General features: G+C 40.7%; 3 protein-coding genes and 58 non-coding genes across 71 annotated transcripts in view; 21 read left to right on the forward strand and 40 right to left on the reverse strand.

Annotated features, from left to right (window-relative positions):
• Nucleotides 1-86,274: 86,274 nt before the first annotated feature.
• trnal-uag (transfer RNA leucine (anticodon UAG)) lies at nucleotides 86,275-86,356 on the reverse strand. Its single transcript has one exon. It is a non-coding gene; the product is annotated as a tRNA-Leu (tRNA).
• A 3,395-nt stretch (nucleotides 86,357-89,751) lies between these two features.
• Nucleotides 89,752-89,823, forward strand: trnad-guc (transfer RNA aspartic acid (anticodon GUC)). Its single transcript has one exon. It is a non-coding gene; the product is annotated as a tRNA-Asp (tRNA).
• An 806-nt stretch (nucleotides 89,824-90,629) lies between these two features.
• trnae-cuc (transfer RNA glutamic acid (anticodon CUC)) lies at nucleotides 90,630-90,701 on the reverse strand. The gene has a single exon. It is a non-coding gene; the product is annotated as a tRNA-Glu (tRNA).
• A 909-nt stretch (nucleotides 90,702-91,610) lies between these two features.
• Nucleotides 91,611-91,692, reverse strand: trnal-uag (transfer RNA leucine (anticodon UAG)). The gene has a single exon. It is a non-coding gene; the product is annotated as a tRNA-Leu (tRNA).
• Nucleotides 91,693-92,730: 1,038 nt separating this feature from the next.
• Nucleotides 92,731-92,802, reverse strand: trnae-cuc (transfer RNA glutamic acid (anticodon CUC)). The gene has a single exon. It is a non-coding gene; the product is annotated as a tRNA-Glu (tRNA).
• Nucleotides 92,803-93,695: 893 nt separating this feature from the next.
• On the reverse strand, nucleotides 93,696-93,777 carry trnal-uag (transfer RNA leucine (anticodon UAG)). Its single transcript has one exon. It is a non-coding gene; the product is annotated as a tRNA-Leu (tRNA).
• Nucleotides 93,778-93,915: 138 nt separating this feature from the next.
• Nucleotides 93,916-93,987, forward strand: trnad-guc (transfer RNA aspartic acid (anticodon GUC)). Its single transcript has one exon. It is a non-coding gene; the product is annotated as a tRNA-Asp (tRNA).
• A 1,785-nt stretch (nucleotides 93,988-95,772) lies between these two features.
• trnal-uag (transfer RNA leucine (anticodon UAG)) lies at nucleotides 95,773-95,854 on the reverse strand. Its single transcript has one exon. It is a non-coding gene; the product is annotated as a tRNA-Leu (tRNA).
• A 1,997-nt stretch (nucleotides 95,855-97,851) lies between these two features.
• On the reverse strand, nucleotides 97,852-97,933 carry trnal-uag (transfer RNA leucine (anticodon UAG)). Its single transcript has one exon. It is a non-coding gene; the product is annotated as a tRNA-Leu (tRNA).
• A 138-nt stretch (nucleotides 97,934-98,071) lies between these two features.
• On the forward strand, nucleotides 98,072-98,143 carry trnad-guc (transfer RNA aspartic acid (anticodon GUC)). Its single transcript has one exon. It is a non-coding gene; the product is annotated as a tRNA-Asp (tRNA).
• An 807-nt stretch (nucleotides 98,144-98,950) lies between these two features.
• On the reverse strand, nucleotides 98,951-99,022 carry trnae-uuc (transfer RNA glutamic acid (anticodon UUC)). Its single transcript has one exon. It is a non-coding gene; the product is annotated as a tRNA-Glu (tRNA).
• A 907-nt stretch (nucleotides 99,023-99,929) lies between these two features.
• trnal-uag (transfer RNA leucine (anticodon UAG)) lies at nucleotides 99,930-100,011 on the reverse strand. Its single transcript has one exon. It is a non-coding gene; the product is annotated as a tRNA-Leu (tRNA).
• Nucleotides 100,012-100,149: 138 nt separating this feature from the next.
• Nucleotides 100,150-100,221, forward strand: trnad-guc (transfer RNA aspartic acid (anticodon GUC)). Its single transcript has one exon. It is a non-coding gene; the product is annotated as a tRNA-Asp (tRNA).
• An 807-nt stretch (nucleotides 100,222-101,028) lies between these two features.
• trnae-cuc (transfer RNA glutamic acid (anticodon CUC)) lies at nucleotides 101,029-101,100 on the reverse strand. Its single transcript has one exon. It is a non-coding gene; the product is annotated as a tRNA-Glu (tRNA).
• An 894-nt stretch (nucleotides 101,101-101,994) lies between these two features.
• trnal-uag (transfer RNA leucine (anticodon UAG)) lies at nucleotides 101,995-102,076 on the reverse strand. Its single transcript has one exon. It is a non-coding gene; the product is annotated as a tRNA-Leu (tRNA).
• Nucleotides 102,077-102,214: 138 nt separating this feature from the next.
• trnad-guc (transfer RNA aspartic acid (anticodon GUC)) lies at nucleotides 102,215-102,286 on the forward strand. Its single transcript has one exon. It is a non-coding gene; the product is annotated as a tRNA-Asp (tRNA).
• Nucleotides 102,287-103,093: 807 nt separating this feature from the next.
• trnae-uuc (transfer RNA glutamic acid (anticodon UUC)) lies at nucleotides 103,094-103,165 on the reverse strand. Its single transcript has one exon. It is a non-coding gene; the product is annotated as a tRNA-Glu (tRNA).
• Nucleotides 103,166-104,072: 907 nt separating this feature from the next.
• On the reverse strand, nucleotides 104,073-104,154 carry trnal-uag (transfer RNA leucine (anticodon UAG)). The gene has a single exon. It is a non-coding gene; the product is annotated as a tRNA-Leu (tRNA).
• A 138-nt stretch (nucleotides 104,155-104,292) lies between these two features.
• Nucleotides 104,293-104,364, forward strand: trnad-guc (transfer RNA aspartic acid (anticodon GUC)). Its single transcript has one exon. It is a non-coding gene; the product is annotated as a tRNA-Asp (tRNA).
• An 11,338-nt stretch (nucleotides 104,365-115,702) lies between these two features.
• Nucleotides 115,703-115,774, reverse strand: trnae-cuc (transfer RNA glutamic acid (anticodon CUC)). Its single transcript has one exon. It is a non-coding gene; the product is annotated as a tRNA-Glu (tRNA).
• Nucleotides 115,775-116,683: 909 nt separating this feature from the next.
• On the reverse strand, nucleotides 116,684-116,765 carry trnal-uag (transfer RNA leucine (anticodon UAG)). The gene has a single exon. It is a non-coding gene; the product is annotated as a tRNA-Leu (tRNA).
• Nucleotides 116,766-116,903: 138 nt separating this feature from the next.
• trnad-guc (transfer RNA aspartic acid (anticodon GUC)) lies at nucleotides 116,904-116,975 on the forward strand. Its single transcript has one exon. It is a non-coding gene; the product is annotated as a tRNA-Asp (tRNA).
• A 3,666-nt stretch (nucleotides 116,976-120,641) lies between these two features.
• Nucleotides 120,642-120,713, forward strand: trnad-guc (transfer RNA aspartic acid (anticodon GUC)). Its single transcript has one exon. It is a non-coding gene; the product is annotated as a tRNA-Asp (tRNA).
• An 826-nt stretch (nucleotides 120,714-121,539) lies between these two features.
• trnae-cuc (transfer RNA glutamic acid (anticodon CUC)) lies at nucleotides 121,540-121,611 on the reverse strand. Its single transcript has one exon. It is a non-coding gene; the product is annotated as a tRNA-Glu (tRNA).
• A 909-nt stretch (nucleotides 121,612-122,520) lies between these two features.
• On the reverse strand, nucleotides 122,521-122,602 carry trnal-uag (transfer RNA leucine (anticodon UAG)). The gene has a single exon. It is a non-coding gene; the product is annotated as a tRNA-Leu (tRNA).
• A 7,362-nt stretch (nucleotides 122,603-129,964) lies between these two features.
• On the reverse strand, nucleotides 129,965-130,046 carry trnal-uag (transfer RNA leucine (anticodon UAG)). Its single transcript has one exon. It is a non-coding gene; the product is annotated as a tRNA-Leu (tRNA).
• A 138-nt stretch (nucleotides 130,047-130,184) lies between these two features.
• trnad-guc (transfer RNA aspartic acid (anticodon GUC)) lies at nucleotides 130,185-130,256 on the forward strand. Its single transcript has one exon. It is a non-coding gene; the product is annotated as a tRNA-Asp (tRNA).
• Nucleotides 130,257-131,049: 793 nt separating this feature from the next.
• On the reverse strand, nucleotides 131,050-131,121 carry trnae-cuc (transfer RNA glutamic acid (anticodon CUC)). Its single transcript has one exon. It is a non-coding gene; the product is annotated as a tRNA-Glu (tRNA).
• An 893-nt stretch (nucleotides 131,122-132,014) lies between these two features.
• On the reverse strand, nucleotides 132,015-132,096 carry trnal-uag (transfer RNA leucine (anticodon UAG)). Its single transcript has one exon. It is a non-coding gene; the product is annotated as a tRNA-Leu (tRNA).
• A 138-nt stretch (nucleotides 132,097-132,234) lies between these two features.
• On the forward strand, nucleotides 132,235-132,306 carry trnad-guc (transfer RNA aspartic acid (anticodon GUC)). The gene has a single exon. It is a non-coding gene; the product is annotated as a tRNA-Asp (tRNA).
• A 503-nt stretch (nucleotides 132,307-132,809) lies between these two features.
• On the forward strand, nucleotides 132,810-132,881 carry trnam-cau (transfer RNA methionine (anticodon CAU)). The gene has a single exon. It is a non-coding gene; the product is annotated as a tRNA-Met (tRNA).
• A 1,213-nt stretch (nucleotides 132,882-134,094) lies between these two features.
• trnal-uag (transfer RNA leucine (anticodon UAG)) lies at nucleotides 134,095-134,176 on the reverse strand. The gene has a single exon. It is a non-coding gene; the product is annotated as a tRNA-Leu (tRNA).
• A 138-nt stretch (nucleotides 134,177-134,314) lies between these two features.
• trnad-guc (transfer RNA aspartic acid (anticodon GUC)) lies at nucleotides 134,315-134,386 on the forward strand. Its single transcript has one exon. It is a non-coding gene; the product is annotated as a tRNA-Asp (tRNA).
• A 794-nt stretch (nucleotides 134,387-135,180) lies between these two features.
• On the reverse strand, nucleotides 135,181-135,252 carry trnae-cuc (transfer RNA glutamic acid (anticodon CUC)). The gene has a single exon. It is a non-coding gene; the product is annotated as a tRNA-Glu (tRNA).
• Nucleotides 135,253-136,145: 893 nt separating this feature from the next.
• Nucleotides 136,146-136,227, reverse strand: trnal-uag (transfer RNA leucine (anticodon UAG)). The gene has a single exon. It is a non-coding gene; the product is annotated as a tRNA-Leu (tRNA).
• Nucleotides 136,228-136,365: 138 nt separating this feature from the next.
• Nucleotides 136,366-136,437, forward strand: trnad-guc (transfer RNA aspartic acid (anticodon GUC)). The gene has a single exon. It is a non-coding gene; the product is annotated as a tRNA-Asp (tRNA).
• A 1,702-nt stretch (nucleotides 136,438-138,139) lies between these two features.
• On the forward strand, nucleotides 138,140-138,211 carry trnad-guc (transfer RNA aspartic acid (anticodon GUC)). The gene has a single exon. It is a non-coding gene; the product is annotated as a tRNA-Asp (tRNA).
• Nucleotides 138,212-139,001: 790 nt separating this feature from the next.
• On the reverse strand, nucleotides 139,002-139,073 carry trnae-cuc (transfer RNA glutamic acid (anticodon CUC)). Its single transcript has one exon. It is a non-coding gene; the product is annotated as a tRNA-Glu (tRNA).
• Nucleotides 139,074-139,982: 909 nt separating this feature from the next.
• Nucleotides 139,983-140,064, reverse strand: trnal-uag (transfer RNA leucine (anticodon UAG)). Its single transcript has one exon. It is a non-coding gene; the product is annotated as a tRNA-Leu (tRNA).
• A 138-nt stretch (nucleotides 140,065-140,202) lies between these two features.
• trnad-guc (transfer RNA aspartic acid (anticodon GUC)) lies at nucleotides 140,203-140,274 on the forward strand. The gene has a single exon. It is a non-coding gene; the product is annotated as a tRNA-Asp (tRNA).
• Nucleotides 140,275-141,100: 826 nt separating this feature from the next.
• On the reverse strand, nucleotides 141,101-141,172 carry trnae-cuc (transfer RNA glutamic acid (anticodon CUC)). Its single transcript has one exon. It is a non-coding gene; the product is annotated as a tRNA-Glu (tRNA).
• Nucleotides 141,173-142,080: 908 nt separating this feature from the next.
• Nucleotides 142,081-142,162, reverse strand: trnal-uag (transfer RNA leucine (anticodon UAG)). Its single transcript has one exon. It is a non-coding gene; the product is annotated as a tRNA-Leu (tRNA).
• Nucleotides 142,163-142,874: 712 nt separating this feature from the next.
• On the forward strand, nucleotides 142,875-142,946 carry trnat-cgu (transfer RNA threonine (anticodon CGU)). The gene has a single exon. It is a non-coding gene; the product is annotated as a tRNA-Thr (tRNA).
• Nucleotides 142,947-143,178: 232 nt separating this feature from the next.
• trnae-cuc (transfer RNA glutamic acid (anticodon CUC)) lies at nucleotides 143,179-143,250 on the reverse strand. Its single transcript has one exon. It is a non-coding gene; the product is annotated as a tRNA-Glu (tRNA).
• A 909-nt stretch (nucleotides 143,251-144,159) lies between these two features.
• trnal-uag (transfer RNA leucine (anticodon UAG)) lies at nucleotides 144,160-144,241 on the reverse strand. The gene has a single exon. It is a non-coding gene; the product is annotated as a tRNA-Leu (tRNA).
• A 4,106-nt stretch (nucleotides 144,242-148,347) lies between these two features.
• On the reverse strand, nucleotides 148,348-148,429 carry trnal-uag (transfer RNA leucine (anticodon UAG)). Its single transcript has one exon. It is a non-coding gene; the product is annotated as a tRNA-Leu (tRNA).
• A 138-nt stretch (nucleotides 148,430-148,567) lies between these two features.
• Nucleotides 148,568-148,639, forward strand: trnad-guc (transfer RNA aspartic acid (anticodon GUC)). The gene has a single exon. It is a non-coding gene; the product is annotated as a tRNA-Asp (tRNA).
• An 806-nt stretch (nucleotides 148,640-149,445) lies between these two features.
• trnae-cuc (transfer RNA glutamic acid (anticodon CUC)) lies at nucleotides 149,446-149,517 on the reverse strand. Its single transcript has one exon. It is a non-coding gene; the product is annotated as a tRNA-Glu (tRNA).
• A 1,129-nt stretch (nucleotides 149,518-150,646) lies between these two features.
• Nucleotides 150,647-150,718, forward strand: trnad-guc (transfer RNA aspartic acid (anticodon GUC)). Its single transcript has one exon. It is a non-coding gene; the product is annotated as a tRNA-Asp (tRNA).
• Nucleotides 150,719-151,524: 806 nt separating this feature from the next.
• On the reverse strand, nucleotides 151,525-151,596 carry trnae-cuc (transfer RNA glutamic acid (anticodon CUC)). Its single transcript has one exon. It is a non-coding gene; the product is annotated as a tRNA-Glu (tRNA).
• Nucleotides 151,597-152,505: 909 nt separating this feature from the next.
• On the reverse strand, nucleotides 152,506-152,587 carry trnal-uag (transfer RNA leucine (anticodon UAG)). The gene has a single exon. It is a non-coding gene; the product is annotated as a tRNA-Leu (tRNA).
• Nucleotides 152,588-153,604: 1,017 nt separating this feature from the next.
• Nucleotides 153,605-153,676, reverse strand: trnae-cuc (transfer RNA glutamic acid (anticodon CUC)). Its single transcript has one exon. It is a non-coding gene; the product is annotated as a tRNA-Glu (tRNA).
• Nucleotides 153,677-154,585: 909 nt separating this feature from the next.
• Nucleotides 154,586-154,667, reverse strand: trnal-uag (transfer RNA leucine (anticodon UAG)). Its single transcript has one exon. It is a non-coding gene; the product is annotated as a tRNA-Leu (tRNA).
• Nucleotides 154,668-154,805: 138 nt separating this feature from the next.
• trnad-guc (transfer RNA aspartic acid (anticodon GUC)) lies at nucleotides 154,806-154,877 on the forward strand. The gene has a single exon. It is a non-coding gene; the product is annotated as a tRNA-Asp (tRNA).
• Nucleotides 154,878-155,683: 806 nt separating this feature from the next.
• trnae-cuc (transfer RNA glutamic acid (anticodon CUC)) lies at nucleotides 155,684-155,755 on the reverse strand. The gene has a single exon. It is a non-coding gene; the product is annotated as a tRNA-Glu (tRNA).
• An 897-nt stretch (nucleotides 155,756-156,652) lies between these two features.
• trnal-uag (transfer RNA leucine (anticodon UAG)) lies at nucleotides 156,653-156,734 on the reverse strand. Its single transcript has one exon. It is a non-coding gene; the product is annotated as a tRNA-Leu (tRNA).
• A 138-nt stretch (nucleotides 156,735-156,872) lies between these two features.
• On the forward strand, nucleotides 156,873-156,944 carry trnad-guc (transfer RNA aspartic acid (anticodon GUC)). Its single transcript has one exon. It is a non-coding gene; the product is annotated as a tRNA-Asp (tRNA).
• Nucleotides 156,945-158,725: 1,781 nt separating this feature from the next.
• trnal-uag (transfer RNA leucine (anticodon UAG)) lies at nucleotides 158,726-158,807 on the reverse strand. Its single transcript has one exon. It is a non-coding gene; the product is annotated as a tRNA-Leu (tRNA).
• A 3,876-nt stretch (nucleotides 158,808-162,683) lies between these two features.
• LOC133622394 (radixin) lies at nucleotides 162,684-190,184 on the forward strand. Of its 2 annotated transcripts, none has more exons than XM_061985108.2 (15): nucleotides 162,684-163,070; nucleotides 170,151-170,242; nucleotides 179,617-179,700; nucleotides 179,809-179,904; nucleotides 180,025-180,147; nucleotides 180,598-180,749; nucleotides 180,817-180,900; nucleotides 181,077-181,223; nucleotides 181,314-181,410; nucleotides 181,528-181,691; nucleotides 182,697-182,827; nucleotides 185,788-185,948; nucleotides 186,023-186,115; nucleotides 186,207-186,443; nucleotides 188,589-190,184. In XM_061985108.2, the coding sequence occupies exons 2-15, from the start codon at nucleotides 170,231-170,233 to the stop codon at nucleotides 188,751-188,753; spliced, it is 1,746 nt and encodes a 581-aa protein (XP_061841092.1). In that variant the 5' UTR covers nucleotides 162,684-163,070; nucleotides 170,151-170,230; the 3' UTR covers nucleotides 188,754-190,184. The 2 variants fall into 2 exon arrangements, with proteins under 2 accessions (XP_061841092.1, XP_061841093.1); XM_061985109.2 differs by lacking the exon at nucleotides 162,684-163,070 and adding an exon at nucleotides 169,991-170,032.
• Nucleotides 190,185-210,516: 20,332 nt separating this feature from the next.
• LOC133622391 (probable ribonuclease ZC3H12C) lies at nucleotides 210,517-268,328 on the reverse strand. 2 transcript variants are annotated; one of them, XM_061985099.2, is made up of 6 exons: nucleotides 268,031-268,328; nucleotides 227,100-227,938; nucleotides 226,888-227,027; nucleotides 221,947-222,181; nucleotides 216,529-216,635; nucleotides 210,517-216,456 (listed from the first exon to the last, which is right to left on the reverse strand). In XM_061985099.2, the coding sequence occupies exons 2-6, from the start codon at nucleotides 227,867-227,869 to the stop codon at nucleotides 215,027-215,029; spliced, it is 2,682 nt and encodes an 893-aa protein (XP_061841083.1). In that variant the 5' UTR covers nucleotides 227,870-227,938; nucleotides 268,031-268,328; the 3' UTR covers nucleotides 210,517-215,026. The 2 variants fall into 2 exon arrangements, with proteins under 2 accessions (XP_061841083.1, XP_061841084.1); XM_061985100.2 differs by lacking the exon at nucleotides 268,031-268,328 and adding an exon at nucleotides 256,034-256,514.
• Nucleotides 268,329-276,369: 8,041 nt separating this feature from the next.
• The window catches only part of LOC133622388 (mitogen-activated protein kinase kinase kinase kinase 4-like), a 71,349-nt gene continuing 59,360 nt past the window's right edge, over nucleotides 276,370-288,358 (reverse strand). For 5 of the 9 annotated variants that reach the window (XM_061985090.2, XM_061985085.2, XM_061985091.2 and 2 more), the window contains 5 exons: nucleotides 283,625-283,725; nucleotides 283,388-283,537; nucleotides 281,662-281,821; nucleotides 278,018-278,157; nucleotides 276,370-277,942 (listed from right to left, as the gene is read on the reverse strand). In XM_061985090.2, coding sequence (XP_061841074.1) covers nucleotides 277,859-277,942; nucleotides 278,018-278,157; nucleotides 281,662-281,821; nucleotides 283,388-283,537; nucleotides 283,625-283,725 — 635 coding nt within the window. In that variant the 3' untranslated portion in view covers nucleotides 276,370-277,858. Of the gene's footprint in view, nucleotides 278,158-281,661; nucleotides 281,822-283,387; nucleotides 283,538-283,624; nucleotides 283,726-288,358 lie in introns of all 9 variants that reach the window. The other 4 variants (XM_061985083.2, XM_061985082.2, XM_061985088.2 and 1 more) reach the window with 1 other exon arrangement.

Consider the following 288,358-nt stretch of genomic DNA (forward strand, 5'->3'; position numbering starts at 1 on the left):
TCGACTTCTTTCCCATAAAATCGGGAACAATTTCTCATATTCTTTCTGTTTCTGTAATATTGCAATATTTTCTCGTAAAATTATTACTTTTTAACGCAAAATGGTGACATTTTTCATAAAAAATTCTGACTTTTATCACAATATTGCTTTTTTTTGTTGTTGCTCTTGTAAAATAGTGACATTGTTTGGGTAAAATTAGGACTTGTCATAAATTTGCCCAGCAATATTCCGATTATTATTACAATATTGCCCAAATGTTAACGTTTTCTTATAAAAAAGTAAAATTAAATTAAATTAAATTAAATTAAATTAAATTGCGACACTTTTCATAAAACTGCCAACATGTTAAGCTTTCTTTGTAAAACTGTGACTGTTTTTGAGTAAAATTCCAACTTTTATTATAATATTTTATCTTGTAAAATTTTGACTTGCGTTGAGTAAAATGACAACTTCTATTATAATACTGCCAAAATTATACGTTTTTCTTGTGAAAGTGTGACCCTTTTCTGGTGAAATTCCAACACATTTTTCACAACAAGCTTTTTTATATTTGCATAGTATGTATATATTATTAATGTTGTAAATACAAATCTTTATGTATCTAGAAAGTGTGGTCCTAAAGAGGTAGGCATTATTCAGAGGTTTCAAGAAGGTAACAAATACAATAGTGCGTGTGCGTGTGTGTGTGTGTGTGTTCTTGTATTTCTACCCTTCTTGATACATCAACAAGGAAAAGTACCTTTCATATGAGGACCGGTGAACAAGTTAGGACATAAATCATGGTCCCAATAAGGAAAACAATTACATCTAATAGAGAATGTCTCATTTGCACCCCTGGTGGTGAAATCTATCAAAATTAGGGTGGTCCTAAAAAGGAGGGATTTTTAAAATTGACTGTGTCGGTTTTCAAAGTGCTCCCCCTCTGGTCAACATATGAAATAACAAGTGTGTGTAAGAAATTGAAATGCGCCCCCTTTGGCCAAAATAAATTAAAAAAAAAAATATATATATATATAGAGAGAGACTGTCATAACTTGAAGTAAATAATAAAGATTAAAAACCAACTACAAACCAAAAAAATTAACAAAAAGCAGTGTTTTTCTCACAATGTGTCAACTTCTTTCTTATAAAATTGGGAACAATTTCTCATATTCTTTCTGTTTCTGTAATATACTGTAATATTTTCTCGTAAAATTATAACTTTTTTATGTAAAATTATTACTTTTTAATGCGAAATGGTGACTGTCATATAAAATTCTGACTTATCACAATATTGCCAATTTTTTTGTTGTCCTTGTAAAAATAGTAAAATGTTGACTTTTATCATCATTTTGCAGAGTCAAATTTCGAATATCATTATAATATTGCCCAAATTTTAAAGTTTTCTCATAAAAATTGTGACTTTTGTCGAGTAAAATTGCGACTCTTTTCATAAAACTGCCAAAATGTTCCGCTTTTTTTGTAAAACTGCGATTGTTATTGAGTAAAATTCCAACTTTTATCATAATATTGGACAAATGTTCAGTTTTTCTTGTAAAATGTTGACTTGCGTTCAGGCCCGGCCCTAACCAATCTGGCGCCCTAGGCAAGATTTTAGGTGGCACCCCCCCCCACACACATTGGCAGTGAAGTGTATATACTCACAAGAACCCGAATAGCTTTGTCTTTGACCTTTTTTTTTACTTACAACTATACCTAATATATAAAGGGGTGGAAAAGTGACGATTACCTGCAGGGCAAACATTAGCTAACCAGAAGGCAATAACAATGTAAACAAAAAACACCTGCTTAAAAGATCTAATACAAACATTTATATGCACGTACAACACTTAGAACTTTTAGCATATCAGTATGTGGAATTAAATTATGGAATGGATTAAGTAAAGAAGTTAAAAGTTGTACTGATATGATCCAGTTTAAGAGGTTGTTCAAAATAATAGTGCTTACAGAGTACAAAGAAGAAGAATTATGAGAAATACTTTCAACCTTATTGAAAATAAGATATTCTTCATCTCAGTATGTTAATAATGACTGAATTAATTAATTAATTACATATTACAAAACTGTTGTATACTAATTCATAGATGTTGTTTTATTATATAAAAAGGTCAGTAAATGATTCTATATATTTGTAAACGCTTTGAAGTGGGAAAGCTAGGGGTAGGATTAAATAAGCTTTGCTTCTTCCTACTCCTTTTCGGGCATGATGTAAAATGAAATGATATGAAATTGTGTGATGTATTATGATGTAAGTGTGTTCATGTTCGAAATAAACTAAAGAAAGAAAGAAATGTCCCTGAGGAATGTAAGGTGGGAGTACTGTAATTACCTAACGTTACATTATTATTTTCCATAACAATTTAGCCCCCTCCACAATATTAACCCGACGTTAAAACAGAACTAGCTATTTATTGATTATCAATTGCCGAATCATGTAACATTAGCTTAATGCTAAAAAGCCAGGTTACTATCACATTCTGTAACAGACAAATAATTTCATGTAGGCTAACGTTACCTACCTGCTACCTCTGTCTTTTCTCGTTTCTCCTCCTCTTCTTTTCTCTTTTTTCTTCCCTGGGCACCTGACAGTTTTGGCATCTTGTGTTGATTTTTTGATGTGGTGACGTCCAAAAAGAGTCATGATATGGGAAGGGAGGGGGCGCACCGTGCGGGGGGAGGGGGGGGGGGCGTAATGTTGTAACAAATAATATTTCTATTAAATAGGCTTTACTTTGCATTTTAATTAACGTGGTATTATTTTTTGTATTTAGAAATAATAGTACCAACTTCTTCTTTTTTTTTTTTTTCTCCAACATTTGTGGCACTGGCGTGGCGCCCCCTGATGGACGGCGCCCTTAGCATTTGCCTATACGGCCTATGCCACGGGCCGGCCCTGCTTGCGTTGAGTAAAATTACGACGTTTATTACAAAACTGTTTTTCTTGTGAAATTGTGACCCTTTTCTCGTGAAATTCCAACTCATTTTTCACAACAAGCTTTTTTATATTTGCATGGTATGTATATATTATTAATGTTGTAAATACAAATCTTCGTATATCTAGAAAGGGTGGTCCTAAAGAGGTAGGCATTATTCAGAGGTCTCAAGAAGGTCACAAATACAAGAATGCGTGCGTGTGTGTGTGTGTGTGTGTGTGTGTGTGTGTGTGTGTGTGTGTGTGTGTGTGTGTGTGTGTGTGTGTGTGTGTGTGTGTGTGTGTGTATGTATGTGTGTGTGTGTGAGAGAGATGTTTGCTCTGATATTGACACTGCTTCATCCTGATCCTATTACACGGCAATAAACATCAGCTACCAACATGGGGATTACCGTGGATATGAGTGTGTGTGTCTTTGGAGTGTGGAGATTTGGCCTATACATTTGTGGATGGACCGTTTACCGACACACACACACACAGAGACTTGGACTAAAAACTAGTTTGGGGGTAAGCGTTGCGAGAGACAAATAAAACCCTGATTTTGTTGTTAGATTTGCACCTTTTTCCTGCGATCATCCAAATATGAAGGCTAAAGACTCCAAACATCATTTTCATCGAAAGTGCCGTGAGTCCTTAAATCCGTGCGTTCCCTCCCTTCCTTCCTTCTTTCCTTCCTCTCTCCATCCCTTTCACAGCATCACTTCCTCCCCCTTGCATCCCTCCCATTGCCTTCCTTTCTTGCAGAACCTCTAAAAGGCTGACATGCAAATGGCTCTTATTAAATCCTATTAGGCCGTCTGTCACCAGCCAGCAGAGAGGGAGGGGGCTGTGGTGGGCGTGGGTGGGAGGGGAGGGGGGGTCTTGTAGTTATGATTGGCGGCCAGGAAGGACGTAGCTCCACGGACTGAGAAAAAGGGGAAGTTGAGAAAGTGGCTGAAGAGGAAACTTGAACACGGCACACTTAAGGCCTCATTATACAGATTGCTCCTACCGACGGACCTTGACGAACACCCGAAAAAAAAGACGGACCACAAAGCATAAATAAACACAATATAATATGGGGAACTGCAACAATAACCTGGGGCTGTCTTGGAATAAAGGGTTTTTGTAGTCGAATCTAGATCGTTGGGCAAAAATGTTTTTTATATGCTAGTGCAGGGGTCGGCAACCCGCGGCTCTAGAGCCGCATGCGGCTCTTTAGCGCCGCCTTAGTGGCTCTCTGGAGCTTTTTCCAAAAATGTATGAAAAATGGAAAAAGATGAGGGGGAAACAAATATATTTTTTTGTTTTAATATGGTTTCTGTAGGAGGACAAACATGACACAAACCTCCCTAATTGTTATAAAGCACACTGTTTATATTAAACATGCTTCACTGATTCGAGTATTTGGCGAGCGCCGTTTTGTCCTACTAATTTTGGCGGTCCTTGAACTCACCGTAGTTTGTTTACATGTACAACTTTCTCCGACTTTCGGGGACGTGTTTTATGCCACTTCTTTTTCTGTCTCATTTTGTCCACCAAACTTTTAACGTTGTGCGTGAATGCACAAAGGTGAGTTTCGTTGATGTTATTGACTTGTGTGGAGTGCTAATCAGACATATTTGGTCACTGCATAACTGCAAGCTAATCGATGCTAACACGTTATTTAGGCTAGCTATATGTACATATTGCATCATTGTGCCTCATTTGTAGGTATAGTTGAGGTCATTTAGTTTCCTTTAAGTCCTCTTAATTCAATTTATATCTCATGACACACTATCTGTATGTAATATGGCTTTTAATTTTTTGCGGCTCCAGACAGATTTGTTTTTGTATTTTTGGTCCAATATGGCTCTTTCAACATTTTAGGTTGCCGACCCCTGTGCTAGTGTGAACAACCATTCTTCCTTTTGTTCTGGGTAGAGCTCCAATGAGAGTTGACATATTCATGTCCAGCGCAAGCTCTTTTTCGGATTTTTGCCTCTCATTCACAGTCCTTAAGTAAGACAAGAACCATAGTGTTGTCCCGATACCAATATTTTGGGACCGAAATTATTTCGATACTTTTTGGCACTTTTCGATACTTTTCTAAATAAAGGGGACCACAAAAAAATTGCATTATTGGCTTCATTTTAACAAAAAATCTTAGGGTAGATTAAACAGCACAGAGACAAGCCACAAAACTTCTGGAACAAAAGTAATTTGGAGTGATGAGACCAAAATTGAACTTTTTGGCCACTCGACCATGCAGCCCATTTTTCTTTAAGTGCCTCCTTATTGTGCATCTTGAAAAACAGTCACACCACAATTTTTCAGAGAGTCCTGTATTTCAGCTGTGTCATGATCCGTGGTCCGGATCATGTTTTTGTGTTTTCTGTTCGTTTTGGACTCCTTTTGTTATTGCTTGTGCACCTGTGAGTTTGTTTCGTAACCATGGTTACTTATTATTTTCACCTGCCGCTTGTGTTCCCGACGCACACCTGTTTGGCATCACTGACACTATTTAAGCCTGCCTTTCTGTTCACTCGTCCTGTCCTCCTTGTTTGCGGTAGGCAACAGTCACGTTTTTGTATTTCATGTTCCAGACTCCTGTGCTAAGTGTTAGCCTTAGCTTCCCGTGCGTTCGGCACGCTTTTCTTTTGTTTGTTTTCTGTCTTGCTGTATACTGTATGATTTATGATTAATAAATCATCTCCTACCTTTACGTTTTCGTCCGGAGTTGTCCGTGTTGCATTGGAGGAACGATCCCGTATAAATATGCGACCCCCTCGTGACAAGCTGAAGTTATTTGTGGATTTTTCTTTGCATCTCGAACAATTTTCCTGGCAGTTGTGGCTGAAATCTTTGCTGGTCTACCTGAATCCTTCATTTTCCACTTCTTAATCAGCGTTTGAACACTGCTGATTGGCATTCTCAATTCCTTGGATATCTTTTTATACCCTTTTCCTGTTTTATGCAGTTCAATTACCTTTTCTCGCAGATCCTTTGACAATTCTTTTGCCTTCCCCATGACTCAGAATCCAGAAACATCTGTGCAGCACTGGATGAAAGATGCAATGGTCTATCAGAAGCCCAGAAACTCACTGACCTTTTATACACACACATTAATTACAAACACACATGTCACAGGTGAGGATTAGAACCTTGATTAGCCATTCATACCTGTTTGTGTCAACTTTTGTGCATGTTATAAGATCAAAGTCACTGGGGTATGTAAACTTTTGATCAGGGTCATTTGGGTACTATCTTTTGTCATTTTGATTTAAAAAGAGTAAACACAGTTGTTTGCCAATAAATAGCTTCACACAACCATTAAGCACGAGTGAAAGAAAGGTTTTTGTGTTATCATTCATATTCTCTAAAGAATGCCCAAAAAATCATAAATTCTCCCAGGGTATGTAAACTTATGAGCACAACTGTTATATTGAGAGAGTCCAGTCCATAGTGGATCTAACATAACACTAGACATACAATGACATGTACACTATCTTTAAAACCAACCTGCACGTACACAGAGCCCTGGGAACATTATTAAAGAGTGAAAGCCAACACTCATAGAATTATAACATGTTCAGCAACATGGTGATGTATTACATGTGCAGTGAAGTCTAAATTATTTATAAAATCAGCACGCACTAACGAGCCAAGGAAACCATTTGGCATGTTTAAGGGAATTATAAAGCATTTAATCAGGGATATGGTCATACTTGCCAACCTTGAGAACTCCGATTTCGGGAGGTGGGGGGCGGGGGGCGTGGCCAGGGGCGTGGTTAAGAGGGGAGGAGTATATTGGCAGCTAGAATTCACCAAGTCAAGTATTTCATACATATATTTATATATATATATATATCTACATCCTGAAAATATGTAAACAAAACTGTGTTTAGATAATTGATACTTCAAACTTTCATAAATAAATATTAAGGAATATAACATAACTTGGCTTCTGAGAGCGTCAAAATGTAATGATAAACAAGCAATTATTTTAATAATTAAATTTGGTCATTTTAAATGAATTATTATGATAATTTAAAATTAATTATTTCAAATATGTTTATTTTAATGTATAATTCTATGGCTGGATGTAATAAGGAGTCAGAAAAATACAAATAAAAATACAATTAATGTTGATGTTTTTAGCAAAATATAGTAAAAATGTATTTCGTTTTTTTTAATTTTTTTTATTAATAAATATATTTATTTTTAGGTAAGATAAACATAATAATACAATGTATCTCTAGTCTGGATGATTTAGTTCTTGTCATCCTGTTGTCCTCCCGTCGTGAAAAAAGGCTGTCCTCACTCAGTCCGGCTGAAAATCGGGAGATTTTCGGGAGAATATGTGTCCAGGGAGGTTTTCGAGAGAGGTGATGAATTTCGGGAGTCTCCCGGAAAATTCGGGAGGGTTGGCAAGTATGGATATGGTGACATGGTACATGTGTAATGAAGTGTATATTGTCTTTAACATCAGTACACACTACGAGGACGCTACGAATTGGGGGTTTTTTTCGTTGCATGGCAGCTTTTTACTAAAAACATAAGATAATGTTGCATCCTTTTTATGACAGAGCAAAAAGTCTAGCTTGTCAAAGTTGTTCCATCAGGTGGAGGTTCAACAGCGATCGTATCCAAAACAGCTGATTGTCATTAGCGCCGGCGGCAGTGTCGCAAAGCTCATTCTGATGTGTCTTTTTTATTAATGTTCAAACATACAGTAAGTCCTCTTATAGCGTGTTTAAAGCCAGCAATGCAGTGATGCTGAGCTTGGAAATGACAACCGTGACGCATACGCTCAGCCGAGAGTTTTGGAACTCAACACTTTGGCCAGCATTTGCAAAAGTCTGCGTTTTTAAATAAATGATAAATAAATGGGTTGTACTTGTATAGCGCTTTTCTACCTTCACGGTACTCAAAGCGCTTTGACACTACTTCCACATTTACCCATTCACACACACATTCACACACTGATGGAGGGAACTGCCATGCAAGGCGCTAACCAGCACCCATCAGGAGCAAGGGTGAAGTGTCTTGCTCAGGACACAACAGACATGACGAGGTTGGTACTAGGTGGGGATTGAACCAGGAACCCTCGGGTCGCGCACGGCCATCCTTCCACTGCGCCACGCCGTCCCTAAAGACAAACTTATGCGTCTGCGTGTGGACAAGAGGCCTAAACGCAGAGATAAGTATTAGAGATGTCCGATAATATCGGATACTATCGATAAATGCTTTAAAATGTAATATCGGAAATTATCGGTATCGGTTTCAACCTCCCGATTTTCCAGGGAGACTCCCGAATTTCAGGGCCCCTCCCGAGAAACTCCCGGGGCAACCATTCTCCCGATTTCCACCCGGACAACATTATTGCCTTTAGCGTCCTCTACAACCTGTCGTCACGTACGCTTTTCCTCCATACAAACAGCGTGCCGGGCCCAGTCACATTATATATGCGGGTGAATGCAAGGCATACTTGATCAACAGCCATAAAGGTCACACTGAGGGTGGCCATATAAACAACTTCAACACTGTTACAAATATGCGCCACACTGTGAACCCACACCAAACAAGAATGACAAACACATTTCGGGAGAACATCAGCACCGTAACACAACATAAACACAACAGAACAAATACCCGGAACCCCTTGCAGCACTAACAGCACTAACACCCCCACATCTCCCGAATTCGGAGGTCTCAAGGTTGGCAAGTATGCTCTAGTATACTCTGGACTGAAGCTGTGTGCCTTCATTGTTTTTGTAGCTGTTGTTTTGAGGCATGTTTAAAAAAAATGTAAACTTTGTGAAAGTCAAAGTATAGTATTTCCCATAGTTGTAATGGGTATCAGGATTATCTCAGGGAGAGCATGTCCCAAATTCCAAGCTGCTGTTTTGAGGCATGTTAAAAAAAAATAATGCACTTTGTGACTTTAATAATAAATATGGCAGTGCCATGTTGGCACTTTTTTCCATAACTAGAGTTGAAGTTGTTCTCTTATTTTGGAAAAACTTGTTTTTGATTGATTGATTGAAACTTGTATTAGTAGATTGCACAGTACAGTACATATTCCGTACAATTGACCACTATATGGTAACACCCGAATAAGTTTTTCAACTTGTTTAAGTCGGTCGGGGTCCACGTTAATCAATTCATGGTAAAGTTACATTGTTTAATGCAGTGGTTCTCAAATGGGGGTACGCGTACCCCTGGGGGTACTTGAAGGTATGCCAAGGGGTACGTGAGATTTTTTTTTTTATATTGTAAAAATAGCAACAATTCAAAAATCCTTTATAAATATATTTATTGAATAATACTTCAACAAAATATGAATGTAAGTTCATAAACTGAACATCAAAACAAGTAGGCTATTCCATTCATTACAATGCAACAATGCAATATTCAGTGTTGACAGCTAGATTTTTTGTGGACATGTTCCATAAATATTGATGTTAAAGATTTCTTTTTTTGTGAAGAAATGTTTAGAATTAAATTCATGAATCCAGATGGATCTCTATTACAATCCCCAAAGAAGGCACTTTAAGTTTACTTCTATGTGTAGAAATCTTTATTTATAATTTAATCACTTGTTTATTTTTCAACAAGTTTTTAGTTATTTTTATATCTTTTTTTTCCAAAAAGTTCAAGAAAGACCACTACAAATGAGCAATATTGTGCACTGTTATAAAATTTAATAAATCAGAAACTGATGACATAGTGCTGTATTTTACTTCTTTATCTCTTTTTTTCAACCATAAATGCTTTGCTCTGATTAGGGGGTACTTAAATTAAAAAAAATGTTCACAGGGGGTACATCACTGAAAAAAGGTTGAGAACCACTGGTTTAATGCATCCAGCGGGGCATCACAACAAAATTAGGCATAATGTTTTAATTTCATGACTATATATATCGGTATCAGTTGATATCGGAATCGGTAATTAAGAGTTGGACAATATCGGAATATCGGATATCGGCAAAAAAGCCATTATCGGACATCTCTAATAAGTATGCCTTTATTAAGTATCTGCGTTCGTGTGGATATCAGTTAGCTTAAAGTGCCAGCCTGAATTTTCCGATGCTTTCCAATATTAATATTGCTGGGGTCAAAGTCTCATCAATGGTAAATGAGTGCTTTTTATGAGCAGGCAAATTGCCGAGGGCCCCAATTAAAAGGGCGGCCCCCTGACAACGACTAGTTATGGATTAAAATTTAACAGCAACAATAACTTTGTGATTCTATGAACGGAAAATACAACGACAATGTCAGAATAACGTCAAAGACACTGTCAGAATCCTCCTCAAGGGGCCCCTCCAAGAGGCCCCATATGCATGCTGCAACAAATGACACTATTATACGAATCCCTCTCTACGGGCCCCTCTCAGCAGTCAAAGTATGTGCGCGCCCGCTCGTCCTGACGTAATGTTATCATCTCTGAAATTCTGCTGACTCTGCACGTCGAACTAGGGTTCAAATACACTATATTGCCAAAAGTATTTGGCCACCTGCCTTTACTCACATATGAACTTGAAGTGCCATCCCATGGAATTGTCCCAAATGTTTTGGTATCCTGGGGCATTCAAAGTTCCTTTCACTGGAACTAAGGGGCCCGCACCATAATTCCTCCTCCACCAAATTTCACACTCAGTCCGAAATGTAGCGTTCTCCTGGCAACCTCCAAACCCAGACTCGTCCATCAGATTGCCAGATGGAAAAGCGTGATTCATCACTCCAGAGAAGGCGTCTCCACTGCTCTAGAGTCCAGTGGCGACGTTCTTTACACCACTGCATCCCACGCTTTGCATTGGACTTGGTGATGTATAGCTTAGATGCAGCTGCTCGGCCACGGAAACCCATTCCATGAAGCTCTCTGCGTACTGTACGTGGGCCAATTGGAGGGTCACAAGAAGTTTGGAGCTCTGTAGCAACTGACTGTGCAGAAAGTCTTTGCACTATGCGCTTCAGCATCCGCTGACGCCTCTCTGTCAGTTTACGTGGCCTACCACTTGGTGGCTGAGTTGCTGTTGTTCCCAAACACTTCACTTTTCTTACAATAAAGTTGACTTTGGAATATTTAGGAGCAAGGAAATTTCACGACAAAACACTACACACAGGAAAACACCCAAAAACTCAAAATAAGTCAAGGTGTGATGTGACAGGTGGTGACAGTACACCTACTTTGAGACAAGAGCTATATTGATGCATGGTTGGTTATGGTTTGAATTCTTATCAAACACTTGCGACAACAACTTTTTATTGTCTACTGGAGTAATTTTTTTAATGATTTCTGCTGGTGGTGTGCCTCCACATTTTTTCAATGAAAAAAATGTGCCTTGGCTCAAAAAAGGTTGAAAAACACTGACGTACACAATAGCATAACTCGATCAAGGCGCCGCTGCAGCATAATAAAGCCTCTAGTAACAGATATTCTCCTGAGAACCCGCGTCCTTTGCAGTGAACATTCGTTATTTGGCAATCTGTTTGTCAAAGTTATGAATGCCTTGTCATGCGACCCACAAATGTCCACTGCAGAGGACACAGGCTCTCAGGAGGATGTATCAGAAGTAAATTACTTTGTATTTCATGAGGTGTGCTGATCACCATTCAATTTTCAGGGATGTTAGAGGATCCAGCTGAGCTCTTGTTGGCACCAGAGTGGTGCGTTGGAGCTACAGGTCATGTCGCCTCTTCATCTTCCATCACTTCTCCTCCTCCTTGATTTCCTTTTCCCGTGATGAGACTTAGAGGACGACGCGTGCCTTTCTCCTGCCTGTCAATTATCCTCGTCCGCCTCTCTGTCTACCTTAATTGGCGTTCAGGAGAGGCGAGCGCCATCCAAACAGGCTGGGCCAGGACAATGAAGGCCCATATAGCCGACCGGACCGCGACTCAGCCCAAATTGGATTGGAAATCTTCCATCTTCTCCTTAGCATAACAAAGGTTGTTAGACAAAGCGGCCTTTTAAATGGAGAAAATCAATCTCGCAGAGGAAGAGACGGCATTGTCTCCCATCAGCTGTGCAGGTGCGTCTCACCCACGGCGGCCTTAATCGGAGGTGGCAGGGGAGACATCGGACCGGTGCATCCCTGTCCCTTTGGGGAAGGCTGGCAGTCACAAACAGGCGCCGATCTACATTTCTGCCAGTGGGTGCTCGGTGTGTGTGTATTAGTGTTGTCCCGATACCGATATTTTGGTACCATTTTTTCGGTACTTTTCAGTACTTTTCTAAATATAGGGGACCACAAAAAATGTCATTATTGGCTTTATTTTAACAAAAAATCTTAGGGTACATTAAACATGTTTCTTATTGCAAGTTTGTCCTTAAATAAAATAGTGAACATACAAGACAACTTGTCCTTTAGTAGTAAGTAAACAAACAAAGGCTCATAATTAATCTGCTGACATATGCAGTAACATATTGTGTCATTTATCATTCTATTATTTTGTCAAAATTATTAAGGACAAGTGGTAGAAAATGAATTATTAATCCACTTGTTCATTAACTGTTAATATCTGCTTATTTTCTCTTTCAACATGTTCTATCTACACTTCTGTTAAAATGTAATAATCACTTATTCTTCTGTTGTTTGATACTTTACATTAGTTTTGGATGATACCACAAATTAGGTGTCAATCCGATACCAAGTCGTTACAGGATCATACATTGGTCATATTCAAAGTCCTCATATTTCCTGAGTTTATGAACTTAACATAAATTTGAAAAAAAGGAAAGATGTTGTGATGCAAAAAAATATCGACGTAATCATAGCAGTATCGACTAGAAACGCTCCTGCACTTGGTATCATTACAGTGGATGTTAGGTGTAGATCCACCAATGGCGTTTGTTTTTATTGTAGCGTCCCGGAAGAGTTTGTGCTGCAGGGAATTCTGGGAATTTGTTCTGTAGTGTTTATGTTGTGTTGCAGTGCAAATATTCTTCCAACATGTGTTTGTCGTGGTTGTTTAGTGTGGTTTCACTATATGGCACATGTTTATGACAGTGTTGGCATTGTTCATACTGCCACCCTTGGTGTGATATGTATGGCTGTTGAGTAAGTATGACCTTCATTTCTCGTGAGCAGTGTGCTCACAGTCAAGATGATTGTGTTATTAGTTCGGACGCAATGACATTTTGGTTAGACTTTGTTAATTATAGACCAGTGGTTCTTAATCTGGGTTTGATTGAACCCTAGGGGTTCGGTGAGTCGGGCTCAGGGGTTCGGCGGAGGTCAAGACACACCCGACTCATCGTGTAAATAAATACATCTCCCTATCGGCGTATTACGGATACGGCAACAGCAGAAGTCGGACTGATTTGAAGGTGTGTAATTTGTTGTGAGTTTATGCACTGTGTTGGTTTTGTTCTTTGAACAAGGTGATGTTCATGCACGGTTCATTTTGTGCACCGGTAAAACAAACATGGTAACACTTTAGTATGGGGAACATATTCACCATTAATTAGTTGCTTATTAACATGCAAATTAGTAACATATTGGCTCTTAACTAGTCATTATTAAGTACTTATTAATGCCTTATTCGGCATGGCCTTATTATAACCCTAACCCTCTAACCCTGGCCCTAACCCTCTAACCCTAACCCTAACCAAATAACTCTAAATTAAGTCTTTGTTACTTAGAATATGTTCCCCATACTAAAGTGTTACCAAAAACATATAACTTTGTCTTGAATTTGAAAAAAAACAACATTTTATTTTTCACTAAAGAAGGGTTCGGTGAATGCGCATATGAAACTGGTGGGGTTCGGTACCTCCAACAAGGTTAAGAACCACTGTTATAGGCTATACGATTTGTGACTTTTAATCATGTAAAACGGAACAATCTCACCACAAAATTGACAACAACAAGATTGATTTATCAAAAATTAAGTTAAAGATTGAAAGTTGCCATCAATCCTACGTGGGTGCTCGGCATTGTCCGTGGGTGCTCGGGCCCCGAAGCACCCACGGGATCGGCGCCTATGGTCACAAATCCTGAAGTAGCTAAAACAGTCCAGCTTGGACATGAACGCTGCTTTACACGACTCGTAACTTCAGACTGTCCTCTGTCGACTGAAACAGTGCCCCAAACGATACTTAAAAAATGGAAAACATACACATTTGAAACTTAATGTTCAGAGTTCCGAGGTTTGTGAAAGCCCCTCAAGCTTTCCGTGATCATGATTGGTGCACAATCAGAAGGTGTGTTTCTGTTGCGGTGGACCTGAGCACTGCTGTTGGCGTTGAGGTCGGCAATCGAGTTTAAAAAGAGCGTCAGACTCTGAACCTGATCTACTAAGATCTAGGGTTGTACGGTATACCGGTATTAGTATAGTACACACTTTGATTGATTGATTGATTGATAGTATGGTTTTTAGTATTTACTAATAATTTAATTTGTACTAAAACGCACACCAAAAGCGGCAACCACAAATCATGAAGCATTAAATATATTGTCAGTAAAGCTTTTTATGTAATATAGAACATTGCAAATTGTTCTTTGAGTGCAACAAGAAAAGCCCAGTGTGTTTAATGCTTTTTAATTTTTAGTTTAATCTTCTAAAATTGTAAGAACGAAAGGGTTTGGTCGGTGTCAAAAAAGTACCTGATTCAGTACCCATCCCTAGGTGCCATATTTGTTTTTATGTGTGCATTGCTATGATATGCATCCATCCATCCATCCATCTTCTTCCGCTTATCTGAGGTCGGGTCGCGGGGGCAGCAGCCTAAGCAGGGAAGCCCAGACTTTCCTCTCCCCAGCCACTTCGTCCAGCTCTTCCCGGAGGATCCCGAGGCGTTCCCAGGCCAGCCGGGAGACATAGTCTTCCCAACATGTCCTGGGTCTTCCCCGTGGCCTCCTACCGGTTGGACGTGCCCTAAACACCTCCCTAGGGAGGCGTTCCGGTGGCATCCTGACCAGATGCCCGAACCACCTCATCTGGCTCCTCTCGATGTGGAGGAGCAGCGGCTTTACTTTGAGCTCCCCCCGGATGACAGAGCTTCTCACCCTATCTCTAAGGGAGAGCCCCGCCACCCGGCGGAGGAAACTAATTTCGTCCGCTTGTACCCGTGATCTTGTCCTTTCGGTCATAACCCAAAGCTCATGACCATAGGTGAGGATGGGAACGTAGATCGACCGGTAAATTGAGAGCTTTGCCTTCCGGCTCAGCTCCTTCTTCACCACAACGGATCGATACAGCGTCCGCATTACTGAAGATGCCGCACCGATCCGCCTGTCGATCTCACGATCCACTCTTCCCCCACTCGTGAACAAGACTCCTAGGTACTTGAACTCCTCCACTTGGGGCAGGGTCTCCTCCCCAACCCGGAGATGGCACTCCACCCTTTTCTGGGCGAGAACCATGGACTCGGACTTGAAGGTGCTGATTCTCATCCCAGTTGCTTCACACTCGGCTGCGAACCGATCCAGCGAGAGCTGAAGATCCTGGCCAGATGAAGCCATCAGGACCACATCATCCGCAAAAAGCAGAGACCTAATCCTGCAGCCACCAAACCGGATCCCCTCAACGTCTTGACTGCGCCTAGAAATTCTGTCCATAAAAGTTATGAACAGAATCGGTGACAAAGGGCAGCCTTGGCGGAGTCCAACCCTCACTGGAAACGTGTCCGACCTACTGCCGGCAATGCGGACCAAGCTCTGACACTGATCGTACAGGGAGCGGACAGCCACAATCAGACAGTCCGATACCCCATACTCTCTGAGCACTCCCCACAGGACCTCCCTAGGGACACTGTCAAATGCCTTCTCCAAGTCTACAAAGCACATGTAGACTGGTTGGGCAAACTCCCATGCACCCTCAAGGACCCTGCCGAGAGTATAGAGCTGGTCCACAGTTCCACGACCAGGACGAAAACCACACTGTTCCTCCTGAATCCGAGGTTCCGAGGTATGGTATGCAGTGATATGTTATATCCCTCAGTTAATTTCCTTATAGTACATTTAAACTTACCAAGGCGCCTCATTTCTAAGTCAGGATGCCAACTTTTGTGAGGCTCCGAACTGATTATACTGTCTTCTTCAGCATCCGGGCACCAAACTTAGCTCAGCTGCTGGCCATGGCTTTCTCCGGAAAAAAAAAGCCGACGAATAAAAGAAGCCGCAAACGCTGAGCCAGGAGAGAAGATTTCTGACAGGCTGAGTAGGATTTGGAAGATTGTTGTCTGGCTCTCAGTGTTGAGGAGGTGAAGCCAGTGGATCGCCTGCAGCACGCCTGGGATTACACTGGCATGTGTCGCATGTGTGAACGTGCACGCTTTGAGACGTTTGAGCGCCATCACTTAATGACTAGTTACGTGCTTTCGCAACAACACACTGCAGATGCACGCAGTGTAAGCCCTCCGTTTTCTATACCACGTATGCTACTGAGAGTCACGGGGGACGGCGGAGTGTATTTCAGAAGTCAATCACACCTGTGACACGGTCACGTCTTTAAAGGGGAACATTATCACCAGACCTATGAAAGCGTCAATATATACCTTGATGTTGCAGAAAAAAGACCATATATTTTTTTAACCGATTTCCGAACTCTGAATGGGTGCATTTTGGCGAATTAAACGCCTTTCTATTATTCGCTCTCGGAGCGATGACGTCACAACGTAACGTCACATCGGGAAGCAATCCGCCATTTTCTCAAACACATTACAAACACCGAGTCAAATCAGCTCTGTTATTTTCCGTTTTTTCGACTGTTTTCCGTGCCTTGGAGACATCATGCCTCGTCGGTGTGTTGTCGGAGGGTGTAACAACACGAACAGGGACGGATTCAAGTTGCACCAGTGGCCCAAAGATGCGAAAGTGGCAAGAAATTGGACGTTTGTTCCGCACACTTTACCGACGAAAACTATGCTACGACAGAGATGGCAAGAATGTGTGGATATTAGAGATGCGCGGATAGGCAATTATTTCATCCGCAACCGCATCAGAAAGTCGTCAACCATCCGCCATCCACCCGTTTCTAACATTTAATCAGAACCGCACCCGCCCGCACCCGCCCGTTGTTATATATCTAATATAGACGATGCAAGGCATTAGTGAGGTTATAAAGCTTTTGCCTGTTAAAGAAAGGAGACTGATCCAATGCAGCACAGACATTCAATGCGTGCCACGCTGTCACGGCCCAGACGCACACCAGTGCGCAATCATATGGGAGCCGCGCTGAGCGCACCTCCAAGCGCGTGGAGGTGCGATGCCCGAGGCGGCTCCACCCGGGCTCGCGCCCGAGGCTTCAGCGCGCACCGCGGTGGCCATCCTACTCGTCGCGGCCTAGCCCTCGCGGCTCTCGCTGCCGGCGACGGCCGGGTATGGGCCCGACGCTCCAGCGCCATCCATTTTCAGGGCTAGTTGATTCGGCAGGTGGGTTGTTACACACTCCTTAGCGGGTTCCGACTTCCATGGCCACCGTCCTGCTGTCTATATCAACCAGGGTGAGCCCCACCCCTTTCGTGAGCGCACTGCGCGCGGAGTGACCCCTGTTACGCGCCCCCGGCAACAGGGGTGGCGGGCAGGTAAGCTGCGCGGGCGGAGCGCGCGGAGTGAGCCCTGTTACGAACCCCCGGCCACGAGGGTGGCGTGCAGGTAAGCTGCTTACCTGCTGCGCGTGACGCCGGCCGCGGCGAAGGCGGACGAGGCGTGGTGTCGGTGCGGTGGGCGCGGTGGTGACCCTGGACGTGCGTCGGGCCCTTCTCGCGGATCACCTCAGCTACGGCTCCCGGTGGGGCCCTCTCGGGGGAAGGGGCCTCGGTCCCGGACCCCGGCGAGGCGTCCCTTCTCCGCTCCGTAAAAGTGTCCATCTCTTTTTTTTCTTCTTCTTCTGTTGTGGCATATGCTGCAGGTGCCTGCTCGTTTTTCGTATGTGGGTAACAACATTTAACTATGTATATATATTTCCGAATTGGTTTAACTGCCACCCGCCTGAATCTATTTAAAATCTATTTTTTTTTTATTTCAACCGCCCGACCCGCGGATAAAATCTAATTTTTTTTTATTTCAACCGCCCGATCCGCGGATAATCCGCGGTTGTGTCCGCAAACCGCGCATCTCTAGTGGATATCCTGCGACACTCAAAGCAGATGCATTTCTAACTGGACTGGACAGATCAGCTTTCAGGAAAAGAGAGCGGATGAGGGTATGTCTACAGAATATATTAATTGATGAAAACTGGGCTGTCTGCACTCTCAAAGTGCATGTTGTTGCCAAATATATTTCATATGCTGTAAACCTAGTTCATAGTTGTTAGTTTCCTTTAATGCCAAACAAACACATACCAATCGTTGGTTAGAAGGCATATCGCCGAATTCGTCCTCGCTTTCTCCCGTGTCGCTGGCTGTCGTGTCGTTTTCGTGGGTTTCGCTTGCATACGGTTCAAACCGATATAACTCAATAGCTTCAGTTTCTTCTTCAATTTTGTTTTCGCTACCTGCCTCCACACTACAACCATCCATTTCAATACATGCGTAATCTGTTGAATCGCTTAAGCCGCTGAAATCCGAGTCTGAATCCGAGCTAATGTTGCTATAGCTTGCTGTTCTATGCGCCATGTTTGTTTGTGTTGGCATCACTATGTGACGTCACAGGAAAATGGACGGGTGTATATAACGATGGTTAAAATCAGGCACTTTGAAGCTTTTTTTTAAGGGATATTGCATGATGGGTAAAATTTTGAAAAAAACTTCGAAAAATAAAATAAGCCACTGGGAACTGATTTTTAATGGTTTTAACCCTTCTGAAATTGTGATAATGTTCCCCTTTAAAAAAAAGTCATAAACATGTTTTAGGACTGTGGGAGAAAGAACCCACACGAGGACAGGGAGAACCGAAGTAAGGCTGCTTACTTACTACTGCACCACAGGCCCAGATGTCGTTGGCATGCGAGGGGAATGTGACGGCGGAGCGATTCCTCAGTCGAAACACAATTTAGCTGACACGCGTCTCGCTGCCGTGAAGGAAAACTCCTTCACTCGTGTGCGTTTTCGATAAGGTGAGTGCTCCTGTTTATCTGTGCGCTCGCAGCTCCGCGCGCATTACCATGAGAATGGCCTAAGCCCTCGGCTAATCCTCCACGACTGTTGTAATAAACGTCTTCATTCGCGCACCCGAGACACTGCGGGGCCATCGGCAGCCAGCGCATGACCGAGTTAGGCACAGAACTTTGACCAAGAACATGGTTATGGTTGAATTACATTTCCAACATGCATACTAGTGTTGTCCCGATACCAATATGTCGGTACCGGTACCAATACCAAAATGTATTTCGATACTTTTCTAAATAAAGGGGACCACAAAAAATAGCATTATTGGCTGTATTTTAACAAAACATCTTACGGTACTTTAAACATATGTTTCTTCTTGCAAGTTTGTCCTTAAATAAAATAGTGAACATACAAAGACAAATTGTCTTTTAGTAGTAAGTTGTCACGCCGCGGTGAGGGAAGTCTTGTCTTGGTTTTTTTCTGTCTTGTGATTTGCATGTTTTATTTTGAAAAGCAACTCCTCTTGTTTCAGATCACGGGTCCTTCCTCTTGTGTCACCAGTCTGACGTCATCCCTGACCTTCGATTGTTTCCACCTGTTTCCCATTACCCTCATGTTCCATATAAGCCCATGCTTCCCCTTGTTCTGTGCCAGATTGTCTCGAGCTTTCATGCCTGTCTAGCATCCATGTTCATGTTCATGTCCATGCCTTGCCTCAGCCCATGTCTACTTCCTTGTATCCAGAAATTCCCACGCTGTAATTTTGAGTTAACTTTTTGTTCCTCCCTCAGAGCGACTTTTGTTATATAGCCATTTTTCAACCGCAGTGGTGAGTTATGATTTTTTCCTAATGATCTACCTTCCTCAAAGTTTTGAGTGATTTTTTGTTTACATTTATTAGAATAAGATTAGAGTAGTAATTTTTATAGTCATTATTTTCTTCCCCCTGTTGGAGCGTTTTTTGTTAAAGTTTTTATAGCAGATACGGCGCTAATTATAGTTCGTCTTTATTTTCGTGTTTCCTCCTTTTGGAGTGATTTTCGGTTTTTCCCTTTTTAGAATCTTTTTTTGCTGTCTGTTTTTGTGACTCATAGAAATTGAATACACTCTGCTCTGGAGGTTTAAGAGTTTTCAAAATAAAAGCTTTATTTAGAATCCCATCTCTGCATCTGAGTCCCTTCCTTCGTCCAAGCCTGACATAACTAAACAAACAAAGGCTCCTAATTTAGTCTGCTGACATATGCAGTAACATATTGTGTCATTTTCCATTCAATTATTTTGTCAACATTATTAAGGACAAGTGGTAGAAAATTAATTATTAATCTACTTGTTAATATCTGCTTACTTTCTCTTTTAACATGTTCGATCTTCTATCTTATGTTAAAATCTAATAATCACTTATTCTTCTATTGTTTGGATACTTTACATTAGTTTTGGATGATACCACAAATTTGGGTATCAATCCGATACCAAGTCGTTACAGGATCATACATTGGTCATATTCAAAGTCCTCATGTGTCCAGGGACATATTTCCTGAGTTTGAATATGACCAATGTATGATCCTGTAACTACTTGGTATCGGATTGATACCCAAATTTGCGGTATCATCCAAAACAAATGGAAAGCATCCAAACAACAGAATAATAAATTATTACATTTTAACAGAAGTGTAGATAGAACATGTTAAAAGAGAAAGTAAGCAGATATTAACAGTAAATGAACAAGTAGATGAATAATTCATTTTCTACCGCTTGTCCTTAATAATGTTGACAAAATAATAGAATGATAAATGACAATATGTTACTGCATATGTCAGCAGCTAAATTAGGAGCCTTTGTTTGCTTACTTACTACTAAAAGAGAAGTTGTCTAGTATGTTCACTATTTTATTTAAGGACAAACTTGCAATAAGAAACATATGTTTAATGTAGCCTAAGATTTTTTTGTTCAAATAAAGCCAATAATGCAATTTTTTGTGGTCCTTTTATTTAGAAAAGTACCGAAAAGTATCGAAATAATTTTGGTACCGGTACCAAAATATTGGTATTGGGACAACACTAGTACAAACAAATATTTTCAGTACGACAATAAAACATTAGCTATTAAAACAGATACAACACTAAAACAAAAACAGACAAACACAAGAAATGCCAAATAGTGTTTTTCCTAACAGTGTGTGTATTTATTTAATTATGTTTAAAAATCTTTTTGAACATATTCCACAATGTGCTCAGCAGTAGTATACAGTATATAGACTTGAGTTCAATGCCCAAACCGGAAAACATAGCTAGTTGTAGTTTGTGTTTGCATGAAGTAGCCTGGGTCAGTATTGAATATACCAGTGACGTGCGGTCACTGGTATATTTCCATGATGGCAGGTGAGGCCCCGCCTCACCTGCCATCATGGAAAGAAAAAAAAATTAAAAAGAAAAAAAATAAATTAAATTGTTATATGTATTCAGTGATTATACTATAAAGTTATTTTCCATTTAACTTCACCAGTTTTAGATTATTTTTATTCAAAATCGCTGAATTTTCACATTTTCCGTTCAAATACTGAGAAGAGACGGTGCGATGAACAGCAGCCAGTTGAGGTACGTCACTCAGTTGTGCCTCAACATGGATTGCGGACTCGGCTAACTGCGGGCCTGCTGTGCAGTGAGACCGTATTGCTATATGAATTATATTATACATTTCCATAGTTTAGTTAGCTGAGGTATATAATGTACAGTGTATTTTGTCAACAACTGTATGTGTGTAACGTATTTCTTGTGCTGAGCAATCATAAAACTGCTGCGAAGACGCACTGTGTGAGGCTCGCAGTAATCCCGCCTCCTGGTGCCGGTTAATGCACCCCCGCCGCAGAATGCACCCCCCCCCCCCCCGACGGGAGCGCCACACCAACCAAAGCCCACACCCAAACCCTCCACATGCAAGACCGAATCCACCCCAAAAAAGTCACTTAACAAGAAGCCAAAAAGTGCAAAAACAACAATGCTCGCGCCGGAGGAGCCGTGAACGACTGCAGGGACACAACATTAGGTACACCTGCAGACTGCAGCACGGATTTCATATTTCATTCATTCACAACTCCTCCAACACAAACACCACTGTTCCCGCACTTATAAGTAAAGGTAAGACCATAATAAAGTTTTTTTAATTAAATGTGCTTTTTTGTGTGCTACAGTTTGTATGTGTAAAGTTAAAGTTAAGTTAAAGTGCCAATGATTGTCACACACACACACACTAGGTGTGGTGAAATTTGTCCTCTGCATTTGACCCATCCCTTGATCACCCCCTGGGAGGTGAGGGGAGCAGTGGGCAGCAGCTGCGCCGCACCCGGGAATAATTTTTGGTGATTTAACCCCCAATTCCAACCCTTGATGCTGAGTGTCAAGCAGGGAAGAATGCTGGTATGAGCTTTTAAACATAACCCGTTAACTGCTGCCAATCAAATGGTGAATAAGATACTCTTTAGGGTTCATATGTTTGTAAATCTGACTGTGAGGAAGTCAGTGCCTCACCAGCCATCAACCTCACCGCACGTCACTGGAATATACAGTATTCATTTATGTGTATTAAGCCGTTTTGTTATTCCCATATATATGTGTATTTATCTGTGCAAGGATCCGTAGCACACCAATTTGAGCGGTGACACTACATTTGGTTCTTTCTCTCACCAACCTTCTTCAGGTCTCCCTAGGGAACCACCCCACCCACCACCTTCCCACCCCGTCGCAGGTTTCCTCACACAAAGCAGTCTATTAAAAAGCCTTTATCGATGCTATTCACTCAGTGCGCTTCCGCAGGGATGAGGAAGGACTTTAGGCTAAAGGTTAGAGGGAGTGTGTGTGTGTATGTGTGTGTGTGTGTGCGCATTGTTTACTCAAGGAGGCATGTCCCTTCCTGGTTTAGGACAATCAGGCGTTTTTTTTTATACTGCACTTCCATAACTATGCTAGTCCGGTGATGACTATAATGCATTTATTATCGTAACAATGCATGACAAATTGCAATAAGGCCGTTGTACCTAATTCAAAGACTATTTCGCTTTGTTTTCGATGAAACGAGGTGTTAGGTCGGACTTGTAAGTTTGTATTTAGGAGTTTGTTAAAATGTAGGTCGTATCAGTCGAACTACAGAAGGTACCTCTGGGAGTCCCTTCTTGTTTGTACAAATACCTTTTTATTCCATTTTAATTTCTCTTTTGTTTATTTTTTTCCCATGCTGCAATTAATTTGCTAATGTGTGAACATCGGCATGACGATTAAGGTTTCGAATCTGAACGATTCTGGTTCCGATTCCGATTGATCGTTTTGATTTGTGTTACTAACGATTCTCAAAATACAATTCTTAAATATGCAGGGTCTGTCATGATCTCACATGACAGTTATTATTACTTTCTGGTATTTTGTGTTAAATCCTGTCTCGCGCTCGTATTTTTCATTCCACTTCCTGTTTGTCTCCAGGCCTCTGGTCTGAGTACTGGCTCCTTCCGTCACAGCCCGACACCTCCGGGAGCGCGCCGAGCGCATGCCAGTCCGGCTGCGGCAAGCAGCTGCAATCAATCGTCCGCAATCTGCGCACCTGTCACTGATCAGAGGACCTGCTTTCATAAGCCTGCACAACCTGCTATACCGGGCCAGAACGTAGCTACCTGTTCAGTTCACCTGCCTTCGTTCCCCACGTCACGAGATGTGCGTCTCGTCTCCCCGTATTCCCTCTGGTTCTCTTGCTGCTTCTTGGATCTTGACCTCACGCCTGACTATCTGCCTGTCTCACGGACCTTCGAACATGCTTTTCCCCTCCGGGACTTCCGCCTCTCGCTCAACACTCCGGTAACACACAACAGTTAACTCACACACATAGTCGCACACATACACACCCTTTTGGCTTAGTCACACTCCATTCTCTAGTTTATTAATAGTATTATTGGTTATTTATATCTATGTATTGTATATATATTAATAAATTGAGCTTATACGCCATCCCTCCTGTCTGTACCGTCTCCTTCCTCCTGTACACATAACACCTTCGCCTGTTTCTAATTGGCAAACAGGATCCTTTTTATGCCATTGGATCATGTTGCTTCGTTTGCTTTTGTACTCGACGCGCTGCATAGCTTCCTGTGCACTCCCTGCTGCAGTTTTGTTTTCCCTAAAAGATTTTACTCGCACTTCGCCTGCTGTGCGCCGTTTTGTGGGCGGTCTCATTTCAGAATCAGAATCAGAAGTACTTTATTAGTCCCCGAGGATCTGCAGAGTCTTTTCTCTGTCATCTTTGTTGTAGCGGTGTAGCGTGCAAGGACGGTAGTGGAAGAAGTGTCAAAAGATGGAGCTAATTGTTTCAATGACATTCAGACTTTACTTCAATCAATAATGGAGCAGCATCTTCTCATCCGTGACTCACTAGTGCAATAACAAGGCCGGAAATGTGTCCCGTGAAAAACCGTCCGACTAGAACTCTCTAATAACTAAAGTTCCTTGGGTGAATTATGTGAACTCACTACACCGGTATGTTTTAGTGCTTTCATGGCGAGTTTACTGACAGATATAAGTAAGAACTTTACACTATTAGAAATGGCAACAGTGGAGGATGAATTTCCCATAACAAGAATTTAGAGAAAAAGAAGAAGCTTATCGACTACGTTGTCGGCACCGACTACTAAGGCGGACGTGCGCAAATTTTCAGGAATTATGCAGATCCCACATACAGGTACCAGAAGGTAAAAAAGAAAGTTGCTTTTGCATAATATTGCGAAACAAAACGCCAGATAATATGTCTTACCTTATACACACACTATAATAATACTCGTTGAAGCACAGTACAATCCATCAAGCGGTGCGGCTTCATAGCTAACCAAAGTTGTACTTAAACATTTTGTTAGATTTTTGAGCGCCGAGTGTAATGTTCTATATTTTCAATGGAACATAACATTTTTGTGTTGTTTACTTTAGTCATATTGCATCCTACACGTATGTCTTATGTGTGACTGCCATCTACTGGTCACACTTATCATTTCACCATGTACCAAATAAAATAGCTTTGTGGTCGGTAAGCACAACCAAAATTATTCTGTACATTAGGCGCACCGGGTTATAAGGCGAACTATCAAGTTTTGAGAAAATGAAAGGATTTTAAGTGCGCCTTATAGTCCGAAAAATACGGTAAATGTATTCGTTCTTTACGTTTTGACATTAAAAAAATACATGTACTGCGTGCAATTGCACATATTTTTATTCGATATTATCTAATAATATAACACATTTTATATTCTCATACATCACAAGCATATTTTTCCTAATAATAAATAAATGCTCAAATATCTGCTTGACTTATGTATAAGTCTGCAATAATAATGTCCATGTTAATTATGTAATGTTAGTGACATATGTGTGAATGTAGGTTAGGAATTAGTTATAAACTGCAATAATAATGAACTGTTAGTTTTGTGTTCCTTACTAATGTAACAAATAGTACATTACCATACATTACAAACTTTTTAATGAAAACCAAAATAAATCTTGACATTTTATCTCAAAGCAAGTTTTCCAAAACTTGTACATTATAAAACTGACAATAGATTTTACTGTAAAAAAATAAAATAAAATAAAATAATGGCTTCTCAATCGTTACCGTTAGAAAACATCGATACACCGTAAAGACAACAGAGATTTTACTGTAGAAACCCGGCCGCTCTATTGAAGTAATATGCTGTAAAAAAAACAAAAAAACATACATTTTAACATGAAATTATTGCGACCATGCCAGTCTACATAGTGCGCAAAAAAGATATATAATGATCAAATGTAAATACAATTATATAATATTATCATGAGGTGAACCCTTATACATTTATATGAATTCATTACTCACTGCTACAAACTTGCTCGCCCTCACTTAGTGTTTGTACAGCCTGTTTAAGCTTATTGCTCTCAATTTTCAAGTGTCATCTACAAACATTATCACTATAGGGCGATATAATTAAAATCGCTACTGTAGGCCAGAGTTTCTGTTCTTTACATCGCACAACCCTACGATTGACCAACAAGTGCAGAGAAAGTTTAGGAGATAAGCAGAAAGAGTGCCCATTTACACACAAGTGTGACAAAAACAAACATAGGTTAGGAAAATCTTACACAGTAAAGCCAAGACACACAGCGGAAGACGTTTGAAACACAGTTGGCCTTTGCACCTTCTCCTGTTTGAAGAAGATGAAGGGACTCGGGAGGAAGGATGCCAAGATGGCCAACCTCTTCAACACCTTTGATGCTCAAATGGCAGCAGAAGATCAGAGAGCTAGAAAAGGGAACCACAATGAAGAGTAACAACCTACCGCAAAGAAATAGCAAGAGGAGATTCGAGCAGGAGAGATGATGGGAACACTGGGAGGATGCTGCTGGATGCTAAGAACAACCGTCATGCAGCCTGTTTCTACTTCTGTTGCGCTTCTAAAAGCAAAAGGACCCAATCTGATAATAAACAGTTTAGTATATATATATATATATATATATATATACACACATATATATACATATATATGTATACACATACATATATATTTATATACATATATATATATACACATACATATATATTTATATATATACATATATATACACATACATATACATAGACATAGACATATACATATATATATATATATATATATATATATACACACACACACACACACATATATATTTAGATACATACATATATACACATATACACACATACAGTATATATATATATATATACACATATATACACAAATATATATATATATATATATACATATATATATATATATATATATATATATATATATATACACATATATACACAAATATATATATATATATATATACATATATACACATACATATATACACATACATACATACATATATATACACATACATATATATACATATGCATACATACATATATATATATATACACACATATATGCATACATATATACACACACATCTATATACACATACATATATACACATACATACATACATATACATACATACATATACATATATATATATATATATATACACACACATATATATACACATACATATATATGTATATACATATATATATATATATATATACATACACATACATACATACATGTACATACATACACACATATACATACATATATAATCAATGTAAAACACACACTTTTCCTCTTCTTTCAACTTATATTGTTGCCTTAATAGCGCTGATCATTTTGCCAAAAGTGCCTTAAAAAGCTACAAAATGCTAAAGAAATGCACTTAAGTGCCAATGTGACACGTTTGTTGAAATCGTGGATAATGACTGTTCCAACTTAAATAGATTTTACGTGTGCAATATATACATTTTAGTATATGTAAGTCATCTTCCTCGCTGAACAGTTAATATATTTGTGAAAAAAATATAAGTACCTATTATAGGCACTGTACAAACACGTGCGCTGGCTTGGGATGAGAGATGGATAAGCAAACACGGTGACATGACAGAGTAAACAATGCCCTGGTAACCAGATGGCTACACACAAACACAACACCCATCCATCTTTCTTTGTCTCCATCTATTCATATGATCCTCTCTGTCATGTGAGCCTGACCCACGTGTGGACCGATTATTAATTTACCCATCTGTTATCTGCACTATATTGGCCCATTCGTGTGTGTGTCCGCCAGCCTTGTGGTCCTGGGAGGCCTGCTCCTTCAGATTTGACAGCTTCAGCACCACGGCCAGCGACTGTCACGCTGCTGCTAAAGTACTTCCAACATCATTTAGGACTCTTTGGCATCTGCAGTAGATGCCTGCTGTACGTGAGGGGTTACGTTCCGAGACCACCCACAGATAGGGGGGGGACCTCATAAGGGCCATTCCTGCAAATCAGTTCAATCTGCATCCCCAGGAATTATAACAATGCACACAAAATACACTGTATATACTGTGTGTAAATATATATATTATTAAACAAAGTATTCTGCATATTGAACTAATTGCATATTTGATTAAAAAAAAAAAAATTAATTCAAACAACCCTGAACACTGGAAAAGAGTATTTGTTGCCTGTCCTTGTTTTTTTTTTTAATTAGACTTTAACAAAATATCATAAAACATCCTTTAGAATTGTTTACATATTTGTGTTACTGCCTATCCAAACTATTTTTTCAGCTATTTAAAAAATGTTTCGGTTAAAATTTGCATTTGGGTTTTCCCTCATTCCTGTTACCATCCCTTCTAAAATGAAGTGGGGTTTTCCACAAGTCACATGTTCCACAGGAGGTTGCATCATTCAGATATTTTGCAGGCCAAAAGAAAGTTATTCATTTATTTTTTGGTCTACTTGTTATTTTAACTTAATATCAGAGATTAAAATATCATCACAGTCCTGTTATGTTTATTAGTTTTTGGATGTAATTGATTTATTTTCAGATGTGCCAAGTGTTAAATATGGAAGTTGATTTATATCTCTTTTTTTTTACACTGAATTTGTCACTGAATTGTTTGCGTTTAAATTGTGTGAACTGATTTTTTTTTTTTACCTCATATTATGCTGACAATTTTATTGAATTAAAATGTGTGTGTTTAAAAATTGTGTTTTTGTACAAAATGTGTAAAATACAGTGTTTTTAAATTTGTTTTTAAATTGTTTATGTAAAAATTCATTATAAAAAATAATTATATACAAATTTAGTGAATAAAAATTCAGTGTAAAAAAAGAATTCTGTAAAGAATTCTGTAAAGAAAAGTTAAGTGCAAAAAAATTAAGTAAATTAAGACCGAAGCAATTGATTCTGTCTCAGAACCAGCCAATGAGGTGCTTTAGTCCTAAAATATCGAAAGTGGGTCTTGAGTTTTGAAGCAACTAATATTTCTGCACTGAATTTTTTTTCAACATTTTTTTCACAACATTTTTAAACACTGATTTTTTTAGACTGAATTTATAAACACTTATTATTTTCCACTGATTTTTTATTCTTTGATATTGTCTGCATAATTTTGTGTAAAAAAAAAAACAGTTAAAAAAAAGACACGGATTAACCTCCATAGTCAACATGCTATTAGCATCACATGTGATGTTGCTATATTTCGTGTTTTTTCTAGGTCCATGCAAAAACTCACTACTATTATTTTCAGTCCTGTTACTTAAATGAGTCATCTTTATCTTAAGAACGTGATACAACAATGAAATCAACTTGCCTGAGATGGTTAGACTATGTTGCTAAAGAATATGTTTAGTGGACAAAACCCAAAACCAGTGAAGTTGGCATTATGTGTAATGCGTAAATAAAAACAGAATACAATGATTTGCAAATCCTTTTCAACTTATATTCAATTGAAGAGACTGCAAAGACAAGATATGTACTGTTCGAACTGAGAAACTTAATTTTTTTTTTGCAAATAATCATTAACTTAGAATTTAGAACACATTGCAAAAAAGTTGGCACAGGAGCATTTTTACCACTGTGTTACATGGCCTTTCCTTTTAACAACACTCTGTAAACGTTTGGGAACTGAAGAGACCAATTTTTGAAGCTTTTCAGGTGGAATTATTTCCCATTCTTGCTTGATGTACAGCTTAAGTTGTTCAACAGTCCGGGGGTCTCCGTTGTGGTATTTTAGGCTTCATAATGCGCCACACATTTTCAATGGGAGACAGGTCTGGACTACAGGAAGGCCAGTCTTGTAACCGCACTCTTTTACTATGAAGCCACGCTATTGTAACACGTGGCTTGGCATTGTCTTGCTGAAATAAGCAGGGGCGTCCATGATAACGTTGCTTGGATGGCAACATATGTTGCTCCAAAACCTGTATGTACCTTTCAGCATTAATGGTGCCTTCCCAGATGTGTAAGTTACCCATGCCTTGGGCACTAATACACCCCCATACCATCACAGACGCTGGCTTTTCAACTTTGCGCCAATAACAATCCGAATGGTTCTTTTCCTCTTTCATCCGGAGGACACGACGTCCACAACTTCCAAAAACAATTTGAAATGTGGACTCGTCAGACCACAGAACACTTTTACACTTTGCATCAGTCCATCTTCGATGAGCTCGGGCCCAGCGAAGCCGGCAGCGTTTCTGGGTGTTGTTGATAAATGGCTTTTGCTTTGCATAGTAGAGTTGTAACTTGCACAGATGTAGCGACGAAATGTAGTTACTGACAGTGGTTTTCTGTCCCTTTTTGATGCAGTACCGCCTGAGGGATCGAAGGTCCGTAATATCATCGCTTACATGCAGTGATTTCTCCAGATTCTCTGAACCTTTTGATGATATTACGGACCGTAGATGGTGAATTCCCTAAATTCCTTGCAATAGCTCATTGAGAAATGTTGCTCTTAAACTGTTGGACAATTTGCTCACGCATTTGTTCACAAAGTGGTGACCCTCGCCCCATCCTTGTTTGTGAATGACTGAGCATTTCATGGAAGTTGCTGTTATACCCAATCATGGCACCCACCTGTTCCCAATTAGCCTGTTCACCTGTGGGATGTTCCAAATAAGTGTTTGATGAGCATTCCTCGACTTTCTCTGTCTTTTTTGCCACTGGTGCCAGCTTTTTTGAAACATGTTGCAGGCATCAAATTCCAAAAGAGCTAATATTTGCAATAAAGTTTTCCAGTTCGAACGTTAAGTATCTTGTCTTTGCAGTGTATTCAATTAAATATAGGATTTGCAAATCCGTGTATTTTGTTTTTATTTACGATTTACACAACGTGCCAAATTCACTGGTTTTGGGGTTTGTACTTCAATGCATAATGAGTATTCTGTCACCCAATGGATGCTAATTTTAATCACTGGTATTTACAGAAAGTTCTTCAAAGCCACGTGCGCACCGACAAGGAGCACGTGATGCCGTGTCGTCCTTGTATTTGCAGGCTAACCTGTATAATAGGTGTCACATTAGCAAGACAACAAATCGTTGGCAGCGCTGCTCAGCAGCTGCCTCTTTGTTGTCTCGCCACTTTCTAATTAATATGATAAATAAGATGCTATTTAATTGGATGGAGCTGTGACTGACACACCAGCACAGGCAAATATTCGCAGGCTCTTTTGCGACATGATTTTTAAAAGTTTTTCCCTCCTCATTAATGTAATTTCTGATTGATGAATTCCTCATTTACAGGATACTGTTGACAGAGAATGAGCCTCATTATTCAGTTATAGTGGAAAACTTTAATAATTCCATCTATCGTAATAGTTTAGTGTATTATTTTTAACATGCTTAACAAAGTTACACTGGCGTACAGCACAATTTAACATATCTGAAAGGGAGTAGGAAGAAGCACATCCTATTCTATCTTCTCCATGTCAAGTTTACCCGTCTTAATAGTAAAATGAAATGATAACAATAGCACATGAGCCAGACAGACATAATAAGTAGGTATGTGACTTTTAAAACAACTCACAATATGATTTTTGAGTCTTAGGGTGACGATTCAATTTAACACGATTCTCGATTCAAACCGATTCACGCTGTATTTCATTTGGTATAATAATGATAATAAAACAGGTTAGGGTTAACAAAAGCTCCTCTTGGCTGCCGACGCATGCGATCACTCACTGCACGTGGACATCTTTCTAAAAAAATCGATCGATTCTTGAAAATTACGACTCAAATTAGAATCGGAATAAATAAGAATGCGAATCGATTTTTTAGCACCCGTATTAGGGATGTAATGATATGAAAGTCATATTACTGTTATCATGACCAAAATTATCACAGTTATCATTAATATCGTAGTATTGTTGAATGTGCCCAAAAAGTACTTTTACACACACTGAATTATTATGACTAAGTTTTCTTTTTTTTAAACTAAAATTAATAGACACCCTGTTAGAAAACCAACTATGTTGCATGTTTCGAATTGTATCTGTTTTAATGGTTAAGCTTTTATTGTTTTTAAATATTGGTTTAGACTGCAGCACTTTACGATTTTTTTTTATTAAAAGGTGCGTTACAAATAAAATCTATAATTTATTATTTCTGGCGGGCATTGTGGTGTCGTACTGTGCTCAACGGTCCTTGAGTGCACAGTAAATACACGTTCGTCTCGTGTTCCTCTGAGCATAGTGTCATGATCCATGTCCCAGATCATGTTTTATGTTTTGTTAGTTTTGGACTTCATAGTTCCTGTTTTTTGTGCACCATTGTTTGTTTTAGTTACCATGGTAAGTTATTATTTCCACCTGCCTCTGATTAGTGTTCGCCCGCTCACCTGCTGCCTGAGCACTAATCAGAGGCATTATTTAAACCTGCCTTGCCCTCCAGTCAGGGCTGGAGTATTGTTTGTTGTATGCTGTGGACTCCCTGTTTCATGCAATGCTCTGTTCATGCTTGTTTTCTGGAGATACCATAGTTCATGCTGATGATTTCATGCTTAGTTCATGCTGCTCGTGCCTTGCCGAGTAAGTTTTGTTTATTTATGCCACAGTTAGTGACCTTTTGTTTCATGTTCATAGTTCAGGCTAAGTGTTAGCTTTTGTTTTCTGCGTTAAGTTGTGCCTTCGCCTTGTGCGCCTTTTGTTTTCACTTTTTTTGAACATTAAAACCATGTTTTTTTGTACACCGCCTGTCATCTCTGCATCTTGGGGTTCGTCACCTCCACATCATGACAGAATACTCCAGCTAAATACGAACCCCGCGGAGATTTCTGTGGCGGAGAGGCTTGAAGGGATGCTGGCAGCGATGGCCGAATGGAGAAGATATTATGACTCATTTCAAGCTCCCTCCCACCCATCCCTGTTGTCTGTGGCCCTCTTTGGTGACGTCTTGGACCCGTCCCTTGAGGGGGCGGCTATGAGTAGCTGTGTAGCTGGGGAGGCACAGCTACTTCTAAATCCAGTGGATCTGCCGCAATCGCCGCCACGGTGGGGCTACAGACGCCGCCATCCACCCCGGGGGGCCTGTGGACGCCATCAACCTCGGTGAGCCCTCCCACACCGGCAGACGACCTTCCTGCTCCAAAGCTAGCACAACTTCCTGCTCCAAGGCTAGCACCACTTCCTGCTCCAAGGCTAGCACCAGTTGCTGCACCACGGCTAGCACCAGCTGCTGCTCAGACTCCGCCCACGCCGGCAGACGTGCCGCCTGTTGCTCTGACTTCGCCCACGCCGGCAGACGAGCCGCCTACTGCTCTGACTCCACCCACGCCGGCAGACGAGCCGCCTGCTGCTGTGACTCCGCCCATGCCGGCAGAAGAGCCGCCTGCTGCTAAATAAGCTTTAGGAACGCCTCCAACTGTGTTCAACCAATCAGCGTTCGACAGCACAGCCCGCCACCGAAAATGTTCTGGGTTGCTTCAAAAAGTCCCACCTAGCCAGGAGGAACACCAAAAGAAAGACAACAGAGACTCTGACCAGGAGGACTTTGAGTTGGATACGCAGACGCGGTACCGTGAGTACGCAGCTGCGGCTTCCAAACATTTGATCGCTTGCCCGTACGTGCGTGCTGCTATGTACATGTCACGTACGTAACTTTGGGGACTTTGGGGAAATATATGTGCTTTATGAACTTTGGGGAGGTGAACGGTACTTTGGGCTGTGAGATTGAGTGTGTTGTGCAGGTGTTTGAGTTGTATTGGCGGGTTATATGGACGGGATTCGGGAGGTGTTTGTTATGCGGGATTCATTTGTGGCATATTAAATATAAGCCTGGTTGTGTTGTGGCTAATAGAGTATATATATGTCTTGTGTTTATTTACTGTTCTATTCATTCCCAGCTGAATATCAGGTCCCACCCGCCTCTCACAGCATCTTCCCTATCTGAATCGCTCCCGCTGCCCTCTAGTCCTTCACTCTCACTTTCCTCATCCACAAATCTTTCATCCTCGCTCAAATTAATGGGGAAATCGTCGTTTTCTCGGTCCGAATCGCTCTCGCTGCTGGTGGCCATGATTGTAAACAATGTGCAGATGTGAGGAGCTCCACAACCGGTGACGTCACGCGCATATTGTCTGCTACTTCCGGTACAGGCAAGGCTTTTTTATCAGCGACCAAAAGTTGCGAACTTTATCGTCGATGTTTTCTACTAAATCCTTTCAGCAAAAATATGGCAATATCGCGAAATGATCAAGTATGACACATAGAATGGACCTGCTATCCCCGTTTAAATAAGAAAATCGCATTTCAGAAGGCCTTTAATTCCTTACTGGTTGTATAATAAGGCCATGCAGAATAAGGCATTAATAAGTACTTAATAATGACTAATTAAGAGCCAATATGTTACTAATTTGCATGTTAGTAAGCAACTAATTAATGGTGAATAGGTTTCCCATACTTAAGTGTTACCAAATTAACGTACGCACTTGGATCAAGGTTACGCGGTAATTTTTTTTTGCGTTCTTGACTCAAGCCATGCTGTAATTCAGTGACGTGCGGTCACTAGAGGCAGGTGAGGCGGGGCTTCACCTGCCATCATGGAAAGAAAAAAAATGTAAAAAGAAAAAAAAAAATTTAAATTGTTATATGTATCCAGTGATTATACTATAAAGTTTTTTTCCATTTAACTTCACCACTTTTAGATTATTTGTATTCAAAATCGCTGAATTTTCACATTTGCCGTTCACATACTGAGAAGAGACGGTGCGGTGATCAGCAGCCAGTTGAGGCATGTCACTCAGTTGTGCCTCACCAATGATTGCGGACTCGGCTAACTGCTGGCCTGCTGTGCAGTGAGACCGTATTGTTATATGGACTATATTATACATTTCCATAGTTTAGTTAGCTGAGGTATAGAATGTACAGTGTATTTTGTCAACAACTGTATGTGTGTAAAGTATTTCTTGTGCTGAGCAATCATAAAACTGCTGCGAAGACGCACTGTGTGAGGCTCGCAGTAATCCCGCCTCCTGGTGCCGGTTAATGCACCTTGGCCGTAGAACGCACCCCCCGACGGGAGGGCCACACCAACCAATGCCCACACCCAAACCCTCCACGTGCAAGACTGAACCCACTCAAAAAAGTCACTCAACAAGAAGCCAAAAAGTGCAAAAACAACAATGTCCCTGCGAACGACCGCAGGGACACAACATTAGGTACACCTGCAGACTGCAGCACGGATTTCATATTTCATTCATTCACAACTCCTCCAGCACGAACACCACTGTTCCCACACTTATAAGTAAAGGTAAGACCATAATAACGTTTTTTTTATTAAATGTGCTTTTTTGTGTGCTACAGTTTGTATGTGTAAAGTTAAAGTTAAGTTAAAGTACCAATGATTGTCACACACACACTAGGTGTGGTGAAATTCGTCCTCTGCATTTGACCCATCCCCTTGATCACCCCCTGGGAGGTGAGGGGAGCAGTGGCGTGCAGTGGGCAGCAGCGGCGCCGCGCCCGGGAATAATTTTTGGTGATTTAACCCCCAATTCCAACCCTTAATGCTGAGTGCCAAGCAGGGAAGAATGCTGGTATGAGCTTTTAAATATAACCCGTTAACTGCTGCCAATCAAATGGTGAATAAGATACTCTTTAGGGTTCATATGTTTGTAAATCTGACTGTGATGAAGTCAGTGCCTCACCAGCCATCAACCTCACCGCACGTCACTGCTGTAATTTAATATTATTGCTATAAGAAAATGCATTTGAATTCAGGAAAATTGCTGTTGAAATGTCCTGCTCAGTCTTCCCTTCACTTAGCACCACCGATGGAGCATAAAAGGCGGTGGAATATCCGTCAGCTGCGCCTCAAACCCCCGTATACTAGTATAATAGTGGCAAGATAGCGTTATCTCCTCATCCTCAGATAATCCCAGCTCCATCTAGATCACAGCAAACATCCTTCAGGCGACCCACTTCTGTTGTTCTGTGCCACCTAATCCCCCTCACCATCGCTCTCAGAATATTCAAACGCTTCCCGCAGCTCGGTTTCAACCAGCGTCTGGCTGGACGGTCCCAAACTGTCCTGACGAATGCGGCACCTCCGCAAATTAATTCCCCCTCCTGGCGCCGGCTGATGGCTAAAGAGGGAAGCGCGGAAGGAGAAAGGAGGCTTGGCGGGAGATGAAGAGAAGATTAGGGGATGACAGCAGAGATGATTGGGATGAGATGGCGAGCCTGGAGATGCATCACAGAGAGGGGGGGGGGGGAAGATTAGACAAACAAACAAGCAATGCGTGGTCTGGTGTGCAACAAGTTCTTTGTGGGAGGAGGAGAGGAAAGGAGGAAGACAGCAGCGTTTAAAGCAGTAATGACAGGCCAGAGAGTGATAAGAGACTCTCAGTGGAGAGGCCACTATAGCTGCACTCCTCTGCAGGCTAACAACTGTAATTATCCAAACTCCACTCTCGCTACTATTGATCTTCTCCTGCCCGCTGCCGCCGTGCTTCCTCCCCGACGCGCTCTCCGGTTGGTCGGCGGTGTAGCGCTGGAGTGCGGCCCTCTCAGCACGAGGGTTGTTCACACCTGCTGCCGCCGCATGTGGAGAGCGGCCACAAGCACCCTGACAAATACGTGACGCATGCAAAACACAAACATCGGGGCGGCCGCGACGCTCCCCTTGCCGTGTGCGTCAAGTAGGAGTGTGTGTTTGTGTGTGTGTGTGTGTGTGTGTGTGTGTGTGTGTGTGTGTGTGTGTGTGTGTGTGTGTGTGTGTGTGTGTGTGTGTGTGATCTCCAGCTGCATCCAACACCTGGCTTCGGCGAGCACGCTGGTGTTCAGACGTTCTCACAAGAGCAAAATGTTTAAGTGGACCGTTCTCACTTCCTGTTGAGTGTCGGGATATACGTTACAGCTGCATCATCACACGCGCATCTCCGTCACGAGCAGCTGCTATGAGCCCAAAACCAGGCTGTTGGACGTATCGGGACACCTGGTTCTTTCAGCGAAAGGAAGTGAGCTTAGATGAGGGGTGTTCACACTTTCTGCCTCCAAAATGAGCGAAACACAGCGATTTCGCCTCATAACGTCAAACACAGAGGAACCTCCACTTAGACTTAGACTTAGACTTCCTTTTTATTGTCATTCAAATTTTAACTTTACAGCACAGACAAGAACGAAATTTCGTTACATAAGCTCATGGTAGTGCAGAATAAAAAAGCAATAAGGTGCATATATAAATAAATAAATAATATATAAATATATATATAAAATAAATAAATATATATAAATATAAATATATATATATATATATATTTTTTTTTTTTTTTTCTACAGGGGGAAATTAAGGGGACAAGAGGGGGATTAGACAGAGAGACAAAAACAACAACAGCAAACACAACAACAACAACAACAATAGAGCAACATCAGCAAATACGACATGTACAAATATGATGGTAAAAGTAATAGCAAATCAGCAGTTAGCGAAAATAAAAAAATAATACAGAAATGACAATGAGCATTATTACACTACAAATGGAGCAATACAAATACCAATAGAAATAGCGCTATTGATAATGAACAATACCAATACTTTACCTTTATTATCAACAATACAGTTGTTCAAATGCAACAATACATATACATAATGATAACTTGAGATACGAAAGAATGCAGAAAAATGGAGGGGGAGAAAGAGAAGCAACCTACATTAACCTTGTAGATTGTTATAGTAACAATAGGTTAAGCTTTGTCAGTGTGCCATGTGTTGTACCCAGTTTACCCTAGGGCAACAACGTTAATATGTTTGATGAAACGTGATTATGTGCATGAGTGTACGTATGCATATGTACTTGTATATGTACAGAATGTATATATGTGTTTGTACAGTGAATGTATATGTACAGTATGTGTATATGTGTTTGTAATATATATATATACACATATATATAATTAAATAAATAGATTACTGTACAGATAAATATATTGCACTTTTTCACATGCGTCCACGTTTATGGATGTATGTTATATTGTCTTTTTTATTCCAGCAAGTTAATCCATTTTGGGGGGAGTTTAGGGGATAATTTAATTATGATGCGTTCAAGAGTCTTACGGCTTGAGGGAAGAAGCTGTTACAGAACCTGGAGATTCTGATATATATATATATATATATATATATATATATATATAATATATATATATATATATATATATATATATATATATATATATATAATATATATATATATATATATATATATATATATATATATATATATAATATATATATATATATATATATATATATATATATATATATATATATATATATATATATATATATATATATAAATAAAATAAATACTTGAATTTCAGTGTTCATTTATTTACACATACACACACATAACACTCCTCTCTACTCATTGTTGTATTTGAAAGTGCAATGCTTTGCAGCCAGTAGCAGAGCCTTTGAAGGAGCGTAGGTATGAGCAGTGTAATATTCTGGGTTGGAGTCAATAACCAGGCGAGGTGATGAAGTTACGTCTCTTTACTTCATACTTCAGAACCGACTCCCACACTTGCCGTCAAGGTGCGCAATACGACGTAAACCGTTGGCCAACCAAAAAGTTACATTGTATTGCGCACCCTGACGGCAAGTGTGGGAGTCGGTTCTGAAGTATGAAGTAAAGAGCGGACGTGACGACAGGCTGTCCTCACTCAGGTCCGCACGGACCTGGAGGGGGCGTGCCTTAAGTCCGGCTGGAAATCGGGAGACATTCGGGAGAATGGTTGTCCCAGGAGATTTTCAGGAGAGGCACTGAAATTCGGGAGTCTCCTGGAAAATTCGGGAGGGTTGGCAAGTATGTAATTGGATGTACATACATTTTTGTCAGTTATAAAGTTAAAGTTAAAGTACCAATGATTGTCACACACACACTAGGTGTGGCGAGATTATTCTCTGCATTTGACCCATCACCCTTGATCACCCCCTGGGAGGTGAGGGGAGCAGTGGGCAGCAGCGGTGGCCGCGCCCGGGAATCATTTTTGGTGATTTAACCCCCAATTCCAACCCTTGATGCTGAGTGCCAAGCAGGGAGGTAATGGGTCCCATTTTTATAGTCTTTGGTATGACTCGGCCGGGGTTTGAACTCACAACCTACCGATCTCAGGGCGGACACTCTAACCACTAGGCCACTGAGTCTCTTGTGCAGTATATTTTGTTAGAACTTATTTTTCTAATCAGCCTGATCTAAGCCTAAGGTTTGGGTGGTAAAAAATAATAATAATTGTGATTAACACATGGATTCATATTATTTGACAAGGTTGTAAACTGTAAGTAGGTCAAATATAATTATTAAATATAATCGAAACCAAGAGTAAAATGACTAATTCAGTGTTAATATTTGAGTGGTTGTTTCCATGGCAGTATTGCCCAGGAATCTGAGGCGAGCGCCAAACAATGGGGAAACCCTCCACACAAACATGAGACGCCTCCAGCGGGGGCCTACGACGCGTGGTCCTAAAGACAGTAGCGTTCACTGCTAAGCTCGTTATCAAGGAGTCCCCGTCCCAAATGATCATATATCTGCCCCATATTTTTTTAAATTAATTATGGCCAAAGGGGGCACATTTCAATGTCTTATACACACTTGTTATTACATATTTTGGCCAGAGGGGGAACACTTCAAATTTTTACACTCACTTGTTATTTCATATGTTGACCAGAGGGGGAGCACTTTTAAAACAGATACACAGTCAATTTGAAAAAATCCCTCCTTTTTGGGACCACCCTAATTTTGATAGATTTCACCACCAGGTGTGCACATGAGACATTCTCTATTAGATGCAATGGTTTTCTGTATTGGGACCATGATTTCGGTCCTAACTTGTTCACCGGTCCTCATATGGAAGGTGCTTTTCCTTGTTGATATGTCAAGAAGGGTAGAAATACAAGAACACACACACACAAACACACACACGATACATAACCTGCAGTGCAAGCTACTGTAGGTGCAGCACTCTCAAGCGCGCTCTATTGGAGCAGTTTTGTTGAAACAATGTCTGCGTATTTTAAGTTCCCGGCACTAAATGCGCTCTGTATTTCATACATTTGTATTAATAAACTCATTAAAAGCAACAAAATCCAAATATATTTTTTTATATATTTTTTTATATATATATTTTTTAGTATTTTTATTACTCATAGTAATTATATGAATATAATCATAAACGGGAAAAAAACAGCATACTGGCACCATACTTATTTTGATTATTGTTTCACAGTTGTTTGTACATGTTGCAGTTGATAAATAAAGGTTTATAAAAAAAAATAATTACATTTTAAAAAATAAAAAATAAAAAGTATATAAAAAAATTGCCTCTGCGCATGCGCATAGCATACATCCAACGAATCGATGACTAAATTAATCGCCAACTATTTTTATAATCGATTTTAATCGATTAGTTGTTGCAGCCCTAGCTTTTTCTAATCAATGTAATGGATTAGTCTTTGCAACCCTACATGCAACCCAGCAACATAAATAACTGAATCTTTCTCCAAGATTTGAGAAGTTCTTTAACCATTCATCCATCCATCCATTTTCTACCGCTTATTCCCTTCGGGGTCGCGGGGGGCGCTGGAGCCTATCTCAGCTACAATCAGGCGGAAGGCGGGGTACACCCTGGACAAGTCACCATCTCATCACAGGTTCTTTAACCACCTCTCTTTAAATACACTTTACCTTTTCCAACTGTGCACACCTTGACAATAAGATGAGTTACTTGGCTTCTCCTCACCAGACCACAAAGCTAAATAAACAATGACACCTTATCGGAGGAAGAAAGAGGACAAAACACTAATAGTAATTATTAATAGTAGGAGAAAGTCGGGCGGTCCTGTCGTGACAAAGACCGGAGGAATAGTAGAGTGAAATTGAAAATGTCAGCGCTTTAAGTGTCGACTCTAATCAGACAAGCTGTCATTATAACAGCGAGGTTAATAGCGGCTGGCAGAATCACCTTTGAGGGGGAAAAAAAGCTCTTTTTACTCAAGCCACAGGACCACACGCACACACACACACACACACACACACACACACACACACACACACACACACACACACACACACACACGCACGCACAGTGTCAATAAATACGGTTGTGTCGCCAAGCAGTGGGAAAGGATTGATGAAGGGGATCCGACACTCATGCATCTAGTGTCATGGCTGAACATGCAGCGTCTGATAGCGCCATTGAGCAAGCGGGAGGATTTACAAGTCGCCCCACTGGCCTCCATGCGCGGCCCCAACCCCTCTTTTGTCCCCCCATCACCTGTTCCAGATTTATGACACCCAATTACAGGCGCCGATGCTAACAGTATTCCCCATTAGCCTATCAAATGCTTTAGTGCTTGTTCCCTCAAAGGGTTATCTGGTCTTTCAGCAGGGTCATAGCCAATTTATGCCCCAGACCATGTGAACAAAGGCTCTGCTTTTTGTTTTGTTGCGCCGCTTCTTAAGACAGGTAATTAAAAGGCAAGGAGTTTGTGGTTAATTTGTGAGATAATTATCTAAATTAAACTGCCTTCTCCTCACATGGCAGGCAATTTGGGTGGTGGGGGGGGGTGCGCTTTGCCGCGGTCGTCGCAGGGTATTGTCGCGTCGCAGAAACAAAACCTGTAATGACACCTTCTTCTTTCTGTCCTTTTGTCTTCTCCGCTTTGTTTTGGCTGAGCTTTTGTTTCAGCAGTCAGAGAAGTAAATGAAGAGGCTGAAGAGCGCTTTAACTTCCAGGTGCTCATGAGCGAAACCTTCCCACCGAATGGGTGACATTCGCATCCCCAAGAAATAAAATATATAAATGCACGATAACATTAACGGTCAAAAGAAAATATGAAGCAAAGGTGATCTGATTGCATATTTGTTAATTACCATTTCAAAAATTACTTTAAAGTACCTGTTAAAGTTATTTTATTTTTTGCTATTATTACTAGGGGTGCACAAAAAAATGATTCACATCCGAAATATGATTTCTTATTCATCCCAATTCTAAATCGATTCATTATTCTCATCCCTCATCGATTTAATTTGGGGAATGAGGGATTTCTAATCACTGCTATGTTGGAATTCTTATTAATATTGATATTGTTGTTGATAATATTCCTTTTTGTTTGACTATTTTTGGATTGTTTTGTGTCATGTTTGTGTGTCCTCTCAATTGCTCTGTTGATTGCTATTCGGAATGTTGCTGTGCCGAGTTTGGTTTTGGAATTGGAATTGTATTATTATGGTATTATTGTTTATTATTTTTTGGGATTTATTATTAAATACAAATTATTTATTTTTATTTTTTTATTTTTTTATTGTTTAAAAATCTATATTTAAAGATATGTTTTTAGGCCATCTCCATGCAACAAGAAGGAGATTTTATAACCCATAACCTTTTGAAAAAGTTTCATCATAATTAATTTACTTAATATTACATTGCGAGAATCGGTTTACATTGAGAATCGTGTTGAAATGTAGGCTCTGTGGCTTGTGCAGCCCTTTGAGACACTTGTGATTTAGGGCTATATAAATAAACATTGATTGATTGAAATGAGAATGGACTCTGAATATAATCGTCACCCCAGGAATCAGAATCGGATTGAATTGTTAGGTACCCAAAGATTCACACCCCTAATTAATACTACTAGTATTCTGACTATTTTATGTTTTTTTATTTAATATTTTATTATTTATATTTTATTTTTACATGTACAGGATTACCTATTATTTTTAGATTATGTATATGTATATTATGTATAATTTTCCTTATTGCATATGTGTCATAATTAGGGCTGTCAAAAATAACAAGTTATCGTAACTCGCGTGATTAATCACAAAAAAGTATCATATTAATCACCTATATATGCAAATTGATCACGCAATTTACTTTGATGGGTGACTGGGGTACTAGCTGGCAAATTTCGCTTCAAAATAAACCCAGACGGTACTTTAGAGGAATAGTGCTTAACCATAGGGCTCATTGTTGGGCCGCAAGCGCTTGCTAGAGGGCCGCCAAAAATAAAAAAAAATACAACATTTCTCAGCTGTAATCCATTTGGTACTCAGTTGTAATACACTTGTGGCAGTACTGACAATCTCACACAAACAAGAAATCTGGAGTTAAAAAATCTGTATTTTCATTTTGCACTTAAATTTTACTGACAGTTTAGTTAAATAACATATTCATTATCAATGTTTTGTTTTTATTTCAGCACAACATAATCCAATGTAAAAAAAATTCTGTCATTAATTTATTAGTCCCTTCTCATGCGGTATATTCAGTGAGTAGTTCTTTTTCTAATCAGTCTGACCTAAGATTAAAGTTGATGTGTTCAATAAATAATAATAAGAGCTGGGAAAAAAAAGTGGGTTCCTTTGTAGAAGAACTTTGGAATGTCCAAAATGGCCATAAAAACTGGTAGATGTCTCCTGCATGTTTGAAAAAAAAAACGCCACAGGTAGGAACATGCTAAATTGAATGTGCGATAAAAGATCGAGTGTCTCCGTGGTGATGCCTGGGTATAGTACACTTAAAGCGTATGCACCGCCTTTGAATTGTACATGCAGTGTTATTTTATCACACCAGTGACGTGCAGGTGAGGCAGGGCCTCACCTGCCATCATGGAAAGAAAAAAAAAGTAAAAAGAAAAAAAAAAATTTAATTGTTATATGTATCCAGTGATTATACTATAAAGTTATTTTCCATTTAACTTCACCAGTTTTAGATTATTTTTATTCAAAATCGCTGAATTTTCACATTTGCCGTTCAAATACTGAGAAGAGACGGTGCGGTCACTCAGTTGTGCCTCACCATGGATTGCGGACTCGGCTAACTGCTGGCCTGCTGTGCAGTGAGACTGTATTGCTATATGAACTATATTGTACATTTCCATAGTTTAGTTAGCTGAGGTATATAATGTACAGTGTATTTTGTCAACAACTGTATGTGTGTAAAGTATTTCTTGTGCTGAGCGATCATAAAATGGCTGCAAAAGACGCACTAGCTGAGGCTCGCCTCCTGCACCCCCGCCGTAGAATTGTTATATCAACTAAAGCCCACACTTAAACTTTCCACGTGCAAGATTGAATCTATTTAAAAAAATTATTTCATAAGAAGCCAAAAAGTGCAAAAACAATAATGTTGGTGTTGGAGGAGTTGTGAATGACTGCAGGGACACAACATTAGATACACCTGCAGACTGCAGGTGTACCTAATTCACAACTCCTCCAACACGAACATTATTGTTTTTGCACTTTTTGGCTTCTTATTAAATAACTTTTGTAACCTATTTTCATGGTCTTTCCTCTTTGTGATGTTAAGTTCCTGTTATGCACTGTTATACAGTATATGCCTTGAGCTCTTATTTTGAAGGCGCTAAGAGCGGAAGTGATGTCACGTTGCGGAGGTTTTTGAAAGAAGGTAAATAAAGTGGTCCTCGTGTAAACTGGAGCCTCCGTGTTTGTTATTTTGTAGTTTCATACAGTATAGGCAACATTTATAAACCCTCGGTTACACTTTTTTAAATAGATTCAATCTTGCACGTGGAAAGTTTAAGTGAGGGCTTTAGTTGCGGTGCATGGACTTAATTTCTAAGTAAAGGTAAGACCATAATAACGTTTTTTTAATAAATGTGCTTTTTTGTGTGCTACAGTTTGTATGTGTAAAGTTAAAGTTAAGTTAAAGTACCAATGATTGTCACACACACACTAGGTGTAATGAAATTTGTCCTCTGCATTTGACCCATCCCCTTGATCACCCCCTGGGAGGTGAGGCGAGCAGTGGGCAGCAGCGGCGCCGCGCCTGGGAATCATTTTTGGTGATTTAACCCCCAATTCCAACCCTTGATGCTGAGTGCCAAGCAGGGAAGAATGCTGGTATGAGCTTTTAAACATAACCCGTTAACTGCTGCCAATCAAATGGTGAATAAGATACTCTTTAGGGTTCATATGTTTGTAAATCTGACTGTGATGAAGTCAGTGCCTCACCAGCCATCAACCTCACCGCACGTCACTGCTCAAGTGGTAAAGCTGTATTTTCATTTTGCACTTAAATTTTACTGACAGTTTAGTTAAATGACATATTCATTATCAATGTTTTGTTTTTATTTCAGCACAACATAATTCAATGTAAAAATAATGCTGTCATTAATTTATTAGTCCCTTCTAATGCGGTATATTCAGTGAGTAGTTCTTTTTCTAATAAGTCTGACCTAAGATTAAAGTTGATGTGTTCAATAAATAATAATGAGAGCTGGGGGAAAAAAAGGTGGGTTCCTTTGTAGAAGAACTTTGGAATGTCTAAAATGGCCATAAAAGTGGTAGATGTCTCCTGCATGTTTGAAAACAAACGCCACAGGTAGGAACATGCTAAAGTGAATGTGCGGTAAAAGATCGAGTGTCTCCTTGGTGATGCCCGGTATAGTACACTTAAAGCGTCTGCACCGCCTTTGAATTGTACATGCAGTGTTATTACATCACACGCAACATGCCACTAATAGTACACTCAATGTTTTGGATTGCACGCGTAGTTTAGCGCCTGGTATTTGGATCTGAGTAAATCCGGCCCTTAGTCGCCACTCACACTGAGTCAGTATGAATTAGCATGCGCTTGTCGCTACCATACCGTCGTTTTCCAGGGAAAGAAGCCGAATGAAAACATCGGTGCTGTTACTCAAATGAGTCATCTTGGGTGTTGGAACTTTGAGATGGGACAATGCACATTTTTGAGTAGTGCGATATTTGTATCATCAGATTTTAATTGAAAAAAAATCTGACTTTTACCGTAATTTCCGGGCCATGATTTAAGCCCCACACTCCAAAATTTTACAATGAATTAATATTTTTACATATATTAGTCGCACCGACCATAAGCCGCTGATACATACCGGTACGAAAGATTTTGTAAATTTTTATTTCCATACCTTAATTGTTTCCAAATGGTGCCTGTCAAACAAAAGCATATTCACTAGTGCTATCCACTCTAGCTTGATTACATTACGATAGCACTATGAATAAAGCAAAACATGTTCTAGACCAGTGGTTCTTAACCTTGTTGGAGGTACCGAACCCCACCAGTTTCATATGCGCATTCACCGAACCTTTTTTTAGTGAAAAATAAAATGTTTTTTTTTTCAAATTCAAGACAAAGTTATATGTTTTTGGTAACACTTTAGTATGAGGAACATATTCTAAGTAACAACGACTTAATTTAGAGTTATTTGGACACTAGGGGAACATATTCTATGTAATAAAGACTTAATTTAGAATTATTTGGTTAGGGTTAGGGTTAGAGGGTTAGGGTTATAATAAGGCAATGCCGAATAAGGCATTAATAAGTACTTAATAATGACTAGTTAAGAACCAATGTTACTAATTTGCATGTTAATAAGCAACTAATTAATGGTGAATATGTTCCCCACACTAAAGTGTTAACATGTTTTTTTACTGGTGCATAAAATGAACCGTGCATGAACATCACCTTGTTCAAAGAACAAAACCAACACAGTGCATAAACTCACAACAAATTACACACCTGCAAATCAGTCTGACTTCTGCTGTTGTCGTATCCGTAATAAGCCGATAGGGAGAAGTTTTTATTTACACGATGAGTCGGGTGTGTTTTGACCTCCACCGAACCCCTGAGGCCGACTCACCGAACCCCTAGGGTTCGATCGAACCCAGGTAAAGAACCACTGTTCTAGACCAAAAATCACTCCATATTCTCTACTGCTCATTAGTGTTACCATATCTGAGTTTATTGTGCAGAAATATGGGGAAATAACTACAAAAGTACACTTAATTCATTAACGGTGTTACAAAAACATCAGTTAGAATAATACATCATATTGGATATAGAGAACATACACAGCCTTTATTGAATCGAAAATACCGAAATTCCACGACATAGTGAATTTGCAAACAGCTAAAATTATACACAAAGCAAACTACAATCTGCTACCATACTATACAACAAGTCTTCTCAACAAAAGAGTAGAAACATAATCTTAGAGAACAATGTAATTTAAAACATTTGTACGCACGTACAACACTTAAGACCTTCAGTATATCAGTATGTGGAATTAAATTATGGAATGGATTAAGCAAAGAAACCAAACAATGTACTAATATGATCCACTTCAAGAAACTCTTCAAACTTAAAGAACTATGACAAACATTCTGAATTTATTTTATCCATCCATTCATTTTCTAGATAATCTTACTTATCTCACCATATGAAATTTAAATTACTTCACTAATTATTTATTTATTTTTATTGTTATTACTTATGGAGTATATTGTGAATAAATTGAGAACAGGAAGTGAACAAAAGTTTTAGCAACTGCTATGTAAAGGAAAAGGGGTAGGATTAAATAAGCTCTGCTTCTTCCTACTCCTTTTCGAACATGTTGAATAGAGAAACTGGAAATTGTGATGTATCATGTTGTGTGCATGCATGTTCCAAATAAACACAAACTCAACTCAACTCAGCTCAACACTTACAAATATGCATGAAAACACTCCGACATGGCAGGTATGAATCGTTGTACAAACCCTGTTTCCATATGAGTTGGGAAATTGTGTTAGATGTAAATATAAACGGAATACAATGATTTGCAAATCCTTTTCAACCCATATTCAATTGAATGCACTACAAAGACAAGATATTTGATGTTCAAACTCATGAACTTTTTTCTTTTTTTTTGCAAATAATAATTAACTTAGAATTTCATGGCTGCAACACGTGCCAAAGTAGTTGGGAAAGGGCATGTTCACCACTGTGTTACATGGCCTTTCCTTTTAACAACACTCAGTAAACGTTTGGGAACTGAGGAGACACATTTTTTAAGCTTCTCAGGTGGAATTATTTCCCATTCTTGCTTGATGTACAGCTTAAGTTGTTCAACAGTTCGGGGGTCTCCGTTGTGGTATTTTAGGCTTCATAATGCGCCACACCTTTTCAATGGGAGCCAGGTCTGGACTACAGGCAGGCCAGTCTAGTACCCGCACTCTTTTACTATGAAACCACGTTGATGTAACACGTGGCTTGGCATTGTCTTGTTGAAATAAGCAGGGGCGTCCATGGTAACGTTGCTTGGACGGCAACATATGTTGCTCCAAAACCTGTATGTACCTTTCAGCATTAATGGCACCTTCACAGATGTGTAAGTTACCCATGTCTTGGGCACTAATACACCTCCATACCATCACAGATGCTGGCTTTTCAACTTTGCGCCTATAACAATCCGGATGGTTCTTTTCCTCTTTATTCCAGAGGACACGACATCCACAGTTTCCAAAAACAATTTGAAATGTGGACTCGTCAGACCACAGAACACTTTTCCACTTTGTATCAGTCCATCTTAGATGAGCTCAGGCCCAGCGAAGCCGACGGCGTTTCTGGGTGTTGTTGATAAACGGTTTTCAACTTGCATAGGAGAGTTTTAACTCACACTTACAGATGTAGCGATCAACTGTAGTTACTGACAGTGGGTTTCTGAAGTGTTCCTGAGCCCATGTGGTGATATCCTTTACACACTGATGTCGCTTGTTAATGCAGTACAGCCTGAGGGATCGAAGGTCACGGGCTTAGCTGCTTACGTGCAGTGATTTTTCCAGATTCTCTGAACCCTTTGATGATATTACGGACCGTAGATGGTGAAATCCCTAAATTACTTGCAATATCTGGTTGAGAAAGGTTTTTCTTAAACTGTTCAACAATTTGCTTACGCATTTGTTGACAAAGTGGTGACCCTTGCCCCATCCTTGTTTGTGAATGACTGAGCATTTCATGGAATCTACTTTTATACCCAATCATGTCACCCACCTGTTCCCAATTTGCCTGTTCACCTGTGGGATGTTCCAAATAAGTGTTTGATGAGCATTCCTCAACTTTATCAGTATTTATTGCCACCTTTCTTAACTTCTTTGTCACGTGTTGCTGGCATCAAATTCTAAAATTAATGATTATTTGCAACAACAAAAAAATGTTTATCAGTTTGAACATCAAATATGTTGTCTTTGTAGCATATTCAATTGAATATGGGTTGAAAATGATTTGCAAATCATTGTATTCCGTTTATATTTACATCTAACACAATTTCCAAACTCGTATGGAAACGGGGTTTGTAGTTCTATTGTAAAATTGACAAACAATGCTTGGCGTGATGAATAAAGAATCCTATTAAACAGACTCGCTATGGACATATATACTTCCGGCACGTAGCAGGAAGTACATTGTCAACCCGCTGAACACAGACAATAACACACCGATTCTGCCGAATGGCCCTGAATTTTGCTGCTTTGTGTTGGTGTTCCCATGAGCAGTGATCAATCAGTGTGAATCCAGTACTCACAAAGCTGGGTCTGAACCGTCAACCCTACGGTTACAGAAAAAAATGTGTTCTTTGTGATGCAGCTTGTGTCTGTCTGACTCCCCATCCTCACACACCCCACAAACATGCTCGCTCGTACGAAGAAGAAATGATCGCTCCCTGTCAAACCTGTTGGCACGTTGCCATCAGGCCCTGACAGGAAAATAACACACTTCAAGGAAAATAATACACTCATTCTGCTGTCGGCGCTTGCAGACTCGTGCCTCACCATGAATGCGTGTGTGCGCGTGTGCACGAGGGCATGCGTCTAAAAGCCCTCATCGCCGCTGTCAACCTGAGTACAAAGGATCACTTTATATGATTAGTATGCATCTCTGAAAAACATACTGCACTAAAAGCCCTGCCCCGCTGGCTGCTCCACGCCAATTAATGGATTAAGAAATTATTTCCAGGCGAGCCTTGTTGTGAGACGGCTATGATACGTGGCGGTTGTGGCGCGTGCCAGCCAGGCGGCCCCATCCTCAACGAGGCCTGCGTCAGAAAGCCTCAAAGGAAGGGCGTGCTGCCCAATGCACAGGAAGACACCTGACAGTCACTTTAATTTCAATTCATAGGCAATACGTAAAATCAGGGGTGACCAAAGTGCGGCCCTGGGGGCTATTTGGGGCTTGCGCCTCATTTTTTTGTTTTAATTCAGCATATTCAAAAAGTACAATTGAAGCCCTAAAGCCCACATTAGCTCATGACAAAGAAGGTTTATCGCCACACTGAAAAGAAAAGGGCTATGAGAAAAAGTGATCATAGCAAATGTAAATTAACAGGGTGTCAAAGTGCAGTGTTAGTTTTTTGTTGGCTGACGGGTTCTCAGATTTAAATTAATTCATTATGAATGATATTTTTTATTTATTTATAAGTGGTTGATTTGTATAGGCTAGTAAGGTAAAGTTTTGTACCTGACAAGTTTCGGCTATCTTGCTTCTGCAGCCTTCATCAGAGGTGTCACGTGATGTTTGTCATGACTTGGACTGTGGCGTGGTTTGTTCTCCCGAGGTGCAAAAGATTTGGACCAGATTTGGCGTGAAGGGGAGTACATGATTGTTTATTACTATCAAAAAAAGCACAAACGAAAAGCGCGCACAGTGGCGGAGAACAAACTATGAAACCAAAAGACTATAGCAAAAAAGTACAAACGAAAAGCGCGCACAGTGGCGGAGAACAAACTATGAAACCAAAAGACTATAGCATTAATAAACAAAAACTTACTTGGCTTGGACTAAAGTTGCAGCATGAAAGATGGACATGAAAAAACAAGTGTCAGGAATGTGAAGAGCATAAATGCGGGATGTCGCCAGAAAGACAAACTGAAAACAATGAACTTAAATACTACAGACGTGATTAACGAAAACAGGTGCGTGACTCAAAACGTGAAACAAGTGCGTGACGTGACAGGTGAAAACTAATGGGTTGCTATGGTGACAAACAAGAGTGCACAATGAGTCCAAACATGAAACAGGTGAAACTAATGAGTACGGTAACCATGGAAACAAGACAAGGGAGTGAAAAGCCAGAAACTAAAGAGTCCAATAACTAAACAAAACAAAACATGACTAATACAAAACATGGTCACACAGACATGACAATGTTAGCGTGACGTCATCTGTGACGTGTTATATGGATGACGATATATATATATATATATATAGATATATATATATATATATATATATATATATATATATATATATGTGTATTATATATTAAAAAAAAATTCTATTAATCTTCACATGTCTTACTTGTATTTTATTCTTTATCTCTACACATGGTTCTTACTATTTTACAAGTTGTATTATTTTCATTCTCCAACGTTTCTCAGATGAGCCATCTGCCTCAGGGGTTTTTCGGCCGTGCTTGTGGGGGCGCCTTTGTGTCAGCGTCCTGGTGGCCATGGTCTGATGACCTCCTGGTGCAGATGGCTGCTGTGATAGTGTTTACTCACATGTTTCCTCTGTACTCAGCCATGCAATCATCGGTCCATATAGTTGCATATGTGTGTATGTTGTGTGTGTGTGTTTGTGTTTGGTATCTGTATCCGTACGAATGTATGTGATAATGGGGGATATGGGTCACCTTTGTAAAGAACTTTGAGTTGCATTTCTTTTATGTATGAAAAGCGCTTTATAAATCAAGCTTGATTTGATTTGAGGTATGAGACAAACACTAACCCAGACTAACACAAAAGTTGAGATAACAGTAGTTTCAAACTACAAAATAATAAAAATATGTATGCTGCTGATATGGTATCATTTCTATATCGGTATCGGCCATTACTGAGGGCTTCCATCCATCCATTTTCAATGTTGGAATTAGATCGGAAGTGAAAAAGTAGTATCGGGACACTCCTGGTTGAAATGATGACTATTTTGTTTAATATTACTGAAAAATACCAAGTCGTTGTTTCTGTTTATTTGCCAAATACGTACATATTTATTGTTGTTGATAGATTTAGATTTGTTGTTTCTCCTTTTTTAGTAATTATTGGACATTCGATGAGTCTGAGCGCGGTCCCCTCACACTTCAATTTTCGGTGCACAGCCCTTGAAGCATTAAAGAGAATGAAAATAATCCAACATGAAGGAAAAAAATCCAACAGAAAGAGACGAGAGAAGAATACACATAATGTGATGCCAGCAGCACTTAGTTCTATATTATGAACAACACTGCCCTGAGCACTACTCTACTACTACAACTACTACTATAACACTCATTCTAATACTACACTAATACCACGAGCAATAAAGGATCACAGCAGAACTGATAGTCGTGACTCAAGCCCCCGACCTTCCGCTTGACTTCATCATTAGCACAGTGCAGTTCAGAGCGCAAAAGCCACTTTGACACGATGATTGACCCAGACCCAACGCAGCCCCGCAACCCTTTTAACCCCGTGCTCACGGTCCTGGTTCAAGAGGCGAGCTTATAGATTTGGGAAAAGCTGAAAATGGGGCTTGGAATCCATTTGAAAATGTGATGTCTTACTTACGTGTGCTCCGCCTTGTGCGTGTGCGTGTGTGTGTGTGTGTGTGTGTGTGTGTGTGTGTGTGTGTGTGTGTGTGTGTGTGTGTGTGTGTGTGTGTGTGTGTGTGTGTGTGTGTTTGTTCTGGCAATGCTTACTTAATGGGGACATCGCTCTGTTTACACAGTCACCTTTAGGGGACCTCTGACGGTATGGGGACATAAAAACAGGTCCCCTAAAGGGAAACCTTTTTAAATGATAGATCCATTCTGAAGATGCCTAAGTGATTTTTAAGCTTTGGCCCATAAAACATGTTTACTGGTTAGTTTGAGTGTGAGACATTTGCACAGCAGCCCCCCTCATCGGGCTGTAGCTGGTAAATTTAAGTGGTAAAACTTAAAATAAGAGGACAGCTGTAGTGCTGTATTCTGAGGATCATGTCATATTTAATTTGAACTTTTTATTTTTTAAATGGTCCTCAATAGTCACATACACATTTGTGTGAATTATGCAAAATTATTACAATTTGGTCCCCATGAACCATATTAACTCTTTTTCCCCAGAGTCCCCAGTAAGAATGATCAGCACATTACTTAATCAATCCAGAGATTTAAAGATGTGTATGAGCTAACTAGGCAGTGACCATTTTACCTCATTTTTTTTTATGCCTCCACAACCTGTAGAAAGGGTGGTCCCCACAAGTGATGATCAACAACTTGGTCCCCATTCCAAATGATAACCAGTATGTGTGTGTGTGTGTGTGTGTGTGTGTGTGTGTGTGTGTGTGTGTGTGTGTGTGTGTGTGTGTGTGTGTGTGTGTGTGTGTGTGTGTGTGTGTGTGTGTGTGTGTGTGTGTGTCTAGCATGCAGCTCTGTTAGTAAATACATGAGACAACAACACACATTTACAACTCTTCCACTTGTGATTGTGACATTTAAATTAAAAAAGGAAAAAAACAATAGGGGAAAATATTTTTTGACCTTCAAGAGTGCACAACAACAAAAAACGCTTTAATGCTGCGCGTTCTCGTCATCCAAAATGGTATTTTTTACACCAAAGTATTGGTTCGGACAACCACTTTTTCCCCTGAAAATATTTGCAAAAATTGTGTTTACTCTTTTTTGACATCGTTTCCAGAAAACGCCGTGTTTTACAAAGGGTATGTTCACTTAATTTGTAGGGCTGTCAAAGGATTAATTGTTTTAATCAGATTAAAAACACTCTTGAACTGTGAGTAATCACGATTAATCACAGGTTATTATTTGCTAGCGTAAATAAAACCTGCTCAAAAAAATATTACAATATTTGGATACAAATGCAATTTGGTAGTCAGAATGTGACACAGGAATGTTTTTTAAATGTTTTACCCAACTGCAAGTCATTGATTTGCTCAAAACTTGGTGACCGTAAATATAGTAAGAATTGAGTGCGCATTTTGAAAGTATTTGAAATAGGGTTGTATGGTATACCGGTATTAGTGTTAGGGCTGCGAATCTTTGGGTGTCCCACGATTCGATTCAATATCGATTCTTGGGGTCACGATTCGATTCAAAATCGATTTTTTCCGATTCAACGCGATTCTCGATTCAAAAATGATATTTTCTCGATTCAAAACCATCCTCTATTCATTCAATACATAGGATTTCAGCAGGATCTACCCCAGTCTGCTGACATGCAAGCAGAGTAGTAGATTTTTGTAAAAAGCTTTTATAATTGTAAAGGACAATGTTTTATCAACTGATTGCAATAATGTAAATTTGTTTTAACTATTAAATGAACCAAAAATATGACTTATTTTATCTTTGTGAAAATATTGGACACAGTGTGTTGTCAAGTTTATGAGATGCGATGCAAGTGTAAGCCACTGTGACACTATTGTTCTATAATTTTATTTTTATAAATGTCTAATGATAATGTCAATGAGGGATTTTTAATCACTGCTATGTTGAAATTGTAACTAATATTGATACTGTTGTTGATAATATTCATTTTTGTTTCACTACTTTTGGTTTGTTCTGTGTCGTGTTTTTGTCTCCTCTCAATTGCAATGTCTCTAAAAAATGTTTTTTTTAAATAAATAAATTAATAAATTAAAAAAACAAAATCGATTTAAAAAAAATCTGAATCGATTCTGAATCGCACATCGTGAGAATCGCGATTCGAATTCGAATCGATTTTTTCCCACACCCCTAATTAGTATAGTACCAATTAATCATATTCGGTACTATACCGCCTCTGAAAAGTACTGGTCCGCCACCCCTCCCGCACCCCCGTCGTCGTCACGCCGTGTCATTGCTGGTTTACGAGCAGACGAGCACGTTCGGCAGTGCACAATCACGGAGTACTTACAAGCAGACACAGTGTGTAGACAGAAAAGGGAGAACAGACGTATTTTGGCTTAAAAACTAACGACAAAGGTGAAGTTATAACACTGAAACGCCCTCAGGAAGAGGTGCTTTAAGACATGGCCAGCCAGCTAGCGGCTAAAGTCCAATCCCAGTCGGCAGTGTTTTAGCTACTTCTAAATCACTAATCCTGGTCTCCATGGCGACAAATAAAGTAAGTTTCTTACAAGTATCATCCCTGCAGGACGAGGAATAGCTAAACATCCTTCACTACACACCGTAGCTCACCGGTGTCAAAATGTAAACAAACGCCATTGGTGGCTCTACACCTAACATCCACTGTAATGATACCAAGTACAGTAGGTATCTAGTCGATACTACTATGATTACATGGATATTTTTTTGGCATTGATTGAAACTTTTATTAGTAGATTGCACAGTACAGTACATATTCAGTACAATTGACCACTAAATGGTAACACCCAAATACGTTTTTCAACTTGTTTAAGTCGGGGTCCACGTAAATCAATTCACGGCATCACAACATCTTCTTTTGTTTTTGTTTTTAATTTATATTACGTTTATAAATTCAGGAAATATGTCCCTGGACACATGAGGACTTTGAAAATAACCAATGTATGATCCTATAACTATCAATCAATCAATCAATCTTTATTTATATAGCCCTAAATCACAAGTGTCTCAAAGGGCTGCACAAGCCACAACGACATCCTCGGTACAAAGCCCACATACGGGCAAGGAAAAACTCACCCCAGTGGTACGTCGATGTGAATGACTATGAGAAACCTTGGAGAGGACCGCATATGTGGGTAACCCCCCCCCTCTAGGGGAGACCGAAAGCAATGGATGTCGAGTGGGTCTGACATAATATTGTGAGAGTCCAGTCCATAGTGGATCCAACATAATAGTAAGAGTCCAGTCCATAGTGGGGCCAGCAGGACACCATCCCGAGCGGAGACGGGTCAGCAGCGCAGAGATGTTCCCTGCCGATGCACAGGCGAGCGGTCCACCCCGGGTCCCGACTCTGGACAGCCAGCACTTCATCCATGGCCACCGGACCTGTGCCCCCCCCCCCTCAAGGAAAAGGGGAGCAGAGGAGAAAAGAAAAGAAACGGCAGATCAACTGGTCTAACAGGGGGGCTATTTAAAGGCTAGAGTATACAAATGAGTTTTAAGATGGGACTTAAATGCTTCTACTGAGGTAGCATCTCTAATTGTTACCGGGAGGGCATTCCATAGTACTGGAGCCCGAATAGAAAACGCTCTATAGCCCGCAGACTTTTTTTGGGCTCTGGGAATCACTAATAAGCCGGAGTTCTTTGAACGCAGATTTCTTGCCGGGACATATGGTACAATGCAATCGACAAGATAGGACGGAGCTAGACCGTGTAGTATTTTATACGTAAGTAGTAAAACCTTAAAGTCACATCTTAAGTGCACAGGAAGCCAGTGCAGGTGAGCCAGTATAGGCGTAATATGATCAAACTTTCTTGTTCTTGTCAAAAGTCTAGCAGCCGCATTTTGTACCAACTGTAATTTTTTAATGCTAGACATAGGGAGCCCCGAAAATAATACGTTACAGTAATCGAGACGAGACGTAACGAACGCATAAATAATGATCTCAGCGTCGCTAGTGGATAAAATAGAACGAATTTTAGCGATATTACGGAGATGAAAGAAGGCCGTTTTAGTAACACTCTTAATGTGTGACTCAAAGGAGAGAGTTGGGTCGAAGATAATACCCAGATTCTTTACTGATTCGCCTTGTGTAATTGTTTGGTTGTCAAATGTTAAGGTGGTATTATTAAATAAATGTCGGTGTTTAGCAGGACCGATAATCAGCATTTCCGTTTTCTTTGCGTTGAGTTGCAAGAAGTTAGCGGACATCCATTGTTTAATTTCATTAAGACACGCCTCCAGCTGACTACAATCCGGCGTGTTGGTCAGCTTTAGGGGCATGTAGAGTTGGGTGTCATCAGCATAACAATGAAAGCTAACACCGTATTTACTACTTGGTATCAGATTGATACCCAAATTTGTGGTATCATTGAAAACTAATGTAAAGTATCAAACAACAGAAGAATAAGTGATTATTACATTTTAACAGAAGTGTATATGGAACGTGTTAAAAGAGAAAGTAAGCAGATATTAACAGTAAATGAACAAGTAAATTAATAATTATTCTTCTACCACTTGTTCTTAATAATTTTGACAAAATAACACAATGATAAATGACACAATATGTTACTGCATATGTCAGCAGACTAAATTAGGAGCCTTTGTTTGGTAACTTACTAATAAAAGACAAGTTGTCTTGTACGTTCACTGTTTTATTTAAAGAAAAACTTGCATTAAGAAACATATGTTTAATGTACCCTAAGATTTTTTCTTAAAATAAAGCCAATAATGCATTTTTTGTGGTCCCCTTTATTTAGAAAAGTACCGAAAAATATCGAAATAATTTTGGTACCGGTACCAAAATATTGGTATCGGGACAACACTAATTTGCAATAATATAGCAAACTAGGTACAGGTGTGCATTTTCAGCCAAAGGTTAGAAGAGCAGTTCAGAAGCCATCTTTAAATGCTCATGTGTTTGCTCAGTGACACACACGCTAAGAAAACCTAACTTGTTTACAGACAGAATTACTGATAACTGATTCGAATAAGACAAAACATACAACCCAAGTTGCTGCTAAAACATGAACTTTTTTACTCACACAGCGTGTTGGAGCGTGGGTCCTTCCTTGTCGGCTTCAAGGCAGAATAACAAGTTCAGTGGCTGCAGGGCGCCGACTGGTGGCGAGTATAAGGAAAGGCAAGGGGCGTTTACTTACATAGCAAAGTGTACATGTTCAGATCGAAGTACAGACAACTGTTACACGGCAGAAGTGGAGCTCGCAAAAGTCACGTGTACATCAACAGCGTGTAGAGGGCGTCTTTCTGATTAGGGACACACATGCAACTTAAAAACACACGTACGCCGATCTGAATATATATAGAGACAAACAGATTGAGATACACGTTTGCAAATCCATCCATCCATCCATTTTCTACCGCTTATTCCCTTTGGGGTCGCGGGGGGCGCTGGAGCCTATCTCAGCTTCAATCGGGCGGAAGGCGGGGTACACCCTGGACAAGTCGCCACCTCATCGCAGGGCCGTTTGCAAATCTTTTTTTTTTAAATAATACTTCCATAAACAACCTTTTTGCAACAGGAGGTCTTCGCAGATGTTAGTTGGCCTAAATGCGGTGGCTGTCCATTTAGAACAGGGGTGTCAAACGTATGACCCGGCCCGCGGGATGAATTTGTTAAGTATAAAAATGACAAGAAATTTAGAATAAAATAAACTGCTGTTTTAAATGTGTCCACTGGATGTCGCAATAGCAATTATTTGTATTTTTTGATGATGCAACATATGTAAAAAAAATATATATAAACCACATGATGTCCACTATGGACTAGACCAGGGGTCGGGAACCTTTTTGGCTGAGAGAGCCATGAAAGCCAAATATTTTAAAATGTATTTCCGTAAGAGCCATATAAAAAATGTTAACACTGAAAACAACTAAATGCGTGCATTTTTTAGTTAGAGCAACATTTTTAAAGTATATTAAGTTTCTTATTATTTTTAATAACAGTGTTATTAAAAATAAAATAAACATAAACATTATTATAGATGTGACTTTAAGGTTTTACTACTTACGTATAAAATACTACACGGTCTAGCTCCGTCCTATCTTGTCGATTGCATTGTACCATATGTCCCGGCAAGAAATCTGCGTTCAAAGAACTCCGGCTTATTAGTGATTCCCAGGGCCCAAAAAAAGTCTGCGGGCTATAGAGCGTTTTCTATTCGGGCTCCAGTACTATGGAATGCCCTCCCGGTAACAATTAGAGATGCTACCTCAGTAGAAGCATTTAAGTCCCATCTTAAAACTCATTTGTATACTCTAGCCTTTAAATAGCCCCCCTGTTAGACCAGTTGATCTGCCGTTTCTTTTCTTTTCTCCTCTGCTCCCCTTTTCCTTGAGGGGGGGGGGGCACAGGTCCGGTGGCCATGGATGAAGTGCTGGCTGTCCAGAGTCGGGACCCGGGGTGGACCGCTCGCCTGTGCATCGGCAGGGAACATCTCTGCGCTGCTGACCCGTCTCCGCTCGGGATGGTGTCCTGCTGGCCCCACTATGGACTGGACTCTTACTATTATGTTGGATCCACTATGGACTGGACTCTCACAATATTATGTCAGACCCACTCGACATCCATTGCTTTCGGTCTCCCCTAGAGGGGGGGGGTTACCCACATATGCGGTCCTCTCCAAGGTTTCTCATAGTCATTCACATCGACGTCCCACTGGGGTGAGTTTTTCCTTGCCCGTATGTGGGCTTTGTACCGAGGATGTCGTTGTGGCTTGTGCAGCCCTTTGAGACACGTGTGATTTAGGGCTATATAAATAAAGATTGATTGATTGATTGATTGATTGATTATTGTGAAGCTAACCAATAATAAATAAAATACTTCTTACCATTAATGCGACTTCTGGTGCTGCATGGTTTCGCTGATGGCTTTGTAGTCTGGTTGATGCGTGGTTATTTTTAACACTGTAATTACCAGCGGAATTATTCATTACTTATCGTGTTAAGCAATGACAGTTACGATTTATCTGAGAGCCAGATGCAGTCATCAAAAGAGCCACATCTGGCTCTAGATCCATAGGTTCTCTACCCCTGGACTAGAGTCTCACAATATTATGCTAGATCCATTCAACGTCCATTCCTTGTCCTTACTGACGAGACTTCCCAGATAGGTAAAGTCCTCAACATAGTCGAGAGCGTGTCCATTCACTGTCATTGGTACATTTGGAGTGGCATTAATGCACATCACTTGTGTTTTGGACACATTTATGTTCAGCCCTACCTGTTGGGCGCATTTGTTCAGTCTGTCAGTTTTCTCCTGCAGATGGATGTACTTTGGTGCAAGGACAGCAAGATCATCAGCAAAATCTAGATCTTCAAGTTGGGAGAACAAAGTGCACTGGATACCCCTGGGTCAATCAGTTGTATTCCGCATGACCCAGTCTATGGCAATCAGGAAGAGAATGGGGGAAATAGTACACCCTTGCCGCACACCAGACTCCACAGTGAACCATGTAGATGGCTCACCAATAACAATGACGCTGCATTCAAAGTGACGGTAGAACATCCCTATGAGAGTGACCAGTTTTGGAGGAACTCCATAGGCCCCAGCAATCTTTCATAGGGTGTCACGATGTAGACTGTCAAAGGCTTTGCGAAAGTCGATGAAGTTGATGTGCAGAGGAGTGTTCCATTCTACACACTGCTCGATAATGTTCCTCAGAGCAAAGATCTGGTCTATGCAGCCCCTTCCTCTCCTGAACCCTACTTGTTCCTGCCGGAAAGGAACAGGGTGCTTTTGCTAGACTACACACCATCTGGAAGTCTAAGCAATATAGCTTAAGAACAAAGGTCCGACTTTACAACAGTAATATAAAATTTGTATTGTTGTACGGCTCAGAGTGCTGGCAAGTAGCATCCTACGACATGAAAAAAGTCGAAGCCTTCCACTATGGATGCCTCAGGAAACTCTGTCGAATCTTCTGGCCAATGCACACCTATACAAGAAGACCAAATGCAACAGTGTGGTGCTAGAGATCAAATGCCGCCGATTCCAATGGCTTGGGCATGTTCTCAGGATGGACCAAGACCGCATCCCCAAGATCGCACTACCTTGGACTCCACCTGGGAAAAGGAAGCAAGGCCGGCCCAAGAACACGTGGCTGCGTACGGTGACAGCTTAGCTGAAGGAGATGAACCTAACCTGGGGCGAGGCACAACATGTTGCTCAAGACGGGTCCAGATGGAGGCAGATGGTCGAAGCCTTATGTCCCGTCAGGGACGAAGAGGATTAAGACTAAGAAGACTCGACGTCCATTGCACCGGTCGCCCAGGGGGGAGGAGGGGTGTCCCCACATCTGCGGTCCCCTCCAAGGTTTCTCATTGTCATCACATTGGGTTGAGTTTTGTCTTGCCCTGATGTGGGATCTGAGCCGAGGATGTTGTTGTGGCTTGTGCAGCCCTTTGAGACACTCGTGATTTAGGGCTATGTAAGTAAACTTTGATTGATTGATGTTAGTGCACCAGTAGAGGAAAATGAGCAAACTATATAAATAACATCCTGTAGTTTGATTTTGATATTATTTTTTTATCTTGATGGATTGAAAATTAACACCAATGAGTTGACTGCAGCGCCATCCTCACGTTCATGTTTCGCTTTTGAGATGCTGTTTTAAACGTGATGTGCGCCGATGATAAGAAAGTTTGCCGCTGTGACACCAACTAATTACCTCAGTTTTATCCAACTCTGTCGGAGTTTGTTTTGAAGGGCGCAGAGCACATCGCTCTAAATATCATCACTGCCTGTGCAATGCGCACCACCCTCCGGGGGTAAAAACACAGTGATTCATCTACATTTATTTATGATAACGCGATATTTTCCTAGTTGATCACATGCATTAAAGCGTTACCGTATCAGTCCTACTTATTTGTAAAATGTGTTTAGATCGTCTGACATAATTTCCCCCCCAAAAAAGACCTGAATTGATAGGAGTGTGTTCACTTTTGTGCTAAATTTTGTCTATTTCTTTTTCTTTTTTTTACATAATTTTGAGAAAACCGCTTTTTGAAAACGTGTTTGTTCCCTTTTATTGTTTGGATTTTTGACATAATAAAAAAAAAATGCTGTGTTTTATTTGGGATGTGTTCATATTTTTGCAAAATGTTGTTGTTTTTGTACCTTTATTTCCCACAAAAGAATGCTGTATTTTAAAAGGGGTGTGTTCACTTTTTTTTGCTAAATGTTGTTCTTTTTAAAACATAATTTCCAGTAAAACTCTTGAGTTTTAATAGGGATGTGTTCACTTTTTCTTTTTTAAAATGTTGTTTTGTCTTTTTGACAGAATTTCCAGAAAACTACTCTGTTTTAGTGAGATCACTTATTTTTGCAAAATTGTATTTGTTATTTTTTTTTACATAATTTCTAGTAAACACTGAGTTTTAATAGGGGTGTGTTTACTTTTTTGTCAATTTTGAAAATTATTTTTTTTAGATAATTTTCAGAAAACTGCCATGTTTTATTTGTGGTGATTTCACTTTTTTTTGGTGCAAAATATAGGGTTTTTTTAGCATAATTTCCAGGAAAATGCTTTGTTTTAGTTGAGGTATGTTCCTTTTTCTGTTGTGTACTGTTGAATTTTTTTAAACATAATTTCTAGTAAACATTGTTTTAATAGTGTTGTGTTCACTTTTGCAATTTTACTTATTGTTTAACATAATTAACAGAAAAATGTGTTTAAATCGTCTGACATAATTTTCCCCAAAAAAAGACCTGTTTTGATAGGGGTGTGTTCACTTTTTTGCAAAATTTTGTACAATATATATATATATATATATATATATATATATATATATATATATATATATATATATATATATATATATATATATATACTGTATATATATATATATATATTTTTTTTTTTTTTTTTTTTTACATAATTTTGAGAAAAACGCTTTTTGAATACGGGTGTGTTCACTTTTTTTTGCAAGATTTTGTAGATTTTTTAAACAATTTGTTCTTGAAAAAGTACTGTTTTAATAAGAGTGGGTTCACTTTTTTGCAAAATGTTGTTGTTTGGATTTTTGACATAATTAAAAAAAAATGCTGTGTTTTATTTGGGATGTGTTCATATTTTTGCAAAATGTTGTTGTTTTTGTACCATTACTTCCCAAAAAAAGATATATTTTAAAAAGGGTGTGTTCACTTTTTTTTTTTTTGCTAAATGTTGTTCTTTTTAAAACATAATTTCCAGTAAAACTCTGAGTTTTAATAGGGATGTGTTCACTTTTTATTTTTCAAAATGTTGTTTTGTCTTGTTTTGACATAATTTCCAGAAAACTACTCTGTTTTAGTGAGATCACTTATTTTAGTTTTTTTTACATAATTTCTAGTAAACACTGAGTAGTCACTTTTTTTGTCTTTTTGACATAGCTTCCAGAAAACTGCTCTGTTTTAGATGTGGTGAGTTGACTTACTGTTGCAAAATGTTGTTTTTTTAAAGCATAATTTATATTTTTGTTCACATAATTTCTAGTAAATAAGGGTGTGTTCACTTTTTTTGCAAATATTTTTTGTTTATTTTTATTTTTAGATAATTTCCAGAAAACTGCCGTGTTTTATTTGTGGTGATTTAACTTTTTTTTTTTTTGCAAAATATTGTTTTTTTTAAAGCATAATTTCCAGAAAAATGCTTTGTTTTAGTTAAGGTGTGTTCTTTTTTCTGCTGTCTAATGTTTTATTTTTGTAAGCATAATTTCTAGTAAGCACTGTTTTAATAGTGTTGTGTTCACTTTTTCAATTTAAAGTTGTTGTTTTTTTTTTTACATAATTGACAAAAAAAAAACCTGTATTTTAATCGGGATGTTTAAAAAAAAATTACATGTACTTCTTTTTTTTCTTCACATCATTTACATAAAAACACTGTTTTAATTGGGGTGTGTTCACTTTTTTTTTTTTCAAAATGTGGTTGTTTTTGTACCTTTATTTCCCAAAAAAGGCTATATTTTAAAAGGGGTGTGTTCACTTTTTTTTGGTATTTTTGACATAATTTATAGAAAACTGCTCTGTTTTAGTTGTGGTGAGTTCACTTATTGTTTCAAAATGTTTTTTTTTTAAAGCATCATTTATTTTTTGGTTTACATAATTTATAGTAAATGAGGGTGTGTTCACTTTTTTGCAAATATTTTTCATTTATTTTTATTTTTAGATAATGTCCAGAAAACTGCCGTGTTTTATTTGTGGTGATTTAACTTTTTTTTTTGCAAAATATAGTTTTTTTTTAAAGCATAATTTCCAGAAAAATGCTTTGTTTTAGTTGAGTTATGTTCCTTTTTCTGCTTTCTAATGTTTTATTTTTTTAAACATAATTTGTAGTAAACACTGTTTTAATAGTGCTGTGTTCACTTTTGCAATTTAAAGTTGTTGTTTTTTTTTTACATAATTGACAAAAAAAAACCTGTGTTTTAATTGGGATGTTTAAAAAAAATTTAAAAAAAATACTTATTTTTTTCCACATCATTTACATAAAAACGCTGTTTTAATTGGGGTGTGTTCCTTTTTTTGCAAACTTTATTATTACATAATTTACATAAAAAAGCCGTGTCGTAATTTGGGTGTGTTCACTTTCTATTGCCACCGTCTGTTGTGTGATTATATGGATTGCAGCTTTTCCTTTATGAAAAAAGAACCACAATGGAGCAAAAAGACAAGCGTGTCCTTGAGCAAGTCACCATTTGCACCAATGAAATTGTTCTATGAAGAGAAAAATGACTCCACACGTGCCGTCCAAAGCAGGCTAATTATCCGTGACCCTTGTTAAACCTGCAATTGCATGACCTCAGGTGACTTGCTGTAGTCGTCTTGAGGCTGAAGAGAGAACAAACGGCGTACAAAGTGTTATTGCAACATGCGCTTGAAGCAAAATACAGCCGTATTTGTCAGTGCAGTTGAGAGCGTCAGCTTAGTGCTGCGAGCCCGTGTTTACCACACGGAGGATGAATGCAGGATATCCATCACATTAACACGCTTTGATTGCAGCCTGGCACTTTGAGGCAGCTAAGTCCGCAGGAAGGCTCTTGTATTGCACCGGTCTTGGCGTTTGAAACGCTGCACGCCACTTATGTATTTAGCTTTATTTATAGAAACTATATTTCAGTGCAGTGGTGTGGGTGGCAGATCTTGTTGTCTTGCTGAATTCTGCAGTAAAGCTGTTTGTTTTGGCTTTGTTGCCCTTGGCCTTTTCCTCTATCAAACATTGCATTTAAACCCTGAACAAGGAATTTTACTTTGAATATGCGCCCAACTGAACAAGTAAAATGGTGTCAAACGGTTTGAATTGAATCAGAAAATAGCAAAATACAACACATTACTGTTTTGAACATCACCTATGGAAAATATGTTGCTGCATGCTCTATAAATCCCAAACAGCATTATGTCCAAATGAAACACATAAAGCCCCCTGCAATTAAAATAACAAGTGGTCAGGGGGAATTGATTTAATTTGTTTAAATCAGGGGTGTCAAACGTAAGAACAGTTTTTTTCCGGCCCGCGTGATAAGTTTGCCAAGTATAAAAATTAGCTGCTTTTTTTTTTTTTTTACATAAGAAACTGCTGCTCTAAATGTGTCCACTGGATGTCACAATAGCAATTCTGTCAGGCAAACAAACGGTTTATACTGTGGCTCCTCCTCCTCGACCCACATGAAACTTAAAGCCTGCCGTTTTATGTCTTCTGCTTTGAACCATACTTGCCAACCCTCCCGATTTTCCCGGGAGACTCCCGAATTTCAGCGCCCCTCCCGAATTTCTCCCGATTTCCACCCGGACAACAATATTGGGGGCGTGCCTTTAGCGTCCTCTACAACCTGTCGTCATGTCCGCTTTTCTTCCATATAAACAGCGTGCAGGCCCATTCACATAATATATGCTGCTTTTACACACACAATCAAATCAACTTTATTTATAAAGCACATTTAAAATTTACCACAGGGGTAGCCACAATAAGTGAATGCAAGGCATACTTGATCAACAGCCATACAGGTCACACTGAGGGTGGCCGTATAAACAAGTTTAACACTGTTACAAATATGCGCCACACTGTGAACCCACACCAAACAAGAATGACAAACACATTTCGTAAGAACATCCGCACCGTAACACAACATAAACACAACAGGACAAATACCCAGAAGCCCTTGCAGCGATAACTTTTCCGGGATGCTACAATATACATCCCCCGCTACCACCAAACCCCTCCCCCCCAACCCCATCCACCTGAACCCCAACACACCCCCCCCCCCCCCCCCCCATCTCACGAATTCGGAGGTCTCAAGGTTGGCAAGTTAGCTTTGAACACATCGTCATTTGGCACCCTTACTCCCCCATAATGTCTCTGTCAAACACAAGAAAAGTGAACTTAACCCTTTTGAGTAGTTTTTAACTCCGTGTCTTACGGTTTGTTAAATTAAGCACTAGATTCAATCCCAGAAAGAGTGTGACTTAAAGTTTAATCCTGGCTTTGTAGATACACTGAGACCAAGTCGAAGCTCATTGTGTTTTTGAAGCTGCACCAATTTCCTCAGAATTTTCAACAAACTTTAAATGTTTTGTCCAGACGATTATTTGTGATTTGTACGTTTTCATAATGTGCTTGTTCTGTTTTTGGCCAAAGTAAAACAAAGAAAAACAACCTGGAGTTGTCTTTATTTGTAAGTTATCATGCCATGATTTTACCATTACAGCCCACTTGGGAATAGATTTTCCTCCATGCGGCCCCTGAGCTAAAATGAGTTTGACACCCTTGCTTTAAATCAAGTGTGGTATTTGTAAGGATGCATAGTCCGTTCTGATATCTGTCACTTTCAAAACAAACACAGTATATAGATTTGTTTAAAAGAAAAAAAGCAGCCTCCATATCAGCTTATGGTATTTTTGACATGGCCATTGAAACATTTGGTGGGGGCCACAAATTTTGGGCACTCCTGGTTTATTTAATAAACAATTATGAATCACAAAGTGAAATCAGCGGTTTGTGTTAATGTGTGAAAACAAAATAACGCAAGCATATTTATTGTCATGTTGTGTCGTAAAATGATGATCATGTACCATTATTGAGTATGCAGAACAAATCCTCTCAAACAGGTGTGTTCTAAAGCAGTGGTCTCCAACCTTTTTGTAACTGCGGACCGATCAACGCTTGAATATTTGTCCCACGGACCGGGGGGCGGGGGGGTTTGTCATAAAGAAATACAATCATGTGTGCTTACGGACTGTATCCCTGCAGACTGTATTGATATATATTGATATATAATGTAGGAACCAGAATATTAATAACAGAAAGAAACAACCATTTTGTGCGAATGAGTGTAAATGAGTGTAAATGGGGGAGGGAGGTTTTTATGGTTGGTGCACTAATTGTAAGTGTATCTTGTGTTTTTTATGTTGATTTAATTTAAAAAAAAAAAAATGTATATATATATATTTCTATTTTATTATTTTTTTTCTTGTGCGGCCCGGTACCAATCGATCCACGGACCGGTACCGGGCCACGGGCCACGGACCGGTACCGGGCCACGGCCCGGTGGTTGGGGGCCACTGTTCTAAAGTACGGCTAGAATTTTTTATTGGCCTGTGGAATATTGTAAAAAGTCAAATCAAGCAAAGCAGCATAAAGGCCTAATGGAAGGAGACACAGTTGAAATATTAGTACTAATAACACTAATTACACCATAACTCAAAGCTGACAGAAAGGTTTGTCTTATTAAGTTTTTCAGGGCCGCCCCTCCCTTTAGACCTGAGGTGTCCATTTGCCCGCGACACATTATTCAGAAAAAATAAGCACATTACATGAAACAAAAAAAAAGTTGCCCAAAATTGGACCTGACAACCAAAATGGCCCACGACCAATGCGGTAATTTCCCTGTGTCCTGTCGTATTTAACGTCTATATATTTCTTGCAGGTCATGGGGAGTTTTTGAGTGTGCTAAAGCACTTTAAAATGGTTTTAAACTATGTCCAAACTAAGCCGGATAACCCCTTAAACCATGGGTGTCAAACTCTGGCCCGCGGGCCAAATTTGGCCCGCCGTGTAATTTCATTTGGCCCTTGAGGCAATATCAAATTAATATTAGAGCTGGCCCGCCGGTATTATACAGCGACGATGCTGCTGTAACACCGCATTCACCGCTAATACTCATACTTGCCAACCCTCCCGATTTTCCCGGGAGACTCGCAAATTTCAGTGCCTCTCCCGAAAATCTCCCGGGGCAACCATTCTCCCGATTTCCACCCGGATAACATTATTAGAAGCGTGCCTTAAAGGCACTGCCTTCAACGTCCTCTACAACATGTCGTCACGTCCGCTTTTCCTCCGTACAACCAGCGTGCCGGCCCAGTCACGTAATATATGCAGCTTTTACACACAAACAAGTGAATACAATTTATACTTGGTCAACAGCCATACAGGTCACACTGAGGGTGGCCGTATAAACAACCTTAACACTGTTACAAATATGCGCCACACTGTGAACCCACACCAAACAAAAATGACAAACACATTTTGGGAGAACATCCGCACCGTAACACAACAGAACAAATACCCAGAACACCTTGCAGCACTAACTCTTCCGGGATGCTACAATATACACCCCTAAACCCCGCCTCCCCCCACCAAGTTAATGTTGATATTTACCTCAGAAGGCTGCAAATAGAAAAGAGGCATTCAATGTTTTATTGAAATTTTTTAAAATATACCATTGATGTTTTTTCGTTTGTTTTTTGAAAGTTGATTTTGCACTATTAAGTTATATAAGCGTTGCTTGTTCCATATTCAGTGTTACAGCACTTTCTCTTGCTACTTCAAGGCTTGAATGTTTGATTCATTCATTATTGTTATTTTATTTTCAAATTTATTGTTAGCCTGTGGAAAAAGTTTATTTTGATTTTTACCTCAGAAGGCTGCAAATAGAAAAGAGGCATTTCATTTTTATTAAAATTTTATTTGATATGCCATTGATATTTTTTAATTATTATTATTATTATTGAAACTGGATTTTGCATGTCACTATAAAGTTATATAAGCCTTGCTTGTTCAATATTCAATGCAAAACTTGTTTGGGTCCCTATTAAAAGGTTAATTTGTTCAACCTTGGCCCGCGGCTTTGTTCAGTTTTACATTTTGGCCCACTCTTTATTTGAGTTTGACACCCCTGCCTTAAACAAATAATTATTTAGCCTAAGCCCCGTTTCAGCCACACTAAACTATCGTTTAAGGTCCCTCTCCTCGGACATTATTGTATTTATTGTATGGACTCATTGATCGTTTACAAACTGAGTTCGGAGAGGAAGTGACGCCAGAAAGACCGCGTCCCACACAGGAAGTGACATCAGAAAGAACGCGCCACATCCAGCTTCCTAATAAAGTGGTTTCGTAACTCGGAGCTTACCGCTGGAAATATGAAGGCGAGTCATCCAGACATCTCCTTCCGTCTGTACAGACGCTTGTGGAAATCACACATGAATACCTTAAGAGAAAGCGATTGCAGCTATTTGGGATACAACACTTCTCAGACGGCAAGAGAACTTTCCAATGTCCAGGTCAGCTGTGATTCTATTGACCGAAAAACTTAATTCATTTGTCGAAGGAGAGACAACGAGAATGAGGGCTCCCGTAGATGTGATTAGAAAAAAAAAGGTAGCGTGTGCTTTGTATTACCTGGCCGTCGAGGGAAGACTACGGAAAACGGCGAATGGTTTTGGACTGGCAAAGCAGACTGTATCAGTTATTGTCGCGGACTCAACGTCTAGGTCCAGAGTATATAAAGTCACCAAAAAGGAATGGACAATGAAGGTGAAGGCAAAAGAGTGAGGAGTGTCCTGACCAGATATCTGGATCCCTAGATTGATTGTTGTAAAATGTTCTTGATCATATTATTTACTTTCATGTGTCCCATACTTGCCAACCCTCCCGGATTTTCCGGGAGACCCCCGAAATTCAGCGCCTCTCCCAAAAACCTCCCGGGACAAATTATCTCCCAAAAATCTCCCGAAATTCAGGCGGACTCAGGTCCATGCGGACCTGAGTCCGCTTTCCCACAATATAAACGGTGTGCCTGCCCAATGACGTTATAACTGTAGAATGATCGAGGGCGAGTTCTTGGTTCCTTGTGTGGGTTTATTGTTAGGCAGTTTCATTAACGTCCTCCCAGCGCGGTAACAACACACAACAACAGCAGTCACGTTTTGGTCTACCATAAAGCAGTTCGTCTGCCATAAACAGCAATGTTGTGACACTCTTAAACAGGACAATACTGCCATCTAGTGCATTTGATGACAGCACTTTTGTGCGTGCCACACAGCAATGCATCATCAGAGAGGGTGTTCAGCATGGTTAGAAAAATAGTGACAGCGAATAGAACAAGGATGGACAATTCAACCCTTAACTCAACAAGTATATGTGTAAATAAATGAACACTGAAATTCAAGTATTTCTTTTATATATATATATATATATATATATATATATATATATATATATATACAATAAAATAAATATATATTTATAGCTAGAATTCACTGAAAGTCAAGTATTTCTTATTAATATATATATATATATATATATATATATATATATATATATATATATATATATATATATATATATATATATATATATATATATATATATATATATATATATATATATATATATGAAATACTTGACTTGGTGAATTCTAGCTGTAAATATACTCCTCCCCTCTTAGCCACGCCCCCCACCCCACCCCTACCCCCACCTCCCGAAATCGGAGGTTTCAAGGTTGGCAAGTATGCATGTGTCCATTAAAGATTTGATTAATTTATGATGTCCCAGGTGTGATTCACTACAATAGGGCCATACAGCACACTGGATTCCAGTTCATTGAAATACCGCAACACTGGATATTGTTCAGATAAGTTAAATTTAAGAACTTGCACACAAAGCAACACTGTAGGTGACTATGACATGCGCATTTTCCGCGCATGCGTTGCGCTGGCGGACGGAGGGGGGCAGGGGGTATGACTATTGTGTGTGTGTGTGTGTGTGCGTGTGTGTGTGTGTGTGTGTGTGTGTGTGTGTGTGTGTGTGTGTGGACAAGGATAAGGTTAGGTGGGGTTTACCCTGAATTAGTAAATTATAATAATAATAATAGTAGGGATTTTAATCTTTCAACAACTCACTATTTGATTCCAATTCTTGGGGTGACGATTAGATTCAGAATCGATTCTCAATTTTAAGAAAATTGTCGATTCAAACCGATTTTCCCAATATATTATTTGGTATATGAATTATATTTAAATGATCGTTTATATTGGCTGCAGGCATATGGCATACAAGCACCGTAAGAAAGTGTGGAGATGGCCTAAAAAACATATATTTTTTGGTTTTTAAATACATTTAAAAATCAAAGATAGGCCCCAGACCCCCCACTACCCCGAGAGGGACAAGCGGTAGAAAATGGATGGATGGATTATTTGATCAAAATTGTGAATCGATTTAGAAAGGAAAAAATTATGCTTTGGATGTCAATCGATTTTTTTCAGCACCCCTAAATATCGTTTAAGAATTGAATACGAAGAAATTAAATATCCCCACATCTGCAATCCCTTCCCAGGTTTGTCATTGTATCCCACTGGGTTGAGTTTTTTCTTGCCTTGATGTGGGATCTGAACCGAGGATGTCGTAGTGGCTTGTGCAGCCTTTTGAGACACTTGTGATTAAGGGCTATATAAATAAACTTTGATTGATTGATTGAAATATCTCAAGGGAGTTAGCCGCATTCTTCAAATTTTCTGTATGCGGCCATCGCTGGGGAAAAAAATCATTTGGACACCCCTGCTTTAGGCTGATCAGTCAGTGTGCGTGGGGTGCCACATTTTGCATGAGGAGTAGCATGTAAAATGTTAATTAAGGAATTGCGCCAAATTTTTGCTGCAAACAAAATTGTTATTAGGTCCCCAATCAAGCACCATAATTCAGCAAATACATATTTATTGTAACATTTTATTTACTAAAACCAAACAATACGGATGGTCCTCACATGCTTCGATTTTTCAGAGTGTGACCCACAGTGGACAAGGTTTGAATACTCCCGCATTAAAATATCATCAATTGTTCAGGCCTCATTTAACTTCGTTTTAGACGGAGCTTTAGCGACCTCTTGTGGTACATTCTAGTACATACGCACCCTACCGTTGAAACTTCCTTGAAACTTTTTCCAAGCTACATTTATTGCTTTGTTACTTCAAATTCAAATTTATTTGCTCAGGAAAAATGCACATTAATGAACAATCTTATTTAAAGCTGTAAAATAAACCAGATTATGACAGAGTTCCTCATTTACGTAGACGGACAATATCATGTTAAAAACACATAGACACGAAAATAAAAAAACAATAACATGAGTCAAAGTGACGACATGACAGGGAATTTTCAAATGTTCTCCTTTTTTTTTGCTAGAATATGTTTATTTGTTGGTTTCAATTTAGCATTTGACTTTTTAGAAGTTATGTAAAGCTAATAATCAGTGATGGATTGACCATACATTGTCATCAAATATGTCTGTTTTTACAACATCCTAAATATCATATAGGCTAATTAAATGTCAAAACTATAAACTGTTACGTGTGCTTGCTGGACGATAGCAAGTCCCTTAAATTAAGTGTCTTTGCTTTCTATTATTATTTGTTAGGGTTTTCTGCCATCTAGCGGACAATCTTTCAAACTGCAGCTTGTCAGCCCAAGTCGAATTTGCTTAGACGAGCGTGTTTTGTGATGAATTTTAAAACAGATTTAAAAAACAAACAAACAAAACAAAACAAAAAATAAACATTTGCAATAAATTATATATTATTTATGTATCACCTTTAAATGTTCGATTTTTTTTTTAGCTCATGCCCTTTAATTAGTTTTAATATGTTATAGGTGGAACATCTAGTGCAGGGGCGTCCCATTTGTGGCCCGGGGGCGATTTGCAGCCCACATGTAATTTTTTAACGGTAAATAATTTTACAAAAGAAAACATGAAAAAGTGGCATAAAAGAGCAAACGTGTAATGTAACCACAAAAGTTGCAATATTGACACTAATAACACAAAGCTGCCCTGTATGCAGGTTTTTACTTTAAAACTGTCTTTGCTAAAAAAAAACACAAAGCTGCCATGTATGCAGGTTTTTACTTTAAAACTGTCTTTGCTCAAAAAAATTTTAAAAACGTATAATCAATGGATGGATCTGAAGTTCATTTAGAGGTTTAAGCGTTAAAAGTAAAAATAAGATACAGAATTTTCCTATAAACCGCAACATTTTCCTTGCGCTTTGAACCCTGCGGCCTATAAAACGGTGCGGCTAGATTATGGATTTTCATGAATGTTTTGTAATCAACAAATAGTTTTCATAAAACACAGACAGAGACACTGAAAAGGTGTGTTTTTGTTTGTGCCATGGTGCCATCTTTTGGACGAGTTTGCTCACTGCAGGTGCTGCGGGTTGAAGGTCTACAGCAGACCTGAGCAAATTACGGCAATTTAAGATTTTCAATCCGGCCCGCCAGACATTTCCAAATAATTTTTTTAGACCTCTAACATCAAAACTATAGCTGCCATTATGATGAACAGTGCATATTTCAAATTACTGTACGTTTTTAACTATAGAAAGTATTTCAATGGTTGGAAGCTGTGTTTTAGACTGGTATACGAGTTATTACGGTAATCGGCGTCATTGCAGCTCATACGAGGCACCAAGCAGTTTGTTTCCGCAGAGTGTTTGCAGAACGGCCATTGTGAAACACGAGTGTTTGGGACAGACGAGGAAGCAGATTTTTACAACATATTTCTGTAGAAAAATTATATTTGCGTTTTATTAGGGCGTTCATATTTTGCTGTGTTTGTTGCATTCTTTTGCGTTTCACTTCATTGTAAAAGATGTTGACGTATATATGTTAATATTCAGTCTTTTATCAATATATTGTGAATCCAACATTCTTTATTTTTATGTACATTCTGGGTGTCTCATTGAGTAAGGTGGTCTGTCAATACTTTTTATCAGACATTATTTTATTTGTATGTGTATATATATATATGTATATATATTAATATATATTAAAAAAATATATATATATTGATATATATTTAAAAATACATATATATATATTTATATATATATATATATATATATATATATTATATATGTATATATATATATTTTTTTTTTTTTTTTTTTAAATATATATACATACATACAAATACAATAATGTCTGATAAAAAGTAATGACAGACCACCTATATATATATATATATATATATATATATATATATGTATATATATATATATATATATATGTATATATATATATATATATATATATATATATATATATATATATATATATATATATATATATATATATATATATATATATATATAGGTGGTCTGTCATATATATATATATATGTCTTAATAAGGTTATCCAAAAAATAGTGCTCGATACCGTAGTAGAGCGCAATATATGTATGTGTGGGAAAAAAAATCACAAGACTACTTCATCTCTACAGGCCTGTTTCATGAGGGGTTCCCTCAATCATCAGGAGATTCTCCTGATGATTGAGGGAACCCCTCATGAAACAGGCCTGTAGAGATGAAGTAGTCTTGTGATTTTTTCCCCACACATACATATATATATATATATATATATATATATATATATATATATATATAATAATAACTGGGATTTATATAGCGCTTTTCTAAGTACCCAAAGTCGCTTTACATGTAGAACCCAACATTCATTCACACCTGGTGGTGGTAAGCTACTTTCATAGCCACAGCTGCCCTGGGGTAGACTGACGGAAGCGTGGCTGCAATTTGCGCCAACGGCCCCTCCGACCACCACCTATCATTCATCATTCAATTCACCGGTGTATGTATATATATATATATACATATATATATAGGTAGTCTGTCATTACTTTTTATCAGACATTATTGTATTTGTATGTATGTATATATATTTATTAAAAAAAAAAATATATATATATATATATATATATATATATATATAAATATATGTATTTTTAAATTTATATATATATATATATATATATATATATATATATATATATATATATATATATATATATATATATATATATATATATATTATACGCACACCGGCCTCCCAGACACCTTTTTTTTCTCTCAATGTGACTGAGCCTCAAGTCAAAATAATTGCCCAGGCCTGGTCAACAGTATTTCCTTCTGTTTAGTGCCTTGAACCGGAAGTACAAGTGCCATTCCGTCCACAAGTCATCAATAGCGTTTCTACCTGTATGGTTTTTTCGTTCATCACTCCAAGCAACGTTTGTAAGTTTTACAATACAACTAAAACAATTCATACTTACTAAACCGTCACATGTTTGATAGTGTTTTCATGCATGTTTGTATGTGGTATCGTAATGTAATTAAGCTAGTATCGTTAGCATTCGCTAATATGCTAACATGTTTACAAGCATCTGTTTTAGTATTATTAACTTACAATGGCATTATTTTTTGTATTGTTTCAGTTTCACAGATTCACCAAGACGTCAACCTGGAGTTATTGAGTTTGTTTAGCTGATAGGAGATGTAGCTTCTGCAGGGAGTGGGTCCATGGCGATGACTTCTGTTTTGTTTAATCCACCATTTTACTGCCGTGTTACAGGCACCGTTTGGAAAGAATAATGTGTGTAAATAAATATTTAAAAAATCTCTTAGTTTGAATAACTCATTTCACAATGCATATATACGGCTTATAGTCCGGTGAGGCTCAGATATGGAAAATATTGTTTTCTTCTAAAATGTTGTGGGTGTGGCTTAAATACCCGTAAAATACGGTATATTGATATATGACTTATATTTAACACTTTTATGAGAGTGGGCCTTTGGAACCCCAAGACCTAAAGTCTGATTTTTTTTTTAAACGGTCGTTGTTTTATTGAATTACTTTCCTAATCAGGCCTCTAATTACTTCACGTCAAATATTCCACTTTTAAAAATTTTTGGGGAAAAATACTATATATTTTGTGTTTTTCCTATATAAAATCATATTTATTTTTTTTAAACATTTTTTAACTTTAGGTCAACGAATTTGCTCTACAGATATTTAAAAGTAAAAAAAAAAAAAAAAAAATATATGACTTATTTTTAACACTTTAATAATGACACTCTTTTAACCTTCACCAAAATTGAGGGAAGCCCCAAGGGTTACAATATATATTGTATTAGTTTTGAAAATGAAAAATATCAAAGTGGCCCCTGCATGCTTTAATTTTTCAGTGTGCGGCCGTCAGTGGAAAAAGTTTATGCACCCCTGATTTAGTTTTATCTGAGAGTTGTTGCCCAACGGGAAACTGGGTAACACATGGCACACTGACAAAGCTTATAAGCTATTGTTACTATAACAATCTACAAGGTTAATATAGTTGACTTCTCTTTCTTCCCCTCCATTTATCTGCTTTCTTTGTTATCATTACGCATATGTATTGTTGCATTTGATCAATGGTATTGTTGATAATAGAGGTAATTATTGTTATTATTCATTATCAATAGTGCTATTTCTATGTGTATATGTATTGCTCCATTTGTAGTGTAAAAATGTTCATTGTCATTTCTGTGTTATTATTTATTTCACTAACTGCTCCTTTGCTATCACTTTTACCATCATATTTGTACATATCCTATTTGCTGATGTTGTTCTGTTGTTGTTGTTGTTGTTGTTATTGTTGTGTTTGCTGTTGTTGTTGTCTCTCTGTCTTATCCCCCTCTTGTCCCCGCAAATTCCCCCTCTGACTTCCTTTTTTTCTTCTTTCTGTCCCCTCCTTCTCCGGCCCGGCTGCACCAAACAATAATATAAATCCATTTAATAAAGTCAAATGCAAATAAGGCAACAAGAGAAGTATCCCACACTTCTCTTTTGTAAAGTAAATGTGTACAGCCGATATGGGCATCTACATCAACTATATGATTTGCCTGAGTAGCTAGACAGGACCAAAAAAAAAAAAAGTTGTATCTGAGAGGGAAAGTGTCGGAACGTATTATACATTCAAAAAAATCATCAGCTGTCATAAAGACACCGGGAAAGTTTCCAAGCAACATGAACTGTAAAAGGAGCTGAACTTACCCGCCATATCTGTTGATAGCCATGTCAAATGTATTCTTCCTTCTATTTGTCGGTTCCTATTAAGAAACATCTCCCATGGATGACAGTTAATCCTTAGAAACTTTCCTTTATATTGGGAAATAAGAATCCTTAACTTTAACATGTTCCTCTTAGGGTCATTCCAGCATGATAAGTGTTGTGTGTGTCATTCTTCTTGACATCACGGGTCCGTCTTGTTGTCTTCCAAGAGGATTGAAAGATCATAAAGGTGGTCCATGCAGTGACCTGTTGGTAGGTCCGACTGCCAATAACGTATGAGAAGATTGAAGATGTTGGCGAATTGAGAGTCGAGAAGTCGTCCTGTCTTCTCTCAGCCAAAAGGATGAATGAAAAGTCTGCCTCTCTGCCTCCTTTTATACTCTCTCCTCCTCTCTTCTCCAGTCGCCACGCTTTGGCTTTTACCCTTCGCTTCAGTCTGAGCGTGTGTGTGTGTGTGTGTGTGTGTGTGTGTGTGTGTGTGTGTGTTTGTGTGTGTGTGTGAAAAGAGCTCTTTCAGAGCAGCACGAATATATTATACCCCAAACAAAAGAAGTAGGCTTATTGTTTATGAATTACCAGCCTCGCAAAGCCAACAAAGGGCCCCCATTTTCATAGAAAACTCCATTTTCATTTCAGCTCCATTTGATTAGCAGAGCAAAAGAAAATAAAAAGAGCCGCTCGGTCGCAGCATCCCAAAGGGATCCTTTCCCTCCTCCCTGGTCTCATTCAGAAGCTCTGAAAAGGTTTCTTTATGGCTTTCTTTGCAAAGCTTGACGTCAAAATGGGCTTTTAGCAGTAAACCAATGGCAGGAAAATTATCGCTGGTCTATTTTGTGCGATAATAAGAGAAAGAAGAGAGTTCAATTTTGTCTTTGTCATCTTCTTCTCCCCTTTTCTTTGCCGTCTTTTCAGTTCCTGTAGGAGAAAATTGCAGAGGCTGGAAATTAATGGCACATTTTTAAAGGGGATGACAGCGTGTGAAGAGGCAGACACAATGTGCAGCAGCCGTCCAATCGAAATGATCACAAGCTATTGAACATGCTGAGGAGACGTGTGGCAAACAGCTAAGACAGAAAGTGTCATTTTTTGGCACTAAATCAGGGATATTCAACCAAGTTGTTTTGGGGCCTGGATATGCAGAAAACATTTTTAACTGCATTTAAGACATTAGGTCAGGGCTGTCAAACATACCGTCTGATTTGGCCCGCGAACAGGTTTTATCCAGCCTGCGGGATGAGTTTGCTTAGTATAAAAATGAGCCGAAATTTTGGAATTAAAGAAACAGCTGTTCTAAATGTGTCCACTAGATGTCGCAATAGCCCATCCATCTATCCATCCTTCCATCTTCTTCCGCTTATCCGAGGTCGGGTCGCGGGGGCAGCAGCCTAAGCAGGGAAGCCCAGACTTCCCTCTCCCCAGCCACTTCGTCCAGCTCCTCCCGAGGGATCCCGAGGCGTTCCCAGGCCAGCCGGGAGACATAGTCTTCCCAACGTGTCCTGGGTCTTCCCCGCGGCCTCCTACCGGTCGGACGTGCCCTAAACACCTGACCAGATGCCCGAACCACCTCATCTGGCTCCTCTCGATGTGGAGGAGCAGCGGCTTTACTTTGAGCTCCCCCCGGATGACAGAGCTTCTCACCCTATCTCTAAGGGAGAGCCCTGCCACCCGGCGGAGGAAACTCATTTCGGCCGCTTGTACCCGTGATCTTGTCCTTACAGTCATAACCCAAAGCTCATGACCATAGGTGAAGATGGGAACGTTGATCGACCGGTAAATTGAGAGCTTTGCCTTCCGGCTCAGCTCCTTCTTCACCACAACGAATCGATACAGCGTCCGCATTACTGAAGATGCCGCACCGATACGCCTGTCGATCTCACGATCCACTCTTCCCTCACTCGTGTCGCTATAGCAATTATTTTTATCTTTTTAGATGATGCTACATAGGGCAGCACGGTGGTTATGGGGGTAGTACGTGTGCCTCACAATACGAAGGTCTTGGGTTCGATCCCGGGCTCGGGATCTTTCAATGTGGAGTTTGCATGACTGCGCGGGTTCCCTCCGGGTACTCCGGCTTCCTCCCACCTCCAAAGACATGCACCAGGTGATAGGTTGATTGGCAACACTAAATGGTCCCTAGTGTGTGAATGTGAGTGTGAATGTTGTCTGTCTATCTGTGTTGGCCCTGCGATGAGTTGGCGACTTGTCCAGGGTGTAACCCGCCTTCCGCCCATGTGCAGCTGAGATAGGCTCCAGCACCCCCGCAACCCCGAACGGGACAAGCGGTAGAAAATGGATGGATGGATGGATGATGCTACATAGGGCAGCACGGTGGTACCGGGGTTAGTACATGTGTCTCACAATACGAAACTACATAAATAACATCCTGTAATTTGATTTTGATATTGTCATGACTTGGTCCTGGGGTTTAGTTGGCTCGGGCGAGACGGGAATGAAGGTACATTTTTATTTAAACACTATAAATACACTATAAACTATGAACAACAAAAAACACTAACTGTGGCAATAATAAACAAAACTTACTTGGCATGGACAAAAAGGAGCAGCGTGAACGATGGACATGAAAAAAGAGTCAGAAATGTGCCGAGCATAAATGTGGGGATGTCACCAGCAAGACAAACTGAAAAACAATGAACTTAAATACTACAGACATGATTAACGAAAACAGGTGCGTGACTCAAAACGTGAAACAGGTGCGTGACGTGACAGGTGAAAACTAATGGGTTGCTATGGTGACAAACAAGAGTGCACAATGAGTCCAAACGTGGAACAGGTGAAACTAATGGGTAATCATGGAAACAAGACAAGGGAGTGAAAAGCCAGAAACTAAAGAGTCCAATAACTAAACAAAACATGACTTAAAACAAAACATGATTACACAGACATGACAGATATTATTTTTTTATCTTGATAGATTGAAAATTAACACGAATAAGTATAATATCGTATAATTTTTTTCAGTATAAATAACGACAAATAAAGATAGAATACTATTTAACGCAACATTTATAATTTATACATTTTCAGAATGCGCTTGTTCTATTTTTAAACAAAGAAAACAATCTGTGACGATCTGTCACTTCATTTCTGTTTGTTTCCTTGTTTTTGTATTTACTTCCCATCAGTGCTCTTATTTTGGTTTCCACTTCCTGCTTGTTTTGCTGAGCACTGTGTTTGTTCACTCACCTGCTGTTGATTGGCAGCTGGTCCACACCTGCAGCCAATCAGCATATGTTGTATTTATGCTTGTCTCGAGCGCTCCTCGAAGATCAAAGATCACTTCATGTTGTGGAAAGTTTACATGTGAGACTGCTTCATTTCTGTTTTGAGTAAATCAAATCTGCTGGTTCCTGCATCTTGGGGTCACTAAAACGGCAGTCATGCGAGTTCCTCACACAATCTGAAGTTGTCTTTATTTTTAAGTTATCGTGCCGTGATTTTACCAGTCCGGCCCACTTGGGAGTAGATTTTTCTCCATGTGGCCCCTGATCTCAAATGAGTTTGACACCCCTGCATTAGGTCATTGATGGCAGTGAATTTCCTACAGCTCAATCAGGACCAAACGGAGGTTTTAGTTATAGGTCCTGAAGGCCAGAGGGAGAAACTTTTACCTTAAAGGCCTACTGAAACCCACTACTACCGACCACGCAGTCTGATAGTTTATATATCAATGATGAAATCTTAACATTGCAACACGTGCCAATACGGCCGGGTTAGCTTACTAAAGTGCAATTTTAAATTTTGCGCAAAATATCCTGCTGAAAACGTCTCGGTATGATGACGCCTGCGCGTGACGTCCCGGATTGTAGAGGACATTTTGGGACAGCATGGTGGCCAGCTATTAAGTCGTCTGTTTTCATCGCAAAATTCCACAGTATTCTGGACATCTGTGTTGGTGAATCTTTTGCAATTTGTTCAATGAACAATGGAGACAGCAAAGAAGAAAGCTGTAGGTGGGAAGCGATGTATTGCGGCAGGTGTTGTGCCGGATAACGCACCACCGACGTAGAATGCACCCCCTGACTGTTGTGCCGGATAACACAGCCGGTGTTTCATTGTTTACATTCCCGAAAGATGACAGTCAAGTTTTACCATTGGCCTGTGGAGAACTGGGACAACAGAGACTCTTACCGGGAGGACTTTGAGTTGGATACGCAGACGCGGTACCGTGAGTACACATGCAGCTGCGGCTTCCAAACATTTGATCGCTTGCCCGTACGTGCGTGCCGCTATGTGCATGTCACGTACGTAACTTTGGGGACTTTGGGGAAATATATGTGCTGTATGAACTTTGGGGAGGTGAACGGTACTCTGGGCTGTGGGATTGAGTGTGTTGTGCAGGTGTTTGAGTTGTATTGGCGGGTTATATGGACGGGAGGGGGGAGGTGTTTGTTATGCAGGATTAATTTGTGGCATATTAAATATAAGCCTGGTTGTGTTGTGGCTAATAGAGTATATATATATGTCTTGTGTTTATTTACTGTTTTAGTCATTCCCAGCTGAATATCAGGTCCCACCCGCCTCTCACAGCATCTTCCCTATCTGAATCGCTCCCACTGCCCTCTAGTCCTTCACTCTCACTTTCCTCATCCACAAATCTTTCATCCTCGCTCAAATTAATGGGGAAATCGTCGCTTTCTTGGTCCGAATCGCTCTCGCTGCTGGTGGCCATGATTGTAAACAATGTGCAGATGTGAGGAGCTCCACAACCTGTGACGTCACGCGCATATCGTCTGCTACTTCCGGTACAGGCAAGGCTTTTTTATCAGCGACCAAAAGTTGCGAACTTTATCGTCGATGTTCTCTACTAAATCCTTTCAGCAAAAATATGGCAATATCGCGAAATGTTCAAGTATGACACATAGAGTGGACCTGCTATCCCCGTTTAAATAAGAAAATCGCATTTCAGTAGGCCTTTAATTATCGCCCCTGATGGAGGAAACGCAATAATTTTGGCCGCTATGTAATTACTGATAACTTATTTGAATACAAAATATTGTTGACCACTAAGGTCCTGCTAAAACATGAACTTTTATTTACACCAAGTGCTGAAAAGTCCATTGTCCTTAGCATCAACGCCAACACGAGTGGGAGTGGCTGCAAGGGGTCGACTCGTGGTGAGTATAATGAAAGACAAGGAGTTACAGTGGGTGTCACTCGAGAGATCTGATTTTCAATCGCATAATCTAAGTCAGGGGTGTCAAACGAACAGGTTTTATCCGGCCCGTGTGATGAGTTTGCCAAGTATAAAAATTAGCTGCTTTTTTTTTTTATTTACGAAAAAAACTGCTGTTCTAAATGTGTCCACTGGATGTCACAATAGCAATTCTATTAGGCAAGACAACTGTTTATATCGGGGCCAAGCAAGAGGTACACCATAAAGGGTGAATGTGGCTCCTCCTCCTCGACCCACATGAAACTTAAAACCTGCCGTTTTATGTCTTCTGCTTCGAACACATCGTCATGGCACCCTCGTTGACCCAAAATATCTCTTGTCAAACACGAGAAAAGTGAACTTAGCCCTTTTGAATAGTTTTTACCTCCGTTTCTTACGGTTTGTTGAGTTAGCACTGGATTAATACGTAGACATGACAAAGGAGGTATTTGATACCTAGAAGAGTTTACATGTACACTACACTCGGACCTGGCGGAGAGAATGAGCATGTTCAGTGGAAGGCTCAGACTCCCAAAATGCAACACGGAACGACACAGGAGGTCCTTCATACCGACAGCCATAAGACTGTATAATGCATATGTTCCTTCTTGACTGCACTTAAATGTAGAATATATGTATAATATAATTATATTATTCACATGTGAATAATGCTGTATAGTATTTATTGCGTATTGTGAGCGAAATGTGGTGCTGAATTTCCCCCAGGGATCAATAAAGTACTTTCTATTCTATTCTATTCTATTCTACATTGTGTTTTTTGTTCAATCCCAGAAAGACTGTGACTTAAAGTTCAATCCTGGCTTTGTAGATGTGTCAAACTCATTTTAGATCGGGGGACCCATGGAGAAAAATTTACTGGCAAGTGGGCCGGACTGGTAAAATCACGGCATGATAACTTAAAATTAAAGACATTTTCAGATTGTTTTCTTTGTTTAAAAATAGAACAAGCACATTCTGAAAATGTACAAATCTTAATGTTGATAGGTTTTTTCTACACTTACACGTTGCGGTTAATAGTATTATATCTTTATTTGTCATTATTTATACTGAATAAATTATGTGATAATGTTCATCAGTGGTTTATTTTATTTTTTACATATGTAGCATAATCTACAATGATACAAAGAATTGCTATTGCGACATCTAGTGGACACATTTAGAACACCAGTTTATTTCATTCAAAAATTTCGTGTCATTTTCATACTTAGCAAACTCATCCCGCGGGCCGGTTAAACGTGTTCGTACGGGCCGTACATTTGACACCCCTGTTCTAGATCATAAATCATGCATCTCACGTGGACATGAGACGTTTGAGTAGGTATTTTGACAAGTTGGTACACTTTGACAGCCATTTAGGACCTGAAACTGGCGAGGACAACACGAAAAGACGTAAAAAAATAAAATGGTTAAATGGGTTATACTTGTGTAGCGCTTTTCTACCTTTTTTAAGGAACTCAAAGCGCTTTGACACTATTTCCACATTCACCCATTCACACATACATTCACACACTGACTGTATGTATGGATGTTCTCTTTTATCCAGGTCAATGTATTTTCTCCTTATTTTCTAGGGGCTTGAATTCACAGTCCGTTTTGTCTCTTTGTAGCTTGTAGCTTTGATATAAACTACAAGCTACATGGCTCTAGAAATAGCAAAGCTATAAGAAAAGCTATTATTTATTTATTTGTTCAAAAAGTAGCTAAGCTACCGCCAAGCTACTGGGAAATGTAGTTAAGAAAGCTTAGCTGCATGTAGCTTGTTACTGCCCATAACTGCCTGCTCTTAAGGTTGCCCTTTAGATGAGTGCAAATGGCACAAGTTGACTGGCTCTTCTCTGCTGCTTTTTTTGGTTTGTTTGTTTTGTCGTCCGCGATGAATATTTTGTCAGAAAACAAAAGCTGAGTCAATCAATTTGTCCTTTTGCTGTTTGTGAAAAGCGTTGACATTTGAGCTTTGCAGGCGACATCTGCAAATGTATATGCCAGCCATTGTGCGAGGCAGCCGGCTCTGTATCAAAGGCTGTAAAAGGCCTTGTCAATTCAGTCGGGATGACTCCACAAAGACGCCTTTCTCCGCTCTGCCCCTGTTGTTGTGAGAACAATGCTCGTCATTGGTGCCGTGCCAACGTTATTGATCACATTGATAACAGGCGTTTACCATGGATACTGTCAAGCTGTCAACGGTCTTCAAAGGCTAATAACAATGTACAGTGGAGACTTTCGAATTCAACTTTGGAACTGCTGAAATAAGAAAGGCAGGACCTGTTACAGAATGTTCATCTGAAGCGCTAGTCTGAAGTATCCTGACTATGCTGATTGTTCTCTGGCTTGTACAAGACCTCCTGTAAACGGTCAGAACTTTCAGAAGCCTGCCAAAAGGTCAACATCCAAAGGTGTAGCACCAAATTCTGGGCCCCCATACACATAAATCCTGAAGGGCTCTCCATCCCACCCAAAACCCAATGTCGCACACACTTAAATGCACTAAAAACTAATTATTACAATGTAAACATGCAAGCATTTAAACACGTTTAAAAACTAATTCGGTTTTTAACTTTTTAGAGATAGGATTAACATATCAAGAACATACCTTAAATAAACTAACCTAAATAATATATATATATTTTTTTTTTTACAAAAAAGAGCTAATTCAATAATAAAGTGGCCAGATTATGAATAATTAAATAATCATATTTCCTGTCATGATTCAATTAGACAATTATTTTTAATCTGTCAAGTTTTCCTTACATCAGCGTGTAAAATTGGGATTAGTTGATGCACATGGGATTAACATCAGTGGAAAATATCAGTCATAACTATATATTGTTATTATTGTAATTATTTTAATGAACATAAAGCATAGATTTGTAAAAATTTATTATAACTTCACTGCTCCCAGACAGGTTAAGCGGTGTATCCCTTATCGTGAATGGACGCGGCTGTGAAAGTGCCGTATCCTAGCCACTAGACCACCAGGGAACTGACAACTTACCCAGACACTTGCCTCCTGCCTGCTTTTTTGACTGATGCATGAATCACCCGTACCATGTCAGTTGTACAAAGTCAGTCTTTGAGCGGGAACTTTTGTGTCTTAGGAAACTGCTACAGGAATATGGATTGGAAGTAGAAAAATGACCCTTATTGCTTAGGTCAGGAAAGATACAAGTGCGTTACCAGAAAACAAAATGCAGATGTGAGATTTGAACCCACGTCTCCTGAGAGACCAGAACCTGAATACTACACCTTAGACCACTGGGCCACACAACGTTCAAAAACCTGATCTAGTGGATCAATTTATCGGCATTATGAGAAGGCAAACATATGACATGGCATCAATTTGGTTGTCGCGTGGCAGGGATAAGCCTGGATTGTTTGCTTGTCCTATAGAACAGTGGCACCCAACCACTAGGCCGCGGGCCGGTACCGGTCCATGGATCGATTGGTACCGGGCCGCACAAGAAATAAAAAAAAAAAATTTTAATGTTTTTTTTGTTTTGTTTTTATTAAATCAACATAAAAACACAAGATACACTTACAATTAGGGCACCAACCCAAACCCCCCCCCATTTATCCTCATTCACACTCATTCGCACAAAAGGGTTGTTTCTTTCTGTTATTAACATTTCTGGTTCCTACATTATATATTAATAAAGATCAACACAGTCTACACACATGATTATATTTTTTAGGACAAAAAAATTATATATCATTACCCCCCCCCCCCCCCCCCCCACCACCACCACTTCTCAGTTTTCAAAAAGGAAAAATTGTTTATTAGAGTCACTGACTCAAATTCAGTATTGCGGATTAATTTGAAACCAAGAATATATGTAAAAGATTAGAAATGAATTGAACCTTTTCTTACTGACAAATTTGTCAGCATTTAATCTTTCTACGAAGCACCCGTACCATGTCAGTTGTACAAAGTCAGAAATGTGTTTTGCAAAGGTCATTGGTTGAGCAGGAACTGTTGTGTCTAAGGAAACTGCTGCAGGAATATGGACTTGGACGTGGAAAAAGTACACAACTCTAACAAGAGCGAACACACGTTCCCTTCTCATGTCCTCTATTGACTCCTTGGTGTAGTCCGTGTTGAGGAAGAGGTTGTTGTTTCCACACAATGTCACCAGACAGGCCATCTCCCTCCTGCAAGTCGCTCCGTGCCGACCAGCGATACATGCCATCACTGCGGTGTGATCCGAATACAGGAACAAATACAAGTGGCCTGAGTGTCGAAGGTAGGGGAGCAGATCTTCGAACGACAGGTTGACAAAAACATACATGTCCACCTTTTAGCCATACCAAGTCAATGGAGCAAAACTGTCCTTTGCTATATTGAATAATTGATGTTAAAGATGAATATGTTTTTGTTTCTGGCAAAGATGCCATGAACCTTCCTGAATCCACTTCTCTTTTGGAAAGTCTACCCTTTTTCACTATGCTTGGGCTTCATCCTTAAAACTGTGTGGGAAAGTCAGACCAAAAGCCTTTGTAATCTGCATTTGTACAAAATGATTTAGGTTGATAAAACATGGTGTATTTACACTTTCACTCATTTTGTGTTGTATTTGGACTACTGCACACATCCTCACCCCTGGTTGTGTTCTTCTTGATCACATTCCTAGCGTAAAGAACTCCAAAGCCAATGTTTTGGCCCGACTTCCACAAGCTTTCCAAATGAGGACCAAGCTGGGTCATATTGCTTAGGTCAGGAAAGATACAAGTGCATTACCAGAACAGAAATGGCAGTGGTGGGATTTGAACCCACACCTCCTGAGAGACTGGAGCCTAAATCCAGCGCCTTAGACCACTCGGCCACACAACCTTCTTGTACTTGTTTTAGAGGATCAATTTATCGGCATTATGAGACGGCAAACGTATGACATGGCATCACTTTGGTTGTGGCATGGAAGGGATAAGCCTGGATCGTTTGCTTGTCCTTTAGGAAACACAGGACAAGCAGTCCTCGTTAGTATAGTGGACAGTATCTCCGCCTGTCACGCGGAAGACCAGCGTTCGATTCCCTGACGGGGAGATGGTTTTGTTTTCATCAATTAACATCTTGTTCAACCTTGAGCAGTGACCACAGTATGCCTCTCTGAAAATTGTGAAGCGTGGACCCAGAGATACTGCACAGTCCTACAGATATAATAGTACTTTACTACCGTTTGTTGCATTCCTCCAAATCAAAAAGGAAAACATTTTTATTAGAGTCAGTGACTCAAATTCAGTATTGCGGATTAATTTGAAACCAAGAATATATGTAAAAGATTAGAAAAGATTTAAACCTTTTATTAATGACAAATTTGTCAGAATTTAATGTTTTGAAGTCCACAGTGTCGGTACCTCTACTGTTGGAAGTCCAGTTCTGCGGAAAAAACAAAGGCCTCTACTTTGGGGTGCGTTGGTACTATTTGACAAGGACAAATTATTTTCGTCTCAGAAAACAGACAAGTTTCTCACCAGGAAAACATAAGCGATGGTATTTCAATCTACACCTCCATAAAGCTAGAGAGCATGGACAGTTAGCAGAGTGGCGCAGCGGAATCAAGCTGGGCCCATAACCCAGAGGTCGATAGTTCGAAACTATCCTCTGCTATCTAGGGTGTTTTATGTGAAAAGTATCCGCTAAGTTCCACTTGGATTCTTTGTTTTTACGTCATGATAAGAACACCCATTGTGCAGACTTCCACGCTGAAGATTAGTTGAACAATTTTCCTGTTGCCTTTTTTGAAAATGTCAATGTTAATGATTTGCATCTAATGAGCATAAATATGAGAATTGTGGAAATCAATTGTAAATTGACTGCTCCCAAACAGGTTAGACCATGTTTCCCTTACCGGGAATTGAACCCGGGCCGCGGCGGTGAGAGCGCCGAATCCCAGCCACTAGACCACCAGGGAACTGATAGCTTACCCAGACACTTGCCTCCTGCCTGATTTTTTGACGGATGCACAAAGCACCCGTACCATGTCAGTTGTACAAAGTCAGAAATGTGTTTTGCATAGGTCATTGGTGGAAGTCTTTGAGCAGGAACTTTTGTGTTTTAGGAAACTTTACCATAACACTTCCAGTTACTTTTCTTAATTTACCAAACATTTGAGTTCACGACTTTACGAGTGTTGTAAACTCCCTCTTAACCCTTTCGAAATAACATTCTCTTTTTTTTTTTTTTTTTAAACTCTACCTGCTAATTTCATTGTCGACAACAGTACATTCATCACATTTTTTCCCCAACCGCCATCACATTCCTGCCCGTCAAACTCCGTGGCCACTGCGTCTCTTATTCCCCACCTGCAACCCGGGAATGTCTTTATCGTATCATTCAAAAGGTTTTTAACCCGAGAATTTAACATACGAAGGGATTTGAACTTAAATCTTTATTGTATCATTCAAAAGGACTTGAACCCGAGAATTTAACATACGAAAAGACTTGAACCTAAATCTTTATCGTATCATTCAAAAGGACTTGAACCCGAGAATTTATCATACGAAAGGACTTGAACCTAGAACTCTTTTAGGGGAGACCAAACCCCCAGGGCGAACCACACCCGACTATTTGCTTACTCGTCAGTAAAGCAGCCCGTCACGGTAATCTTTAAAGGACTTGAACCTAAATCTTTATCGTATTATTCAAAAGGACTTGAACCAGAGAATTTAACATACAAAAGGACTTGAACCTAAATCTTTATCGTATTATTCAAAAGGACTTGAACCGGAGAATTTAACATACGAAAGGACTTGAACCTAAAACTATTCCAGGCACAGGTAAAAGAGCCAAGATGCAATGACATGAGCTGGCCACCATATTCAATGGCGGACAAGGCAAAAATGCAACCATCCATCCATCCATTTTCTATCGTTTATTCCCTTTGGGGTCGCGGGGGGCGCTGGAGCCTATCTCAGCTACAATCGGGCGGAAAGCAGGGTACACCCTGGACAAGTCGCAACCAATCTATCAAAATCACCACTCTGTCTGGGGTACAAAACAGTGTTTGACTTACAGACTTCAGGACAAACTCCTAATGCAGATTTTACAAAAAGGCTCTGCTTACCTTGATTTATGTGTTGGCCATGTGAGTCTGTCGAGAAGGGTGTAAGAGATGTCCAATTGTCAACGTGTCATCCTGGACGAGCCCCCAAATTGTTGCGTTTGGACCAGATGTTCCTCCCAGGGAATTTAAGTTGCTGGTCAATCCCAAGTTCTTTTGATGAAACATAAGCTGAGTAAGACGGACCACCAGAGACAGAATAGGTATTTTGTAATTTATTTCAAAAGCCCTGGAAACAAACGTGAGACCAATCGAGTACAGAAGCATTCACTCGCGCAGCTAAAATGGTCTAATCTAAAATACGGAAAATATTCTCTTCTATAGTGTGTCTCTCGCCCCCACCCTCGTTCTCCCTCCCTCCAGCCCGAACACATGCCCATTGTCCTCCTCAGCTGGACACAGGAACAGATAAGAGAAGGAGTTATAGCAACTTCCTGCATTCCTAAAGTCAAGGTAACTCACAGTGGACTTGAGGATAACCAGAAAGAATATTAAATGGAAAAACACTCTCTTCTCCTATCTCACCCCCCCAACCCCCGCCCTCATCTCTCTCACCTTAACACAAGCCCATTGTGCCTCTTATCTTGAGCCGGCCTGAGACGGGAAGCAGAGAGGATTCCTCCTTACATTTCTAAGCTTCAAAGTTGGCACACAGTACTTGCAGACAACCAAAAGAGGACAAATGGAAGAACACTAGCTGTTTTGTAACATGACTATGAAAGTAAAGAAGTAACACTTAAATATGGATATATGTAAATATCTGCCTCCGACAGTATCCGCTAAGTTCCACTTGGATTCTTTGTTTTCACGTCATGATAAGAACACCCATTGTGCAGACTTCCACGCTGAAGAACAGTTGAACAATTTTCCTGTTGCCTTTTTTGAAAATGTCAATGTTAATGATTTGCATCTAATGAGCATAAATATGAGAATTGTGGAAATCAATTGTAAATTGACTGCTCCCAAACAGGTCAGACTGTGTTTCCGTGACCGGGAATCTAACCCCCGCCGCAGCGGTGAGAGCGCCAAATCCTAGCCACTAGACCACCAGGGAGCTGATGACTAACCCAGACTTGCCTCCTGCCTGACATGGCATCGCTTTGGTTGTGGCGTGGCAGGGATAAGCCTGGATAATTTGCTTGTCCTTGAGAAAACACAGGACAAGCAGTCCTCGTTAGTATAGTGGGAAGTATCTCCGCCTGTCACGCGGAAGACCAGGGTTCGATTCCCTGACGGGGAGATGGTTTTGGTTCTTCTTATTTTCATCAATTAACATCTTGTTTAACCTTGAGCAGTGACCACAGTATGCCTCTCTGAAAATTGTGAAGCGTGGACCCAGAGATACTGCACAGTCCTACAGATATTATAGTACTTTACTACCGTTTGTTGCATTCCTCCAAATCAAAAAGGAAAAAATGTTTATTAGAGTCAGTGACTCAAATTCAGTATTGCGGATTAATTTGAAACCAAGAATATATGTAAAAGATTAGAAAAGTTTTGAACCTTTTATTAATGACAAATTAGTCAGAATTTAATGTTTTGAAGTCCACAGTGTCGGTACCTCTACTGTTGGAAGTCCAGTTCTGCGGAAGAAACAAACGCATCTACTTTGGGGTGCATTGGTACTATTTGACAAGGACAAATTATTTTTGTCTCAGAAAACAGACAAGTTTCTCACCAGGAAAACATAAGTGATGGTATTTCAATCTACACCTCCATAAAGCTAGAAAGCCTGTACAGTTAGCAGAGTGACGCAGCGGAAGCGTGCTGGGCCCATAACCCAGAGGTCGATAGATCGAAACTATCCTCTGCTATCTTGAGTGTTTTATGTGAAAGGTATCTGCTAAGTTCCACTTGGATTTTTTGTTTTCACGTCATGATAAGAACACTCATTGTGCAGACTTCCACGCTGAACAACAGTTGAACAATTTTCCTGTTGCCTTTTTTGAAAATGTCAATGTTAATGATTTGCATCTAATGAGCATAAATATGAGAAATATGGAAATCAATTGTAAATTGACTGCTCCCAAGTATGTTAGACCGTGTTTCCCTGACCGGGAATCGAACCCGGGCCGCGGCGGTGAGAGCGCCGAATCCTAGCCACTAGACCACCGGGGAGCTGATAAGTTACCCAGACACTTGACTCCTGCCTGAGTTTTTGACGGATGCACGAAGCACCCGTACCATGTCAGTTGTACAAAAGTCAGAAATGTGTTTTGCAAAGGTCATTGGTTGAAGTCTTTGAGCAGGAACTGTTGTGTCTTAGGAAACTGCTGCAGGAATATGGACTTGGACGTGGAAAAAGTACACAACCCTAACAAGAGCGAACAGACGTTCACTTCTCATGTCCTCTATTGACTCCTTGGTGTAGTCCGTGTTGAGGAAGAGGTTGTTGTTTCCACACAATGTCACCAGACAGGCCATCTCCCTCCTGCAAGTCGCTCCGTGCCGACCAGCGATACATGCCATCACTGCGGTTTGATCCCAATACAGGAACAAATACAAGTGGCCTGAGTGTCTAAGGAAGGGGCGCAGATCTTCAAACGACAGGTTGACAAAAACATACATGTCCACCTTTTAGCCATACCAGGTCAATGGAGCAAAACTGTCCTTTGCTATATTGAATAATTGATGTTGAAGATGAATACATTTCTGTTTCTGGCACAGATGCCATGAACCTTCCTGAATACACTTCTCTTTTGGAAAGTTACCCTTTTTCACTATGCTTGGGCTTCATCCTTAAAACTGTGTGGGAAAGTCAGACCAAACGCCTTTGTAATCTGCATTTGTACAAAATGATTTAGGTTGATAAAACATGGCGTATTTACACTTTCACTCATTTTGTCTTGTATTTGGACTACTGCACACATCCTCACCCCTGGTTGTGTTCTTTTTGATCACATTCCTAGCGTAAAGAACTCCAAAGCCAATGTTTTAGCCCGACTTCCACAAGCTTTCCAAATGAGGACCAAGCTGGGTCATATTGCTTAGGTCAGGAAAGATACAAGTGCATTACCAGAACAGAAATGGCAGTGGTGGGATTCGAACCCACACCTCCTGAGAGACTGGAGCCTAAATCCAGCGCCTTAGAACACTCGGCCACACAACCTTCTTCTACTTGTTTTAGAGGATCAATTTATCGGCATTATGAGACGGCAAACGTATGACATGGCATCGCTTTGGTTGTGGCGTGGCAGGGATAAGCCTGGATCGTTTGCTTGTCCTTTAGAAAACACAGGACAAGCAGTCCTCGTTAGTATAGTGGACAGTATCTCCGCTTGTCATGCGGAAGACCAGAGTTCGATTCCCTGATGGGGAGTGGGTTTTGGTTCCTCTTATTTTCATCAATTAACATCTTGTTCAACCTTGAGCAGTGACCACAGTGTGCCTCTCTGAAAATTGTGAAGCGTGGACCCAGAGATACTGCACAGTCCTACAGAAATTATAGTACTTTACTACCGTTTGTTGCATTCCTCCAAATCAGGATGCATAACAAGTTTTCAAAAAGGAAAAAATGTTTATTAGAGTCAGTGACTCAAATTCAGTATTGCGGATTAATTTGAAACCAAGAATATGTGTAAAATATTAGAAAAGATTTTAACCTTTTATTAATGACAAATTTGTCAGAATTTAATGTTTTGAAGTCCACAGTGTCGGTACCTCTACTGTTGGAAGTCCAGTTCTGCGGAAGAAACAAACACATCTACTTTGGGGTGCGGTGCATTGGTACTATTTGACAAGGACAAATAATTTTTGTCTCAGAAAACAGACACATTTCTCACCAGGAAAACATAAGCGATGGTATTTCAATCTACACCTCCATAAAGCTAGACAGCATGTACAGTTAGCAGAGTGGCACAGCGGAAGCGTGCTGGGCCCATAACCCAGAGGTCGATAGATAGAAACTATCTTCTGCTATCTTGAGTGTTTTATGTGAAAGGTATCCGCTAAGTTGCACTTGGATTCTTTGTTTTCACGTCATGATAACACCCATTGTGCAGACTTCCACGCTGAAGAACAGTTGAACAATATTCCTGTTGCCTCTTTTGAAAATTTCAATGTTAATGATTTGCATCTAATGAGCATAAATATGAGAATTGTGGAAATCAATTGTAAATTGACTGCTCCCAAACAGGTTAGACCGTGTTTCCCTGACCAGGAATCGAACCCAGTCCGCGGGGGTGAGAGCCCCGAATCCTAGCCACTAGACCACCAGGGAGCGGATATCTTACCCAGACACTTGCCTCCTGCCTGAGTTTTTGACGGATGCACGAAGCACCCGTACCATGTCAGTTGTACAAAGTCAGAAATGTGTTTTGCAAAGGTCATTGGTTAAAGTCTTTGAGCAGGAACTGTTGTGTCTTAGGAAACTGCTGCAGGAATTTGGACTTGGACGTGGAAAAAGTACACAACTCTAACAAGAGCGAACAGACGTTCCCTTCTCATGTCCTCTATTGACTCCTTGGTGTAGTCCGTGTTGAGGAAGAGGTTGTTGTTTCCACACAATGTCACCAGACAGGCCATCTCCCTCCTGCAAGTCGCTCCGTGCCGACCAGCGATACATGCCATCACTGCGGTATGATCCGAATACAGGAACAAATACAAGTGGCCTGAGTGTCTAAGGAAGGGGCGCAGATCTTCAAACGACAGGTTGACAAAAACATACATGTCCACCTTTTAGCCATACCAAGTCAATGGAGCAAAACTGTCCTTTGCTATATTGAATAATTGATGTTGAAGATGAATACATTTCTGTTTCTGGCACAGATGCCATGAACCTTCCTGAATCCACTTCTCTTTTGGAAAGTCTACCCTTTTTCACTATGCTTGGGCTTCATCCTTAAAACTGTGTGGGAAAGTCAGACCAAAAGCCTTTGTAATCTGCATTTGTACAAAATGATTTAGGTTGATAAAACATGGCGTATTTACACTATCACTCATTTTGTGTTGTATTTGGACTACTGCACACATCCTCACCCCTGGTTGTGTTCTTTTTGATCACATTCCTAGCGTAAATAACTCTAAAGCCAATGTTTTGTTTTCCAAATGAGGACCTAGCTGGGTCATATTGCTTAGGTCAGGAAAGATACAAGCGCATTACCAGAATAGAAATGGCAGTGGTGGGATTCGAACCCACGTCTCCTGAGAGACTGGAGCCTAAATCCAGCGCCTTAGACCACTCGGCCACACAACCTTCTTGTACTTGTTTTAGAGGATCAATTTATCGGCATTATGAGGCGGCAACCGTATGACATGGCATCGCTTTGGTTGTGGCGTGGCAGGGATAAGCCTGGATCATTTGCTTGTCCTTTAGAAAACACAGGACAAGCAGTCCTCGTTAGTATAGTGGACAGTATCTCCGCCTGTCACGCGGAAGACCAGGGTTCGATTCCCTGACGGGGAGATGGTTTTGGTTCCTCTTATTTTCATCAATTAACATCTTGTTTAACCTTGAGCAGTGACCACAGTATGCCTCTCTGAAAATTGTGAAGCGTGGACCCAGAGATACTGCACAGTCCTACAGATATTATAGTACTTTACTACCGTTTGTTGCATTCCTCCAAATCAAAAAGGAAAAAATGTTTATTAGTCAGTGACTCAAATTCAGTATTGCGGATTAATTTGAAACCAAGAATATATGTAAAAGATTACAAAAGATTTAAACCTTTTATTAATGACAAATTTGTCAGAATTTAATGTTTTGAAGTCCTCTGTGTCGGTACCTCTACTGTTGGAAGTCCAGTTCTGCGGAAGAAACAAGCGCATCTACTTTGGGGTGCATTGGTACTATTTGACAAGGACAAGATATTTTTGTCTCAGAAAACAGACAAGTTTCTCACCAGGAAAACATAAACGATGGTATTTCAATCTAAACCTCCATAAAGCTAGAAAGCTTGTACAGATAGCAGAGTGGCGCAGCGGAAGCGTGCTGGGCCCATAACCCAGAGGTCGATAGATCGAAACTATCCTCTGCTATCTTGAGTGGTTTATGTGAAAGGTATCAGCTAAGTTCCACTTGGATTCTTTGTTTTCACGTCATGATAAGAACACCCATTGTGCAGACTTCCACGCTGAAGAACAGTTGAACAATTTTCCTGTTGCCTTTTTTGAAAATGTCAATGTTAATGATTTGCATCTAATGAGCATAAATATGAGAATTGTGGAAATCAATTGTAAATTGACTGCTCCCAAACAGGTTAGACCGTGTTTCCCTGACCGGGAATCGAACCCGGGCCACGGCGGTAAGAGCGCCGTATCCTAGCCACTAGACCACCAGGGAGCTGATAACTTACCCAGACACTTGACTCCTGCCTGAGTTTTTGACGGATGCACGAAGCACCCGTACCATGTCAGTTGTACAAAGTCAGAAATGTGTTTTGCAAAGGTCATTGGTTAAAGTCTTTGAGCAGGAACTGTTGTGTCTTAGGAAACTGCTGCAGGAATTTGGACTTGGACGTGGAAAAAGTACACAACTCTAACAAGAGCGAACAGACGTTCCCTTCTCATGTCCTCTATTGACTCCTTGGTGTAGTCCGTGTTGAGGAAGAGGTTGTTGTTTCCACACAATGTCACCAGACAGGCCATCTCCCTCCTGCAAGTCGCTCCGTGCCGACCAGCGATACATGCCATCACTGCGGTGTGATCCGAATACAGGAACAAATACAAGTGGCCTGAGTGTCTAAGGTAGGGGCGCAGATCTTCAAACGACAGGTTGACAAAAACATACATGTCCACCTTTTAGCCATACCAAGTCAATGGAGCAAAACTGTCCTTTGCTATATTGAATAATTGATGTTGAAGATGAATACATTTCTGTTTCTGGCACAGATGCCATGAACCTTCCTGAATCCACTTCTCTTTTGGAAAGTCTACCCTTTTTCACTATGCTTGGGCTTCATCCTTAAAACTGTGTGGGAAAGTCAGACCAAAAGCCTTTGTAATCTGCATTTGTACAAAATGATTTAGGTTGATAAAACATGGCGTATTTACACTATCACTCATTTTGTGTTGTATTTGGACTACTGCACACATCCTCACCCCTGGTTGGGTTCTTTTTGATCACATTCCTAGCGTAAAGAACTCTAAAGCCAATGTTTTGGCCCGACTTCCACAAGCTTTCCAAATGAGGACCAAGCTGGGTCATATTGCTTAGGTCAGGAAAGATACAAGCGCATTACCAGAATAGAAATGGCAGTGGTGGGATTCGAACCCACGTCTCCTGAGAGACTGGAGCCTAAATCCAGCGCCTTAGACCACTCGGCCACACAACCTTCTTGTACTTGTTTTAGAGGATCAATTTATCGGCATTATGAGACGGCAAACGTATGACATGGCATCGCTTTGGTTGTGGCGTGGCAGGGATAAGCCTGGATCGTTTGCTTGTCCTTTAGAAAACACAGGACAAGCAGTCCTCGTTAGTATAGTGGACAGTATCTCCGCCTGTCACGCGGAAGACCACGGTTCGATTCCCTGACGGGGAGATGGTTTTGGTTCCTCTTATTTTCATCAATTAACATCTTGTTTAACCTTGAGCAGTGACCACAGTATGCCTCTCTGAAAATTGTGAAGCGTGGACCCAGAGATACTGCACAGTCCTACAGATATTATAGTACTTTACTACCGTTTGTTGCATTCCTCCAAATCAAAAAGGAAAAAATGTTTATTAGAGTCAGTGACTCAAATTCAGTATTGCGGATTAATTTGAAACCAAGAATATATGTAAAAGATTACAAAAGATTTAAACCTTTTATTAATGACAAATTTGTCAGAATTTAATGTTTTGAAGTCCTCAGTGTCGGTACCTCTACTGTTGGAAGTCCAGTTCTGCGGAAGAAACAAACGCATCTACTTTGGGGTGCATTGGTACTATTTGACAAGGACAAGATATTTTTGTCTCAGAAAACAGACAAGTTTCTCACCAGGAAAACATAAACGATGGTATTTCAATCTAAACCTCCATAAAGCTAGAAAGCTTGTACAGATAGCAGAGTGGCGCAGCGGAAGCGTGCTGGGCCCATAACCCAGAGGTCGATAGATCGAAACTATCCTCTGCTATCTTGAGTGGTTTATGTGAAAGGTATCCGCTAAGTTCCACTTGGATTCTTTGTTTTCACGTCATGATAAGAACACCCATTGTGCGGACTTCCACGCTGAAGAACAGTTGAACAATTTTCCTGTTGCCTTTTTTGAAAATGTCAATGTTAATGATTTGCATCTAATGAGCATAAATATGAGAATTGTGGAAATCAATTGTAAATTGACTGCTCCCAAACAGGTTAGACCGTGTTTCCCTGACCGGGAATCGAACCCGGGCCGCTGCGGTGAGCGCGCCGTATCCTAGCCACTAGACCACCAGGGAGCTGATAACTTACCCAGACACTTGACTCCTGCCTGAGTTTTTGACGGATGCACGAAGCACCCGTACCATGTCAGTTGTACAAAGTCAGAAATGTGTTTTGCAAAGGTCATTGGTTAAAGTCTTTGAGCAGGAACTGTTGTGTCTTAGGAAACTGCTGCAGGAATTTGGACTTGGACGTGGAAAAAGTACAAAACTCTAACAAGAGCGAACAGACGTTTCCTTCTCATGTCCTCTATTGACTCCTTGGTGTAGTACGTGTTGAGGAAGAGGTTGTTGTTTCCACACAATGTCACCAGACAGGCCATCTCCCTCCTGCAAGTCGCTCCGTGCCGACCAGCGATACATGCCATCACTGCGGTGTGATCCGAATACAGGAACAAATACAAGTGGCCTGAGTGTCTAAGGTAGGGGCGCAGATCTTCAAACGACAGGTTGACAAAAACATACATGTCCACCTTTTAGCCATACCAAGTCAATGGAGCAAAACTGTCCTTTGCTATATTGAATAATTGATGTTGAAGATGAATACATTTCTGTTTCTGGCACAGATGCCATGAACCTTCCTGAATCCACTTCTCTTTTGGAAAGTCTACCCTTTTTCACTATGCTTGGGCTTCATCCTTAAAACTGTGTGGGAAAGTCAGACCAAAAGCCTTTGTAATCTGCATTTGTACAAAATGATTTAGGTTGATAAAACATGGCGTATTTACACTATCACTCATTTTGTGTTGTATTTGGACTACTGCACACATCCTCACCCCTGGTTGTGTTCTTTTTGATCACATTCCTAGCGTAAAGAACTCTAAAGCCAATGTTTTGGCCCGACTTCCACAAGCTTTCCAAATGAGGACCAAGCTGGGTCATATTGCTTAGGTCAGGAAAGATACAAGCGCATTACCAGAATAGAAATGGCAGTGGTGGGATTCGAACCCACGTCTCCTGAGAGACTGGAGCCTAAATCCAGCGCCTTAGACCACTCGGCCACACAACCTTCTTGTACTTGTTTTAGAGGATCAATTTATCGGCATTATGAGACGGCAAAGGTATGACATGGCATCGCTTTGGTTGTGGCGTGGCAGGGATAAGCCTGGATCGTTTGCTTGTCCTTTAGAAAACACAGGACAAGCAGTCCTCGTTAGTATAGTGGACAGTATCTCCGCCTGTCACGCGGAAGACCAGGGTTCGATTCCCTGACGGGGAGATGGTTTTGGTTCCTCTTATTTTCATCAATTAACATCTTGTTCAACCTTGAGCAGTGACCACAGTATGCCTCTCTGAAAATTGTGAAGCGTGGACCCAGAGATACTGCACAGTCCTACAGATATTATAGTACTTTACTACCGTTTGTTGCATTCCTCCAAATCAAAAAAGGAAAAAAGGTTTATAAGAGTCAGTGACTCAAATTCAGTATTGCGGATTAATTTGAAACCAAGATTATATGTAAAAGATTAGAAAAGATTTCAACCTTTTATTAATGACAAATTTGTCAGAAATTAATGTTTTGAAGTCCACAGTGTCGGTACCTCTACTGTTGGAAGTCCAGTTCTGCGGAAGAAACAAACGCACCTACTTTGGGGTGCATTGGTACTATTTGACAAGGACAAATTATTTTTGTCTCAGAAAGCAGACAAGTTTCTCACCAGGAAAACATAAACGATGGTATTTCAATCTACACCTCCATAAAGCTAGAAAGCATGTACAGTTAGCAGAGTGGCGCAGCGGAAGCGTGCTGGGCCCATAACCCAGAGGTCGATAGATCGAAACTATCCTCTGCTATCTTGAGTGGTTTATGTGAAGGGTATCCGCTAAGTTCCACTTGGATTTTTTGTTTTCGCGTCATGATAAGAACACCCATTGTGCAGACTTCCACGCTGAAGAACAGTTGAACAATTTTCCTGTTGCCTTTTTTGAAAATGTCAATGTTAATGATTTGCATCTAATGAGCATAAATATGAGAATTGTGGAAATCAATTGTAAATTGACTGCTCCCAAACAGGTTAGACCGTGTTTCCCTGACCGGGAATCGAACCCGGGCCGCGGCGGTGAAAGCGCCGTATCCTAGCCACTAGACCACCAGGGAGCTGATAACTTACCCAGACACTTGACTCCTGCCTGAGTTTTTGACGGATGCACGAAGCACCCGTACCATGTCAGTTGTACAAAGTCAGAAATGTGTTTTGCAAAGGTCATTGGTTAAAGTCTTTGAGCAGGAACTGTTGTGTCTTAGGAAACTGCTGCAGGAATTTGGACTTGGACGTGGAAAAAGTACAAAACTCTAACAAGAGCGAACAGACGTTTCCTTCTCATGTCCTCTATTGACTCCTTGGTGTAGTACGTGTTGAGGAAGAGGTTGTTGTTTCCACACAATGTCACCAGACAGGCCATCTCCCTCCTGCAAGTCGCTCCGTGCCGACCAGCGATACATGCCATCACTGCGGTGTGATCCGAATACAGGAACAAATACAAGTGGCCTGAGTGTCTAAGGTAGGGGCGCAGATCTTCAAACGACAGGTTGACAAAAACATACATGTCCACCTTTTAGCCATACCAAGTCAATGGAGCAAAACTGTCCTTTGCTATATTGAATAATTGATGTTGAAGATAAATACATTTCTGTTTCTGGCACAGATGCCATGAACCTTCCTGAATCCACTTCTCTTTTGGAAAGTCTACCCTTTTCACTATGCTTGGGCTTCATCCTTAAAACTGTGTGGGAAAGTCAGACCAAAAGCTTTTGTAATCTGCATTTGTACAAAATGATTTAGGTTGATAAAACATGGCGTATTTACACTTTCACTCATTTTGTCTTGTATTTGGACTACTGCACACATCCTCACCCCTGGTTGTGTTCTTTTTGATTACATTCCTAGCGTAAAGAACTCCAAAGCCAATGTTTTGGCCTGACTTCCAAAAGCTTTCAAATGAGGACAAAGCTGGGTCATATTGTTTAGGTCAGGAAAGATACAAGTGCATTACCAGAACAGAAATGGCAGTGGTGGGATTTGAACCCACGCCTCCTGAGAGACTGGAGCCTAAATCCAGCGCCTTAGACCACTCGGCCACACAACCTTCTTGTACTTTTTTTAGAGGATCAATTTATCGGCATTATGAGACGGCAAACGTATGACATGGCATCGCTTTGGTTGTGGCGTGGCAGGGATAAGCCTGGATCGTTTGCTTGTCCTATAGAAAACACAGGACAAGCAGTCCTCGTTAGTATAGTGGACAGTATCTCCGCCTGTCACGCGGAAGACCAGGGTTCGATTCCCTGACGGGGAGATGGTTTTGGTTACTCTTATTTTCATCAATTAACATCTTGTTCAACCTTGAGCAGTGACCACAGTATGCCTCTCTGAAAATTGTGAAGCGTGGACCCAGAGATACTGCACAGTCCTACAGATATTATAGTACTTTACTACCGTTTGTTGCATTCCTCCAAATCAAAAAAGGAAAAAAGGTTTATAAGAGTCAGTGACTCAAATTCAGTATTGCAGATTAATTTGAAACCAAGATTATATGTAAAAGATTAGAAAAGATTTCAACCTTTTATTAATGACAAATTTGTCAGAAATTAATGTTTTGAAGTCCACAGTGTCGGCACCTCTACTGTTGGAAGTCCAGTTCTGCGGAAGAAACAAACGAATCTACTTTGGGGTGCATTGGTACTATTTGACAAGGACAAGATATTTTTGTCTCAGAAAACAGACAAGTTTCTCACCAGGAAAACATAAACGATGGTATTTCAATCTAAACCTCCATAAAGCTAGAAAGCTTGTACAGATAGCAGAGTGGCGCAGCGGAAGCGTGCTGGGCCCATAACCCAGAGGTCGATAGATCGAAACTATCCTCTGCTATCTTGAGTGGTTTATGTGAAAGGTATCCGCTAAGTTCCACTTGGATTCTTTGTTTTCACGTCATGATAAGAACACCCATTGTGCAGACTTCCACGCTGAAGAACAGTTGAACAATTTTCTTGTTGCCTTTTTTGAAAATGTCAATGTTAATGATTTGCATCTAATGAGCATAAATATGAGAATTGTGGAAATCAATTGTAAATTGACTGCTCCCAAACAGGTTAGACCGTGTTTCCCTGACCGGGAATCGAACCCGGGCCGCGGCAGTGAGAGCGCCGTATCCTAGCCACTAGACCACCAGGGAGCTGATAACTTACCCAGACACTTGACTCCTGCCTGAGTTTTTGACGGATGCACGAAGCACCCGTACCATGTCAGTTGTACAAAGTCAGAAATGTGTTTTGCAAAGGTCATTGGTTAAAGTCTTTGAGCAGGAACTGTTGTGTCTTAGGAAACTGCTGCAGGAATTTGGACTTGGACGTGGAAAAAGTACAAAACTCTAACAAGAGCGAACAGACGTTCCCTTCTCATGTCCTCTATTGACTCCTTGGTGTAGTCCGTGGTGAGGAAGAGGTTGTTGTTTCCACACAATGTCACCAGACAGGCCATCTCCCTCCTGCAAGTCGCTCCGTGCCGACCAGCGATACATGCCATCACTGCGGTGTGATCCGAATACAGGAACAAATACAAGTGGCCTGAGTGTCTAAGGTAGGGGCGCAGATTGACAAAAACATACATGTCCACCTTTTAGCCATACCAAGTCAATGGAGCAAAACTGTCCTTTGCTATATTGAATAATTGATGTTGAAGATGAATACATTTCTGTTTCTGGCACAGATGCCATGAACCTTCCTGAATCCACTTCTCTTTTGGAAAGTCTACCCTTTTTCACTATGCTTGGGCTTCATCCTTAAAACTGTGTGAGAAAGTCAGACCAAAGGCCTTTGTAATCTGCATTTGTACAAAATGATTTAGGTTGATAAAACATGGCGTATTTACACTATCACTCATTTTGTGTTGTATTTGGACTACTGCACACATCCTCACCCCTGGTTGTGTTCTTTTTGATCACATTCCTAGCGTAAAGAACTCTAAAGCCAATGTTTTGGCCCGACTTCCACAAGCTTTCCAAATGAGGACCAAGCTGGGTCATATTGCTTAGGTCAGGAAAGATACAAGCGCATTACCAGAATAGAAATGGCAGTGGTGGGATTCGAACCCACGTCTCCTGAGAGACTGGAGCCTAAATCCAGCGCCTTAGACCACTCGGCCACACAACCTTCTTGTACTTGTTTTAGAGGATCAATTTATCGGCATTATGAGACGGCAAAGGTATGACATGGCATCGCTTTGGTTGTGGCGTGGCAGGGATAAGCCTGGATCGTTTGCTTGTCCTTTAGAAAACACAGGACAAGCAGTCCTCGTTAGTATAGTGGACAGTATCTCCGCCTGTCACGCGGAAGACCAGGGTTCGATTCCCTGACGGGGAGATGGTTTTGGTTCCTCTTATTTTCATCAATTAACATCTTGTTCAACCTTGAGCAGTGACCACAGTATGCCTCTCTGAAAATTGTGAAGCGTGGACCCAGAGATACTGCACAGTCCTACAGATATTATAGTACTTTACTACCGTTTGTTGCATTCCTCCAAATCAAAAAAGGAAAAAAGGTTTATAAGAGTCAGTGACTCAAATTCAGTATTGCGGATTAATTTGAAACCAAGATTATATGTAAAAGATTAGAAAAGATTTCAACCTTTTATTAATGACAAATTTGTCAGAAATTAATGTTTTGAAGTCCACAGTGTCGGTACCTCTACTGTTGGAAGTCCAGTTCTGCGGAAGAAACAAACGCACCTACTTTGGGGTGCATTGGTACTATTTGACAAGGACAAATTATTTTTGTCTCAGAAAGCAGACAAGTTTCTCACCAGGAAAACATAAACGATGGTATTTCAATCTACACCTCCATAAAGCTAGAAAGCATGTACAGTTAGCAGAGTGGCGCAGCGGAAGCGTGCTGGGCCCATAACCCAGAGGTCGATAGATCGAAACTATCCTCTGCTATCTTGAGTGGTTTATGTGAAGGGTATCCGCTAAGTTCCACTTGGATTTTTTGTTTTCGCGTCATGATAAGAACACCCATTGTGCAGACTTCCACGCTGAAGAACAGTTGAACAATTTTCCTGTTGCCTTTTTTGAAAATGTCAATGTTAATGATTTGCATCTAATGAGCATAAATATGAGAATTGTGGAAATCAATTGTAAATTGACTGCTCCCAAACAGGTTAGACCGTGTTTCCCTGACCGGGAATCGAACCCGGGCCGCGGCAGTGAAAGCGCCGTATCCTAGCCACTAGACCACCAGGGAGCTGATAACTTACCCAGACACTTGACTCCTGCCTGAGTTTTTGACGGATGCACGAAGCACCCGTACCATGTCAGTTGTACAAAGTCAGAAATGTGTTTTGCAAAGGTCATTGGTTAAAGTCTTTGAGCAGGAACTGTTGTGTCTTAGGAAACTGCTGCAGGAATTTGGACTTGGACGTGGAAAAAGTACACAACTCTAACAAGAGCGAACAGACGTTCCCTTCTCATGTCCTCTATTGACTCCTTGGTGTAGTCCGTGTTGAGGAAGAGGTTGTTGTTTCCACACAATGTCACCAGACAGGCCATCTCCCTCCTGCAAGTCGCTCCGTGCCGACCAGCGATACATGCCATCACTGCGGTGTGATCCGAATACAGGAACAAATACAAGTGGCCTGAGTGTCTAAGGTAGGGGCGCAGATCTTCAAACGACAGGTTGACAAAAACATACATGTCCACCTTTTAGCCATACCAAGTCAATGGAGCAAAACTGTCCTTTGCTATATTGAATAATTGATGTTGAAGATGAATACATTTCTGTTTCTGGCACAGATGCCATGAACCTTCCTGAATCCACTTCTCTTTTGGAAAGTCTACCCTTTTCACTATGCTTGGGCTTCATCCTTAAAACTGTGTGGGAAAGTCAGACCAAAAGCCTTTGTAATCTGCATTTGTACAAAATGATTTAGGTTGATAAAACATGGCGTATTTACACTTTCACTCATTTTGTCTTGTATTTGGACTACTGCACACATCCTCACCCCTGGTTGTGTTCTTTTTGATTACATTCCTAGCGTAAAGAACTCCAAAGCCAATGTTTTGGCCTGACTTCCAAAAGCTTTCAAATGAGGACCAAGCTGGGTCATATTGTTTTGGTCAGGAAAGATACAAGTGCATTACCAGAACAGAAATGGCAGTGGTGGGATTTGAACCCACGCCTCCTGAGAGACTGGAGCCTAAATCCAGCGCCTTAGACCACTCGGCCACACAACCTTCTTGTACTTTTTTTAGAGGATCAATTTATCGGCATTATGAGACGGCAAACGTATGACATGGCATCGCTTTGGTTGTGGCGTGGCAGGGATAAGCCTGGATCGTTTGCTTGTCCTTTAGAAAACACAGGACAAGCAGTCCTCGTTAGTATAGTGGACAGTATCTCCGCCTGTCACGCGGAAGACCAGGGTTCGATTCCCTGACGGGGAGATGGTTTTGGTTCCTCTTATTTTCATCAATTAACATCTTGTTCAACCTTGAGCAGTGACCACAGTATGCCTCTCTGAAAATTGTGAAGCGTGGACCCAGAGATACTGCACAGTCCTACAGATATTATAGTACTTTACTACCGTTTGTTGCATTCCTCCAAATCAAAAAAGGAAAAAAGGTTTATAAGAGTCAGTGACTCAAATTCAGTATTGCGGATTAATTTGAAACCAAGAATATATGTAAAAGATTAGAAAAGATTTAAACCTTTTATTAATGACAAATTTGTCAGAATTTAATGTTTTGAAGTCCACAGTGTCGGTACTTCTACTGTTGGAAGTCCAGTTCTGCGGAAAAAACAAATGCATCTACTTTGGGGTGCATTGGTACTATTTGACAAGGACTAATTTTTTTTGTCTCAGAAAACAGACAAGTTTCTCACCAGGAAAACATAAACGATGGTATTTCAATCTACACCTCCATAAAGCTAGAACGCATGTACAGTTAGCAGAGTGGCGCAGCGGAAGCGTGCTGGGCCCATAACCCAGAGGTCGATAGATCGAAACTATCCTCTGCTATCTTGAGTGTTTTATGTGAAAGGTATCCGCTAAGTTCCACTTGGATTTTTTGTTTTCACGTCATGATAAGAACACCCATTGTGCAGACTTCCACGCTGAAGAACACTTGAACAATTTTCCTGTTGCCTTTTTTGAAAATGTCAATGTAAATGATTTGCATCTAATGAGCATAAATATGAGAATGGTGAAAATCAATTGTAAATTGACTGCTCCGAAACAGGTTAGACAGTGTTTCCCTGACCGAGAATCGAACCCTGGCCGCGGCGGTGAGAGCGCCGAATCCTAGCCACTAGACCACCAAGGAGCTGATAACTTACCCAGACACTTGCCTCCTGCCTGAGTTTTTGACGGATGTGTAATCGCCCTGAGAAGGGAGATGTTTCAGTATACAGATACGAGGACACAACTTCGTTCTGCTCACGTTTGTATTGACTGCCAACAAATCAAAAACCAAACATGTACAAGTACACAGTATTGTAACAAACATAAAATGCACTCCAGTATTATCATACATATTTTATATTCAAATAATCGAGTAGGTTTTCCTGTTCTTTGCACTAATAGACTTTACCTTAGTGTAACAGTATTTGAAGATGTCTCAACCAGTAAAGGTTCACCCACTACAGTAAGCTTATATTGTTTTAGTAACAAAAGTCAATTATCATTACGTAAGATTAAACAAACTACACTGAATTAGTCCCAGAAACTGTAGTAAATACACATTTCATCAGCAATATACACAGATTAATAATTAACTACGCACAGTACCTTTCTATATATTTAACACTGTTGATGCAGTTAGCATCTGCTTCGTCATCGGCAGTGCTATTAGCTTTAGCATTAGCTTGGTCATGTATAAAGCCTTGTCGACTGAAAAGACACATATCATAAAAATATACTCTTTCAAACATGTTTAAACTCTATAAAGATACATTCGGGGGTAAAACTATTTACATAAAGACACTTGTACCTGAGAAGGGAGATGTTTCAGTATACAGATACGAGGACACAACTTCGTTCTGCTCACGTCTGTATTGACTGCAAGCAGGAAGTCAGATGTCCTCTAGTATAGCTCCCAGCACAACGCGCCCCCTGCTGGAGCCGTCCAGTACTACAATGGCTCTTATTAATGCTGGCATTACAATAACATTAGCTCCATATTCTACAAATAACGGTGCTTTACTGTTGTCATTAACAATAAACATTTTTAAGTTGCGAATATAAAATGGCATAGTAATACAACTCAAGAGCTTACTTTGCTACTTACTATCACTGTATTCTACTAGTAACTAAATTTACATCCTGTCACATACTCCCCCTCAAAATTAAATGTTGTCCTCAACATCCTTAGTTCCAAGACAGGTTTACAAGCTGGAACTCTTTTGATACATTCTGTTTTTGCAATTGTTGTTGTTTTTTTACTTCCATAAGTCTTCAGCAGTGGTAACTGTTTTAAGTGGGTATCAGTCTACGTTCCGTACAAGTAAAGGCGCTGGTCGTTCCATGACGACACTGGTTGTGTCCATATCTGAGGTCTTGCATAAATGAGTGTTTCAGCAATACTGTAACAAGATGGGGATCCAAATGTATCATATCGGAAGATCTTTGGTGGTCTTCGCTGTCGCTGAGGTCTCTCATATGTCACTTCTGCTTCGCTTCCTCTCTTGTTGTCCATAATAGGCAGCGGTGCACATTTCCCAGTATCAGGTGAATTGTCACTATGAACATCCTGGTTTTCCTGTTGGTTGTCATCAATATCCTTTAATGGCACAGGTGTTGCAGCTCTGCTTTGGTCAAGTTCACTAGCGTCGTGTATCATGACAGGCGTCCCTTGAGTTGGTTCTGATTGCTGAGCTGGGAGCTGATGTGGCGAGTCTATGAAATAGTAATCATCCTCATCATTGTCATCCTCTGAATCCTCTTCCGCTTTATCAGTCACTGTCGTTTTCCTTTTTAGTTTCAAAGTCGGACACACTTCAGCTTCCAGCGGCAGGTGATCACATGGCAAGAGAAGGTTACGGTGAAGAATCCTTGACTTTCCTTTCCCAATTTCGGGTCTCAGCTCATAAATAGGAACATCCTCTCCCACTTGTCGAACCACAGTATGAATAGTGTCTTCCCAGTGATTTCTGAGCTTTCCTGTGCCCCCGCGAAGGGTCATGTTCCGCACTAGCACACGGTCACCTGGGTATAACACTGAACTCCTCACTTTCCCATCATATATCCTCTTGTTTCTCTGGGCTGATTTGTGTGCATTTTGCCGTGCAATTATATATGCCTCTTGCATTCCTTTTTTCCACTGGTTAACATACTCTCTGTGACTACCACTTCCTGTTTCAGTGGGCAAGTTAAACAACATGTCAATGGGTAACCTTGGGGAATGGCCATACAACAAGTAGAATGGGGAGAAGTCAGTTACCTCTGTTCGTGTGCAGTTATAAGCAAATGTTAACTTATTTAGGGAGTCTTTCCAGTTTGCCTTGTCTCTGTCTGCGAGAGTTTTTAGCATTTGCATTAGTGTGCGGTTGAAACGTTCTACTTGTCCATTGCCCTGCGGATGATACGGGGTAGTCCTTGACCCCGCCACACTACAATATTTGCTCATTTGTGAGAATAGTTGGTTTTCAAACTCACCCCCCTGATCGTGATGGATGCGTTTTGGAAATCCAAACTTAAGGGCATAATCATTAAATATTTTGTCAGCCACAGTTTTTCCAGATTTGGATGTTGTAGGGTACGCCTGTGCGAAGCGGGTAAAATGGTCCACAACTACCAAGACATACTCATAGCCACCTCTGCATCTATCCAGATGAAGAAAGTCCACTGAAACAAGCTCAAAGGGCTGCGTGGTGACAATACTTGTAAGAGGGGCCCTTGTCTCACGGTTAGGTTTTTTCTGTTTTAGGCAAGTACAGCTCATTACATATTGCTCTATGTCTCGCTGCATGTAAGGCCAGTAAAAACGGTCTCTAATCAATGACACAGTTCTGTCAGTCCCTTGGTGTCCCATTTGGTTATGTAGTTCCTTTAATACAGTAGTTTTGTGTTTTTCAGGCAATACCAGTTGTTTCCTGTTGGTAGTTTTTCTCCATAAAACTCCACTTCCATCTGTCTCCAGTTTTTCCCACTCTCTGAGTAAGCAGCGGCTGTGTACACTAAATGTTCTCAGTTCTTGGCGCAAGGGTCTTGTTCCAGACACCTTACTTTGCAGCACTGGCCCAATATGGGAGTCATCTTGCTGATCCTGGTATATCTGCGCAAGTGTTAACGACACAACTGAGGTATCCTGAGCACCTAGCAGATTTGTGACAGATATAGCCATTGACCACAAGGCATTTGAATATGGCTGTGTATCTATTGCCTGAGCGGTCGCTCCAACTGCATCATAAGACATTTCTTCCGTACACTCACTCATCATAGATTCTAAGTTAACTGGCATTCTAGACAAACTATCAGCATCAATGTTCTCTTTGCCAGGGCGGTACTTAATGGTAAAGTTGAAATCAGCTATTTCTGCCACCCATCTACTCCCTGTTGCATTTAATTTAGCAGTGGACAACACATAAATCAAGGGATTATTGTCGCTGTATACTGTGAAAAAGGGTGCATAATAAAGATAGTCGCGAAAACGCTCTGTGATTGCCCACTTCAAAGCGAGGAATTCCAGTTTACCTGAATGGAGGTTGTAGTTTTTCTCTGCTGCTGACAAGGTACGTGAACCATATGCTATTACCCGAAGCTTCCCGTCCTGCTTCTGATACAGCACAGCTCCCAGCCCTTTGTTTGAAGCGTCCGTGTGGAGTACAAATGGCTGGGAAAAATCCGGGAAGGCTAGGACAGGTGGTTGAACGAGACACTTTATCAGTTGCTCAAGAGTTTGTTGATGTGACTCCTTCCATTCAATGGGTGTGTGAGATGACACCACTTTTGCACTTCCTCTTTTTGTCCACTTGCCTTTCTTAGGTCGTGACCTCTCCTCCTTCGCTGGTCCCTTGATCAGGTCGTAAAGGGGACTGGCAATACGAGAGAAGTTCTTTATATACTGACGATAGTAGCTCAACAGTCCCAAAATCTGTCTCATCTCACCAACTGTCTTCGGGTTTTTTTCTTTCAGCACAGTTACAGCGGCGGTATCAGCAGGATCCATTTTATTTCCTTCTGCTGATACGATCCTCCCAAGGTAGCGAATTTGAGTTTTGAATAACTCGCATTTGCTTGGTTTCAGTTTGATCCCATACTGTCGCAGTCTCCGCAATACATTCCTCACATCATTCACATGACTTTCGAATGTTCTGCTGAACACAAGTGTGTCATCGAGGTACGGGACACATATTTTGTCTCGGAGGCCCTCTAAACACTCTTCCATGCAGCGTTGAAAGGCTGCTGGAGCATTCATCAAACCGAAGGGGATCCTTTCCCATTCATACAGGCCCCACGGTGTCACAAAGGCTGTTAGGTGCTTGCTATCTTTGGCCATAAACCCCTGGTGATAGACTTTTCCCTGGTCTAACAGTGAGAACATGGTGTTTCCTCCAAGGCCATCCATGATATCCTGGACTCTGGGGATGGGCTGCCTGTCAGGATGAGTCTTTCGGTTTAGCTCTCTATAGTCTATACACAAACGCAAAGACCCACACTTCTTCCTTACACAAACAACAGGTGAAGCATATGACGAGTGTGACTTCTCTACCCACCCCTGTGCAATCAAGTCTAGCAAATAGTCTTTCATTTCCTCATACAGAGGCTTAGGAACTGACATATAAGTTCGTACTACCGGCTCAGGATCTTTAAGCTCAATTTTTAGCTCGAGCTTCTCAATACAGCCTATGTCACTGTCTGACTTAGAGAAAGAATGTGATTCCTCCCGCAGCATGTCCCGCACAACCTGTCTCTGGTTTTCATTTAGATGACTGAGGTCAATAGGGGGATCCCAAGGTTCTGCACTTGCTGGTTGGTCGTTGTGTTGGGCCTGAATAGTATTTACATCAACAGTTGAGTCTACTTCCTTGGCTACACAAAGAGGATACGCAGTTGTAATTAAATGTGCTGTACCAATAACTACTCTTCCTGTTAGCATGATGTCATGGTCAGTGGGGTTTTGGACACTAAGGATGATGTTTGGTTGTGTCCCTTTTTCGACCTGTACTAGTGTGTTACAAAATTCAAGTCCCTCTGGCCACTGAGGATTGTCATCAGGTTCAAAGACTAATGTGGTGGCTTCTTTAAAGGGTCTGACATTGATTTTGCATTTTACTTCAACAGCACAATGGCTTGGCACACTCACTCTTTGACATGCAGTTTTCACAAGGTACTCACTTGTTCGCTCAACACTCACTGCTTCAATGAATGCCTTTAATGTATTTTTCTTTAGGGTTGGAAATGCCAGGTGAACAGCCTGTATCAGTTGATTCTCCTCTCCACCGCGAGTCTTGTTTTCTTGGCTGTTAACAATAATACATTCAATTACATTGAAGCCTATTATTGGGCGGGACTGTTGGTTACCTTTCATAACAAGTACAGGAACTTGGATCTCTTCAGAGGCGGCTGCTAGCCTAAACGTAATTTCTACCCACCCTACATATGGCATTTCTGTTCCATTTGCCGCCTCTATTTGCAGGGGGTTATTTGGATCGATGATGTCTCCAATAACTCTCAGTGTGATGTTGGGTAAGTTACATGCTTTCCATACCTCATCAATCGCTGATACCTGTGAGCCCGTGTCCCAGAGTACTTGGGTTTGCTTCCCCTGCAGGTAGCAGTCGACGAGACATTTTTTTCCAACCAAATCTGTTACTGTTTGCTGTTTGCTTATTACTCTTCTTTCTTGGCCAGTTGTTGTATTGCATGAATACCTTTTGTGTTTACGGCTAACTGTGAGTGGGTGGTTAAGGTTAATGTTGTGTCCTGACAACTTATGAATCTGACATTGTTCGTTATTTTTACAGTTAGTGTTTGTTTGGGACATCCTAATTAAATTGGTCACTCCCTGTCCCTCGGGGGCAACCGTCCATCGTTTAAAGTGGTCCCTCTTGCTGCACCCTGCTGTCCTCTGTATCTTCTGCAGCCAGCGTGGAAGTGCTCACTACTGCCACATCTGTAGCAATGCTGGCAGTACTCCTGACCTTCCTGTTGACACAGGAAGCATCTTGGTCGCGGACGTGGTATTGGGTATCTCTGTGGTGCAAACCTGCTGAAACTGTGCAGTTCCCGTCATTAATATTGGGGCCCTGGCTACTGGGTACTCCTGCATGGATCTGCCTGATTGCTGAAAGACTGTGGGGCTCACACCATTCGGAGACGTGAAATGTGGCGGATGGTGGGCGATCATACAATCTGTCCCTTGGCTGACAGGGGGGTACGGTTTTGGTGGGGATTCTGCCTTATGGATGGACTCTCTGATTTGTAATATCTCTGTCTTGAGGTCTTTCAGGAGCACAATATCTGCTTTGATATCCCTTAGGTCTGACAGCACATCCGGGGGAAATGCAGCAATGTTTTGTTGAGCTCCGTATTTCTTGTCTCCACTTACATCACTCGACTGGACAGCATGGATGTTTGTGTGTCGTTGTGGTGTAGCTTGCTTCTTTTTCTCCTGTCGTTCTTTCTCATTAGCACACGCCATGTTGAGCCTCTCAAGCAGTAGTTCGTCTGAGGTGGTTGGTGTTAAAAGGAAAGGCTGGAGGTCACTTTTGATGTTGTCATTTTGTAGGCCTGTTAGTACTGTGTGCATAAACATACTCTGCACTAGCGCGGGATCATATTTGAGACTAGACTCAGCTTCTTGTGATGCAAACAATATTTTCTGTCTTAAGTCCATTGCTCTAATTAGGAAGTTTTGTGGAGTGTCTTTATTATTCTGAACCTCTGTGGTTAGTTGCTTGTACAGCTCAGTTGCACTTCTCTCCTGGTTGTGGGAGCGAAGGATCCTTCGCAGGGTGGGAAGAGACAGGTTACTTTTACCCTCAAGATAGCTTCGCAGTTGGAGGCCAGGTACAATGGCTCTGATAACAGCATCCACTATTTCCGATTCATGGTAACCCTTACCAAGGCCATTCTCAATTTGACGGGCCAAGCTAGAAAATGTCAGTCTGTCCTTTTGCCCAGGTTCTCCAATTTGGCCTGCGATTTTATAGTCTTTTCGCCACAGTGGGTTAGTGACATGGACAGGGGCTGTGCGGACTGACACTGTGTCCTCATTAATATTACTTGGCGTGGTTTTGTTTGCTAATCCTTGCATTTTTACCTCTTTCTGTTGCACCATAAGTTTTAGCTGCTCTATCTTGCTTTTCAATTTTTCTTGTTCCTCATTATTTTCTGATGTGTCACTTTTACCAGTACGTAACAGGATTGTTATTTTGTCCATCAAGTTCAATAATTCTGACAACCCTTCATCTTCAAATTCACACAGTTCATCACGTTCAATATAGTGAAGGACATGGGAAACAATAGCATTGCGGGTTTTGCCAACAATGTAATCTCTATTTGTTCCAGAGATTTGAAGAAAGTCACTTACTTGCATCAACTGGTCTATATTCAGTTGAAAAAGTGTTCCTTTGATTTCAAATTGCAGCATCTCTACCTCTGACTCCATCTTGGCAGGTGAGGGACAAGTAAATAGGGGTTTTTTGTTGTGTTGCCTGTTACCGTGGACTTTGCTGCTCTCTAGTGGACACGATGCACCTCAGAATACGCGCTTTCCTTGGCAAGGCTTCCACTCCCACCTTAATTGCAGTCTCTCCAACCTGAGTTGTTTTTTTTATATGAGATGGTAGATGTGCGGTGTCTTCCCTGATTTGGGGATGCCAACCTCACCTCTCTCATCCCAGCGGTGCCTCCAAAATGTAATCGCCCTGAGAAGGGAGATGTTTCAGTATACAGATACGAGGACACAACTTCGTTCTGCTCACGTCTGTATTGACTGCCAACAAATCAAAAACCAAACATGTACAAGTACACAGTATTGTAACAAACATAAAATGCACTCCAGTATTATCATACATATTTTACATTCAAATAATCGAGTAGGTTTTCCTGTTCTTTGCACTAATAGACTTTACCTTAGTGTAACAGTATTTGAAGACGTCTCAACCAGTAAATACAAAGGTTCACCCACTACAGTAAGCTTATATTGTTTAAGTAACAAAAGTCAATTATCATTACGTAAGATTAAACAAACTACACTGAATTAGTCCCAGAAACTGTAGTAAATACACATTTCATCAGCAATATACACAGATTAATAATTAACTACGCACAGTACCTTTCTATATATTTAACACTGTTGATGCAGTTAGCATCTGCTTCGTCATCGGCAGTGCTATTAGCTTTAGCATTAGCTTGGTCATGTATAAAGCCTTGTCGACTGAAAAGACACATATCATAAAAATATACTCTTTCAAACATGTTTAAACTCTATAAAGATACATTCGGGGGTAAAACTATTTACATAAAGACACTTGTACCTGAGAAGGGAGATGTTTCAGTATACAGATACGAGGACACAACTTCGTTCTGCTCACGTCTGTATTGACTGCAAGCAGGAAGTCAGATGTCCTCTAGTATAGCTCCCAGCACAACGCGCCCCCTGCTGGAGCCGTCCAGTACTACAATGGCTCTTATTAATGCTGGCATTACAATAACATTAGCTCCATATTCTACAAATAATGGTGCTTTACTGTTGTTATTAACAATAAACATTTTTAAGTTGCGAATATAAAATGGCATAGTAATACAACAAAAGAGCTTACTTTGCTACTTACTATCACTGTATTCTACTAGTAACTAAATTTACATCCTGTCACAGATGCACGAAGCACCTGTACCATGTCAGTTGTACAAAGTCAGAATTGTGTTTTGCAAAGGTCATTGGTTAAAGTCTTTGAGCAGGAACTGTTGTGTCTTAGGAAACTGCTGCAGGAATATGGACTTGGACGTGGAAAAAGTACACAACTCTAACAAGAGCGAACAGACCTTCCCTTCTCATGTCCTCTATTGACTCCTTGGTGTAGTCCGTGTTGAGGAAGAGGTTGTTGTTTCCACACAATGTCACCAGACAGGCCATCTCCCTCCTGCAAGTCGCTCCGTGCCGACCAGCGATACAGGCCATCACTGCGGTGTGATCCGAATACAGGAACAAATACAAGTGGCCTGAGTGTCTAAGGAAGGAGCGCAGATCTTCAAACGACAGGTTGACAAAAACATACATGTCCACCTTTTAGCCATACCAAGTCAATGGAGCAAAACTGTCCTTTGCTATATTGAATAATTGATGTTGAAGATGAATACATTTCTGTTTCTGGCACAGATGCCATGAACCTTCCTGAATCCACTTCTCTTTTGGAAAGTCTACCCTTTTTCACTATGCTTGGGCTTCATCCTTAAAACTGTGTGGGAAAGTCAGACCAAAAGCCTTTGTAATCTGCATTTGTACAAAATGATTCAGGTTGATAAAACATGGCGTATTTACATTATCACTCATTTTGTGTTGTATTTGGACTACTGCACACATCCTCACCCCTGGTTGTGTTCTTTTTGATCACATTCCTAGCGTAAAGAACTCTAAAGCCAATGTTTTGGCCCGACTTCCACAAGTTTTCCAAATGAGGACCAAGCTGGGTCATATTGCTTAGGTCAGGAAAGATACAAGCGCATTACCAGAATAGAAATGGCAGTGGTGGGATTCGAACCCACGTCTCCTGAGAGACGGGAGCCTAAATCCAGCGCCTTAGACCACTCGGCCACACAAACTTCTTGTACTTGTTTTAGAAGATCAATTTATCGGCATTATGAGACGGCAAACGTATGACATGGCATCGCTTTGGTTGTGGCGTGGCAGGGATAAGCCTGGATCGTTTGCTTGTCCTTTAGAAAACACAGGACAAGCAGTCCTCGTTAGTATTGTGGACAGTATCTCCGCCTGTCACGCGGAAGACCAGGGTTCGATTCCCTGACGGGGAGATGGTTTTGGTTCCTCTTATTTTCATCAATTAACATCTTGTTTAACCTTGAGCAGTGACCACAGTATGCCTCTCTGAAAATTGTGAAGCGTGGACCCAGAGATACTGCACAGTCCTACAGATATTATAGTACTTTACTACCGTTTGTTGCATTCCTCCAAATCAAAAAGGAAAAAATGTTTATTAGAGTCAGTGACTCAAATTCAGTATTGCGGATTAATTTGAAACCAAGAATATATATAAAAGATTACAAAAGATTTAAACCTTTTATTAATGACAAATTTGTCAGAATTTAATGTTTTGAAGTCCTCAGTGTCGGTACCTCTACTGTTGGAAGTCCAGTTCTGCGGAAGAAACAAACGCATCTACTTTGGGGTGCATTGGTACTATTTGACAAGGACAAGATATTTTTGTCTCAGAAAACAGACAAGTTTCTCACCAGGAAAACATAAACGATGGTATTTCAATCTAAACCTCCATAAAGCTAGAAAGCTTGTACAGATAGCAGAGTGGCGCAGCGGAAGCGTGCTGGGCCCATAACCCAGAGGTCGATAGATCGAAACTATCCTCTGCTATCTTGAGTGGTTTATGTGAAAGGTATCCGCTAAGTTCTACTTGGATTCTTTGTTTTCACGTCATGATAAGAACACCCATTGTGCAGACTTCCACGCTGAAGAACAGTTGAACATTTTTCCTGTTGCCTTTTTTGAAAATGTCAATGTTAATGATTTGCATCTAATGAGCATAGATATGAGAATTGTGGAAATCAATTGTAAATTGACTGCTCCCAAACAGGTTAGACCGTGTTTCCCTGACCGGAAATCGAACCCGGGCCACGGCGGTGAGAGCGCCGTATCCTAGCCACTAGACCACCAGGGAGCTGATAACTTACCCAGACACTTGACTCCTGCCTGAGTTTTTGACGGATGCACGAAGCACCCGTACCATGTCAGTTGTACAAAGTCAGAAATGTGTTTTGCAAAGGTCATTGGTTAAAGTCTTTGAGCAGGAACTGTTGTGTCTTAGGAAACTGCTGCAGGAATTTGGACTTGGACGTGGAAAAAGTACACAACTCTAACAAGAGCGAACAGACGTTCCCTTCTCATGTCCTCTATTGACTCCTTGGTGTAGTCCGTGTTGAGGAAGAGGTTGTTGTTTCCACACAATGTCACCAGACAGGCCATCTCCCTCCTGCAAGTCGCTCCGTGCCGACCAGCGATACATGCCATCACTGCGGTGTGATCCGAATACAGGAACAAATACAAGTGGCCTGAGTGTCTAAGGTAGGGGCGCAGATCTTCAAACGACAGGTTGACAAAAACATACATGTCCACCTTTTAGCCATACCAAGTCAATGGAGCAAAACTGTCCTTTGCTATATTGAATAATTGATGTTGAAGATGAATACATTTCTGTTTCTGGCACAGATGCCATGAACCTTCCTGAATCCACTTCTCTTTTGGAAAGTCTACCCTTTTTCACTATGCTTGGGCTTCATCCTTAAAACTGTGTGGGAAAGTCAGACCAAAAGCCTTTGTAATCTGCATTTGTACAAAATGATTTAGGTTGATAAAACATGGCGTATTTACACTATCACTCATTTTGTGTTGTATTTGGACTACTGCACACATCCTCACCCCTGGTTGTGTTCTTTTTGATCACATTCCTAGCGTAAAAAACTCTAAAGCCAATGTTTTGGCCCGACTTCCACAAGCTTTCCAAATGAGGACCAAGCTGGGTCATATTGCTTAGGTCAGGAAAGATACAAGCGCATTACCAGAATAGAAATGGCAGTGGTGGGATTCGAACCCACGTCTCCTGAGAGACCGGAGCCTAAATCCAGCGCCTTAGACCACTCGGCCACACAACCTTCTTGTACTTGTTTTAGAGGATCAATTTATCGGCATTATGAGACGGCAAACGTATGACATGGCATCGCTTTGGTTGTGGCGTGGCAGGGATAAGCCTGGATCGTTTGCTTGTCCTTTAGAAAACACAGGACAAGCAGTCCTCGTTAGTATAGTGGACAGTATCTCCGCCTGTCACGCGGAAGACCAGGGTTCGATTCCCTGACGGGGAGATGGTTTTGGTTCCTCTTATTTTCATCAATTAACATCTTGTTTAACCTTGAGCAGTGACCACAGTATGCCTCTCTGAAAATTGTGAAGCGTGGACCCAGAGATACTGCACAGTCCTACAGATATTATAGTACTTTACTACCGTTTGTTGCATTCCTCCAAATCAAAAAGGAAAAAATGTTTATTAGAGTCAGTGACTCAAATTCAGTATTGCGGATTAATTTGAAACCAAGAATATATGTAAAAGATTAGAAAAGATTTAAACCTTTTATTAATGACAAATTTGTCAGAATTTAATGTTTTGAAGTCCACAGTGTCGGTACCTCTACTGTTGGAAGTCCAGTTCTGCGGAAGAAACAAACGCATCTACTTTGGGGTGCATTGGTACTATTTGACAAGGACAAATTATTTTTGTCTTAGAAAACAGACAAGTTTCTCACCAGGAAAACATAAGCGATGGTATTTCAATCTACACCTCCATAAAGCTAGAAAGCATGTACAGTTAGCAGAGTGGCGCAGGGGAAGCGTGCTGGGCCCATAACCCAGAGGTCGATAGATCGAAACTATCCTCTGCTATCTTGAGTGTTTTATGTGAAAGGTATCCGCTAAGTTCCACTTGGATTCTTTGTTTTCACGTCATGATAACAACACCCATTGTGCAGACTTCCACGCTGAAGAACAGTTGAACAATTTTCCTGTTGCCTTTTTTGAAAATGTCAATGTTAATGATTTGCATCTAATGAGCATAAATATGAGAATTGTGGAAATCAATTGTAAATGGACTGCTCCCAAACAGGTTAGACCGTGTTTCCCTGACCGGGATTCGAACCCGGGCCGGTGAGAGCGCCGAATCCTAGCCACTAGACCACTAGGGAGCTGATACCTTACCCAGACACTTGCCTCCTGCCTGAGTTTTTGGCAGATGAACCAAGCACCCGTACTATGTCAGTTGGTCAAAGTCAGAAATGTGTTTTGCAAAGGTCATTGGTTAAAGTCTTTGAGCAGGAACTGTTGTGTCTTAGAAAACTGCTGCAGGAATATGGACTTGGACGTGGAAAAAGTACACAACTCTAACAAGAGCGAACAGACGTTCCCTTCTCATGTCCTCTATTGACTCCTTGGTGTAGTCCGTGTTGAGGAAGAGGTTGTTGTTTCCACACAATGTCACCAGACAGGCCATCTCCCTCCTGCAAGTCGCTCCGTGCAGACCAGCGATACATGCCATCACTGCGGTGTGATCCGAATACAGGAACAAATACAAGTGGCCTGAGTGTCTAAGGTAGGGGCGCAGATCTTCAAACGACAGGTTGACAAAAACATACATGTCCACCTTTAAGCCATTCCAAGTCAATGGTGCAAAACTGTCCTTTGCTATATTGAAAAATTGATGTTGAAGATGAATACATTTTTGTTTCTGGCACAGATGCCATGAACCTTCTTGAATCCACTTCTCTTTTGGAAAGTCTACCCTTTTTCACTATGCTTGGGCTTCATCCTTTCAAACTGTGTGGGAAAGTCAGACCAAAAGCCTTTGTAGTCTGCATTTGTACAAAATGATTTAGGTTGATAAAACATGGCGTATTTACACTTTCACTCATTTTGTGTTGGATTTGGACAACTGCACACATCCTCACCCCTGGTTGTGTTCTTTTTGATCACATTCCTAAAGTAAAGAACTCCAAAGCCAATGTTTTGGCCCGACTTCCACAAGCTTTCCAAATGAGGACCAAGCTGGGTCATGTAGCTTAGGTCAGGAAAGACACAAGTGCATTACCAGAACAGAAATGGGCAGTGGTGGGATTCGAACCCACGCCTCCTGAGGGACTGGAGCCTAAATCCAGCGACTTAGACCACTCGGCCACACAAACTTCTTCTACTTGTTTTAGAGGATCAATTTATCGGCATAATGAGACGGCAAACGTACGACATGGCATCGCTTTTTGTTGTGGCGTGGCAGGGATCGTTTGCTTGTCCTTTAGAAAACACAGGACAAGCAGTACTTGTTAGTATAGTGGACAGTATCTCCGCCTGTCACGCGGAAGACCAGGGTTCGATTCCCTGACAGGGAGATGGTTTTGGTTCCTCTTATTTTCATCAATTAACATCTTGTTCAACCTTGAGCAGTGACCACAGTGTGCCTCTCTGAAAATTGTGAAGCGTGGACCCAGAGATACTGCACAGTCCTACAGATATTATAGTACTTTACTACCGTTTGTTGCATTCCTCCAAATCAGGATGCATAACAAGTTTTCAAAAAGGAAAAAATGTTTATTAGAGTCAGTGACTCAAATTCAGTATTTCGGATTCATTTGAAACCAAGATTATATGTAAAAGATTAGAAAAGATTTAAACCTTTTATTAATGACAAATTTGTCAGCATTTAATGTTTTTAAGTCCACAGTGTCGGTACCTCTACTGTTGGAAGTCCAGTACTGCGGAGGAAACAAACGCATCTACTTTGGGGTTCATTGGTACTATTTGACAAGGACAAATTATTTTTGTCTCAGAAAACAGACAAGTTTCTCACCAGGAAAACATAAACGATGGTATTTCAATCTACACCTCCATAAAGCTAGAAAGCATGTACATTTAGCAGAGTGGCCCAGCGGAAGCGTGCTGGGCCCATAACCCAGAGGTCGATATATCGAAACTATCCTCTGCTATCTTGAGTGTTTTATGTGAAAGGTATCCGCTAAGTTCCACTTGGATTCTTTGTTTTCACGTCATGATAAGAACACCCATTGTGCAGACTTCCACGCTGAAGAACAGTTGAACAATTTTCCTGTTGCCTTTTTTGAAAATGTCAATGCTAATGATTTGCATCTAATGAGCATAAATATGAGAATTGTGGAAATCAATTGTAAATTGACTGCTCCCAAACAGATTAGACCGTGTCCCTACACAGCTCTGTGCAGGGACTCGCGTTCACTCTATTTGCTGCTTCTCCCACGAATGTCTGCACTGTACTGTACTACGCACGCCCCCCCCCCTCCTTTTTTTGGGAGGGAAGGGGGGGGGTTGATTCGGTGAACGAATTTTTTGAACAAATCAATTTAAGGAACTGATTCTAGTGATTCAGTACAGTCAAAAGAACTGCCAATCCCATCACTACTTCTCTTTTGGAAAGTCTACCCTTTTTCACTATGCTTGGGCTTCATCCTTAAAACTGTGTGGGAAAGTCAGACCAAAAGCCTTTGTAATCTGCATTTGTACAAAATGATTTAGGTTGATAAAACATGGCGGATTTACACTTTCACTCATTTTGTGTTGTATTTGGACTATTGCACACATCCTCACCCCTGGTTGTGTTCTTTTTGATCACATTCCTAGCGTAAAGAACTCCAAAGCCAATGTTTTGGCCCGACTTCCACAAGCTTTCCAAATGAGGACCAAGCTGGGTCATATTGCTTAGGTCAGGAAAGATACAAGTGCATTACCTGAACAGAAATGGCAGTGGTAGGATTCGAACCCACGCCTCCTGAGAGACTGGAACCTAAATCCGGCGCCTTAGACCACTCGGCCACAGAACCTTCTTCTACTTATTTTAGAGGATCAATTTATCGGCATTATGAGACGGCAAACGTATGACATGGCATCGCTTTGGTTGTGGCGTGGCAGGGATAAGCCTGGATCGTTTGCTTGTCCTTTAGAAAACACAGGAGAAGCAGTCCTCGTTAGTATAGTGGACAGTATCTCCGCCTGTCACGCGGAAGACCAGGGTTCGATTCCCTGACGGGGAGATGGTTTTGGTTCCTCTTATTTTCATCAATTAACATCTTGTTCAACCTTGAGCAGTGACCACAGTATGCCTCTCTGAAAATTGTGAAGCGTGGACCCAGAGATACTGCACAGTCCTACAGATATTATAGTACTTTACTACCGTTTGTTGCATTCCTCCAAATCAGGATGCATAACAAGTTTTCAAAAGGGAAAAAATGTTTATTAGAGTCAGTGACTCAAATTCAGTATTGCTGATTAATTTGAAACCAATAATATATGTAAAAGATTGCAAAAGATTTGAACCTTTTATTAATGACAAATTTGTCAGAATTTAATGTTTTGAAGTCCACAGTGTCGGTACCTCTACTGTTGGAAGTCCAGTTCTGCGGAAGAAACAAACGCATCTACTTTGGGGTGCATTGGTACTATTTGACAAGGACAAATTATTTTTGTCTCAGAAAACAGACAAGTTTCTCACCAGGAAAACATAAGCGATGGTATTTCAATCTACACCTCCATAAAGCTAGAAAGCATGTACAGTTAGCAGAGTGGCGCAGAGGAAGCGTGCTGGGCCCATAACCCAGAGGTCGATAGATCGAAACTATCCTCTGTGATCTTGAGTATTTTATGTGAAAGGTATCCGCTAAGTTCCTCTTGGATTCTTTGTTTTTACGTCATGATAAGAACACCCATTGTGCAGACTTCCACACTGAAGAACAGTTGAACAATTTTTCTGTTGCCTTTTTTGAAAATGTCAGTGTTAATGATTTGCATCTAATGAGCATAAATATGAGAATTGTGGAAATCAATTGTAAATTGACTGCTCCCAAACAGGTTGGACCGTGTTTCCCTGACCGGGAATCAAACCCGGGCCACGGCAGTGAGAGCGCCGTATCCTAGCCACTAGACCACCAAGGAGCTGATAACTTACCCAGACACTTGCCTCCTGCCTGAGTTTTTGACGGATGCACGAAGCACCCGTACCATGTCAGTTGTACAAAGTCAGAAGTGTGTTTTGCAAAGGTCATTGGTTAAAGTCTTTGAGCAGGAACTGTTGTGTCTTAGGAAACTGCTGCAGGAATATGGACTTGGACGTGGAAAAAGTACACAACTCTAACAAGAGCGAACAGACGTTCCCTTCTCATGTCCTCTATTGACTCCTTGGTGTAGTCCGTGTTGAGGAAGAGGTTGTTGTTTCCACACAATGTCACCAGACAGGCCATCTCCCTCCTGCAAGTCGCTCCGTGCCGACCAGCAATACATTCCATCACTGCGGTGTGATCCGAATACAGGAACAAATACAAGTGGCCTGAGTGTCTAAGGTAGGGGCGCAGATCTTCAAACGACAGGTTGACAAAAACATACATGTCCACCTTTTAGCCATACCAAGTCAATGGAACAAAACTGTCCTTTGCTATATTGAATAATTGATGTTGAAGATGAATACATTTTTGTTTCTGGCACAGATGCCATGAACCTTCCTGAATCCACTTCTCTTTTGGAAAGACTACCCTTTTTCACTATGCTTGGGCTTCATCCTTAAAACTGTCTGGGAAAGTCAGACCAAAAGTCTTTGTAATCTGCATTCGTACAAAATGATTTAGGTTGATAAAACATGGCGTATTTACACTTTCACTCATTTTGTGTTGTATTTGGACTACTGCACACATCCTCACCCCTGGTTGTGTTCTTTTTGATCACATTCCTAGCGTAAAGAACTCCAAAGCTATTGTTTTGGCCCGACTTCCACAAGCTTTCCAAATGAGGACCAAGCTGGGTCATATTGCTTAGGTCAGGAAAGATACAAGTGCATTACCAAAACAGAAATGGCAGTGGTGGGATTCAAACCCACGCCTCCTGAGAGACTGGAGCCTAAATCTAGCGCCTTAGACCACTCGGCCACACAACCTTCTTCTACTTCTTTTAGAGCAGGGGTCGGCAACCCGCGGCTCCGGAGCCGCATGCGGCTCTTTGATCACTTTGATGCGGCTCAGCTTGTCACGGCCAGGCCCTCATCCTTGCGCTCTGCTTATCTAACCTCGGGACACGCCCACGGCCGCGCACATCCAGGGACGCGCCGCGCGCGTCTCCTCGGCAAGCAGCCACCAGCTGCAATCATTCACCGGCAATCGGCGCACCGGCAATCGGCGCACCTGCACCGGCGCCGGGATATAGTCTTCTGTACGTAAGCCGACACAAGCTTTATGCTCTCTCGCTCTCTCTCTCTCTACGTGTCTAGCTCTGTGTTTCATTGTTCTTTCTTGTGCTTCCAGCGTCTGCCCGTGTTCCTGTGTTGGCGAGCTGTGCGTCTCGTCACACGTCTGACTTACACCATACACACTCTTGGATTTTGTCACACACCATTCTATAGTTAATTAATATTGTTTATTATATATATACATAATATATATATATATATATTATATATATGTATATATATATGTATATATATATATATATATATATATACATATATAGTAACTATATATATATATATTAACTATATATATAATAAATCATTGAACATTACTGCCCTCTGGTCTGGTGTCTGAGCCGTCATCTTCCTCTGCAAACCATAACACAGCTGTTGAAAATATTTAATGAGTATTTAATTAAAATGTATTTGATTTTAGTTAATTCCTTTTCAAAATGTAATTCTATTAAGATTATTATGGCAATCTTATAAAATGTGTTAACATATTTTTTCGCTCTTGATACACGTCACAACCTCCAATGTGCGACACCTGCCAGTGTGTGGTTAAGTCAACATTTTGACCCCAGGTAGGCTTACTATGGAGAATTCAAAGAAAAGAAAAGTGTCTGAAGAAAACAGAACGTGCAATGCTACGTGGGCAGATACATTTGCTTTCACTGCTGACGAGACTGGTTTACCCGTGTGCTTAATATGCAATGAGAAACTCGCTAACAACAAAAAGTCAAAGGTCGCAAGGCATTTCCAAAATAAACACGCAGCATTTGCTCAAAAATATCCGGATGGAGATGAAAGAAAAAAAGCTGTTTCAGAACTGACACGGAAGGCTGATTTGAGCAAAAATCACTTCAAGAAGTGGATGAAGTCTGCAAATACAAGTACATATGCTAGTTTTGTTGCAGCTCAGGAAATAGTAAGGCACGGGAAGCCGTTTACAGATGGAGAATATTTAAAATAATCTTTCCTTAAGATTTCAGAACATCTATTCACGGACTTTAAAAACAAGAGTGAAATTGTGCAGAAAATCAAGGATATGCCCCTCTCTGCAAAGACTGTCAAAGACAGAACCATAAAAATGGCAGAAGACATCACCAGACAGCAAATTAAAGACATCAATTCAGCTGTTGCCTACTCAATTGCCTGTGATGAATCTAAAGACAAAGGCGATATTGAACAAATCGCGCTGTTCTGCCGGTATGTAAACTCTGCTGGGCCACAGGAAGAAATGATTGAGTTGATACCACTAAAAGGCCAAACACGGGGGGAGGACGTCTGTGAGGCTGTCTTAAATTGTTTAAGAGTCAAAGGAATAAACACCGCCCACCTGGTGTCAGTGGCTACAGACGGGGCACCGAGTATGACAGGAGCGCACAAGGGCTTTGTGGCTTTACTGCAGAAGTCGCTGGACAGAAAGTTGCTGACTTTTCACTGCATCCTGCACCAAGAGGCACTGTGTGCTCAAACATTTCCTTCGGTATGTACAGACGTAATGAATGTTGTCATTCAGATTGTCAATAAAATAATGGCGAAAGGTTTAAATCACCGTCAGTTTCGTACGTTACTGGACGAGCTGGAAAGCACATATTCTGATCTCCTGTTGCACAACAAAGTCCGGTGGCTGTCCAAAGGCGAGGTGCTGAAACGCTTTGCCGCGTGTCTGGAAGAGGTGAAAACCTTTCTGGGCAGCAGAGGGCTCACCTATCCTGTGTTGGAACAGCCAGAGTGGCTGGAAAAGCTACACTTCATGGTCGACATGACAGCGCACCTGGACACGCTAAACACAGGTCTTCAGGGGAAAGGACACACAGCCCTGCACATGTTGGAGGAGGTTGTGGCATTCGAGCGCAAGTTGACAGTGCTTGCCAGAGATGTACAGAAAGGTACACTGTCACACTTCCCCAGTTTGAGTGAGTTGAAAAAAGCTCACATTGTGAATGTAGAGTATTTGCATTCTGCAGTCATTGCGATGCAAACATCGTTTGGGAAACGATTCACTGAGTTCAGAGAGGAAAAAAACACATTATCCTTCCCTGTCACTCCCCTCAGCCTCGATCCATCCCTGTTGAATATGACAGCAGTTCCAGGTGTGAGTCCACCTGATCTTGAGATGGAACTGGCTGACATAGCCGACAAAGACATGTGGGTGTCCAAGTTAAAGCGCCTGACAGCGGACCTTGAAAATATTTCACGCCAGAAGGCCATTCTTGCTCGGAATCACAAATGGTGTGATATTGAAAACCTCCCCAAACCAGACAAACTTCTGTTCGAAACTTGGAACGCTATGCCCGACTTCTATGTGAACATGAAGAAGTATGCACTTGGAGTCCTGTCGATCTTTGGATCCACATATGTATGAGAGCAGGTGTTCTCCAACATGAACTTTATTAAAAACAAACATCGCACACGCCTCACAGATGACAGCTTACAATCATGTGTGAAGATGAAGGTGACGTCATACAGCCCTGATGTGGAGACGCTGTGCGCTGCTGTTCAGGAACAGAAATCCCATTGACCAAGTATGATAAATATTTTAATTTCCTATGATTTTGCATACATTCAAAATGTTTAATTGTTCAGTGAAATAGACATTTTATTATTCAGGTTGGCAGCTGACTGCACGGCGCCAGTAGAAGGATGACGGCACAGAGAGGAAGGCATTTTTTGTTCTCTGCCAGTGGATTATTTAAGTTCGGCGTTTTGTTTTTTCATTAATACAAGGAGGACTTAAATAGACATTAAAGTATTTTACTTAACCTTCAACCCGACGTCTTTTTCTGAGTTAAAAACGTTTTGTTGCATGCAGAAATGTTATTTCATTTTCTCTGCAATCATTCATTGATTTCATAAATGTAACCCATAATAGTTTGTTTCTACATAGCATAAAGCAAAAAAAAATGTATATACAGTGTTATTTCAATTAAAATTTCAAAAAAATTTTGCAGCTCCCATTGTTTTCTTTAATTTGTGAAACGGGTCAAAATGGCTCTTTGAGTGAAAAAGCTTGCCGACCCCTGTTTTAGAGGATCAATTTATCGGCATTATGAGACGGCAAACGTATGAAATGGCATCGCTTTTGTTGTGGCGTGGCAGGGATAAGCCTGAATCGTTTGCTTGTCCTATAGAAAACACAGGACATGCAGTCCTCGTAAGAATAGTGGACAGTATCTCCGCCTGTCACGCGGAACACCAGGGTTCGATTCCCTGACGGGGAGATGGTTTTGGTTCCTCTTATTTTCATCAATTAACATCTTGTTTAACCTTGAGCAGTGACCACAGTATGCCTCAGTGCCGGCCCAAGCCTCCATGGGGCCCTAAGCAAAATTTGATTTTGGGGCCCTCTATTTCTGCCAATAATATTGATTGTTGATCATTCACACACCTACTATAAACTCATTGCAACTCTGGCAGTGTTGTTTACATGATCCTATTGTCAGCCTGGCATGTCTTTACAAATGACATGTCATTTATAAAGATATGGGGGTGGCCCAGTTAAGAACATAAATAATACCAATGAATGAACGAATGATGTCCAGAGTGCCACATATGGTTCCTAATCTTAAAATGTAGAAAACATTCAGCTACAAGAGTGGCCTGGGGTTGAACAGTCCAAGTGATAAAGCTTTGTATTTACAGTAAAAGTGTCATCTTGTCTCATCAGTCTTGTACATATTAGTCTTTAATTACTAGTTTATATTTTTAGTTAATTGTTCATATTTAATGTTTACTTCGTACAAAGAGAGCGCAGTCTACTGAAGTTAAATTCATCAATAGTTTTCCCCTTTGAAAGACGCAAGGCAAAATCCTTCCATTTCACCATGTTGCTACAATGATCTTCACTGTTTTCATGCTGTTTCAGCAGTGCACCTATGTTGACCCAGTCCCGCTGTCCCTCGGCTGCCACTTTTAAGGACTTTTTGGAAAATAATTTGCAGCAAAAGCAATAGACTGCATCTTTACTTCTTGAATAAGTCAGCCAGCTACGCTTGACTTTTTCCCCATTGACTAGCTGTCTGTAGGTATAATGATAATGAAAACTTCGGCCATCATGCCGTTTGGGGAATGAAAAGTTCTCCTTAATAGACAGTGGTCCTCTGATCACCTGCTCAGTCCTGTCTGAATCTGAGAGGAAAGATATGGCGTCACATTCGTGCCAAAAATCCGAGCGCATAAAAACTGTTATTGCGCGCTGATTCTCCACTTCGTGCGCGATCGCGACACCCTTTTGCGCGCGCGCGGTGCCTTTCTGCGCGCGCGCCGTCTCGGTCTGCGCGCTCTCTGTGTACTCCTGGCATCTCTTCTCGCGCTGTCATGTTTCTTTTTGGCACTTTGGGGGCGGGTATGCTTAGACGGCCCCTTCTTTCTGATTGGCTGTGAGCATTTTTCATATGACCAATCATTCTCCAGTGTAGCAACGTTGTAGCCATCTTACCTCGGACATCTAGCCTCAATCATTACATTGATGTCAATGGTACATGTACTAATTAAATTACCATAACTTGCTCGATTTTCCACCAATTTACAAACGGTTTGCCTTGTTACAAATCTTATTACATGTAGATATGACATAGGATGCTGTACCTGTTGAAATTACCTCTTTGGCTTTAAAAAACAAATGACTTAATTGTGCAACATAGTTGTGTAGGGTCAGTGTTAGTCAGTTCTCTGATTATTTTAAACTGTTTCAGAATACATTATTAAAAGGCTATTTTTAACATTTTAAAAACAAAATTCAAAGATTATTTCATTAATTTTATGGCTGAATCAAAATAAATTCCATAAATTAGAAAACAAATGTTCAAGAAGAAGTGAAAACTTTGCGCCTATAACAATCTTGATACATATTGACGATGACCCGCCCTGCTATACTTCTGATTGGCCCTGAGCATTTTTCGCCTGAGCAATCAGAAAGAAGAGGCCGTCTAAGCATACCCGCCCCCAAAGTGCCAAAACGAAACATGACAGGCACAGACCGAGACGGCGCGCGCGCGCACGAAGTGGAGAATCAGCGCGCGATAACAGTTTTTATGCGCTCGGATTTTTGGCACTAATGTGACGCCATAGCAGGCGGCAAACGTCACAGGTGCAGCAGAGGCAGCTTTACATTTAAAGAGAGGCAGGAAGAATCACTAAGCCTAGATCAGCAGCAGCACTCTGTTGACCTAAAATTGTGTTTTTGTACAATAATATATCTTTGATCATTTAGAAATCACCAGTCAGACTCGTACATGCAAAAAATTAAAAATAAGAATTTTTTGTTAATTGCTTTTGGGGGCCCCCTGGTGGCCGCGGGGCCCTAAGCAAGCGCTTAGTACGCTTATGCCTTGGGCCGGCTCTGGTATGCCTCTCTGAAAATTGTGAAGCGTGGACCCAGAGATACTGCACAGTCCTACAGATATTATAGTACTTTACTACCGTTTGTTGCATTCCTCCAAATCAAAAAGGAAAAAATGTTTATTAGAGTCAGTGACTCAAATTCAGTATTGCGGATTAATTTGAAACCAAGAATATATGTAAAAGATTACAAAAGATTTAAACCTTTTATTAATGACAAATTTGTCAGAATTTAATGTTTTGAAGTCCTCAGTGTCGGTACCTCTACTGTTGGAAGTCCAGTTCTGCGGAAGAAACAAACGCATCTACTTTGGGGTGCATTGGTACTATTTGACAAGGACAAGATATTTTTGTCTCAGAAAACAGACAAGTTTCTCACCAGGAAAACATAAACGATGGTATTTCAATCTAAACCTCCATAAAGCTAGAAAGCTTGTACAGATAGCAGAGTGGCGCAGCGGAAGCGTGCTGGACCCATAACCCAGAGGTCGATAGATCAAAACTATCCTCTGCTATCTTGAGTGGTTTATGTGAAAGGTATCCGCTAAGTTCCACTTGGATTCTTTGTTTTCACGTCATGATAAGAACACCCATTGTGCAGACTTCCACGCTGAAGAACAGTTGAACAATTTTCCTGTTGCCTTTTTTGAAAATGTCAATGTTAATGATTTGCATCTAATGAGCATAAATATGAGAATTGTGGAAATCAATTGTAAATTGACTGCTCCCAAACAGGTTAGACCGTGTTTCCCTGATCAGGAATCGAACCCCGGCCGCGGCGGTGAGAGCGCCGTATCCTAGCCACTAGACCACCAGGGAGCTGATAACTTACCCAGACACTTGACTCCTGCCTGAGTTTTTGACGGATGCACGAAGCACCCGTACCATGTCAGTTGTACAAAGTCAGAAATGTGTTTTGCAAAGGTCATTGGTTAAAGTCTTTGAGCAGGAACTGTTGTGTCTTAGGAAACTGCTGCAGGAATTTGGACTTGGACGTGGAAAAAGTACACAACTCTAACAAGAGCGAACAGACGTTCCCTTCTCATGTCCTCTATTGACTCCTTGGTGTAGTCCGTGTTGAGGAAGAGGTTGTTGTTTCCACACAATGTCACCAGACAGGCCATCTCCCTCCTGCAAGTCGCTCCGTGCCGACCAGCGATACATGCCATCACTGCGGTGTGATCCGAATACAGGAACAAATACAAGTGGCCTGAGTGTCTAAGGTAGGGGCGCAGATCTTCAAACGACAGGTTGACAAAAACATACATGTCCACCTTTTAGCCATACCAAGTCAATGGAGCAAAACTGTCCTTTGCTATATTGAATAATTGATGTTGAAGATGAATACATTTCTGTTTCTGGCACAGATGCCATGAACCTTCCTGAATCCACTTCTCTTTTGGAAAGTTTACCCTTTTTCACTATGCTTAGGCTTCATCCTTAAAACTGTGTGGGAAAGTCAGACCAAAAGCCTTTGTAATCTGCATTTGTACAAAATGATTTAGGTTGATAAAACATGGCGTGTTTACACTTTCACTCATTTTGTCTTGTATTTGGACTACTGCACACATCCTCACCCCTGGTTGTGTTCTTTTTGATCACATTCCTAGCATAAAGAACTCTAAAGCCAATTTTTTGGCCCGACTTCCACAAGCTTTTCAAATGAGGACCAAGCTGGGTCATATTGCTTAGGTCAGGAAAGATACAAGCGCATTACCAGAATAGAAATGGCAGTGGTGGGATTCGAACCCACGTCTCCTGAGAGACTGGAGCCTAAATCCAGCGCCTTAGACCACTCGGCCACACAACCTTCTTGTACTTGTTTTAGAGGATCAATTTATCGGCATTATGAGACGGCAAACGTATGACATGGCATCGCTTTGGTTGTGGCGTGGCAGGGATAAGCCTGGATCGTTTGCTTGTCCTTTAGAAAACACAGGACAAGCAGTCCTCGTTAGTATAGTGGACAGTATCTCCGCCTGTCACGCGGAAGACCAGGGTTCGATTCCCTGACGGGGAGATGGTTTTGGTTCCTCTTATTTTCATCAATTAACATCTTGTTTAACCTTGAGCAGTGACCACAGTATGCCTCTCTGAAAATTGTGAAGCGTGGACCCAGAGATACTGCACAGTCCTACAGATATTATAGTACTTTACTACCGTTTGTTGCATTCCTCCAAATCAAAAAGGAAAAAATGTTTATTAGAGTCAGTGACTCAAATTCAGTATTGCGGATTAATTTGAAACCAAGAATATATGTAAAAGATTACAAAAGATTTCAACCTTTTATTAATGACAAATTTGTCAGAATTTAATGTTTTGAAGTCCTCAGTGTCGGTACCTCTACTGTTGGAAGTCCAGTTCTGCGGAAGAAACAAACGCATCTACTTTGGGGTGCATTGGTACTATTTGACAAGGACAAGATATTTTTGTCTCAGAAAACAGACAAGTTTCTCACCAGGAAAACATAAACGATGGTATTTCAATCTAAACCTCCATAAAGCTAGAAAGCTTGTACAGATAGCAGAGTGGCGCAGCGGAAGCGTGCTGGGCCCATAACCCAGAGGTCGATAGATCGAAACTATCCTCTGCTATCTTGAGTGGTTTATGTGAAAGGTATCCGCTAAGTTCCACTTGGATTCTTTGTTTTCACGTCATGATAAGAACACCCATTGTGCAGACTTCTATGCTGAAGAACAGTTGAACATTTTTCCTGTTGCCTTTTTTGAAAATGTCAATGTTAATGATTTCCATCTAATGAGCATAAATATGAGAATTGTAAATTGACTGCTCCCAAACAGGTTAGACCGTGTTTCCCTGACCGGGAATCGAACCCGGGCCACGGCGGTGAGAGCGCCGTATCCTAGCCACTAGACTACCAGGGAGCTGATAACTTACCCAGACACTTGACTCCTGCCTGAGTTTTTGACAGATGCACGAAGCACCCGTACCATGTCAGTTGTACAAAGTCAGAAATGTGTTTTGCTAAGGTCATTGGTTAAAATCTTTGAGCAGGAACTGTTGTGTCTTAGGAAACTGCTGCAAGAATATGGACGTGGACGTGGAAAAAGTACACAACTCTAACAAGAGCGAACAGACGTTCCCTTCTCATGTCCTCTATTGACTCCTTGGTGTAGTCCGTGTTGAGGAAGAGGTTGTTGTTTCCACACAATGTCACCAGACAGGCCATCTCCCTCCTGCAAGTCGCTCCGTGCCGACCAGCGATACATGCCATCACTGCGGTGTGATCCGAATACAGGAACAAATACAAGTGGCCTGAGTGTCTAAGGTAGGGGCGCAGGTTGACAAAAACAAACATGTCCACCTTTTAGCCATACCAAGTCAATGGAGCAAAACTGTCCTTTGCTATATTGAATAATTGATGTTGAAGATGAATACATTTCTGTTTCTGGCACAGATGCCATGAACCTTCCTGAATCCATTTTCTTTTGGAAAGTCTACCCTTTTTCACTATGCTTGGGCTTCATCCTTAAAACTGTGTGAGAAAGTCAGACCAAAAGCCTTTGTAATCTGCATTTGTACAAAAGGATTTAGGTTGATAAAACATGGCGTATTTACACTATCACTCATTTTGTGTTGTATTTGGACTACTGCACACATCCTCACCCCTGGTTGTGTTCTTTTTGATCACATTCCTAGCGTAAAGAACTCTAAAGCCAATGTTTTGGCCCGACTTCCACAAGCTTTCCAAATGAGGACCAAGCTGGGTCATATTGCTTAGGTCAGGAAAGATACAAGCGCATTACCAGAATAGAAATGGCACTGGTGGGATTCGAACCCACGTCTCCTGAGAGACTGGAGCCTAAATCCAGCGCCTTAGACCACTCGGCCACACAACCTTCTTGTACTTGTTTTAGAGGATCAATTTATCGGCATTATGAGACGGCAAACGTATGACATGGCATCGCTTTGGTTGTGGCGTGGCAGGGATAAGCCTGGATCGTTTGCTTGTCCTTTAGAAAACACAGGACAAGCAGTCCTCGTTAGTATAGTGGACAGTATCTCCGCCTGTCACGCGGAAGACCAGGGTTCGATTCCCTGACGGGGAGATGGTTTTGGTTCCTCTTATTTTCATCAATTAACATCTTGTTTAACCTTGAGCAGTGACCACAGTATGCCTCTCTGAAAATTGTGAAGCGTGGACCCAGAGGTACTGCACAGTCCTACAGATATTATAGTACTTTACTACCGTTTGTTGCATTCCTCCAAATCAAAAAGGAAAAAATGTTTATTAGAGTCAGTGACTCAAATTCAGTATTGCGGATTAATTTGAAACCAAGAATATATGTAAAAGATTACAAAAGATTTAAACCATTTTATTAATGACAAATTTGTCAGAATTTAATGTTTTAAAGTCCTCAGTGTCGGTACCTCTACTGTTGGAAGTCCAGTTCTGCGGAAGAAACAAACGCATCTACTTTGGGGTGCATTAGTACTATTTGACAAGGACAAGATATTTTTGTCTCAGAAAACAGACAAGTTTCTCACCAGGAAAACATAAACGATGGTATTTCAATCTAAACCTCCATAAAGCTAGAAAGCTTGTACAGATAGCAGAGTGGCGCAGCGGTAGCGTGCTGGGCCCATAACCCAGAGGTCGATAGATCGAAACTATCCTCTGCTATCTTGAGTGGTTTATGTGAAAGGTATCCGCTAAGTTCCACTTGGATTCTTTGTTTTCACGTCATGATAAGAACACCCATTGTGCAGACTTCCACGCTGAAGAACAGTTGAACAATTTTCCTGTTGCCTTTTTTGAAAATGTCAATGTTAATGATTTGCATCTAATGAGCATAAATATGAGAATTGTGGAAATCAATTGTAAATTGACTGTTCCCAAACAGGTTAGACCGTGTTTCCCTGACCGGGAATCGAACCCAGGCCGCGGTGGTGAGAGCGCCGTATCCTAGCCACTAGTCCACCAGGGAGCTGATAACTTAACCAGACACTTGACTCCTGCCTGAGTTTTTGACGGATGCACGAAGCACCCGTACCATGTCAGTTGTACAAAGTCAGAAATGTGTTTTGCAGAGGTCATTGGTTAAAGTCTTTGAGCAGGAACTGTTGTGTCTTAGGAAACTGCTGCAGGAATTTGGACTTGGACGTGGAAAAAGTACACAACTCTAACAAGAGTGAACAGACGTTCCCTTCTCATGTCCTCTATTGACTCCTTGGTGTAGTCCATGTTGAGGAAGAGGTTGTTGTTTCCACACAATGTCACCAGACAGGCCATCTCCCTCCTGCAAGTCGCTCCGTGCCGACCAGCGATACATGCCATCACTGCGGTGTGATCCGAATACAGGAACAAATACAAGTGGCCTGAGTGTCTAAGGTAGGGGCGCAGATCTTCAAACGACAGGTTGACAAAAACATACATGTCCACCTTTTAGCCATACCAAGTCAATGGAGCAAAACTGTCCTTTGCTATATTGAATAATTGATGTTGAAGATGAATACATTTCTGTTTCTGGCACAGATGCCATTAACCTTCCTGAATCCACTTCTCTTTTGGAAAGTCTACCCTTTTTCACTATGCTTGGGCTTCATCCTTAAAACTGTGTGGGAAAGTCAGACCAAAAGCCTTTGTAATCTGCATTTGTACAAAATGATTTAGGTTGATAAAACATGGCGTGTTTACACTTTCACTCATTTTGTGTTGTATTTGGACTACTGCACACATCCTCACCCCTGGTTGTGTTCTTTTTGATCACATTCCTAGCGTAAAGAACTCTAAAGCCAATGTTTTGGCCTGACTTCCACAAGCTCTCCAAATGAGGACCAAGCTGGGTCATATTGCTTAGGTCAGGAAAGATACAAGCGCATTACCAGAATAGAAATGGCAGTGGTGGGATTCGAACCCACGTCTCCTGAGAGACTGGAGCCTAAATCCAGCGCCTTAGACCACTCGGCCACACAACCTTCTTGTACTTGTTTTAGAGGATCAATTTATCGGCATTATGAGACGGCAAACGTATGACATGGCATCGCTTTAGTTGTGGCGTGGCAGGGATAAGCCTGGATCGTTTGCTTGTCCTTTAGAAAACACAGGACAAGCAGTCCTCGTTAGTATAGTGGACAGTATCTCCGCCTGTCACGCGGAAGACCAGGGTTCGATTCCCTGACGGGGAGATGGTTTTGGTTCCTCTTATTTTCATCAATTAACATCTTGTTTAACCTTGAGCAGTGACCACAGTATGCCTCTCTGAAAATTGTGAAGCGTGGACCCAGAGATACTGCACAGTCCTACAGATATTATAGTACTTTACTACCGTTTGTTGCATTCCTCCAAATCAAAAAGGAAAAAATGTTTATTAGAGTCAGTGACTCAAATTCAGTATTGCGGATTAATTTGAAACCAAGAATATATGTAAAAGATTACAAAAGATTTGAACCTTTTATTAATGACAAATTTGTCAGAATGTAATGTTTTGAAGTCCACAGTGTCGGTACCTCAACTGTTGGAAGTCCAGTTCTGCGGAAGAAACAAACGCATCTACTTTGGGGTGCATTGGTACTATTTGACAAGGACAAATGATTTTTGTCTCAGAAAACAGACAAGTTTCTCACCAGGAAAACATAAGCGATGGTATTTCAATCTACACCTCCATAATGCTAGAAAGTATGTACAGATAGCAGAGTGGCGCAGCGGAAGTGTGCTGGGCCCATAACCCAGAGGTCGATAGATCGAAACTATCCTCTGCTATCTTGAGTATTTTATGTGAAAGGTATCCGCTAAGTTCCACTTGGATTCTTTGTTTTCACATCATGATAAGAACACCCATTTTGCTGAAGAACAGTTGAACAATTTTCCTGTTGCCTTTTTTGAAAATGTCAATGTTAATGATTTGCATCTAACGAGCATAAATATGAGAATTGTGGAAATCAATTGTAAATTGACTGCTCCCAAACAGGTTAGACCGTGTTTCCCTGACCGGGAATCGAACCCGGGCCGCGGCGGTGAGAGCGCCGTATCCTAGCCACTAGACCACCAGGGAGCTGATAACTTACCCAGACACTTGCCTCCTGCCTGAGTTTTTGACGGATGCACGAAGCACCCGTACCATGTCAGTTGTACAAAGTCAGAAATGTGTTTTGCAAAGGTCATTGGTTAAAGTCTTTGAGCAGGAACTGTTGTGTCTTAGGAAACTGCTGCAGGAATATGGACTTGGACGTGGAAAAAGTACACAACTCTAACAAGAGCGAACAGACGTTCCCTTCTCATGTCCTCTATTGACTCCTTGGTGTAGTCCGTGTTGAGGAAGAGGTTATTGTTTCCACACAATGTCACCAGACAGGCCATCTCCCTCCTGCAAGTCGCTCCGTGCCGACCAGCGATACATGCCGTCACTGCGGTGTGATCCGAATACAGGAACAAATACAAGTGGCCTGAGTGTCTAAGGTAGGGGCGCAAATCTTCAAACGACAGGTTGACAAAAACATACATGTCCACCTTTTAGCCATACCAAGTCAATGGAGCAAAACTGTCCTTTGCTATATTGAATAATTGATGTTGAAGATGAATACATTTCTGTTTCTGGCACAGATGCCATGAACCTTCCTGAATCCACTTCTCTTTTGGAAAGTCTACCCTTTTTCACTATGCTTGGGCTTCATCCTTAAAACTGTGTGGGAAAGTCAGACCAAAAGCCTTTGTAATCTGCATTTGTACAAAATGATTTAGGTTGATAAAACATGGCGTATTTACACTATCACTCATTTTGTGTTGTATTTGGACTACTGCACACATCCTCACCCCTGGTTGTGTTCTTTTTGATCACATTCCTAGCGTAAAGAACTCTAAAGCCAATGTTTTGCTTTCCAAATGAGGACCTAGCTGGGTCATATTGCTTAGGTCAGGAAAGATACAAGCGCATTACCAGAATAGAAATGGCAGTGGTGGGATTCGAACCCACGCCTCCTGAGAGACTGGAGCCTAAATCCAGCGCCTTAGACCACTCGGCCACACAACCTTCTTGTACTTGTTTTAGAGGATCAATTTATCGGCATTATGAGACGGCAAACGTATGACATGGCATCGCTTTGGTTGTGGCGTGGCAGGGATAAGCCTGGATCGTTTGCTTGTCCTTTAGAAAACACAGGACAAGCAGTCCTCGTTAGTATAGTGGACAGTATCTCCGCCTGTCACGCGGAAGACCAGGGTTCGATTCCCTGACGGGGAGATGGTTTTGGTTCCTCTTATTTTCATCAATTAACATCTTGTTTAACCTTGAGCAGTGACCACAGTATGCCTCTCTGAAAATTGTGAAGCGTGGACCCAGAGATACTGCACAGTCCTACAGATATTATACTACTTTACTACCGTTTGTTGCATTCCTCCAAATCAAAAAGGAAAAAATGTTTATTAGTCAGTGACTCAAATTCAGTATTGCGGATTAATTTGAAACCAAGAATATATGTAAAAAATTACAAAAGATTTAAACCTTTTATTAATGACAAATTTGTCAGAATTTAATGTTTTGAAGTCCTCAGCGTCGGTACCTCTACTGTTGGAAGTCCAGTTCTGCGGAAGAAACAAACGCATCTACTTTGGGGTGCATTAGTACTATTTGACAAGGACAAAATATTTTTGTCTCAGAAAACAGACAAGTTTCTCACCAGGAAAACATAAACGATGGCATTTCAATCTAAACCTCCATAAAGCTAGAAAGCTTGTACAGATAGCAGAGTAGTGCAGCGGAAGCGTGCTGGTCCCATAACCCAGAGGTCGATAGATCGAAACTATCCTCTGCTATCTTGAGTGTTTTATGTGAAAGGTATCCGCTAAGTTCCACTTGGATTCTTTGTTTTCACGTCATGATAAGAACACCCATTGTGCAGACTTCCACGCTGAAGAACAGTTGAAAATTTTTTCCTGTTGCCTTTTTTAAAATGTCAATGTTAATGATTTGCATCTAATGAGCATAAAAATGAGAATTGTGGAAACCCATTGTAAATTGACTGCTCCCAAACAGTTTAGACCGTGTTTCCCTGACCGGGAATCGAACCCGGGGCACGGCGGTGAGTGCGCCGTATCTTTGGCAGTAGACGACCAGGGAGCTGATAGCATACCCAGACACTTGCCTCCTGCCTGAGTTTTTGACGGATGCACGAAGCACCCGTACCATGTCAGTTGTACAAAGTCAGAAATGTGTTTTGCAAAGGTCATTGGTTAAAATCTTTGAGCAGGAACTGTTGTGTCTTAGGAAACTGCTGCAGGAATTTGGACTTGGACGTGGAAAAAGTACACAACTCTAACAAGAGCGAACAGACGTTCCCTTCTCATGTCCTCTATTGACTCCTTGGTGTAGTCCGTGTTGAGGAAGAGGTTGTTGTTTCCACACAATGTCACCAGACAGGCCATCTCCCTCCTGCAAGTCGCTCCGTGCCGACCAGCGATACATGCCATCACTGCGATATGATCCGAATACAGGAACAAATACAAGTGGCCTGAGTGTCTAAGAAAGGGGCGCAGATCTTCAAACGACAGGTTGACAAAAACATACATGTCCACCTTTTAGCCATACCAAGTCAATGGAGCAAAACTGTCCTTTGCTATATTGAATAATTGATGTTGAAGATGAATACATTTCTGTTTCTGGCACAGATGCCATGAACCTTCCTGAATTCACTTCTCTTTTGGAAAGTCTACCCTTTTCACTATGCTTGGGCTTCATCCTTAAAACTGTGTGGGAAAGTCAGACCAAAAGCCTTTGTAATATGCATTTGTACGAAATGATTTAGGTTGATAAAACATGGCGTATTTACACTTTCACTCATTTTGTCTTGTATTTGGACTACTGCACATGGCATCGCTGTAGTTGTGGCGTGGCAGGGATAAGCCTGGATCGTTTGCTTGTCCTTTAGAAAACACAGGACAAGCAGTCCTCGTTAGTATAGTGGACAGTATCTCCGCCTGTCACGCGGAAGACCGGGGTTCGATTCCCTGACGGGGAGATGGTTTTGGTTCCTCTTATTTTCATCAATTAACATCTTTTTCAACCTTGAGCAGTGACCACAGTATGCCTCTCTGAAAATTGTGTAGCGTGGACCCAGAGATACTGCACAGTCCTACAGATATTATAGTACTTTACTACCGTTTGTTGCATTCCTCCAAATCAAAAAGGAAAAAATGTTTAATAGAGTCAGTGACTCAAATTCAGTATTATGGATTAATTTGAAACCAAGAATATATGTAAAAGATTAGAAAAGATTTAAACCTTTTATTAATGACAAATTTGTCATAATTTAATGTTTTGAAGTCCACAGTGTCGGTACCTCTACTGTTGGAAGTCCAGTTCTGCGGAAGAAACAAACGCATCTACTTTGGGGTGCATTGGTACTATTTGACAAGGACAAATTATTTTTGTCTCAGAAAACAGACAAGTTTCTCACCAGGAAAACATAAACGATGGTCTTTCAATCTACACCTCCATAAAGCTAGAAAGCATGTACAGTTAGCAGAGTGGCGCAGCGGAAGCGTGCTGGGCCCATAACCCAGAGGTCGATAGATCGAAACTATCCTCTGCTATCTTGAGTGTTTTATGTGAAAGGTATCCGCTAAGTTCCACTTGGATTCTTTGTTTTCGCGTCATGAGAAGACTTCCACGCTGAAGAACAGTTGAACAATTTTCCTGTTGCCTTTTTTGAAAATGTCAATGTTAATGATTTGCATCTAATGAGCATAAATATGAGAATTGTGGAAATCAATTGTAAATTGCCTGCTCCCAAACAGGTTAGACCGTGTTTCCCTGACCGGGAATCGAACCCGGGCCGCGGCGGTGAGAGCGCCGTATCCTAGCCACTAGACCACCAGGGAGCTGATAACTTACCCAGACACTTGACTCCTGCCTGAGTTTTTGACGGATGCACGAAGCACCCGTACCATGTCAGTTGTACAAAGTCAGAAATGTGTTTTGCAAAGGTCATTGGTTAAAGTCTTTGAGCAGGAACTGTTGTGTCTTAGGAAACTGCTGCAGGAATTTGGACTTGGACGTGGAAAAAGTACACAACTCTAACAAGAGCGAACAGACGTTCCCTTCTCATGTCCTCTATTGACTCCTTGGTGTAGTCCGTGTTGAGGAAGAGGTTGTTGTTTCCACACAATGTCACCAGACAGGCCATCTCCCTCCTGCAAGTCGCTCCGTGCCGACCAGCGATACATGCCATCACTGCGGTGTGATCCGAATACAGGAACAAATACAAGTGGCCTGAGTGTCTAAGGTAGGGGCGCAGATCTTCAAACGACAGGTTGACAAAAACATACATGTCCACCTTTTAGCCATACCAAGTCAATGGAGCAAAACTGTCCTTTGCTATATTGAATAATTGATGTTGAAGAAGAATACATTTCTGTTTCTGGCACAGATGCCATGAACCTTCCTGAATCCACTTCTCTTTTGGAAAGTCTACCCTTTTTCACTATGCTTGGGCTTCATCCTTAAAACTGTGTGGGAAAGTCAGACCAAAAGCCTTTGTAATCTGCATTTGTACAAAATGATTTAGGTTGATAAAACATGGCATGTTTACACTATCACTCATTTTGTGTTGTATTTGGACTACTGCACACATCCTCACCCCAGGTTGTGTTCTTTTTGATCACATTCCTAGCGTAAAGAACTCTAAAGCCAATGTTTTGGCCCGACTTCCACAAGCTTTCCAAATGAGGACCAAGCTGGGTCATATTGCTTAGGTCAGGAAAGATACAAGCGCATTACCAGAATAGAAATGGCAGTGGTGGGATTCGAACCCACGTCTCCTGAGAGACTGGAGCCTAAATCCAGCGCCTTAGACCACTCGGCCACACAACCTTCTTGTACTTGTTTTAGAGGATCAATTTATCGGCATTATGAGACGGCAAACGTATGACATGGCATCGCTTTGGTTGTGGCGTTGCAGGGATAAGCCTGGATCGTCTGCTTGTCCTTTAGAAAACACAGGACAAGCAGTCCTCGTTAGTATAGTGGACAGTATCTCCGCCTGTCACGCGGAAGACCAGGGTTCGATTCCCTGACGGGGAGATGGTTTTGGTTCCTCTTATTTTCATTAATTAACATCTTGTTTAACCTTGAGCAGTGACCACAGTATGCCTCTCTGAAAATTGTGAAGCGTGGACCCAGAGATACTGCACAGTCCTACAGATATTATAGTACTTTACTACCGTTTGTTGCATTTCTCCAAATTAGGATGCATAATAAGTTTTCAAAAAGGAAAAAATGTTTATTAGAGTCAGTGACTCAAATTCAGTATTGCGGATTAATTTGAAACCAAGAATATATATAAAAGATTACAAAAGATTTAAACCTTTTATTAATGACAAATTTGTCAGAATTTAATGTTTTGAAGTCCTCAGTGTCGGTACCTCTACTGTTGGAAGTCCAGTTCTGCGGAAGGAACAAACGCATCTACTTTGGGGTGCATTGGTACTATTTGACAAGGACAAGATATTTTTGTCTCAGAAAACAGACAAGTTTCTCACCAGGAAAACATAAACGATGGTATTTCAATCCAAACCTCCATAAAGCTAGAAAGCTTGTACAGATAGCAGAGTGGCGCAGCGGAAGCGTGCTGGGCCCATAACCCAGAGGTCGATAGATCGAAACTATCCTCTGCTATCTTGAGTGGTTTATGTGAAAGGTATCCGCTAAGTTCCACTTGGATTCTTTGTTTTCACGTCATGATAAGAACACCCATTGTGCAGACTTCCACGCTGAAGAACAGTTGAACAATTTTCCTGTTGCCTTTTTTGAAAATGTCAATGTTAATGATTTGCATCTAATGAGCATAAATATGAGAATTGTGGAAATCAATTGTAAATTGACTGCTCCCAAACAGGTTAGACCGTGTTTCCCTGACCGGGAATCGAACCCGGGCAGCGGCGGTGAGAGCGCCGTATCCTAGCCACTAGACCACCAGGGAGCTGATAACTTACCCAGACATTCGACTCCTGCCTGAGTTTTTGACGGATGCACGAAGCACCCGTACCATGTCAGTTGTACAAAGTCAGAAATGTGTTTTGCAAAGGTCATTGGTTAAAGTCTTTGAGCAGGAACTGTTGTGTCTTAGGAAACTGCTGCAGGAATTTGGACTTGGACGTGGAAAAAGTACACAACTCTAACAAGAGCGAACAGACGTTCCCTTCTCATGTCCTCTATTGACTCCTTGGTGTAGTCCGTGTTGAGGAAGAGGTTGTTGTTTCCACACAATGTCACCAGACAGGCCATCTCCCTCCTGCAAGTCGCTCCGTGCCGACCAGCGATACATGCCATCACTGCGGTGTGATCCGAATACAGGAACAAATACAAGTGGCCTGAGTGTCTAAGGTAGGGGCGCAGATCTTCAAACGACAGGTTGACAAAAACATACATGTCCACCTTTTAGCCATACCAAGTCAATAGAGCAAAACTGTCCTTTGCTATATTGAATAATTGATGTTGAAGATGAATACATTTCTGTTTCTGGCACAGATGCCATGAACCTTCCTGAATCCACTTCTCTTTTGGAAAGTCTACCCTTTTTCACTATGCTTGGGCTTCATCCTTAAAACTGTGTGGGAAAGTCAGACCAAAAGCCTTTGTAATCTGCATTTGTACAAAATGATTTAGGTTGATAAAACTTGGCATATTTACACTATCACTCATTTTGTGTTGTATTTGGACTACTGCACACATCCTCACCCCTGGTTGTGTTCTTTTTGATCACATTCCTAGCGTAAAGAACTCTTAAGCCAATGTTTTGGCCCGACTTCCCCAATTTTCCAAATGAGGACCAAGCTGGGTCATATTGCTTAGGTCAGGAAAGATACAAGCGCATTACCAGAATAGAAATGGCAGTGGTGGGATTCGAACCCACGTCTCCTGAGAGACAGGAGCCTAAATCCAGCGCCTTAGACCACTCGGCCACACAACCTTCTTGTACTTGTTTTAGAGGATCAATTTATCGGCATTATGAGACGGCAAACGTATGACATGGCATCGCTTTGGTTGTGGCGTGGCAGGGATAAGCCTGGATCGTTTGCTTGTCCTTTAGAAAACACAGGACAAGCAGTCCTCGTTAGTATAGTGGACAGTATCTGCGCCTGTCACGCGGAAGACCAGGGTTCGATTCCCTGACGGGGAGATGGTTTTGGTTCCTTTTATTTTCATCAATTAACATCTTGTTTAACCTTGAGCAGTGACCACAGTATGCCTCTCTTAAAATTGTGAAGCGTGGACCCAGAGATACTGCACAGTCCTACAGATATTATAGTACTTTACTACCGTTTGTTGCATTCCTCCAAATCAAAAAGGAAAAAATGTTTTTTAGAGTCAGTGACTCAAATTCAGTATTGCGGATTAATTTGAAACCAAGAATATATGTAAAAGATTACAAAAGATTTAAACCTTTTATTAATGACAAATTTGTCAGAATTTAATGTTTTGAAGTCCTCAGTGTCGGTACCTCTACTGTTGGAGGTCCAGTTCTGCGGAAGAAACAAACGCATCTACTTTGGGGTGCATTAGTACTATTTGACAAGGACAAGATATTTTTGTCTCAGAAAACAGACAAGTTTCTCACCAGGAAAACATAAACGATGGTATTTCAATCTAAACCTCCATAAAGCTAGAAAGCTTGTACAGATAGCAGAGTGGCGCAGCGGAAGCGTGCTGGGCCCGTAACCCAGAGGTCGATAGATCGAAACTATCCTCTGCTATCTTGAGTGGTTTATGTGAAAGGTATCCGCTAAGTTCCACTTGGATTCTTTGTTTTCACGTCATGATAAGAACACCCATTGTGCAGACTGCCACGCTGAAGAACAGTTGAACAATTTTCCTGTTGCCTTTTTCGAAAATGTCAATGTTAATGATTTGCATCTAATGAGCATAAATATGAGAATTGTGGAAATCAATTGTAAATTGACTGCTCCCAAACAGGTTAGACCGTGTTTCCCTGACCGGGAATCGAACCCGGGCCGCGGCGGTGAGAGCGCCGTATCCTAGCCACTAGAACACCAGGGAGCTGATAACTTACCCAGACACTTGACTCCTGCCTGAGTTTTTGACGGATGCACGAACCACCCGTACCATGTCAGTTGTACAAAGTCAGAAATGTGTTTTGCAAAGGTCATTGGTTAAAGTCTTTGAGCAGGAACTGTTGTGTCTTAGGAAACTGCTGCAGGAATATGGACTTGGACGTGGAAAAAGTACACAACTCTAACAAGAGTGAACAGACGTTCCCTTCTCATGTCCTCTATTGACTCCTTGGTGTAGTCCGTGTTGAGGAAGAGATTGTTGTTTCCACACAATGTCACCAGACAGGCCATCTCCCTCCTGCAAGTCGCTCCGTGCCGACCAGCGATACATGCCATCACTGCGGTGTGATCCGAATACAGGAACAAATACAAGTGGCCTGAGTGTCTAAGGTAGGGGCGCAGATCTTCAAACGACAGGTTGACAAAAACATACATGTCCACCTTTTAGCCATACCAAGTCAATGGAGCAAAACTGTCCTTTGCTATATTGAATAATTGATGTTGAAGATGAATACATTTCTGTTTCTGGCACAGATGCCATGAACCTTCCTGAATCCACTTCTCTTTTGGAAAGTCTACCCTTTTTCACTATGCTTGGGCTTCATCCTTAAAACTGTGTGGGAAAGTCAGACCAAAAGCCTTTGTAATCTGCATTTGTACAAAATGATTTAGGTTGATAAAACATGGCGTATTTACACTATCACTCATTTTGTGTTGTATTTGGACTACTGCACACATCCTCACCCCTGGTTGTGTTCTTTTTGATCACATTCCTAGCGTAAAGAACTCTAAAGCCAATGTTTTGGCCCGACTTCCACAAGCTTTTCAAATGAGGACCAAGCTGGGTCATATTGCTTAGGTCAGGAAAGATACAAGCGCATTACCAGAATACAAATGGCAGTGGTGGGATTCGAACCCACGCCTCCTGAGAGACTGGAGCCTAAATCCAGCGCATTAGACCACTCGGCCACACAACCTTCTTGTACTTGTTTTAGAGGATCAATTTATCGCAATTATGAGACGGCAAACGTATGACATGGCATCGCTTTGGTTGTGGCGTGGCAGGGATAAGCCTGGATCGTTTGCTTGTCCTTTAGAAAACACAGGACAAGCAGTCCTCGTTATTATAGTGGACAGTATCTCCGCCTGTCACGCGGAAGACCAGGGTTCGATTCCCTGACGGGGAGATGGTTTTGGTTCCTTTTATTTTCATCAATTAACATCTTGTTTAACCTTGAGCAGTGACCACAGTATGCCTTTCTGAAAATTGTGAAGCGTGGACCCAGAGATACTGCACAGTCCTACAGATATTATAGTACTTTACTACCGTTAGTTGCATTCCTCCAAATCAGGATGCATAACAAGTTTTCAAAAAGGAAAAAATGTTTATTAGAGTCAGTGATTCAAATTAAGTATTGCGGATTAATTTGAAACCAAGAATATATGTAAGACATTAGAAAAGATTTGAACCTTTTATTAATGACAAATTTGTCAGAATGTAATGTTTTGAAGTCCACAGTGTCGGTACCTCAACTGTTGGAAGTCCAGTTCTGCGGAAGAAACAAACGCATCTACTTTGGGGTGCATTGGTACTATTTGACAAGGACAAATGATTTTTGTCTCAGAAAACAGACAAGTTTCTCACCAGGAAAACATAAGCGATGGTATTTCAATCTACACCTCCATAAAGCTAGAAAGTATGTACAGTTAGCAGAGTGGCGCAGCGGAAGCGTGCTGGGCCCATAACCCAGAGGTCGATAGATCGAAACTATCCTCTGCTATCTTGAGTATTTTATGTGAAAGGTATCCGCTAAGTTCCACTTGGATTCTTTGTTTTCACATCATGATAAGAACACCCATTTTGCTGAAGAACAGTTGAACAATTTTCCTGTTGCCTTTTTTGAAAATGTCAATGTTAATGATTTGCATCTAACGAGCATAAATATGAGAATTGTGGAAATCAATTGTAAATTGACTGCTCCCAAACAGGTTAGACCGTGTTTCCCTGACCGAGAATCGAACCCGGGCCGCGGCGGTGAGAGCGTCGAATCCTAGCCACTAGACCACCAGGGAGCTGATAACTTACCCAGACACTTGCATCCTGCCTGAGTTTTTGACGGATGCACGAAGCACCCGTACCATGTCAGTTGTACAAAGTCAGAAATGTGTTTTGCAAAGGTTAAAGTCTTTGAGCAGGAATTGTTGTGTCTTAGAAAACTGCTGCAGGAATATGGACTTGGACTAGGGTGACCAGGTGTCCGGATTTAGGCCGGACAGTCCGGATTTTTTATGCCCTGTCCGGCGTCCGGCGCAGCATCAAGCCGGACATGTATTTGTCCTCCTTTTTGAGGCACTAGGCTTGAAGAGCGGAGTTTTTTCATCTTTGCTGGGCTGCAGCGCGATAGCCAATCAAAGACCGTAAAAAATGCCCCCAACGCAGTAACATATCAAATGATTGGCTAAGAGCGGTGTCGGATACAAATCTGCTTATCATTGGTTAAAAAAGTAAACAAGGGTCCATGTGCTGCTGCGGCATGACATTGACAGAAAGTTAGCATCATGCCAAAACGCAAGACCTCGTGTAATTCTGAATGGACAAAAGAGCACGAATTTATAACGAAAAGCAATCGAGACTCATTCCGTGGCTTCTGCACACTTTGTCGATGTGATGTCGACGTAAGTAGTCAGGGGAAATCTGCAATTGAACGGCATACGGGTACGGATAAACATAAAAGTAATAAACGTGCGGCACCTCTTCAATGAGGACATTTTTTCGTGAAGTTTCGTCGCCCCTGGATGACAAGATAACCGCTGCGAGCTGTGCAAGGTGTACCATGCTGTAAAGCAGTGGTTCTCAAATGGTACCCTGGGGGTATGTAATGTAATGTAAGTTCATAAACTGAACATCAAATCAAGTCGGCTATTCCATTCATTACCATAAACCCAGAGTTTCCCCCATGCCATGATGGTTTGACCCTCACTAAAATGTATGTCAAAAAGAACTGTGAAAAGAAATGCAACAATGCAATATTCAGTGTTGACAGCTACATTTTTTGTAGACATGTTCCATAAATATTGATGTTAAAGATTTCTTTTTTTGTGAAGAAATGTTTAGAATTAAGTTCCTAAATCCAGGTGGATCTCTATTACAATCCCCAAAGAGGGCACTATAAGTTGATGATTACTTCTATGTGTAGAAATCTTTATTTATAATTGAATCACTTGTTTATTTTTCAACAAGTTTTTAGTTATTTTATATATTTTTTTCCAAATAGTTCAAGAAAGACCACTACAAATGAGCAATATTTTGCACTGTTATACAATTTAATAAACCAGAAACTGATGACATAGTGCTATATTTTACTTCTTTATCTCTTTTTTTCAACCAAAAATGCTTTGCTCTGATTAGAGGGTACTTGAATTAAAAAAATGTTCACAGGGGGTACATCACTGAAAAAAGGTTGAGAACCACTGCTGTAAAGCATCACCAGTCCTACAGAAGTTTAGACTGCGGCATGAAAGTGGACCGGGAGATTTTCAGTGACTATCCCACAGCTAAAGGGATGGCCTGTGGCCGAACAAAAGCCAAGGCATTGTGCGAGAACGTCATCGCTCACTATTCGGTACAGGAACATACCGACTACATAAAAGAAAACAACCTACCCTTTTCCGTGGCAACCGACGCCTCAAATAAAGGAACAAACAAGTGTTTTCCCATTGTGGTAAGGTATTTTCACTTTGATGAAGGCATCCAACATGTCCTGTTGGATTTTTATAGTGACAGCAACGAAACGTCAGAAGCCATAACAAACCAGCTGCTGGCAAAACTTTAGATGTCTGGCTTAGAGGTGAAAAACATGTCTGCATATGCAGCAGACAATGCCAGTGTCAATTGTGGCAAACATAACAGTGTGTATCAGAAGTTGAAACTGAGCCAAAAAGATGTGCTCCCTGCAAACTGTTTGGCCCATATTCTGCATAAAGCAACCAGATATGCAGCAAGCAGCCTTGATGTTGATGTGGAAAATTTTTTGTGGCATTTTTTTTAAATTATATATGTTAACTACATTTAAGTCCACACATGTTATGCTTTGTGGTACTCTGCACTTGAAAAGATTCATCTCAGTGGTCACTTTTTGAACACCACAATGTATTGAATAAATACAAATACTGTTAACAAACACTTGACTCTAATATTTTTTCCTATTCAGCCACACAAACATCTTTAAACCACTCAAAATTGTACTATAAATAAGAGTATACCAGAGTCCTATGTACACCATAGTAATTTATTGATATGGCGCATAATGTCCTCCTTTTTGGTGTCATGGAAATGGTCACCCTAACTTGGACGTGGAAAAAGTACACAACTCTAACAAGAGCGAACAGACGTTCCCTTCTCATGTCCTCTATTGACTCCTTGGTGTAGTCCGTGTTGAGGAAGAGGTTGTTGTTTCCACACAATGTCACCAGACAGGCCATCTCCCTCCTGCAAGTCGCTCCGTGCCGACCAGCGATACATGCCATCACTGCGGTGTGATCCGAATACAGGAACAAATACAAGTGACCTGAGTGTCTAAGGTAGGGGCGCAGATCTTCAAACGACAGGTTGACAAAAACATACATGTCCACCTTTTAGCCATACAAAGTCAATGGAGCAAAACTGTCCTTTGCTCTATTGAATAATTGATGTTGAAGATGAATACATTTTTGTTTCTGGCACAGATGCCATGAACCTTCCTGAATCCACTTCTCTTTGGAATGTCTACCTTTTCACTATGCTTGGGCTTCATCCTTAAAACTGTGTGGGAAAGTCAGACCAAAAGCCTTTGTAATCTGCATTTGTACAAAATGATTTAGGTTGATAAAACATGGCGTGTTTACACTATCACTCATTTTGTGTTGTATTTGGACTACTGCACACATCCTCACCCCTGGTTGTGTTCTTTTTGATCACATTCCTAGCGTAAAGAACTCCAAAGCCAATGTTTTGGCCCGACTTCCACAAGCTTTCCAAATGAGGACCAAGCTGGGTCATATTGCTTAGGTCAGGAAAGATACAAGTGCATTACCAGAACAGAAATGGCAGTGGTGGGATTTGAACCCACGCCTCCTGAGAGAGTGGAGCCTAAATCCAGCGCCTTAGACCACTCGGCCACACAACCTTCTTGTACTTGTTTTAGAGGATCAATTTATCGGCATTATGAGACGGCAAACGTATGACATGGCATCGCTTTGGTTGTGGCGTGGCAGGGATAAGCCTGGATCGTTTGCTTGTCCTTTAGAAAACACAGGACAAGAAGTCCTCGTTAGTATAGTGGACAGTATCTCCGCCTGTCACGCGGAAGACCAGGGTTCGATTCCCTGACGGGGAGATGGTTTTGGTTCCTCTTATTTTCATCAATTAACATCTTGTTTAACCTTGAGCAGTGACCACAGTATGCCTCTCTGAAAATTGTGAAGCGTGGACCCAGAGATACTGCACAGTCCTACAGATATTATAGTACTTTACTACCGTTTGTTGCATTCCTCCAAATCAAAAAGGAAAAAATGTTTATTAGAGTCAGTGACTCAAATTCAGTATTGCGGATTAATTTGAAACCAAGAATATATGTAAAAGATTACAAAAGATTTAAACCTTTTATTAATGACAAATTTGTCAGAATTTAATGTTTTGAAGTCCTCAGTGTCGGTACCTCTACTGTTGGAAGTCCAGTTCTGCGGAAGAAACAAACGCATCTACTTTGGGGTGCATTGATACTATTTGACAAGGACAAGATATTTTTGTCTCAGAAAACAGACAAGTTTCTCACCAGGAAAACATAAACGATGGTATTTCAATCTAAACCTCCATAAAGCTAGAAACCTTGTACAGATAGCAGAGTGGCGCAGCGGAAGCGTGCTGGGCCCATAACCCAGAGGTCGATAGATCGAAACTATCCTCTGCTATCTTGAGTGGTTTATGTGAAAGGTATCCGCTAAGTTCCACTTGGATTCTTTGTTTTCACGTCATAATAAGAACACCCATTGTGCAGACTTCCACGCTGAAGAACAGTTGAACAATTTTCCTGTTGCCTTTTTTGAAAATGTCAATGTTAATGATTTGCATCTAATGAGCATAAATATGAGAATTGTGGAAATCAATTGTAAATTGCCTGCTCCCAAACAGGTTAGACCGTGTTTCCCTGACCGGGAATCGAACCCGGGCCGCGGCGGTGAGAGCGCCGTATCCTAGCCACTAGACCACCAGGGAGCTGATAACTTACCCAGACACTTGACTCCTGCCTGAGTTTTTGACGGATGCACGAAGCACCCGTACCATGTCAGTTGTACAAAGTCAGAAATGTGTTTTGCAAAGGTCATTGGTTAAAGTCTTTGAGCAGGAACTGTTGTGTCTTAGGAAACTGCTGCAGGAATTTGGACTTGGACGTGGAAAAAGTACACAACTCTAACAAGAGCGAACAGACGTTCCCTTCTCATGTCCTCTATTGACTCCTTGGTGTAGTCCGTGTTGAGGAAGAGGTTGTTGTTTCCACACAATGTCACCAGACAGGCCATCTCCCTCCTGCAAGTCGCTCCGTGCCGACCAGCGATACATGCCATCACTGCGGTGTGATCCGAATACAGGAACAAATACAAGTGGCCTGAGTGTCTAAGGTAGGGGCGCAGATCTTCAAACGACAGGTTGACAAAAACATACATGTCCACCTTTTAGCCATACCAAATCAATGGAGCAAAACTGTCCTTTGCTATATTGAATAATTGATGTTGAAGATGAATACATTTCTGTTTCTGGCACAGATGCCATGAACCTTCCTGAATCCACTTCTCTTTTGGAAAGTCTACCCTTTTTCACTATGCTTGGGCTTCATCCTTAAAACTGTGTGGGAAAGTCAGACCAAAAGCCTTTGTAATCTGCATTTGTACAAAATGATTTAGGTTGATAAAACATGGCGTGTTTACACTATCACTCATTTTGTGTTGTATTTGGACTACTGCACACATCCTCACCCCTGGTTGTGTTCTTTTTGATCACATTCCTAGCGTAAAGAACTCTAAAGCCAATGTTTTGGCCCGACTTCCACAAGCTTTCCAAATGAGGACCAAGCTGGGTCATATTGCTTAGGTCAGGAAAGATACAAGCGCATTACCAGAATAGAAATGGCAGTGGTGGGATTCTAACACACGTCTCCTGAGAGACTGGAGCCTAAATCCAGCGCCTTAGACCACTCGGCCACACAACCTTCTTGTACTTGTTTTAGAGGATCAATTTATCGGCATTATGAGACGGCAAACGTATGACATGGCATCGCTTTGGTTGTGGCGTGGCAGGGATAAGCCTGGATCGTTTGCTTGTCCTTTAGAAAACACAGGACAAGCAGTCCTCGTTAGTATAGTGGACAGTATCTCCGCCTGTCACGCGGAAGACCAGGGTTCGATTCCCTGACGGGGAGATGGTTTTGGTTCCTCTTATTTTCATCAATTAACATCTTGTTTAACCTTGAGCAGTGACCACAGTATGCCTCTCTGAAAATTGTGAAGCGTGGACCCAGAGATAATGCACAGTCCTACAGATATTATAGTACTTTACTACCGTTTGTTGCATTCCTCCAAATCAAAAAGGAAAAAATGTTTATTAGAGTCAGTGACTCAAATTCAGTATTGTGGATTAATTTGAAACCAAGAATATATGTAAAAGATTACAAAAGATTTAAACCTTTTATTAATGACAAATTTGTCAGAATTTAATGTTTTGAAGTCCTCAGTGTCGGTACCTCTACTGTTGGAAGTCCAGTTCTGCGGAAGAAACAAACGCATCTACTTTGGGGTGCATTGGTACTATTTGACAAGGACAAGATATTTTTGTCTCAGAAAACAGACAAGTTTCTCACCAGGAAAAAATAAACGATGGTATTTCAATCTAAACCTCCATAAAGCTAGAAAGCTTGTACAGATAGCAGAGTGGCGCAGCGGAAGCGTGCTGGGCCCATAACCCAGAGGTCGATAGATCGAAACTATCCTCTGCTATCTTGAGTGGTTTATGTGAAAGGTATCCGCTAAGTTCCACTTGGATTCTTTGTTTTCACGTCATGATAAGAACACCCATTGTGCAGACTTCCACGCTGAAGAACAGTTGAACAATTTTCCTGTTGCCTTTTTTGAAAATGTCAATGTTAATGATTTGCATCTAATGAGCATAAATATGAGAATTGTGGAAATCAATTGTAAATTGACTGGTCCCAAACAGGTTAGACCGTGTTTCCCTGACCGGGAATCGAACCCGGGCCGCGGTGGTGAGAGCGCCGTATCCTAGCCACTAGACCACCAGGGAGCTGATAACTTACCCAGACACTTGACTCCTGCCTGAGTTTTTGACGGATGCACGAAGCACCCGTACCATGTCAGTTGTACAAAGTCAGAAATGTGTTTTGCAAAGGTCATTGGTTAAAGTCTTTGAGCAGGAACTGTTGTGTCTTAGGAAACTGCTGCAGGAATATGGACTTGGACGTGGAAAAAGTACACAACTCTAACAAGAGCGAACAGACGTTCCCTTTTCATGTCCTCTATTGACTCCTTGGTGTAGTCCGTGTTGAGGAAGAGGTTGTTGTTTCCACACAATGTCACCAGAAAGGCCATCTCCCTCCTGCTAGTCGCTCCGTGCCGACCAGCGATACATGCCATCACTGCGGTGTGATCCGAATACAGGAACAAATACAAGTGGCCTGAGTGTCTAAGGTAGGGGCGCAGATCTTCAAAAGACAGGTTGACAAAAACATACATGTCCACCTTTTAGCCATACCAAGTCAATGGAGCAAAACTGTCCTTTGCTATATTGAATAATTGATGTTGAAGATGAATACATTTCTGTTTCTGGCACAGATGCCATGAACCTTCCTGAATCCACTTCTCTTTTGGAAAGTCTACCCTTTTTCACTATGCTTGGGCTTCATCCTTAAAACTGTGTGGGAAAGTCAGACCAAAAGCCTTTGTAATCTGCATTTGTACAAAATGATTTAGGTTGATAAAACATGGCGTGTTTACACTTTCACTCATTTTGTCTTGTATTTGGACTACTGCACACATCCTCACCCCTGGTTGTGTTCTTTTTTATCACATTCCTAGCGTAAAGAACTCTAAAGCCAATGTTTTGGCCCGACTTCCACAAGCTTTTCAAATGAGGACCAAGCTGGGTCATATTGCTTAGGTCAGGAAAGATACAAGCGCATTACCAGAATAGAAATGGCAGTGGTGGGATTCGAACCCACGTCTCCTGAGAGACTGGAGCCTAAATCCAGCGCCTTAGACCACTCGGCCACACAACCTTCTTGTACTTGTTTTAGAGGATCAATTTATCGGCATTATGAGACGGCAAACGTATGACATGGCATCGCTTTGGTTGTGGCGTGGCAGGGATAAGCCTGGATCGTTTGCTTGTCCATTAGAAAACACAGGACAAGCAGTCCTCTTTAGTATAGTGGACAGTATCTCCGCCTGTCACGCGGAAGACCAGGGTTCGATTCCCTGACGGGGAGATGGTTTTGGTTCCTCTTATTTTCATCAATTAACATCTTGTTTAACCTTGAGCAGTGACCACAGTATGCCTCTCTGAAAATTGTGAAGCGTGGACCCAGAGATACTGCGCAGTCCTACAGATATTATAGTACTTTACTACCGTTTGTTGCATTCCTCCAAATCAAAAAGGAAACAATTTTTATTAGAGTCAGTGACTCAAATTCAGTATTGCGGATTAATTTGAAACCAAGAATATATGTAAAAGATTACAAAAGATTTAAACCTTTTATTAATGACAAATTTGTCAGAATTTAATGTTTTGAAGTCCTCAGTGTCGGTACCTCTACTGTTGGAAGTCCAGTTCTGCGGAAGAAACAAACGCATCTACTTTGGGGTGCATTGGTACTATTTGACAAGGACAAGATATTTTTGTCTCAGAAAACAGACAAGTTTCTCACCAGGAAAACATAAACGATGGTATTTCAATCTAAACCTCCATAAATCTAGAAAGCTTGTACAGATAGCAGAGTGGCGCAGCGGAAGCGTGCTGGGCCCATAACCTAGAGGTCGATAGATCGAAACTATCCTCTGCTATCTTGAGTGGTTTATGTGAAAGGTATCCGCTAAGTTCCACTTGGATTCTTTGTTTTCACGTCATGATAAGAACACCCATTGTGCAGACTTCCACGCTGAAGAACAGTTGAACAATTTTCCTGTTGCCTTTTTTTGAAAATGTCAATGTTAATGATTTGCATCTAATGAGCATAAATAGCAGAATTGTGGAAATCAATTGTAAATTGACCGCTCCCAAACAGGTTAGACCGTGTTTCCCTGACCGGGAATCAAACCCGGGCCGCTGCGGTGAGAGCGCCGTATCCTAGCCACTAGACCACCAGGGAGCTGATAACTTACCCAGACACTTGACTCCTGCCTGAGTTTTTGACAGATGCACGAAGTACCCGTACCATGTCAGTTGTACAAAGTCAGAAATGTGTTTTGCAAAGGTCATTGGTTAAAGTCTTTGAGCAGGAACTGTTGTGTCTTAGGAAACTGCTGCAGGAATTTGGACTTGGACGTGGAAAAAGTACACAACTCTAACAAGAGCGAACAGACGTTCCCTTCTCATGTCCTCTATTGACTCCTTGGTGTAGTCCGTGTTGAGGAAGAGGTTGTTGTTCCCACACAATGTCACCAGACAGGCCATCTCCCTCCTGCAAGTCGCTCCGTGCCGACCAGCGATACATGCCATCACTGCGGTGTGATCCGAATACAGGAACAAATACAAGTGGCCTGAGTGTCTAAGGTAGGGGCGCAGATCTTCAAACGACAGGTTGACAAGAACATACATGTCCACCTTTTAGCCATACCAAGTCAATGGAGCAAAACTGTCCTTTGCTATATTGAATAATTGATGTTGAAGATGAATACATTTCTGTTTCTGGCACAGATGCCATGAACCTTCCTGAATCCACTTCTCTTTTGGAAAGTCTACACTTTTTCACTATGCTTGGGCTTCATCCTTAAAACTGTGTGGGAAAGTCAGACCAAAAGCCTTTGTAATCTGCATTTGTACAAAATGATTTAGGTTGATAAAACATGGCGTGTTTACACTATCACTCATTTTGTGTTGTATTTGGACTACTGCACACATCCTCACCCCTGGTTGTGTTCTTTTTGATCACATTCCTAGCGTAAAGAACTCTAAAGCCAATGTTTTGGCCCGACTTCCACAAGCTTTCCAAATGAGGACCAAGCTGGGTCATATTGCTTAGGTCAGGAAAGATACAAGCGCATTACCAGAATACAAATGTCAGTGGTGGGATTCGAACCCACGTCTCCTGAGAGACTGGAGCCTAAATCCAGCGCCTTAGACCACTCGGCCACACAACCTTCTTGTACTTGTTTTAGAGGATCAATTTATCGGCATTATGAGACGGCAAACGTATGACATGGCATCGCTTTGGTTGTGGCGTGGCAGGGATAAGCCTGGATCGTTTGCTTGTCCTTTAGAAAACACAGGACAAGCAGTCCTCGTTAGTATAGTGGACAGTATCTCCGCCTGTCACGCGGAAGACCAGGGTTCGATTCCCTGACGGGGAGATGGTTTTGGTTCCTCTTATTTTCATCAATTAACATCTTGTTTAACCTTGAGCAGTGACCACAGTATGCCTCTCTGAAAATTGTGAAGCGTGGACCCAGAGATACTGCACAGTCCTACAGATATTATAGTACTTTACTACCGTTTGTTGCATTCCTCCAAATCAAAAAGGAAAAAATGTTTATCAGAGTCAGTGACTCAAATTCAGTATTGCGGATTAATTTGAAACCAAGAATATATGTAAAAGATTACAAAAGATTTAAACCTTTTATTAATGACAAATTTGTCAGAATTTAATGTTTTGAAGTCCTCAGTGTCGGTACCTCTACTGTTGGAAGTCCAGTTCTGCGGAAGAAACAAACGCATCTACTTTGGGGTGCATTGGTACTATTTGACAAGGACAAGATATTTTTGTCTCAGAAAACAGACAAGTTTCTCACCAGGAAAACATAAACGATGGTATTTCAATCTAAACCTCCATAAAGCTAGAAAGCTTGTACAGATAGCAGAGTGGCGCAGCGGAAGCGTGCTGGGCCCATAACCCAGAGGTCGATAGATCGAAACTATCCTCTGCTATCTTGAGTGGTTTATGTGAAAGGTATCCGCTAAGTTCCACTTGGATTCTTTGTTTTCACGTCATGATAAGAACACCCATTGTGCAGACTTCCACGCTGAAGAACAGTTGAACAATTTTCCTGTTGCCTTTTTTGAAAATGTCAATGTTAATGATTTGCATCTAATGAGCATAAATATGAGAATTGTGGAAATCAATTGTAAATTGACTGCTCCCAAACAGGTTACACCGTGTTTCCCTGACCGGGAATCGAACCCGGGCCGCGGCGGTGAGAGCGCCGTATCCTAGCCACTAGACCACCAGGGAGCTGATAACGTACCCAGACACTTGACTCCTGCCTGAGTTTTTGACGGATGTACGAAGCACCCGTACCATGTCAGTTGTACAAAGTCAGAAATGTGTTTTGCAAAGGTCATTGGTTAAAGTCTTTGAGCGGGAACTGTTGTGTCTTAGGAAACTGCTGCAGGAATTTGGACTTGGACGTGGAAAAAGTACACAACTCTAACAAGAGCGAACAGACGTTCCCTTCTCATGTCCTCTATTGACTCCTTGGTGTAGTCCGTGTTGAGGAAGAGGTTGTTGTTTCCACACAATGTCACCAGACAGGCCATCTCCCTCCTGCAAGTCGCTCCGTGCCGACCAGCGATACATGCCATCACTGCGGTGTGATCCGAATACAAGTGGCCTGAGTGTCTAAGGTAGGGGCGCAGATCTTCAAACGACAGGTTGACAAAAACATACATGTCCACCTTTTAGCCATACCAAGTCAATGGAGCAAAACTGTCCTTTGCTATATTGAATAATTGATGTTGAAGATGAATACATTTCTGTTTCTGGCACAGATGCCATGAACCTTCCTGAATCCACTTCTCTTTTGGAAAGTCTACCCTTTTTCACTATGCTTGGGCTTCATCCTTAAAACTGTGTGGGAAAGTCAGACCAAAAGCCTTTGTAATCTGCATTTGTACAAAATGATTTAGGTTGATAAAACATGGCGTATTTACACTATCACTCATTTTGTGTTGTATTTGGACTACTGCACACATCCTCACCCCTGGTTGTGTTCTTTTTGATCACATTCCTAGCGTAAAGAACTCTAAAGCCAATGTTTTGGCCCGACTTCCACAAGCTTTCCAAATGAGGACCAAGCTGGGTCATATTGCTTAGGTCAGGAAAGATACAAGCGCATTACCAGAATAGAAATGGCAGTGGTGGGATTCGAACCCACGTCTCCTGAGAGACTGGAGCCTAAATCCAGCGCCTTAGACCACTCGGCCACACAACCTTCTTGTATTTGTTTTAGAGGATCAATTTATCGGCATTATGAGACGGCAAACGTATGACATGGCATCGCTTTGGTTGTGGCGTGGCAGGGATAAGCCTGGATCGTTTGCTTGTCCTTTAGAAAACACAGGACAAGCAGTCCTCGTTAGTATAGTGGACAGTATCTCCGCCTGTCACGCGGAAGACCAGGGTTCGATTCCCTGACGGGGAGATGGTTTTGGTTCCTCTTATTTTCATCAATTAACATCTTGTTTAACCTTGAGCAGTGACCACAGTATGCCTCTCTGAAAATTGTGAAGCGTGGACCCAGAGATACTGCACAGTCCTACAGATATTATAGTACTTTACTACCGTTTGTTGCATTCCTCCAAATCAAAAAGGAAAATTTTTTTATTAGAGTCAGTGACTCAAATGCAGTATTGCGGATTAATTTGAAACCAAGAATATATGTAAAAGATTACAAAAGATTTAAACCTTTTATCAATGACAAATTTGTCAGAATTTAATGTTTTGAAGTCCTCAGTGTCGGTACCTCTACTGTTGGAAGTCCAGTTCTGCGGAAGAAACAAACGCATCTACTTTGGGGTGCATTGGTACTATTTGACAAGGACAAGATATTTTTGTCTCAGAAAACAGACAAGTTTCTCACCAGGAAAACATAAACGATGGTATTTCAATCTAAACCTCCATAAAGCTAGAAAGCTTGTACAGATAGCAGAGTGGCGCAGCGGAAGTGTGCTGGGCCCATAACCCAGAGGTCGATAGATCGAAACTATCCTCTGCTATCTTGAGTGGTTTATGTGAAAGGTATCCGCTAAGTTCCACTTGGATTCTTTGTTTTCAGGTCATGATAAGAACACCCATTGTGCAGACTTCCATGCTGAAGAACAGTTGAACAATTTTCCTGTTGCCTTTTTTGAAAATGTTAATGATTTGCATCTAATGAGCATAAATATGAGAATTGTGGAAATCAATTGTAAATTGACTGTTCCCAAACAGGTTGGACCATGTTTCCCTGACCGGGAATCGAACCCGGGCCGCGGCGGTGAGAGCGCCGTATCCTAGCCACGAGAACACCAGGGAGCTGATAACTTACCCAGACACTTGACTCCTGCCTGAGTTTTTGACGGATGCACGAAGCACCCGTACCATGTCAGTTGTACAAAGTCAGAAATGTGTTTTGCAAAGGTCATTGGTTAAAGTCTTTGAGCAGGAACTGTTGTGTCTTAGGAAACTGCTGCAGGAATTTGGACTTGGACGTGGAAAAAGTACACAACTCTAACAAGAGCGAACAAACGTTCCCTTCTCATGTCCTCTATTGACTCCTTGGTGTAGTCCGTGTTGAGGAAGAGGTTGTTGTTTCCACACAATGTCACCAGACAGGCCATCTCCCTCCTGCAAGTCGCTCCGTGCCGACCAGCGATACATGCCATCACTGCGGTGTGATCCGAATACAGGAACAAATACAAGTGGCCTGAGTGTCTAAGGTAGGGGCGCAGATCTTCAAACGACAGGTTGACAAAAACATACATGTCCACCTTTTAGCCATACCAAGTCAATGGAGCAAAACTGTCCTTTGCTATATTGAATAATTGATGTTGAAGATGAATACATTTCTGTTTCTGGCACAGATGCCATGAACCTTCCTGAATCCACTTCTCTTTTGGAAAGTCTACCCTTTTTCACTATGCTTGGGCTTCATCCTTAAAACTGTGTGGGAAAGTCAGACCAAAAGCCTTTGTAATCTGCATTTGTACAAAATGATTTAGGTTGATAAAACATGGCGTGTTTACACTATCACTCATTTTGTGTTGTATTTGGACTACTGCACACATCCTCACCCCTGGTTGTGTTCTTTTTGATCACATTCCTAGCGTAAAGAACTCTAAAGCCAATGTTTTGACCCGACTTCCACAAGCTTTCCAAATGAGGACCAAGCTGGGTCATATTGCTTAGGTCAGGAAAGATACAAGCGCATTACCAGAATAGAAATGGCAGTGGTGGGATTCGAACCCACGTCTCCTGAGAGACTGGAGCCTAAAACCAGCGCCTTAGACCACTCGGCCACACAACCTTCTTGTACTTGTTTTAGAGGATCAATTTATCGGCATTATGAGATGGCAAACGCTTTGGTTGTGGCGTGGCAGGGATAAGCCTGGATAGTTTGCTTGTCCTTTAGAAAACACCGGACAAGCAGTTCTCTTTAGTATAGTGGATAGTATCTCCGCGGAAGACCAGGGTTCGATTCCCTGACGGGGAGATGGTTTTGGTTCCTCTTATTTTCATCAATTAACATCTTGTTCAACCTTGAGCAGTGACCACAGTATGCCTCTCTGAAAATTGTGAAGCGTGGACCCAGAGATACTGCACAGTCCTACAGATATTATAGTACTTTACTACCGTTTGTTGCATTTCTCCAAATCAGGATGCATAACAAGTTTTCAAAAAGGAAAAAATGTTTATTAGAGTCAGTGATTCAAATTCAGTATTGCGGATTAATTTGAAACCAAGAATATATGTAAGAGATTAGAAAAGATTTGAACCTTTTATTAATGACAAATTTGTCAGAATGTAATGTTTTGAAGTCCAGTGTCGGTACCTCAACTGTTGGAAGTCCAGTTCTGCGGAAGAAACAAACGCATCTACTTTGGGGTGCATTGGTACTATTTGACAAGGACAAATGATTTTTGTCTCAGAAAACAGACAAGTTTCTCAACAGGAAAACATAAGCGATGGTATTTCAATCTACACCTCCATAAAGCTAGAAAGTATGTACAGTTAGCAGAGTGGCGCAGCGGAAGCGTGCTGGGCCCATAACCCAGAGGTCGATAGATCGAAACTATCCTCTGCTATCTTCAGTAATTTATGTGAAAGGTATCCGCTAAGTTCCACTTGTATTCTTTGTTTTCACATCATGATAAGAACACCCATTGTGCTGAAGAACAGTTGAACAATTTTCCTGTTGCCTTTTTTGAAAATGTCAATGTTAATGATTTGCATCTAACGAGCATAAATATGAGAATTGTGGAAATCAATTGTAAATTGACTGCTCCCAAACAGGTTAGACCGTGTTTCCCTGACCGGGAATCGAACCCGGGCCGCGGCGGTGAGAGCTTCGAATCCTAGCCACTAGACCACCAGGGAGCTGATAACTTACCCAGACACTTGACTCCTGCCTGAGTTTTTGACGGATGCACGAAGCACCCGTACCATGTCAGTTGTACAAAGTCAGAAATGTGTTTTGCAAAGGTCATTGGTTAAAGTCTTTGAGCAGGAATTGTTGTGTCTTAGAAAACTGCTGCAGGAATATGGACTTGGACTAGGGTGACCAGGTGTCCGGATTTAGGCCGAACACCCATTGTGCAGACTTCACCCTGAAGAACAGTTGAACAATTTTCCTGTTGCCTTTTTTGAAAATGGCAATGTTAATGATTTGCATCTAATGAGCATTAATATGAGAACTGTGGAAATCAATTGTAAATTGACTGCTCCCAGACAGGTTAGACCGTGTTTCCCTGACCGGCGGTGAGTGCGCCGAATCCTAGCCACTAGTCCACCAGGGAGCTGATAATTCAACCAGACACTTGCCTCCTGCCTGATTTTTTGACGGATGCACGAAGCACCGTACCATGTCAGTTGTACAAAGTCAGAAATGTGTTTTGCAAAGGTCATTGGTAGAAGTCTTTGAGCAGGAAATTTTGTGTCTTAGGAAACTGCTGCAGGAATATGGACTTTTAAAAGAGGCCATATAGGCAAAAAAAAATGCTTGAGATGTTTTTTTTACTTTGAAACTATGGCTGCAATTAACAATTATTTTGCTAGTCAACTAGTCAGTAGGGATGTAATGGTATTATAGAAACCACGTTATTTCGGTTTCAAATTCTTCACAATAATGCTGTGACGTGTGATGGTATTAAACGCAAACTTGGTGAGTGAAGTTTTTTTTGGCGCTTCAACGTTGGCTGGGTCTGGAAATAAACTACATCCCCCAGAACCCTCTGCACAGCGCGGGGCGACAAGGTAGAGGCGTGGAACGCCGTAAGCAGGAAGTGAAATGTGTTCGTACTTGTCGTGGATGGGAGGAATTGTATTTTTGGACATTAAATCTGTTTGAGTTATGTTACTAACAAACACACACACAAACCTTGGTGAAAACATAACCTATTTGGCAGAGGTAAGAAAATCTGTGTTCTGCAAAGCAAAGCACGCCACTTTCGACTCGAGCGTTTCCAAGGCATCGCATGGAGGGAAATCACTCTCCCCAAAAAATGTACACCTCGGGAAATACGACTAAACTGAAAAGCCACTTTATAAAGCCTCAGTCCATTCATTTGTTTACTGCGTGTCTCTCTCAATGTCGTGGGGGGCTGGAGCCAATCCAGCTGCACTCTGGCGGAATGCAGGGTACACCCTGGAGAAATTGCCACCTCATAAACTGTCACCCAGAAAATATATTTGAAGCCAGCGAAGCTAAACATCAGTTTGCGAGCTATTTACATTATTAAAGGTTCAATTGTTAGTTAACTTTTGTGTGAAACAGCTTTTCCAGACTTAATATAAAAAAAATGTCCACTGTGGAGGACACTGCTTTTCTAAAAAGTTGAAAAACACTGAAGTGAACATTATTGTTTAACACTTGTTCCACTGGTTGTTTAAATTGTCACTTTAAAGACATCAACTGTAAGTTATTTTTTTAATATTTGCTTGAATCAGTGGATGTTCCTGCATAATTATTTGCCCTTAAAATACATGTTTGTAGTAATAAATATGATTACAACATTTGAGCATTATGTTTGTGTTCAATTGCAGTCAGTGTGTTAAGTTTTTTTTACATATACCACAATAATATCGTACCGTGGCCTTAATATTGTCATAATATTGTACCGTGAGATTTTGATACTGTTACATCCCTACTCTTTGAAAGTTGTACATGTAAACAAACTATGGTGAATTCATGGACCTCTGAAATTAGTAGGACAAAACGGCACTTGCCACATACTCTCGTCAGTGAAGAATGTATAACAGAAACAGTGGGATTTCTAAAATTAGTCGACGAGTCAAACGAATATTGCTTATGATCAGATTTACATGTTTGAGTTTGATGTTGAGTCTGCAGCTTGATTTTAACTCATTATTGAAGTAAATTCATTTGAAAAATTAATTGCAGAGAAACAAACAGTTTTACTACATTTCACAAAGAACATATCAGAGTACAAATATAATCAACAGTCATAAAGTGCAAGATGTCCTGTAAACAGTTGGAGTTATTTTTGCTGCAATTATTTACCTCAAAGTATTTTCTGTATATTTTTTCTTTTTGTGTGTGCTTTTGTAGCCCACTCTAATTTTTGGAATGCAGAAGTTCTAAGTAGTGTTTTGGGTTTATCACAGGAGAGTGTAACTATTTCTAACAGAATAGTAATCGCAAACATGTGCATTTTCATATGGAAACAAAAGTGTTGCAAAAGTTCTGAGGTGTTCAGGCAATTGAGTGTTTTGAAAAGAGTAAGCGTTGTTTTCAAAAACGTGAGCTATCAAAAAAAAACTAATCGCAGGGGCATTTAGATATCCGGTTTCTATGCCTGTTGCAATAATTTGCAGAAAGGAAACAGTGACATCTAGCGGTAGAATAAACAAGTATCAACAAGTGTTTTGGCAGAAATGAGATCATTTATTCGTATTGTTGATTTCCGTGTGATTTGGCATCATGACATTGGAAAGCTTTTACTTACTAGAGTTAGGTGACGTCAAAGATTTACATATAATACGTTTCAATACGAAAATGTGCTTTATGTGTGCGTCAACTGCTAATTAGGATATGCATTAACAGGATTGCATGTACATGTTTTTGTGAAAAATGCATATATATTTTTGTTGTTGTAAACTTTACATTATGGCAGAGCTCTAAAGAACTAAAGGTGGACTACGTGTTGTTTTAGGCGAACTATCCTTTAAAAACGTTTTACTGTTACATGTTACAATTTTAAATCACTAAAACTGAATCTTTATTCCCGAATGTTGTTTTAGAGCCATAGCCGCAATTGTTAGTGTGACACAAAGATGGTTTGGTTTAGGCTTTTATTTTTTTCAACACTCCTACCGGAAGCCGTGATAGTGTTTTCCGGTGGGCTAGACGCTCAAATCGCCTTACGGTTGTGTAGACATCAACGCGTTTTTCTATGTCCGTGTGGGAATTTGCTTCTGTAAACGCACGAAGAGATACGGAGAAGGACTCGCCACGAATTGTCATTTATTTCTACCCCCAAGTGTAATACGCCACGCTAAAAGACGCCAGGCTTTCCTCTCAGTCGAAAGACATACTTTTCCCCCCACCTTGGTGAGTTGCCTCTCCTTTAACGATGAGCTCCTCAAGTTTGATGCAATAGCGGATTTCCGCGTGTTCGATGTCTTCCAAGACGTTAGCGGTGCTTGTTTGGCCATGAGCGGTAAAGTGGGTGCTAACAATGGCTTATTTTATACCGAATCTGCTCAGTTTGTCGATATATGTCCTCCTTTTTCCGTTTTCTTAAATGACGACATGTTTTTTTTTTTAAACTTCACGTGCATGCGCGGCTACCATTAGGCTCGTCCCGTTATTTAGACTACACCCGCTAGCAAGTAAAATGGTAGCCTTTCGGTCGTGAACGAGGGAATGTACGTTTTAAACGAATAACCGTACAGTAAGTTAATACTGAAGTTTCCATGTGGATATACTTAATAAATACAGTTCCTCCGTCCGTCTTGTGTGTTATGTTGCCTTAAGCAAGCGTAATGGAGTGTCGTCTACTGTTCGGGTAAATCGTGTCTACATTACTGTGTAACAGGACCCTGGTAGGGAACGAACTAATTGCTGACGAGCTACAAGTGGGCATGTCTCATGGGTTAAAAAGCCAGCAGCTACAGAAACATTGTCAGTATCTTCTACATGCCCTCCATCCAGACGGTGTCATTTAAGGCTACGTGCAACTAAGTGTGCTTCACGGCGACTCCTCTTGTCAGCACATTAGAGCAGTGGTTCTTAACCTTGTACCCCCTGTGAACATTTTTTTAATTCAAGTACCCCCTAATCAGAGCAAAGCATTTTTGGTTGAAAAAAAGAGATAAAGAAGTAAAATACAGCACTATGTCATCAGTTTCTGATTTATTAAATTGTATAGCAGTGCAAAATATTGCTCATTTGTAGTGGTCTTTCTTGAACTATTTGGAAAAAAAGATATAAATGCGTACCCCCATTTGAGAACCACTGCATTAGACCAACGATAATCAACTGGACCAATGTTCCCCCTCCTATGTGTACATATTCCGCGTAAACTACGAATCTCAGAAGTTTTGCAGTTGATATAATGTACTGTAGAGCAGTGTTTTTCAACCTTTTTAGAGCCAAAGCACATGTTTTTTCATTGACAAAAGGCGGAGGGACACCACCAGCAGAAAACGTTAAAAATTCAACTCCGCAGCCGGTATTGACAGTAAAAAGTTGTTCTCGCAAGTGTTTGATATGAATTCAAACCATAACTAAGCATGCATCACTATAGATCTTTTGTTTTAAAGTACTTTCACAACCTGTGCCAACCTTGAGACCTCCCAATTCGGGAGATGGGGGGGGTGGTGTATATATTTTCAAGTATTTTATATATATATATATATATATATATATGTATATGTGTGTGTGTGTGTGTGTCTGTATTTATTAGAGATGTCCGATAATGGCTTTTTTGCAGATATTCTGATATTGTCCAACTCTTAATTACCGATACCGATATATACAGTTGCGGAATTAACACATTATTATGCCTAATTTTGTTGTGATGCCCCGCTGGATGCATTAAACAATGTAACAAGGTTTTCCAAAATAAGAGAACAACTTCAACTCAAGTTATGGAAAAAAGTGCCAACATGGCACTGCCGTATGTATTATTTAAGTTACAAAGTACATTATTTTTTTTAACATGCCTCAAAACAGCAGCTTGGAATTTGGGACATGCTCTACCTGAGAGAGCATTAGAAGGTTGGGGGGGCGGGGTTGGGGTGGGGGGTAGCGGGGGTGTATATTGTAGCGTCCCGGAAGAGTTAGTGTTGCAAGGGGTTCTGGGTATTTGTTCTGTTGTGTTTATGTTCTGTTACTGTGCGGATGTTCTCCCGGATGGGTTTGTCATTCTTGTTTGGTGTGGGATCACAGTGTGGCACATATTTGTAACAGTGTTAATGTTGTTTATACGGCCACCCTAAGTGTGACCTGTATGGCTGTTGAGCAAGTATGCCTTGCATTCACTTGTGAGTGTGTCAAAAAGCCATTAATATTAAGTGACTGGGCTGGCACGCAAAGACAGTGCCTTCAAGGTTTATTGGCGCTCTGTACTTCTTCCTACGTCTGTGTACACAGCGGCGTTTTAAAAAGTCATACATTTTACTTTTTGAAACCGATACCGATAATTTTGAAACCGATATTGATAATTTCCGATATTACATTTTAAAGCATTTATCGGCCGATAATATCGGCAGTACGATATTATCGGACATCCCTAATACATACATATATATATATATATATATATATATATATATATATATATATATATATATATATATATATATATATATATATATATATATATATATATATATATATATATATATATATAATCCATTCATAAATGAGTATATCCGTTCGGCCACCGTGTTCAATGGAGAAGTCTGATCTACAAAATTTGCAGGCAGCATTCCCCTTCGAGCTGTCCTGAATGAACTGAAATTATTTTTTCCAATCATTTTGGAACTTGCAAGCGTACAGTACTTCTTCTTCTTACTCATCGTCGCCATGTCTCTTCTTCAATCTTCTGCTTCGTCTCTGTTATGTTTTTCGACATTACTACTTGCCGTAGTTTTGAAGCAATGCATGATGGGAATCCGGATGTTGTGTGTCAGTGTATTAACGTGCCGGCTGGAATAAACACACGCTGAGAAATAGCACCGTGCCTGCCTACTTTATGGGTTATCGATAAACCTATGGATAACGGAGACATATAATAGTCTCCTTTTCAGGTGAGAGGGGATGCTAAAGGCAGTGCCTTTAAGGCACGCCCCCAATATTGTTGTCCGGGTGGAAATCGGGAATAATTCGGGAGAATGGTTGCTCCGGGAGATTTTCGGGAGGGGCACTGAAATTCGGGAGTCTCCCGGGGAAATCGGGAGGGTTGGCAAGTATGCTTGTCACATCACACCGCAACTTATCTAGAGGTGTTTTGTGTTTTCCTGTGTGTATTGTTTTAGTTCTTGTGTTTTGGTGGCTTTTCCTGTTTTGTTGGTATTTTCCTGTAGCAGTTTAATTTCTTCCCTGAGCGCTATTCCCCGCACCTGCTTTGTTTTAGCAATCAAGAATAGTTTTTGCTATCCTTCTTTGTGGGGACATTGGGCCCCATTCAGCAACTGTTCTTAAGAACAAATGTTGTTCTTGGGCCCACTTATGAAGTTTTTAAGGAGATTTATGTATTCACCAATGTTTTCTTAGCTGGGATTTGTTCGTAGGTAAGAACAAAATCTACGAGTGCTCCAGAGCACTCTTAGAGTGGCCTAGTTGTTCTTTCCCTTACTTCTATTGTCTAATGTTAAATTAATATATATATATATATATATATATATATATATATAGATAGATAGATAGATAGATCAGACAAACAGACATATGGCAAAATGAGCAATATGTAGACATTTCAAAATACCGTGCACACACACAACGTTACTTAATTCATTTAAAAAAATAATACAAAAAAAAACACATTTTTATGCATATGTAAATTTATTCAGTTATAAACATTCATTCACTTTCTTTTTTCCTTCATGGATCTAAACTTTACCGCTGCCGGTAGTTTTTTCTATATTTTTATTTAATAAGCTGTAGGTGTATTTATTTCAGTATAAAAGTGTAAAAAGTTTTTTGCTTTGGTCATGAAATTATGATAATTGTGTGCCATGGCATACATACATTATTTATTTAATGCTTAAATCTCTAGTCTACATCAACTTCAGATTTATCCATCAATTCTAATTTTTTTGTTGTTGTTTTTTTTGTTTGTTTGTTTTCTGCCCTTTTTGTCAAAGAAAACTGTTTTTTTTTTCTTCAAATTTTATGGCAAACAAATTATGCAAAATCTTCCACAAAAAATATTTTTCAAAGTGGAATGTTTGATGTGAAGTAATCGGAGCCTTGGATAGGTTAATAATTCATAAAAACATTGATTTTGATTCAATATTATGTTTTGAGCAATGACCGTTTTAAAGAAAAAAACAGCTTTTTTTTTTTAGTCAACATTGCAACTTTTTCTGAATTACATTTCACCTGTAAGCTTTTTTATTTCACTTATGTTATGTTTTTGTTTATTTTAATAGTATTTTTAGAATGTGGCGTGGGCCTTTAAAACATTAGCTGCGGGCAGCAAATGGCCACTGGGCCCCACTTTTGACACCCCTGCTATAGATAATTTAAAAAAAAAAAAATTTATCTGATAAGTCTATCGATAAAAAGTAGAGCCTGGCGACGCATGCACGTTTATCATACTGCACAGTCAGCATCTCTGCTTCAGTAAACAATGACGATGTCAGCGATGCAAACGACAATTGGTAACTTGTCAGCCACTTCTCCAAGAGATTCATTTTGAACACTCCTCACACATTAACACTTCAAAAGGCGCATACTTGCCCTGTTTGTTTACCTGGAAAGTATGTTTTTGTAGTGGAGGAGTCTGGTCAGGTGCTGGTTAGCTTGAAACTAACAGCTAGCCTGTCTCCATCCTCGAATGATGTCGCTCCAGTAGGAGATAAAAGAGACGTTTCCATGGACTCACAAAGACTAAAACAACTCATTTACTAGACACCTGGCACAGGATTAAGTTTAAAAAGGTTGACTTTACGCTCACCTTAGTGTTTACCATGAAGTCTTTTTTTTGACAGCCCCTTTTTGTAAAGTTGTCCGAGTGCAAACTGACGCAGTATTTGTGATTGATGAAACTTTCGGCGAATCAAAATTTAAGAAAGTGTACCGGAAAATTCATTACTTTGAAGGCGACCAATAAAAACACAATAAACAGGGATGGCAAATATAAACAAAACAACACAAAACGATAATCGATAAAAAGCGATAACCGATTAAAAAAAGAAACAAGCAAACCGAAGTAGGCAGGGTCGGTAAAAAAAATAAAAATCCGAGGATGCGCGGACTCCTGCAATAGCGCGTCCTTTCTGATTTCAATGCGTAAAAAGACACAAAAAGTGTGTTAACACAGTGCAAAAAGAATGCCATTGTAAGTTAATAGTAACGAAGACATTTGTAAACATGTTAGCATATTAGCTAATCCTAGCAACGCTAGCGTCATTACATTAATATGGCACGTACAAATATGCATGAAAACACTCCTGCAGGCATCACACATGGGACGGTTTAGTAAGTATTAACTGTTTTTGTTGTATTGTGAAGCTTTAAAACGTTGCTTGGAGGAATGAATGAGGAATCTATACAAGTAGGAACGCTATGGACAATTAGAAGACGGCACGGCACTCTACTTCCGGTTGTTGAAAGCACTAAAAGGAAGGACACTACAGCATCTGCAGTGAGTGAATTCGTCCAAAAGATGGCGCCGTGGCACAAACAATAAAACACCATCTGTGTTTTTGCGATGTTTTTTATTTTTTATTTTTATTATGGCTGTCTGCGAAAAAAAAATCCACAAATTAGCTGTTTCGTTGTATAAGCCGCGAGGTTCAAAGTGTAGAAAAAAAGTAGCGGATAATAGTCCGTATTTTATGGTAGTTTAACAAAAAGAGAGAAGAGCTGAGATGTTTGTGTTTAATTTATATGACTGGCAACATTTCATTGGTTCTTTTTTTTAACTATTGTTTTTATTATTGCTGTCAGCGAAGAAAAATCCAAAAATTAGCTGCTTTGTCTTATAAACCGCAGGGTTCAAAGTGTAGAAAAAAAGAAAGAAGAGCTGAGATCCATCCATCCATTTTCTACCGATTGTCCCTTTCGGGGTCGCGGGGGTTCGCTGGAGCCTATCTCAGCTGCACATAGGCGGAAGGCGGGGTACACCCTGGACAAGTCGCCACCTCATCTGGCAACATTTCATTTGTTCTTTTTTTTTTTTCAACAAAGTATGTTCACTTCAGCAGTGTGATCACAGTTCCTATGCTATTTTGTGGTAATTTGTCAGTAAATAGAATCATCATTTCTGATTTAACACTTATTAAAATACTAAGAGTTGAAGCAAATATTATTTGTCCCTTTGGTGAGCTACTGTATCCCAGCTAACTGTTGGAGAGTTTTGTAGTGTTATTATCATAAAGTGTAGTGTCACTATAATGAAGCTGGACACACTGTTTAACTGTTTAGATAAACAAGTGTTTCGAGGACAAGACAAGAGAGTAGGGTAGCGAAGCTAGCACGTACTGCTCAGACATGATAGGCACATGCAGCTTCGCCGTTGGACAAACACAATTTTCGAACTGTCTCAAATATTTCCTTTCTTTTACTGAAAATGCTATTGCGGGTAAAAGTCACATTTGGAGTCCCGATTGCCAGAAACTTAGACTTAGAAAATCTTTATTGTCCCCGAGGGGCAATTTGGTTTGCAGCAGTAGTCATTAAAAAACAAGGTTCAACAGTAAAACGAGGTGCAACAGTAAAAAACAAGGTGCAACAGTAAAAACGAAGTACAACAGTAAAAACAAGGTACAACAATAAAACAAGGTACAAATACAAACTCACAGTTAACTCTAGCTAGCTAGCTAGCTGCCACTAACCTGAGGCAGAGTGACTGACCATCGAGATAAAGCTAATTTCGAGATGGCAGAATCGATCTGCAAAGAGTTTGACAGGTGAGTGATCAGGCACTCGACAACGATTAGCTTATCTTAGCCTGTGGAAAATTGTTACAAAGTTGTTGTCATTCGATGGAATCATTTGATATTTTACGGACATTATTTTTATTCTCACGGCACGGTAATACAAAAATGGGTCAAAGTGCGTCCCTTGACAGCTCAATACAGAACACATTTTTGTTTCAACATGAGGGAAAATTCTGTTTTTCATGAGACGTTTGGCAACCGTATGTGGACTACAATACATCACAGCAATACCTATACAAAAACAGGATGACATCACAACAGTTTGCATGGTCCATGCCAGATGCTTGTTTTGTAGACGCCATGGCAACATTGCGACATCATTTTGTTGTTCATAACCTCACCTTTAATCTTTTTGTGGGAAAAGTCCAACATTTTGGAACTAATATGTTTACGGACTTGGTAAAATAGTTGCTATGCCGTTCTGAATATGAGTGCAAATCCAATGTCATGTACTGGTAAATTGTTATAGCTTTTGTGGATACTTTCTTTAATGTTTTTTTTTTTCCTCCCTTCTCAGGTCCTGTGATCGAGGGGTTGTAGCTGACCTGTGACAAAGATTTTTGTTGCTGTTTGGTTTTTGGAGGATAGGAAGCAAAAATGCCGAAACCGGTAAGAGGGATGTGTGCGTCAGTGAGCTTGCGAATAGCATTTCTATGTGAACCTCCAAAAATTTTTTTTACTTTGTCGCTGCGTCTCTTGAGCCTTCCGGCGGCCTACTGTCAGTTTTTTTGAGGAAAAAAAACAGGGTTTTACGCCACCTGCTGTTTGCATTTTAAGTGTGTTATACATTATTACAAAGCCTGTTTGCATATACAGTATTTGACCCTTCCAGGATACAACAGCTACTGTAGGCAGTCCAGTTGATCACCCCCCCCTTACGTCAGGAAAAAGTACTAGCCCCTCTTCCAATGTACTTAGCTGAGGCCAATTAATGGATGGAGCACACCTGTTTTTAAGCCACACCCACCTATTTTTGGACAAATTCTATTGTGTATAGATATTGGGCCCTGTCAGGGCCTGGTAGTGATGGTGGATTTTCATTCCATGCAGCAAGTTTTTTTCTTTTTGGATGGTCTGGTCAATCTTTGGGGTACGCCGCATTTCGTCAATGTGCGGTCGAACAAAATGTGTTTTACCAACCCATAAGTAATGTTGCAGGGAGAACACAGCATGACAGGTAAGTTGTGTCTACATTTAAGCACAATACATTATTTTACAGTGGGAAAAGAGGGGAAATAGACGTGCAAGGAAATAGGTGTCTGTGCGTGTGTGTGTGTGTGTGTGTGTGTGTGTGTGTTTGCTGACGCTATTCAGGGACGGGCGTGCTTTGTTGCACTGGAAAAAACAAAGAATAGCCGCAACAATGTGTAAAGCGCATGATTCAAAGGACTGGAAAAAAATAGCAGCTTGTAGATGTTGAATCGCAATGACTTGTGAATTTTGTGAAAACGGCTATGCGTAGGCTTTTGTTATAAAATCAATGAACTGCTGTGTAGTGGCTCAAATGGAAACATGGGACTGTGTGTGGATTGTGCATCAATGTTGCACCTTTTGATTTTTTGTCTTTATTTTACAAAAACTTTATTACAAAATTGTCTTTCAAGACAAGATAGTGACCAAGGGCACACTTTAAGAATGTCTGATCCTAACTTTACAGAAACTTGTATATTGTCAAAATTTAAATGGGATTAGGACCCAAGGTAGGACAACCATTGTTTTCCAGTCCATCCCACCAAATTAATTGTAAGACACATGTTTCTAAAAAAAATTGGGTCAGAAAAAACAATCAGTGTATTTAAACTCGTATTCCTGTCTCAGTACTACTTACAGTTAGACTACTGAGGAGAAAAACAAAAACAAGAGCCGAAAGCCATGCCTCCACTCCAAATGGTTCAAAGACACCCATACATTTACTTTAGGTATGACCTTTATAAGTATTGGCCAAAAAAACATTGGAATGCTCAGGGTTTTTAACGTATATTGGAATGTTCTGGGTTTTTACTGGGGCTGAGGGGGTTTAAAGAGAAAGCAGAACTTATGTCTTATGGCAGTAGTCTTTGTTGCAGGAGCATTTAAACTCATGTTGGACATTTGGAGAATGAGGTCTCCTACTCTCCTCTGTAAGAAAGTTAACTTGTATACTAGCAAGCTAACAGACGGAGTTGTGTTAAAAATAGCTTAAACTAAGATTTTTGTCAACTAAACCTTGTCTTAATACCCGTGTGCAGGTTTCTATAAACACATCATCATAATATAAACTTTTCCTTTTGAGGAAGTTAGATGGCTTTGGTGGTGTTTTGTTTGTTTTTATCGCTGCTCTTTTGACTTTCTTTTCTTTTCATAAAAAAATAGACCTACTTTGTTTTTGTCAGCAACTTACTTGTCTTTGCGTTTAATCGTTAATTTGTGTAACAGCCTAATGAGTTGCACAGTTCATAAATAAATATTTTAAACGAGTCCTCTTTATTGTCTTTGATGTTAGTTAGTCCATGCCTAAAAATATCTCCAACTAAATTTAAAAGCCAATGGCTAAATTAGAGCCACTGAAGAGGTGTGCGCTTTGTAATCCGATAATCGTTAGGAGGTTCGATGATCAGTTGATTATTAAAATAGTTGTTGCAGCTCTAGCTCATTGACAATAGAAAAGCAACTGTCCCACTCATAATAGGGTATGCATTGGCTTTAACATGCTGCACTAGTAAGTTAGCAGGTTTAAGTGATTTTCAGCAGTCATAATCCACCTTCAAAATATCCATTGAATAACCTCTGGACTGCGTATAAGAATAAAGTGTACGTTGTTCTTGTAGTAGTTTGTGAGCAATTTGACCATAGTTTAATGTGTGAGCCTGATGCAGAAGACTGCTCTCGCTTACCAAAGGCCTCTTCCAAGTAAACATCTTGAGTGTGAAGTGAAGTGTTAGGCCATCGTGCAACTGCAACACTGCTGCCATTGTTTGTTGAAGGGTACAGGGAACATCAGTATCCTGGGATGTGTATGTTACTTAACAAAACCTGTTAGGTATGGTCTTCATATGACTTGTCTTAGACCTGTCACATGGTTTTATTCTCACAAGCAAAAAAGGATACAGATTAGGTGTTTATCTAGATCTATTCAAGTTGCACATTATTTTGTACATGCAAAGAATGTTCACATTGAGCTGTACAGTCGGATTCGTAGTAGTACTCACAGTTGTCCTTGAGATTCTCACAAAGTATAGAGACTGCAGCATAGCATTTGCTGAACAGGATTTGAATTGATGGTGGCTTCCACCGTTATTCATTATTGAGACAAATTCACTGCAGTAGGTAATGTCACTTTAATTTAAAAATAATAACTTGTGTCAGCTTAAGCTGTCTTTTGGTAATGTGACAAACAGGGTAGTGGATTATGGTGAGAGCACCCCACAGGAAGAGTCCTCACTGGCTTCCTAGTTTATGGTATTCTTCCTGTTTGCTGAAGAGGTTGCTGTAGACATTGGGGTTCAGCACATGTCAACATCCTGTCTTTGAGGCTATATGTTATAGAAAGAACCAGAGCTGAAAGTCAAAGGCACATGAATATGGTGTGATGAATAGTGGTCAGCCAGGGAAGGAAGAAATTCAGAATTTATATGAAAATTAGAGCGCATGGAAATGGCGTGTTGTGCTTGTGAGATATTTTTTTTACTGGAAAATATTAAGGTTGTGTAATATAGTCCAGGGGTCCCTAACCACCAGTCCGGGGACCAGTACCGGTCTGCGATGCATTTTCTACCGGACCGCACACAAACATTAAATAATTTATATATGTCTGCATTTTCCCTGACTTAACTTTCACCTGTCCCACTAGACACACCAATAAGCTGTTATAGAGGTTTATAGATATACAATAAAACTCCTCATAGGAAGCGGCTATTTGTTATTACTTTGTGACATGATACAATGCACATTAATGAACATGTAAAATATAAATGTGACAGTTTGTAGCCAAAGGCTGATTTCCATCTCATTGGAAAGAAACAAGCCCAAGACTCCCGCTATTTCAACGATATATAGTGAGTTGGATTTTTCATGCACTTATCTTTGCTGTGTTTATCTGGCACAAGTGGAAAGTCGGTCCCTGAAAATAATGCCTCCATTAAACCGGTCCGTAGTTAAAAAAAGGTTGGGGACCCCTGATATAGACAATATAGGATGTAAATGATACATATTTGGCCAGCGATAGGGCTTTTAAATCCTATCGCTATGATGTGATAATGCATGTTGATGACACATGCTAGCTCAGTCTAGCAAATTTGACAGCGACAAGTGCATCCTCAAAACAATGTAGCATTCTCACTGGCGGCGAACGTCCCTCCACAATGCAAGACAGCAATTATCAATTCCATATCACAAATAAAGTAATTATCTTACAAGTGTCTTCCCTGCCAGCAAGAGCTCTTGAATGTCAAAAAAGGTGGGCGAATCGATACAAACATCGACAGTAACTATAACATGTAAATTATCAGTATATGGTCGATACTACAGTGGTTAGAGCATTATTTTTTATTAAAAATCTTTTGTCGTTTTTGTTCTTGTGTCAAACTCAGAAATTATGTCCCTGGACAGAGGAGGAGGGCTTTAAGGGGGAAAAAAACAAATAATTTAAATCAGAACCAATATTAAGAAATTATTTAAATATTTTGTAAATATTGTTACACCTCCATTGTTTTTGTTTGATTAGAATTCTGATCAAAAATTTAATAATTCAATGATACTGAAAATTGTATGTATTGTATCAGCATTGGTATAACCAATACTGCCCCTGTAACGAGAGAAAGAAGGTGCGAATCTGGTAACAAATGAAGGAAGAATTCATTCCTAAGAAAAACAGCATGGGGTCCATCGTCTGGCGGTGGTTTGGCTTCAAGTGGGAATATGTCGAACATCCATCTGTCATTTGTCAAGTGTGGGGCGAAAGCTTTGCTACAAAAAGTAGCATTACTGCTGATATGTAGCATCATTTGAAAAGTCACTCGCTCGAGAATGAAGAGTGCTTGAAACTCCGCACGTCAACATCTCCGTTCAGTGCCACACCAACAAAATGCCGAGGCAACCATTTCCACATCAACACCGTATGAAAAAAATAGTCCACGACAAGGAGTTAACGTCCGCCGGAACCTACCACATAGCGAAGGACGTACACAATTTGATTTCCTATTACGCAGCTCATTTTTATTTGACAGTTATTGAAATATCTTGTGTGACATCATGCACAGAAGTGCACTTTATTTGTTTTTAACTATGGTAGTGGCGTTCTGTACAAAAAGTGCACTTTAATTTAGTGTTGTTTTGATTTGTCATCTTAAGGACATCATGCACAAAAGTGCACTAATAGCTTGTTTTAAAATGTCTCTGACAATCTTGCACGTTCTGTTTTGAAATTACATGAATGTTTGTGCCACTGCTTAATAACTGTTTAATAAATACAGTGTTGGTCAATTGACTTAGTTGTGATTTCCCTCTCTGCATGAAAGTTTAAAATGAGCATATATTAATGCAGTATGAACAAGAATGTTTTAATGTAGACACCGAATCATCATACTGCTGTGATTATATGCATCAAGTGTTCATTCAAGGCTAAGGCAAAATATCGAGAGAGATATATCGTGTATCGCGATATGGCATAGAAATATTGAGATATTAAAAAAAGGCCATATCGCCCAGCCCGAATATATATTATCGCAAGAGGGTGCAATATATATCGCTATATAGATTTTAGGCCATATCGCTCATCCCTACTAAATGTGTTATAGGAGGGAGTTTCATTACTATACACATGTTTGACCTATCACCTCATTTATAGCACAACTCGGTGTCTGTTGTCAGGCCCTTCTATTTACTCCTCGTTATCCCTGTAAAATCAATAGAAACTGCATATCCTGCCTCTCATTAACAGCGTTTGTTTTCCCACCTTGTTTTTTTTTTTTTTAACATTGCTGTTTTTTGCTGTGATTTATCTTTCGCTCTCACAAAATCTTCTAGTCGTCACTATATGGCCAGTCTTTATCAGCAGTGGGGTTAATCAGGGAGACAGACCGCTGCTTTGAGCCCTGCAGGTTAGATTAGCAGGTCCCCTCTCTTAGCAAAGCTCCCCTAAACTGCTTACAGCAACAAAACAGCTGCACGTTTAAGTTGAGGTCTGTCTAAGAAATAATTAATCCTTACTACTGCAATTAAACTGTGGAGTATCAATAGCACTCAAGGATGAGTAAATGAAAACAGTACTGCACATGCAACTAATGGATAATTCTTCATATGAAGCAGGGTTTACTCGTATGAGATCCATCAAAATCACACTTAAAAAGCAGAATGTGGAACCTTGAGCAGTACCACATATAAGACATGCCGTCATTGGCCTCAACTGGTTGGAAAACCGTCCAGAGTTACAGATATTTCATGTCAGAAGAACATTTCCGATTATTATTGACTTTGAAATAAAAGTAAATTAGTTCTCAGTTGAAACCTGCCCAGTCAGTTTGTGGCAACACTAGACTGTGATGTAAGGACAGGCTCAGTTGTCACTATTTGATTAGCTGCGTCAATTGCTTGGCATGTTGTTGTCCACCACCCCCACACCCTCACCCCACCTCCCCATCCTTCCCTGCAGGGCAGGAGAGGATTAACTGACCGTCTGGTCCACACAGGATCCTTCTTTACTGCACCGGGGTGACTGTGCTTTGGCCTTTTGGCCCTGGCGCAAGCAAGGGTTGGCTCTTTCACAGACCATTGCTGGTGGCTGACATGTCTTTATAAATATAGAAGGAAAATTCAAGGCTGGTCACTTGGAAACCTCCATTTAGCATTATGTTCTCTATAATAAACAACGAGGCAGTTCCTCATGAAACTATCACTGTGGATTAAGTCAGCAGGCCATGGAGGTTATTACGCTAAAGTGTGGTGGGTTACATTTAAAAAATAGATATTCTCCCAGTAGATTTAGATTTATCTGCCTGGTGTTTTGTATCAAATGTATTGCTTACATAAACAATTAGGGCTGTTTTGCTCCATATATGGACAACTTCTTTTTATATAAATGACTTTGTGAACTCAACTCACAAAGTATTTTTTTCTGATAACACCAATTTATTTTTGTCACACAAAAATCCTGAAATCCTTCAAACTATTGTCAATAGTGAATTAGTCATAGGTAATTGGTTTAAATGTAATAAATTATCCTTAAATATAAAAACAAATGTTATTATATTTTGTTTAAATAAAAGCCGTATATATTTTTGATAAGTTACAGATTGAAATAAATGGTAGAGCAATTGAGAGAGTTGAGAGCACTACATTCCTTGGGATATGCATAGATGGATTTAAAACATTTAAAAACCATATTGAATATTTAATGAATAAATTATCTAAATATGTCTGTCTACTCAAGATTGAGACACTTTCTTCCTCTTGATGCTGTTCTAATTCTGTATCAGACTCTATTTGAATCACATATAAATATTGCAATGTCATTTGGTGTAACACACACCCTAGTTATCTTAAAAAACTAGAGATTCTTTAGAAGAAAGTCATATCAAAGTTATATCATGGACAAACTTTAACGCTTCCTCAGATCCTCTCTTTTTTGGGTACAAGCTCCTGAAGCTTACTGGGTGTAACAGATTCCACAGTTCTTGTATTATGTATAATGTGGTATATGGATTAAATTCTAGACTCTGCCAGCTCATTCCAGTGACCACTCCTTCTCGTGGTCATAACACTAGAAGTAAACCTTTTAATAAGAGGGATAATCGTCATCTGATGTGTACATGCTTTAGTATAGCCTGTAAATGTCCGGAGATCTGAAATGAGATTGTTAGCTCTATAAAAGAATCCCATTCTTTGAACATATTTAAAAAGCGTTTTAAGCAAAATTTATTGCTACCTTATGCTTAGTATATTTAGCACATCCTACATGGCTGACTATTTCACATTTGTCGCATATTTTTGTCTTCAATTTTGAATAATTATCAAAAATCTGCAAGATGCAACTTCTTAATCAAATTTAAATAAGATGTTGAGACAATTAGAGTGGATTAAAAGTTCCTTCTTTGTAAATGTAATCATTTTGGTAGGTTGGCAGGTAATTGTAAATGGGTATTGGGTGGGTAGATTTTGAAATTAATTGTATTGTATATTGTATATTGTATATTATATAATGTGTGTATTTTAACTTTGCAGAACAGACTCTAATATTAACAAAAATAACAATACTGTAATATAACAATTACGTCTCTAAATAAATTAATTGACCGTCTGAAGACTCTGCTTTGTCAAATGTGTGTATTTTAACTTTGCAGAACAGACTCTAATATTAACAAAAATAACAATACTGTAATATAACAATTACGTCTCTAAATAAATAAATTGACCGTCTGAAGACTCTGCCTTGTCAAACACCCACCAACCCCCCCCCCCCCTTGCACGCTCCGCCAAAACCTTAAACCTATTTGAAACATGGACCATTCTCTTAGACCTAGCCGCATATCTCCTCTCTTGTCGTTGGGTAAGGCTGCGTTCATATGTGTGTTTGTTACTCTGGTCCGGACCAAATATTGAGTGGTTTGATTGTATTCACACCCGTAAAAAACATGACACAAGGACAATCGCGTCTTTATGTAACAAAACTCAAATATCCATCCATTTTTTACCGCTTGTATTCCTGACAAAATAGGGTTTGTTAGGTTGAATGGGATAGTGGTTTTGAGGACATGTTAGTACTTTGTTGTTTCTTAACACTGTTTCTGTACTGTTATCCAAGCATTGTCTACACGTGATAGAAAAGACTTGACGTGTTCGAGTTGCTAGTAACAACTTGTGGTGGCATGTTTTGTAGATTACCGTTCTTCGGTTGGTGTCTGACTTTTTAAAAAAATCCAACCAAAACCAAACAAAGGAAGTCATGTTCCCTCTTTTGGCACCAATTCCTCTTCAGGCTTTTTGGTTTAACTTTCAGAGTGATCTACGTTTGTGTCTGTTACATGACGTCCATGCTCCTGACGGTTTTCGAACGCATTCATTTATCAGCGCCGTAAAGTTATTTCAGATGACGTAAAGCAGCAGCATTAGCCACAGCCCAGGCGTTAAAATGACCATATAAACAATAGACAATTATATCGTACGATAAAACGTGTTTGTCGCACTATGTTAAATATCCTAATGTCACAGAACTATTGACATGTATATCAAACAAATGAAGCAGATACACTCTGCCCTTTGAGGGTTCTCTGTGAACTGAGCACCCAGTTCAAAGTGTTACTTTAAGTAATTGTCCAGACATGGATTAAGCTTTACGAGTCCCACCAGACAACAAAGGGTGAACCATGACGAGCACTACTTATTTGTTCAGGCACATTAAAGGAAGTGCTGTCAATTTTTTTTTCTTCTCACTTCTTATTTCCGTTTTATCAGCTTTCATTCTTGTTAACCACCTCAGAGGAAACACACAGTTCAGTGTGTGGGTGTGCATGCACGTGTTTAAGGCAGGAAGTCACAATTGTCATAAGTCAGCACTTTCTTCCCCGTGCCCTCAGCTGCTCTTGTTTGTGCTGCCAGCATTGCTCATTAACCAAGAATAGCCAATGACTACTCCCCTCCCTGACCTACTAGCGCAAAGCCGTTAAAGGTGGGCTCTGCTCTTCTCTGGTCTCCTTAGTTTACTCAGCTCAAGGATGCCAAAGCATTCCTTGCATAGAACAGACATTCCATTCCCCCCCGGAGAACACTTTTAGGAATATTGTCTCTGAACTAAGGAAAAAACACATTGTCTGTCTGGTGTACATGATGTCCTGTCCTGCAATACAGTATATGTTTTGCCACCAAACAGACATACACACACAAACACATCGGTCTGTCCTGGAGTCAAAAAGTTTTAGCTAGTATTTGCTTGTAAAGGTCTATGAAATCTAACAGTTGAAATCTTATAAAATGGAGAAGTGCAAATATAAGCTCTGAAATGTGTGTTTTAGATCAATGTTCGTGTGACCACCATGGATGCAGAGTTGGAGTTTGCCATTCAGCCAAACACCACTGGAAAGCAGCTTTTTGATCAGGTCAGCATGGAAATGAAGTATTTTCCCCACATACAATAGTTCTAGACTGCCTCCTGTAGGCCTCAGTAAATGAACAATTGCGATCATTCTCTCAACATCTTTTATCAGGTTGTAAAGACAGTGGGCTTACGGGAAGTTTGGTTCTTTGGCCTCCAATATGTGGACAGCAAGGGTTACATAACTTGGCTCAAACTCAATAAAAAGGTCAGTGTCCCTCTGCTTTATTATGATACTACAATGAAAAATGCCATCTTTCTTGGGCTATATCTGCATCAGTCTATTTTCTTCAGCACTTCATATCTGGATAATGTTTTTGTTGTCCAGGTTACCCAGCAAGATGTGAAGAAAGAGAACCCACTCCAGTTTAAGTTCAGAGCCAAGTTCTTTCCTGAGGATGTTTCAGAGGAGCTCATCCAGGAGATCACCCAAAGACTCTTTTTCCTTCAAGTAAGCTTGGATCTAATGAGGATTGGATCTCACCTGAATGGTGGACTTCAGTTTGACCTTCAAGTGTACAAAGCAAAATGCCAATTTCAGAGTGAAATCTGTCAATAGTTCAGTCAAGCGATTAAAAATGAGCAATTAATTATGATCTTAAATTGACTTAATCTCTTTTTTTAATCTCACCTAAAAAATGAGACGCTCTCAATTTGAGATATTTTCATTTAAATTCATTACATTATTGTGGCTGATATATAACTACATATATACAAAGGAAAGTGGCTTTATGAAGTAGGACTCAAACCAAAAAAAAAATGTGATGACGCAATTAAAAATATAATTTGCTAAATATGACTAATCGCAGTTAAAGTGATAAATTGACACTCCTATTCATAATTATGCTTTTAGTTTGTTGAAGCATAAAGAAATATAAAGCTAAGTTTAATTTTCTTCAAGGTGAAAGAGGCCATCCTGAATGATGAGAACTACTGCCCCCCTGAAACAGCAGTGTTACTTGCCTCATACGCAGTGCAGGCCAAATATGGAGACTACGCCAAGGATGTTCACAAGCCTGGATACCTCACACACGACCGACTGCTGCCTCAGAGGTACATACCACATTTTTTAACATATGTGGTCCGCATTTTATCAGCTAATATTTTTGTGTACATGCAGAGTCCTGGAGCAGCACAAACTAACCAAGGAGCAGTGGGAGGACAGAATCCAGACATGGCATGAAGAACACAGGGGAATGCTCAGGTGTGTGATCCAGATAAAAGAGCATGTGTGGTTTGTTTGGACTTGTTGTATCATGTACAACAAGCACACGTACACGTTTGTGAACCAAAACATGTTTTTAGAGTGTTGACCCAGTCCTGTTGGAATGTGTGATTTTGTTGTGTACGTGTATGTATGCTACCATTTCTTATCACCAGGGAGGACTCTATTATGGAGTATTTAAAAATTGCCCAGGACTTGGAGATGTACGGAGTCAACTACTTTGAAATCAAAAACAAAAAGGGAACACAGTTGTGGCTGGGCGTGGATGCACTCGGTCTTAACATCTATGAGCATGAAGATAAGTGAGTGACGCATTAGAATCCTTATTGAATCAAGTTGTTTTAATAGGCGACATAACATCTTACATCTGTTGTGCTTCCTTTTGTTTGCAGGTTGACTCCAAAGATTGGCTTTCCTTGGAGTGAGATTCGAAACATCTCTTTCAACGACAAGAAGTTTGTTATCAAACCCATTGACAAGAAAGCACCCGTGAGTGTCTTGTGTAGTTTTTTTAATTATTAGAGTAATCTTAAAAAAATAGATACAATGCGCAAACCGCAGAATTATCAGCAGCATCACATAAAGTAAGAAGTGCGTATCCTGCAGGACTTTGTGTTTTACGCTCCTCGACTACGCATCAACAAACGCATCTTGGCGTTGTGTATGGGTAACCATGAGCTGTACATGAGGAGGAGAAAGCCTGACACCATTGAGGTGCAGCAGATGAAGGCTCAGGCTCGAGAGGAGAAGCACCACAAGCAGATGGAGAGGTATTTAAATGTACACATGTAGAATTTAACAGATTGCCTGAATTTGTAGCTGGAGAAGTAGCTGGTGTTAAAAATATCTTTATCAATAGAGGGAAGGAAGGGTCTACGGCTGTACGGTCTGGAGGTGATGTTGATATCGATATAAATAAAAACAAGTATCAGATTATATCGGCTTTCATCTAAATTCTCCAATACAAGCACTCCGATACAGGCAGTCCTGCAGCGTGTTAACTTGTGCAAAGCTGGACATCTAGTTAACATCTAAAGGTCCTCCAATAAGCACACAAGGATTGGTCTCGTATTTTAGTGAAGTTAATTACAAAAACATAAAATGGTAGGTTATAGGCTACTAGGAGCTAGCAGCTACACAACAACTAAGCACACAGGTTAGACATACGTAATCCGTGTTCTAAATTGAACAATATTGCAGTCTAAAACACTATGTGCAAGCATCAAATTATTATAGTTGCATAGGCATTAAGTATTCAAGGCAGAAACATATTATAAAGTAAATTATTAGGAATAGTGAATTAGAAATCAAATTTTTATTAGAAAGTAAATTATTAGGAATAATGAATTTGAAATCAAATTTTAACACTGATTTACCTAATATAATGAACATTTGTGTTTTCATTAGTGTGTGTGCGTGCGTGCGTTATTTTGGCCATAATCTTGCAACCCTATTAGAAAGTATCCAGTAAGAAATGTGTGCATCATTCAACTTCCGCCCGATTGTAGCTGAGATAGGCTCCAGCGACCCCGAAAGAATTAAGCGGTCGAAAATGGATGGATGGATGGATGGATGATTTGTGTTGTTATTGTATCAAATTAATATAGGTATCAACCAATACTCAATGTTCTAATATTAGTATGGAATCAGAAGTGAAAATGTTGTAGTCGGACACCTAGTACAGTCAATATCCTGTAGTTAGTCCGTGTGATACTGGCGAACTCCGGACACAGAAGACAAGGATGTGTCTTTGTAAAAAGTGTCAACTGTGTCAGGGCCCAACTGGAGAACGAGAAAAAGAAGCGAGAGGCTGCAGAGAAGGAGAAAGAGAGGATCGAGCACGAGAAGGACGAACTTATGGAGAGGCTGAGACAAATTGAAGAGCAGACAATGAGAGCACAAAAAGGTACTTACATTTTCCTGGGGTCTATTTTTTATTCACAGCATGAAAGCATGCAATTGTTGGCTAATTGTCAACAAGTTGGGATGCTGTTATTTGTACTTGTCATGAATGTTGATGGAAGATTTTCCACAGGAGTGCAAGTTCTGATACTTTTGGATAGGGTGAGGCGTGGTTTCATTTGCAAGTGAACATTTTGCAGACGGACTCAAACACCAGATTACGAAACCAAACATATCTAATTGGGGTGCAAATCTTTGGGCACCTATTGAGTCGATCTGATTGGGATTCTTGGGGTGACGATTTGATTCAGAATCAATTCTCGGTTCAAACCGATTCTCGCAATGTATTATTTGGTGTTATAGTTCTAATAAATTTATATTTATGGTGGTGGGCTGTTGGCTGCTATATTACTTTTTAATTTGCATAGTTGACCATGATGCATGTGCATGTAATTTTTATGGATGCTGTGATAGACATAGTGAGCAAAAACTTGAAAAGTTATTTTTTTTATATCACAAGCAAAACGGCGCGGCCCTGTGAGTGCTTTTAGGCTACGTTCACACTGCAGGGTATGATGCCCAATTCAGATTTTTTTGTTAAATCCGATTATTTTATGTATTCGTTCACATTACTAAAAAATAAATGTGACTTTTATGTATGTTTAATGTGAACATAATGATGCACATGTGCACAAAACATGACGTCCCACTTGGAGCCATTTTTACAGAAGTTAACATTTTCATGTAGCTGTGAGTCCTGGCACACTTTTGGCAATTGCAAGGAGTTTGTGCAACCGGCGTCCGCATTTATTATTTCACGTAGGAGATTAAGGAAGAGGACAACAACTTTACAATGATAGTTTGTGGGGCAGTGGTGCACTTGTTGCAGTGTCTGTACTGAGGTGTGTTTGGGCTGAGTGGTGAGACATTGACGGAAGTCCTCCCATATTTTGATCACTTGTAAATAGGGATGGGTACCGATTCACAAAAAAAAATCAACCTTTTGTTGCACAAGCCATCACGTTGCAGACTGTACCGGCTCAGGCACAGCGCTAGGAAACAAGCACTCAAGCAGCACTTGAGCGGACTTCCAATTGGTATGCCAACAAACCAAGCTTGCCTGATGAAAAACGCTCAAACGTCTAGTGAGGCTTCACTTATTAAAATGTGATAGCTAGATGTTAATTTATATTGGATGTGCCACATATTTTCTACTGCTTAGCAACAGTGTTTTTGCATGGCAGTTTCAACACCTAAATTTGGTGTTCAAAAGTACAACTAAGATAAACATAAATGATAAATGATAAATGGGTTGTACTTGTATAGCGCTTTTCTACCTTCAAGGTACTCAAAGCGCTTTGACACTACTTCCACATTTACCCATTCACACACACATTCACACACTGATGGAGGGAGCTGCCATGCAAGGCGCTAACCAGCACCCATCAGGAGCAAGGGTGAAGTGTCTTGCTCAGGACACAACGGACATGACGAGGTTGGTACTAGGTGGGGATTGAACCAGGGACCTCGGGTTGCGCACGGCCACTTTCCCACTGCGCCACGCCGTCCCTAAATGACATGACAATCAAAACAGCTTACAGTACAAAGACTTTGGAGGGCTAAACAAAGTGCAAGACTGGCACATTAATTTTAAGCCCAGAGCCGCAGTAGCCCATATACTACTGCTATCTAACGTCTTGGAAATGTAACTGCATGCAAAGTCTACTATGTAATACATGCAAACGACCCTCAAAAATGTTATATAACAAGATATAAGAGATACTAGATGACAGTTATCATAATCAGCTCAATTTAAATGTTACTTAAAAACATTAGAGTTTACTAATAAACGATTAACATTTAAAAAACGCATGAACACACACAATTATCTAAAATTGGTAGTGTTGAGTACCTCTATTCCCAGGTACCAGAGGTTGTACAGCCCACCTCTGAAACGCTTTCTCTGTGAGGAATACTGCTACATGGGACTATTATTGATTTAAATGTGAAGGGTACTCATCCCTACTTCTAAAATATATTTTCACCAAAGACTTTTCTGCTTTATCCTGCGTTTACTTTTTTGCCTGTCTATTTTTGCGAAGTTTTGACTTTTGACTCCAGACTGCAGGGCAGCACGGTGAAACATTGGTTAGTGCGTGAGGTTAGTGCGTGTGCCTCACAATAAGTTTCGGGGTCTTTGTGTGGAGTTTGCATGTTCTGCTCATGACAGCATGGGTTCCCTCCGAGTACTCCGGCTTCCTCCCACCTCCAAAGACATGCACCTATGGATAGGCTGATTGGCAACACTAAATTGGCTATAGTGTGTGAACGTAAGTGTGAATGCTTGTCTGTCTTTGTTGGCCCTGCGATGAGGTGGCAACTTGTCCAAAGTGTACCCCCCCTTCTGCCCGGATGCAGCTGGGATAGGCACCAGCCCCCCAACGACCCTAAGAGGGACAAGCGGTAGAAAATGGATGGATGAATTGGTGGACTTCAAACTGCAGCCAGAATGGCCACATATCTGATTTATATCCACATACATAAGACGACCGCGCATGGATTTGAAAAAAAATGGAATTGTACTGTTCAAAAAACATTAGAATTGTTCCTGCACTGTGAGCATAGTCTTAAGTAAAAGCAAAGGGACCCACAGCAACGCCTACTCCTCATTGAAAAGAGAGATATGCACTTTCAGATTAACGTCTCTAAAGGTGTTAAATGAAACTTGAAAAGGATGCTGGATTTGTCGCTACTGGCTAAATATATTGGCAAAGTTGCTAAGTTGGCAACACATCCTTCCTGCAACATTGTCTTATTCTCAGGCAGACCAGCTGTGTTAAGCAACTGAGTAACAATGCATTTATTTGTGGTGGGTTTCTACCACAAATAAATGGTAGAAATATTTAAAATGTTGAAAATCAACCATTAACTATTTCTTGCAAATGTGTGTTTGTGTGTTCTCAGAGCTTGAGGAGCAGACTCGTCGGGCCTTGGAGTTGGAGCAAGAGCGGAAGAAAGCACGAGAAGAGGCCGAGAAGTTGGAGAAGGAAAGACAAGCAGCTGAGGAGGCTAAAAGCGAGTTGGCCAAACAGGCTGCAGACCAGCAGAAGAACCAAGAACAACTGGTGTGTGCTTCCTCCAGACTCTTCTTTCTTTGTTACTAAAGAAACACAAAGACATGTGACTCTTTTAATTTCAGGCTGCAGAGCTTGCCGAGTTTACAGCCAAGATTGCTCTCCTTGAGGACGCCAAGAAGAAGAAAGAAGATGAAGCCACAGAATGGCAGCACAAGGTGCAGCCCACCTTACTTACTGAATCCACACACACAAACACACACACACACCGACTACATGGCCTTACTTCTTTGTTTTCTTCTTTCACAGGCTCTGTCAGCCCAGGAGGATCTGGAGAAGACCAAAGAGGAGCTGAAGACCGCCATAACCCCTATGCCAACCCCTCTGGGCGGCCACTCTGAGAGCGAGCATGACGAGCAGGATGAGAACCACGCCGAAGCTAGTGCCGAGCTTTCCAACGAGGGCGTCAGCCAGCTGGATCTGCGCAGTGAGGAGGCTCGCGTCACTGAAGCACAGAAGAACGAGCGGGTCAAGAAGCAGTTACAGGTATCCACTTGTAATACAGTCTACAAAGGTGTCGCTCCAAAGTGATCTTATTATTTCTAAAAATTGCCCACTTAAGTCAATGTCGACATATATGGTTAACCGCTTTTGTCGGAATTTCAGACTCATGCCAAACGTGTCTTATCGTTAAGCATCGGGAAACTACAACTATGCTACGGCCTAGTTACACAGCATTAAAACGTGCACGCTTTGACTTCCTGTTCAGTGGGTTAACCGCTTTTGTCGGAATTTCAGACTCATGCCAAACGTGTCATTATCGTTAAGCATCGGGAAACTACAACTAAGCTACGGCCTAGTTACACAGCATTAAAACGTGCACGCTTTGACTTCCTGTTCAGTGCAAAATAAGCTTCAAAATTAAAGCCTTGCAGTACTAACCTGGATTCTGCCACAGCAGACCTCGTACGCATTTTGCCAAGTTGAGTTAGGAGTTCAGTGTCTGGTCGAGGCATCAGCATATGCTACACTGGCTCACTCCTCCCCCTACAAACAGCCCCAGCCCTTAAAGGCTGTAATTGGTAATTATTTCCTGTGTGTATAATACTCATTCAGGGGTAATACAGTCCACCTCTGAAATCTCTTCTCTGGATTCGGATAAACACATTTTGTAACGCATTGATTAGTTCCAGCTGACACAATTCAACCAATCACATTTTTTACACATTAGAAGAAAGATTTGCACATGTATTAAAACTTTATTTTAGCATAGCAGCTGTTAGATAAAATATTACCATATAGTATGAAAACTGAAGAATCTGAATATAAATACACACATGGTAGAAACAATGTTAAGTGTTAAATGTTTATTTAGACCAAGTTTTGTAATGCAAGTAAATGTTCAAGCGATGGCTAGTTTGGTTTCGCTTAAAAGGGAACTGCACTTTTTTTTTTTTTTATAATTTAGCCTATCACTCACAATCATTTTGAGAGACAAGAACATATGCCTTTTTTTAGGATTCTAAACATTGAAACATTTTTTAGAATGCAACATATGGCTAATGGGAGTTGTCACCATTGTAGCCTTCAAAGCCCTTTAAAACCACTTCAAAACCCTCCAACGTTTTATACACATGCAAGTATATCATTAATTTAGTAACAGACACGTTCATAACAATACGTGTAATATTTACTGTAAATTACTTCTTTCCTAGGCGCATTTACCTCACGAAACAAATCATGGCAGACTTCATAATTGACAACAAAGTTGGCTATATTTGGACAAATGAGGATTCACAACCTTATATTTTCTAAGCTGAACAAACGGATGATTAACTGCTGGTTATAGAAGCGTAGGGAGCACGAAGAGAGGGTGAAAGGTTGGAGCAGACGGAAGCCAAGAGAGTCAGGACTGGCGTAACTTGGTGTTGTAAATACGGAGCTTGGAGCCAAGCTATGCCAAGAGAAATGGAGTGCTTACCCAAAATCAACTGGAAAATAAACGTCCCCAGCCAGCTTGACCAAACGGACAAATGTCCAACGAGTAAGTCACCATAATATTAATCATGATACATGCAGCACATCATGGTTGTTATTACAACTACATACACTGTTGAGCTAGCTGTGTACAAACAAAACATGAAATGTGAGCTATTTTTTTACAGATACTGTAATATGATTGTTCATGTTTTTCAGTCAGTATAGATTGGTGTCCTATCGCATTGTGTTATGCATTACAAACTCGAAAGCGATTCAAGTGCTGACGCAGAAGCTAGTTTACGGCTAATGCCGTCGCAAGGCGATGTGTTAATAATAATAACAATGTTGCCACAGCTTGATTATACAGGTTACGTATTGTAAATTAAGAATTGTTGGTGGTTTTTGGATGCATTTTCAGAGTGATTTAGAGGCAGAATGTAGTATTCCCATTAGCAGCAATGCTAGCCACCTAGAACAAGACGGTTATTACAAATTAGAATGCAAATAAAACAAAACATGTGTTCTTGTCTCCATAAGGATTGTGAACGATAGATAAAATTCCCCCCAAAAAGTGCTGTTCCCCTTTAATGACGAGCTCTGCTCATGTCAACATCAGTCAGCAACGTAAACATGTTTCACTTGATGTGCATGTTTAACATTATGCTCATATTTGCATCCAAAATAAACTCTGCTTCTTCTTGTGTTCTAAAGACTTTGAGTTCGGAGTTGGCGGAAGCCAGAGACGAAACCAAGAAGACCCAGAACGATGTCCTGCACGCCGAGAATGTCAAAGCAGGTCGAGACAAGTACAAAACGCTGCGTCAGATCCGACAAGGCAACACAAAGCAGCGCATCGATGAGTTTGAGTCCATGTGAATAGACCTCTTTGCCCCGCCCCCTACTTTTCTCCTGAACAGCCGCACACTTTTTTTAATGGACAATTGATGCCGCTGCCCTTTTCGTCCCCTCAGACCCAAACCCAACGTCATCCCCTGCTTGCCAAAGTTGTACTTCTCATGCCCTGCAGAAGAATTTCAATGTGGAACTCAGATTACGTGTGGGAAGACAGTGTAGGCAAAAAGAAAAAATGACATCGCTTACTTGAGCTTGAGTGCACGTCTCCTTCAAGATTGCCTGCCCTCTTTTTGTTTTAAGTTCTTTTGCTTTTTCTTTCATTTTATCGCTTGTTTTTAGTTGCCTGCCCCAAATGCTGAGGCTAAATCAAGTAAACCTGGCGATTAGGGAGTCTGCTTACTTCAGGAATGTTATATTGATTATTAAATGCGACCAGTGTCATCTCCTAAAGCTCATATAGCTGAGGTCAATGATGTAAAAAAAGTTGAATAGTATTTACGTTCAAACTGGATTTCTAGACTTGAGAAATATTTTTTGTTGGGAAAAGAGACACCTGACCTGTCACCTGTCAGGTGTCGATGGATGAATGTAGCAAAGGTGACAAAGGGAAAGTATGTTACACACACAGCTGGAAAGTGTTGCTCGTTGCATCCCAGTGTTTGGTGTGCAGTCACTATGGAGCGTTTGTGTGTCTGCATCACTTTGTGTGCAAGTGGAAATGTGGCAGCTGGCCGGGGAGCTCGAAAAACATCAAATCTACCTCTGGCATGTCCTTTCTCCCCCCCCCCAAAAAGGAGGTGGCCTTAGACAAACAAGAAGACATACTGAAGACATAATGTTGTCCAAGATGGCTTAAGGCGACTCCATTGTATGGAATGTTTGCGTTTGGACCTGGTGTGTGCTCAAATGTTACCTGTTACAAAGAATTGTGAGAAATCCCTTTAAAGTCTCAATTCAAGTTGAACACCGTCCCTGCGCGTTGGATAAGGATGCATGTTCAAAATGAATTAACTTTGAAGATAATGTGTTTTCTTTTTATTGCACAGAGCAAAGCTTTCATGGTTGTATTTGTTACGCAAAACTGGACAGCTGGTGCAGGTTAGGAATTTTTAATAGTCAAAGGGTTTTTAAAGCACTTTGCCTGCCCTTTGTTTATGAATATGTTTGCCAATCGTAGGTACAAATGGTAATGTGCTTCCAGGCCATTTTTTGAGTTCTGTTCACAAAGCCTAAACCAGCCCGCGTATGGTTAACACGCATCACTTTCATCGTATCGAGGTTGGTTTATGAAAGTAGGCTTCAGTTAAATGTTTTTTGGCCTCACCATGATGATATGATGTTCTGGCACCAGCTGTCACAGTGTGCCGTTATTCCTTTCAGAGTCAATATGTTTATGTTAGAAGATTGTAAGATATGGTTTGCTGGATCACCAATAAAATATTTTAAATTTCAGTAATGCCCTAACCCTTCATTTTGATATTTAGGAAAAAATAACAGCGCTACTGGCTCCTAATATGAAAAGGGAAAGTGTATGGAAATGTAATACTTATAGTGCCATATTGTACTCTTTTTGATTATAGGTGAGGCAGTGTAATAACCTTCAACTGGAATGTTTGAACGGAAGGATAATTTGGCGCTGATCAGAATGATTCTTGGTTCGTCGGAGCCTAGGAGACGCAACAATGTATGGAGGCGTACACAGGATTTGAACAATTGTTAGCATTTAATTGCAAATATTTTAAATGTTGAACTGTTCACCATAACAACAAATACAAATATACAATAAAAATATATAGTCAGAATGTCCTTTTTGTTTGTAGGTCTGTGTCTTAGTGTTGTGTGTCTCTGTGACCCAACCATCAGCTTGTCGATTCTGGGTTAGCCCGCCATCCAACTGTGGAAAAATCTGGAATTGTAGGGTACAATCCAAGGAAGGAGAATCCAAATAAATCAAGGAAAATAAAAATAAACTTGACCAGAAAGAGGTCAGAATAATACAGCTTAATGTTTGCATTATAGTATTTACAATAACTTCAAACAAAGCTTTCACAAAATATATATAACATTTCTAGTTGAACAGCATATTTTTCAAATTATAACACACTCAAAACAACTTGAAAGTGTATATACATGACATCAAAATGGAACAGCTGAAGCACTTCATACAGTTAGGTCCATAAATATTTGGACTTTGACACCATTTTCAGTATTTCAGCTCTGTACAACACCACAATGGAATTTAAATTAAACAATCAAGATGTGCTTTAAGTGCAGACTTTGAGCTTTAATTTGAGGGTATTTACATCCAAATCAGGTCAATGATGTAGGACAAAAGAACAATCATAAATCAAATTGTCACTTTTTGATACTTTGGTGCAAATCATTTGCAGTCAATGACAGCCTGAAGTCTGGAACCCATAGACATCACCAGACGCTGGGTTTCGTCCCTGGTGATGATCTGCCAAACCTCTGCTGCAGCTGTCTTCAGTTCCCGCTTGTTCTTTGGGCATTTTCCCTTCAGTTTTGTCTTCAGCAAGTGAAATGCATGCTCAATTGGATTAAGGTCAGGTGATTGACTTGGCCATTGCAGAACATTCCACTTCTTTGCCTTAAAAAACTCTTTGGTTGCTTTCGCAGTATGCTTCGGGTCCCATCTGCATTGTGAAGCGCCGTCCAATGAGTTTTGAAGCATTTGGCTGAATGAGCAGATAATATTGCCCGAAACACTTCAAAATTCATTCCGCTGCTTTTGTCAGTTGTCCAATCCAATCCAATCCACTTTATTTATATAGCACATTTAAACAACAAAATGTTTCCAAAGTGCTGCACAACAATATTAAACACAATTAAAAACAATATAAAATAAATGTGATTAAAAACAATTTCAAAGGGTAAAACCAATTAAAACAGTAAATAGAAAGCAAAAGCAAAATTTTAAAAACACAGAGGACAACAGAGGACCACACAACTCACGCAGTGTTAAAAGCCAGAGAATAAAAGTGGGTCTTAAGACGAGACTTAAAACACTCCACTGTGGGAGCAGTTCGAACATGGAGGGGCAGAGTGTTCCAGAGCTTAGGGCCGACCACAGAGAAGGCCCTGTCTCCCCTGGTTTTAAGTCTCGTCTTGGACACCACGAGCTGGAGCTGGCTCTCGGACCTCAGAGCGCGCGCAGGATTGTAAGTTTGGATGAGGTCCGAGATATACTGAGGTGCCAGTCCATGTAAAGCTTTAAAAACAAACAGCAAGGTTTTAAAATCAATTCTAAAATGAACAGGGAGCCAGTGCAAACTCTCAAGGATTGGGGTTATATGCTGGCGTCTCCTGGCCCCTGTTAAAAGTCGTGCTGCCGCATTCTGGACTAACTGCAACCGGGAGAGAGCTTTTTGGCTAATGCCAGCATAAAGTGCATTGCAGTAGTCCAGGCGACTTGAAATAAAAGCATGCACGACTTGTTCAAAAAGGTTAAAAGATAAAAACGGTTTTACCTTTGCTAAAAGACGAAGATGATAAAAACACGATTTTAAAACGCCATTGACTTGTTTGTCAAGTTTAAAATCGCTGTCTATAGTGACGCCAAGGCTGGTGACTTTGGGACGCACATAATTTTGCAATGGTCCCAAGTCAGTGAGGGCCGGACCAAACACTAAAATTTCCGTTTTTCCCTCATTCATTATTAAAGAATTCTGGGCTAACCAAGCCTTGACGTCGCATAGACAGTTGAGAAGGAGTGTCAGGGGGCCGTGGCCTTTTGAAATAGGCATATAAATTTGGCAGTCGTCTGCATAAAAGTGATAAAACACTCCATGCCTCTTAAAAATCTCTCCAAGAGGAAGAAGGTACAGTGCAAACAGGATGGGGCCTAGAATAGATCCCTGGGGGACACCACAGTAAAGCGGAGCAGAAGAAGAAGTGGCGTCCCCCAGCCTGACAGAGAAAGACCTTTCTGACAGGTAGGATCTAAACCACTCTAATGCAGTCCCCCTGACACCCACACAGTCTCTCAGGCGATCTAAAAGAATTGTGTGGTCGACTGTGTCAAAGGCAGCTGTAAGATCTAAAAGCACTAAAATGGCAGAGCTGCCAGAATCAGATATTAAAAGCAAATCATTAAAAACCTTTAAAAGTGCAGATTCAGTACTGTGCAAAGCTTTGTATCCAGACTGAAATGGATCTAAAGTGCTATTTTCATCTAAAAAAGGTTGTAGTTGCGCCAAAACACATTTCTCCAAAATTTTTGACACAAAAGGTAATTTAGAAATGGGCCGATAATTTGACAAACTTGTAGGATCAAGACCTGTTTTTTTGATCAAAGGCTCAACAACAGCTCCTTTACAAAAAGAGGGCACACTGCCAGAAATCAAGCTGCTGTTGATGATGTCCCTAACAGATAAGTCAATAGAGTCCCAAACTTCTTTAAAAAAGTGAGGGGGGACTGGGTCTGTGGGACAGGACGAGGGTTTTAATTTGTCGACTATTCCTGTAAGCTCAGGCATGGACACAGGCTCAAACTGACAAAACACAGCCGAGCACCGAGTGGCCACATTGAAACTAAATGGAGAAGGAGAAAGATTTGCCCGAATAGTAGCAACCTTGTCGTTAAAAAAGGAGAGAAATTTTTCACAAGTTTCCCTTGTCATCTCTAGTGAAGTGGCTGGATTCGGATTAAGAACAGAACTAATAGATTTAAAAAGAACACGTGGCTTGTTGATACTATTTGAAATTAAGTCTGACAAATATTTAGTTTTTTCAGCTTTAACCACACTTTGATAGTTCTGACAGCTTTCTTTTAAAATTTGATAAGAGACCTCCAAGTGATCCCTTTTCCACTTACGCTCCGCCCTTCGCCACTCACGCCGAGCTGTGCGTGTGGTTTCATTGAGCCAAGGCTCCTGTTTTGACTTTGGACGTATAGCTCTGAGGGGCGCTATACTGTCCAGAATCTCAGAACATGTGGAAATAAAAGAGCACATTAATTGTTCAGTGTCTGCAGAGTGTGATATATTCTGCATAGACACAGTGAACAAAGGAGAAAAGGCGGCTGCAGTGTCAGTTCTAATAACACGGCCATGACGCACGGCAGGCGGTTTTACATCAGGGTCCAAACTTAAATTGAACATAACAGGACTATGATCGGAAAACACAGCATCACCAACAACGACATTGTCAACATTAAAACCATAAGACAGTACAAGGTCTAAAGTGTGTCCGTGTACATGCGTTGGGCCAGTAACATGCTGAGCCAAATTAAAACCTTCGATCAAGTCCAAAAACTCTCCGGCCATGGGTTTAGAAGGACAACAAACGTGTACATTAAAATCCCCGACGATTAAAATCTTGTCGTAGCGCACCAGACTAAAAGCAATGAAGTCCGAAAAGTCCTTAATAAAATCTTTGTTGTGCTTTGGTGGTCTGTAGATCACAGCACAAAATACTGGATCAGTCTGTCGCAGCTCGAAACAGCTCAGTTCAAAGGAGGGAAAAGACCACTCCACGATCACCTTGTGATGAACGCTTTCCTTTAAAACAATAGCTAAACCCCCGCCACGACCGCTTGTTCTCGGCGTGTTAATGAAAGTACAGTCTGGAGGTAATAGCTCTGAAAAAGCAGCAGACTCACCGGTGCCGATCCAGGTTTCTGTCAAGAACAGTATATCCAAAGAGCATGATGAGAAAAAGTCCTGAAGAACGAAAGTCTTGTTCATCACGGATCTCGCATTCACAAGTGCACACCTCGTAGACGTTGTTGTAGCCACGTACGGTGCCCAGCTCAGCGACCGAAGATTAGCCAGGGACACGCCACCTGAGCCCGGGTGAGACGAGCGAAGAGGGCGCAGCGTGCAGGGATCCTCCCGCTGTCCGATGATTGGCACCAACCAAGACCCGACCAGCCGAAGCGCGCGGCGTGACAAATAGCGACCAAAACAGTCGCTGTACTCCCGGGGAATTGCCGAGGACCTCACTGCGTCAGGATACAGTGCCAGCCAAGCTTTCACCTTTAGCAGTCGGCCGGATCGTACTCCTCGGCGTTTCCGCTTCCTGGGCAGCGGCGCGTTCACCCGACGGAAGCACTCAGGTAGGTTAGCATGGAAACATGAATCCGGGTCTCTTGCATTGTAAAGTTCACATGACTGTACTGACTCCCCAATCCTCAACAACTCCTGGCGTTCATACACTAGAAGTGAGTCGATGGTCCTCGAAACACACGTCAACATAACCACAAAACAGACAATAGTGATCATAGACAAGCGGCGAGCCAGACACACCGGCGCCATCTTGTCAGAACTTTGACAGAAATAGTGTCTTTACGGCGACTGCAATAGTTGTCACATCATCAATAGATATAAGAGATCATGTTCCACTGGCAGCCATGCATGCCCGTGCCACTACACTACCACCACCATGCTTCACTGATGAGGTGGTATGCTTTGGATCTTAAGCAGTTCCTTCCCTTCTCCATACTCTTCGTTCCATCATTCTGGTACAAGTTGATCTTTATCTCATCTGTCCATAAGATGTTGTTCCAGAACTGCACAGGCTCTTTTAGATGTTTCTTGGCAGACTAATCTGGCCTTCCTGTTTTGAGGCTCACCAATGGTTTACACCTTGTGACGAAACCTCTGTATTTCCTCTGGTGAAGTTTTCTCTTAATTGTTGACTTGGACACAGATGCACCTACTTCCTGGAGAGTTTTCTTCATCTGGCCAACTGTTGTGAAGGTTTTTTTCTTGACATGGGAAAATATTTGTCTGTCATCCACCACACCGTGGTCTTCCAGGTCTTTTGATGTTGCTGAGCTCACCAGTGTGTTCTCTGTTTTTAAGAATGTACCAAACGGTTGATTTGGCCACACCTAATGTTTTTGCTATCTCTCTCATGGGTTTGTTTTGATTTTTCAGCCTAATGATGGCTTGCGTCACTGATAGTGACAGCTCTTTGGACTTCATATTGAGAAATTACCTCCCCAGGCGAATCTCATGCCACCGAGGAGCTTTTTAACTACCTCGGCAACCTCAGCCCCAGAAATGGGAGAGCCCACCACAGATTCCCCAGCACTGCTTTCTCACAGAAAGATGTGTAATTGATATTGAGGAGGTCTTCAAAGTATTCCCTCTATCGATCGACAACTTTCCGAGTTGAGGTCAGCAGCACACCATTTCCACCATACACGGTGTTAACAGTGCACTGCTTTCCCCTCCTCAGGCGGCAGATGATAATCCAAAATGGCTTAGAAGCCGTCCGGAAGTCGTCCCATGTCCGAGTTTTTGCCTTTGTGACCGCCAAAGCCACGCACCGCTTGGCCTGTCGGTACCTGTCCACTGCCTGCGGGGTCCCATGAGCCAAAAGTAACCGATAGGACTCTTTCTTCAGCACCCTTCAGGCACCCCAACCAGCGGGTTCTGGAATTGCTGCCACAATAGGCACCAAACACCTTGTAGCCACAGTTCCAATAGACGGCCTGGACAATAGAGGAACGGAACATGGTCCATTAGGCCTCAATGTCCAGCACAATCCTTGTGACATGTACCAAGTTTTTCTGGAGGGGAATCAAAACTCTCTAATAGGAGACTCTGCTAGATATTCCCAGAAAACCCTCACAATGCGTTTGAGCCTGCCAGGTCTGACCGGCATCTTTCCCCCTACCTGTCTGCTGTCTCCGGGGTCTCATGAGCTAAAAGGACCCAATAGGACTCCTTCTTCAGTTTGACGGCATCCCTCACCACCAGCGGGTTCTAGAATTACCGCAACAGGCACCAACCACCTTGCAGCCACAGCTCCAATCAGCTGTCTTACTGAACATGGTCCATTAGGCCTCAATGTCCAACGCCTCCCTCGTGACATGTTCAAAGTTTTTTTGGGGGTGGTAATTGAAACTGTACCTAACAGGAGACTTTGCTAGACATTCGAAGCCAACCCTCACAATGAGTTTGGGCCTGACCGACATCCTCCCCCACCATAGAGCCAACTCATCACCAGGGGGTGATCAGTTGAAAGCTCAGCTCTTCTCTTCGCCCGAGTGTCCAAAACATGAGACCGCAAATCCGATGACACAACCACAAAGTAGATCATCGAACTGTGGCCTAGGGCGTACTGGTACCAAGTGCACATATGGACACCCTTATGTTTGAACATGGTGTTCGTTATGAATAATCTTTGAAAAGCACAGAAGTCCAATAACAAAACATCTCTCAGGTTCAGATCCGGCGGCCGTGCCTCCCAATCACGCCTCTCTAAGTTTCACTGTCGTTGCCAATGTGAGCGTTGAAGTCCCCCAGCAGAACTTGGGTATCACCTGGGGAGAGTACTGGAGAGGAAATCCAAAAAGGATTGTTACTCTTAGCTAGTTTGGTGCGTAAGCGCGGAGCTACCCTCTCGTCTACTGGGTCAACTCCAACGTAAAGGCTCTAAGCCAGGGGGCTACAAATATTGCCAACCCAGCCCGTCGCCTCTCACTGCTCGCAAGGCCAGAGTGGAAGAGAGTCCAGCCCCTCTCGAGAGGACTGGTTCCAGAGCCCTTGCTGTGAGTCCAACCAGATCCAGTCGGGACTTCGTCTCGCGCTACCAGTTCAGGCTCCTTCCTCCCTAGCGAGGTGACGTTCCATGTCCCAAGAGCTAGCTTCTATAGCCGAGGATAGGACTGCCAAAGGCCTCCTACCTGGTGCCGCCCAGCTCACAATGGACTTGACCTCTATGCCCCCTCCAGTGGTCAGCCCATTGGAGGTGGGGCCCACGTTGCCTCTTTGGGTTGTGCCCGGCTGATCCCCATGGGGACAGGCCGGCCACCATGCGCTCGCCATCGATCCTACCTCTGGGCCTGGCTCCAGAGGGGTGGCCCGCGTCCGGGCCAACGGGAGCCGCCAGACAATATACTGTAGCTCTTAGGCTCATTGGGCACGCAAACTCCTACTTCCTTAGATTTTGTGATAATAATTAAGCACTTTTAAACATTTGCAACTTTTTCCACCTCAAAGAAGAAAGCTAGAACACAGATAAACAAACCGTTAAACACTGCCCCTTGCCGGAGAGAAGCAGTGAGGGAGGCCTCCTCCTGCATGAACCAACTGGTCCAAGCTACACCTCTAGTCCAACGGCTGTGCATTTTGGCACCTGCGGATCCCACCAAGGCTGGTATCAGTCTCCTGGACTCCTTGTCTTATGGTGAAGTGAAGTGTATTACATTTATATAGCGCTTTTTCTCAAGCGACTCAAAGAGCTTTACATTGTGAAACCCAATATCTAAGTTACATTTATACCAGTGTGGGTGGCACTGGGAGCAGTGGGTAAAGTGTCTTGCCCAAGGACACAACGGCAGTGACTAGGATGGCAGAAGCGGGGATCGAACCTGCAACCCTCAAGTTGCTGGCACGGCCGCTCTACCAACCGAGCTATATATACCGCCCCAATGGTGGCTCAACGCAAGGGGCCCTGCGTTCTCCATCTCAGAACGTCCTCCCAACACACCTGCTGTACACGGGGGGCTGTACTCAACTCACCTCCGTCCCAATGTCTACTCCGTCCGACGATTGTAAGGCGAGGTTCTTAATCAGATCAGAAAAGTTGTTAATTCTAAGATGCCCTTAGTAATAACACTTATAATAAGGGCCGCCCTGCCATATACAAAAATGTTATTTAATTAAATAGGTCATCCATCCATTTTCTACTGCTTATTCCCTTCAGGGTTGCGGGGGGCGCTGGAGCCTATCTCAGCTACAATCGGGCGGAAGGCGGGGTACACCCTGGACAAGTCGCCACCTCATCACAGGGCCAACACAGATAGGCAACATTCACACTCACATTCAGACACTAGGGCCAATTTAGTGTTGCCAAACAACCTATCCCCACGTGCATGTCTTTGGAGGTGGGAGGAAGCCGGAGTACCCGGAGGGAACCCACGCAGTCACGGGGAGAACATGCAAACTCCACACAGAAAGATCCAGAGAGCAGGATCAAACCCAGGACCTTCGTATTGTGAGAGGTAGAAAATGGATGGATGGACGGATGGATGGATGGATTAATAGGTCATGACCTTTTTTCCTAAATTAAAACACTTCCCTGTGGTCTACATAAGATGTAATGGTGGTTCTTTGGTCAAAATATTGCATAGATTATATTTTACAGACCATCTTCAAGCCGCTTTTTGACTGTCTCTTCAGGATGTGTTGTTTTGTGGGCGGTCTTGATTACGTGCCTCCACTTCGACAGCTTCGAACTATAAGCTCCTTCGTATTAGACATTGCAACAGTGGAGGATGCATGTGCATGTACGAACCAGTCTGCCCCACAACAACAGGAAAGACAAAAAAAAGGATCTTATTGACTACGCGCAAAGCACTTTGAGTAAATTGACCAAATATGTCTCATTGGCACTCCAACAAGTCAATAACATCAACAAAGCTCACGTTTGTGCATTCACGCACAGCATAAAAAAAGTGGTGGTCAAAATGAGACAAAGAAGGATTGGCATAAAACACGTCTTTCTGTGGCAGCGTCGGAGAAAGTTGTACATGTAAACAAACTACAGTGAGTTCAAGGACAGCTGAAAATAGTAGGACAAAACAACGCTCGCCAAATACTCTCATCAGTGAAGCATGTGTAACAAACAGTGGGATTTCTAACAATTACGAAGATTTGCGTCATGTTTGTCCTCCGACAGAAACTATATTAAAAAAAAAACTTTTATTTTTCCCTAATCTTTTTCCATTTTCACACATTTTTGAAAAAGCTCCAGTGAGCCACTAAGGTGGCGCTAAAGAGCCGCATGCGGGTTGCCAAACCCCACCTTAGACATTCAATGCATTTTGCGTAGTAAATAATCATCAATATGGACATGGTATTTACGTCCAATTGTATCTTAGAGCGAGCAATAGCAATTACATACCTTTGTTCTCTCTGGTCTTCTCTCAGTATTGGTGTACGCCACCTTCCGCCCGAATACAGCTGAGATAGGCTCCAGCACCCCCGCGCCCCCGAAAGGGACAAGCGGTAGAAAATGGATGGATAGTATTGTTTACCTTATGCATGTCACATGGTATTAAAGGACTTCAAAAATGAAGTTAAGTACATCATCATCATGATTGCTATCAAAATCATGAAAGATGTACCATACTTGCAGTGCCAGTGAAATTTCTACCTTGGTAAATGTTTTTGACACTTTGTACATTACGTGTTTAATGTAATTAAAAAAGTTAATCAGCTACAAAGCTGTCAAAAGTGAGTTCTTTTTTTTTTTTTCTTCTTTTTTTTTTTTTTACCTGGGCCTTTTGTGGCTCTAAACAATATTTTGTTTGTGGACTCGCTTTGGTCTTTATATTATTACTCAACTAGTGTAACACCCTCTAGGAGTTAGGGCTGACTGCAGCTTAGTGGAGGGATGGGGATGTTGTAACGGACCCCAAAGCACAGGAGAGAGCCTGAGCTGAAAAGTTTAAATATTTTTTTCCTTCCATTTAAATATGTAAGAAATAAAAAAATGGTAATACAAAATTAATATAACTGAAAGTTTAATGGTAAAGTTGCTTGAATCTAATTAAAAATGTCTACGAGTACCTATAACCCCTATCAAAAATGCGAAATGGTTCTTATCTGGATAACGGGAAAGTCAGCATGGAACATTTCACTCAACACAGACGTCAAACCAGAACTACCACCAAAAGTAGATTTGGCTATTATAGCTTGAGTGTGTGCATAAAAGACAATGTCAACAAAAATGCAGTTCAAGTACATTTATAATTAGATATGAAGAGATTATGTATTATTAACATTTTAAAAGTTATGTAAAGATGTGTATTTACTAGAAATAACCCAGCAGGCTCAAGACATTGATACAATGTTGATTGTACATACAAGTCCTTTAAAACTGACTTTAAAAAACGTTGCAAAATAGTTGTATTTGTAAATTGAGACAACGTTGGATCCATGTTGTTTGCGAAATGACCAAATTTCAATGGTCAGATCAACGTCACAACATGACATTGAATAAACGTTGTCAAAAAGCATGTTTCAATGTTGTATTTGTCTTGTAGAATATTGGTTGGGAAATGACCAAATTTCAATGGTCAAATCAACGTCAGAACTCAACATTGATTATTGTCGACAAAAAGCATGTTGTTCCACCGTTCGGTTTGAGTAGCTCAAAGTCAGGACCTAATTCAACAAGTTCTCAAAGTTGTTTTAATGTCTTGTGCTTGCTGGGAATCACGTATGAACAATAAACAATAAGACTACATTGACAATTACAGTTCAGCTTAATCCAATATGTTCAATTGTCATGTGTTTATATACCAGATAATGTTTATAAGAAAAGGTAAATAAATAGGTTGATAGGTCCAAGTGGGAACAGAAAAGTGTTGGATATCTCCTACTGCGGTAAAGCCAATTCAAAACTGCTATAAGCTTGAGCATTAATTAAAAAAGTAAACAAAATACAATAATAGGGGCAAAAACTATGAAAAACCAAATGTTCTTTAGACATTATGGCTTTGTTGAAAACGTTCGGCAACAATATAAATTGAAGTAGTACGGTCATTTTATGAATACGGTCATAAATCTGTCACGATAACGGCGTTGAAGCAATGCTTAATCAGCAATTACCTCTATGGACTTTTGAAGTGATGCGGCCGTGATGCTGCTAAACGAACTAAAACTTTTACAAAGAACCTGTTGACTCTACTCTGAATAAAGGTTTATAAAAGACAAAGTATAATCGTCTCCATGATGAAATTAAGTCCGTCAAAGTAGAGCAACCAAACACCTGCAGAGCAGGACAACCATGTTGATGATCAGCCACTGATGTGACCGCTCGCCATAGTCATGTCCCTTTGCCCCTAGTTGTTATAGCCCTAAACAACTGCATAGAGTGTTTATGCCATGGGCTGGCCCTGGTTTTTACTATGACAGACCCGCTAATCAGTACGTTTTGCATCTACAGAATATGGAAAGGTGGCTGGTGTTCAGAACTGGACAATGTCAGGACACAAGGTAGCAAAGCTTTGAATTAGCACTTTAAAAAAAAAAAAAAAAAAGTCTTTGCACATCAACAAGATCAAGTACCAGTCGATTACTTCAAAAACGTTCATATGTAGAATAATTAATTATTTATTGTGTGTGGAGTAAGTCCCCAGCTCCCCCTATGATGGCTGACTGAGAAGCCGTTTTTGCGAAGCGAATCCAACTGCTCTCAACTGTTTGTAAGAGCAGTCAACTCAGGAATACGACTCTCGTCCCAATCAGCAAGTTCGTCCTGGACTGCATCTTTGTTTGTGACAAGCACAACATCTTGTTCTGCCAGACACCCAAAGTTCGAAACACACAATGAAAGAAGGTCCTCATTGCTCTCAACGGTACGTAGAAGACTGTTCACAGGTTACTGTTACCTCAACTGTTAGAAGTTTTTGTGTCCTTGTTGTTGGCAGGAACCTTCACCAGTGTGGAGGAGATCCCGGAGAACCTCGTCCATGACCATGAGAAGAACAGCCTGCCCCGCCTCTTGTTGTTCAAACCACAATAAATCACACTCAGGTAAGTCAGTCAGATGGCATGCAACTAACAACTATTTGAATAGTTGACTAATCATAGACTATTTTACCTGTTAGTTCACTAATCGGCTGATGAAATACACCTGTTCAGTGCCTCTTATGTAGCCTCGGGCTTTTGAATTCAGCTTGATTATTTTTAGGCATGTGATACTTCAAACTCATAATAAAGTAGTGCTGTCCTGGTACAACTACCAATATTGGAGCCTTGAGTATTGGCCGATACCAATATTAATCCAATATCATATCAGCACGAATCATAGTACATTCTAAAAAAAAAAGTTAATTATTAGTGTGTAGTTTGAAGTTAATAAAAAGCTTGATCAAGTGAAATTACTCAGAGAACAATTCGTAAAACTCTGACCTCATGACAGACTTACAGCATGTTGTCTTTAAATTGCAGGGGTGTGGTAATTTTTGGTTCTATGTCACCAAGTGGCTGTAATAGTTAAGTTAAGCTAATGATGCAGTATGTTGAATGATGCGGACACGTTTGTTACTGGATATTCTGCCTTGAAGACTTTGTATTTGTAATATGCGACTAAAATTATTTGATACGTGATTATATTGACAAATGTAGTGTTTTCAAATGCAATATTGTTCAATTAGGAACACTTATTATATGAGCCTAGCTTACGTGCTATTGTGTGCTTAGCTGTTGTGTAGCTGCTAGCTCCTTGTAGCCCATAGCCTACCATGTTTACTAGGGGTGTGCATCTCTACCTTAAATGCCGATATGAATCTAAATACATGGGTTACGATACTATTCACTAACAATACAATACAATATTACCATTCTATGCGATATGATGCGATTCAATGCAGTCAGCAGCTTTGCATGGTGAAAAAAAAATTAAATGGATCATGTACCACGTCAGAACAATGTCATGTGTTTATTTTTTTTAATAGATACAGACAAAACAGACGGTTCCTGAAATAATTATGAGCAAATTGTACAACTATCAACTTCAAGGCGTTGAAATCCATCAACTTTACGATAAAAAGATGTAAACAAAACACCTTTGGAAACGCACCCAGGTTTTTACTATTGTTTGCTCAGGTAGCAACAATAAAATACAGAAAAATGCAAGCTGTGCATCAAGTAGAGGTGTTGTAACACAAATGCAAGATACAACTAAGTGCCACAACGTAAACTAAACCGCAGCTTTAGTGTAGAAGCTCAAATACTCTTCATAATGCCATTCTGCTGGTTACTATGAAGCTCGGTCTTTATTTTTAGCACAATGAACAGTTGAGCAGATGCTGTGATTACCTTGCAGAGTTGTGTCTATCTTGGGGCTGGAAGTCTTTCAAATCTGTGTCCTTGTCTTGCCAGTTGGTAGCTCTGCTAGCTTTAGTATCCCGAGCTCCCTTATCGCCGGCTTGAGTGTCTTCAGGCCGTCACAACAGGTGGGTTCTCAGATTAGTCGTGCAGACGCTACTTTATCGCTGCTTTCCAAACGTTACAAATGGCCATCATTTTATCCTGCAGACCATTCTTTAAAAAAAATTTTTTTCAATCAATCAATGTTTATTTATATAGCCCTTAATCACAAGTGTCTCAAAGGGCTGCACAAGCCACAACGACATCCTCGGTTCAGATACCACATCAGGGCAAGGAAAAACTCAACCCAGTGGGATGACAATGAGAAACCTTGGAGAGGACCGCAGATGTGAGGTGCAATGGACGTCGAGTGGATCTAGCATAATATTGTGAAAGTCCAGTCCATGGTGGATCTCACATAATAGTGAGAGTCCAGTCCATAGTGAAGCCAGCAGGAGACCATCCATTAATATTTGAGTGTGTTTTGTATGTGAACTCTTTCGGTGCTGACTGCCATGTTGCTCTGTTGCTTGCAGTCGCAAACGAGAATGTCTTCTATTATGTCATCACAGAAGTCTCGCAAGATTAGAGCGGCCATATTTTGTAGCAGAGCTCCAATTAACCGTTCATGACTTTCCAACTGGACTTGGACTGATCCATACTCGATATAAATCGACCCAGAGGCTTGCCAAACAATGTATTTATATCTCTAAAGTTAAAATGTGTTTTCGGTCTGTACCGATTCATTTATTCACCCCTAATGTCTACCTTTTGTAAATGACTTCAATAAAACACAAGAAAAGACCTGCTTATTGGAGAGCATTTGGATGTTAACTGGCTGCCCAGCTCTGCACAACAAGACTGCTTGAATCAAAGCTTATATCAGAGATTTTAGATGCTAGCCGATATGATCCAATACTTGTTTTTTTCTGATATCTGACCAATATCCGATAGCAATATTTGATCGGGACACCCCTCCAATAAAGGCAAGAAAGATGACTACTTCATTCATAAATATTTATTTATAGTGTAACTTAGCTTTTCATTCAGCTACTACAAAAATAAAATAACTATTACACTTTTAGTCCATATAAAAGCAAGGACAGGCAAAGTGCAGATAAAAAAACCCAACAAAACACAAATATATCAAGCCTCCTCAAAAACAATTTGTGATGATGACTCAACAGATTGAACACTTTGAGTCTTTCATCGTGAGAGATGCATTCAAGCGTCATGACACGATAATATCTATCCATCCATCCATCCATCCATCCATTTACTACCGCTTATTCCCTTCGGGGTCGCGGGGGGCGCTGGAGCCTATCTCAGCTACAATCGGGCGGAAGGCGGGGTACACCCTGGAGAAGTCGCCAATAATATACAACAAAATAAAAACAATGGAAATAATAGTTTACTCCAAATCATATATTTTCATCTTTATGATTTTTTTTTTTTTAAATATAAAAATAGGTTTGCATTGTTTTGTTTAGCTATCAACTTTGTTCTATAAATTAACACCTCGATCAAAATGCTTCATTCCATTGTCACTGTTCTAAATCTCGATTCATTAAAGATGTCAGTTCCGTTTAGATAATAATTACTCTCTCTTAACAAATCTTTTTTGAATGTTTGGTCGATTTTTTTTTTGTATGTGCTTTGTACATGATTTTTAAGATATTATACTTTACCAATACATTACATTTCGATAAGTTTAACTGTTTGAATATTGGGTTTGTGTTTCCAGTAATGACTCTTATAGCTCTCTTCTGCAAAAGATAGATTGAATTAATGTCAGATATGGAACAATCAGAATATACAATGCTTTTTGATTTAGCAGTTTCTTCACATTGTGTAAAACAGAAATAGTTATAGATATTTTAAACTTTGTATAATGTATATGTGGTTTCCATGGCAAATTAATCCATAGACAGTGTTGGGTTAGTTACTGAAAACCAGTAACTAGTCACTTACTAGTTACTTTATTTCAAAAGTAACTCAGTTACTAACTCAGTTACTTACACCAAAAAGTAATGCGTTACTGTGAAAAGTAACTATTTAGTTACTTATATATATATGTATTTTTTTTAAGGCCCCCTTTAAGGCCCTTTTAGCCTTCATTTCAGTACTGTTATTGCACTGGAGAATAATACAATCTGTTGATCAACTTGACATGCATTTGCATCACTGAACTCTGTTAAGCAATGTGGTCTACATACAACACACAAAGACAAAGATATGTTTCAAAGGGCCAATTTGTTTCAGGCCAGAACAAATTGACAAAACTATTTTAAATAGCTGCAACATAACATACATAAGTAATAAACAGCATAATAACAATATAGCTGTAAACCAAGGAAGGCACACACTACATACACAAAGCCTAACCAGGTGTTTTTTTCTCTCAAGGAATTCTGAAATAAAATCATGTCTGAAGCCCAGAACACTCTACACATTTCCCCAGTTTTAGTTTAGAGACAAGGAAAGATTGGCCTGGCCCACTAGCATCCCTCTTTATGTTTGTGAACTTTATAGTCTATACATTTAGAGTGATGTGATAATCAAACACTCTAGAAGTCTAGAATGAAAGAGTATATACGAGAATTGATAGAGTGTGTGTACCTTCAGTGCTGCAATGGCTCTATCAATGTTGTCCTGGTTAGCAGTGCCTCGTTAAAATCCAGCTGCTGTTGCTTCGGAGGTGAAGTGTGTCTCTCTTTCCTAGCTTTGTGGAATTATGTTGCTTTTGTAGCTGTTTCAGCATATTTGAATTGCTAGGATAGGATCTTTGATCCAAGACACAACTTACATTTAACTAAAATGTAATTTTCTTTGTGGTCGACAAAAGAAAAGTAGTGAGAATATCTCCATGTTAAGAAACTCTGCTTCAGGCTTCGCCATGACGTCTTGTTAGTAAACACAGACACACCCCCTCACACACACACACACACACACACATACACACACATACACACACAAAGAGCGCGCCTCTTCTCCGTCGCCTCTTCTGCAGTGCTCCAATAAAACACACTCAGATCTTCTCAGTTTCTAGCCGATAGTGCGTTATTTTACGTTATTTTTTATTAACGTAAAATTACACAGTAACGGTAACTGAGTTACTGAATATAAAAAAAATAACACGTTAGACTACTATTTACCGCAGAAAGTAACGGTGTTACAGTAAAGCGTTACTTTGTAACGCGTCAGTCCCAACACTGGTCAAAGACCACTCTTATTCAATATTTGTTTCACGAAAACAACTATTGTTGTTGCAGTTGAGTGATTAGGACGGAACCCATATTGACTATTGCTTAAAATAATTTCTGTTAAGTAGCAGTAGAGTGGAAAAATAAGTTGCATTTATATGCTTAATTGTGTTTCACTGTATCCATTATATCCAATCATATTTACAATCCGCAAAGTATTTAAAAACACAGTTTAAACTTCACAAAATGCCACAAATTCAGTCAGCCATTTTGAATATTCCACTCTATTTTGCACACAAAACCCTTTAAGTAACCATCCAAAACTCGACAACAATACTTTTTATACATATTGTGACCTGAATATTAATTTAAAATGTATATTTTATTTCTCATTAATGTACTCTCAGAACCCTACTTTGACAGAAAAAACACTTTTGACATTTTTGCAAATTTATAAAAAATAAAAAACAATACTTTGTTGATGCAACTTTAGCAGCAATATCAGCCTCAAGTCTTTTTGAATACGATGCCACAAACTTGGCACACCTATCTTTGAGCATTTCTGCCCATTCCTCTTTGCAGCACCTCTCAAGCTCCATCATGTTGGATGGGAAGTGTTGGTTTTCATCCAGGATGTCTCTGTACATTGCTGCATTTATCTTTCCCTCTATCCTGACAAGTCTCCAAATTCCTGCCGCTGAAAACCTTCCCCACAGCATGATGCTGCCACCACCATGCTTCACTGTAGGGATGGTATTGGCCTGGTGATGAGCGGTGCCTGGTTTCCTCCAAACATGATGCCTGGCATTCACGCCAAAGAGTTCAATCTTTGTCTCATCAGACCAGAGAATTTTCTTTCTCTTGGTCTGAGAGTCTTTCAGGTGCATGTTGGCAAACTTTTTTCTAAGAAATGGCTTCTGTCTGGACACTCTACCATCAGTGTTGGGACTAACGCGTTACAAAGTAACGCGTTACTGTAACTCCGTTAGTTTCGGCGGTAACTACCGTAGTAATCTAACGCGTTATTTTTTATATTCAGTAACTCAGTTACCGTTACTACATGATGCGTTACTGCGTTATTTTACGTTACTTTTTATGTAGTATAGAGTGTGTTTTATCGGAGCGCTGCTGTGTCATCGTTCTGATTCTTCTTGTGTCACAAGCCGGAGAAGAGAGAGAGACATGCGCTCTGTGTGGGCGTGTGTGAGTGTGGGGAGGGAGAGGAGGGGGGCGTGTCTGATCATGGCGGAGCCAGAAGTCGAGTTTGCCAACATGGAGATATTTTCACTACTTTTCTTTTGTCGAGCACAAAGAAAAGAACATTTTAGTTAAATGTAAATTGTGCTTTGGATCAAAGATCCCATCTACTGCCCAAAACAGCAATTCAAATCTGCTGAAACAAGCTACACACGACGGCGTGGCGCAATGGAAGAATGGCCGTGCGCGACCCGAGGGTCCCTGGTTCAATCCCCACCTAGTAACAACCTCGTCATGTCCGTTGTGTCCTGAGCAAGACACTTCACCCTTGCTCTTGATGGGTACTGGTTAGCGCCTTGCATGGCAGCTCCCTCCATCAGTGTGTGAATGTGTGTGTGAATGGGTAAATGTGGAAGTAGTGTCAAAGCGCTTTGAGTACCTTGAAGGTAGAAAAGCGCTATACAAGTACAACCCATTTATTTATTTATTTACATAAGCAACATGCTTCGACGAAGCTAGTAAAGAGAGATAGAGACTCTGATGCCACTTCACCTCCACCACTTAAGGATTAAGTCTGCCTCTGCTCATCATTCACCGCTGAAGGTACACACACTCTGTCAATCAATGTTCCCTCTAATTGTTCATGTGTGTGAGCAAACGCAAAAACTCCCTGAGCATTGAGTGGAGCCCATGTGAGCAACTTTAGACGTGCACACTGTGCCTACACCAGCAGCACACCTGTCCCAAAACTGACTAAATAACAAGTTCAATCTCCATCCATCCATCCATTTTCTACCGCTTGTCTCTTTCGGGGTCGCAGGAGCCTATCTCAGCTGCATTCGGGCGGAAGGCAGGATACACCCTGGACAAGTCCCCCCCTCATCACAGGGCCAACACAGATAGACAGACAACATTCTCTTATTATTATAATCAAATGACAGCAGTCATTTCCATTTCTAATATAAGTGTTTAGGCCCACTTACAATGACAAAAACAACAAATATTGTTTTTCATAAACTGTGTACTTGTATTGTTTATCTGGGTGGAGGTCCTGCTTTGGAAATAGTTTGTACCCCTTTCATTTAGTTCCCATTAAAACATTCACATGTTGCACAATGAGATGTAAGCAGGGGATCATGTGTACATTCCTGCAACTTCCTGTTTGTAAAAAATATATTTTTATTAGTATTTATTTAATATACTAACAGCATTTAATGATTAATATTTATAAATTAATATTCCTAATAAATGACACTAGAATAAGCACACATTTGATTGGTAAATAATAGTGTAACGACCTGGAATTACACTTTATGTGTGGTGTTAGAGTTGTCCGACTTTTTGTGTGGCTGTAAACGCATCACTGGCTAAGTGCCATATGTGCAAGTGAGAAAGAGCGAGTGGCTGCTGTTGATATAACAAAGTAGCTTTTGGTCTGGTTTGTACTGCAGAAAATGACCACTTTTGCTAGATATCATTTTTTTTACTAATGTTTTGGTGATGTGTTTATGGCCGACAATAAAGAGTTTTGCTCAGTAAAGAAAATGCCTGGTTAGGCTTTGTGTATGTAGTGTGTGCCTTTCTTGGTTTACATCTATGCTGTTATTATGCTGTTTGTTACTTATGTACGTTATGTTGCAGCTATTTAAAATAGTTTTGTCAATTTGTTCTGGCCAGAAACAAATTGGCCTTTGTAACATATCTTTGTCTTTGTGTGTTGTATGTAGACCACATTGCTTAGCAGAGTTCAGTGATGCAAATGCATGTCAAGTTGATCAACAGATTGTATTATTCTCCAGTGCAATAACCGTACTGAAATGAAGGCTAAAAGGGCATTAATGGGAGCTTTAAAAAAAAAAGGGGAAAAAAAGAAGTAACTAGTTACTTTTCACAGTAACGCATTACTTTTTGGTGTAAGTAACTGAGTTAGTAACTCAGTTACTTTTGAAATGAAGTAACTAGTAACTGTAGCTAGTTACTGCTTTGCAGTAACTAATTACTCAACACTGTCTACCATACAGGCCTGATTGGTTGATTGTTGCAGTGATGGTTGTCCTTTTGGAAGGTTCTCCTCTCTCCACAGAGGAATGCTGTAGCTCTGACAGAGTGACCATCGGGTTCTTGGTCACCTCCCTGACTAGACTAAGATGAATGCAGCATTGTACAGAGACATCCTGGATTTTTTTTTTTTTTTTTTTTTAACAAATTAGCAAAAATGTCTACATTTCTGTTTTATTCTGTCAAGATAGGGTGCTGAGTGTACTTTAATGAGAAACAAAATGAACTTCTTAGAACTCTAGCAAATGGCTGCAATGAAACAAATAGTGAACAATTTAAAGAGGTCTGAATACTTCCCGTACCCACTGTAATTTTTATCACAAATAATATATTGCAAGAATCTGTTTCATTCGAGAATCAAATCTAAATCCAATCGTCACCCAAAGTATCGTAATCGAATCATGAGTTCCAAGAGTCATATCCCTAACAAAAAATACTCAACAGACTGGAATTCTTCATAGTATTCTTTAATGAACAATCACAGTTACAGTTGCAATAGTAAAAAAAATCATTATTAGAGTTGTCGGAGTGAACTTTCAATGCTGCAATTAGGCCTGGGCGATACGGCCTGAAAATAAAATCACCATTTTTTTCACCAAAAGTTAGATTCACGATCTTTTACAATTGTTTTTGCTACTTTTTAAAGGAACCAATAAATACAAATGACAGAGATAATTCAAAAACACGTTTTGCTTTTATTTAAACAAAATTAATAGTTTGGAATGGCGCTGCATCTTCGCCTTAGCAAACATGTTTTGTTTTTTTTAATAAAGTGGGTTCTTTTTAGAACTGATATGAATTGGACTTTGTAGAAAATATTTTTTTCACAAAACTAAACAGATCAAATGAGCTATTATAAATAATTCTGGCATATTTACTGTAATGCTTTGCTTATATGTTGATTAATATGCATTGTTATTGAATATAGAGCTTCCTATAGGAGGCAAAACTTCTGTAATAAAATGAAATAATTACGTAAATACAAATGGAGCACATCATTGCATAAATTAACTTTCAACATTTGAGATTGATAAATTACAAATTCAAATCTTCAGTCTTGAATTAAATACTTGTTAAAATAAAAATGTAGCATTGGGAGGTCTCTATAATTTTTAATGGGTGGATAAAAACAGGCGCAACATCTTTTAAGCGACCGCTTTCGTGAACGTTTTACATTGTGCCCTTTTTTTCACCACAGGAAGCGGCATTTTAGCGGGAGTTTCTTTGTGTTCTTGTTTGCCTTGTTAAGAGTTGCATTTCCCATACTCGGCTGGATACTTCCGTTTCAGATGCTGTAATTAGTCTTTTTTAAAGCGTGTTTTTAAACAAACTTTGCAGCGTGCAGTCATTTGTTCCACACCTGTTGCCACAAATCTAAACCACTGACGACCCTTTTCTTTTCTTTGAAACAAAAGTCTCGGTCTTGTTTGCGTTAGCATTAGCCATGTTTTGCTAGCTTCTGGGGGCAAAAAATGTGCCGGAGAAAGAGAAGACAAAAAAACATAGATTTACATTTTTTTCAAATGGAACAGAAAACTTTTTTTTGTGTCTTCGTTTTGGGTGGAAATTGAAAAAATGTGTTTAAGGATTGGTTTGTTTATGAAGCTTGATGTGGTTTCTGTTATTTTAGGAGAGTTCATTGACAATCATGATTTAATCAATAGGGCAGCACAGTGGTAGAGGGGTTAGTGCATCTGCCTCACAATACGAAGGTCCTGAGTAGTCTTGGGTTCAATCCCGGACTCGGGATCTTTCTGTGTGGAGTTTGCATGTTCTCCCCGTGACTGCGTGGGTTCCCTCCGGGTACTCCGGCTTCCTCCCACTTCCAAAGACATGCACCTGGGGATAAGTTGATTGGCAACACTAAATTGGCCCTAGTGTGTGAATGTGAGTGGGAATGTTGTCTGTCTATCTGTGTTGGCCCTGCGATGAGGTGGCGACTTGTCCAGGGTGTAGCCCGCCTTCCGCCCGATTGTAGCTGAGATAGGTTCCAGCACCCCCCGCGACCCCAAAGGGAATAAGGGGTTGAAAATGGATGGATGGATTTAATCAATTTAATTATAGTACTCGGTAAAAGGTTTATTTTAAAGGCTAAAAACAGATATTCACTTAGTATTACTTTCTTTAAAACATTTATTCAGTATTTTTTAACTTTAGAAAGTTACATGGTTAAAAACGATAATGATGCCAAAAAACATTAAAAAAAGGCTTATTTTGAAAGTGTAATTACCGTATTTTTCGGAGTATAAGTCGCACCGGAGTATAAGTCGCACCTGCCGAAAATGCATAATAAAGAAGGAAAAAACATATATATAAGTCGCATTTTTTGGGGAAATTTATTTGATAAAACCCAACACCAAGAATAGACATGTGAAAGGCAATTTAAAATAAATAAAGAATAGTGAACAACAGGCTGAATAAGTGTATGTTATATGAGGCATAAATAACCAACTGGTATGTTAACGTAACATATTATGGTAAGAGTCATTCAAATAACTATAACATATAGAACATGCTATACGTTTACCAAACAATCTGTCACTCCTAATCGCTAAATCCCATGAAATCTTATACGTCTAGTCTCTTACGTGAATGAGCTAAATAATATTATTTGATATTTTACGGTAACATGTTAATAATTTCACACATAAGTCGCTCCTATAAGTCGCACCCCCTGCCAAACTATGAAAAAAACTGTGATTTATAGTCCGAAAAATATGGTATGTTCATAGTTTATCTATCTGTTGTTGTGTTCCCTAATTTGAGTGACCTGGACATAATCTGGACTGTACATAAATGCTTTTTCTGAAAATGCAAATTTGTTTGTATATTATATGCAATTTGTTGTGTTCCCTAATTTTTTATTTTCATTGTACATGAATGAAGGTGTGTGTTGCTGAGCCCGACTTAGACATTATCTGGACTGGACCTGGTTTTAAAAACCCTTTAAACAAATTTAATTTCATTTACAACCTGGTCTGATGAAGATAGGGTCCTTTTTTTTTTTTTGTTTTTTGTTTAAATAAAATAAAATAAGATAAATAAATAAACATTTTGTTGGATAAAAAAGAAAGTAAAATAATATAAAAATAATTACATAAAAAATAGTAATTAATGAAAATGGTAGTGGACCAGCAACACATACAATCATGTGTGCTTCAGGGACTGTGTCCCCTGCAGACGTGTGGGAACCAGAATATTGGTAGCAGTAAGAAATAACCCCTTTTGTGTGAGTGGGTGTGGATGAGTGTGAATGGGGGAGGGAGTTTTTTGGGGGGTTGATGCAGTAGTTCAGGGGTCGGCAACCCGCGGCTCTTTAGCGCCGCCCTAGTGGCTCTCTGGAGCTTTTTCAAAAATGTATGAAAAATGGAAAAAGATGAGGGGGAAAAATATATTTTTTGTTTTAATATGGTTTCTGTAGGAGAACAAACATGACACAAACCTCCCTAATTGTTATAAAGCACACTGTTTGTATTAAACATGCTTCACTGATTCGAGTATGTGGCGAGCGCCGTTTTGTCCTACTAATTATGGCGGTCCTTGAACTCACCGTAGTTTGTTTACGTGTATAACTTTCTCCGACTTTCTAGGACGTTTTTTATGCCACTTCTTTTTCTGTCTCATTTTGTCCACCAAAGGTTGTGCATGAATGCACAAAGGTGAGTTCTGTTGATGTTATTGACTTGTGTGGAGTGCTAATCAGACATATTTGGTCACTGCATGACTGCAAGTTAATTGATGCTAACATGCTATTTAGGCTAGCTATATGTACATATTGCATCATTATGCCTCATTTGTAGCTATATTTGAGGTCATTTAGTTTCTTTTAAGTCCTCTTAATTCAATTTATATCTCATGACACACTATCTGTATGTAATATGGCTTTTAATTTTTTGCGGCTCCAGACAGATTTGTTTTTGTATTTTTGGTCCAATATGGCTCTTTCAACATTTTGGGTTGCCGACCCCTGCACTAGTTGAAAGTGTATCTTGTGTTTTTTCTATGTTGATTTAATAAAATTTTAAAAAATAAAAAATGGAACAGAAAACTCAAATTTATCGATAACGTCGCCCAGGCCTAGCTGCGATACACGCGTGCAAAAATAAAAAGGAGCGGAAACATGCACAACGGTTAGCTGAACATAGTTCAGAGTATTGGATGTGTCGTAAGCACGATGCCATAGTAGTGGCATTACTTTGGGCCCACGCTCGCGGGCCACGCTGACACACGGTGCCAGCAGGCGCGAGCGAAGGCGCTTCTTTGTTACACACATTTTTTTTGGGGGGTGGGGGGTAGCTTCTTTTCCGCAGTATCTTATCCAACACGCTGCAAGAAAAGCAGCTTCATATTGCTTGCTTGATAATCAAAACGTCCCCCTTGGCAGAGACGCCGCAGAAAAGAAACCTCCGACCCAAACGCCCAACGCAGTTATCCTCCCTACACAAAGTAGACCCACAACTGCGATAGTATATCCGCAAACAGCTCATGACCTGGAACTTTACTACATGGAGAGTGTGGGATACACATGGAGTGACAAGTCAACATACTGTATGACGTCAGCGACTCACTTCCTGATACAATTTGTATCAACTAGGGCTCATGGTGCATCGGTCTGGAAGGCGCTACAGCCCGGAGCAATTAAATATATTTACACTGCGTACACTGAGACATTCCGTCTGTAGCACATTGCAGCCGACCCAACAGAAACAAGTGTGTGTATGTTTGTAAATATGTATACAGTATGTATATATCCTGCTGAGAACCAATGTCCAGGACGCTGGTTTCTCAGCAGGCTACAAAGAGAAAGAGATGTCCCTTACTAAAACTAAGGTACACACCACAGGGTAGCCAATCTCCACGGCGACTATTTGGGCCAAAGAGATGTCGTCGGTCGACAAAAGAGCTCAACAACAAAGACACAATTTTAGTCTGCAACTTACACGTGATACAGCACGCAACACGCCGACAAAATGGCAACACCTTAGTAGCCCGTCTGAGCTTTCTCCGCCAAGATTGCGGCGGCAAGCTGCTGGGGGTCCGTGACGTGGGGGTTCCTCGCCATCACCCGGCACACCAGCTCCGAGGGGAAGATGTTGCACAGGTTGGTGTACGCTTTCTCCCTGGCGTCCCCGTAGCGGCCGTGTGCGGGCGACTCGGGGTGTGGCGATTGTGCGAGGTGGGGCGGGTGGCTTAAATAGTGCACGGGATGAGACGAGTGCGGTGGCGTGTAGCTGTCTTGTGCCCAGTGAGGTGAGTGCCATGACGCCTGGCAGTTGTCCGGCAAGCTCTGATAGGCACCCGGCGCGTACCGAGGTGGCGGCGGTGGCGGCTCGCCGTAATACGCGTCCCAGGTGGGCAGAGTTTTCAGATGGTGGGATGCGTACGGATGCTCGTACAGATGAGAGTCTGATGCACTCCCCGCTCTGGTGGGGGCCAGGCAGCGACCAATGGGAGAGCCGGGAGGGTTGGGAGGCGTCACTGTGTGGTAGTCACCCGGGCAGCTGGAGCGTGCGGCGAGCGGCTGGTGCTGGAAATGAAGCGGTAACGGGTAGAGTGGCCGCTTTGGTCCAGCGTCGGACGCCTGATCGTGAGTCCAGCTTTGACCCCGTACTGCTCCGCTGTGGTAGCTGTGGGCGTTAGTCACGTGACCGTGTGGGACATTTGCGTAATCGTTTAAATGAAAGCTGCAAAGTTCGTGGCTTGATGCGGTCTGACGGAAATATGACCGGCAGTGGGGACTGGCGTAATGGCCGCCGTCGTCCGCCAAGGCGTCCTGGGGGCAGGTGTGACACGGCCGCTCGCCGTACGAGTCACAACTGCTGCCGCAACTTGCGCTGCTTTCACTGCCGCATTCCGAGCCGGCAGACCCCATGGAGCCCAAACGCAGGTCGCCGTCGATGGGGAAGCGGGCTTCCGGGCTCCGTCTGGACGAGATGCGAAGGCCGCTGTAAGCACGCGCGACCGAGTAGTAGTTGAGGTCTGGGGACTCGCAGTGGGGGTAAAGGTCGTGACTGGGGGCTGGGGCGACACAGTGAGGAGTGCTTGCTCGGGACTGTTCATCCTGGCCTCCTGGGGCTGGGGACGCGCTCGCAGTACCGCCACGATTACCACTAGCGCACACGTTGGTCTTCTGACTATCAGTCCTCCCCTTTGCGGACAACTTCTCCTCCGCGTCGCTGTACGACAGAGCTCGCACGCCAGGGTCCGACTGCCGTTTTGCCACACCTTTCTTCGCCTCGATGCTACCAGCCGGCACGCTGTGGCTCTTCACTAACCCCGCGTCTCCCTGGTTCTTGGTGGAGACGCACGTCTTGGCACTGGCTCGCAGCTCGTCAGCTACGGCGCGCTGCGGCTGAGCGCCTCTCTCCGGGTGGTAGTACTTACACTTGTGTCCGTATGTGCACTTTTTACCTGAAGATGCAAACAAAAACTTCAATCAGCCATCTTGGTAAATGATTATATTACGTAAACGCGTCTTCTCACCGTACGGGCAAGGCTGCTTCTTCTGCTCCGGCACCACGGCTCTTTTCCGCAAGAAATTGTCCAAGCTGGGACCATGGCGCCCCAGGGGGTCGTCTGGGGGCATGAATCTGACAGACAGGTGGGGGTGTTACAATAACAAATAGACCAGCAAAGAACATTTTTATGCATCTGTAATATGTGATATGATATACAGTGGAACATCGACTTGCAAACTCTTCATTGTACAAACTTTTTGATTTACGACCAACAGACCAAATAATTATTCACTTTGGTGTACGAACTTTGTCTATGTGTACGAACATTTCATCCACCCATTGTGTGTCTTGCAGCGCAGCCATTTTATGCCCGGCAACCCAGTCGTTTTGCACGGGTTAATCAAGCTAAAGTGCTCACTGCTTATTTTATTAAACACAGTTCTGCTGTTAATTACTGTGCGACTTTCTGTGCTTTTAAGTGGGGTTTTTTTTGCCTTTTTACAGCATTTTTCTGGTGATGCTGACTGACTATAAGTCCATGAAAAGCATTGGACCTGAGATGTGTGGTTTGAAACGTTCCCAAAGTATCCACAGCGTTGTCGACACTTCCTCCCTCCTCCGCTTTTCTTCTGCTGCACACATTAACCAACAAGGTAAAGTGGATTTTAGTTTTTATTCCTAATTATTGTAGCAACCTTGCTGTTAAAGTAAAGGAGTTTTGTGATTTCAAACTAAGTGCACCACGGGGCTAGTCTGTGTGTGTGAGCGTTGGCAGGGCGGCTGAAAATGAGGACAGTACAGTTTTTTGTTGTTTTGCCTTTGTTAATAAATAGAAAGTTTATCCATTACCTCCTTATATTTGTTAGATATTCAGGACAGTATAGTAGTGATGTGCTATACCACTGATTTTCTTTCCAATCCGATACCCATTTAAATTCAGGCTGGTATCAGCGATATCGATCCAATACCGAAAGTTTGTGCAAATATAAAAGTTAAAAGTTAAAGTACCAATGATTGTCACACACACACTAGGTGTGGCGAAATTATTCTCTGCATTTGACCCATCACCCTCTGGGAGGTGAGGGGAGCAGTGGGCAGCAGCGGTGGCCGCGCCCGGGAATCATTTTTGGTGATTTAACCCCCAATTCCAACCCTTGATGCTGAGTGCCAAGCAGGGAGGTAATGGGTCCCATTTTTATAGTCTTTGGTATGACTCGGCCGGGTTTTGAACTCCCAACCTACCGATCTCAGGGCGGACACTCTAACCACTAGGCCACCTCATGTGTCTGCGGAAATTTAAAAAGTTGTCAATTTCAAATAACACATCTCAAAATATACTTAAAATATAAAAAAAGTTTACTTAGTTAGATAATTGAAACATAAATACAGTAACACTAAATTGGCTTTAGTGTGTGATTGTGAGTGTGAATGTTGTCTAATTGTGTTGGCCCTGCGATGAGGTGGGGACTTGTCCAGGGTGTACCCCGCCTTCCACCCGAATGCAACTGGGATAGGCTCCAGCACCCCCGCGACCCCGAGAGGGACAAGCGGTAGAAAAAGGATGAATAATATTACCTTATGAATTAATTTGAAAAATTACAACTATAATAAACACTGTTAAATATGTAACTGAATTGTTTTTTTATTTGCACAGGCAGATTTTTTGACACTAGTTTATGCAGTTACAGAATCGTGTTATTATTATTATTGTTATATAAAATGTAAGAAAAAAAAAGAGCAAAATAATTATGTAATGAGAAAAAGCTGAAATGCTCTAATTAATAATTAATAATAATATACTTAGTCACCCATGATACAAAGCTCTGTTTTTAGCATTTTTTTTTTAAATAAAAAAAAATATTATTTTGGCCTGCGCGTACTTTGACTTTTCAGTATACGGCCCTATGTAAAAAAAAACGTTTGGACACACCTGAACTCAAGTATCAAAATTATCGATATTTTGATTTGAGAATGAATATTATAGCATAAAGGTCTGGTATCGGTGGTATTGATATTACAGTATCAATCTGCACATCACTACTGTATAGCGCTATATATTGTGTTCAAAGTGTACAAACCTTTACTAAAATATGGACCTTTTTGTTAAGGCTGCAACTAGGCCTGGGCGGAAAAAAATATAAAAACATTTGTAACAAAATCGATTAATGGGTTTTTTTCCCTACTTTTTAAAGAAACCAATGAATACAAATGACAAAGATAATTCAAAACAAGTCTTTACTTTACTTATCTTTTATTTGAAATAACACAGCATTCACTGCATCTTATACTCTTAGCAAAATTCTAATTTGAACAACGTTGTTCTTTTTAGACCAGATATATGTATATTGTACTTTTTATGGAATCATTAAAAAAAAAATAAAATTAAGAGCTTTCTTTGGGAGGCAATACTTCTGTGTTGAACACATTTATTCTGTTTACAAAATTGGAGGATTGCACATTGCAGGCAAATAAATAATCATCTCCAACATTGAAATAATTAAAAGTGCAAACTTAAAACTTCTGCCTTAAATAAAATATTTGTGTAAATAGAAATGTAGTATTGTATGCAAATAAATAATTAAGTAAAATATTGAAAGGAATACAGAAACAGGCTTTCATTCAAACATCTTGGCGTTGTGCAGAGCGACTGCTTTGGTGATCGTTCTCCACTGTGCTTCTTTCTCATCATACATTGCATCTTATGTAACTGATTCCACCACAATATGTAGCAGGAGTTGGTTTGTTGTTGCGGTATTGTTCGCTTCGTAAAAAGTTACGTTTCGCGCACTCTGCCCGATACTTAGTTTTCAGATGCTGGAATAAGTTTTTTGTGCTGTTGCCTTTTTTTGAACAAACTTTGCAGCGTGCAGTCAGTTGTTCCACGCCTGTTGCCGCAAAACCAAACTACTGACAACAATTTTATTTTTTTTAGAACACACGTCTTGCTCTGGTTTGCGTTAGCATTAGCCATGTTTTGATAGGTGTGTGAATCTAAGGAGGAGGGTGAAAGCTAAGAAAGCTCCTGGGGGCAAAATGTATGCCGGAAAAAGAGGAGAAAAAACATAACATTTCTTATATTTTACATCATCTGCAACAAAAACTCAAATTAATTGATCAAATCGATATATCACCTAGCTGGAATCAATATTCATGTTTACATTGTTTCTTATAGAGACATTTGCTTCAATATACAAACTTTTCTATTTAAGAACCCTGTTTAACAACCGTTTAAGTTTGTAAATCGACATTTCACTTAGGGCTGGGCGATATGGCCTTTTTTTAATATCGCAATATTTTAAAGCCATATCGCGATACACGATATATATCTCGATATTTTGCCTTAGCCTTGAATGAACACTTGATGCATATAATCACAGCAGTATGATGATTCTATGTGTCTACTAGAGATGCGCGGTTTGCGGGCACAACCGCGGAGTCCGCGGATTATCCGCGGATCGGGCGGATGAAATTTAAAAAAATTAGATTTTATCCGCGGGTCGGGTCGGGTCGGGTGGTTAAAAAAAAATTAGATTTTAAATAGATTCAGGCGGGTGGCAGTTAAACCAATTCGGAAATATATATACATAGTTAAATGTTGTTACCCACATACGAAAAACGAGCAGGCACCTGCAGCATATGCCACAACAGAAGAAAAAAAAAAAGAGAGATGGACACTTTTACGGAGCGGAGAAGTGACGCCTCGCCGGGGTCCGGGACCGAGGCCCCTTCCCCCGAGAGGGCCCCACCGGGAGCCGTAGCTGAGGCGATCCGCGAGAAGGGCCCGACGCACGTCCAGGGTCACCACCGCGCCCACCGCACCGACACCCCGCCTCGTCCGCCTTCGCCGCGGCCGGCGTCACGCGCAGCAGGTAAGCAGCTTACCTGCCCGCCACCCCCGTGGCCGGGGGCTCGTAACAGGGGTCACTCCGCGCGCTCCGCCCGCGCAGCTTACCTGCTCGCCACCCCTGTTGCCGGGGGCGCGTAACAGGGGTCACTCCGCGCGCAGTGCGCTCACGAATGGGGTGGGGCTCACCCTGGTTGATATAGACAGCAGCTAGGACGGTGGCCATGGAAGTTGGAACCCGCTAAGGAGTGTGTAACAACCCACCTGCCGAATCAGCTAGCCCTGAAAATGGATGGCGCTGGAGCGTCGGGCTCATACGCGGCCGTCGCCTGCAGCGAGACGCGCTTGGAGGTGCGCTCAGCGCGGCTCCCATATGATTGCGCAATGGTGTGCGTCTGGGTCGTGACAGTGTGGCACGCGAATGTCTGTGCTGCATTGGATCAGTCTCCTTTCTTTAACAGGCAAAAGCTTTATAACCTCACTAATGCCTTGCATCGTCTATATTAGATATATAACAACGGGCGGATGCGGTTCTGATCAAATGTTAGATCGGGTGGATTGCGGATGGTTGACGACTTTCTGATGCGGTTGCGGATGAAATAATTGCCTATCCGCGCATCTCTAGTGTCTACATTAAAACATTCTTCTTCATACTGCATTAATGTATGCTCATTTTAAACTTTCATGCAGAAAAGGAAATCACAACTAAAAAAAAATCACTATTTTTTTCTTACGGTGTTGATCTGGAAATGTTTGCCTCGGCATTTTGATGGTGTGGGTGTGTGGCACCGAACGGAGATGTTGACGTGCGAAGTACGTAAATATTGTTTTTGATATTGTTGTGCAGCACTTAGGAAACATTTTTGTTGTTTAAATGTGCTATATAAATAAAGTGGATTGGATCGGAGTGAGCACTCTTCATTCACTAGCAGGGGACTTTTCAAATGATGCTACATATTAGCAGTAGGCTACTGCTACTTTTTATAGCAACGCTTTTGCACCACACTTGACAAATTACGGTTGTCTGTTCGACATATTCCCACTTGAAGCCAAACCACAGCCAGACGATGGACCCCCTGCTGTTTTTTCGGGGGAATTAATTCTTCCTTCATTTGTTACCAGATTCGCACCTTCTTTCGCTCGTATTACCGCTAGCATCACAGCTAACGTTACCCATGCTGCTACCTCTCTGCTGCGCGAGGGCATATACGTACTGTATGTGACGTATGTCGTGACAGTATGTGACGTGTGTAGAAGCTGCGCTTGCTGTCTGTGAGAAGGAGAGACAGGAAAGAGCGAGTAGAGCATGTAGTTTAATGCCCGCAGCTAAAAGCAACTGCGTGAGAACGTATACTCGAATATCACGATATAGTCATTTTCTATATCGCACAGAGACAAACCCGCGATATATCGCGCATATCGATATATCGCCCAGCCCTAATTTCACTGTTTATGAAAGAATATGATACACGATATATGTTCTTGATATATACAGCCCATCGGACGGTCTCCCACGACACACTAATGTGCCGCGGCGCAGTGATTTTGCATCAATGGTTTAATGATGGCGAATGACCGCCCTGGCCCCAGCTGACCTACTTGTCATTGACAAAGGAGTACATGAGCAGTCGCTCGTCGATGAACTTCTTCCACTCGGGTTTCTCGTTGGCGAGGTCTCTGTAGTTGTCGTTGGATACGATGATGCCGTCCGATTCGTAAGCGAGCTTGACGATGAAGCGGTCGTCGTAACAGACCACGCGTCGACCTTGGACGCGGCGCGAAGGCGTGAACACGAGGATCTTTTCCTTCTCCAGGCGCCGCAAGATCTCCTGATCTGTGAACAGAGGTGATGGCGTTGACACAATTACAGTGGTATCAGTGGACATCTACGGTTGTCGACATATCCAAACCCGGATCTGAGCAGGCATATTTACGTCAGGATTTTTATATTTATGGCAGTTCATTGACATAATTGTCCTCTACTTGTGAACATCTTTATTTTCATATTCATTAATTTTCCTTTATTTAACCATGTAGAAAGTCATTTAGATAAAAATCTATTCTGCAAGAGTGACTATTCTGCAAGTACGATTTACTTACAATATAAACATAAAAACACACAATGGGTAAAAAATTAAATGTTTCAATTAAATCAATTTAAAAACAAGTACAGTGCCTAGTTACCCGATCCTTTTAAAATGGACTGAAATTCCCCCAAAGTGATCAGTTCAGGTAGTCTCAGATCCTTTTGTAATTCATTCCATGGCCATGGAGAAGCAAATCTGAAGGCTTTTTTACCGAAACTTGTGTTGGCTCTAGGACCCAACACGCCAAGGATGTCCTGTGACCGCAAACTGTAGCGACTGAAGTCTCTACACATAAAAAAACAAAAATAGGTGGGAACCAGACCAAGAAGTGATTTATTTATCATAACCGTCCATCGAGAAAATCTGCGGACAGACATAGATGGACAGTTTTCCGTTGCATGCAAAGTGCAATGGTGGACAAGGTTGCCATGACCAGTAATAAAACGTAAGGCACAGTGATATACAGTATCCAGTTTAAAAAATAAAAAAAAAAGTGTTGGGAGCATTCATAAAAAGCAAAGGCCTGAAAGTGTTCAGAATAAAGTGTTTCCTAAATTGTAAGAAAAAGCAGGACTTGTTTGTATAGAAAAAAAAAGAAATTCCAAGTTTTGCCACGCGTTTTTTTATGTGTGACGTAAAGGACAAGCTGCCATCAATAACAATTCCCAAGTACTTACCGTATTTTTCGGACTATAAGTCGCAGTTTTTTTCATAGTTTGGCCGGGCTCCAGTGCGATTTATATACCGTATTTTCCGCACTATAAGGCGCACCGGATTATTAGCCGCACCTTCTATGAATTACATATTTCATAATTTTGTCCACCAATAAGCCGCCCCGGACTAAAAGCCGCGCCTACGCTGCGCTAAAGTGAATGTCAAAAAAACGCTGCGCTAAAGTGAATGTCAAAAAAACAGTCAGATAGTTCAGTCAAACTTTAATAATATATTGAAAACCAGCGTTCTAACAACTCTGTCCCAAAATGTACGCAAATGTGCAATCACAAACATAGTAAAATTCAAAATGGTGTAGAGCAATAAATAGCAACATAATGTTGCTCGAACGTTAATGTCACAACACACAAAATAAACATAGCGCTCACCTTCTGAAGTTATTCTTCATTCGTAAATCCTTCGAATTCTTCGTCTTCGGTGTCCGAATTGAAAAGTTGCGCAAGCGTGGGATCCAAAAATGGCCGGTTCCGTCTCGTAGAAGTCATCGGGAGTCAGTGTCGCTGTTGTTGTGCAGCAGTTCTGTGAATCCTGCCTTCCGGAAAGCTCGGACCACAGTTGTGACCGAAACTATCTGCCCAGGCATTTACGATCCACTGGCAGATGTTGGCGTATGTCGACCGGCGCTATCTGCCCGTCTTAGTGAAGGTGTGTTCGCCTTCGGAGCTGTGTGAAAAAAGCCACCCGGCCTCTTCGCGTAAACTTCCCTTAACCACTCGCTCATCTTTTCTTCATCCATCCATCCCTTCGAGTTAGCTTTTATGATGACGCCGGCTGGAAAGGTCTCTTTTGGATGGGTGGAAGTTAGCATGGCAAGCTAGAACCACAGTGAAGGATGACTCCTCATTCCCTGTGGTGCGAATATTCACCGTACGTGCTCCCGTTCCACAGTGCAGTTCACAGGAATATCAGTTGCTGTGAAATACGGTAGTAATCCGTGTGCGGATGGAGAGATTGCGTCTTTTTATGATCCGGATCCTTGTCGCGTAGTAGGAGCCATTTTGTGGTCTTTACAGATGTAAACAGGAAATGAAACGTACGGTGATATCCGCGCGTTTTTTCTTCTTCTTCCGGGGGCGGGTGAAGCGCTTCCTGTTCTATGGGGGCGGGTGCTTTCCTTGGCGGTTGCTTGCGTAGAAGAAGAAGCGCTTCCTGTTCTACCGGGAAAAAAGATGGCGGCTGTTTACCGAAGTTGCGAGACCGAAACTTTATGAAAATGAATCGTAATAAAGCGCACCGGGTTATTAGGCGCACTGTCAGCTTTTGAGAAAAATTGTGGTTTTTAGGTGCGCCTTATAGTGCGGAAAATACGGTATGTCTTTTTCCTTCTTATAATGCATTTTCGGCAGGTGCGACTTATACTCCGGTGCAACTTATACTCCGAAAAATACGGTATATGTCCTGACCATTTCACGTCCAACCCTGAGAAGTAAATATTTTTGAAATGTTCAGTGGCAGTTGTTTGTCACTTGAAAATAACATCACCTTAGATTTCTCTGCATTTAGCACAGGTCTCAGCTGAGTCAGCTGGGACTGAACAACATCAAAAGCAGACTGCAGGCAGTCCAGTAGAATACAGTATGCTTTATACTTTATTCTAACAGCTTCTGCAGTGATTTGTATGTGTTAACAATGACAATAAAGGTTTCATACTAGCGCAAATCTTTATTTCAGTTGCTAACAATCCTTAACAAAACTAAATATTTGGGGGTATTTCGCCATTTGCTGTGGTAATATCCAGGTCACTCCTATGCTGCCATGCTTATTTTCTAAGTTATGGTGTGAAAGTTTTAAGGTTGTGTAACCAGACGGTAGTTATGTCGCTGCTTGGTGATAATGATGAAGTTATCAATACTACAGCTCATGTCGACATATACTGATCGAGTTTTAATAGAAATTACCCTTTTGGCTTGCAAATGTAATGTCAACAAAACCGGCGTATGCCAGCGTTGACTAAAGCGGGCACTTTTTTAGAAATAAGGAGGACTAAATGTGTGCTTATTGGAGAACATTTACAAACCCCGTTTCCATATGAGTTGGGAAATTGTGTTAGATGTAAATATAAACGGAATACAATGATTTGCAAATCATTTTCAACCCATATTCAGTTGAATATGCTACAAAGACAACATATTTGATGTTCAAACTGATAAACTTTTTTTTTTTTGCAAATAATCATTAACTTTAGAATTTGATGCCAGCAACGCGTGACAAAGAAGTTGGGAAAGGTGGCAATAAATACTGATAAAGTTGAGGAATGCTCATCAAACACTTATTGGGAACAGGTGGGTGCCATCATTGGGTATAAAAGTAGATTCCATGAAATGCTCAGTCATTCACAAACAAGGATGGGGTGAGGGTCACCACTTTGTCAACAAATGCGTGGGCAAATTGTTGAGCAGTTTAAGAAAAACCTTTCTCAACCAGCTATTGCAAGGAATTTAGGGATTTCACCATCTACGGTCCGTAATATCATCAAAGGGTTCAGAGAATCTGGAGAAATCACTGCACGCAAGCAGCTAAGCCCGTGACCTTCGATCCCTCAGGCTGTACTGCATCAACAAGCGACATCAGTGTGTAAAGGATATCACCACATGGGCTCAGGAACACTTCAGAAACCCACTGTCACTAACTACAGTTGGTCGCTACATCTGTAAGTGTAAGTTAAAACTCTCCTATGCAAGGCGAAAACCGTTTATCAACAACACCCAGAAACGCCATCGGCTTCGCTGGGCCTGAGCTCATCTAAGATGGACTGATACAAAGTGGAAAAGTGTTCTGTGGTCTGACGAGCCCACATTTCAAATTGTTTTTGGAAACTGTGGACGTCGTGTCCTTCGGACCAAAGAGGAAAAGAACCATCCGGATTGTTATAGGTGCAAAGTTGAAAAGCCAGCATCTGTGATGGTATGGGGGTGTATTAGTGCCCAAGACATGGGTAACTTACACATCTGTGAAGGCACCATTAATGCTGAAAGGTACATACAGGTTTTGGAGCAACATATGTTGCCATCCAAGCAACGTTACCATGGACGCCCCTGCTTATTTCAGCAAGACAATGCCAAGCCACGTGTTACATCAACGTGGCTTCATATTAAAAGAGTGCGGGTACTAGACTGGCCTGCCTGTAGTCCAGACCTGTCTCCCATTGAAAATGTGTGGCGCATTATGAAGCCTAAAATACCACAACGGAGACCCCCGGACTGTTGAACACTTAAGCTGTACATCAAGCAAGAACGGGAAAGAATTCCTCTTGAGAAGCTTAAAAAATGTGTCTCCTCGGTTCCCAAACGTTTACTGAGTGTTGTTAAAAGGAAAGGCCATGTAACACAGTAGTGAACATGCCCTTTCCCAACTACTTTGGCACGTGTTGCAGCCATGAAATTCTAAGTGAATTATTATTTGCAAAAAAAAAGAAAAGTTTATGAGTTTGAACATAAAATATCTTGTTTTTTTGTAGTGCATTCAATTGAATATGGGTTGAAAAGGATTTGCAAATCATTGTATTCCGTTTATATTTACATCTAACACAATTTCCCAACTCATATGGAAACGGGGTTTGTAGATGTTAACTGGCTGTCTGGCTGTGCACAAGTAAACTCGCTGCAGGACTGCTCACATTGGAGCACTTATATAGCATAGGGTATTTTAGATGCATGCAAATATAATCCATTACTTTTTTTTTTGTTGATATTGGGTCCGGACGCTTCTAGTCTGAACTAACCTGTTATCGGGGCATCTGGCCGGGACTGCTCCTTTCTCCATGCTGGAACAAAAACTGTAACATCATGGTGGCCACGTTCTAAAAACCAGTCAACAGCCAGTTGGATGCCTTGGCAGGAGAACACCTCCTTGTTGCCGTGGCTACAGGACAGAAACATAATTCCAGCATTATCATGGTTTGACCACAACAGTACAAACTATTAGTCTGCTCACCTCATAGCTACGTTACTACCGTCCACAACGATGGGTCGCAGGTTTTCCTGGTCGCAGACAGACTCTGGCGGACATGGCGAGTCCAATCGCTGACTTGTCTGCAAATCGGAGGAACTGTAAGAGGAACAGGACGACGAAGATGTTGAGGTGGAGGCCAACGACCCAACCGGTTGCTCGCCATCTGAAGGGCCTCGTTTGACCAGCTCCCCGAGTATGTCGTTAATGAGAGTATGCGGCCCCAGCTTGGACAGGACCAGCCGCACTGTCTCCTCGGAGTAGCCCAGCTTGAGCGCAAAATCCAGTTTGGCTCGATACTCCTTGTCCGCAGCGGTAGGGGCAGGTTCGGATGCAGAGGGGTTGGACTGGGGCTCAGGAGCATGCTGGAGTTGAGGGATCTTGAGATCTTGCTCGAGCTCTGATGGCTGAAGTTGGGTCGGTGGCTCCGGAGGCCCTTCGGTGCCCAAGTCCACACACTGTGTGCGACACAGCGGCTGGTGGATGCTCTTACCGTGTGTCAAGCAGCTCTCGCCCCCGTTTGGGTTGAGGCTGCCAGTCAGCGCAGGACCGTAAGACACCTGTGGCCCACCCTCTGCCTCAGAACTTTCCTGGGGGGTAGAGGTGGCGCTGAGGTTGATGTCCTCCTGCTCCTCCATGGCAGCAGGCCCGTCGGTGATGCCAGCCTGCCGCTCAGCACCTACTACATGGAGATACTCAAGCCCCAGGTCGAGGATATGTCCTGCTTCTGCCTCCTCATGATTCTTCTGGCCCATGGAGCTGTCTCGGACATCCGTCACGCCGGGCTGACCGCAGCCGTCTCACAAAGCTGGACTCATCTGTGCCTAAAGAAGAAAAGATAGATGAGGTCCAACTAGGAATATAATGATATAACAATTTGTAGTACTTTTTATTAAAATTAAAAGTGTGTAACAAGTCAAATGTATTATTATTATTATGCTGGGGAATTGTGGCGTCCTACTCCTTTAACGGTCCTTGACTGCACTGTAAAAACACCAACATTCCATATTCTCCTGAGTATAGAATGATCACTATGTTGTAAGAGAGCACAGCTTGTGCATAATTGAATGTCTTAGTTGTTTTGACAGCAATGTGTTTACATAAGTATATATTGAGTGAGAAAGGCATTTGTCATGTTAGCATTTAAGCTGGCGCCAGTCAGTCCGTGACTTTATCAAAGTGCAGTTATCCATCACGTTTTTTTGAAGATGTTAAAGTAAAACCGAAACACTAACCGTCTGGAGTTTTACTACGGTTATCATAAATACCGTTTAGCGTTACATCCCTATATCCAACATTGGAAACGTTATAATTATCATCCCTACAGTTACAAAGTCCAACAACGGGGTTTCTAAAAGTATTCCACCAAGGGCCGCACATAAAAAATTAAAAGGATGCGGCGCCACGTTGATACATTTTGTACGTTAGGATTTCGGAGGCCTTGGAAGTCCTACTCGGGATGTCCCGATACAACTTTTTCACTTCCAATGCGATACATCGCATACGGTACATGTATTTGTATTGAACCGTTTCGGTATGGGGGTTCCGGTTCGGTTCGGTTCAGAGCTGTACCGAACGAGTTTCCACACGGACATATTAAGTAGTGTAACGCACGTTGTGTAAACAATGCACACCGAGGCACAACACACGGCATGCTAGCAGCTAACGGGCTACGATAGACTGACCATACGTCCTCTTTTCACCGGAGATGTCCTCTTTTGCGGAGCTGTCAGGGCGGAGTTTCTTAAATGCCTCAAATGTCCGGCATTTTGAGTTAGGGTTGCGTGTATTTTCAATGTACGTTCAGGGTTAAGAAGGGGTTAAAAACAAAAACAAATTGTGCACGCAGCAGCATTCGTGAGGGAGGGGCAGAGACAGAGAGAGCGAGAGAGTTATGATAAACGCGCATGCGTCGCCAGACTCTGCTTTTTATCCATAGATTTATCAGATTTAATTTTTTATCATCTATAGCAGGGGTGTCAAAAGTGTGCCCCGGAGGCCATTTGCGGCCCACAGCTAATGCTTTAAAGGCCCACGGCACATTCTAAAAATACTATTAAAATAAACAAAAACATAACAAAAGTGAAATAAAAAAGCTTAAAGGTTAAATGTAATTTAGAAAAAGTTGCAATGTTGACTAATAAAACAAAGCTGTTTTTTTTAAATCAAAATCAATGTTATTATGAATTATTGACCTATCCAAGGTTACGATTACTTCACATAAAATATTCCACTAAGAAAAATATGTTTGGTGGAAGATTTTGCAAATTTGGTAAATAAATAACCCAAAAATGTATATTTTGTTGTTTTCTTACTGTACCGAAAATGAACCGAACCGTGACCTCCAAACCGAGGTACGTACCGAACCGAAATTTTTGTGTACCGTTACACCCCTAATATATATATATATATATATATATATATATATATATATATATATATATATATATACACATCCATCCATCCATCCATACATACATACATACATACATATAATCATATTTAGACTGCAATATTGTTCATTTAAAGACACTTATTACATATGTCTAACTTGTGTGCAATTGTGTGCTTAGCTGTTGTGTAGCTGCTACTGCAGATGCTAGTAGCCTATAGTCTACCATGTTTACCTTTTGTAAATGGCCAAAATACAAGAAAAGGCCAACCTTGTGTGCGTATTGGAGAACATTTAGATGTTAACTGGCTGTCCAGTTGTGCTTATGTATTGGTGATTTTGGATTAAAACTTTTTTATAATCCGATACTTGTTTGTTTTTTTGGTTTGTTTTTGTTTTTTGCTTTTTTACATTTCACCCTAAAAACGTACCTGTCAGTATAACATGTTTGGGCCCTGTGATGAGGTGGCGACTTGTCCAGGGTGGACCCCGCCTTCCGTCCGAATGCAGCTGAGATAGTCTCCAGCAATAACATTATTGATCATCCAAAAGGAAGAGGCAGGCCTGTGTTGGCCTTTCACAGCTCCAATGTGCGTAATTGCATCGTTTGGCCACTTGATGGCACTGTTGGCTCCCATATCCCCCTCTTGAAAAGGTGATGTCATGTTGACTTTCAATCAGATTAGATGGTATGCGTTCACAAAAAATAAGGAATAACGTGACGACACAGTGACAGGATTATTGTGAACATTAGTGATCATAAATCTGACTTGTGCGCAGGGGCGTCACAAGGTTTGAAGAACGGGGGGAGGGTGGTTTAGCCCCAAGAGGTTCCATGATGCCAGCGTGCAAAGTGCGCAGGCAAAACAATTTTGCACTTGTAAGATCTTTTTGCTCACAACTTTTTGGCACTGTATTAGAATTACAAAACAAACATTGAATACATCTAAATGGTTGAAAGTAGATGTGTAAGAAAGCTTCAGTCATCTTTAGTAAGCATGAAATGGCCCAAATACGTAAGGACAGTGTTGTTGCATGGGAAAGCCAGCAGGCAACTTGCAAACAGGGAAACTGCACAGATGACAGCAGAGTAAGCAAACTTGCAGAGCACTACAGAGTTGACCTGAAAACAGAGGAGGTTCTGGTGCAAATAAACTTTCTTGCTTGGAAAACAGGGGCTGGATGTCCACCCAAAAATGTTGTCTGTGCACAACCTCTTAGATTCAGAATGTTTGCACTCGCAAGATTTTGTTGCTTAAAACTTGTTGTTACCGTATTAGAATTACACAGCAAATACTGAAAAACTTGAAATGGTTAAAAAGCAATATTGTTAGTTTCCTGTTATTACTGTAATGGTAATTTAAGGCATTTACACCACAGGTGTCAAATTCAAGGACCACAGGCCAATAGGAATGGGTGGTATGGACTATCACAATAACCTGCCATTTATGGTGAAAACGATAAAAAAAACACCCATAGAAATCCACCTTTTTGACTATGAGTCTCCATTATCACCAAAATTATATTTTTTATCCAGCTTTTAGGATCACCCAAATGATGACTCATACCTAGCAATGGGGTCAGCCACACCTCACTAAGATAGTTCCATTCCTTGCTCTGAGTTTTCTGAGAATGTTCTGGAATCACTCCTAAGCTAATACTCCTTGCTAGGAGTTCTTAGGTTAAGTCAGGAGCTCTCTGAGAGGAATCTCTGAATCTTTAGGAATACGAGCCCTGATCGGTATTGGTATCGGTTGATCTTACTCATGCATGATCAGAATCGGTAGCATAAAACCCTGAACGGAACATCCCTACTTCAATCATTTTAGTGTGAAACAAAGTTTGTAGACAACTCTGACCTGAATCATAAGCACTAACACAAGAGGCCACAGTAGCGCAGTGAAAAAAATAAGACATTTTTTTAATTAGGGGTGTCCCGATACAACTTTTTCACTTCCGACACAATACTGGAGCCTTGAGTATTGCTGATGCCGATAATTTAATCCAACACAATATCAGCCTAAATCCTAGTAAGTACTTTTATTTTGTTGTGTGGAATGTATATATCGGAATCTGATTTATTATAACAATGTTAATAAAAAAAGAACATCATTAAATCGATGATCATGTCTTACACTCACAAGCTAGGCTCCTCCCTCCTGCGAGAGCGCTCTCCACTCCAGCCTGCATAACAACACACGTCAGTGTTTATTCATGTATTTGTGGCCCCACCAACTTTTAAAAATGTAGATTTAAAACAATGAAATGGAAGTGAAGCGGATGTAAGACGCAGCAGAAGAGTTCTGTGGTGTCAATTTTGTGACTTTGACGCTATATTTAGCGAGGAGACGTATGCATTAAAAGTGAAAGAGAGGAGTATTTATTCGGTAATCAAATACGAGCGACTACAAAAGGCGAAGTATTCCCCGCGTAACTCCTCCACAGCGAGCATACAGTGCTTGCAAAAGTATTCATACCCATTGAACTTTTCCATATTTTGTCACACTAAAATAGATGGATGGATAAACAACCACAAAAAATAATATATTTCATTGGAATTTGATGTGAAAAAACAACAAAGTAGTATACAATTGCAAAGTTTTTGTTTTTGTTTTGTTTTTCCACAAAGAAAGTGAAAACGGTATTGTGCAAAAGTATTCAGACCCACTGAGTCAATACTTTGTGGAACCACCTTTTGCTATTACTACAGCTGCAAGTCTTTTAGGGCATTGTTTCTTAGCCATAGGGCCAGGGCCTCCAAAAATATGTTTCTCAGCTGTGGTCCGAATGGGCCGCAGCGGTACTCAGTTGTAATACACTTTTCCACCACTTGTGGCAGTAATGACAATATCAAACAAACGGAAGAAGTGTGGCGCTAAAGTCACGGAGAAAAAATTATGACTTCAGTGGTGAAGCAGTATTTTCATTTGCACTTTAACTTCATTCACAGTTTGAAAAAAAACAAAAAAACATATCTATTATTGTTATTCATCATTAATTTAGTTAGAATGCATTTAGTTGAACTGAATGAAAAAAAAATGTCACCAGTTTTTATTGAGTCCCTTCTTTTGCAGTAAATTTGTTTAGATAATAATCTTTGTGATTAACACATGCTTTCATATCACTTAACAAGGTTGAAAGTAGGTTAGATATAATTATTGAATACGAGTAAAATCAAGAGTAAGATTACAAAGTGTGAATAATTGAAGTGCAAAAGTTTAGACCAAAGTCAAACATCTTAAGAACCCCTGTTTTAGGGTATTAGTCTCCAAGCTTTTCCAAACTGGTGACTGAAATTTTTGCCCATTCTTCTTTGCCCAACATGTCAAGCTCAGTCAGATTAAATGGGGAATGTTTGAGAACAGCAGTTTTCAGGTCTTGCTATAGATTCTCGATTGGGTTTAGATCTGGACTTTGACTGAACCATTTTAACGTGTGAATATGTCTTCTTTTAAACCATTCCATTGTAGCCTTGGCTTTATGTTTAGGGTTGTTGTCTGACTAGAAGGTGAACCTTCGCCCCAGTCTCAACTCTTTGGCAGAATCCCAACAGGTTTTCTTCCAAGATTGCCCTGTATTTGACCGTCTTCTCTGTCCCTGCTGAAGAAAAGCACCCCCAAAGCATAATGCTGCCACCTCCATATTTGACATAGGGGATGGTATGTTCAGAGAGATGTTGCCGTGTTAGTTCTCTGCCACACCTAGCGTTTTGCATTTTGGCCAAACAGTTAAATTTTGGTCTCGTTGGACCAAAGCACCTTCTATCAAATGTTTGCTGTGTCCCTAACATGGCTTCAGGAAAACCGCAAACAGGACTTCTTATAGTTTTCTTTGAACAATGACTTTCTTCTTGCCATTCCTCCATAAAGACCACACGACTAATAGTTGTTCTGTGGACAGATTCCCCCACTGAGCTATGGATCGCTGCAGGTCACCAAGGGCCTCTTGGCTGCATCTCTGATCAGTTCTCTCCTTGTTTGGCCTGTAAGTTTAAATGGACGGCCTTGTCTTGGTAGGTTTACAGTTGTTCCATACTTTTTCCATTTTAGGATGATGAATTGAACAGTGCTCCATGAGGTCTTTAAAGCCTGGGGGAACTTTTTATAGCCTGAGCCTACTTTAAACTTCTCCACAACCGTGTCCTCGATCTGTCCGGTGTGTTCTTTGGAGTTCATGATACTGTTTACCCACAATACTCTCTTAACCAACCTCTGAGGCCGTCACAGAGCATCTGTATTTGTACTGAGATTAGATTACACACAGGTGGGACAGTATTTAGTCATTAGCAATCATCAGGCAACTTCTGAAGCAATTGGGGGCTAGAACTTTTCAGTTTTTTATTTGTAAAACATTTTTTTAATCATGTATCATTTTCTTTTAACTTAACAATTGTAAACCACTTTGTGTTGGTCTTTCACATTAAAGTTTTGATAAAAATATTTAGGGACCGAGCAGCGAAGCGGAGCACCGCCAGGCATACTTGCCAACCCTCCTGATTTTCCCGGGAGACTCCCGAATTTCAGTGCCCCTCCTGAAAATCTCCCGGGGCAACCATTCTCCCGAATTTCTCCCGATTTCCACCCGGATAATAGTATTGGGGGCGTGCCTTAAAGGCACTGCCTTTAGCGTCCTCTACAACCTATCGTCACGTCAGCTTTTCCTCCATACAAACAGCGTGCCGGCACAGTCACATATAAAATGAGGCTTTTACGCACACATAAGTGAATGCAAGGAATACTTGATCAACAGCCATACAGGTCACACTGAGGGTGGCCGTATAAACAACTTTAACACTGTTACAAATATGTGCCACACTGTGAACCCACACCAAACAAGAATGACAAACACATTTCGGGAGAACATCCGCACCGTAACACAACATAAACACTACAGAACAAATACCCAGAACCCCTTGCAGCACTAATTCTTCCGAGACGCTACAATATACACCCCCCGCTACCACCAAATTCAGATCTTGATGTTATTCCGCAGAAATAATGATGAGTGCCCGACGGGTCTGTACCTATTCCTACCGAGTGGGTGAAGTCTAGGGGCAAATACTGCCCCATGCCACCTCCAACCTAATTGTCATTTCTGCACTTTAGGTGATCAGAGACAAATACTAAATTGCTGGGTGACGATAAATTGCAAAATTATTTTGCTTGTTGCAGGATTTGGGTGTGGCACGGCGCCAAACTTTGCCACAAAACATGATGAAACGTTATTAACTTGGTTCCACAAGTTCAGATCTTGATCATAATTGGTGCAAGTGAGGATGAAGACAACCAGAAGTGCTGTGTGGGTCAGTACTTATTCGTAGCCTTTCCTAGTGGGCGGAGCCTGGCGGCGAATACCGCTCCACGCCATCTCCAATCAGACTGGTATTGCACCACTATATATAATCAGACCCAGATATTAAACTGATGGGCAATAATACATGTTGAATAATATTCTCTAAGACATAGGATGTGGGCGTGACATGGCGCCTAAGCTTTGACCTGATGGTTCGCCACACAACACAAAACGTTAATAACTCAGCTCCACACGTTCAGATCTTGAGAATAATTTGTGCAAGTGATGACGAAGACAACCAGAAGTGCCGTGTGGGTCAGTACTTATTCGTAGCCTTTCGTTGTGGGCGGAGAATACCGCTCCACGCCATCTCCAATCAGACTGGTATTGCATCACTATATATAACCAGACACAGATATTAAACTGATGGGCAATGATAAATTCTGAAAAAATATTGGGTGTGTGATGGCGCCTAAGATTTGATCTGATGGTTCGCCACACAACACAAAACGTTAATACCTCGGCTCAACAAGGTCAGATCTTGCTTGTAATTGATAGAAATGATGTTGATCATGCCTAGACGTTAATTTCCACACTACTCATGAGGTTTATCCGAGGCGCGATTATTGCTAGTTGAAACCGCTGCCCCCTTGTGGTGAAAAATTATAACATCCATGACTTCCTTCGACATGCTCCGATCTTCCTGAAATTTTTGATGATGGGTCAGGGTGTTGGGTAGGACTTAAAGGCCTACTGAAATGCGATTTTCTTATTTAAACGGGGATAGCAGGTCCATTCTATGTGTCATACTTGATCATTTCGCGATATTGCCATATTTTTGCTGAAAGGATTTAGTAGAGAACATCGACGATAAAGTTCGCAACTTTTGGTCGCTGATAAAAAAGCCTTGCCTGTACCGGAAGTAGCAGACGAGTAGCGTGACGTCACAGGTTGTGGAGCTCCTCACATCCGCACATTGTTTACAATCATGGCCACCAGCAGCGAGAGCGATTCGGACCGAGAAAGGGACGATTTCCCCATTAATTTGAGCGAGGATGAAAGATTCGTGGATGAGGAAAGTGAGAGTGAAGGACTAGAGGGCAGTGGGAGCGATTCAGAAAGAAGGGAAGATGCTGTGAGAGGCAGGTGGGACCTGATATTCAGCTGGGAATGACTAAAACAGTAAATAAACACAAGACATATATATACTCTATTAGCCACAACACAACCAGGCTTATATTTAATATGCCACAAATTAATACCGCATAACAAACACCTCCCCCCTCCCGTCCATACAACCCGCCAATACAACTCAAACACCTGCACAACACACTCAATCCCACAGCCCAAAGTACCGTTCACCTCCCCAAAGTTTATACAGCACATATATTTCCCTAAAGTCCCCAAAGTTACGTACGTGACATGCACATAGCGGCACGCACGTATGGGCAAGCGATCAAATGTTTGGAAGCCGCAGCTGCATGCGTACTCACGTTACCGTGTCTGCGTATCCAACTCAAAGTCCTCCTGGTAAGAGTCTCTGTTGTCCCAGTTCTCCACAGGCCAATGGTAAAGCTTGACTGTCATCTTCCGGGAATGTAAACAATGAAACACCGGCTGTGTTATCAGGCACACCAGACATGGGGTGCATTCTACAGCGGGGGTGCGTTATCCAGTAGCAATACACCGCTTCCCACCTACAGCTTTCTTCTTTGCTGTCTCCATTGTTCATTGAACAAATTGCAAAAAATTCACCAACACAGATGTCCAGACTACTGTGGAATTTTGCGATGAAAACAGACGACTTAATAGCTGGCCACCATGCTGTCCCAAAATGTCCTCTACAATCCGTGACGTCACGCGCAGACGTCATCATACCGAGACGTTTTCAGCAGGATATTTCGCGCGAAATTTAAAATTGCACTTTAGTAAGCTAACCCGGCCGTATTGGCATGTGTTGCAATGTTAAGATTTCATCATTGATATATAAACTATCAGACTGCGTGGTCGGTAGTAGTGGGTTTCAGTAGGCCTTTAACTGCATAAAAACTGCGGTGACATTATTACCCCCTTGTGGTAAAACACTATAACAGTCATAACTTCCTGACACATGCTCCGATCTTCCTGAAATTTTTGTCGGATGGGAAGCAACTGCATGACTTCTGCGCCACTATTATCGCCCCCTTGTGGTGAAAATGGTCCACAAGGAGGCGATAATAGTGGCGCAGAAGTCATCACACACCCAACATTTCTGGAAGTCTGGAGTACATACTCCAATGTTTGATGGTGGGTCGGGGTTTTGGGTGGGACACAACTTGCATGACTACTGCGGGGCTATTATCGCCACCTTGTGGTGGAAAACTAGAACGGTCTCTGACCTTCCTGAAATTTTAGGTGGTGTCACAGCATGCGTCATGTGAGGGCCCGTTCAACGCAGCTCTAATTATGTTTGTGGTTGTAATGTGACAGAATATGGAAAAGTTCAAGGGGTATGAATACTTTTGGAAGCTGCTTGTACAACCGCCGGAAAAAAAACCAATGTGTGTTTATTGGGCGACATTTAGATGTTAACTGGCTGTCCAGCTTTGGACAAGTAAACTTGCATTGGAATTTAGATCAGGGGTGTCAAACGTACGGTCCGAGGGCCGGATCAGGCCCACGAACAGGTTTTATCCGGCCCGTGGGATGAGTTTGTTAAGTAAAAAAATGTACCTGAAATTTTTGAATGAAAGCAACAGCTGTTCTAAATGTGTCTACTGGATGTTGCAATAGCAATTCTTTGTATTTTTGTATATGATGCTACATATGCAGTAAATAAACCACATGATGTTAGCACAACAGTCGAGGAAAATGATCAAACTACATAAATAACATACTGTAATTTGATTTTGATTTTTTTTTTTTATATAGATAGATTGAAAATTAACACCAATGAGTTGACTGATGAACATTATCACATAATTTATTCGGAAAATATAAATAACGACAAATAAAGTGTATACGAAGGTCCTGAGTAGTCTTGGGTTCAATCCCGGGCTCGGGATCTTTCTGTGTGGAGTTTGCATGTTCTCCCCGTGACTGCGTGGGTTCCCTCCGGGTACTCCGGCTTCCTCCCACTTCCAAAGACATGCACCTGGGGATAAGTTGATTGGCAACACAAAAAATTGGCCCTAGTGTGTGGATGTGAGTGTGAATGTTGTCTGTCTATCTGTGTTGGCCCTGTGATGAGGTGGCGACTTGTCCAGGGTGTACCCCGCCTTCCGCCCGATTGTAGCTGAGATAGGCTCCAGCGCCCCCCGCGACCCCAAAGGGAATAAGCGGTAGAAAATGGATGGATGGATGGATATTATTAACCGCAACAGGTAATTGTAAAAAAAAAAACAATCCCAACAACATTATAATTTGTACAATTTCTGAATTTGCTTGTTCTATTTTTAAACAAAGAAAACAATCTGAAGTTGTCTTTATTTTTAAGTTATCGTGCCGTGATTTCACCAGTCCAGCCCACTTGGGAGTAGATTTTTCTCCATGTGGCCCCCGATCTAAAACGAGTTTGACACAACCTGTGTTAGATACTTGTTTTTGGCAAATATCCAACCAATATCAGTACCAGATCAGAACAACCCTATTTTGAATAATCACGAGTCAGAATTCAGCCATAATTAAAAAGTTAGTAAGACTGTTCAACAAAATGAAATTCTAGTTGGCACTGTGTAGTCTGACAAAGTTTGTATTGGCATTGACGGCCTGTTTGAGACATCTGACGAGGCCCAGACAGACCAGAGCCTGTCAGGCCTCTCGACCTAATTAAATGATTCCCGCTTCTTTTTAGCGGGAGGGGGGTTGTCTTTATAAAGCCATGCCACAACATATTAATCCACGCACCATAAACTGATCATAAAAAAAGAAGACTCCCAGCCGTTAACTTTGGGGGCAAACAATCGCACATTATACTTAGTAATTATAGCCCATATGCTTCTTCTGCTGGAGTGGCGTTTGTGTGTGTGCTAAGCTGGGTTGGGGGTTGAAATTAATAGAGTAGGGGGGCCGTGCACACTAATAGGAGAGGAGTCGTGTGTTAGAGGGAAAGTTCATCTCAGATCAGGAAATGTACTGAAACCTAAATCATTAGACGGAACAGGATACAAATAAGATGACAACATTGAAGCGCGTGTCTGCAAACATACACCACACGTGCTGCGGCACAAGAAGACATTTAAGTGTGAGTGTCCATGAGAAGGTCAGGTGGATGAAACGGATGAGAGAGAAACAAGACGGCGGGGGTGAGGGCGGGATGCAGATTAGGGGCAGCGAGACAGGGTGCATTTGATGGAGGGGGCTACGTAGCAACATGGCCAAGCTACTGTTGCTAAGCTACAGCTGTTGAAAGCATCCTACACAGTACACACACACACACACACACGCACCTCTCAAAGCGCCCAGACAGGGGCGTGAGTTCAATCAGAAAGTGGGGGTGAAGGGAGGGGCCTCACTGAAACACCATCGCCCCACACCACACTGCAACGGTCGATTTTGTTCACTAAATCCTTACTATTTTAAATGTGTACAACTACGCCCCATCTTGTTCTGAGCAGCTTTTAATATTTGGTTACCTTATTTATTGTAATATTGGATAAAACAATCTTAGTAGAATGCAATTCTGTCTAATCAACTAATATTATAACATGTTTTTTATAACAATCAATAAAGGTTATTAATAAATGTATTATGTACAGTCGTGGTCCAAAGTTGGCATACACATGTAAAGAACATAATGTCATGGCTGTCTTGAGTTTCCAATAATATCTACAACTCTTATTTGTTTGTGATAGAGTGATTGGTGCACATACTTGTTGGTCACAAAAAACATTCATGAAGTTTTTTGTTTCATTTCAAATCAAATCAAATCAAATCAACTTTATTTATAAAGCACATTTAAAATTTACCACAGGGGTAGCCAAAGTGCTGTACAATGGGCAGGTTAAAAGATAATACGAGTACCAAGCAAACACAACACAACACAAACAAAACACGATAAAAAATAAATAAATAAAATAGAATAAATAAAAAAACATAAAAACAGGTTCACAGCATGTGTATTATGGGGCGCCATTGCAGGATGGATATCACTCAGTGTTAAAAGCCATGGAATAAAAGTATGTTTTTAAGAGAGATTTAAAAACAGGAAGAGAGGAGGCTTGTCTAATACTCAGAGGTAGGTCGCTCCAGAGCTTGAGAGCAGCAGCGGCGAAAGCTCTGTCACCTCTAAGCTTCAGCCTTGTGTCAGGGACCGTCAACAGCAGCTGATCGGCTGATCTTAAGGATCGGGTGGGGCAGTAAGGCTGAAGGAGGTTGGAGAGATAGGTTGGCGCGAGGTTGTTTAGACATTTAAAAACAAATAAAAGGAGTTTAAAATTGATTCGATAACGCACAGGGAGCCAGTTTAGGGACGCTAATATAGGGGTGATGTGCTCACGACTGCGGGTCTGTGTTAGCAGACAAGCAGCAGAGTTCTGCACGAGCTGCAGGCGGGCGAGGGAGGCCTGGCTAATGCCTACATACAGGGCGTTGCAGTAGTCAAGACGAGTCGAGATAAAGGTGTGGATTAATTTCTCGAGATCATGTCCTGATAGAAGCGGTTTCACTTTCGCTATTTGGCGTAATTGATAAAAGCTTTTTTGAACGACGCTGCTGATTTGTTTTTCGAATTTAAAATCTGAGTCGAACTTTACCCCCAGGTTTGTGACACAGTCGCTGAGATACGGGGTCAGAGTGCCGAGGTCAACGTTGGGGGAGGGAGAGCGACTTGGACCGAACAACATTTGACATCACACGGACAAAGATAAGACCTTCTGGATGAAAGTTCTGTGGTCAGATGAAACTAAAATTGAGCTGTTTGGCCACAATACCAAGCAATACATTTGGAGGAGAAAAGGTAAGGCCTTTAATCCCAGGAACACCATCCCTACCGTCAAGCATGGTGGTGGTAGTATTACGCTCTGGGCCTGATTTTCTGCCAATGGAACTAGTGCTTTACAGAGACTAAATGGAACAATGAAAAAGGAGGATTGCCTCCAAATTCTTCAGGACAACCTAAAATCATGAGTCCGGTGGTTGGGTCTTGGGCGCAGTTGGGTGTTCCAACAGGACAATGACCCCAAACACATGTCAAAAGTGATAAAGGAATGGCTTGAATCAGGCTAGAATGAAGGTTTTAGAATGGCCTTCCCAAAGTCCTGACTTAAACGTGTGGACAATGCTGAAGAAACAAGTCCATGTCAGAAAACCAACACATTTAGCTGAACTGCACCAATTTTGTCAAGAGGAGTAGTCAAACATTCAACCAGAAGCTTGCCAAAAGCTCATGGATGGCTACCAAAAGTGCCTTATTGCAGTGAAACTTGCCAAGGGACATGTAACCAAATATTAACATTGCTGTATGTATACTTTTGACCTAGCAGATTTGGTCACATTTTCAGTAGACCCATAATAAATTCATAAAAGAACCAAACTTCATGAATGTTTTTTGTGACCAACAAGTATGTGCTCCAATCACTCTATCACTAAAAAATAAGAGTTGTAGAAATTATTGGAAACTCGTGACAGCCATGACATTATGTTCTTTACAAGTGTATGTACACTTTTGACCATGACTGTGTATATACATTTTAAAAGGTTACTATTAGTAGAATATTATAAAATAATAGTATTATTATTACCTCTCTGAGAGGATTGGTTAAATTAAGTTCTGCTTGTATAATCTCACAGTGAAGGTGTAGTATGGGTGTAATTACTGGTATTAATGATAAACTGTGGTAAAATTCCTGATGTTTAGTATTACCGTTTTCAATGTTAATTATTGTAAAACAGTGATTGATTTCTGTACTTCAATAAACAATGCCGCAACATGGGATACCGTTTATCTTATGATTTTTATGAAGATTATATAATAATAATAATGTGTATATATAAAGGTACAGGTCAGCTACAAAACTTGACCTTACTGGCCTATATAAATCAACCATTTATATACACACCAGTAGGCTAAATGAACCTCTTCAACATAATAATAATAATGCATTTGATTTACATAGCGCTTTTCTAGACACTCAAAGCGCTTTACAGTGAGAATTGAGAACCCATCATGCATTCACTCCTCATTCACAATTGATGATGGTAAGCTACATTTGTAGCCACTGCTGCCCTGGGGTAGACTGACGGAAACGTGGTTGCCAATTTGCGCTTACCACCAAACATTTATACATATTCACACACCAGCGTTACTGGCACTAAGAGCAAAGTGGGTGAAGTGTCTTGCCCAAGGACACAATTGTAGTGCCTACGATGGCGGAAGCTGGATTCGTACCAGAAACCCGCAAGTTTCTGAACTATCTGAGCCACGCTGCCCCAAAGTCTTTATAAGTTCTCCACGCAGCTTTCACTCAAACATTTAAACACTTCCCAGACTCTTAAAACTAGGGATGTCCGATAATGGCTTTTTGCCGATATCCGATATTGTCCAACTCTTCAATTACCGATACCGATATCAACCGATACCGATATCAACCGATATATGCAGTCGTGGAATTAACACATTATGCCTAATTTGAACAACCAGGTATGGTGAAGATAAGGTACTTTAAAAAAAAAAAAAAAAAATAAGATAAATAAATTAAAAACATTTTCTTGAATAAAAAAGAAAGTAAAACAATATAAAAACAGTTACATAGAAACTAGTAATGAATGAAAATGAGTAAAATTAACTGTTAAAGGTTAGTACTATGGCAGCTCCCTCCATCAGTGTGTGAATGTGTGTGTGAATGGGTAAATGTGGAAGTAGTGTCAAAGCGCTTTGAGTACCTTGAAGGTAGAAAAGCGCTATACAAGTACAACCCATTTATCATTTATTATTACTATTAGTGGACCAGCAGCACGCACAATCATGTGTGCTTACGGACTGTATCCCTTGCAGACTGTATTAATATATATTGATATATAATGTAGGAACCAGAATATTAATAACAGAAAGAAACAACCCTTTTGTGTGAATGAGTGTCAATGGGGGAGGGAGGTTTTTTTGGGTTGTTGCACTAATTGTAAGTGTATCTTGTGTTTTTTATGTTGATTTAATAAAAATAAATAAATAAATAAATAAAAAAACGATACCGATAACAAAAAAAACGATACCGATAATTTCCGATATTACATTTTAACGCATTTATCGGCCGATAATATCGGCCTGCCGATATTATCGGACATCTCTACTTAAAACCCTTCATATGGCTACCGGTACTCAAATGCCAATGTACTCAATGGTACTTTAAAATCAACGATACACAATAAAAAATCAATGTATCCAAGAATCCTTTTAGGGTGTTTTTACTCATGAATATGCAGAATATATGCTAATTTGTATTAAAATACTTATTACAATACTGGGTGGAGGAGATGCAAATATCCTAATTTAGCACTTGCAATGTAAATGGTAAATGGGTTGTACTTGTATAGCGCTTTTCTACCTTCAAGGTACTCAAAGCGCTTTGACAGTATTTCCACATTCACCCATTCACACACACATTCACACACTGATGGCGGGAGCTGCCATGCAAGGCCCGAACCGCGACTCATCAGGAACCAGGGTGAAGTGTCTTGCTCAAGGACACAACGGACGTGACGAGGCTGGTAGAAGGTGGGGATCGAACCAGGAACCTTCAGGTTGCTGGCACGGCCACTCTCCCAAACCCACAATGTGTTTTGTCAAAACTAAAACTGTTCTGCAGACCCCTGTTTTGCATCTTTATTTAGCACGGTGTGCAAACTAGCACAGTTGCGCACAAATGGTTGCGAGAAAGAAAGCGATCGTGCTGCAAATACAACTGAGATAGAATATTTTGTCGAAGTGCGGGTCAACTGGATGTGGGAATCTTTAGGCACCTAAAAGTTTCGATTCGATTCCATTACAATTCAGGGGCTAAAATTCTGTCATAAATTGATTATTTATATATCTCTAATTATTATATTGTATACTATTGTGTAGTCTTAATGTACTACATTTCATTGTTAATATTAATAATAATAATAATATGTCTACAAGGCTCCTCCTTTGGCTACTGACGTATGCAGTATTGCATCATTTCCGGTTTTTGGATGTTAGTGCGCACAGTACAGATAGATAGACCCTCAGGATACCATGTCGAAACACAGAAAGATCATTAGTTGGTGTAATAGTGTCAAAGCTCTTTGAGTACCTTGAAGGGCGAAACGCGCTATACAGATCAAATCTATTTAAACTAGGGATGTCCCGATCCAGGTTTTTGCACTTCCGATCCGATACCGATATTGTTTTTGCATTTCCGATCCGATACCGATACTGACCGATACTGGCCTATCCGAGCATGTATTAAAGTTTAAAGTTATTTAGCCTACTTAGTTGTCAGAATCATGTTGAAATGGGTTTTAGTACTCTTGATAACAACTAGCCAGCTGAATTAGGGGAGTTTGAATAATACACAATGGTTGGTAACAAGAAACTGACCTGTTTATTCAAGGATAAACACAAAATAGACAAAATTATACATGACAAACAGAAATGGCATCATTGAACTAGGGCTGGGCGATATGGCCTTTTTTTTAAATATTGTGATATTTTAAGGCCATATTGCGATACACAATATATATCTGGATATTTTGCCTCAGCCTTGAATGAACACTTGATGCATATAATCACAGCAGTATGATGATTCTATGTGTTTTGATTGATTGAGACTTTTATTAGTAGGTTGCACAGTGAAGTACATATTCCGTACAATTGACCACTAAATGGTAACACCCCAATAAGTTTTTCAACTTGTTTAAGTCGGGGTCCACGTAAATTGATTCATGATACAGATATATACTATCATCATAATACAGTCATCACACAAGATAATCACATTGAATTATTTACATTATTTATAATCCAGGGTGTGGAGGGGGGCGCCGGATGTAAGTGTCAAAAAGACAGCCAAAAGAGTTTGATATGCGAGCACCTTAGAGAGAACGTTGCTCGCACGGCTGCGCTAGCATCACAGCTAACGTTAGCCATGCTGCTACCTCTCTGCTGGGAGAGGACGTATACGTATGTGACGTATGACGTGACAGTATGTGACGTATGTCGTGACAGTATGTGACGTGTGTAAGAAGATGCGCTTGTCTGTCTGTGAGAGGGAAACACAGGAAAGAGTGAGAAGAGCCTGTCGTGTAATGCCAGCAGCTAAAAGCAACTGCGTGAGAATTGCGGATGTGTTGAAGGTGTGCTGGAAAATGCGGAACGGAGATTACGGAGCAGCAGAAAAGTGGAATGTATTATTTAAATCTGTGCGTTGGAAAACACGGACCGGAGTTTTTTTTTAAACTGGATCTGGATCGGCATTTTCCCATGCCTTGCCGATACGCAATTTTTGGCAAATATCGGCAGCCGATCCGATCCAAATATCGGATCGGGACATCCCTAATTTAAACATTTAGATATAGCTACAGTGCATCCAGAAAGTATTCACAACGCTTCACTTTTTCCACATTTTTTAAATTACAGCCTTCTTCAAAAATGGAATAAATTCATTTTTGTCCACAAAATTCTACAAACAATATCCAATAATGATTTTTCAAAATTAAAAACAAAGCAAATCACATGTACAGTACATAAGTATTCACAGCCTTTGCTCAATACTTTGTTGATTAACTTTTGGCAACAATTACAGCCTAAAATCTTTTTGAATACGATGCCACAAGCTTGACACACTTGTCTTTGGGCACTTTTACCCACTCCTCTTTGCAGCGCCTCTCAAGAAGTGTTGGCTTTCATCCAGGATGTCCGTCAAATCAGTGAAATAAAACCTGACCGGTTTGCTTCCACTTGCAATGATTTTACTAGATTTGTGTTCCACTGACTTTGACGGCTGAGTTTGACAGACAGAATAAATTAAGGAAGCGTTGACACTGACAAGGGCCAAAGTGGACACAAATCTAATAAATAAATACTAGAGATGTCCGATAATATCGGACTGCCGATATTATCGTTTCGAAAAGTAAAATGTTTGACTTTTTAAAACGCCGCTGTGTACACGGACATAGGGAGAAGTACAGAGCGCCAATAAACCTTAAAGGCACTGCCTTTGCGGCTTTTCACACACACAAGTGAATGCAATTCATACTTGGTCAACAGTCATACAAGTCACACTGAGGGTGGCCGTATAAACAACTTTAACACTGTTACAAATATGCGCCACACTGTGAACCCACACCAAACAAGAATGACAAACCCATTTCGGGAGAACATCCGCACCGTAACACAACACAAACACAACAGAACAAATACCCAGAACCCCTTGCAGCACTAACTCTTCCGGGACGCTACAATATACACCCTCTGCTACCCCGTACCCCCCCGCCCCTAACCCCCCCACACCTCAACCTCCTCATGCTCTCTCAGGGAGAGCATGTCCCAAATTCCAAACTGCTGTTTTGAGGCATGTTAAAAAAAACAATTCACTTTTTGACTTCAATAATATGGCAGTGCCATGTTGGCATTTTTTTCCATAACTTGAGTTGATTTATTTTGGAAAACCTTGTTACATTGTTTAATGCATCCAGCGGGGCATCACAACAAAATTAGCATAATAATGTGTTGATTCCACGACTGTATATATCGATATCGGAATCAGTAATTAAGAGTTGGACAATATCGGATATCGGCAAAAAAGCCATTATCGGACATCTCTAATAAATACATATTTAAATATTAATTAAATGTGCCATTAATTAATTAAATTAATAAATAATTAAATCAATACTCAATAATTAATCACTAAGTAATTAAATGTAATTCACATTAAATAAATTCATTAAACTTATATAGATTTTTTGACATTTAACAAAACTTGTGGGTTTAATGGGGAACTGCACTTTTTGGGGGGTATTTTGCCTTTCGTTCACAATCATGAAAGAAGACAAGAACGATTTATAAGATAGAAAGATGCGGCAGAACGTAACATTTTGAATGCATTATTTAAATGATTTAGAGGTAGAATTGATAGCTCCCATTAGCTGCATTGCTAGCCACCTAAACGAGCCGATTTCTATATGTTAGAAAGTGACAAAAACAAAAACCTTTTGTCTTCTTGTCTCTCACAATGTTTGTAAACGATAGGCAAAGTTTCAAAAAAGTGCAGTTCCCCTTTAACTCTCATTATAATTATTGACACCTTTAAGTGATTATTTAAATATTGATTTATTTTTTTCCCCATTTGTCCCTCCATAGATCACCTGCAACACTTCCACTAACAGTACAGACAATCGTATAGTTTGCCCATGCTATTTAGCACTTGTTATTTGGATGTTAGTGGATCAGGCCCTCAAATAGGCTAAAACCAATCTAATGTAGGTCAATATATGCTATCTTAACAAAAAATACACTATAAGCTTTGTGATCTTAATGTCCATGTCTAATATTCAATCTTATTTATTTAGATTTTTTTTTTCTTTAATATGCTGCGTGCCAATAAAAAATGAGCCGCACTTTTTACATATTTAAAACTCCTCCTCTTTGGCAGGCGTTACAAATCACTGTACGCCAAAACAAGTCGTCATAAGAACAACTTCTTCACTCAGGTTATCACTCTGCTGAACGCTTAACAGTCACTGAGTGCCAGACCTGTGGCTGTAGAATAACCCTGGAACTAATACTGACTCATGTTCACTTCGTCATCCTTTTGCTCTTATCACCACTGCCTATTAGTTCTTTCAGTACTTGTTTATATTTTTGTTCATTGTTAATATACAATGTACAAGGAAAGCACAGTCTATGGAAGTATAATTGTTGCAAAACTATTTGCAAATGCGTATCTCAATCTGTGCGTCTATAATCCGATTAACACAGCGTTTTTCAACCACTGTGCCGTGGCACACTAGTGTGCCGTGAGATACAGTTTGGTGTGCCGTGGGAGATTATGTCATTTCACCTTCCATCCATCCATTTTCTACCGCTTATTCCCTTTGGGGTCGCGGGGGGCGCTGGAGCCTATCTCAGCTACAATCGGGCGGAAGGCGGGGTACACCCTGGACAAGTCGCCACCTCATCGCAGGGCCAACACAGATAGACAGACAACATTCACACTCACATCCACACACTAGGGCCGATTTAGTGTTGCCAATCAACTTATCCCCAGGTGCATGTCTTTGGAAGTGGGAGGAAGCCGGAGTACCCGGAGGGAACCCACGCAGTCACGGGGAGGACATGCAAACTCCACACAGAAAGATCCCGAGCCCGGGATAGAACCCAAGACTACTCAGGACCTTCGTATTGTGAGGCAGATGCACTAACCCCTCTGCCACCGTGAAGCCTGTCATTTCACCTATTTGGGTTAAAAATCTTTTTTTGCAAACCAGTAATTATAATCCGCAAATAATGTGCCGTTGTTGAGTGTCTGTGCTGTCTAGAGCGCGGCAGAGTAACCATGTAATACTCTTTCATATCAGTAGGTGGCAGCAGGTAGCTAATTGCGTTGTAGATGTCGGGAACATGGTTTGTTGTGATCACAATATGCAGACGACAGCGGGAGGCAGCGTGCAGGTAAAAAGGTATCTAATGCTTAAACCAAAAATAACAAAAGGCGAGTGCCGCTAAGAAAAGGCATTGAAGCTTAGAGATGGCTATGCAAAACGAAACTAAAACTGAACTGGCTGCAAAGTAAACAAAAACAGAATGCTGGACAACAGCAAAAACTTACAGCGCGTGGAGCAGACAGCGTCCACAAAGTACATTTGTACATGACAATCAACAATCCATTATTATTATTTATTATTATAGACACATCATGTGTTGTCTTCATTATAACACTTATATAAGACTTTACATTTTTTGCGGCTCCAGACAGATTTTTGTTTTGTATTTTTGGTCCAGTATGACTCTTTCAACATTTTGGGTAGCCGACCCCTGCCCTATACTCACCACAAGTCGCCGCCTTGCACCCACTCATGTTATTCTGTGTTGCGGCATACAACAATGGACTTTCGATCACTTGCTGTGAGTAAAAGTTATTGTTTTAGCAGTAACTTTGTTGTCAAAAGAATTTTTGTCTTCTTCAAAAAAGTTATCAGAAATGTTATCTGTGAACAAGTTAGGTTTTGTCAGCGTGTGTGTCACTGAGAGTCAACACGGAATAACATGAGTGGGTGAAAAGTGCCCACTAGTGGTGAGTATAGGGAAATGAAAGGTGACATTGCAGGCCGACAAGTCTTTTTGCATGTTCAGATCGCTGCATGGCATACTTGCCAACCCTCCCGAATTTTCCGGGAGACTCCCGAAATTCAGAGCCTCTCCCGAAAACCTCCCGGGACAAATATTCTCCCGAAAATCTCCCGATTTTCAGCCGGAGCTGGAGGCCACACCCCCTCCAGCTCCATGCGGACCTGAGTGAGGACAACAGGGTGACAAGAACTAAATCATCCAGACTAGAGATACATTGTATTATTATGTTTATCTTACCTAAAAATAAATATATCTATTAATTTAAAAAAAAAAAACTAAATACATTTTTACTATATTTTGCTAAAAACATCAAAATTAATTGTATTTTTGTTTTTATTTTTTTCTGACTCCTTATTACATCCAGCCATATAATTATACATTAAAATAAACATATTTGAAATAATTAATTTTAAATTATCATAATAATTCATTTAAAATGACCATATTTAATTATTAAAATAATTGCTTGTTTATCAACAACTTTAGCATTTTATTCATTCCATTTTGAAGCTCTCAGAAGCCAAGTTATGTTATATTCCTTAAGATTTATTTATGCAAGTTTGAAGTATCAATTATCCAAACACAGTTTTGTTTGCATATTTTCAGGATGTATATATATATATATATATATATATGTGTATATATGTGTATATATATATATATATATATATATATATATATATATATATATATATATATATATATATATATATATACATATATATATATATGTGTATATATGTGTATATATATATATATATATATATATATATATATATATATATATATGTATGAAATACTTGACTTGGTGAATTCTAGCTGTCAATATACTCCTCCCCTCTTAACCACGCCCCGCCCCACCCCCGACCACGCCCCCCCCACCTCCCGAAATCGGAGGTCTCAAGGTTGGCAAGTACACATTTTTACACGGTGTCGCAAAAGTCACGTGCAAAAGGACAGCCAATCAGGACACACAAATTAAAACAGTCTACCAAGTCAAATTCCTTGTGTGGTAAACATACCTGGCCACTAAAACTATTTCGTCACCCAAGTTCTGGTCGTCCAAAGAAAAATTTACTTGTGCAATGACAATAAAGATCAATTCAATAGTCTTCTGCCAACCTCCCACATTTAAAGTAACTAATGGCCTCAACACAACGTTGGCCCAGCGTCGCCCCAACGGCGCATTTTTCAAACCCAAACAGTCCCCCTCCCGGCGAGTCATGAATATGTAACGTGACGCTTGCCGTTTGGGGAGCTTGGCGGGCGGCGGTTGAAAGTGCCGGGAGTTGGTGTGGTGCTGTCGGGGGAGGAAGGGCGTCACAGGGACAAACTGGGGTGGGGGGGTGTCTGACACTAGGAGGTCATGATGACGCTGGGCTTCCCCCGACTTACACATCAGCAAATCAACTGTAGTGACACTTTTGATCAACATTGAACACTTTTTCAGGCCCCAAGTGCAAGATGCACCAAAAAAGCACCGCAACTTTACATCCATAAGCAGCCTTTAGAACAGGGGTGTCCACACTTTTTCCACTGAAAAATCAAACCATGCGGGGGCCATTTTGATATTTTTCATTTTCAAAATCAATTCAATATATACTTGTTGTTTTTTTAAACCTTTAAGGCTCCCGTCTATGTTGGTAAAGTGTCAACTCAAGGCCCGCCACTTCATTTTATTTTGTATTTTTATTTGGCCCTCGAAAGCCTGGAAATAATATGTAACAATAAAGTACTGTCACTTTTCTTACTAAATGTATTCTTTCTTTCTATTTTGAGAGAAAAAAAAAAAAAGTACTTCATGTAATCGCAAATTATGTTAACTTAAATATTGTTTAATTATGAAAAAATATATTATCAAACATTCAAGCCATTTTTAAATATAAATAAATACTAATAATAATGATTTCAAAGCGAGTTATCCATCAAATGGTGCAATGTAAAAGTAGCAATAGATTTCATGGTAAAATTGTGAAATGTACTGTGGTTTTTACAGCATTTTTGTCTAAATGAAAATATTTTAAATATAAATAAATACTAATAATAATGATTTCAAAGCCAGTTATCCATCAAATGGTGCAAAGTAAAAGTAGCAATAGATTTCATTGTAAAATTGTGAAATTTACTGTGGTTTTTAAATCATTTTTATCTAAATGAAAAAAACAGTACTTTTTTTTACTGTAGTAAACTGTGGTTACAGTAATAACAGTAATACACCAAAACATCTACAGTTGTTGATTTGCAGTTTAAAAAAAACCTGGCAGCTCAGGTGCCAACATTTTACTGTAAAATTGCATTATTTTTTTTATTTACGGTAAAAAAAACAAATGTAAATTTTTCAGTAAAATTCTGGCAACTGAGTTGCCTTTTTTTTTTTACCATAAAAACAGCAGTACTGTTTTTCCATTTACAGTAATATACACTACATTTTGAGGTGAAATTATTGCAACTTACTATATTTTTATTACATTTTAGTTTTTAAAAAATCTACTAATATTAGTACTCACTGTTAGAAGCTGCCCTCTGGGGCCAAGCATAACTGCTAGGGGTGTGGGAAAAAAATCGATTCGAATTCGAATCGCGAGTCTCAAGTTGTGCGATTCAGAGTCGATTCTCTTTTTTTTTTAAATCTATGTTTTTATTTTTTTATTTTATTTTATTTATTTTTTTAATTAATCAATCCAACAAAACAATACACAGCAATACCATAACAATGCAATCCAATTCCAAAACCAAAACCAACCCAGCAACACTCAGAACTGCAATAAACGGAGCAATTGAGGAGACACAAACACGACACAGAACAAACCAAAAGTAGTGAAACAAAAATGAATATTATCAACAACCGTATCAATATTAGTTACAATTTCAACATAGCAGTGATTAAAAATCCCTCATTGGCATTATCATTAGACATTTATAAAAAAATAAAGAATAGTGTCACAGTGGCTTACACTTGCATCGCATCTCATAAGCTTGACAACACACTGTGTCCAATATTTTCACAAAGATAAAATAAGTCATATTTTTGGTTCATTTAATAGTTAAAACAAATTTACATTATTGCAATCAGTTGATAAAACATTGTCCTTTACAATTGTAAAAGCTCTTTACAAAAATCTACTACTCTGCTTCCATCCATCCATCCATTTTCTACCGCTTATTCCCTTCGGGGTCGCGGGGGGCGCTGGAGCCTATCTCAGCTACAATCGGCTTACATGTCAGCAGACTGGGGTAGATCCTGCTGAAATCCTATGTACTGAATGAATAGAAAATCCTTTTGAATCGGGAAAAAATCATTTTTGAATCGAGAATCGTGTTGAATTGAAAAAAAAAAAAAATCGATTTTGAATCGAATCGTGACCCCAAGAATCGATATTGAATCGAATCGTGGGAAACCCAAAGATTCACAGCCCTAATAACTGCGATGTGGCCCTCATTGAAAACTTTGACAGCTCTGGTCTAAATCATATTTTAGATCTTTTTTTTAATCCAACACTAAAATATCTCTATCAATTTCAGGTCTGTGGTTATTATTACCTACACTGAACAAAAATATAAAAGCAACACTTTTGTTTTTGCTCCCATTTTTCATGGGTTCAACTCAAAAGATCCAAAACGTTTACTATATACACACAAAAGACTTATTCCTCTCAAATATTGTTCAAATAATCTGTCCCACCTCACAGGTGTGGCATACCGAGATGCTGATTAAACAGCATGATTATTACACAGGTGTGCCTTAGGCTGCCCCCAATAAAAGGTCACTCTGAAATATGCAGTTTTATCACACAGCACAATGCCACAGATGTTGCAAGTTTTGAGGGCTGGCTGACTGCAGGAATGCTCATCAGAGCTGCTGCCTGTGAATTGAATGCTCCTTTCCCTACCATAAGCTGTCTCCTAAGGCGTTTCAGAGAATTTGGCAGTACATCCAACCAGCCTCACAACCGCAGACCACGTGTAACCACACCAGCCCAGGACCTCCAAATCCAGCAGGTGCACCTCCATGATTGTCTGAGACCAGCCATCTGGACAGCTGCTGCAACAATTGGTTTGCATAACCAAATAATTTCTGCACAAACTGTGAGAAACCATCTCAGGGAAGCTCATCTGCATGCTTGTCGTCCTCACCGGGGTCTCAATCTGACTACAGTTTGTCGTCGTAACCGATTTGATCGGGCAAATGCTTACATTCGATGGTACGCTGGAGACGTGTTCTCTTCATTGATGAATCACGGTTTTCACTGTTCAGGGTAGATGGCACACAGCGTGTGTGGCGTCGTGTGTGAGAGTGGTTTGCTCATGTCAACTGGAATAGAGTGGCCCATGGTGGAAGTGGGTTATGGTATGGACAACGAACGCAAGTGCATTTTATTGATGGCATTTTGAATGCACAGAGATACCGTGACGAGATCCTGAGGGCCATTGTTGTGCCATTCACCCGAGACCATCGCCCCATGTTGCAGCATGACAATGCATGGCCCCATGTTGCAAGGAACTGTACTCAATTCCTGGAAGCTGAAAACATCCCAGTTCTTGCATTGTCAGCATACTTACCGGACATGTCACCCATTGAGCATGTTTGGGATGCTGTGGATCGGCGAAAACGACAGCGTGTTCTACTTCCTGCCAATATCCAGCAACTTGGCACAGCCATAGAAGAGGAGTGGACCAACATTCCACAGGCCACAATCACCAACCTGATCAACTCTATGCCAAGGAGATGTGTTGCACTGCGTGAGGCAAATGCTGGTCACACCAGATACTGACTGCTTTTCTGACCCTCCCAGACCTCCAATAAAGCATAACTGCACATTTAAGAGTGGCCTTTTGAAGTGGGCAGCCTAAAGCACACCTGTGCAATAATCATGCTGTTTAATCAGCATCTTGATATGCCACACCTTTGAGGTGGGATGGATTATCTTGGCAAAGAAGACAGTCTTACTAATAGATTTAGACAGATTTGTGAACAATATTTAAGAGGAATGGGTCATTTGTGTATATAGAAAAAGTTTTAGATCTTTGAGTTCAACTCATGAAAAATGCGAGCAAAAACAAAAGTGTTGCTTTTATATTTTTGTCCAGTATATAATTGTATGTTTCATTTTTGTCAGATAGGCTCCAGCACCCCCCGCGACCCCAGAAAGGGACAAGCGGTAGGAAATGGATGGATGGATGTCCTTTTTGTCGAAAGCCTGTTTAAAAAATCTGCAATACTTTCCCCCTAAAACATTTAAAAGTGAAATAATTGATGTGAAGTAACTACAGCCTTAAATACATCCATAAGTCATAACATTAATTTCAATGTATTATTTTTTGACCGTTTTGGAAAAAAAAAAAGTCCCACTAAAATTTTTAAGGATTTAAAAGGGCCCCACTTATAAAAATGTCAAAAACAAGTATTTTTTATTTTTTACTTTCAACGCTTAAGTCTCTAGATCATTTCCTTTGGTTTGTTAAATATAATTTGTCATGTAAAGTAATTTGAGCCTTGAATAGGTTAATAATTCATAACAACATTGATTTTTATTCTTTTTTTTTTAACAATGACAACTTGAAAGAAAAAAACAGCCTGCATGGTAGCTTTGTGTTATTACAGTCAACCTTGCATATGTTTTCCTGTCACATTTAAAGTTAAAGTTAAAGTACCCATGATTGTCATTATTCTCTGCATTTGACCCATCACTCTTGATCACCCCCTGGGATGGGAGGCGAGCATTGAGCAGCAGCGGTGGCTGCGCCCGGGAATAATTTTTGGTGATTTAAACCCCAATTCCAATTCACATGTTTACCCTTTTATTCCACTTTTTAAAAGTAAAAGTCTAAAGTTCAAACCAGTGGTTGTCGAACCGTTTTCACCAGGTACCACCTCAGAAAAACACTTGGCTCTCCAAGTACTACTTTAATGAGAAACATTAAAATAGAAGTAGCATAGTAGACCCAAGTATTCATTAAAAACTAGGCAGGGGGTTTATTTAGCAAATGTATTTAATATTTTTTATCGCTGTAACATTACACACAGTTTGAACAGTAACACTGTGTTTGGATATTTAATTGATGGGAGTATTTGGTTTACTACTAGATAAAGTCTGTGTACCACTAGTGGTAGATGTACTACAGTTTGACAATCACTGCTTTATTGCAATGACTTCAGAAAAATAAATAATTAGACTTAGACTTCCTTTATTGTCATTGAAATTTGAACTTTACAGTAACGATGAAAACAAAATTTCATTGCATTAGCTCGTTGTAGTGCAGGATGAAAGAGCAATAAGGTGCAGATATAAATAAATAGATTTACTGTACAGATAAATATATTGCACTTTTTCATATGCATCTACGTTTACGGATGTATGTTATATTGTCTTTATAGTCCAGCGAGTTCATCTGTTTTTTGGGGTAATTGAAGGGATTATTATGATGCGTTCAAGAGTCTTACGGCCTGAGGGAAGAAACTGTTACAGAACCTGGAGGTTCTGCTACGGAGGCTGCGGAACCTCTTTCCAGAGTCCAGCAGTGAAAACAGTCCTTGGTGGGGGTAGGAGTAGTCTCTATAGATTTTCTGAGCCCTGGTAATATCTTGTCCTTTAACATTTCCCCTTTTGTTTTGTTTTTTAGAAAAAAATCAATTGTGAACAGTGAATGTCATATATTAAAAAAATAAATACATAAAAACTATTAATAATAAATAAATAAATAAAAACTAACTAATAAATACATTGCATTTAAAAAAAATAGATACAGGAGAGAAAAAAAAAGATATTCTATTTTTTTTATGGTATTTATAAAATGTGCAGCGGGCTGTTCAAAAAATTAGCTGCGGGCCCCCAGGCCACACTTTGGACACCCCGGTTTAGAATATAATTCCACTCTACTATCACTCTATCCAACAACTTTGCACAGGAAGACAGTTACAAAGGCACCTCTTTAGTAGCAAACACTTACCACATCTTCAGTGCATCAACCAAAAAACGACAGGAAAAAATTGCACCAGCCTTGCTTCCTACATGTCTCCATTCATAAAAATCATGAGGATCAGCCAGTTGCAGATCTGTGTTGTCCGTCCAGAAGCAACTTGGACAATGAGCAGCGGAACAGATGGAACCAACAATGTCTGCCATTCCCTTGTTGGGAGCGCTGGGGTCTACGCCAATCACAAGGAGGTGTGTCACAATGAGGCGCGGAGACAGCGGCAGGAGGAGGAGGAGGAGGAGACCCGCAACACCCGCTTTCCCCAAGGCACGCGTACTCAACACACACACAAGGCTGAAAGGACGTCCCCTGTGTGGCCCATGAATGAACGAGGGGCGGGTGGGCGCACAAAGGAGGCACACAATGGGAGGCCGGCGAGGGCAGCTGGAGGCTGAGGCTCGCTGCTTTTACGGCCTGAGGCAGCAGTGGCGAACACCTGGCTACAGGGCGCCATGGCCGCTCTCCACCCTTTGTCTGGGCCTGGAAGACGGGTGGGGGTGGAAGCCAGGCCTTTAAAAGTGTGTGGCCCAGGCTCAAAAGGAGAAAGGATAAGTGTGTGTGAGCACGTCACTAAGTTTTATGCGAGGAGTCTTCCTCCCCATTGTTGGCGGCACACTTCCAGCGGATGACTCGGAAGCTCAAGGCGTTTTTGTCGAGCGGGATTGAAGTGATGTCAACAAGGTGGCACTGTGACGCTTGCAATCGGGAGGAGCCAGCGAGCCATCGCCTGCAGCTCTGCAAATAATGAAAACTCTCGTGAAATGGGATGAGGCAAAAGTGGCAAGTCAGCAAATGAATAAATATGGGAGGGTCAAAAATGGCCAGGATCTTCAGCTCTCACTGGATCGGTTCACGGCTGGAGTGAGAATCAGCACCTCCAAGTCCGAGTCCATGGTTCTCGCCCGGAAAAGGGTGGAGTGTCATCTCCGGGTTGCGGAGGAGACCCTTCCCCAAGTGGAGGAGTTCAAGTACCTCAGAGTCTTGTTCACGAGAGAGGGAAGAGTGGATCGGTGCGGTGTCTTCAATAATGCGGACGCTGTATCGATCCGTTGTGGTTAAGAAGGAGCTGAGCCGGAAGGCAAAGCTCTCAATTTACCTGTCGATCTACGTTCCCATCCTCACCTATGGTCATGAGCTTTGGGTTATGACCAAAAGGACAAGATGACGGGTACAAGCGGCCGAAATTAGTTTCTTCTGTCAGGTTGCGGGGCTCTCCCTTAGAGATAGGGTGAGAAGCGCTGTCATCCGGGAGGAGCTCAAAGTAAGGAGTCAGATGAGGTGGTTCGGGCATCTGGTCAGGCTGCCACCTGAACGCCTCCCTAGGGAGTTGTTTCGGGCACATCAGACCATATTGGTTCTCTTCGAGTATTCTATTTTTGTTTGTGAAACTCTCTAATCTGTTACTGAACAGTTTTTCAATTATTTTAGATAATTGTGGAAGTAAAGAAACAGGTCTATAATTTCTAAATTGGTGTTTGCCTCCAGTCTTATAAATTGGTGCAACTTTAGCTATTTTCATTTTGTTTGGAAATGTACCTGTTTGAAATGATAGGTTACTAATATACATTAATGGTCCTGAGAGTGTGAATGTTGTCTGTCTATCTGTGTTGGCCCTGCGATGAGGTGGCGACTTGTCCAGGGTGTACCCCGCCTTCCGCCCGATTGTAGCTGAGATAGGCTCCAGCGCCCCCCCGCGACCCCAAAGGGAAAAAGCGGTAGAAAATGGATGGATGGAGGGTCCTGAGATCTCTTCAATAACCTTTTTTATCGTTTCCATATCAATTCCATTACAATCAGTTGAAATCTTACATTTGCATTTTTTCACGATTATAACTATTTCCACTGTAGCATCAACTATATACTGATACTATATTTGGTATCATTAATATACTGATACTATATTTGGTATCATTTTTGTATCCGATAGTGTGTAGTGTAGCATGTTTAGCTATTCCTTGTTCTCGAATCCTCCAATCATTGTGATAGCTGTAAGAAACTTGGCTTTTTGGTCACCGATACAGGTGAGGATTGGTGATGTAATAGTTGCACTGGGGAGGGACGTTAGCCGCGAGCAAGGACGCCACATTGCGTTGAGGACACCTTCGTTCGTTTGTTGTTGTCAAATTTGGATAGTATTAAAAGCTCCATTGTCGCCAAATTGCTGTCATCGGTATCGCTTAATGGGGATATTAATGAAGGAATATCCACCATGACATAAAAAGCTATTACACATTAAAAACAGCAGACAGGGTAAGTATTGATTCTGAGAGGTCAAGCGATCAAACGTGTCGCTGCAGCAGAACAAGCAGCTGTTGAGGTGATCGTGCGCCCGCCTGCTCGGATCAACGAGACCTGACAGCTGATCGGGATCAGAAGCACACTCCTAGCATCAGTTGACCCGCTGCACACCATCTGCTCCAAAGGACAGGTGTGTGTGTGTGTGTGTGTGTGTGTGTGTGTGCCGCTGAAGGAGCCCATTCAGAAGCAAATACTGTTGTAGTATTATAATTAGGGATGTCCCAATCTAGGTGTTACGCTGCCGATTCCGATCATCCGTGAGTGAGATCGACCGATACTAATCCAATGTATTAATTGTAAATGTTTCTATTTATTTATAGGGGCGGCATGGCGTAGTGGGTAGAGCAACCGTGCCAGAAACCTAAGGGTTGCAGGTTCGCTCCCCGCCTCTTACCATCCAAAAATCGCTGCCGTTGTGTCCTTGGGCGGGACACTTCACCCTTTGCCCCCGGTGCCACTCACACCGGTGAACTGAATGACGAATGATAGGTGGTGGTCGGAGGGGCCGTTGGCGCAAATTGCAGCCACGCTTCTGTCAGTCTACCCCAGGGCAGCTGTGGCTATGAAAGTAGCTTACCACCACCAGGTGTGAATGAATGATGGGTTCCACATGTAAAGCGACTTTGGGTACTTAGAAAAGCGCTATATAAATCCCAGTTATTATTATTATTATTATTATTGTGAGTGCTATTGACTGTTTAACAATATCAACACAATATTGAAACGAGTTCCCCAATTCTCTTTTATTATGGACATTTGTTTGGGCAAAACAAAGTCAATAGTACACAACAACTAAACAAAAGCAAAAACTTACTATCTACTATTCATCTAAATATTTAGGTTTTTGCCCTCAAAGTCCTCCTGCGTCCAGGGAATTAGTCTCTAAGTTTGTAAACATGAAAATAAATAAAAATAATAATAACTTCTGAAAAATAAAAAATGATATCTAATCACTCTATTATTGATCATAAACTGATACTACCCTTGGTATAGACACCACCAATTTATGGATCGATCCGCCCTTCTTTTACATGTCGGCAGTGATGGGCAGTAACCAGCTACATGTCGCTAAGCTACGTAGCTTAACTACATTTTACAGTAGCTAGGCGGTAGCTTAGCTATTTTTAGACCCATGTAGCGAGGTAGCTAAATCAAAGCTACAAAGAGAGAAAACGGACTACGAATCCAGGAAAAAAAACAAATACGGAGAAAATCCAATGACCTGGATGAATGAGAACATCCATACATACGGAGAACATCCATGATGATTAGTTAGTGTTTGTAAGATTGATTGATTGAGACTTTTATTAGTAGATTGCACAGTGAAGTACATATTCCGTACAATTGACCACTAAATGGTAACAACCGAATAAGTTTTTCAACTTCTTTAAGTCGGGGTCCACAATTGGCTAAGGTTAGGGTGAAACATTACGTAACAGTCACGCACTCATGTCACATGACGACGAGGGAGTCGGAGACAGAGGGACGCTTCAAGCTGACCACTCAAAAAAAAATAACATACTTGAAAATGGCAGAGGGATTCTGTCCTTGGCCATATTTAGACAAATGTATGCATTTAGAGAAAACAGTGACCCAAACATTAGTTTGTAGTTGTTTACTCTGTAAACCAAAATCATAACGGCTCACTTCATCTAAGGCGACCAACACAAATTTAGGAACACACATTAAGGTGAGTTAAGTTGATGAAAAGTTGAACTGCTCCCAAACAACACACATTGGCCCCACATTGTATTTTTGTCAAAATATAGATTGATGCTGTTTTTTTTGGGGGGGGTTGTAGCTTAATGCATGTCATGGTGGGGGTCATTAATATATATATATATATATATATATATATATATATATATATATATATATATATATATATATATATATATATATATATATATATATATATATATATATATATATATCCCCATCCATCCATTTTCTACCGCTTATCCCTTTTGGGGTTGCAGGGGGGCTGGAGCCTATCTCAGCTGCAATCGTGCGGAAGGCGGGGTACATCCTGGACAAGTCGCCAACTCATCACAGGGCCAACACAGATAGACAACAATCACACTCACATTCACACACTAGGGCCAATTTAGTGTTGCCGATCAACCTATCCCCAGGGGATATATATATATATATATATATATATATATATATATATATATATATATATATAGATAGATAGATAGATAGATAGCATGTATGTGTGTGTTGTATGTATGTAGATATAAATATATATACATACATACATACATTTATGAATGTATGTATATATGTATACACACATTCATATACATATATATATACACACATTTACACAATATAGATAAGCGAAATACATACATATATACATACATATATCTATAAATGTACATGCATATATATAAATATATACACATATATACATCCATCCATCCATTTTCTACCGCTTATTCCCTTCGGGGTCGCGGGGGGCGCTGGAGCCTATATATATATGTATATAAATATATACACATACTGTGTACATGTTGTGCACTGACTGTGACAATGCTGACACACAAACAGTTATATTATCCTCTTTCTAGACTCTTATTTTGTTAATTTCTTGTAATTAGCTGCTTACTTTCTGCAGTACCATGGTTCCGTCTACACTTCTTAACCTTTACTAAGCACTTATTTCTTGGTGTTGTTTGAAGCTAGCTTAGCGGTTAGCTTAGCTATTAGCATGGCTGTTCTTGGCTTGCTCCCAGTGTAAATAAATGTTTAGCATCGTCCTCCAGTAACAATAATACGTTTCATAAGAATAATATGTAAGATACTAAGAAATACAGTTAATTTTGTTATGATCCGCTGCCCGGATCATATTTCTGTTTGGGTTTTCTGTTAGTCTTGGACTCATTTTGTTCCTGTCTGTGCACCTTTGAGTTGGTTACCATAGTTACTTATTAATTCCACCTGCCGCTTGTGTTTCTGACGCGCACCTGTTGTAATCACAGACGCTATTTAAGCCCACCTTTGTTCATCACTCGTTCTGCTTTCTTTGTTTTTGCATCACGCGACTGCCACGTAAGTTCATTCTTGATTCTTGACTCAGCTAAGTTCCATAGTTTATGCTAAGTGTTAACCTTAGCTTCCAGTGCGTTCGGCACCTCTTCCTGTCGGTTTGTTTTCTGTTTTGTACCAGTTTTGTGTTATTTTATTATTAAATCAAGTTATTACCTGCAAGTCCTGTCCGGATTCGTCCCTTGCATCTTGGGAGAACAAACCCCCGCATCACCATGCGCACCACACGTGACAAATTTGGCGTGAAGGGGGGGATTACTATTAGCTTAGAGTAGCAGCTCCACACTGTGCATAGAGACACATAATTAGCTGCTAGCGGCTTGTCAGCCGGGGGACTAAAATTAAATATTGTCAGCCAGAGGGGGTCAGCATTGGCGATCACTTACTTTTTCACAAAAATCTACCGATATTGATCGGTGGCCGAACGATCAGTACATCTCTAATTGTATTTGTTATTTGATTTCCTTTATTCTTAACAAGAAACATTATTTCAACGAATTAGATTTTTCTCAAGTCAACAGATGGACAATACTACAGTACACACAAACACACACACTGTACGGACAAAAGTCACTTGGTCGCAACTCTTGTCGACTCGCGAGCTGCTTAGTTTCCTTTCTTGCACGCACATAATGGCAATTGAAGAGTGTTGGGGAGTGTTATTGCAGTTGGAACTAATTAATGCATTACACTAATTTGAATTGCAAATGTTGATCCAGAGTCAGAGTCAGAAGAAGTGCGCCCTCTGTACATAAGAAATGTTCTACAAGCTGATTCATCGCTTTGGTAGAGTTAGAATTACCAGCACAGATTAAACAAACTGCAGTCCTTTGGCCAGTTTTTGGTCGATCCGCCAGGAAAACTCGCGGTACTCCCGATGACCCAATAATCAGCTCAAAAGCTCAACAAAGATTTTTCAGTTCTTAACATTTTTGATCATTATAGTTTACAGCTAATAAAACCCCTAAATTCAGGATCTTATTACATTTAAAAAAGTTCAATATTTCTCTGCTGTTTCACACTCTCATCAAAAAACAAACCGTGAAAACTTCCTGAGCCTTTAAATAGTCTGTTAGTCTCACCCACCACAACATACTTAAAATACTCAGATGACACAGCCATTCTTGCACTCCTCTCCAACAGTCAATCCATCCTGGACTATCATAACACAGTCAAACATTTCACAGAGTCATGCACAGCCTGTTATCGGGTAATCATTGTCAATAAAACAGAAGAAATATGGTTCAACCCCCCCTCACCTCAACACCCCATCATCATAAACACACAAACAGTTAAAACAGTTGACACTTTTAAATACCTGGGCATAGCTTGGACAATAAACTCACCTTTGAGCAGCACACCACGGACATTCAAAAAAGAAGTCAACAAAGACTGTCAGCCATCCGTAAACTTAAAGGCCTACTGAAATGAATTGTTTTTATTTAAACGGGGATAGCAGATCTATTCTGTGTCATACTTGATCATTTCGCGATATTGCCATATATTTGCTGAAAGGATTTAGTAGAGAACACCGACGATAAAGTTCGCAACTTTTGGTCGCTGATAAAAAAGCCTTGCCTGTACCGGAAGTAGCGTGACGTCACTAGTTGAAAGTCTCCTCACATTTTCCCATTGTTTACACCAGCAGCGAGAGCGATTCGGACCGAGAAAGCAACGATCACCCCATTAATTTGAGCGAGGATGAAAGATTCGTGGATGAAAAACGTGAGAGTGAAGGACTAGAGTGCAGTGCAGGGCGTATCTTTTTTCGCTCTGACCGTAACTTAGGTACAAGGGCTCATTGAATTCCACACTCTCCTTTTTCTATTGTGGATCACAGATTTGTATTTTAAACCACCTCGGATACTAAATCCTCTTGAAAATGAGAGTCGAGAAAGCAAAATGGACATTCACAGTGACTTTTACCTCCACGACAATACATCGGTGAAGCACTTTAGCTACGGAGCTAACGTGATAGCATCGGGCTTAACTGCAGATAGAAACAAAATGAATAAACCTCTGACTGGAAGGATAGACATAAAATCAACAATACTATTAAACCATGGACCTGTAACTACACGGTTAATGCTTTCCAGCCTGGCGAAGCTTAACAATGCTGTTGCTAACATTGAAGCTAACTTAGCTACGGACCTCGACAGAGCTATGCTAAAAACATTAGCTCTCCACCTACGCCAGCTCTCATCTGCTCATCAACACCGAAGCTCACCTGCGTTCCAGCAATCGACGGAGCGACGAAGGACTTCACCCGATCATCGATGCGGTCGGCGGCTAGCGTCGGATAGTGCGTCTGCTATCCAAGTCAAAGTCCTCCTGGTTGTGTTACTGTAGCCAGACGCTAATACACCGATCGCACCTACAGGTTTGTTCTTTGCAGTCTCCATTGTTCATTTAACAAATTGCAAAAGATTCACCAACACAGATTTCCGGAATACTGTGGAATTTAGCGATGAAAAAAGACGATTTAATCTGGCGACCGACCTATTCCAAAATGTCTGATTCAACTATTGACGTCACGTGCATACGTCATCATACATAGACGTTTTCAACCGGAAGTTTCCCGGGAAATTTAAAATTGCACTTTATAGGTTAACCCGGTCGTATTGGCATGTGTTGCAATGTTAAGATTTCATCATTGATATATAAACTATCAGACTGCGTGGTCGGTAGTAGTGGGTTTCAGTAGGCCTTTAAAGGACTATACGTTGTACCTCACCTCCTGTTATTACTTTACCAAAGCATCGTTCAACCCATCCTTCTGTGCTGTTCCACATGTTTTTTCACTTTGCTTTCTGTAACCAACCGGACCAAACCCACACGCATTACAAACATAGCAGGTAAAATCGTCCCCAACATTTCAGATCTAAACCACAGGTCCATCACTCGACTGGCAAACACAATAGTCCAGGATATGACTCACCCACTACACCAATACATCATCCCACTACCATCAGGGCGCAGGTACAGAGCTATCAAATTCCGTAGGGCCCGCCTCGGGAAAAGCCTTATCCCTGCAGCTATAGCCGCACTAAACAACAGGCCCGGCCGACCTGTCTGACAAGCCTGTAAATGTGTTGGTCATGTATGATGTATTTTTGTTATTTTTGTTTGTGATGTGTAATGTCTATTGTTTAAATGTACAGCAGTGAAAATTAATTTCCCCAACGGGGACCAATAAATCTAAATCAAAACAAATCAAATCAAATAACTTGCTTCCACGGTTTGAGACTCTTTACTATATCACTTTGACTAAACCCCTCTTTTTTTTCACGGGACAATACTGTTAATACGAGGGCTGTCCTGATACCACGCCGTTATTCAACCCTTGAGTATTGGCCAATACGGACATTGATACGATACGATGTCCGCAGTGATCATACATACTTGTATTATTTTGTAGTGTGGAATGTTAGAAAAAAGTTTGAGCAAGTGAAATGAGTCAAACAGAGAACAATGGTCGGTATGAAAAACACCAATTAATTTATTATTAAAGTTGAAGAGGAGTGGTAATTGTGTTTTTTCGGTGACACCTAGTCATACTTGCCAACATTGAGACCTCCGAATTCGGGAGATGGGGGGGTTGAGGTGTGTGTGGGGGTGCGGGGGGGGGGGGGGGGGGGGGGGGTGTATATTGTAGCGTTCCGGAAGAGTTAGTGCTGCAAGGGGTTCTGGGTATTTGTTCTGTTGTGTTACGGTGCGGATGTTCTCCCGAAATGTGTTTGTCATTCTTGTTTGGTGTGGGTTCACAGTGTGGTGCATATTTGTAACAGTGTTAAAGTTGTTTATACGGCCACCCTCAGTATGACTATTGATCAAGTATGCTTTGCATTCACTTGTGTGTGTATAAGCCGCATATAATATGTGATTGGGCCGGCACGCTGTTTGTATGGAGGAAAAGCGAACGTGACGACAGGTTGTAGAGTACGCTAAAGGCAGTGCCTTTGTGGCACGCCCCCAATATTGTTGTCCGGGTGGAAATCGGGAAAAATTTGGGAGAATGGTTACCCCGGGAGATTTTCGGGAGGGGCACTGAAATTCAGGAGTCTCCCGGGAAAATCGGGAGGGTTGGCAAGTATGCAAGTAGTGGCCACAATAATTCACTAAATTGAGATTCTGACGCGGTAAATTGAATGACGCGAACACGCTTGTTACCGGATACTTTCTAATACATTTCTGCCTTGGGGACTTTGTATCTGTAAGGAATATGCAACTAGATTTATTCAATACTTGTTTATATTGACAAATGTTAACATGACAAACTTTACAAAAGCCTAGGGGCCCCGGCACAACGTCCTCACTCACAGCATTTTCACCCATCCACCCGAGGTTAATTCATATTTTTGGCATGTACGTGTGTCAAAATACTTATTTACTATTATTAAAAGGTACTTTTTTGCTATTGCTTCTCACGCTCCCTGACGTTAATATTTACAGTTGTGCTCATAAGTTTACATACCCTGGGAGAATTTGTGATTTCTTGGCCATTATTCAGAGAATATGAATGATAACACAAAAACCTTTCTTCCACTCATGCTTAATGGTTGTGTGAAGCTATTTATTGGCAAACAACTGTGTTTACTCTTTTTAAATCAAAATGACAAAAGAAAGTACCCAAATGACCCTGATCAAAAGTTTACATACCCCAGTGACTTTGATCTGATAACATGCACAAAAGTTGACACAAACAGGTTTGAATGGCTAATCAAGGTTCCAGTCCTCACCTGTGACATGTTTGTTTGTAATTAATGTGTGTGTATAAAAGGTCAGTGAGTGTCCGGGCTTCTGACAGACCATTGCATCTTTCATCCAGTGCTGCACAGATGTTTCTGGATTCTGAGTCATGGGTAAGGCAAAATAATTGTCAAAAGATCTGCGAGGAAAGGTAATTGAACTGCATAAAACAGGAAAGAGGTATAAAAAGATATCCAAGGAATTGAGAATGCCAATCAGCAGTGTTCAAACGCTGATTAAGAAGTGGGAAATGAGGGATTCGGGTAGACCAGCAAAGATTTCAGCCACAACTGCCAGGAAAATTGTTCGAGATGCAAAAAAATTCTCTGAAAAATTGTGGTGTGGCTGTTTCAAGATGCACAATAAGGAGGCACTTGAAGAAAAATGGGCTGCATGGTCGAGTTTGTGCATGTTATCAGATCAAAGTCACTGGGGTATGTAAACTTTTGATCAGGGTCATTTGGGTACTTTCTTTTGTCATTTTGATTTAAAAAGAGTAAACACAGTTGGTTGCCAATCAGCAGTGTTCAAACGCTGATTAAGAAGTGGGAAATGTGGGATTCGGGTAGACCAGCAAAGATTTCAGCCACAACTGCCAGGAAAATTGTTCGAGATGCAAAAAAAAAAATCTGCAAATTACTTCAGCTGAAATACAGGACTCTCTGAAAAATTGTGGTGTGGCTGTTTCAAGATGCACAATAAGGAGGCACTTGTAGAAAAATGGGCTGCATGGTCGAGTTTGTGCATGTTATCAGATCAAAGTCACTGGGGTATGTAAACTTTTGATCAGGGTCATTTGGGTACTTTCTTTTTTGTCATTTTGATTTAAAAAGAGTAAACACAGTTGGTTGCCAATCAGCAGTGTTCAAACGCTGATTAAGAAGTGGGAAACGTGGGATTCGGGTAGACCAGCAAAGATTTCAGCCACAACTGCCAGGAAAATTGTTCGAGATGCAAAAAAAAAATCCGCAAATTACTTCAGCTGAAATACAGGACTCTCTGAAAAAATGTGGTGTGGCTGTTTCAAGATGCACAATAAGGAGGCACTTGTAGAAAAATGGGCTGCATGGTCGAGTTTGTGTATGTTATCAGATCAAAGTCACTGGGGTATGTAAACTTTTGATCAGGGTCATTTGGGTACTTTCTTTTGTCATTTTGATTTAAAAAGAGTAAACACAGTTGGTTGCCAATAAATAGCTTCACACGACCATTAAGCATGAGTGGAAGAAAGGTTTTTGTGTTATCATTCATATTCTCTGAATAATGGCCAAGAAATCATAAATTCTCCCAGGGTATGTAAACTTATGAGTACGACTGTATTTTTATATCTGTATGTGTCAAAATAGTTAAAACCAACATTAAAATGAGTTATCATGCTACTTCCTCTCACGCCCCCACTCACTATTTAAGAAGCACTGCTTTAAAAAAGGGCAGTTTGAAACTTTCTCAGTTACATTTTTCTAGAGTACAGAATTTTTCACGCCCCTAAATTGAATGTTTATTTTAATAAATCTGAAATGTGTCAAGAAATACGCGTTTGCCTCTCACGCCCCCCTACACGTATCCAACTTGTTGAGAAGATGAGTGTGGCACCATGCAGCAAAGCATTAACAGTCAGCAACATGAGGGACAACAAACAAAAGGCACGCCGCCCTCAAATAAAACATAGTGCGGCTTTTAAAAGGCGTTTTGCACCCGCAGGAGAGACCACCACAACAAATGCAGCATCCGCCTATTGAGGACGACGTGGTGCTTTTGTTGGCAGCGCGCAGGTGACTGCAAAACAAGCCCGTCACGACCTCCTGCAGCTTCTCTCCCAGGCACCCTAACACCGCGTTTACATGCTCGGCTAAGACACAAACTTACCCGGAAAGTGGCCACCGCCGCTGGGGGGCTTTTGGAGTGTCCTGCCTCCGTATCACGCCGACATATGTTACTGTCACTTTATTGTGGCGACGCAAAACATCCGGCTGGCTTCGAGCGTGACCCCGCCTGAGTGAGTCAAGCTCACTGTGGTGACGACACGACTAACTTTGTGGGTGCATTTCAAAATAAAAACTTACGAGACTACTTTGCGCTACGAGTTCTACGACGATGTTACCGCTATACTGAGCAACACCGGCTTAACAATGCTTTGTGCGTATGGCATACTTCATTAAATGGAGGTGGGTGTCGTTTAGTTGATTTTAGACGTTCGGTTGGCATACCCTGTGGAGTTTTATTTTCCCCAAAAGCGGAAACTACTTTTATTCTACTTTGGTTTAATGCCGCCTTTAAGGATGTATACCGCCCTCTGCTGTTTCAGATTAGGTAACACAAACCATAACAGACTCTTGTTATCAGCTATTTAACTAATACATTAATACAAGTAAACAATTAAAAACTAAACTATTATGTAACACTGTCTTTTAAATAGTACATTACTTACAGACTTTTTTTTTTAAATCAATCAATCAATCAATGTTTATTTATATAGCCCTAAATCACAAGTGTCTCAAAGGGCTGCACAAGCCACAACGACATCCTCGGTACAAAGCCCACATAAGGGCAAGGAAAAACTCACCCCAGTGGGACGTCGATGTGAATGACTATGAGAAACCTTGGAGAGGACCGCATATGTGGGTAACCCCCCCCCCCCCCCCCCCTAGGGAGACCGAATGCAATGGATGTCGAGTGGGTCTAACATAATATTGTAAGAGTACAGTCCATAGTGGATCCAGCATAACAGTAAGAGTCCAGTCCACAGTGGGGTCAGCAGGAAATCATCCCGAGCGGAGACGGGTCAGCAGCGCAGAGATGTTCCCAACCGATACACAGGCGAGCGGTCCACCCCGGGTCCCCGGACAGCTAGCACCCCATTCATGGCCACCGGACCTGAGTGTCTCCCCCTCCACAAGGGAGAGGGGGGAGCAGAGGAGAAAAGAAAAGAAACGGCAGATCAACTGGTCTAAAAAAAGGGGGCTATTCAAAGGCTAGAGTATACAAATGAGTTTTAAGATGGGACTTAAATGTTTCTACTGAGGTAGCATCTCTAACTGTTACCGGGAGGGCATTCCAGAGTACTGGAGCCCGAATAGAAAACGCTCTATAGCCCGCAGACTTTTTTTGGGCTCTGGGAATCACTAATAAGCCGGAGTTCTTTGAACGCAGATTTCTTGCTGGGACATATGGTACAATACAATCAGCAAGATAGGACGGAGCTAGACCGTGTAGTATTTTATACGTAAGTTGCCTTTAAGGATGTATACCGCCCTCTGCTGTTTCAGATTAGGTAACACAAACCATAACAGACTCTTGTTACCTGCTATTTAACTAATACATTAATACAAGTAAACAATTAAAAACTAAACTATTATGTAACAGTGTGCCTTTTAAATAGTACATTACTCACATATCTTTAAAAAAAATAGTACTCTTTAGTAACCGCAGGAAGTGCATTAAACAAATTTTATTCTACTATGGTTTAATAAAGTTAAAGTAAAAGTTAAAGTACCAATGATTGTCACACACACACTAGGTGTGGCGAAATTATTCTCTGCATTTGACCCATCACCCTTGATCACCCCCTGGGAGGTGAGGGGAGCAGTGGGCAGCAGCGGTGGCTGCGCCCGGGAATCATTTTGGTGATTTAACCCCCAATTCCAACCCTTGATGCTGAGTGCCAAGCAGGGAGGTAATGGGTCCCATTTTTATAGTCTTTGGTATGACTCGGCCGGGATTTGAACTCCCAACCTACCGATCTCAGGACGGACACTCTAACCACTAGGCCACTGAGTAGGTTATACTGCCTTTAATGATGTATACCGCCCTCTGCTGTTTTGGATTAGGTAACACAAACCATAACAGACTTGTTACCTGCTCTTTAACTAATACAGGCTTCCCTGCTTAGGCTGTTGCCCCCGCAACCCGACCTCGGATAAGCGGAAGAAGATGGATGGATGGATGGATGGATTAATCCAAGTAAACAATTAAAAAACTAAACTATTATGTAACACTGTCTTTTAAATAGTACATTACTTACAGACCTTTTTAAAAACAAATCGTACTCTTTAGTAGCCACAGGAAGTGCATTAAACTACTTTTATTCTACTTTGGTTTAATGCTGCCTTTAAGGATGTATACCGCCCTCTGCTGTTTCGGATTAGGTAACACAAACCATAACAGACTTGTTACTTGCTATTTAACTAATACATTAATCCAAGTAAACTAAAGTATTATGTAACACTGTGTCTTTTAAATAGTACATTACATACAGACCTTTAAAAAAAATCGTACTATTACGGAGCCTACAGGAAGTGCATTAAACTACTTTTATTCTACTTTGGTTTAATACTGCCTTTAAGAATGTATACCGCCCTCTGCTGTTTCGGATTAGGTAACACAACCCATAACAGACTCTAGTTACCTGCTATTTAACTAATACAATAACACAAGTAAACAATTAAAAACTAAACTATTATGTAACACTGTCTTTTAAATAGTACATTACTTCAGACTTTTTTTAAATTTTTTAATCTTACTCTTTAGTAGCCACAGGAAGTGCATTAAACTACTTTTATTCTACTTTGGTTTAATACTGTCCATAAGGATGTATACCGCCCTCTGCTGTTTCGGATTAGGTAACACAAACCATAACATACTCTTTTAAGGCCTACTGAAATGCGATTTTCTTATTTAAACGGGGATAGCAGGTCCATTCTATCCCCGTTTAAATAAGAAAATCGCATTTCAGTAGATCTTGAACTAATACATTAATGAAAGTAATCAATTTAAAAACTAATGTATTATGTAACACTGTGTCTTTTGAATAGTACATTACTTACAGCAGGGCCGGCCCGTTGCATAGGCCGTATAGGCAAATGCTAAGGGCGCCGTCCATCAGGGGGCGCCACACCAGTGCCACAAATGTTGGAGAAAAAAAAAAAAAAGAAAAAAAAAAAAGTTGGCACTATTATTTCTAAATACAAAAAATAATCCCACGTTAATTAAAATGCAAAGTAAAGCCTATTTAATAGAAATATTATTTGTTACAACATTACGCCCCTCCCCCCGCACGGTGCGCCCCCTCCCTTCCCGTATCATGACTCTTTTTGGACGTCACCACATCAAAAAATCAACACAAGATGTCAAAACGGCCAAAACTGTCAGGTGCCCAGGGAAGAAAAAAGAGAAAAGAAGAGGAGGAGAAACGAGAAAAAGACAGAGGTAGCAGGTAGGTAACGTTAGCCTACATGAAATTATTTGTCTGTTACAGAATGTGATAGTAACCTGGCTTTTTAGCATTAAGCTAATGTTACATGAGTCGGCAATTGCTAATCAATAAATAGCTAGTTCTGTTTTAACGTCGGGTTAATATTGTGGAGGGGGCTAAATTGTTATGGAAAATAATAATGTAACGTTAGGTAATTACAGTACTCCTACCTTACATTCCTCAGGGACATTTATTTCTTTCTTTAGTTTATTTCTAACATGAATACACTTACATCATAATACATCACACAATTTCATATCATTTCATTTTACATCATGCCCGAAAAGGAGTAGGAAGAAGCAAAGCTTATTTAATCCTACCCCTTTCCCACTTCAAAGCGTTTACAAATATATAGAATCATTTACTGACCTTTTTATATAATAAAATAACATCTATGAATTAGTATACAACAGTTTTGTAATATGTAATTAATTAATTAATTCAGTCATTATTAACATACTGAGATGAAGAATATCTTATTTTCAATAAGGTTGAAAGTATTTCTCATAATTCTTCTTCTTTGTACTCTGTAAGCACTATTATTTTGAACAACCTCTTAAACTGGATCATATCAGTACAATTTTTTAACTTTTTTACTTAATCCATTCCATAATTTAATTCCACATACTGATATGCTAAAAGTTCTAAGTGTTGTACGTGCATGTAAATGTTTGTATTAGATCTTTTAAGCAGGTGTTTTTTGTTTACATTGTTATTGCCTTCTGGTTAGCTAATGTTTGCCCTGCAGGTAATCGTCACTTTTCCACCCCTTTATATATTAGGTATAGTTGTAAGTAAAAAAAAAAGGTCAAAGACAAAGCTATTCGGGTTCTTGTGAGTATATACACTTCACTGCCGATGTGGGGGGGCGCCACCTAAAATCTTGCCTAGGGCGCCAGATTGGTTAGGGCCGGGCCTGACTTACAGACCTTTTTGAAAAAAAAAATCGTACTCTTACGGAGCCAACTGAAAGTGCATTAAACTACTTTTATTCTACTTTGGTTTAATACTGCCTTTAAGCATGTATACCGCTCTCTGCTGTTTCGAATTAGGTAACACAAACCATAACAGACTCCTGTTACCTGCTATTTAACTAATACAGTAATACAAGTAAACAAAAACAAAACTATCATGTAACACTGTCTTTGAAATAGTACATTACTTACATACTTTTTTTAAATTTTTATTATTATTATTATACTCTTTAGTAGCCACAGGAAGTGCATTAAGGGCTTGCCGAGAGCAACAGCGCCCTCGTGTGTGATATGAAGTTATGACAGTTGCCAATAGCTAGAAGAAGAGGGGGACGAGCAGAAGTTTTGATGTCAAATTGTTCATTGCATAACTTTTCCTACGCTCACTTAAGAGGAAGATACATTTGAGAAATTTGCAGACATTTTTTTTTTGTTTCTTGACCTTGTTGCTTCTTGCATTATTTTTTGGTCTTGTTACAATTCAACAGTGCAACAGGAAAATACTTACTACTTGTAATTTTACTCTGGTTTTAAGAATTCCATCAGGGCTTGTGTACTTTCACAAAGCATGATGAATGGTGGGCGATACGGATAGTCGACACCGGACTGAGGTCATCATTGAATAATTTTGCCACTAGTGCAAAATGACAAAAACACAAATATAAATTAGTTTAAAAGGTCATAACAAAGTTTATGATAGGTGAAACGTGTCATCTGTTTGTGAAATTGTAATAAAGACACAGGTAATCATTTTATGCATGTAGAACCAGATTGGTAGTGATGTGCAATACCAATTATTTTTTTTACCCGATCCGATACCAAGTAACATTCTGGCTTGTATCGGCGACACAGATATACCAAACGTGTCTGCTAAAATTTAAGTTGTTTACTTTCAAATAACATATCTAAAAACAGTAAAACTGAGCAAAACTCTTTATTGTCGGCCATAAACACATCACCAAAACATTAGTAAAAAAAATGATATCTAGCAAAAGTGGTCATTTTCTGCAGTACAAACCAGACCAAAAGCAACTTTGTTATATCAACAGCAGCCACTGCTCTTTCTCACGTGCGCCAACACTTGCACATATGGCACTTAGCCAGTGATGCGTTTACAGCCACACAAAAAGTCGAACAACTCCAACACCACACATAAAGTGTAATTCCAGGTCGTTACACTATGATTTACCAATCAGATGTGTGCTTATTCTAGTGTCATTTATTAGGAATCTTAATTTATAAATATTAATCATTAAATGCTGTTAGTTTTTTAAATAAATACTAATAAAAATATATTTTTTACAAACAGGAAGTTGCAGGAATGTACACATGATCCCCTGCTTACATCTCATTGTGCAACATGTGAATGTTTTAATGGGAACTAAATGCAATGTCTGAAAGGGTACAAATGATTTCCAAAGCAGGACCTCCACCCAGACAAACAATACAAGTACACAGTTCATTAAAAACAATATTTGTTGCTATTGTCATTGTAAGTGGGCCTAAACACTTATATTAGAAATGGAAATGACTGCTGTCATTTGATTATAATAATAAAATAATGTTGTCTGTCTATCTGTGTTGGCCCTGTGATGAGGTGGGGACTTGTCCAGGGTGTACGCTGTCTTCCGCCCGAATGCAGCTGAGATAGGCTCCAGCGACCCCGAAAGGGACAAGCGGTAGAAAATGGATGGATGGATGGAGATTGAACTTGTTATTTAGTCAGGTTTGGGACAGGTGTGCTGCTGGTGTAGCCACAGTGTGCACGTCTAAAGTTGCTCACATGGGCTCCACCCAATGCTCAGGGAGTTTTTGCGTTTGCTCACACACATGAACAATTAAAGTTAAAGTTAAAGTAAAAGTACCAATGATTGTCACACACACACTAGGTGTGGCGAGATTATTCTCTGCATTTGACCCATCACCCTTGATCACCCCCTGGGAGGTGAGGGGAGCAGTGGGCAGCAGTGGTGGCCGCGCCCGGGAATCATTTTGGTGATTTAACCCCCAATTCCAACCCTTGATGCTGAGTGCCAAGCAGGGAGGTAATGGGTCCCATTTTTTTATAGTCTTTGATATGACTCGGCCGGGGTTTGAACTCACAACCTACCGATCTCAGGGCGGACACTCTAACCACTAGGCCACTGAGTAGGTTAGAGGGAACATTGATTGACAGAGTGTGTGTACCTTCAGCGGTGAATGATGAGCAGAGGCAGAGTTAATCCTGAAGTGGTGGTGGTGGAGGTAAAGTGTCATTGGAGTCTCTATCTCTCTTTACTAGCTTCGTCGAAGCATGTTGCTTATGTAGCTTGTTTCAGCAGATTTGAATTGCTGTTTTGGGCAGTAGATGGGATCTTTGATCCAAAGCACAATTTACATTTAACTAAAATGTTCTTTTCTTTGTGCTCGACAAAAGAAAAGTAGTGAAAATATCTCCATGTTAGCAAACTCGACTTCTGGCTCGCCATGATCAGACACGCACGCCCCCCCCACACTCACACTCACCCACACAGAGCGCATGTCTCTCTCTCTTCTCCGGCTTGTGACACAAGAAGAAAAAGAAGATGACACAGCAGCGCTCCGATAAAACACACTTTATACTACATAAAAAGTAACGTAAAATAACGCAGTAACGCATCATGTAGAAACGGTAACTGAGTTACTGAATATAAAAAATAACGCGTTAGATTACTAGTTACCGCCGAAACTAACGGCGTTGTAACGCGTTAGTCCCAACACTGTTTATCAGAGTGCGGCACTTGGTGGAATAAGTTTAGACACCCCTGATCTAAAATATTAGAAGCTTTCAAAATAAAATTGAAATATAGTTAAAATCTAAACAAAGTTCAGCTAGTTAGTAAATAAAATAATCCTAATTTAGTAATTAATTAGAAAAATTACAACATTATATATTAATGTTTAACTGAACATTAATAATTTTGTACAGGCAGAATTTTTGACACACTTGTTTATGCAGTTACACAATCGTATTATTTTTATTCTATTCTTACATTGGAGGAAAAAAACAGTAAAAATGTAAGAAAAAGGTGAAAAAAAAATCAATATGTAATGCGAAAAACTTAATCACCAATAATACAAAGCTGACTGTTTTCAGCAATATGGCTTTTGGATACTTTACCTTTTCAGTATGCAGGCCTTGGTGGAAAAAGTTTTGACACCCCTTAACTAAAGTATTGATATTTTGATTTGAGAATCAATATTAGAGCATAAATATCTGGTATCGTCGATATTGATATTTCAGTATCAATCCGCACATCTCTACAGATTAGTACAGGTCTAGGTTAAAAACCACTGTACCTAGACCTCCCAAAAATCTGGACTAGATTATCCCCCAGACCTTGATGATTCATAAAAACACTGATTTGTAAAACCTTTTTTGTCTTTGTGAAAATGTGACAAGACACATTTAACTCCCATTTCTTTCAGATTATATTCCACATAAAAAAACACCATATTTGAAGTTCTCAAATCTGGACTGGAATATTCTACAGACCCTGAAGATTTATATTTACACAATTTGTGACTTGTGAAACATTAGATCGTTGTTAAAATACAATAAATACTTTTTTCAGGCATGTAGATTAGATTAGTAAAAAGTGCACTGATCCAAACGGTGCTTTTATTACTGTAGGATAATAATCTAGACCTGTACTAATCTTGCGTCTACATACCCCAAAAGGGTTGATCATTAATGCAGTTTCACAAATACTTTAACGGGTTCACAAATCCTAAACGTTAGGACTCTTTAAACATTTACTCTTTTTTGCTGGGTTTGGGGATATTTTGTACTAGTGATAATGTTTTAGCAAAAAGTATCAGTCTGATATCAACTCTCAGTATCACCCACCATTTGAATTAGAAGAGACTCTTTTATAACCAAATATTACCATTACACATTTAAACACAGATAATTTATTTAAGATAACTTTGGCCTTATGCGGCACAGAATAACACCGAATTGTAAATTATTTCAGATTTTATTCCATGGAAAAAAAAAAGACCTTCAGGAAAATACAGTAATTCCTAACGTACACAGAGAGGACATACATTAGAGGTCAGAAAAGAAACACCCAGGTGGTAGTAAAACAAAACACACTGAGCATAATGCTGCAGAATCAGTGAAGTCTGGATTTGTGTCAGTAATATCACATGTGAGCAAATGTCCGTTTATTCCTGTACACGGCTGTCTAAATGAACGTACAAAAAGGGAATACAAAATACAAAAAACAGGAAAACTGCCCTCAAATGATCCATAAATATTCATATTGATGCACATTGGTTTGACAAAACAATGACTTCTGTAAACATTTTCAACTTAACGTGTGCATTACTATTTAAAAACCACAGCAGTCGCTTACTTAGACGGGAAACGTGGTCGAGACTAAAAACTAAGTCCGGGTTAAAAATATGCCACTTGTTTTGTCATCATCTGGAGTGGTTTTGGAACACTGCTGCACTTTTAGCCTTATTTCTCTTTCTCTCTGTAAGGTCAGTGAAGGCACCGCCCGTGCTGACGAGCAGGGGAAGTTGGGGGAACAAAGGATGTTGTCCACTGCCGCATGCGACTACCGTGGCAACTGGGCGATGGACGACAGCGGCATTGTCAATTTTGACAGGGAATATTAAAAAGGAAACAGACTGAGGCGCAACATCGTCAATATAAGGTCCATTGTTGTATCCGATAGATGGCTGACTAAAGCCTTCCTTCAACTTTTAGGCTTCGTAAAACCTTTTATTAATAAGGCAACCTGAACTTAGACGCTACAGACTGTCCTGTCAGGTCTCATGCACTCAAGTTCCTTTGTGGTTACCTGCTGACTCTGCAAATCTAATTCACAGTTTACCCTACATTGTGAAGGAGGCCCCAGGAAAAGAGTGAAAACGAGACAAATCGGGGTCCGTTTAGGGTGGATGACAAATAGCGACTCCTATTCACGTGCAGCCGTCACATAGAAAATGTACAGTGTATGAGAAGGTTGTGGACCATGCTTGGAAGGTGGTGGAGCTGATAATCTTACCCTGTCATGATCACCGTGGTCCACCGGAACACCTCAAACAAGGCAAACAAGTGTTTTTCTAAAACAAAACAAATAAAAAAAACGCAAGAAGCCAAACGGCGAGTGGCGTGTGCGTGGTTCGTCCTCAGCTGTGCACATGCGGACCTTGCGCACGCACGAGATGCAAGGCTGCGTGAGGTCACCAAACATGATCACATCCCAGTAAGGTCAAGGGGAGGAGGCAGGCTTGGCTCATATATAGTTTACTATAAAACGCTCGTGCACGCACGCACACACACACACACACACACACACACACACACACACACACACACACACCCATACATACACACACATACACAGAACGCAGCACCCCGCCCACCGCTGGCTATTTATTACGACGGATGTTGGTCCGAACACGAGAGAGCAAGCATCATCATTGTCACAGGAACTACCAGCTCATGAGGGAGGTGCGTCCCAGGGTCATGAAGTACACCTGACTAGCACCGCCAGCTCGCACCGAGGCGAAGAACACCTGCAGGACAGAGACAGGACAACTCAGACTCTCCTGTTCAAAGTTACGTCCCACGGGAGAGGAGGCGGGGCGCACCTTGTCGTTCCGCTCGCACAGGAACTTGAGTCTCTGGGCTCTCTTGTGCATAAAGACACCATCCAGGTGGCCGGTCTCCACTGAGCGGATCTCGATGGCCTTTTCGCCCCAGCCCATGATCTGGTTGGACCTAATGTAGGCTGCAGACAGGAGACACGTTATTGGGGCTGCGGACACGACAACTGGAGACAGGATTCATGGCTCTTTGAAGGGAGCTCTTCCTTTGACCATGTGCAGCCTTAAGATGAACTGAACACACTTACTCTTAGGACCCAATAGGGATCTTCTCACTAAAGTGTCATAAGTCTGCAACATTTTTACTTTGAACATTTTTTAACAACTTCAAATCTATCCATTAATATAGTTTGTAGAGATGTCCCATAATATCGGCCTGTAATATCGGAAATTATCGGTATCTGTTCCAACCTCCCAATTTTCCCGGTAGACTCCCGAATTTCAGTGCCCTTCCCGAAAATCTCCCGGTGCAACCATTCTCCCGAATTTCTCCCGATACAACATTCTCTCAATACAACATTATTGATGGCCTTCAGCGTCCTCTACAACCTGTCGTCACGTCCGCTTTTCCGCCATACAAACAGCGTGCCGGCCCAGCCACATAATATATGCGGCTTTTACACACACATAAGTGAATGCAAGGCATACGTGATCAACAGCCATACTGGTCACACTGAGGGTGGCCGTATAAACAACTTTAACACTGTTACAAATACGCGCCACACTGTGAACCCACACCAAACAAGAAGGACAAACACATTTCGGGAGAACATCCGCACCGTAACACAACAGAACAAATACCCAGAACCCCTTGCAGCACTAACTCTTCCGGGACGCTACAATATACACCCCCCCGCTACCACCTAAGTCGCAGTTTTTTTCATAGTTTGGCCGGGCTCCGGTGCAACTCATATGTTTTTTTCCTTCTTTATTATGCATTTTCGGCAGGTGCGACTTATACTCCGGTGCGACTTATACTCCGAAAAATACGGTACATATTCTGTACAATTGACCACTAAATGGTAACACCCGAATAGGTTTTTCAACTTGTTTAAGTCGGGGTCCACGTTAATCAATTCATGGTAAAGTTACATTGTTTAATGCATCCAGCGGGGCATCACAACAAAATTAGGCATAATAATGTATTCATTCCACGACTATATATATCGGTGTCGGTTGATATCGGAATCGGTAATTAAGGGTTGGACAAAATCGGAATATCGGCAAAAACCATTATTACAAACCAATACAAAACCTCTAATAGTTTGTATTGTTTGTTTTATGGCCTCTTTGTCAAAAATATATATATTTTTTTAATGGAAAAATGCAAACTATTAGGGGTGCTCAAAAAAAATCGATTAATCTCTAAATCGCAATTTTAATTGCAACCACTGGTCCAATCAAAACTTAAGTTTTTTGTGTGGGTGATGTAGAAACAACAACTTCAACTATCACCTTTTTATTACTCAAACGGCACAACAGTTGACCTCCCACGTGGGCCAGACCTATTTCTTCTGGGTAATGCATTATATAAACATATAGCAACACAGCGACGTCCTGACTTACCGGTACATGTATTTAGTCAACCTTTATTTATCCAGGTTAAGTCTAAGGAAATATCCTCATGTGCAATGCGGATCTAGCAAAGCGGCAGCATTTACAGTACATCACGTTAGAGGAGTTGAAGCGTGGCGATTATCTGTCATCGTCTCTAATTTACACACAAAAACTACTGAAAACGGATCACTGTCAAATGCTCTTAAAGTGCGAAGGTAAATATGTTGGAACATAAACGAATGTTTAAGATGGACAAACACTTTCAAGCGTAAAACATACACGGAGAATGTCTGCAACTTGTGAACAAGAGAATGAGAGGCGAAACATCTATTAAGACAAACTAAACAGTCCAATCGATTGAATGCCTTAAGAATACAATGACCTGGATGAATGAGAACATCCGTAGCGCAATATAGGGAAGACTTTGGTGTTTTTTTCTGTAGTTGTATAATGAATTAAAATAGTACAGTATTTTGACAATGAGCTCAGAGTACGTGCTTTGACTGCCATTTAGTGTCTACTTTTAAATATGCGACGTAAAAAACAAGTAAAACATCAGTATTTTTTCCCCAATTTTTGTTGAAGTGCTGTGTTTTTTGAGTTTAAGGGTAGAAGGAACACTTAAAACATCGATAACAAACTCACAATTCACAAGTCAATTAAACAACTCTTGCTGCAACTTTGTGAAATAGCTGCCGCAAATTCAGGCTTTTTAGATCCCAACAATCCCAAAAAAACGCACTCCATCCAGCTGTATAATCACTCGCCATACAGCAATAGATGATATCTGTCTATTACCTGACCGCTTCTATGTTAGCTACCTCTCTTTGTTTATAATGTCTATTTTCTGCTGTATCTACTCTTTATTTTATGCTGTCCTTTTTTTTTTGCTGCAGCTGTTACATATACCCTAATATTGTACATGGTAATTGGATTTGTTATATATTGTATATATTACATACAAATATAATAATATATCAGTATATATTATATACCGGTACTGTATATATAATATGTAAATATTACATATATGTTATATTTTATATTGCTACTATGGTACATTTTTAGTCTACTTTATACCTGCATTATCCTTTCCATTAGGGATGTCCGATAATGGCTTTTTGCCGATTTACGATATTGTCCAACTCTTTAATTACCGATACCGATATCAACAGACACCGATATCAACCGATTAATACAGTCGTGGAATTAACACATTATTATGCCTAATTTGGACAACATGGGTATGGTGAAGATAAGGTACTAATAATAGAATATGATATATAAATTAAAAACAGTTTCTTGAATAAAAAAGAAAGTAAAACAATATAAAAACAGTTACATAGAAACTAGTAATGAATGAAAATTAGTAAAATGAACTGTTAAAGGTTAGTACTATTAGTGGACCAGCAGCACGCACAATCATGTGTGCTTACGGACTGTATCCCTTGCAGACTGTATTGATATATATTGATATATAATGTAGGAACCAGAATATTAATAACAGAAAGAAACAACCCTTTTGTGTGAATGAGTGTAAATGGGGGAGGGAGGTTTTTTGGGTTGGTGCACTAATTGTAAGTGTATCTTGTGTTTTTTTATGTTGATTTAATTAAAAAAAACAAAACAAAAAAAAAACGATAATAATTAAAAAACGATACCGATAATTTCCAATATTACATTTTAACGCATTTATTGGCCGATATCATCGGACATCTCTACTTTCCATCCTTACACTTTCCATCCTTTGTAACTGAGCTACTTGTCTAAGTCCAAGTCTAAGTTTAAAAAGCCCTGGAAATCCTGGACGGAATGAATAATCCCCTTCCTTAAATTAACTGCGAGCGCACGTACAGTTGCTTTCACATAAACGCTAACTCGGTGATGTCAATATTCTTCACGAGAGGGCAGCGTGAGCAATTTGTACATTAAAAACAACTCTCAAACGTAAGACTCAACTCCTAACCGGTTCTCACCAGTCACGCCAAAAGAGCCGTTGAAGAGACTCGAATCGTTTATGAACGTCACATCTATACGGAGTAAGTACCTCACAGAACAATGGAGCCACTTACCCACTGAAGTCGGCATTTCCCCCCACTGCAGCACCACGTCCTTGGTGATGCGCCCGTAGGTGTTGACGTAGACGCCCTCGTCCTCGTAGCACACAAGCAGCTCGATTCCGTCGGTGTTGGGCAGGATGATGATGGCGTGGCACTGAATGCTGGTCTGGATCTGAAGGCCAACGAGGGACCGTTTAAGGGGAACATCATCACCAGACCTATGTAAGCGTCAATATATACCTTGATGTTGCAGAAAAAAGACCATACGTTTTTTTAACCGATTTCCGAACTCTAAATGGGTGAATTTTGGCAAATTAAACGCCTTTCTATTATTCGCTCTCGGAGCGATGACGTCACAACGTGACGTCACATCGGGAAGCAATCCGCCATTTTCTCACTTTCATCGGTGTGTTGTCAGAATGTGTAACAACACGAACAGGGACGGATTAAAGTTGCACCAGTGGCCCAAAGATGCGAAAGTGGCAAGAAATTGGACGAAATTTGTTCAAAATACGAGGCTGTGAGGTCGTTTGTTCCGCACACTTTACCGACGAAAGCTATGCTACGACAGAGATGGCAAGAATGTGTGGATATCCTGCGACACTCAAAGCAGATGCATTTCCAACGATAAAGTCAAAGAAATCTGCCGCCAGACCCCGATTGAATCTGCGGAGTGTGTGAGCTATTCAGGGACAAAGGACCTCGGTAGCACGGCAAGCAATGGCGGCAGTTTGTTCCCGCAGATGAGCGAGCTAAACCCCCTGGATGTCTTGGCTCACACCGCTTCTACCGTCCCTTATGCTACCGAAGATGATCAAGAGAAGAATATCGACCCTAGCTTCCCTGGCCTGCTGACATCAACTCCAAAACTGGACAGATCAGCTTTCAGGAAAAGAGAGCGGATGAGGGTATGTCTACAGAATATATTAATTGATGAAAACTGTATTAATTACTCGCGGTTTTACGTACATTATTATACATAAACTGTGTTTACCAATAATTTAGCTTAAAAACAATTTTTTTCAATCATTCGAGTCTTGTGTAATGCAGTATTTTGTGTCTATTAAGGTATGGTTAACCTGAGTGCTGAAATCGTGGAAAAATATATGTTCTTAGCGCGCCTGAAATGGGCTGTCTGCACTCTCAAAGTGCATGTTGTTGCCAAATGTATTTCATATGCTGTAAACCTAGTTCATAGTTGTTAGTTTCCTTTAATGCCAAACAAACACATACCAATCGTTGGTTAGAAGGCGATCGCCGAATTCGTCCTCGCTTTCTCCCGTGTCGCTGGCTGTCGTGTCGTTTTCGTCGGTTTCGCTTGCATACGGTTCAAACCGATATGGCTCAATAGCTTCAGTTTCTTCTTCAATTTCGTTATCGCTACCTGCCTCCACACTACAACCATCCGTTTCAATACATGCGTAATCTGTTGAATCGCTTAAGCCGCTGAAATCCGAGTCTGAATCCGAGCTAATGTCGCTATAGCTTGCTGTTCTTTCCGCCATGTTTTTTTGTGTTGGCATCACTATGTGACGTCACAGGAAAATGGACGGGTGGTTAAAATCAGGCACTTTGAAGCTTTTTTTTAGGGATATTGCGTGATGGGTCAAATTTTGAAAAAAACTTAAGCCACTGGGAACTGATTTTTAATGGTTTTAACCCTTCTGAAATTGTGATAATGTTCCCCTTTTAGGGAGGGCAAGGCAAACAAGGTAAGGGTAAGGGTGAGGGCGCTTACGTGAGTGGGTAGGTAGATGTCGTAAACGGCGCCTGAGTCCACATCCACAGCATGGAAGCCTGAGCAGGAGCCATAGATGACCTTTAACCTCTGACCCTCCTCCACTGTCAGGTCCACCAGCAGAGGCTTGTGCACCAGGTCGCCAAATGACTTAAAACGAGCGAGGATGAAGTCGTTAGCAGACACGAGACAAAGACGAGAGGGACACAAATATCTGACTGGAGTGGCCTTGCTCACCTTGAAGGCCATGAACTTGTGGTACGGTTTGGGGGCCCAAGCGTAAACCTCCACCGAGTTCTTCAAAGCCAGCACTAAGAATTTAATCCTCTCGTATTTTACTGGAACACAAAACCACACAATCACAAGGAGACGATTCTTCGCAGACAGTATCAGTGCTGCACGATTACAGCCAAAATAATCAACACAATTATTATTTTTATCAATATTGAAATATTGATAAAAATAATGATATTATATTATATAATATACAATATGTTAGTTTAAACAAAGTTTCCCACAGCTACGCAATTTACTTGCGGTACTGGGGTTCCGTAGTTGGGGGGACGTGAACGTGATTGTGTAATTTATAATTAAACCAAATACACCTTACCCATATATTTAAATACATGTCTGTGTGTTTTTGTTTATTGCTGGTGTCAACATTTCATCTTTTTCTCAGTACATGATGACCTTAGCTCTAAGGGTGCAATGATTTGTGAAAATTGTCAACAATTAAATCAATTAAATTAATTTGTCGACAATAGTCGGCAACGTCATCGCTTGAGTTTTTCCAGACGAATCTGAGTCAACAACAACAACGTAGGTGAGAAATATTTTAAGTGTTGGAGCCTAATCTTGTTGAAGACAAAAATACCTTGCTCATTTTGCAAAGCGGACCTTGTTTTTTTATGGAGGTACATCGCGATATGGGAGAATTTAAAGCGGCGGCATGATGTCGGACAACTGTAAAACACAATCTCAACTTGGTAAGATAGTTAGCATGCTAGCTAGCTAACAAGTGTGAGATGAATTTGTGTGAAAAATAAATTGACCTATCCTTTTAGCCAAAGTACGCCAGCTCAAGCAAGTCAAGTACTTTTTGTACTTTGGAACTTAAGGTGTGAAGCAGCTTCAATTTGCAGTGCAAAGAAGAAAAGCACGAAAAATTATGTCAATCACACACACCAACATTAGACACCGATATCATAAAATTATCAAATGTATTATACAGCTAAAATGTTCAGAATTAATAGTCTTTTAGATCGCTGAAAATGCCAGGAGTTCATCATTAAACAGTAAGGTACCTGTGTTTAAACACATAGTCATTACAAAACGCTTGTTTTTTTTTTGAGGAAGTGAGATTGCTTTGGTGTTTGTTTTTCTTGTTGCTATTTTGACTGTCCTTTGTTTTCATTTAAAAAAAAATACTTTTGTCAGCGCTGAGCCTGTCCTTGCTTTTAAAGTAGTGCTTCTCAAATATTTCCTTGTATGCCCCTTCTAGGGAGAAGAAAATGTGACTATAAATTAGGGATGTCCGATAATATCGGACTACCGATATTATCGGCCGATAAAGGCTATAAAATGTAATATCGGAAATTATCAGTATCGGTTTCAAAATTATCAGTATCGAAAAGTAAAATGTATGACTTTTTAAAACGCCGCTGTGTACACGGACGTAGGGAGAAGTACAGAGCGCCAATAAACCTTAAAGGCACTGCCTTTGCGTGCCGGCCCAATCACATAATATCTACGGCTTTTCACACACACAAGTGAATGCAAGGCATACTTGATCAACAGCCATACAGGTCACACTGAGGGTGGCCGTATAAAGAACTTTAACACTGTTACAAATATGTGCCACACTGTGAACCCACACCAAACAAGAATGACAAACACATTTCGGGAGAACATCCGCACCGTAACACAACATAAACACAACAGAACAAATACCCAGAACCCCTTGCAGCACTAACTCTTCCGGGACGCTACAATATACACCCCTCGCTACCCCCCACCTCAACCCCACCCCCCCAACCCCGCCCACCTAAACCTCCTCATGCTCTCTCAGGGAGAGCATGTCCCAAATTCCAAGCTGCTGTTTTGAGGCATGTTAAAAAAAATAATGCACTTTGTGACTTCAATAATAAATATGGCAGTGCCATGTTGGCATTTTTTTCCATAACTTGAGTTGATTTATTTTGGAAAACCTTGTTACATTGTTTATTACACCCAGCGGGCATCAAAACAAAATTAGGCATAATAATGTGTTAATTCCACAACTGTATATATTGGTATCGGTTGATATCGGAATCGGTAATTAAGAGTTGGACAATATCAGAATATCGGCAAAAAAGCCATTATCGGACATCTCTACTATAAATAATATAGTTTGTCTATAAAATTGTAATAAGTATATCTCTGCTTAACATTGTAAGCATATTAACATTAAAAGAAGCAACACAACGGTCTTTCCTCGTCTCCCACCGTGGTTACAGTGAAGGCAAGTGCTACATACGCTTCATCATATGTTCCCTGGCATCGCACACCCACAGATGGACATTTGAGGAGGACTGCTTTTAAATGGACAAACGTTTGCTAGTTATTTTAGTTTTTGTAACAGCCTAATGAGCAGCAGAGTTACAGTATAAATACATAAATATGAATTAATTAGTCATCTTTGTTTGTTAGCACATGCCAAAAATATCTTAAGCTGAATTTCAAAGCAGATTGCTAAATCAGAGCCATTGAATTAGTTCATGCTTATAATTATAATCCAATTAGCTGACTAATTGTTAAGATAATTGATGACTATTTGACTATCATAGTAGTTCTTAGCCCAAATTATCTCTATCCATTAGGCCCTCATGTCATTAATTGGACACGCCCGCTTGACCCAAACATACAATTGATCGTTTGTTGTGTGAAACATATACTTTAATTCCCGGTCTATAAGACGCTACTTTGTCCCCCAGACTTTGAACTCTACGCTTTATACAATAGAGCGCGTAATTTATGGATTTTTTTACAGGTTCTCAAATGAACCTCGTCACATCAGACCACGGTCACGATGGACTAGTTCACATTAAATCAAAACAACTATGCAGTCACTCATCTATGAGAAGACACGGCTTCCACGCGCAACGGAAAATCTACCACCACCAACAGGCTCCGAAAGTCCGGACGGCCGAACGCGAAAAAAGAAGGCGCAAGAACAGAGGCAACCGGCCTCCAGACAAAATTCTCGCCACGGGACGAAGCAACCCTGAGTCCTCAACTCCGACATGGAAGAATGCGGCCCCAGCGTGCAAGAGGAGGAGGACGACGACAATTGCGCTCACCGGTAGGTTGAGCGCGTCTTTTCTTAAATTTATGAATGTACACAAGTGTCTGTCTAAACATTTCATGTTTCAATGTGAACACCTGAGGCTAGTAGACGGGTGCGCTCAACAAATGCACAAAATAAAATGTGTCCTAAAATTAAGTGGGTGCGGCTTAAAAAACAGATGTGCTCTAAAGCCCAGAAGTTACGGTATATCAAATGACAAAATACAATTATACAGCGTTATGTAGTCCATCTAGTTTAAAGGAAATACAGTCGTCACATCCCACTTAGGGCTTAACTCTATTGCAAATGTTTAAACATATTTGACATTTTTTGCCTCACTTAAGCATAACAATTTCTAGATGAACTACAAATATCAATACTACACTAGTATTGTCAGTAGATGAGACCATGGCTCCTAAAGCAGTGGTTCTTAACCTGGGTTCGTTTGAACCCTAAGGGGTTCGGTGAGTCGGCCTCAGGGGTTCGGCGGAGGTCAAAACACACCCGACTCATCGTGTAAATACAAACTTCTCCTTATCGGCGTATTACGGATACGGCAACAGCTGACTGATTTGCAGGTGTGTAATTTGTTGTGAGTTTTTGCAATGTGTTGGTTTTGTTCTTTGAACAAGGTGATGTTCATGCACGGTTCATTTTATGCACCAGTAAAAAAAACTTGGTAACTTTTTAGTATGGGGAACATATTCACCATTAATTAGTTGCTTATTAACATGCAAATTAGTAACATATTGGCTCTTAACTAGTCATTATTAAGTATTTATTACCGGTAATGCCTTATTCGGCATGGCCTTATTATAACCCTAACCCTCTAACCCTGACCCTAACCAAATAACTCTAAATTAAGTCTTTATTACTTAGAATATGTTCACCTAGTGTCCAAATAACTCTAAATTAAGTCTTTATTACATAGAATATGCTCCCCTAGTGTCCAAATAACTCTAAATTAAGTCTTTGTTACTTAGAATATGTTCCCCATACTAAAGTGTTACCAAAAACATAACTTTGTCTTGAATTTGAAAGAAAAAAAAACATTTTATTTTTCACTAAAGAAGGGTTTGGTGAATGCGCATATGAAACTGGTGGGGTTCGGTAACTCCAACAAGGTTAAGAACCACTGATCTAAAGTCAGTACAGTATATGTCTTATATTCTATTATGTCGACTAAATGTTTAAAAAACAAGTGTAAAAGTGGCGGTGTGTGTTTTTTGATGTCTCGACGGCTTTAATAAGGTTAAAAAACATATTTTGATGGTCATAATAAGTTTTATATTCTAGCTATGAAAAAAATTATATTTCTAATTAACAATTCTTACTTTGCTGAAATTAATCTACCACGGTCATGCCTGGAACCAGTTAACAGCGATAAACGAGGAACAACTGTATTCCCACAAAAGATTCCTTTGATGCGTAATTGAATTTACGCATTCCTTTGATTCATACGGTAAAGGGGGTGCATGAAGTCCAACATTGGTTGAGTTGGCGTCCACACCATGTTTAATATCAGCAGTGCAGTCTTAAGCGCACGCCGAGTTAGACTTCACAAAAGTGAAACAGGCAAACCGGCTGCAACAGCCCGAGAAAGTTTGTTAATGCTGGCTGGTGTGATCATGGAGCTCGGTGCGCAT

The sequence above is a fragment of the Nerophis lumbriciformis genome, linkage group LG23 (assembly GCF_033978685.3).
Source record: "Nerophis lumbriciformis linkage group LG23, RoL_Nlum_v2.1, whole genome shotgun sequence".
NCBI classification, from domain to species: domain Eukaryota; kingdom Metazoa; phylum Chordata; class Actinopteri; order Syngnathiformes; family Syngnathidae; genus Nerophis; species Nerophis lumbriciformis.

Excerpts from the sequence above, each read along its gene's own strand:
- LOC133622391 (XM_061985099.2), bottom strand. The coding sequence starts at position 227,869 with ATGGGCCAGAAGAATCATGAGGAGGCAGAAGCAGGACATATCCTCGAC. Across the intron at positions 227,028-227,099 it reads GGTAGTAACGTAGCTATGAG|CCACGGCAACAAGGAGGTGT; the intron begins GTGAGCAGACTA and ends TCTGTCCTGTAG. Across the intron at positions 216,457-216,528 it reads GAAGCAGCCTTGCCCGTACG|GTAAAAAGTGCACATACGGA; the intron begins GTGAGAAGACGC and ends TTGCATCTTCAG.
- LOC133622394 (XM_061985108.2), top strand. Across the intron at positions 180,148-180,597 it reads AAAGACTCTTTTTCCTTCAA|GTGAAAGAGGCCATCCTGAA; the intron begins GTAAGCTTGGAT and ends ATTTTCTTCAAG. Across the intron at positions 181,411-181,527 it reads CCATTGACAAGAAAGCACCC|GACTTTGTGTTTTACGCTCC; the intron begins GTGAGTGTCTTG and ends CGTATCCTGCAG.